Here is a 241,454-nt window from a genome sequence, read left to right on the forward strand (position 1 = left end):
AGAGATACAAAGCTGATTAGACAACAAAAGCATATGGGAAAGATAAAGAACACTTAGGTAATGGGTTTTGACAGCCTCTCTAGCGCAGCAAAGAACTCATCCTCTTTCCATCTCTCATCTCCCCTCCTTCTCTCTCGGCTCTAAATATGTTTGCTGTTCTTCTCCTTCTTCCTACCAGCCACTTTGTGAGAAGAGAGGAGGGTTGGGGTGTTTGTGAGGATGGAAGAAGCTTTGAGAAGAGCGGCTGAAAAGTAGCAGAGAAGTTGTGCACGGCCCACAACTACACATAAGGCTACAGCAGCCATGCATGGCTGTGGTGTCAAAATCACATACACAGGCTGCTTTATGTTTTAATATTATACTGTAGAAAAAAGAATGTGCGGTACCATATAGGCCTACTGCAGATCAAGAAAATGAATACAAAAAGAATCACATTCTTTTTAAATCATATCAAATGAAACTCAATCTTTAACATGGTACATATTCCCAAATATTGAAAATACAACTCCCACTCCTTTGCATTAGAAAATGATCATCAGAGCTATAGGGTCAAAGTGCAAAATAGTGTATTTATGTATTTATTTCTATATTTATTTCCTTTTGCTGATTTGCTCTCCACCCCCATCCATTAGAGACAAACGACTTGAGGTGCTTACTAGATAAGAGAGCAATCTGACAGGGAAAACTGAGCTGCCACGGATTAGAGGAGGCGAAGTGATTAGTGTGTATCAGAAGTGCGTGTGTGTGTGCGTACGTTTGCTCACACACTTGTCACACACTTGATGTCAGTAATATATTGTCTCTTGTAAGGCCTTGTGGGCTGGACACCTAGAGTGCGTGACACTTGAATCAAATAAATATCTTAATATCTGTGTGTATTTGCATGTGTATGGCAATGCAAAAACACAAGCACTTGTTATTTTCACACCAATATTTTCTGTTTCATCATGTTTCACTCAAGTTAACGTGTTCTAATTCTCATAAATACAAAGACAAATAACTTACTTCAAGGCATTTAATTTAAACCAATGAAATGAAGACAGTTTTAGAGCAGTTTTAATGATGAAGACTTCACTTTATGCGAATGAATTTGTGACATTAATGAAGAATTGCCTAGAATCGTTTCATAACAATTCTAATACCCTTCTGCTCCATTATATTAATGATAACATTATCTCAAGCACTTGTTTAGTGTGATTGAGTTTAGAGTTTAAACAATACTTGGAAAATGATCGCCATTAATAGATCCAAGAGAGTTCATTATTTTCTGAGGGGGAGGTGTGCATGAAGGCATACAAACCCACACACACACACACACACACACACACACACACAGGTAACCACAACTGCACACACCGACGCTCATGCACACACAAAACACAGGTCTTTTAAATAACAAGTAGCAAACAGCTTCAGTAACCCAACTACTCTGAATTATCGCCCCCTTGCTTGTGGCTGTTTATGAATACAAATTGAATTTCCGCTGCAACCTTGTAGCAGTCATGGCTCATTTGATTTATTCCTTAATGAATATTTCCCCTTTCAACTCAGGAGATGGGAAAACATTTCCACACTAAATGAGACCCGGCTTTTATTGTGGCCCATTCTTTCCTATATCTAGAAGTGCATTACGCTTATGGTTGTGCTGTTGCTTTGGATTGAACAGGCATGTTCCATTTTGTAAGGGCAAGTCAACAAAGGAAATTGAGACAGTAAAAAAAGTGGGTTTTACCTGCAGTCTGTAATGCTACATTGTGTATATGCCTCTCTCTAATAGCTGTAGTCTAAAGTTTTTTGTTTTTTTTAGCTTGGTTATTCTAGTATTAAGACACCAGTGTTACACTGTTTTCCACTGAATGAAGAAAATGTCATAAGTTAGAGACAGATAAAGAGATCTACCTATTGGATTCAGCGACTAAAACCTCTATATTGACTGGTCAGTGTGACAAAGATGCTGGTACACACATCACTCAGCGACTGCTGTTAGACAGATACCATGCTAGCGCCATTTACCTGTTAATGTTGTGTAGATAATGTGCAATTGACCATAGGCCTGTTAAATAATGCAGCAGTTTGTTTGGGGCCATAAGGAGAATTTAAATAGTATTGATAGGCTAAGCTGCCAAGGTGTAGAATGTATGCAGTCGGAAAGCCCCACTCTGTATTGATCAAAGAACGGGCTTAAAGTAGAATAGCTCCGAGTTTTGAACAGACGAGGGGGAAAAAAACACAAGGAAAGAGAAGAATGGCAGCATGGCGCGATAAGTCAGAGAGGTGGAAAAGAAGACGAGGGTAGAGGGAGAGAGAGCGTGTGTGTGTGTGTGTGCGTGTGTGTGTGTGTGGAGGGGGGGTGGCTAGAAGAGGGATGATGGAGAAAGAGACAGAGTGAGAGTTAGACAAGGAGACGTTGGTGCCGTCTATCCATCCAGCGCATCGCCGGGGGCAACAGGAGGAGTAAAGTTGTTAACGAGTGTGTGGACAGCGGTGTCAGGCGGAGCGGAGGTCCATCAGGGAAATGAGACGCGCGGGTTCTATTATGGCCCCAGGTGCATTATGGGAGGACAAAAGGAAACTTTGGTGAAAATAGATTATAGACAATGAACAGAACAGAACGGAACACACACATTGTATTTATTTTGCTCTATGATGTTGGTTCTTTTTTTTTCCAAACACTTCAATTTGCTCCCTTCCTTGCCTAATACAGACCTTGCTGGTCAAAGCATTGCACACAAAGAGCAAGTCAGCATGCTCCATGGTGCAGGTACAGATGTATATTTTTTTTCATTTCTTCTGTTTTTGTATCATTGTTAGAAGATGAGCGCTATACTGTTTCTGCCATGGATACCCTCCTCAGCTGTTTTTGCACCCCGCATCTATCACTTTATCTCTCCTTGGCCCGTCTTCGGATACAGAAAGGTGAAATGAATAAAGGAAAGAACAGTCCCTGGCTTGCATCATGTTGTATCTCTTTAAGAATGGAGGGTTTCACGCTTCATGGACTTCATGAACCGTCAACCTTGAACATTAGCTGCATGAATGCTGCAGGAATGTATATTTATCACTTAAGCTTTTTTTTCTTACTGTCTTTTTTAAAACAGATGGCAAAGAACATGGAAAAATATCACACATTATCTCGGTCACTCTGCTGTACTTTGTAAATGTGCCAGAAATATGAGCGTCTGAATAATGGAGCGGCTCAACAAAAGTGTTGGATGGATAACACAACTGGTAGACCAAGACAACTAATATTGGTGGCTGATCATTTATGAACTTACTCAAGAATATGATGGAGAATTGGAGAGTTTTCTGTTTGTGAAGTTTGCTCTAAGGCGCTTTCAGTTCTCTGAAATGTAACCGGAAACATTTTGCTGTACATTGGAAAAGGCAAATCTACTTTAAGAGGGTACCGTGTTAGGGTGATACCTAAATACCACAGAAAAAAAATCACAATTCAGACTGAGATAATGTGTGCTGTAGTGATACTCATACCTGTACATGATTTGAATGGGATTTGTTCCCTCTGATCTAGTGATATGTATCACACGCAATGATTTGGATAAAGACATTTGACTGTCAACTGACTTTGAACTTAATCTGATGAAAATATTTGTAGTGGCAAAAGATTACGAGGGCAGTAAAACAACATCTCATATCCAAGGCAGATATTTTTCTTATCCACTTCTTAACTTCAAAAACAAACATATATTATATAGTGTTGTTCTGGATACTGTCAGGAATTAACAGCACTTAAAGCAGTATGCATGACAAGTCTGCAAAAAACAACCAACTTAACAAAAAAGATATGTGTCATGCATCCTTCAGCTATTATGAAGAAGCCTCGGATTTAATCTGTTATGATCAGTATGAGTGAAGAAGAAAAACATGTTTCTCTGACTATTAGTGTATGTACAGTGGAGTTTTTGAGCAATGCCCTCAGGCTGTGTGCTTAGTGGGGATTGTTATGGGGCAGCTTTAAAGGGGATTAATGCAGTATGGCCTAATGAGAAAAACACTTCTGTAAGGGCCTACATCTGACACAGAGACCTAAGAATATGCACAACAACATATAGGAATTAATAGGGCACATATATGTTAAGGGGTCAACTTAGAGAAATACAGGCAGGATTTGATAAGACTGTCAATATTTTACTTCCTCTGACTACTGACTCTATTTATGTGTAAACGGTGAAATGCTAAATTTCAATAATTATCATGACCTTTGCCTGGAAAATGCTATTTTATACGGTTAGCCTCACAGTTATCTAAATGACGGTCTTAGTTTCTCCCTCCTTTCATCTTAAAGTATGCCAAAGGATAATAAGTTCACATTTAATTTCCAATATTCTAATATATTCTAATATCCATTCTAATAGCTCAGCCTATTTTAGCCACCTCCCCTCTTAGCCTCTGATGTTCCCTCTTTGCATGATAAACAGCTTTTCAGTCCTCAGAATATGTATGTGGCCTATATTTATTCATATGTGCAGTATATGAGAGCAGACAATTCTGCTTTGGGTCTGGGAGAGAAAATAAATAAATAAATAAGTAAGTAAATAAACAGCAAAAATAAATAGCCAGAGTAATAAGGTTAACTATTTAGGCTTTTGATATTGATATTTGCAGGAGCTACAGGGGAGGGCCAAATTAATGACCGCAGACATAATGCCATTGGGATACTTAGGAGTGTGTCCAATACTTTAAGTAATAGCGTTAATGGCGAATTTGAAGGAATTTAATTTTCGACATCAAACAAAGCCACCTCCCTCTCGCCTCCACATGTTGGGTTCCTGAGAGCCTCTGAACTCGCCTCCTCTCAGAAGGAGGAAGAGGAAGAAATCATCTTTGCGGCGGCGGGCAGGGAGGCAGGCGGCTCAGAACTTCCAAGCAGAACAGCCTCTCCACTGCAGGGTGACGCTTGTTAGGCTCAGGCCCAGAGGAGGGAGCATGGCCAGTAAGTAAGGTTATTGGGAAATAATTAGCCTAGCCCAGGAATCAGCGGGGATAGCAAAGTCCTCTGGGGTAGAAAACGTCACTGCCCCTGGCCTCTTTTCCACAGCTAATTAAGTTTGAAGAGAGCCTATTAATAAGGTTTTATTCATAGAAAACGACCGAAACTATATGCAGAAGAAGGAACTTTTCGGCGTGGAGGAGGTGGAGATATTCAATTTATAGATGCATCGCAGAGCGCAGAGCGAGATATGACTGTGGAAATAGTGGAAGATGAAAAGGTCTTCTGCTTGTATTGCTCAGCTCCTTGACGAGTGTGAAGTCCTCTCTTTTTACAAGTCAGATGCTGAATTCAGAAAGCTTATCACCCTCCCCTCACGGCATCAGACCGTCCCATCCATTTCAACAGAACAGAAAATTTGCCCCTGATCAGTCGGTCCCCACCTCCACACAGTTAGCGGATGTCATCCCCGAGCGGCCACGCGTCCCCTTTACCTGTCATCCTGGAAACAGCTGGTGTTGCCCCTGCTCAGGTCTGGGGCTGCTCAAAAAACGGTGGCCCCGGGCTGCGGGGGAGCGACGCAGGCCTCAGCACCTAATCACCCCCTCCCACGACAGCACTCATCAAGACAGCAGCTCCAACAAATCAATCTCCCTCTGACAGTTCATTTAGACTGAATTAATTTGGAATTAGGGGCCATTACGGCAATTGGCAGGCGTGGATATTCCCCTAACGCGGGCTGTTATCCTGCTTTGGGGATGAAGAAAAGGAGCCAGCTTTTCTTTTTTTTCTGTAGGATCGACTGGATAAGGTGTTTTTCTGTGCTGATCGCAGGGCTGAGGGAGGGAGGCATTGGATTTTCAGTTTAACTAAATCATCATTGTTCTCAATCAACAGTCAGACTCTGCTGATTGTTTTTTTTTTTCCTCAGTCTGTATTTTGTCTTGATACCAAATGGAAGTGAAATAGGTGTTTAATGAGGGTCGTTGCTCTATCGACTGTCAAATTGTTGCCAAGAGCCAATTAAATGTCTGATAGTTTGCTGTAATGGCTAAAGAAAACAATGAATCTGGACAAATGGCCAAGAGTCTACGGTTTGATAAAGTGCTTCTAAACTCATTCTACTGACAATAAAAGTTAGATGTGGAAGAAAAACCAAACAACACAATGAAAACATCATAGCAAGGACTTTGTCTTTTGTAACTTTCTTTTGAGGTTATTCTTTTCCAATCTACAAACCAAAAGTCTGCCAGTGTGATAAATGCCTGTGCTGCCTATTCAAATAATCAATTCAAGACCAGTCTTGATTTAGATAAAGGATAGCATTTCTACAAAAGTTCAATCTGAACCTCTGAACTTCCTCAACAACGCTACACATGCTGCATCATAAGTAAAGAAAATGTGTGGTAATATTGTGAAATTATTTTTTATTGTGAGTTTTCCCTCATAGTAGTTAACTGTGATGTTTCCCTTATGTTCAGTGTAGCAGAGTATTTGATCTGCTGCTGATCTGCTGAACACAATATTCCTGCTGTCCGCCTCTCCTGCTGGGAGGGAGCAGCTCGGAGTTTAGCCCGGGTTCACGACCCCGTGACCTGGAGGTCCCACCAAGACAACTCAGCTCCATGGAGACACCGCTTTGAAAAGATAAACACTCCAGCATCACACACACGACTGCACAGAGACACGCACAGGCACATACACATGAACTAGAGGAAAAATCCACCTTAAATTCCTGGGCCCATTTTGTTGTTGGTGGTGTATTTTTCTTATTCCTGTGGTTAAATGACCAAACATAGACAATGTAACATCAGGTCAAGATATTTCCAGCGCAGCTACAATGGAGGTAAATAGCAGAAACATTTTCAGCGATCTTAAACACCAACAATAAATGCCAGGTTTTGGTGTCAGTCTGCTCTCTTGGTCTTACAATGCTAAAGCTATCACTATTGTTCTGTCCACCTGCACCTATAACCCATAGTTCACACCCTGTGGGTTGTCGAAAGGCATTGTGGGAAATGCACAAAATCACTAACTAAAGTAGAAACAGACAGACAATGTTTGAAGGAAAGGGGGTACACCAAAAAAGGATGGCTTTGAGGGGGGATTTTTTTCCTTTAACAAATTAACACCACACACATACACAGACACACACACTAGACTTAATGTCTAACTCAGTCCGACCAGTGATTCCCTTATGCATATGAAGAGGATCCTTTGGTTATTTATTTAGATTTTGGTTTCAATATCTACACATCCATATTTCAGTTTTTGCCAAAAAGAAAAAAGATGGGCCTGATAGCTGAGCTCTAAGCAGTTAAGCTGCTGTGGGTTTTAGGAAACTGACTGTCTTGAATACAGGCTGACAAAATGGAGCAACCTTTGATAGTGTGAAGGTGATGGCCTCTTCTTCTCAATTACAACTTAACCTGTCTCGATTCATGTAAGGTTTTCTTAATTTTGCATGCCCACATTTAGTTTCAATTCATTTTAGCACTTTGCCAGCACTGGTGCTATAATCTCTGATGAGGAATTTAAATGCATTGGCCTAATGAATACAAAACAATCACACGCAATACAAACAGTTCAATTCTAACCCTCTAACCCTAACCATAATAATGAGCTATATTCTACATATTAGATCTATAAGGGTTTTATTTCAAAATCATAGTTTTTATACTTTTATACTTACTACTAAACGTTTAATTGCTGCTGAAAACATGGCGGGCTAGGTGCAAGAGGAGTACGGTGGGCGACCAGGAGGGGCTCCGCTGTCCAAACCATGAGATCAGAGTAAATATTAACACTGACACACTGCTGTGGAAATACCTCACCGACTTACAGGGGCTACAAGGAGGAGAGCAGGAGGATGAGTGGGAGGAGAAGAAAGAGGAGTGGACGCCGACATTTCAGTGAGCCAAAAGGTAAATGCCAGGGCACTGCACACACATGCGTACACACACACGGACACACACACACACACACACACACACACACACCTTCTTAGCCCTCCCCCATAAACACTCCAATCCCCAAACACCTCTATCCCTCTGCTGACATGTTCCCTCAACACCTACCCAGAATTCCCCAGGGCAAATACAGCCAAGTCCTCAGCTGACAGTCTGTCCCATGCTAACTTTACACACACTGCAGAAAACACAAGTCTTTGTCAATTACACTCGGTTATTTTCTGTTGCATTATATCTCAATCATATTTATGAGTTAAACATCTCATAAATACACAGACAAATCCTTAACTTTTAATATATTTAATCCAATGAAATAAAGACAGGTTTAGAGTTGCTTTAATGAGTAACACTTCAGGTTATGTGTATGCGTTTATGTCAAACATAAAAAATTGCCCAGCATGACTTCATAGCAATTCTAATATCTAGTGTTGCATTATATTAATGATAACATTAGCTCAATCCCTTGTTTAGTTAGTTGTTAGTGAATGAGTTTAGAGTTTAAACAATACTTGAAAAATGATCATCAGAGTTCATCATTTCATGAGGAGGTGGCGTTCATGTAGGACACACATACACACACACGCACAACTATTACGCCATAGCTATTTCATGTGAAGCCCATTAAATATTGAATGGATAAACAAACTAAGAATTTTCCATTGTTTCCAATGAGTAAAAGTCACAGGAACACGATCTGTTATCGTTGTCCCATCAAAGAGGAAGGTCCTGTCTTTCGCAGGCCCGTCTCTTGTAGCACTTTCCTCTGTGCTGTTCCTGTCCTTTTTAAAAGCCGGTTTGAAGGCTGAGGGACGGACGCTGTGATGTGAGCCGCTGATAAAAGCACATGAGGAGGTCGCGGGTTTGAGAATGATCACATTACGAATACATGCTAAAGCTGAGAGCAGACAGTGCGGCCCTCTATTTATTATGTTTTCGGGCCTGGGCAGAATGTTCCATCAGCCTGAGAAATATGACAGTGATTTCACCGACACACTCTCAGGTTTCAGTGCAGGTAGGCAGGGGCGTGTGCAGTGTACATGCGTGAGCCAAGTGTGTCTCTGCGAATGTGAGAAAATGAGTGGATCTATATGTGGAGAGAAAGAGGAAGGAGAGTGAAAGAAAGGCGGAAAGAGAATAAGAGAGAGATGAGAGACAGGAGGGTGAAAGAGAGAAAGAGAGAGAGAGTGAGAGATGGGGCTAAAGGAAGTTCATGTTACGTATTTGCAGATGGAGTGTAACATTTCAACACAGGCCTGATAATAGAGTCAACACACTCTGCACAGGTTTAGGGGCAGAAGGATGTATATGAGGAATGTAAAAGAGTCCCACACCAATAAAAGCCCTCCCACACCACAAACCAACACACATGACGACTCACCCAAATACCAACACTAATACAATGTGTACTAAATTAGGACTTGTTCAACAGAAATGACTCATTCTAGAAAGAGCTGTGGTTTATTTTTCTCAGGATGCAGCCAGATCACACAATCTGATCATTAAATATTCAGTTAGAAACAGTGTGGGAGAGGGTGAAAACATTCACCAAACATGTATTTAATAAAAAGGAAAAAAAAAGCATGGAATGATTAAAATAAATGGATATAATCCTTTAGTGTGTCTTTACTGGCTTTTCATCGCGTCATCTTGCTGCTGGACAAACAAGATTTGAAGATTATGAGTGACAGGGATGCAGACTAATCGCTGGATTTGTTGTGGGAAACGCCAGGAAATCCTGGATTTTTCACTGTGGTTTTGTTTTAAATCCACTCTGAGTTCCGCAGCGGTCGACAATATGCCTGTATGACCTTAAACCAGCAGAAGTCCTTGTTGGTGTTTGGCTGTAATGAAAGAATCACAAATAATTCTTCTTTAAAGAACATGGCCCTGTAACTCATTGGGTAAAGCATGGCACTAATACTGAGAGGGACAGGGGTCTGATTCCTCCTGAGGTCACCCATACTAAGAATGTACCTCTTTAAAAATATATTTTAAAACAATAGGCAGAATATAATTTTTTATAAGGATTATGTGAAAATACCCTTTTCAATGTGCCATGTCCAACAGAAATTTGCCTTGTAAATTAGATCATCATTCAAAGCAGAGACAAAATCAAGTGCACCTCAAATGTATTTTTTTTTTTTTTAAACATTGAATATTTGATCTACATATACATCTAATACTGTATTCACAGCTGTAATAAAAAAAAAAGAAGCTGTTTTGTGTTTTGGTGTTTTGCTGAGTTTGCAATATTTTCTCCTTCTATATCATGTCAGTGAACAGGCAGGATGGAAGGGGAGACCCTCTAAAATACTTTACAGAGGAAACACATCATGCGACACAGCAAACAGTCAAAGTCAACAGGACTGCAAGGAAAGCATAGAGAGGGGCAAAGGTGCAGAGAGAGACAGAGAGAAAGAAAGAGAGAGAGAAGAGGGAAAGATAGAGAGAGAGAGAGTCTCTCAGTGTTGGACCCTTTTTTTTTCCTGAGCTTCTTTTATTTGCCTGCTCATAAGCATAATTCACATTGTACACAGCATGCTTTACATACCATCCCAAGGCTCTTAAGGCTCTTAAAACTCTTTCACCCTTCCAGCTGAACCTTGGGTCTCATGGTGCCGTCAAACTCCCAGTGTGCTCAACTAATTGCTGTTGAACGGTGACCCATGGGAGAAAGAGAGAAGGGTGTCAGGGGAGAACAGAAGTATAGGGAAGTGGTAGAAGGGAAAAGGGAGGCAAGGAGAGAGGGAAGAGAAGAAGATGAGGTGGGAGACGACAGAGACAGACAGGAGGAAGGGGTGGAGGAGGGGGGCAGGAGAGAAAAAGGGAGGTACGGAGGTGTGATGGGGAGGCGAGGGGTCGGGGGGGGGGTGGGGGGGTGGGGGGGGGGTGAGAGAAGGTAGTGGCACTCAGAGGAGGGAGCGCACTCTCTGAGGTAGCAGTGTGGAACCACCCAGGGCCTTGTAATAGTTAAATCATATCAATTAACCATGGGACATCAGGGGATTAGGGGTTAATCTCTCCCTTGAGAGAGAGAGAAAGAGTAAATTAGAGAGGAAAGAGAGGGGAGAAATAGGAGAGGCTGGATGGGGGGGGGATCATAAACGACCAGTTGAGAGGCAGATAGCTGACATGACAAATTACAGAGCATGAAAGAGCATGTTACAGTAATGATAAATAAAAAAAACTGCCTGAACAATGGCATTTTGTTCACTTATTTTACCCACAATGACGTGGTAAGTAACTATATAGCAAATGAACAGCATAGCACAACGTATGCATTCCCCTGCCAGCAGTGATGGGACCAGAAGTGGCATTCAGGGATTAAAAACAACATAAAACAGGAGATAATCCTGCAGCTTGGCCACGCCCGCCTGGGAAATGACTTAGGTCCTTTTCAATTTGGATGGAGGGAGAGATGGGGGGGATGAGGGGTTGGAAGAAGAAAAGGAGGCAGCATAATTTCAACCCCCCCCCTGCTTCCCTCCAAAGCCTTATTGCCCCGTTAAAATTGTCCCCTCAGATTTAGAAACACTCATCATTTGATTGAAGTGAAATGCATATACCATAATAGATGGTATATGAGGGGGGAGGTCAGGGGTTGGGGGGTTGGTGTCTATAAATCATACGCATTTTGGGGGGGATTGGAGGACTGAGCTTTGGGGGTTTGAGAAAGAGAGAGGAGCCCCTCTTTCTTTGGTGTCTATGCAGAATGGCTGGAGTGGGTAATGGAGCCGTGAGGTAAGAGGATTAAGATCAGCATTGGGTCAGGACTGATAGCGGAGTATGGGGGAGAGACGGAGGGACGAAGGGATGAGCAAAAGAGAAAGGGGCAGAGAGGGAGGAAAGAAAGAGAGGTAGAGATGGGGGGAAAGAAAGAGAGGTAGAGATGGAGTTGGGAAGAGAGAGAAAGAGAAGGAGAAGAGGGATTGAGAGAGACTGAAAGACAGAGATGGAGACATGAAGACAGACAGAAAGAGAGTGAGAGACAGAGAAAATGAGAGAGAGAGAGAGAGAGAGAGAGAGAGAGAGAGAGAGAGAGAGAGAGAGAGAGAGAGAAGAAAGAGATATCGAGGGCAAAGGGAGACCCGAGAAAGTGAGACTATCCGTCCTTCTCATCCCCTCTCTTTCAGGGCCCAAAGACTTTGCCTCAGACTCATAAGTGATCATATGGGATCTGTGTGTCGCCCTGATAGGGACCGGCGGGATAATGCTTAACCTGATACTGGGATTGGCTCAGGAGGCAGCAGGGGGTCCCGCACCATCTCCATCACCATGGGAAGTGCTCGAAGGCTGGGGGAAGGTACGAGCAGCCTGGTAGTTCCAACGCTTAGCGCTCAGGAAGCTAGAAATCTGCAGGATCTGGCATTCAAAGGTGAAGATGAGGGACTTTTAAGGTCAGAGAATGATGGAAGAGAGAGAGACAAGTCCAGTAGAATATAGCCTTCAATGATTCGCCACACTCTTTGATATGATTTCATGTCACCTGCCTTTTTACACGAAAAATCTTCCAAAAAAACGTGCTAAAACACCAGAGACTGCATCAAAGAGTGTGTGTCCAGAGTTGGCCACCGGTACGTTAAGTTTACAAACTTCCTCCTCATAAGTATGTAGCCTTTGTGAACCAAGTAGTAGCCTGAAAAACGGTCATCTGCGGGGGCTGAGGGGCCTCTCTGAGATGTTCCCCTGACCAAGACAGCTTTCTATGAGCCAATTAACTGCCATCACAGGATCAGTCTCCACTCTTATTTGCCAACCAAAGAGGCTCAGCTGCGCGACCCCAGCAGTAGCCTCATGGACCCACATTGCCTCTTCACACCCCTCTCACCCCTCCCTGCCTCAGCCACCCCACCCCAAGTCTTAATTCAGACACTTTGAAGTATCTTGGGCTGTGGTGAGGAGCCACTCAATCAATTACGAATGAAATAATCTCCTTATGATATTTCGAGGTTTCTTTAAGTAGAGGGGGGTGGGGGGGGATGCAAGAAGAGATTATGGAACCCAAATCAGTCTCTCAGCTGCGTCTAAAGTGACAGGGGGAGAATCAGCTGAGAGGATGGTGGGAAATTAAAAAAGAAAAAAAAAGATTATGTCTAAGTGTGTCACCTCCGAACACTGCTGTGAAATCTCTAACCTGATCCATGAGGAGGTGGGGGGGCGAGGGAGAGAAATGGGGGAGCGAGAATGGATTATTGCAAGCCCCGTTAAAAAAAGGACCCATGGTTGCTTAAAGGGCTTTTGCTTACTCGTAAGAGAGAACACACACATATCAAACATCTGTGTGATGTATCTGCGTGTGACTTGTAAAACTTCACAAGCAAAAACAATGGGAGGCAACGTGTCACTTTGCAGGGAAATCTGACTTTAGCCGCTTCGCACAAACAAACTCCACACACACTCCTGCTTTCAAATGTGTACTCACAAAAACAGACATATAGAAAGATAGACAGGCACTTGGACACAACACATACACACACACACACACACACACACACACACTTAAGAAATTGAGAGCATGACGCTAAAGACTAGGTCACACTACTAGACGATTTTTATGCTGATTGTAAGCCTGACTGAACTCAGGACCAATGGTCAATGCAGATTATCCTGTAGTGTGAACAGGTTCAAGATTCAAGACTTTAGCGCTCCAGATGACTCAAGACTTCTGACTTTTCAAACATGTTTGATTTCATTGGGCCGTCTGGTGGTCCAAGACTCACCAAGACTGAAATCTGAGAGTGATCCTGGCAACAGCTAATGTGAGTTTAGCTCAAGGAGGAAGAAAAAGACAATGAACTGGAAGAGAAGTCACTTTTAACAACAACAACAAACAGATGAGAGGGACAACTGCTAAGATGCTACTGCACAAGCAATGGAATTAAGCAGTTGTTGGCAGGAGAATGTCTATCTCCTCCATATTTGTTTTGCCTCTCAATGTTATCGGGTCCTGGACTTCCCTTTTACTGTCTACATGAGTGGTTGTGCTTTGCAAACTGTAAGCTGAGAGAATCGGTTAATGTGTGATCCTTTGTGATCAGAGGACGGACGAGGACACACTGGACAAGAAAATAGCAGCAGAGCCAAGGGAATGCAAGGAGAGAAGGAAGGAAAGACTATAGCATGAGAGAAGTGGGCAATCTTGTAACCCAGACTGGATAAGATGGACAGCCACACATGACTCAGATATTGACAGAGCTGGGACAGACTCACAGTGGTTATGGGGAGGTGGAGATGGAGAGACATTGTAAAGATTAGAGAGAAAAGATCTGAAAAGGCTGGAGAGATTAGGACAGTTCCAGATTTTTTCTTCCAAATTTCATTTCAAGAAAACATGTTCAACTGTTTTGTGCATTCCTAGTTTAAGACAGTGGATGTTGTGCACTTTGAGCTGCAGTATACCACTCCCGCTTTAAGCGATATGGTTTGTCATACAACTGTAAGTTTTGCAGGTGGTTGAAAACATTTAATAACCAACTTATATGTTTCTTTATTTGAAAAACTGTATTGTACCATCAGCTATATTTGGAGTGAGTGATGGAGAGAGGACAAATAGAGTGTTATAGTTCTCACATTGTGATTATAATGTAACTCTTTGCAATTTCTCCAGTCTTCACTACCCATTCTCTTGTGTCAAGCGGCGGGTAAACCGTCAACAAATACCCAGTAAACCCAAGGCATCTGAAACATGACAAGACAAAAAAACAAGGCCTTTCCTCCCTTCCTCCAGCCTCTCCCATCTCCCCTCTCTCACCCCCATCAGTGCTGTTCTCCCATCTTGCCTCAAGCCCTTTTGATTTTCTCCATGGCTGACTGTTGTTTCTGCTGCTGCAAGCTCAGCCATCAGTCTGCATTGATCGCTCCCCTTCATCCCGAACGTCCCCTCCGTTATACCTGGCTATAGTGGCTAATTCCCCCGTTCTCACCCCTCTTCATCCCAGATTGAGAGGGTCGGAGGAAAAATCAATAACTGTGCCAAGTGGGGCGGGGTCAGGGGTCAACGAGGTCCTTGACAAGTGTGTCAGGGGAAGGAAGGAGTGAGAGAGGGGAAAGAAAAGCGCTTGTGTGTGTGTGTGTGTGTGTGTGTGTGTGTTGTGTAAGGAGTGGTCAAGAGAAACAGAGTGGCCAAAGGCCTCGTGGGTGCAAGTGTCAGCCTTGTCAGGGATCAAATTTACGACCATTGATCGGAGGTGTGTGTGAGAGAGTGTGTGTGTGTATGTGTGTGTTAGATGGTGATGAATGAGTGTGTATGTTTGTATCATGGTGGAATCTGACAGGGGTGAGGAGTCATCATATAAAGCCCATTACAGCCAAACAAGCCAATGAAACAAATGAATCCCATGAGATGTCATGGTAAAGGCCCTGCCATTCATCTATCCATCCATCCATCCATCCTTCCATCCATACATCAGTCTGTTTTAATTGTAATTATTACAGAAAAGTAGGAGTAAAGTATTCAAATGTATACAACTGCAGTTCAAATGTATTCAGCTCTGCAGCCCAACCCGCTTTCCCAGCAGCTCATCTGCGATAGTGTCAATTAGTGCTTAGCTTAGCGATCTCCTGCTGCTGCTCAATTTGGCTGTTCGTTCCCCACTGTTTAAATTCCACATCAGTAATCGTTCACTGTAATCTTCCCAGCAACACATAATCACAGGCTTTACCATCCAGGAATTAGCTTGCATTTCTCCCAGGGGACCATGTGTGTGTGTGTGTGTGTTAGTGAGTTGATGACAACCAATAAATGACTGACATCTACTTCATGATACGGGTAATTATCACTGGTGTACTCCACAGAAAACAGAAAGCAAGCGGGACAGAGAGAGACAGAGGAGAGGTGAGGTGATTGTCTGGGGTTTTCCCTCTTGAAATAAAACTTCTTTTTCATGCCTACAAACAAATTAATGCACGCAGAGCATTATGTAAAAGAAAAGTGTGTGGTATCTGCGAGGTGCTACCACATCCACAGATACACTCCTACTGTACACACACGCACACACACACATACACACACACACAGAGGAAATGGGAAGGGAGATGAAGCCTCGAAGAAATCCATTTGCAATTTAAATGGAAATGTAATGAGCCCATGGTGGCAGTGAATTAGCCTGCTGATCAATTGATCATGTCAAGGACAAATAGGTAAACAAACATATCCATTAGCCTCTTGCTCCACCTCCTCCCTCTGCTCCCTGCTGGGGAAGAGTACTGGAGGATCACTGATAGGTGAGAAGGTGGTGTGTGTGCATGTGTGTGTGTGTGTGTGTGTGTGTGTGTGTGTGTGTGTGTGTGTGTGTGTGTGTGTGTGAACTGCAGAGAAGAGGCAGGGGTGACAATAAATAGAGGCCTTAAGTACGCTTTAGGGGAGACTCCCCATGCTCAAACACATATGTGCTCACTACCAATACACAAACACAAGTGCAAACACACTGACACACACACACACATACACACACACACACACACAATTGCATACCCCACTGTGACGGTCCTGCCCACCTCGTTACACAGACAGTTGGGCCCAGCAAGGTTCCTTTCAGAGGCGATGGAGAGAGCAGAAGAGGAGGGAGCGACAGGCCTCCGAGACTCACAGAACAAGGAGCAGGACACAGAAAACAAGGGAGAGGACGAGCGAAGAGGAAGAGGAGGAGGCTGCCAGAGTACAGTGGGCTGGAACCAGACCTGCTGCCAGGCCTCACCCCAATCTGTCAGTTTGTGTGAGTGTGTGTGTGTGAGAGAGAGAGAGACACAGAGGAAGAGCGGGTGCAGATGCCAGTGTACCAATCATGCCCCAGATGGGCATTGTCAGTGGGTTTCAAGGGCGAGGTAACTGTTAATTACTGCTGTGAAAAACTGTTAAATTACAGATTGACAGACATTTTGCAACATAGATAATGTATAAAATAGTGAAAAAATGCACTATGTTGTGCTACAACGTGTTTACATTTTAGCTTACCCTTCAAGAACAAAGTCATCATGCTTTTCTTTCTATTTCCTTGGGAGATAAGGGCCTTGAATTTGGAGCCAAAGATATTCCATAAATCATGTCAGTCCAAGCCAAATACAAAGCTCTCTTATCAGTCGCAGTTTCTACAATCTATCAGAGATGTGTTTCTGAAAACTCACTCAATCACCTCAGCTAAATCATCTTAATAAAAAACTGATGAAGAGTTTCTCTGGTTTGATAGGCTGTCAAAAGAACTTGATTAGTGCCAAATCACTGAAGCAAACAGAAAGATCTGTTTCAGGGAGAATCCTATTGGCCAACTATCTCAGTCAATGAACTGAAATCAGACTTCGAAAAATACGTTTGTAAAGGAATTATCCTCAGTGGAAAGATGGCTTCACACTCATTTGTTTATTCTTCTCTAACCTTTTTTGATCATTTATTTCGCTAACCGTCCAAATTCCTGGGGTCCCAAATACACAAGATCTATTCAAATGACCCAGCAAAGATAGAGAGGATGGAGATATGAGACAGGATGACAGTGTGAGCATTTCTATCAGCACTTATTTCATGCAGACTGCCTGTTCAATGAACAGAAAAAAGTGCCTCCATCTCCACTTCCAAAGCAGGATAGGATATTACCCTCGGCTTTTGAGGGCAAGGACACATGGAAAGGCATTTGCAAAATTATAATATCTTGGCTATAGCAGTGTGAATGGCCTATTTTGGTGGCATGCCAAGTTACCAACTTACTACCACTATGAGATAATAGGAAATATGTTGCACTTTACATAAAGCCATCTGAAGGAGAACAGATTCCACCCTCCTTGTGTATAATTAGATGACAATTAAACACATTACCAGGATGCATCAGAGTAAGGAAGAGTTGATCTAACTCCTGCTACTGCTGCTTATAATATTCAACCTCCATAAAACCTGACCTGTAACATATAGGAATAAAAAAAGCACAAAGAATGCAACCAGAACAAAACAGCTTTGATCCATAAAACACTCCTGATGAGGAAACAGCAGGTTAATACAGGATGAAGAGGGAAAAAAGACCCACACAGAAAAAGAAAAAGAGCTTTTTAAAGAGGACCATTTGTAAAACAAGGAGTTTAAAGCCAGATTATGGGGCAACAATGACACAATCCCTTATGTTCATTCCTGTAATACGCTGTGAAGAAGGGGATTTATACTTTATTGTGGTGGTGCGGGATGCATCGCGGCCGCCTTGTGTCTCCCTTTCTGTCTGCCTGCCTGTTTGGGAAACATTTTGCTCCTGAGGCCAGGTATAATCCCTGCATGGGGGAAACAGAGATGCCTTCAGCCAGCTGCTGATCAGCCTTATAATGGTTCAAGTATTACGAGTGATACCACCAGAGGGAAAATGCCTTCAATCCAGTCTAAAGCTTTCCCTGCGCTGGCTGACTCTGCAGAGGACTGCGCTTGGTTTGGGTGGCTGGCTGTTGGGATTTCTCCATGACTACTCTCCTTGTCTCCTAGTCTTGAGTTGGATTGCATTGGATTGTCTTAATTGTCTCTAATGACTAAATTGTCCTCACTATCCGCTTCATTAGCTCCGTGTTAGCTCTATTAGGAGGGAACGGAGCCGAGGAGGAGACAGTAATTGAGAGTGTTAATGAAGGCAACATGATGAGTTCCATGCCAAAGTGGCCGAAAGTAAAAGTGGAGGAAGCATGATGCTTTTACTTTTGACAACTTTGACAGATCGGTGGTATGATCTGCTCAGATAAATGACACTTGACAGGAAAATAAGTGGGTTTACCAAAAGAAAAGAAAAAAACCCTTCTGTGTTTGTGTGAGCATTGCCAAAACCACATCACGATAACCTCCCAGCACGATGCACTGTTCAACATACCGGACAGTCAGAGCATTGAATTCAAATCTGAGCGTCAATATTTACCACTGAAGCTGCAGGTATCCAAGTGGCCTGACTATACCTATCCCTCATACCTCTAAAACTCTCTAAACCCCCTGTGAGCTCCCAGTCTGCTAAATCCAGCTCCAGATTAGGGCCTGATCGTCCATAGTGGAGCAGATACAGTGGGATTTGCTCAAGTAAAGACAGATGTTTTAGAGGAAGTGAAGGGATTCTGGCTCAGGCAGAGAGGCTTTACAGGGGAAAGCATTGTTATCGCTGGTACGATTTAGCCTCATAAACCCATCTCTTTAATTGGGGGAGGAATTTGGGCAAAGTAGGCCGTGCCCTGTGTCAATATTAGCAGAGTGCAGAAGAAAAAGGGCCACACTTGTGTCAGATAGCAGGGTCAAATTGGCATATATAACTTAGAATACAAATCATTTGACTGTTTTGAATCTGCAGAGTATCCCAGGTGGATTGGGACTGCAGTTTTTGGACTGTGACATTGATTTCATGCAGAAAGAGGCAGGTAAAATCAATCAAACGGGGAAAAAAATCTAAGCACTTTGAAAGGACATAAAGTTAATTGAACAATGTGACCACTCACACATAAATGGATCGTAGACATGCAGGTAAATGCTCCAGGAGGCCTGATGCTCTTCTGGCAGACATGCAATTCTCTGTCAATCACATGCTCTGCATCAGATGGGGGAGGCAGCCATGCAGTAAGACAGAGAAAATTATCTGCTACCTTATCTCTTACTTCTCTTATCAGTTTCCACACTGTGATTCATACTATAACCAGCAATGTTTTGCCCTTTTCTGAGCTAATCACAAAATTGAACTTCAACTTAAATGTTATAAACAGCTTTCTTTTAGTAGAATGGCTGGACTTAACACATGATGCTTGGTGGATGGTTTTATCCAAGCCCCCCTACAGTACAAGTGCATACAGTTTCAGCAAGCATGAATGAATCCTGTCAATGTCAGTGCCATGTTGTACCAATATCAATATCAATTCACTGACCTAAGCTGCCCTGCAAAGCTAAAGGCCAGTAACTGCACAAGACCAAGACAGAGTGAAACTGAGAAAAATGACTTCATTATCTTGGTACAGAAGTGGATAATATATTGTTTAGTATCACCTATGGGTCTAAATTTTGTTAAAATGAAATATAAATTTGAGTCATGACATTTGACCTTTTAAAAACAAAAAGAATAGTTACTGCTGTTTACCTTTGTAGGGCAGCAAAGGACCATAAATGTAGCATCACCCTCAACCCCCCTTATTACAGCATAGGTGCCATTAGCAGGACAGCATGAGTGAAAAGCATGAGGTCATCATAACAGTATCATGTATCATAACAGCCACACAATCCAATACTGGCCTGTATTTCATCACGCCTCTTAAATGTATGGAGTACATAAAAACTTTCAACTGTATCTGGAGATTTCACAGAAATCTATCTATCTACTGTGCCCACATTTTTCACATTATATCTCTGGCATCAATTAGGAAAACTTGAACATCATTTTACAGCCAATATGGAAACTATTTCATCCTCTTGCCACCATGGACTCCACCACTTAACCAGAACGCTTAAAGAATGTTTATCAAAACGAGGACGACGGTGATTGAATGTGAAAGGATCTTGTTATGTTCCACTCTGCAACAGTTTGTCATGGTTAACGCAGGCGGGCGAAGTTTTCCTCCTTGCTGGTTCGGTAGGAGCTTGTCAGGAGCGGTTAGCTCTTCCAGGAAACTCAGTCCCTCCCTGGATGATCTCTCCTCACAGTTCAATCCTAGAGTGTGTGAGATTTTTTTTTTTTTCACCCAGCTCTTGTTCTCTCTCTCTCTCTCTCTCTCTCTCTCTCTCTCTCTCTCTCTCCCCTTTTCTTTCTCTCTCTCACTCACTCTCTGTCACCCTTTCCAGTTTTTCTCTTTTTTTTTTTCAACGCATAGGTGGATTAAGGCAGAGGGGCTTTTGTTTAGATAAAGCGAAGGATTAGGGAGAGATTTGCCCCCATAAAGTTGTGGGCTTGATGGGCCTTTTATCCCTCCATGTCCCTAAAGCTGTGTTGCCTCTGGATTAGGACTATACAATGGGGCCCCTTGTGCAGAGGGATCCGGGCCAGGGAGAGGGAGAGGGAGAGAGAGAGAGAGAGAGAGAGAGAGAGAGAGAGAGAGAGAGAGAGAGAGGGTAAAAGAAGAGAGGGGCAAGGAAAAGAAGTGAGACAGAGGGATTGAGACAAGGGAGAAAGGAGGGCAAGAAGAAAGAGAGAAGGGGATGGATAGAGAAAGAGGGGGAATTATACCGCTTTTAGAGGAAACTGACAGGTTGAAAACTTTTAGAGGAGGGGGATTTGCCGAGGAGATCCTGAGATCTTGTCACCAGTAAAAGGGATTTCGGGAGGATTCAGAGGCGTGGCGTTGACAATAAACCGCAAATTGTCGCTGTCCCTTTAAACTCATTTATCTAATTTGGAAGGGGGAAAAAATAACGGGAAGGAAAAGCGGGGCTTACTGTGGAAGTGCTGCTAATAACGTGTCTAAGAGATGGCTCCTGGCAAATTGCTTTGTTATTCTTGTCAAAAAGGTCTCCTGCAAGAAGTCGATTTTAAACTACACATCAAAATGATTAATTGCCGTGGGATGAACAGATGCTGAAATACCCTTGAATGGTGCCGCGGAGGCTGAGGCTTGCTGGATTGCAGACCTAATGTATTCATGAAGTTGCAGAAACATCATTAAGAGTATTAATTAGCTATTAGAGAGCAGAATTCCCCGGCATTAAAAGATTTTTTTTCTTCCACAAATACCTCCAGAAAATCAAAAGGATGCCGTGACAAGGCTATCAGGTTCACTCCTGTGTTTTTGTATGGGTCATCTATAAGAAAATAAAAATCCATGCTATTCCTTATCAGCTGCTTTTCATTGATTTTTATTTTTTTTTTTACCCCTAAAATAACCTTTGCATCTGATGCACTTTTTGCAAACCGTTGCATGATCACAGTAGAGGCGAACAAAAAAGTAAAGGGTTAAACTTGACAGGTAGTCAATAACGAGAAACCACATCCATCCTGAGCCAGGCGGAGTGGCTGTAGTGCAATCAGGTTTTACAGCCTTTTAACTGCGGAATAGTTTACTCACTTTTTTTTAGGGTTACATAAATCTTTAGGATCTGATATGCAAGCAGTATCACGTTGATTTAGTTAGGTTACATCTTTTAAGGGCGAAAAAAATCGAAATCAGAAATTGTCTAAATGTTTCTCTGAAATATGATTGATTTCGTCGTATTGGTGGCTGTTTGCCGGCTGGAGGTCACAGTTTCCCACCTTCTCTGCAGCAGCACATCACTGGGCAGAGGGAAGTGGGGAGCTGTGGTAACACTTGGCGTTTAAACCCTTCAGACGCGCTGGACAGCTCTAGTCGCTCTAAGGAGCTTTAGGTGGAGAGGCGCTGAGAAGAAACTCTTTCTCGCTTTAATTGCTTTAGAGACGGTCCTCACAAAGAGACAGTGGCCAGATTTACCTCCCGTTTAAGTTCTTATTTCCATTGGTTCACAAGTTAATCCGCTTTCTTTCTCAGACCTTGGAGAAAACAGAGTGATAGGAGCCCTACCAAGGCGACAGAACCAGAGGAGGACACGAGCTTTCCAGGCGGAGGGAAAAAGACTTTGAAGCGCATAGGGGAAAAGTTTCAGGTGGTAAAAAATAAATAAATAATAATAAATAAAAACAAAAAGGCACATCAGTGAAAATCCGTCTGGGCCATGCGACTACAGGCTATAGCAAACCTGAGGAAGTTATTAATAATAATAATAATAATAATAGGCCTAATAATAATAATAATTTTCTATAGACCTACTCAAAATTATTTACTCCTATAGATTGTTGATTTTAATGAACGAACAACTTGTAACTTTAATGAGTTAAATAAGTTAAATATGTTAATATCCACATTACAAATAAATATATTCAAACTCGGCTAATTCAACGCAAATAAACACATCAAACATGTAGGTCTTATCAAATGATCTAACGTGCTATGACCAGAAAAGGAAAACAAAATAGAAACTACATTATCTAACGACTACATTAGCCTTATTAAGCCGTTATTGGTTATTAGGTGTAGTGCAACTAAGTCCTCTATTTTAAAAGTGTTGACTTAGTTTCAAAATAACCACATTAAAATTCAAAAGTCTATGAATTAAAATAAGAGTGGAATTAACTTTAAAATATATTATAGCCAAATATATAGCCTGTAGGCCACCTCTCTCTGCGTACCCCCCCCCCCCCCCCCCCCATCACCACCACCACCTCTCTCTCTCACACACACACACACACACAGATATATAGAGAGTATTTGTATGAGCACAAGCAGCCTACCTTATGTACAAACAAATTCACTGCAACTTTCAAGTGACCCATAAAAAGTTTTTGTGAACGTCCACAAACCCTTCAATGCCCAAGTAAAAATGCGTTTGAGTGCAATTATGGGCTACACATTTCCATATGAAGCAAGAATTAGGTGAAAATGCATGCACATTACAATATTCTCTATTCCATGAGATCTTTTGTCTACCGTTCAAATTTGTGAGAATGAGAAACATGGTCAGAGATAAAACTGCGGTTAGGCCGAGCTCTTTCCCTCAGGAATCTCCCAACAAAATATGCAAGCTTTACATTAAAAGGCTACTTTGCGCTGCCCTTAATTCCCTACCTAAACGGTTTTGCTCCGGGAGAAGAAATCTTCTCTAAAAACCCTTCAAGAAGAGAAGGGCATTATTGCCCTAATCCTCTTACCCGCAGTCATTTTAAGACAGGGGTTTTTGGAGGCTGAGATGGCGTCTTGTCTTCCCTATCCCATCCCAAATCCTTCCAGGCCGGGAGAGAGTCTAAAGGCAGCACCCTGGCATCTATTAGCCATCTCTCTAAAGTCTCTCTCTCCTCCAGTGCCATGGAAAAAAAGCCGAAAAGCAAACAAAACCAAAGGTTGGTTGGTATTTCTCCTCACAAAAACTAAAGAAAGGCAATTGGATCCATGCACCAAGGGCATGCAAGTAGTTTGAGGATATAGCAGATGTGAGTGTACCGTTGCAATAATAATAATAACAATACATTTTTTTTAAAAACCCACTCATAAATAAAATCAATAATGTTGCTAAACATGTAATTAGGCAGGTTCACCTCATATTTTTGTATGTTCAGCATTTGCACTATGGACAATCATAACTACCTTCCCAGGGTAATCTAATGTCTTTACTTGATTTTAATAAATTACAATGAAATGCCCTGACAAAGTCTCATTTTTCTCACTTATTCAGAGTAAGAGTAATATGACATATGTACTGCATAGGTCAACGTTGAATGCAAACCGTCCAGGAGATAGAAATAAACTAAAAACTTGTGTGCAACATAACCCTTCAAATCTGCAAAAGGATAAAAGATAGTTCTGTTATCTACAAATCAGCTGTTATGACCAGACTTGTTATGGAAGATGGGGTCATCACAAGACTTTACTCTTCACATTTCGGGAGTGTTTATCAATTCCAGGAAAATGTATTAAAAAAAACGTGTTGACAGACAGTGAGGGATTTGGCGGACATAATATGCTTAAATTGATCATTTCTGGAAATAAGTATAGGAGTCACTGGACAAAAGTCTGCCGCTGGAGGAAAAAAATCCTATTTACTTGATTGACAGCTTGGACAGCCAATAGAAAGCTGACATGACCCCCGCGAAGCACTCCTTAAAATCCCTCCACTCGGCTCTCGCGCACCAGCAGATGGCGGCTTCTCACGTCTGCGCGAGACGCGGAGGATTCTTGACTGGAGGACAGTTCTGTGCACGAGGAGCGCGCGCGGACGGACTTGAAGCGGAGCAACAGATCAGCCTGTGGACTTTTGCACTGCTTCCACTTCCCATCTCGGAAAAAGGACAGGAGAAGTGGGCAATATAGACCAACAGACAACAGCTGTGAGAGCAGAACAGAAATATATAGCGTAAATAAGTGAGGAGCTTGGATTTCTGTCGCGCACAAAGTCACAGAAAACTAGGACTGTTTTGATAAGAGGTAAGAACTTTTTTTGGCATCTCTTTAGTCAGAATAACTTATCACGGCTGACTTTTCACAGTCTGTAATGTTTAAAAAGGTTGTGCCAATAAATGCTACAAAGCTTCTGTAAAATTGCCTTCATATTTATATCATTCATGCTCTAAAATAGAAGCTTCTACTGTAACGTTGCCAGCAGATTATAAATACATATTGTTAGTAAACTGTGTAGAATTCTGCGAGTGAAAAAGAAATAGCTGCATTTTATGCTGATATAACAAATCTCGATTTTCTCCCCCCAAGGTCTTTAGTGGAAACGATAGCATATTTTTCTCTGGGTGCAAATTTATTTCAATCATAAGTCCGGGCTATTTTTGTACAATGTGACCTGACTTATTGGATACTACAATTCATAACGGTCACCTGGCTGCAAACCATGCAAAAAAGAGAAGTTGCACTGAAGGTATTATCCAGTTAATAGGGAAAAAAAACATAGACGTGTTTTTTTACTCTTACTTTTAAAAAAGACCACATAAAGACCAGAAATGCTGACAATGAAACATCAGACATTCAAATGCCTTTAACTGTCAGCCTGGCTTGTTAATAACAAATTATACTGCATAATAACACTTTAGCGGCAAATCAAAAGATATGTAGCCTACCTCGCCCTCTGACAGTTTAGAATACAAATATGAGTGACACAGCAAAGAGCAGACTGTCAGGTCGACCCGTGCCCCCCAGGGCTGTTAACAAATAACATTTTTCCTAATTTAGCCGGATCAAAGAGTTGCACTGTACATGCCAATTTACATAATGACGGTTTGATAATCGAAGCGTTGAGCAGAGCTGCCAGGAGGGCCCGATGCCCGGAGCGAGGATAGGCTTATGAATGACAATAATATAGCACAGACATGCACAGAATGACGAGCTATTGTGCTCAATTTGATATAGACGAGGCAATATCATGACGATATAACCAGTGGTAAATAAAAAGGTGGTAAACTATGGCTTCCAGTTGGTATAATCATGAGGTAAACAAACACTAATATAACAAATATAATTTTTAGAAAAGTAGCCTATATATCACGTATTTTTTCCTCATAAATGACATCAGTTCCATGCTACTTACTCAGATTTACACCTTGAATCATGATGTTTGGCAGCCTAAAAAGGTGAGGAGTGCAATAAGTGGGATTGCTATAATATGCAGAAAAGACAAACGCAGTAAATGGTGAGAAAATCGTGGGCCTATTCCTAGAGCACACACACACACACACACACACACACACACACACGCACGCACACACACACGCACGCACACGCACGCACTCACACACCCCAGAACCGAGGAACTCCAACCCAGAGCTAACCACCCAGGCCCACTGTACGTCCGTCCGTGTCAGCGTTGATGATAAATGGAGGGCCTCGCAGTCGAAACCTATTTGCACTTCCATTAGACGGGGAGCCAAATGGGGATCAACATGCATATTTTTACCCGCGGAGAAGCCATACATCTCAGCCAAAACGTTGCCCCGGGGCGATGGGATAAGAGGCCGCCAGAGAGGGGAGGGGGGGGAGCAGGGGAGGGGGGTCCATTCAACTCAAATACTTGGGGGAGTAAAGTAAATGTTTAGCGAAGCACCTTCTGTCCCGGCGAATTAAACTATTCCCCATTGCCCTCTGATCACATTCATCAGCCGCCGCAGCCACTTAATAGGCTGGGAATGGGCACTGCGGGCGTCATTCACACACAACACACACACACACGCACAGAAGCGAGCACGCACACGCGCACACACTTTCACGGTGGCTGGGTCTGTGCAGTGCAAGATCACTGAGAAACTGAGACATGGGCAGCACTTCAGAATACAGCCTTGTTCAACAACGACCAGTGCTGCTCTGAGTTTTTCTGGTTTGTAAAAGTGAAAGTTTAATTTGAGAATATTTTTAGTAGCCAGTGCATTAGGTGTCTTTATATTTGATTCAATTATTTGGTTCAGTTGAATGCAGTTGTTTGTCAGCATGCAGTGCTATTTACTTTATCTTGCCAATATTTTTTACAACAGTGTTGTTGTAACGATTTATTATTACAATTATTTTTTATTTTATTAGGCCTATTATTATTATTATTATTATTAGTAGTAGTAGTAGTAGTAGTAGTAATAGTAGTAATAGCCTAGTAGTATCAATATCGCCTTAATTACTGTAATTGATTAAACATTGATTATTCAGTACCTGATTAAATAACATTAGATTATTATAGGTAGGCCTATTGTCAAAGTCAAACAAAATTAAATATATTATGTCATCTAGTTAAACTTAATACTGAATTTATGCTAAGAGTCTGACCTTGGACCAATTAAATGATACATTCAGATTCATGTTAAATCACTGCTCTAATCCTGCATAATTTCAGTGCATAGTGGAATTGAAGCGTTCAAAAACACATTCTTATTAATATAGGCAGGTCAATTTTGCTTAACAACAAATTCTGATTATAACGAATTATGGTAAACAGCACATTAAAATTATCATAAAATTATCCAATCAAATAAAACAATAACAAGTAGCTCAACAAAATTGGTTAAATCAAAGCCCTCGGCATAAAAGTTGTGTCGAAAATGTTTTACAAGCCATCTACTGTATAAGTTTATAACCAACTCCCTGGACACTGTACCTGCCATACAGGGGGAAGATTTATATCTTTTCCCTGTGGTCTCTCTGTAATAGTTATAATAACTGTTTGGGCCTCCGAGATATCCCCTCCTGTCAGCCTCCTCCATACTAATACATATCTAATCGTGTCCTCAAGCGTTTCATCTATCTATGAAAATCTTGAAGGAGAACTAGCCTACAAAATAGAGTTTGGGAAATTGCTGCCTTGTAAAACACTCTAATATGGATATTTTGGTTCAAGAAGTTTAATCTGTCCATATTATTATGCACTTAGCTATACAGTAAGCCTATTTAAGCCTATAGGCCTATATTAATTATAAAGCACCTATAAAATATAAAGAAATATAAAGATTGTATACCCTCTGTTGTTAAATTTTCCTGGGAAATAAAATTTCAGAATTAAACTGAAATTGAACAGTATCGAGAGTAGCATTTCCGTAATCATAGCCTATTCAAAATAATCCTGCTATCCGGTTTCAGGTTTGCCACCGAGACCCGGAACAAATCTCCTTATATCATTTTCCAACACATTTCATCAACGCCGTGATCTGTCAAAGCAACGTTTTCAAGGGGGATTTGGCTTCTCCGGGATCACAGAGACGGAGTGAATAAATTCATGAATAAGGCATCCGTCACGGTTCATTATGGGAACGAGTGATAATTACCCCAATTAAAAGTCTTTTGTATAATTAATGGAATGAACAGAGCGATAATTGGATGTTAATGGATAACGCTTTTGTCTGAGTGCACATATTAAAATCTATTGGCCCCTGAGCGCGTGGACCTGCTGTCCTTCTCTAATAAATAGCCTGTGTGTTTCTGTGTATCTGGTCATGTTGGGACTTTATAAGCACACGGTGGGCTTTCAAATCACTGGGTCTGCCATAAATATATATTTTGGAAGTATTTCTTCCTTATAACGCATTAAAAATGGAATATGACCCGGTGGTTTGAGTCCCCGTCCCATTACCGGAAGATCACAGGTTCAACGCCCGCCATGGCTAAAACGCAGCAGCCACGCGCCCTTACAGTATGTCAAAATGCCCATGAGCAAGACACTAAAAATTTAAATCTTCCTTTTTTTATTCTCACAGGTAGCGACCGGCCGCCATGCAGCACTACGGGGTGAACGGCTACTCTCTGCACGCCATGAACTCCCTGAGCGCCATGTACAACCTGCACCAGCAGGCCGCGCAACAGGCGCAGCACGCCCCCGACTACCGGCCGTCCGTGCACGCGCTCACGCTCGCTGAGAGACTAGCTGGTAATTGAGTGCACGCTCACACACACACACACACACACACACACACACACACACACACAAAGACGACATTTGGATGTGTATGTAGCTGTGTACAAATAAATTAGTTGGAAACGTCCACAAACCTGTGGTTCAATGCCCCGGCACACCATGCATTTGAGAGGAATTATGGGCAAAAATTTCAGAATAGGGCAAGAATTATGTGAAAATGCATGCTTATTACAATATTCCCTATTCCATGAGATTCCATTAGTCTGCAGTTCAAACTTTCTGAGAGAGAGAGAGAGAGAGAGAGAGAGAGAGAGAGAGAGAGAGAGAGAGAGAGAGATCATTAACATCACATCAATCAAATGTTAAATTTCTTATGTTAATGGTTATCATGTCATAGGCTATCATAAATCCAGCCTGCACTCATCATTGCGTTTTGTTTACAGGGATTCATTTTTTGTTATTTGTATTATTATATTCAATTGTATTTCACCTGACATTCATGCCAATAAAGCAAATTGAATTGAGAGAGAGAGAGAGAGAGAGAGAGAGAGAGAGAGAGAGAGAGAGAGAGAGAGAGAGAGAGAGAGGTGTGAATTAGTCACCTCCATTATAGGCTACATAATCCTATCATGTCCAATTAATTAAACTTGCCGTGTCTTTTCCCTTCCAACGGCTGCACATTTCAAGACATCATCCTGGAGGCTCGCTACGGCTCTCAGCACCGCAAACAGCGCCGGAGCCGCACGGCCTTCACCGCCCAGCAGCTGGAGGCGCTGGAGAAGACTTTCCAGAAGACCCACTACCCGGATGTGGTGATGAGGGAGCGGCTGGCCATGTGCACCAACCTGCCCGAGGCTCGCGTGCAGGTAGGCCTGTCCCAGCGAAAAAACACTATGATATCCCACTGTGACGTTTTGTTGTATCACCTGTAATATTAGTCCTACTGTGATATTCATATAATATTTTTTAGGCTATAACATTACCATAGAAACGTATAGTTTTGTTGTAGTATCCTTCTAAAATTTGAATGACTTTAGTTATTTTTGTAGGGTAAAAGAAAAGGGGAGGGGAATCAAAATTATAGGAACAAAGAAAGCTATGTGATTGGTCTGCTGTATTCATAAATATCTACAATTTGAGTTGGAAACACTAATCATATATTATTATCAATACAGAAAAAAAAAAGCAAAACATATTTGTAGTAGGCCTACCATGTTGCCTTACTCCCACACAGTGGAACTTTCCACCTTTGCCTGCACAGTGGCAAATGCAGTCAACTGAAACTTTCAAATGATTTTTCTTTAAAAAAAAAAAAAAAAAAAAAGTGTCAATGAAAATACTATTACCTTTATCGAAATTGATTTCAATAGGCTTGTGATCATTTGTTTATAACTCTGCTGTTGATGCTGTTTGAGCCTTGTCGAACAGCTCCTTGTTATTGCTGGCACTTTAATTATTTATTGTGCCTTGAAGTTCTTACCAAAGTGTGCTGCAGCACCGAGGAGGCTGAGATCCACTGTTGTACCTATTTTATGCCTGTTCTCCCTCTAACTTGCCTCCTCTCCTCTCTGCCAATAGGTTTGGTTCAAGAACCGCAGAGCCAAGTTCCGTAAGAAGCAGCGCAGCCTCCAGAAGGAGCAGCTTCAGAAGCAGAAGGAGGCGTCAGGCGAAGGAGGAGAGAAGGAGGACGCACCTGCCTCCACCACCATCCTTCCTGACACCCAGCTGCCCCCTTCGTCCTCTTCCTCCTCCTCCTCCTCTCTGGAGACAGAGGGTCCCGTGGTCCGTCCTTTACCAGTGGAGATGGAGCTGAACGTCACGTCAGCAGAACATTCTGGTAGCGAGTCGGCGACAGAGGACAACGCCACAGATAAGGAGGAGGAGAGTAAATCTCAGAGGGAGGAGATGAAGTGTGAGAGAGCCATGACACCTGGGAACGTCTCCCCGGCCTGCAAACGCCTCAGCCCCAAACCTGGTAAGAACGTGGGCTATTGAACTCTTATTCTGATATTGTATAGATGATCTGCTGCGGCACTGAAAATGTAGGGGATTCATAGACAACACAAAACATTTTCAGATATATGCTACCTTTGTGATGTCTGCCATGTTGTGTCTCTGAAACAAACAGGACAAATATTTTCGGTGTTGTTAGCAACATGAGCTTGATGTGAATTCAGCATCAGTAACATTGACAATGAATTGAATTCCTTTTCCCTTTCCATCATGAGCTTGTTTCATGCCTTTCCCTTGTCTTAACTTAACAATTACACTCCACCTACAGCAAATAACTGACCAAACCTTTACTAATATCCTTCCTTTCCTCTCTCTGCCCAGACTCTCCCCTGGTCTCTCCGTCGGTGACCCCCTCCTCCTCCAGCAGCGGCCTGGCCAGCGGCCCTCTCTCCCAGAGCCACTCTTACTCCTCCTCCCCTCTCAGCCTGTTTCGTCTGCAGGAGCAGTTCCGCCAGCACATGGCCGCCACCAACAACCTGGTGCACTACCCTGCTTTCGACATAGCTGCCCCGTCTTCACTCCCCTACCTGGGGATGAATGTCAACATGCCCCCTGCGCCGCTGGGCTCTCTGCCCTGCCAGTCTTACTACCAGTCCCTGTCTCACCACGCCCAGCAGGTGTGGAACAGCCCCCTGCTGCAGGCGTCAGCCGCAGGCGGCCTGACCAGCCACAACAGCAAGACCACCAGCATCGAGAACCTCCGTCTGAGGGCCAAGCAGCACGCCGCCTCGCTGGGACTGGACACGATGCCAAACTGAGCCCCTGTTCTGAATCAGGTCGAGTCTGGCCTATGGAGGACACTGAAATCTACGCATCACCCCATCCTACTGTGTGTCTGTGTAACTGTTATAATCCTTTAGGAACTGTACACCGCCCCTCCTCCAGTAGATGGGCAAAGGACACACAGATGTCTGAAAATGAAACCATGCCGACTCACACTGGACCTACAGAACTGTATAGGACTGCTTTTTGAGACAGACCACAGTTCCTCAGCTAGTTTCACTCCTCTCAGCTTCCGTTGCAGCACAAGGTCCAAAAGTATAACCTTGAGAAATGTCAACCCATAAGATACTGTAAATTCCTAAAATAAGACGCAGAGGATAATGTAAATCCTCAGACTCAAAGGACACTGGACAAATCCCTGACTCATGATATACTGTGCTGATGTTTCAGACAGGCATGTAATTCTGGACCTCCTTAAACTCTGAAATAAGAAAAAAAAAATTCACTGAGAATGATGTACACAGCTGGGGATGGATGCACTCAATTCAAAGGACAATGCAAATAATGTTTACAAGTATAATGTGAATTAATGAGGCACTTTTGAGAGAATTAGGCTCTTTTGACCAGGGGGAAAAAGGTATTATCACTTGTGAAGTAGAGACCACTTCTGTCACGGGACCATTGACAATTCAATTAAGCGGTGTAGTTATGTACATAGCATGTACTACATAACAGCACATAAATAAAAATAAACTCAAGCCATGTTCTCCTCAATTGCATAATTAAAAGTGACTAATTTACCAGTTTAATGGCCAGTAATACACCGCTTTGTATGGAGGCTGGCTTGATAATGAGAAAATGATTTCAGTGACTAAATGTGCAAAGCTTTTAATTACATTTTGCCCTGGGCTGAGGGAGCTGAGGCATATGCAATTACGAACATGCATACCATTTACGACTGCCTTTTTTAATTTAAAAGGTCCGAACAAAAAAAGGTCTATTAAGGTAGCCATATGATTGGCATCAATTTACAATGAGCTCGATTTCTTAAAGTGAATACAAAAATGATATGGTCAACAAATTTGGACTTTTAGATAAATACAATATCTTGATTCATATTTTCTCAGCAGTTATTCCAGCCTAAATATTCTCTGTTTTGTCGTTAAGGTTACACTGGGGCTTGAGGAAACATGCAGCTTTTCAAAGAAAGGAAGTTTGACTGTTAGCACTAGTCTCAAGTCACAAGTCTCTGTTGTTTTCTGTTAAATATGTGTTCTGGAAACTAATGTCTCCATATGAAAAGATGTACATTATTTTAATATGTAAAATAAGACAAAAAAGTATCTATTAATGTTTACCGTTAAGGCAAATGTAAAATTCCTATTATGTTGTATAATTGATTATGGGCTGTCTCAGATGACAGTTCCTGTAGCTGTCAGATTGTAAGATTGTATTCGATGAGCTCACCGGCAGCGCTTCCTATCCATCCCTCCTCCTGGACAGCTGAAGCCGTCCCATCTTGGTTGTCTGTGTACCAATCCTGGGTTCAATTACTATTTGAAATGCATTCAATTGCTTTTCTGGAAGTGACTAATCTTGACTAGAATGGAGCAGTGGGACTATTTGGATTGCCAGAAAAGTGCCAACTCCATCTATTTTGCACTCCAGGCAGAAAAGCATGAAGTCCAAGTAATTGAAAGGAATTTAATGAATAATTGACCCAAGTCTTCTATGTACTGCTGTCTCAACTCTATTTGAGTTCTGTTGTTCTGCTGTTGCTGTGCTTCTAATGCTGTTTCCCCCCACTGTCTCTGTCAAACTACTTGGTCCAGTGGTAGATAGATTAATAATGGTGGAGGAGAGAGTGATCAGACCATCAGCAATGTTATTTCCTTTCCTCCTTGCTAACAATGTAGATTTGAACTAGTGTTGTTGTAAAATAATCACAAAATAAAAACATTGCTTGAAGATCTTTATAATCAAGACTTCACTGTCTGTGTTCAGTATCTACTAATATTCACGTAAATAAGAGGTGGAAATGGCCAAACCATGATATGGGTGGTGGGCTGCAGGCCAAACAATGTGACCGGACATCAATTATTTGGAAAAGCAACAAGTGGACATAAGCTGCTTCTTATAATGTGTTTGTTAAGCTGCCTTTCAATAAGTTAGCTAGCTCAATCACTCCCAGAAGATTAATATTATAATATATTAATATTGAAATAGAATATCAGTCTTAGGGTGCGCAAAAATAATTTTGTCAAGGGATAAAAGTTGTTTCAAATTCCTTCATTGGTCCACCTACTCTGGACAGTAAAATACATATTTTTCATTTTAAGTGGCATCAGCACAGCTTCCCTTGTGTCACAAAAACGAGGTGCAGCGAGGACAAGAGTAAAGGGGACCGCCAGGTAAAGAACAACAATGACGAGGTGGGAAAGACACGAATAACAATAAGGAAATGCAAATAAAATATCTGATAGAATTGGCAGAGAGACAAAGACAGAATGGGAGAGAAAGAGTCAGAAAAAGAACAACATAATCTGGAAAAATAAAAAGGCGCGTGGAGACATAAGCCATCCCCAATGAATAAGCAGGCCATTATCCTGAAGAATGACGGCCTGGGGCGGTGATTATGCTGCTATTATATCTTAAACAGCATGGTTTGTCAAAACGCACAGACCCCCACCCAACTCTCCTCCTACATGCATGCACGCACGAGCACACACACACACACACACACACACACACACACACACACACACAGGCAGGGCGATCGGGCATCTCCGCCACCTCCTCCAATATGTGCCCTTGCTCTTCCCACAGTAAACTCTACATGTAAGCGCGTCGCCCCGGCAGTGTGACATTGCTCTGCTGTTAATTGAATCGGCCTTGAAAATATATTTCCCCCCTACTGTGTGTAAATAACAAATGCACCTGAGGTGCTGCATTGAGCAATTTCTCCCATTGTTATGGATGAGCATTTCCCAAAAAAGCGGATAGAAGGGGATAATGATCTCCCCAGATTAGCAGCGTTAGCGTGTGTGTAACACCTCACCCTAACCTTGTTGTGTTTTATTACACTGCTCGCATGTATGTCCTCCGCCAAGGGCATCCTGCTTGTATCACTGATAAGATTGTGGTGTGGATACGCAGCAGAAGTGAATGTCCTTGTTATCCAGGCTAGGCATCTATATAGGAACACGGCAGGATTTCCTCCCATGGGACCCAGAACCAGAGAACATAACACAATACTCCTGTTCCAAATGCTCTCTCCCTTTTTTTTAACACCCATCCCCCCCAAACAGAAGCATGTTTCACACACTCACACACACACACACACACACACACACACTCACAGACACACACACACACAGACACACTCACACGTGCGCACCAGTGCCTGGGGGTTGAACAGGGATTGCTAGATTGTAGTGCCGCAGGGTCAAGTGTGTTGAGCCCTTGATGCTGGATCAGGTGCTTCCATCTCTAACACTCAGGGTTGTATATTCACCACTCCCCTCTAATGCCATAACCACCTATTTATAGGTACACACACGTCTCCATCTACTCTCCTTTTAGTGAGTAATGATGTGTGTGTTTCATCGGGTCTGAAAAAATTCCTTTGCTCAATAAATAGCAGCAACAACGTGGACTCTAAACTTTTAAGATTCAGTTCAGATAATCCAGATTTCAGTTTTCAGGTATGTTTTAAATATAACCTCACACATAAATGTTGGAGAATACACTTGTACTTGTTTGTGTCCTACCCATACAGGCCTATCAATTCGCTGTCTCTCTTTTTCTCCCTCTCTCTCTCTCTCTCTGTCTCACTCACACACACACACACACACACACACACACACACACACACAGAAGCAAGCACCCATACACACACACACACAGCCCCTCAGAGCAAGCCCCCCACACAAAAATCACAGTGTACCATTCAATCAGTGCTTTTTTCTCCCTCCTCTCCATGGTTCTCTTAAAGGTTTTAACCATGGCGAGAATGAAAAGTGCCAGCGCTAGAAACCGCGGCCCATTGAGGAGGTGACAGGGTCTGCCAGAATATGATCCTAATCCTGTTTCCAGCATTCTTTTAGCCCGCTGGCATTGCCATTTCGCCGCATATTCTCTGAGCTGTCAGGCCCAGGGAAATCCCTCTAATAGTGCATTTCCCAGATACACATCAAAGTGCTCCTGGAAACCACCACCGGGAACTTAGGGGGACAGGGAAGCACACACTTGCACAGCAAATAAATACACACATAAGTACAATAATGCACACGGCCGCACACACACATACAAATACACAAAAAAAAGCTTGCATGCATGCACACACACACAAAATTCAACTCATACATGACACTCGAAGATGTCGAACAATCTTTTACAGTGATAACAATCCTTGTCCTTTTCTCCACAAGACTTTTCAAACTCTCAGACCTTTTTCTTAATACATTCAGTGATTAAACTGTGCAAGAGACGGAGAGATAGAAAGAGAGAGAGAGAAACAAAGAGAGATGAAGGAGCGATATCTAGAAGAAGACAACAGGTGGCTAAACTGTGTGTATCCCGGGGCACCCTCCTTTAGTTCCACTTCATCTTCCATTTTCTTCTTCTCCTTTTTTCTTAAACACTCTGACTGCCATCTCGCCCCTCCCTGGCTAATCTTCTTAGGGAGAAGAAAACCCCCATTCTCTCTCTTCTTAATCTGGCTGCAGCCTAAACCTGCGGTTGCATTTCCAATGTGGGCCCTGACTGAACCAATGGGAGCGCTCTCAGCCAGTTCATGGAGTGCCATGTTAGTCAGTAAATGCTTCGACACACATCACACAAGGAAACGTGTCTGATAAAAGAAGCCTCTTTGAAGTAATTTGGAGGATAACCATTACTACTGAAAGTTTCTATATGATGCTGCAACAAAACGTGTATAGAGCAAGTCTCATGCAGTATTTGTCCACCATAAAAATTTGTATCACCATAAAAAAACACTATGAATATATATGAAAAACCTCTTAGAGAGGCAGAAAAGAATAATCATGTCAGAGGGTAAATGGGCCTTTGGAGGTGGCATGAGATCCAGACAGTGGTGTGGCAGGCTAGTAGTACAATTGCCTGGGAAATCATCCATGTATTGTGATGGCTTCCAAACCGGCTCATGCTATACTTTCACACTTCTCTCTTTTCTTTCCCATTAGGGGAAAGGATGTGGTCTGGACAAAATAACAAGAGATTTGAAGGGAAAGAAGGGGAAGGAAGGGCTTCTCATCATTGCCAGTAATGTCACCCACTCTCTGTCACCCCCAACTCCGTCTGGCATCACTCATTTGAGTTTCAATGAAACGTATAAGATAATACAAGTGCTGCCATTGACATATCTTTCTGTTTCTGTTGCCAGACAGCTTAACACCTATAAATGTAAACACAAATCTCCATCACAACTTGAACGGGAGAGATGAGGAAACCTGTAATCTGGAAAAAACAAACAAACAAAAAAACCTGTATGGTGTTGACCGTGTTTTCTATGAGGCCTGTGGCTGGGGACAGGAGAGGAGCGCATCCTGCTGGGCCCGGTCTACACAGTGTGTCCGGGACAAAGACCCCCACCGGTGAGATCCTCTCTCCCACAGCCAACTGGGACGCACGTCTGATCCTCGCCCCTGGGCTTAACAACACCACAACAGGCACAGCGGCATCTCCTTTAATGCATAGGCTACCACTTGGTCACCACTTGTCTCCACGCTACTTAACATGAAGATACATAAAGTGCAGTGCAAACATTTTAAGTGTTGGGGAGACTAAATTGAACCCTTAACCTTAGTAATAAACCTATGTACACAATACATGACCACATGTTCTTCTTCGGGGGTTCGGGTTACAGCCCCTTCACCTCTCTGCTGATATTATAAGGGCTCTGTTTAATGGATGGGTTTCATTATTTAATCTAAATGAGCACAAGGGAAAGGATCATTCTTTTAGTAGCATGTGTGGCATGAGATCAAAAGAGAAGACTATTACAGTGTTTTGCATGTTTATGAACAAAAAAAATGCAATATTTACATCATATTTGGAAACACGACGAAAGCACGGTTATGTAGAGTTAAACCCATAATATTCATCTTTCTAATACACAGCATATGTCTCCCTAACATAGGCTTACACACAGAGGCACAAACACACAGCGCTTCATTGGCTAATTCAATAATAAAGCAGCCAGCCAGTCAAGTCTACAGACAGGGAGAATAGAGAGTAACTCATCTCTAATAGTCTGCCGTCTCCTGAGTGTTAAAACATGTAAATTTATGTAAGAGCCCATAGGAAACACATATTTACAATACGTTTAGGTAATCACAAGATGCGCGCACAGGCATTCAAGGCCCCGGAGACGAAAGCAGTCAATACAAAAATAGTTTTTATGTGTCATTAATTCCCTCTGCATTCCCCGATACATCCCCCTTTTACCGCAGTAATACAGTAATCACTCACAATCGCACAGAAAATTATCTGCACTCATCTGTGGAATAAAAAGGCGGAGGGGCAAAACGGGGCGAGGCGTCCCATTTTAGCTCTCTGCTGCCTCTTTAATGTTCATCTGGGAGCCACACCGCTGCCGTCCGTCCCTCCGCGGCGATGGGACCCGGCTCCTGCACTTGGAGCCGCTTAATGACAGTGGGATGTCGATGACACTCCTGCATGCCCCACTCGTTAGACACACACAGACACACACACCTACACACACACACACACACACACCTTTTTCACGCTACATTGCCTGGCCAGTACAACATAAAGGGTCATCGGCGGTGTGATGGAAAAAGAGGTACCTTCCTGCTCACATTAGGTTATGATAAGAGAAAACATTGCACCTCTGAGTGATGTCAATGCAAAACGGAGACGATCCAACTATGATAATGAAAGGTGTAGAGATTCGGATGTGAGAAGCCAAATGGTCAAATAAGTCATTACCTATCTGATCATTATGCCCTCCCTCTACACGCCGCATTATTAGGCAAAGCCATCAAACCTGATGAATAATCATAGAAGAGGCCAAACCCATTTCCACAGCAGTGTTAAAGAGGGACGATAATTATGGGAGAAATTTGTGTCACGGTAATGAAGTGATCTTCCCCTATCTCAATGCACATAGAAAGGTTAGAGTTTAGTGGCAGTTGTGTTTGTCACTATCCCTCTTAACATGGAAACCCAGTGCAGAGGTTCCGAGGTAGTGGAGTTCCTGTTACCACAGCCTTGGGACCAGGAGACATGAATCATTAGCGTCCTCTAGTGGGCAGAGAACATACTGATGCTTCTGGTGAATTACTCCGTCTACTGTTGCCACCTACAGGGCAAAAGATAAAACTGCATTAAAATGCAAGGGTGGCAAAACTGGTTCAGCCACCAATCCATTCTATAAAGTCCAGCAAATTCTCTTCAAATCAGATTTTTAACTCAGAAACCAAGAATCCCAAAGAAGAATTTCACATTCCTCTTTGCTTACAACAGTCCCAAAGTCTCCGTAACGAAGTCTGGTTCAGCATTGTCCACAGTTGTCAAACAGTCCACAGTCATCTTCCTGTTCTAACTCAGCCTCCTTAGCTTGCACATGTAGATGGGTCCAAAGTTAGCGGCTAGGTGTGGCAGGACCATCTCACCCAGGTGGAGGTCGGGGGCGAAGTGGAAGGTTTTCCTAAACATGTGTGTGAGGGGTCGCAGGTTGACAACCTGGAGGTGGATTTCATCAGGAAAAAAAACAACAAAAAAAAACATGAAAAACCAGGAAAGTGAAGATTCTGGTTCAGTCATACTAAAGAAAACAATTATGCCCTCAGAGAGACGTCATAACATTGCACTGCAAATGAACTGTTACGGTTAATAGATCGACCTCTATTAGCTATGAGTGGGAGCTTCTATGGGTGTCATGCGTATGTCACATGTTCTTGTTGACTGACACTGACAGGATTATGTTTTGTTTGTGTGTGTGCCACTGACCTGAAGGTGGATGCCGTGCTTCTCTCTGGCCAGGTGGACGGCCTGTTCCACCACATACTGGTTCTGGAGTTGGGACAGTGAGCAGGTGGAGTAGACGATCTCCCCGCCTGGACAGGCTGCTTCGATACCAGCCCTGCAGGATGAGAGGAGGCAGGGGATGAAGGGGTTTTCACATTATGCAACACTTTAGTCAGCGTGCTCACTGTTAGCTTTCAGAGGGACTGCTATAATGAAACCATACTATAACACATTTAATCTGATTTTTATCCAGATTAGCTACGTGAATGTTTTGATTAAACTATATTAGACTGTGCATCTTCATTGTGAAGTCGACTTGTCATTTTTTGCCGCATGAAGTACAAGTGCATTGGTTGACTGCTGTCTCCCATATGGGTGTCTTGTGTTAAATGCCTCTAAGGCCGCACATCTGGTTGGCCGTCAAATTACAATCCCGCATTTACAACTGTCCTGTTTCTTGTAATATACAGTATATAATAATTCAAATTTTCACAAGATTTTTAGTACAATGTTTACTTCCTTCACATACTGCATTATTTGTACTTGATTTTAACATGCTATAGTACAGATTTGGGACACTCAAAATAAATACTGCATTAGTAGAATTGTTGAAGCACTCTGACAGCAGCACGCTGTGTAACGCTTGGTGGTGTGCGTACTGCGTAACCATATAAACTGTAATAAAACATACACACACAATATATGAACCATACTGTCAAAGCATACATAAAGCCACAAAATGACAATTCTGTTACCGTGCCACTCTGGCCTACTTACAGCAGCAGCTCCATCTGTAGCTGGGGCAGCTTCCGTCTCTCGCTGGTCCGGCTCTTGTTGAATATATTGTTGTCTTCCTCCATGAGCGCATGTCTGTCTGTGGTGCAGGGCACGTCAACAAGGACCTGAACCCAGACACAAGAGGGGGAGGGGGACAGGGAGGTGGTGGGATCAACACTACATGATCAACAAGCGTCAACAATAAGGTGTAAAGTATGGATGTTAATAACGATAATGCTCCCGTACTCTGTCAAAGGTGTTGCTCTCAATTTCCCCCCATTTGGTGCCATCTAAGGAGGTGATGCGTAGTCTCTCATTGGTCAAAAGTTCCTTGGGAACATAGCTGTGAAGGACCTTTTTCAGACGTAGTGTCCGAGACACTGAGGCGTCATTTACACACAAAAACCCTTTGGCACACACACACATACACACACACACACACACACACACACACACACAGTGGATGGTTTACTACAACTGACTGACAGAGAGAGCGTACAGGAAACAAAGAACTAGTAAAAAATATCTATAAAAAAGCAGAGAGAGAGAGATGAGAGCTGTCCTCTTACGTATAGAGTGGGTCTGAAGTAAAGCCAGGGTTTTGCCTCCTGGAGCGGCACAGAGGTCCAACACACTGTGACCCTCCTGAACATCCAGCGCAAGGCAAGGCAAGACGGACGCTGCATCCATCAGGTAGTAGCCCAACAACCCGCTCATGTCTGGTCTTGAGAGGACAAGGAGTCAAAGAGAGCTGAGGGTTAGACTGCAGTTTGTCATTTGCAATGGCAGATGGAATATTACTAGCATTTATATTATCCAAATACAGCATATCATTGCTGTTGGGTGAAAACTTTGTAAATCCAATTTGGGTGATTTTCATGTTTTCAGTTTATTTGAAAGATCACATGGTTCTCAGTGGGTTGAGAAAATTCTCCAACCTCTTGGGCTTATTGTTTTTCTTAGGTCCTAAAAAGCTGACATTTTGGATATATAGGTTTTCACCTGACAGCAACAATATGTTTATCTCACGAATGTTACTGGATGCAATTCCATTGATAACCAAGAGCTAAAGCTAACGTTTTGAGCCACAGAGGCAATTAGCAGACGTATTAAAATACCTTCGATAATTTTATAGTCCGTTAATTAAAAAAGCTCACCTAGCAGCCTTGAATCTTGTGATATCCCCTCTTGGAAACACTAAGCACTTGATGTTGGGGCTGAGCCGCAGCGGTGACAGCTCCTGATCAACACTGTCAGGTTTCTTCAGAGAAACACTGGATTCCTCCTCCATTCTGCCCTCTGATTCCCCTCCAGCCTCTTGCTCCAAGAATGGCTGAGCTGCTGAACAGACGGATCATACAGAAGGAGAGAAGTCATTCTCCATTGTTTTTTGTGACACTTGAAATAAAAATTAGAGGTCAACCAATTATGGCTATTTGAAGGCTGATGCTGATTTTTAAGAGTGAAAAAAGCTGATTGCAGATCAGATTATTAATGTTATCATACATGTATGGTATAAATCATACCTTATCATACGTGTATAATAAGAACCATACATTTCTTGTAATACACGTATGATAACACATAGTTCTTATTATGCACGTATGATAAGGTATGGTTCTTATCATATGTGTATAATAACATATGGGCTGAATGCTGAAGCTGCACCCCTACCCTCCTGATCTGTGTGACTGACGAAGTCTCTGCACCCCTGGGCCTGCAGCTCAGCCAGCACCGCCTCGTGGGAGAAGCTGTTGAGCAGCGCTCCGTACTTCCTCTCAGACAGCAAGCCGGCGCGGGCGGAGGGCCACTGCTGCCCCAGCTGCAGGCTGTAGGTGGCATCAAAGTACTGCAGGGCCAGGCTGGTGGCAGGGGACTTGGCCTGGGTGGCAGCCTGTTCAGAGGCAGGGAAGTCCAGTGAGGCGGCTTTTGATTACTTACGTTGAGCAGCCACAATAAAGAGTAAGTTTTGATAGGAAACGGCAATATGTCCTCTATGGACTACTTTAAGACCATGTTAGGCTACAATTTCTCATTTGGAAAGACTGGTGATCTAAATAAAGTGTCATCAAATGTATTACAATTGCAGGGGATAAACAAGACATTCACAATAATGTTAATTTGTGTCATAAAATGTTACATATCCAAAGAAGGCCTACTTTACAATACCATGAGTGCATTGTGGCAACGCTTACATTTCAAGTTCATTCATTTATATAGCCCTTTATCACAAGCATGTCTCAAAGGACTTTTGTAGGAAATATTTAATTATGTACAGGTATGTACTTGGACATGCATGACAGCTCCTAACATAATGAAGCATTATACAGTATACCTTCAGTATGAGGTAACCTATCTTTGGACGTGTTTATTAGTGAATACACGTATTAGCAACTGCTTTAGGTACTATATCGTATGGACGACATACCCATTTCGCTTTCACTCGGGTTCGTTTGGGTGTTAGACACCGTAAATCCTTGATTTTTCTGAGGAGGATTCTCGTGTCCATGAGCGCCGCCATCTTGCCGTGCGACAGTTTAATACTCCGAGTTCTCTGTTCTCTCCGCCAGCCGAACAAAAGTTCCGCACATGTTGAGTCGGATGGGCGGGCCTCAGACCAAACCCAAGGCGGTGGTTGGAGCAGAGCCAGTTAAAGAATCACTGTTGACGAATAGGGAAATTCATCCGGTCAACTTTCTAGCTCTTTCCTGCGTGTGACCTAACACGTCCTCCAAGACAGCGCTTACGAGTTGGGACTTATCCTCTCTTCTGCCGGGATTATTGGCGACTTTTAGGACTTTAATCATGGTTTTCGAAAACAAAATGATCACGTACGGCGAGCCCGACGACGAGGTACTGAAAAATACTGAGATGTTGCTGTATTGTTGCCTTGTGTGTGTGTTTGGACAAAGTTGCGCAACTCTACGCCATTGCCATGATTTTGCTGCTCAAACGTTAACCGGTGTCCCGCCTCAGTTTGGTGTCAGCTGTTTTTGGACATTGCTTGGCCAGTGAACATGGCCTGGCTGGCAGATGAAATTTAAAATGTAATGTTACACTGAGTTCAGTTGAGAGTTGAATTTTGTGAGTTTATTTTTTTTAAGGGACGTCCACTTGTTTTTTTTTTTACTGTGATTATACCAGGTCATCCACGGCTCATCACGCGTGGTTATTTTCGAGTGTATTTACATCGATTTGAAACGTGAACAACTGCCTTTATTCTTGATAAATATAGGCATTTATTCCACATTTTTAAGCCCCTATAAAATGTCAAATGCCTCTCAAATCTGTATTGTATTTTTATCTGATTTATTTTTTATTTTTTCATATTGGTCAGAGATGAATTGCTCCTGCATCCCTAGTTTTTAAATTATAATTAGTATCTTTCAGACCAAACTAAAGAAATTATTTTAATGTTGTCACTGACCAGGAGGAGGAAGAGGAGGCGCCTGCAGAGGAGGAAGAAGAGGAGGAAGAAGAAGAGGAAGAGGAGGACATGGTGGTAAGTTGTTGTTTTTCATATTGTAAGACTATATTCAAAATAATTAAAAAATTGTAGGTGTGGATTATATATGAACAGAACATGGACAATGCTTTTCTTAATAGCAGTCAACATGAAAGAACAGCAGAGGCCAAACACAGCGACATAAACCCATTATGTGTTGTGGTTGTTTGTCTTTTTGCACTGAACAGCCACAGTTCCTCTGCAGCTGCAGCTTGTGTAGACGTGTTGCTGCTTGTCAGGTTGTGGGATTGTTTGCTTTAGAGGCCATGTAGTGCTGAGTAGCAGAACAACTACATCCATGGAAAAACACTCTAATTATCTATCATCTCAAACATTATATTCTTGATAGTCTTAATAGATAAACCACCATGACTGTCATGACACCTGTAAACGGTTTGTTCAGGAAGTACTGGAAGTGTGTTCAAGAGGCAAATTCAGGTCATTCAGGGTGAGACAAGTCACTCCTCTATTCATAGTATCACCATGATGTCACATGCATTTCCTACCAATATGGCGCTTTACAATACACACAGCTCATTGGCTGTGGTTGTCGTTTGACTGTAATCACCTGTTAATTTATTACAATCACCTGTTGTTTTCCTACCAAGATGGCCGTGTGGTGATGTAACAGAATACTATCAATACCTGTGCTATGAAACTCAAATTTACATTTACAGTATATTTTAATCATTTTCAAGCTTTTTTTTTATTGAGAAGTATCTACTTAATGCAAGTAAAACTCAAGTTGTAAGGATGTAAAATTTGTGTTTTTGCGAGAATTTTACATCAACTACGAATCTTCGCACAGAATCCTCATATGCAGATAAATTCACAATACAACTTGAGAACTCACTTTGTTATAGTTTAACTACTGCGATACAGGGTTGGACTCTGATACATATTATGCAGCGAAACCTTTCTATGAGCGTAAGACAACACATACTCTGGCATAACTGGAGTAATTTTGTATGAGCAGTGCATGTATATATTACATGTGGCCTATGTTAAAAAGCTATATTTGCTAACAGTTCAGTTACTAATGTTAATTAGCCAGCCAAGTAGCCTAACATTACTGTATTCTCCATAGAAGAGATGAAGGCAGCTGATCAGCTAGGGAGCCAGAGAGCTGAGGTCACATTCAAATAAACTGTTAATTAATTAGGTCTATACAGCACCGTGGGACTGTACAGAATCAGTACTTTTTCCATAAATAGGGCGCTTAGCATTTTGCCACATGGAACTTGAATGGAATAAATAATAACTGTCAGCGTAGTTGTGATGATTTCCAAAGCAGCCACAAAAGTTACTGTCACCTTTACAAATGGTACCCCTCAAAAGTTTGAGTTTTGGGCTTGATGTGCCACCAGCTCTGAGGAATGTTTTGCATGAGACGGAGAAGTTGGACATGGAAAGAAGAAGGGAGTGGAGACAGTGAAATATGTCGTAAATATGTTGGTGTAAAGCTGCTGACAGGCTACAGAATGTAACACACATGGTTATCATCACAACTCATTTGACTGATGTATTTAGTGGTAAAGCCCCGTCCTAGTCGTTCCATTTCTGAAACGATACCACATTCTGTTCATAGAAAGCCTTTCCCCCTCATGTGTGCCTGCTGTGTTCCCCTCTCAGGATCCTCTAGAAACGATACGAGCCAAGTGTGAGGAGACGGAACACTGCGTGCACTACAAGGAGCGGCTGGAGACGTGCGAAGCCCGGGTCAGCTCCAGGTCCAGCACCATGGAGGACTGCACAGAAGAACTCTTCGACTTCCTGCACGCACGGGACCATTGTGTAAGTGTGTGTGTGTGTGAGAGAGAGAGAGAGAGAGAGAGAGAGAGAGAGGGTGATGGAGACAGAGGAGGAAGGAGAAGTGTAAGACTGAGAGGATGAGGATCAGACAATGTGCTTTCAGGGCCTAAACACAACGTATCAGAGAGAGAAGAGACTGCATGTCATGTTGTTTGGGAAAGAGTCCGTCTTTGTGCCTTTGATGGGCTCCTGATTAGTGCTGAAATGATTAGTCGATTGACAGAAAATTTATTGATTATAATTTTGATAATCGATTAATCGTTTAGTCATTTATCAAATAAAAGCACCACATTTGCTTGCTACAGCTTCACAAATGCTGCAAAAGATTTGCTTGTTTTTCTCTGTTTCATATTATAAAAAGAATACTTTGAGATTTTTCTGCAATTTTAAGAATCACTTTGAGCTCTGGTAACTTGTGATGGACATTTGTCATTGTTTTTGACATTTTATAGACTAAATAATTAATTGAAAAAATAATCGTTAGATCAATCGATAATGAAAATGATCGTTGGTTGCAGCCATACTCCTGATAATGATGCTAATTGTTTCACTCCTTCTCTTTACAGGTAGCACACAAGTTGTTCCACAAAGTGAAATGAACTGCCTGCCCAATTCCAGTAGAGTGTTGCAGCTGTGGAATCTATTTAAATGCTAGAATTGTACAATTTACATTATCAGGAAAAGCTTGAGACCTCAGTTATTGTTCTTCTGTGTATTCATGTGAATAAAGTACAACTAATTTGTTTCTCTTGGGTTCCTGTACTAACTTCATGCCCCTTTTCTGTATACAGTGCATATATTTTCATTACAGTGTCAGAAGCAGTATGTAAATTGTGAGTCACTGCTTGTATGGGTGATGGGTGCATCCGAATTGTAAAAGGTTGTTGTATTTCACAAGATTCTCAATTCATATGCAAAGATCAGTGTGCTGTTCCAATAATGGAGAAGTTACTTCAGTTATAGTCATGTAATAACCATTGTTACTGGCCTGGCCAATAAAGTTGGGACTTTTGGTTTCCAGTTTTTCTGAGTTGCATCCATTTGAATGCTTTGGGTTTTTCTGTGGTACAAGTAGAAATGATTGTCTGGCAGATTTGTCTACTCAGGATTCACACCATTAAACTCCCAAAGCACTGTGAAAGCCATCTGTGTTTTGGGTTGTCTTTCCGATGCATGTGAGGTGACTGTTGGACATTTTCCACCCAGGATTCAGTGTGAAATGTAGTTGAGATCCAGTTTCACAGTTCTGTTACGTAGGGACCTACAGTAGCTGGAGCAGGCTTGTGACCCATTTCAAGACATGATGCCATGCAGTTAAAGAAGTGATTGCCTTTCCTCACACAGTTAGGCATCTTAGTACATGGAAAATTCAAGGGTTGGGGTCAAGTCTTCTTAAAAATCAGGTGAAACAGACAGAAAGCCTGCAATCTGTAGGTTTACAATGAGTACTTGGAATATTTTTATTTTTATATAAATTGTGGCAGTGTTTGGTTTCATTCCCCCTAAAAGGATTGTAAAAAAGTAAGAACACAGTACTCAGCTCTTTAGACTACACCAAGTTCAAAGTTCATTAACTCTTGTTCTATTCTTGCATCTCTAAACTTTACCAGTAGTCAGTTATGACAGCACACTACCCAGAAGGCTTAATAAGACAAGATTACTCTACAATGAAGGTACACCATACAAGTTAGTAAGTTAACTAAAACTTTATTTGAGAGAAAATACATCCAGGCAATCATGATAATAAATACAATCATAGCAATATAAAAATAAGCTCTTAAAAAAAAAAAAAAAGAAAAGAGTTGCACTAAATGAACAGATGGTGGCAGCGTGGTTCCAATAATGCCTGTTAAAAACAAATCATGCTGTAGATACCGAGCGTGTCTACAGAGTTATAACAGTGATTTCAGGAACCAGATTGTCACAAGAGTGCATCAAATAAAACACTAGATAAAATGTAATTACAGTGTGGATGATATGTCCACATACTCATGCACATGGTGCACAACATCACTGAGGTGTAGCGCGATTCTCCTCATCACCAACGGTTTTCCTTGTTGCTTTTGCCAACAAACTCGTCCATGGACGCCTACAGAGAGCGACAGACAAAAAAAAAAAAAGTTATTTTACAGGACTGAATACAATGTGCTTTAAGTCTTTCATAAGAATCCAATCCAAACATTGCAGAACTAACTATTCTGTATACAGCACAGAGGCAGTTTCACCTGCATTTTTCAAATAATCGTATGTACCATTGCTTGGATCAGGACTTCATGGTGTATTTGCCCACATACAGCTTAGGCGAAAATGTGATGACAAGTTGTGCTAAAATAACAACTAGTGTCCACAGGTTATGATAATGTCAGTGAGGATTACAAGGATCTTAGGCTTTATTCACTATAGTGTGAAGATCTGCACTCACCTGCATGAGCAGCCTCTCTTTCCTCAGTTTCTTGTAGAACAGCAGAACATCCGGGTCGGCCCGCACCACACGGGGGTCGAAGTCCATGACCCTGAGCCCCTCCAGGCTCCTGGCCCGGGACAAGGCCACGTACGCCTGGCCGCTCTCAAACACACGCGCCAGAGAGATTTCCACACAGTCCAGTGTCATTCCCTGAAATAAAAAGACAGAAAAACACTTGAACTAGCTAGAGGGTTTGATGACAAACATGCTGGCAGGCAGAAACGTTTGGACAGCAGAATTCACTGGCGCTCTCCAGCTTCTAAAGTAGCCAGCATGTGTTGATCCATTATTTTGCAGCAAATGTGTTCTCAAAAACAAATAGGAACTCCGATCTCCAGGTGTAATGCACAGCCTATCAATATATGAAAAATGCGTTTCATTATCCTACTCTGCTGGTAGCCCAGGAAGCTGTTCATGTGAGCTATAAGCAAGAACAGATCACTTGTATCAAACAAAGATTAAACTGTTTTTGCGGAGTACATTTCTTGTACAGGAGGAAGATCATTGTTGCAACTAAAATCAGATTTGACAGGATTTATTGATAGGTGAGTTGTGTGTTTGGCCAAATTGCAGTACAGGCACACTGTATTTCAAGCAATCTGGTCTGGTTTTTTATTTTATTTATTTTCTCATTAAAATTCTTTTACATTGAATGGATGAAGGGATGCAAATGTGGGATGCACTTTTTGTGTCCCTCTGCCTCCGTGTGTTCTTCTGCTGTAGATCAAACATGGGTGACATTTTGGTCGTGACCAATGAACTCAATTACCCAGAGGGCCCAGTTTCCCTGTCTAACCAATTCCAGGGAGCGAGTTCAGGATATAAGTCTGCTGTGAGAGCAGAATGGGAGCTGCCGGTGAGACAGTGTGATTGCTGATATGTCACCAGCAGAGCAGATTTATCCATCCTCTCAGTATGGATACTGGTTTAGGGTCACTGACCAGGCCCATATGGCCATTTCCCTCATTAACATGTGAAAGGCAAAACTGACTATAGATCAGACTCTGCAAGGCTGGTTAAGCCAGCCTTGTAGAGTGTTCACTGGTAACCCAGAGATCAACATGTTCTCACTGTGGTAAATTGCACAGAGGAGTGGGAGTATCCAATAGACATCCATCATAATGAAGGCAGACCTGGGAAAGTAGCAGTAAAAATAGCAGAGTGCATATTGAACAGCGCTCCTCCTTAACAAAAAGGAGAGGAGCTCTTGCTTGCAAGTAATGTTCCGACTGCTGTGTTGGTGTCAGAAATAAATCCATTTGAAACCACATTCAACAAACAATAATAATACTAGCAAATTCCTAGAAACTCTTCCTCAAGTAAAAGTTGCAAGTAAGGGAAAACAGATGATTTTCTTCTCTGAATGAAGTCTGGATTCTATGTTGCTCCTGTTGATCTTAACCTTGTATGGTAAGTAATAATGTGTACAGAGATCCAAGAGTGACTGAGCTTAAAGACCAGCGGAGAATCAAGTCACACTGCAATCAAAACTGCAGCCATTTTTTGCTCTTCGGGGATGAATCATCGCAAAACATTGAGGAAAAATAAATATGCTTTTGGTCAGTTAAATCAAAATGGTCATTCACCATGCGAGTCATTCATTCAAGCTATACGCACACTAACATGATAAATGCCATATAGAAAGGGAAAATACGGCCATCATAGATATACCTTATAGCCCAGCACTGGCATTACAGTACGCCACTTTAGTATCCTATTGGTGCAGCAACCTATTGAGGTTGACCAACTATAGAAACAAAAGAAATATAAAAATAGGCGAAGCATTTGTCTCTCCAATGTTTGTGTGTGTGCATGCTTGCGCCTATCATTTTCAATGTAACCGTAAACTGTGTGGTTGCCATTGAACCTTCGCTCACCTGGCTCTTGTGGATGGAGATGGCCCAGGCCAGTTTGAGTGGCAGCTGCTGTCGGCTCAGGTAGAGCCCGCCCCCGGACTTAAACATCCAGCGCTCCGGCTTCAGCACCTCTGTGACCCCGCACAGGAAACGCACCCGTGGGAGTCCTGAGGGAAGAGAAGGAGAGAGGGGGTGGACAAGAAGTTACCACTGCTACATTAGTTAAAAATACTTTTCCGTTTTGTCACTCTCTATCGCTGATTGATGTAGCACAATAGTGATTCCGCCTATAGCCAGTTCGTTAAGGCTTTACATGCTTTCCCAGAAAAAAAAAACCCTCTGGCGCATAGGAAGTGATGCGTTTTATGTTAATGAAGGCATTCACTGCGAGTCGTTTTGAATAAACAGAAGAAGAACTGGGTGGTCAGCATGAGCAGCGATAGCCACCATGGTTGAACAGACAAAGAAAAGAGAAACTCAAACTGCATCAACAGAAAATCCAAGGAAAAAGACATCACAGCTCCGCCCACACTGTTTGACTGACAGCTGATCTCTGGGAAGCGCAGTGCAGAAACACCACAGCAATGAGCGCTGAGCACCAAAGATGGCGCCAAACTCAAATATTACCACTTTAAAATCAATAAAGTAATCCCCCACAATTCTCGTGTCACCTGGGCTAAATTCAGAACTACAAATACAGTGTGCTGTGAGTTCAGGGGGTTGTTTCTGAGCAGAATCGGATGCGTTTTAAGAGAATCAAACACTGACCTCGTTTTCCAGGCTCAAAGTCCACCACCACCCCTCGAGCTCCGTTCACCAAGCCTCGCTGCACATCCAGGTTTTTTGTCAGCATGACCTTAAGGTAAAAGCAGAACCACAAACTTCAAAGCATATCTTAACTCAAATGCCTATTGACTACAGTAACCATGACACATGTAAAGAATGTAATGGGTACATACTGTTCATATTCACAAAAGAGCCCACTCCCCCCCCACACACACACGCAGAGTCATAGGCCTACCTGAGCTCCCACTTTGAGTTGCAGTAGTCTGCTGACGGGGCTTTGAGCGTCTATAGTCCTGACCAGGGCCGGGTCACTGTCCAGCGCCTCAAACACACGCACCGATCCTGAGGGACACAGGGACACAGTTCAGGCCATGAAACAGGTGAAGAGTTAATATCACAGTGAAGGAACTCTAATTAGCATTCGGTTCCTCATCCAAAATATTTTAGGCACCCTTTACATGAGTCTCTGTCCACCCCACCCCATGTGTGCATGGAACCTACCAATAGGTGAATAGATTAAAAACCATTATATTTTATTACACAAAATATTGTTAACTTATAAAGCTTGAAAACCACAGTCAATAGTCATAGTGAGTCAAACACACTCCCTTACTTTCTCAGAAATCTCTGGTGAAAGTAAATCACAGCAGGAGATAATGAGGGTCTGAGCACATGGTTTCTAGCTGGGGCTGTTAACGCCTCTTCAAAAAACAAAACGGGCTTCTATAAGGTTAACAAATATGACTCAACCCACTGATGACGATGCAGCCTATTTTCACCTTGCTCCAAGCCAGAGACACATTGTTAACACCTGGTGGAAGGGCTGAGAGCAAGAGGAAGAAGGCAAACCTGGCAGCTGCTGCAGCTTGTTGTCGTTGGTGAGCTCCACATCGTCTTTGTGTGTGCAGAGTCTGGTTGCTAGAATACCGTCCCTCTCGATCTGATGGTAGGCGCTCTCCATCAGCTTAGCCGTGACTTCTTCTGTGACTCTGAACGGTGTTAATCGAGATACGATCTTTATGTAACCTTTCATTTGGGAAAAACTAAATCCATAGCATAACACTGAGGTTCTGTAGAAAAAATTGAATTGATTATATTATTTATACACGTTACTGACAGTGATCAGTACCTGTGATGACTCTAAATAAATCTGTATATATGCTGTATATATGCGCATAATTAATGCACAACACATTATACAGTATATTTGGGCTGTGACAGTGCTCATTACCTGCCCACTCTCACTGCCTGCAGGAGGGAGATGAAGGACTGGTCCGTCTGCCTCCGCACTTCCATTAGCTCCATGTTAGCCTGGATGACTTTACGCCAACTCCTGGCCTGCAGGGTTCACGGACGGGAAAAGGTCTCAATTTTTCCTCAAGGTTTGATATGCTTTGGGGATTAAGTTCAGAATCTGTAGAGCTTATACTGACTTATGGTAAATTTGAGGGCATTAAATCGTAGGAGAAATGGACGATCCATGCAAGGTCCATGTGAATCAGTGGGGTCTATACACAGGTATACTGACTATACTCAGCTCTTCCTCTGGGTATATAAATTATGCTCAGCCTAATGACTATTGATGCAGAATACAATTATGGTAATGACAGGAACACATGGTAAGTGCTGCTGGGATCCAGGACGGTCGGACCTGGAAGCAGAAGCTGGCCTTTTCCTTTCCCTTGGACACTGGAGGCAGCTGGAGGAAGTCGCCGCATACAATCAGCTGGATGCCTCCAAACGGCTCGGTGGACCTCCTCACCGACCTACAGCAGTGCACAGTGTCAGGGGCATGTCACTGGAGATGAATATAGTGAACTTAAGTGTTAAACTGTGCACTTTTTTTTCATTTTTTAAAATATTTTCTAATTAGTATTCTGTTCAGTCAGGACCTAAATGTCTTTCAAAAACGGTTTCCAAACCTGCTTAAATATAAATTTTTACTGTGCCTCAATGTCATATTGTGAAAATGTTGCCCCCATTTGGGTTGATGTTGAACCTGGCCACCACCTGCATGTCATCCATGAAACGTTTGCTGTGCTGCTGTGAATCGTATCTCACCTGGCTATGGACTCCAGCTTGTCAAAGAACTGGGCCTCCACCATGGAGACCTCGTCGATGATGAGGTGGCGGCAGCTGGTCCAGTGCTGCAGCACCCCGGGCCTCTGAGCCAACTCTATACACTGCTCCAGTGGGGCCGAGCCCGAGCCGATACCTGAGACAGCAAGGGAAGAGAAAGACATGAGTGTAGAAAGAAAGGCAGAGGGGAGACAGGAAAAAACAAACGCCAATGTAAATACTCCATGGCAAAAGTGGCAGAGTGAGTGAGTGAGTGAGTGAGTGAGTGAGTGAGTGAGTGAGAGAGAGGAAGCCGTTTGACAGCAACAGTCAAACACAGAAGTCACTAATGCTGTGCTATAGACACAAACACACTCATGTCACTCCAATCTCTTCAGAGGCACACCCAGTGACTGACCAGCGAAGTTGTGTAACGTTGTTCCTCCAATGTGACATGCGGCCACCCCTGTGCTGGCTGTGGCATAGGTGCTCTTCGGAGGAAGAGATCCCACAATTCTCTTCAGTAAGAAGGACTTCCCTGTGCCTGAAGAAAATACCACATGCAGATGATGAGCTTTTAATGGAGAATTTCAGAGAACTGTGAAGTGAGTGTGTGTGGAAGTCCTTGCTACTAGTAGGAGACGATAAATACACAGGAAGGGGAATGGTTTACACCTGGTTGGTTTGAGCAGGTGTATTGTGTGAATGTATGAAGAAAAGTCCAACTAATTTAATGATTACTAACTCAGAAAGAATGAGGGTCTTCTAAAAATAATTTTAGAAACAAGTGAATCTTCATCAGGTATCCGGATCTCACAAGCATGTTACAAAAATTGAATGTTGATCCTGTGAACATACTTACACCATCTGATGTATTGTGTTAAATGTTCTGTACAGCCTCACACACACACTTCATACCTGCACTTCCTGTGAAGAAGACGTTCTTGCCGCTCAACACGGCACTGAGGACTGCAGCCTGTTCTTTGTTCAGCTTGCGCGCTGCTGGCAGAGACAGGACCGGCTTCTTGCTCGGGTTGGCCTTCACCTGAAAGGATGTAGCAGAGAGAGCACACTCACAATGTATACAAAGAGCATTAGTGCTGTTCAGATGCTTTGTGTGTCTGTGTGTTCACAACTCACTGGGCTAAAATTGCAGTCGCTCCTTGACCTTTTGACCTGCTGTCCCGTTCCTGCCTCAGGCTTCCTATTGGTCCGCTCTGCCAGCCCTTTGGCAGGAGCTTTGCACCTCAGCTCGTTGGCCTTCTGCACATCCTTCTGCTGCAGCGGGCTGATGGCCTCGAAGCTGCGGGGCAGAGCGGCCTTCAGCTTCTCTCGGTCGGTCAGGGGCTTGCCGGTCTGCCAGGCCTGGTGCTTGATGCTCAGGGTCTTGAGGAAGAGGCTCAGCCGGTCGGGGGGGCAGTCGGAGATGAGCACCTGTGTGTTTTCGGGGAGCACTTTGACGGTGCACTTCCCGTCTCTGGCGAACTTGGTGAAGAGCTTGAACTCTTTCAGGGTGTAATTTTGGGGCACTTTCCCGTCGTGCACCCGGAGAGTGATCTCCTGGAACTCGTTGCGGCCCAGGATGACGGAGGCTTTGCGGATGACCTGCCGCCGGGTCGCCTGTCCGGCCGCGTTCAGCCGCTCCACCGCCACACAGCACAGCAGCTGGGCGCCGTCCTCCCCCTGGAACATGGCAGCGGGGTGCTGCAGTTGACAAAGATATGAATTAACAACTTGCGATTCATCGAGACAGTCTTATAAAAAGAGGGATAATATAATATAGTGGGATTGTGTATGGATTAGGAGAGCAAATCGTGTTTCAATATCCTGAATTGAAACAATACCGCAGCTGCATCTCATACAGACACAATCAACACAAACATCTAACATCGTGATATCGATAGATTATAATGTAACATTTTAAGTCAACACCATGATCGAAATAAACCTAAAGTAACGTCACTTAGAACGCTTTGAGTCTACGCTTACCTTTTGATATAAAAGAAGTTCTGTGTTAGTTTGCGTCTTCTCTGCTGCTCAGCTGCTCCTCTGCCTCTTTGTAAACTTCAGCGAAACGCCGATTTCAAATTGTCAGTGTGCGGAATCAGCCAATGGCTGCCCAGCGCTCCCGGCCAATCAGAGGGAGGAGATTTAATATTGCAGCCAATGAGAGACGAGAAGTCCCGCCCATGTGTGTGAACTGACCAATCGCTAATATTGTGACAGGCGACGTCATGTTTGTGTGAAACGCACATGGCCTTCCGGAGTTGGCTACATAGTTTCACGCAGGAAAATAGATAATTTTTCAACTAGTGCGGTTTTATTGGACTAAAATCATCATGAAACAAATATCTTTCTCTCTGGCAGCGCAGGACATGTGGTTTAACTGTTATTTTCTCTATTGCGTGGATCAAGGAGGGTCGAGTTTGTCCTATATTTCTACTACCATTCTGAAACTCAGTCCCAGCTTTGTGGGTAATATGACTCTTCAAGTCGTAGACGTGTATTTCAAACATGATCAGCGTTGATGAGGTTTTACGAAAATAGCCTCTCTAGGCGTGCAGTGCGCCTTCATATTTTCACATGAAGCATCCCGGTTCATATGCATGTTATGAATATAGATGAGGTCCAATTATGAAAGCTGGAAAACAGTCCAGAGCAAATGATGAAATGTCAACCAATGGGATCCGCTTTATTACCTTGTTTCATGTCAGCGCTCTGTGATGACTCACTATCACGCCCTCACCACATATTTAATAAAAACAACCAAGCGCAGCAGCGGAAACAGGCCATCCATCATTGTTTACGCATTGCTGTACTTTCCGCAAACCATGTGAGGCTTCCCGGACCCTGATGAGGAGGGTGGACGTCCGGGCAGTCCAGCTGATTGTACGGCAAGTCGTTAAGCAAGGCTGACTACACAGTCCATGAGCTTTAAAGCCATCAGCACCCAGTGTGTTAAACTGGGGGCAATGAATGGTGATAGAGTGTGGGCGTTTGATAAGTCTGGTGAAATCACCCTCGTTCAACCCAGCCAGCAGCTACTGTATACAGTACACGGAAACCAAAAGGGGATAAGGTGGGAAAAAAAGTAAAACATAATGTATATCACTACCCATCCAAAACTTTTTTTTCTAATGTATGTGCAGTAGAATGTATTGTCTATTTATGAATCGAGGATAGCAAGCTGTAGTACAGAACTCTGCTGTTCCTAAGTAAAGAACACCCAGTGATAAAGTCAAGCTGCCATTAATATCCCATGTCTCATATGCTGGTTAGACCCCAGATCCTGAGCCTGTCACATGGGTCTGCAGGTGCTGCAGCAGGTATGCAGAGAGGAAACTGGAGACAGGTTTTCACATAGCTACACTTCCCCAGAATATAGAAATATCATCCTTGCCCTTGACGTTTTGTACATTTACTTGTTCTGAAAACATTTCAAAAGCATTGTTTTTTGTTATCACTCTAAGCAAAGTTACTGTATTCTGTATAACTGAAAAGGATATTCTACAAATGCAAAAAAAAATTTTTTATCTAGCTTGGAAAAGTGTTTATTTCCTTGTTTCATTTGGACTAACCTATTAAAATGTGAAATATTCATCATGTTTTGGTTTTAGGGTTTTGTGCAAAAATTAGTTCTAATTTTGTCTTTCTTGCTAAAAACAAACTATATTAGGGATCTTCTATGTATCTGTGAGTGCAGGGAGACTCAGCATCAAAACATTCAAGCACAGTGTCGAGGACACGATTCACTAATATATGGCGTGTGATTCTAGTTTCTCAAGACTCAAGTGAAAAAAATAATTTCCCCCTTGTCACCAAATGTGAAAATGTAGAGGGTGCAGCTGTCACTGAGTTTTTTTGTACAATTTCTCCTTTGATTTGCACAATAAAATTAGACAAAACCCGCACTGAATAGAGCTGTATTGTCACCAAAGTGTCAGGAGGCAGATGATATTTTTTATTTGACAGCCCAGTAGCTCTATTCAAATGCTATCTGTTGTTGAAACACCCATCTCATACTGTGCTTGAGAAATTTGGTATCAGGCAAAAAACATTTTTGAAAAGAAAATATTCTTCAAAAGCCTTAAATACAACTTAAATATGATGTCTGATTAAAACATGATATGAACTTTACACCTAAATAATCTCTCTTCCATTGGCGTGAATTAAGATGATTCTCATATAACATGGGATACCCAGAATTTTAGTATTTTCCTCAACGTTTTGCACACTAAGGTGCTTTTACAAAAACAAAAAGCCCCCAACTAATGCAGTCTCCATTAGATGTGGTCAATTCAACACAAACTGCTGGCCCCAGTGTTGAGCACATGAGATGGTGCCCATAAAGTGCCCATGGATCTATTACCAGACGGCATTTGATCCATGGAAATGTACCTTCGATAACCTGGATGTGGGCGAAATGTTAATCAGATGCCATCAGTGTATTTCCAAGTCAAAGTCACACCTTCAACCTCAGTCAGAAAAATTTCCAATGGACTTTCAAAATGTGTCTATCAGAAGAAGAGGGCATTTTTTTTAAGCAGTAAAAAGTTTCCATCGCAGGAGATTAATTCACCAGGATGAAACATCCCTGTTATGAAAACCAATATGTCTGCGTCAGGCCGTCCTCACTGACAGTCTACAGGTGAACATTAAAGATGTAATAGGAGGAAGTTTCTTGGCCTGGGGGCTGTGGAGTCGAACATGGGGGTGGGATTGACTGTACTTCATGGCCTGTACTGATGTATATTTATATGTCAACACTGGCCTCTGATGTTCTGTCTGTAAACTATGAGCACACTGACATTACATGGCTCTCTTGAACCCGTAACCTATTTTAATGCTCATGGACAGTCCCCCGTATTTTAGATCAACAAGAACTCAAGAGCAGCAACATTTACTTCAGAGCACTAATGCCAAAATGGAAAGTACATCTAATGTGTATTTGGGTAATATCAAAAAGCTTTAGAAAATCTAAGTACTAAGTGCACACTGTCCTTTTTAATGGGTTTTCTTGCTTATGAGGGTCAATTCGCCTCAATGGCAAGGTGCATTAGAGCACATTTTCATTAAAGCTGAGTGTGTATGATGGTTCTGGTTTTACGTTGAGATGACATGGAGGAAAATACGTCCCTTGCTCTCCACCTGAGCCGGTCGATTAAGTGGCCGAAGGATGGTTGTTGCTTCCCACCTTCTACAATCCTAAAATAGCCTGATCAACGGGAAATGTATTTACTTCCAATCTCACGTTAGCGTACTGCGGTTATAAACAAAATAGCAATGACTCACAAGATACATGTTGTTTTTGGGTTTTACCGCGTCTTGCGGACATTGATGTGGTGCCATTGACTCACTGTTCACATAATATTGAGGCTGAACAAGAGCTGCTTTCTTCATTATATATTGAATGACTATGCTCACCCATCTGGCACCAGCTAATCAAGCTCTCATTCTGGGCCTGAACACATAAACATGCACAGAAGCTGATGCTGAAACCCGGTGTTATTTGTGATCAACCTTTACATCATGTATATTCAGTTTTCAGTATTTGCAGTGTCGTGTGTTCTATTCTTGATTTATTATTCTGCCTGCAACTTTGTTTGTACAGAATGACTTCATCTTTCTTTCTTTCTTTCTTTCTTTCTTTCTTTTTTCTTTCTTTCTGTCCTTCTTTCTTTCCTTCTTTCTGTCTATATGGATTTTTCTCTCTCCTCTCTGCCTTCGTTGTGACACGTTCCTATACAGTAATAGAGAGCTAGTGACAGAGACAGAGCCCTTACTAGTAGCCTGTCAAAGTAAAGGGCACAGGCGTGCACATCCACCCGCACACACACACACACACACACACATACACACACACACACAGCCCCTGACTAATGTTCATACTGCAGAGCTACTTAAGAGCAGATCGAGCTCTTCCCAGTCCAGCAGCTAATTACATGTCAGTCTTCAATGCGGTCTAAGCTGTGAAGGAGCTACTTACCAACCATGCACACATTTTGCACTGGCTCTTGTTTTGGACCCTTATTGCATGTTTGTGTATGGGTGATCCAGTGAGCTATTTACGACGAGGAGTAGGATCAGGAATAACAAGGGGTAAAAAAAACCTGTAACACCTATAGTGAGCTTATCTCAGTAAACCCTTCATATTCTGAAATGGGGTAAAAGCAAGCTGGGTTTGCTAAGCAAAAATCTTTTCATCTCCATTAAGACGAAGTGAATCACTCCTTCCACCTACTGCTGACTTATTCAGTCAAGGCAGCCTCTCTCCCCACCACTCAACTCGTTAGATCAAACACTAATCTTCTCGTCTGCACTGAAAGAAAATGAATCCCTCTCTTCCCGTATCCCCTGCTCATTCATTTTCTTCTCGCCACTCAACTTGTTAGAGCACAAGAAACTTTCCCGCTCAGTCATGCTCAGGGAAGATGCAATTCAACCTTTATATAACATGCGGTTGACTTGAAGTCCGAACTTTAAGTCCTCTATCTCGTCTGTTTGTTTTGAATAAGAGGCTTCTGGATGCAGGTGGCTCGGCATGACTTCTCCAGTCGGCACGCGCATGCACACACATACACACACACACAGGCAAACACACACACACACACACACACACACTTTCCCCCTCTTGAGCAGAGAATGCCAAACAGGGATTTCGGGGCTAATTTCTTGGCTTTGATCAACTGCTCCCTTGTCTTGTCTTTAAAAAGGATGGAGAGCTATAAAGACATGAGGTTTAGATAAACAAGTCAGGTGAAAATGAAGAAACGAAAAAAAACTGAGGTAAAAAGGAGGAGGGGGCTTTTGGTCGGTGAATTCTCTAATATCAGCCAGTTACTGCCCCCCCTTGACACTACAGCCCTGCCTGCATTCCTGCCATCTCCCTCAAATCCATCCATGGGAGGTGTATGACAAACTGAGGATGATTAAATCCAACAAAGTCCCTGGCCCTGACGGGGTTCCCCAGAGAGTGTTAAGGGACTTTGTCTGTGAGTTGAGTGGTCCTGTATGTAACAACTGAATACGTCCTTCCACGAGGGGATCATCCCCCCACAGTGGAAAGATGCAACTGTTATCCCGGTCCCCAAATCCCATCCTCCCTCAGATGATCAACTTCGACCAATATCCCTAACACCCCAACTCAGCAAGGTAGCAGAGGGGTTTGTAGCAAACTGGATTAAAAGTGACGTAGCCCCCTACCTCGACCCTGCCCAGTTTGGTAGCAGGCCTGGAAGATCTGCCACTCATGCTCTCATCAGTATCCTGGACACCCTCTACAAAGCCTCTGACACTCCAGCCACTATCAGCACCTTCATCACTACTGACTTTTCAAAAGCGTTTGATAGAGTGGACTTGACTGTTGCAATGAAACGCCTCCTACAGCTAGGGGTTAGACCTGCCCTGATGCCCTGGGTATGTAGCTTTGTTTCTGGTCGCAGGCAGAGGGTACGATACCAAAATTGTGACTCTGATTGGGCAGAGCTCACAGGAGTTGTGGCCCAAGGTACACTCCTCGGACCGATCATCTTTCTGGCTCTTATCAATTGTGCTGCTAACGACTTTGAAAAACGCTGGAAATACATGGACAATCTAAGTCTAGTCCATGTCTGCCATGCTGAAAAGATAACATCTCCCCAGGCAGCCCTGGACAATCTGGAGTGTTGGGTTCACAACAGTCAAATGGCACTAAATCCATCCAAGACTGTGACCTTCATGAAGAAAGCACCGCCCCCCATCCCTCTCTTCCTGTCCGGCCAACAACTACCATCCTGTGATACTGTGAAAGTGCTTGGAGTCCTGATACAGTCGGACTTACAGTGGAACCATCATACTGCTGCCATGGTCAAGAAAGCCAATTCCAAGCTGCATTTCCTGAGGAGGTTAAGGAGGTCTGGTGTTACCACCTCAGACTTAGCAACAATATATACTGGATATGTCCGCCCCATACTGGAGTATGCCTCTCCAGTGTGGCATGGAAATCTAACAGAGGCTATGTCTAAACAGATAGAACACGTCCAAAAACTCGCCTGCCGGATCATTATTGGCAGGGCATATTCCAGTTATCAGGATGCACTCCAAACCCTTTCACTACCCACTCTCCAAGACAGAAGAACTACACTGTGTAGGGACTTTGCACAGAGCCTTCTGGACTCCTCCTTCAGGAACTGGCTCCCCCCCCCCCCCCCCCCCCCCCCCACCAGAGCCCAAATATCCAACCTACAGACCAGACAAAGCACACAATTACTGATTCCCAAGACGTGCACTGAAAGATACAGGAAGTCACCCATCCCTTTTTAATAAAACACTTCAATGAAAAACTATAAAATAAGGTTAAATTACCATGCTTTTATTTTGACGTGTGCATTGTAAATGCTCATGCATTTCAGTTTTCTGGATGTAAAACTGTCATATGAGTGTTAAATAAAAACTTGAACTTGATTGCATTTCTGCTTGTCTGCACAGAAAAAAGGCTTATGGCATCGTTAGTATGACGTTTGAAAAGGACAGAAAAGCAATAACCACCAGACTTTCTGCTGTATGTTTTAGTATCAATTATCATAGTCACCTGAGGAGGATACGATCCTCTCAGAGGAAACGTGGCTCATTATTTCAGAACTGGAATAATATGGCCTATGACTCACCCTACCTTATCTGAATACAGAAACACAGAATACTGAATAGAGAAGAGTCCGGATTGTGACCTTTAGCCCACTCCAGTGATAACCTCCTCCTTTACTTTACGTCTCAGATGTCTCCGGCAATTTGATCTGTAAAGAAATGTGAAGTGCCTTAAAGCAGAGGCAGTATACAGTATGTAAATAGGATAGAATGAATGTAGAGATATTAAGCTTGAGGGCCCATCTGGTGTAGATATGATATCATTTCATCATAATAAGTGGGGAAAAATACAAACAGTAAGTACAGATTCTACATGATATTATTCTAGACATGTGTTGCACCAACAGAGGATGCAGTCAAATCAATCTGATGCCAATGAGCATTATGTAAACTTGTACATAAGCTAATTATTATACGGCTGATGATATTATACGATACATCCACTTTATTGTTAATAAAAAAGTGTTACCGCTGATGCACAAACCTCACAGAAGCCTGAAACATGCAGTGATTCAAATGCTCTGTCTGACTGATTTGAGGAACAGTTAGTCCACATATAGATCACATCGCCCCGCACCAACTTTGGAGAAGTATCTCAGGTAAACAAACGGCACAAAGTTACAGACGGATATGAACTCCAACTCACTTCCGTACCCATAGAGACGGAGGGGCTTAGGTGAGCAGCTGAATTCCCTCCGCACTAAAACAGCACACAGCCAGACAGGTGTTATTATCTGCTCCCACTGTCTAACACTGAGGGAGGGATACAGACAGTAAAGCTTTGTTACAGTGCTATTGATGAGGACAAAAACCAGTGAGGCTGTATGGGACATAGTGCAAATCCTAGAATGACTTCAGTTCCCTTTGTCCTCAATAGAGCACATGAAAGAAAAGCAAGGCACTCTTCTTTAAATGTTTAAAAAATGCCTTTGTTCTGTTGGCGTCCTGACAGAGATATATTTAAAACTGTGCACATTTTGGCATTCACCAGGAACCTACTCACTCCATAAATTATGTAAAGAAATCTCCCAGCCATCCACACGCAACTGTAGTTCCCCTTCTCCCACCTGGCCTGAACTGATAAACAGGAAGACAAAAGGTCGGCTCTATTGGTTCCAACACAACTCTGCCTGCAACATCCAAAGCTAGTGAGCAAGTGTGCAATTTTAAAGCTGCAGTAGGCAAAATTTGTATCTAAAGTTTTATCAGCCTAACAAAGTGGGGCTGCAACAGAGAAGAGTGTCCCATCCCCCCTGATTGAGACGCCATAGATTTGCCTTGTTTACCCAAATACATTTCTGGAGTCAGGGTTGGTCACTGGAAGATGACAAATCGAAACTTAAATGAGAAATACAAAGCTTGCTCCTAAACAGCAGAGAGCGAGCACTTCATTGAGTGAAAGCTGTACCCACCGACGATGATTGAACCTGCTGCCACCCCAGCAGCCACAAAGAAGAAGAAATTTACATCTGAGGAGTCTGCCCGTTACCTGATTTCTGGGTGTTGAAGTCCTCAAAATTCAACCAGTTACCTCTCGCTGCCATTTGGGGCCGCCACACGTGCAAAGTTGCCTAGAGCAGATTAAAGTGGTGACAAACCCTGAAGTTAGTCACCTCCTCTCAGCACTTTTCAGTGTTTTTCATTTCTGGTGTCACATTTGCCGGGCGTACGTCTGCAGCCCCGTCATATCATTGAATTACGACTCGATTGTCAGAAGAAAATTCCTCCCGAGAGTCATATTTTCAAGCCTTTCCTTCCCACTGTCATACGGCCGCCGGGCTTTCCCCTGCGGTGACCCTGCTGTCTGGTGTCATGGAGAACGTCTCCCTGACATAGAGGCTGGGGGGACGCAGGGGGCCGCTCATTAATACTCACCTGCCGGTGGAGAGGCTGGAGGCGCTCAAAGTTAGGACAGAGAACGAGGAGAAAGCATGGAATAAGATGGACAACACAGAATGGCAAAGAGTCAGCGCAGCAATGAGTGCACCAGATATTTGTTGCTTATGTGTTATAAGTAAGCAAAATATAATGGTGATACTGTGATTCTGAAGTATATGTTTAAGTTCACCTGTATGTTTAGTTTATATATGTATGTTTGAAATCTTTGTATTGTGTGTTTGACACTTTTGCTGTAAATCAGTTTTTCTTTCTTCTGTTTCTGTTCTTTGTCTACTTATTCTTATGTAATATTCTATTTTCATAATGTGTTCTTCTCTAAAAGCAGTTTCATCATTTATGTGTTTATCAACAATTCTGAGCAAACTGTTGCCCCACTGTCATGGCAACACCTACTGTGAAAATAGCCTGCTTTTGTGTCTCTTCATATTGCAATTTAGGCTTATAGGCATAACAAAGAAATCGACGGATATTCAACTGGATAACAACAACAACAACAACAACACTACTGCTAATAATAATATTAATGCATTGAAACATTTGAACAGATGACTAAAGTGAACTAATGATTATAACTTCACTGACAGCTGATACACTTATTATGATGAACTTTTGGGGTTTTTTCTTTCTTTGTTTGCAGTGTATGAAATACTACATGTTTTTTGTGGTGCTGCTACATCAAGTGTGTTTCCTTGAAATAAAATGTTGATGCCAGACAAGCCACTTTAAAGAACAAAATGGGTTTTTATCATCCATTTATCAAATCTATGACTCATTCAACAGCCAAACGAAATGCTTATCTACATTCTTTCTATTAGCTAATATTAATGATGTGGAAACAAATGTATGCGTAAGTGAAATTAGAATTTAGTGATATAATTTCTGGGAATAAATCACAGTGCCAGCTCAGTTCTCTGACTTGATACTACATAAATTATCTCAGATAATTGTGTGACTCTTGACCAATTTAACTAGCTGATGCAACTGTATATACATTTCTTTTCTCCTAATGAACAGTTGATGACAGATGGATGACAACAATTACATGTTCAATCACCAGCCATTAACAAGCCTGAGATCCTGACAGGAGCTGACACCAGTCTGCACTAATGAGACTGGTAAGTTGTCAGGTTAGTCAGGCAGATAGGCCATTAGACAGTTAAAAGAAAAAAAAAAAATAGAAAATATTCAAACATTCAGGCAAATAGTATTAAAATATTGAGTTTGACTGACCTTTTTGAGGCCATTTAGCAGGTAGGCTACAGACACGTCGTTATGAAGGGAGTACAATCTGAAACGGCTCATGAACTAAAGCAATGGCACGTATTTTCATGTGCTGCTTGAGCTATTTCAGAGGTATAGGGTTTGAACTGAGGGGGGGCTGAGGGGGGTCGGGACCCCCCATAAGAGACAATGGACCCCCATAAGAAAAGAGAAATCTAAACTTGGGGGGTCCCATGTCACGTAATCAGATAAAACCCAAATTTCTTAGCAGCATACTGTATACATCTCTGTAAGCCTTCTAAATTTCCGAGTTTCAATGAATGCATAAGTTTCACAACAAACAAACTCCACCATTGGCGTGCGTGAATAATTTTTGTGCGTGAATAATTTTAGTGCTTTAATCATAAAAAATGTCCACTTTGTGCTGGTCTCTTCAATGATTTTCATTTTTTAGAGCACTTCTAGCAGTAGTTAGCTAGCTAGTAACTGCTATACACCAACTGGGTTACACTAGCTAATGTTTGCTAGCTCTAGCTAGCTAGCTAACCACCGTAGGCTGAATTTGAAATTCCCATCATAAGCTCTGTCTCTGTATGACTTGGAAAACACTCTTGCTGGTTGAATACTGACCAGAGAAATTAATACCATTATTGTTGCGTCGACAGCCTCAGATAATCTCCTTCATGAGTCATTAAACTGAATGTTTCATGACAGCCAACCAGCACTCCTCCCACCCTTCATTTTTACATATGCTCCCACCCCACCCCATTCTGGGTGGATGGGACCACCCAACACATGGGGCTTAATTTGACCCCCTGGGGTAGATGATAGCTTGTACAGTAGGCTATAATGCTAGACGACAGCTGTGATTGTGCAATGGCTCTGAACTTCATTTGTTTGCCAAATGCCTGCTGTCCAGTTGCCTGTTATGAGCTGCAGCATCTCTCTCTGGGGCTTATCTCCAGCAGAGGGGTGATGACAGATGACAGACTTTTTGCATCAATTAATGATTACTTTGCGACAACATCTCTCTCTCTCTCTCTCTCTCTCTCTCTCTCTCCCCACTAAACTGGCTCTATCTGTTTAACAGATGCCTCAAACAGCTTTTAATTGCCTTTGATTGTGGTTCAGCTTGCTTCATTTCTTTCCAATTAGGAAGTTGGATAAGTATCTTCGTGAAATGGCCATGTATCTATTGAAACTATCTGTTGGGAAGCTCTAGGTGGGAGAAGTGCATGCTTATAATCTTGTCTATATTGTCCATCAAATACAGCCAAATTCTTGTCACTTGCAATATTTCTGATGAATGATTTCAGTGCTGCTGTGTCAAGGACGTGTAGAAAAGGTGAACTGATGTGTGTGAGTAGCAATAATGCCAGACCCAGTGTTACAGAGGAGAGTAGACATGGCCGACAGAATAATAAAGAGGAGGTAGTTTGGTGAGTGTCATGTTCATGCTGTCTGGATCTGTCCTTTTACTGTTCCACCAGGGAAACATCTGGATTGCACAGAGAGCCAAACGTTTCTGCACTAGTTGTTAAATATTAATTTTGTCATTTGAATTTACAGTATCACTGGTTCATTAATTGACTAAATGTGTAAAGTCTAAGTTTACTGATGAGACAATTAACTTTGAAAGCTTCATTTTAGTTAAATTGACTTCAGTAAGTTGTAATCCAATTACTTTGATAATGAGAGCTGTAATAACTAAAGAAATCACTTTAAATGTTATTAGCCACAAATGCCAAAACAAGATCTCACAAAATCACACCATTAAGTCACATAACCCCCTAGTAATATTGTATATAATATTTATATATAATTATGTTTTTGCATCAGCTGTATTAATTTCTTTTCATTATTTGAAACAATTGGAGTTGATTCAGCACATTACAAAATATCCATTTACATATGTTGAGTGTTCACTTCAGACCTGTGATTGTAGGTTAAAAATAAAGAGTGTTTACTGAAACAAATGTGACAAAAAATTAACATTCAGATCTAACAATTTCTTTCAATTTGTTCCAGAAGGAAAGAAAGTTACTGACCCCAAACTAAAATCTTTGGTAGACGGAGACATTAATGAATACATTAATCATGATAATAATACTAATGGAAAAGATGACCCAACCCCCTTTCATCTACCCTCAAAACACCCACCAACTGGAACAAACAGTGAACTTTACTTTCTGAATCACAGAGGAATTGGCAGGTTGAGATCACAGGGGGTAAAGTGCAGAGCGGTGACTGTGGAAAAATACTAAACGTATATTTTGCTTCCCGGCCTTGCTGTGACATGCCTGGTTACAACTACATCTATGTCAATTTAATGGCAGAAGTCCACAGGAAATCCCACTGCCTTTATATATATTCTAATGCTTTTGTTTTTCTCTCTCACTCTCTCTCCCTCCTCCACTATGGTCAATTGAGGCGTCCCGGTATTGGTTTGTACACACTTTGCACTACTTCACTGTGGGTTGTATGGCTATTTCATCAATTGCTTCCATACTGATACCTCAAATCAAAAAGCAATATTATCTTCCTTCCACACAATGAAAGATGATGTGACTGTGTTCATTTGCTATATTATTGGGACACAAAATGTAACACCCATCCATCTTGTGGTGTGTGGTCTTAAAACCAGTTTTATTAAGCCATCGTTTGATATTCAGCTTGTCAGAATTATGAGGATAATGTGATTGCTTCCTTTTTTGCTCCTCTCACTAGCACAGCGTTAGACCGAATGACATTTGGATTATGTGAAATTGATACATACAGACGCCATAATGCAATGAACACTGAGTGTGTCTACTCTGCAGACAGCTAGACAGTGGAGGAAGCAGTTAATATTGTTGGGGGACTCCAGTGGGGGTGGAAATCACCAGGCGATTTCATTAGTGAAATGAAGTTTGTGTGATTAGTTCCTCCTCTCTGGTTGAAGGTGCTGAAGGTGCTAATCAGTGAAATCAGGTGGACACCGTTTTACACTGATTCCACCTGATTCCCTACCGATTATATCAGAATTAAAAAAAGATCCAGAAAACAGAAATTACATATGACTGACATGTCAAATATATAGTCCTTGAAAACCGATGTGCACAGCATACACACGGGTAGTTAGGTTTGCTGCCGCCACACACACACACACACACACACACACACACACACATACACAGAGCAATGTTTCCAATTTCATTGCACACTCACAAGAAATTAAGAAACTAATTGGGCCTGCTGCAACTGCACCGACATATTAAACACAGCATGTTTTATTCAGAAACTTGGCAGAGACGTGTCAGTGGTGAGTGGGTGGGTGTTTGTTTGAGTGCCAGTACTATCATCTGTGTGTTTGTGTTTACTAGCATCAGCTCGCATGATAAAGATTTTCAATATCCTGCAGCCACCTGGCACATGGATGTGAAAACACACACTATGTAGGACCATTGTCACTGATGGCTGCACTCCCCATTTTCAGAGAGAGAGAGAGAGAGAGAGGGAGAGGGAGAGAGAGAGAGAGAGAGAGAGGGAGAGAGAGAGAGAGAGAGAGGACCATAATGATGAAATTTGTCATGGCACAGATATTAGAGTTGTATACAAGCACTCAAGGGAGACAAAACCGATTTGAACTTATATGTAAGTCTAATGATTTTTTTTTTTGCCAGTACACACACCAAAGTGAGGCTGCAAAGCAAAACATATTATGTTTATATTTCTGTACAGTATATACAGCTCTGGAAAAAATGAAGAGACCACCTATTATTTTATGAATATCTGTATATTTCTATGGCAGTGGTTCCCAAGCCTCTCTCTGCATCAAAAGAAGCTTGGAAAACACTCTTGCTGGTTGAATACTGACCAGAGAAATTAATACCATTATTGTTGCGTCGACAGCCTCAGATAATCTCCTTCATGAGTCATTAAACTGAATGTTTCATGACAGCCAACCAGCACTCCTCCCACCCTTCATTTTTACATATGCTCCCACCCCACCCCATTCTGATAAAGAATATGGGTTATTCAAATCCAAATACTGATTGTTGAACCTTTCCTAAGCGAAGGCATTGTTATCTTTATATGGGTATAAACTTGTTTAGTTACATTATTCAGTGTATAATGAGATTGTGTATTTTTGGTATTTTAACCAGTTGTCATTTTCTGCAAATACATGTTCTGAATGAGAGTCTTTTTGTTTGAAGTTACAATGAGATGCGGTCAATAGTTCATAAAAGAATGTCAAAAGTTGTCAAAAAAATTTCCAGACACATAAACGGTGAAACTGAAAATTTGGATGTGTTTTTTTTCCAGAGTTGTATCTATGTAAAGGGAAATAACTGAGGGAAAATACCTCTCACCCACTATAATACACACACACACACACACACACACACACACACACACAAGTTTGAGTTTGAACAAGTTTCTGTATGTCTGTATGTGAAACTTTCCAGTTTCACTCTTTAACAATTCAAATACCTTTTGTATGCAGCAAGTGAAGAGGCGAATTAATTCATCACTTGCATTGGTAATATTGAGCTCCAGGCTCCATAATATGAGGTAAGCCGGTAGATGGGGATGTGTGGGATGTACACACACACACACACACACACACACACACACACACACACTGTTGAACTGAATTGAATTGAATGAAACTGCATGACATGGATAGCGGGGCATATGTAGGATGTTAGCATTGAAATGTATCACTGAGGAACAAATGGCAAAGTTGCAGGCTATAAGATTTGAAGCCGTGGTTCAAATGTTCAACAATTGTCTTTCAGGTGCACGTGTGTGCATGTTTGTGTATGTGTGTGTTTGTGTGTTTGTGTATATGTGGGAGGGGGGGGGTGTGAACTTTGATGTGAACTTTCCAACGGCATTTGTCAATATGTTGTTTCCAGCCTCTGGGTTAATCATACACATCTCACTCAAGGTTAACTGTTTTTCTATACAAAATCAACAGGCAGCCTCCCACATCACACCTGCAGGAAGAATATAATACAATGACTATATCATCATGACTCTAACACCAAGCCGACTACCTGTCTGGGAATCAGTAAAAAAGCAGAGAATCAGAAATGGCAACATGAAGCAGCAGGAGCGAGGTGGAAGGAATGAGGGGAATGGAAGGAAAGAAAGAATAATACATGCTCCAGTGGAAAGGAAAATAACAAGGTTGAGGAAAAGACAGAGACAAAAGAGAGAGATACCTTGAGAAAAAATGTAGAGAAGAGAAAGACAGGAAGACCGAGAGAGAGAGAGAGAGAGAGAGAGAGTATGAGCCATAGCTCTCTAATGTAATGAGCTTGGCAGGCTGCAGCAGGAACAGCAGTATCATTGGAGGACTGTGGAGTGAAACGATGGTGATTTCCCCTTCAGCAGGAGAAGATGCAGATGGAGCCGAGCGATGCCGCCACCACATCATTACACACACACACACACACACACACACACACACACACATGCAGGCACACACACTCTCACACACACAAATTCATTGTCTTGCATCGTCTTAACCCTTAGCCTAACCTAAACCTACCGAATTCTATCCTTAACCCTAATCGCAAGTCCTAGACCCCATCTAATCTTAACCTTAAACCTAACCTAACCTAATTTAAACCTAATCCTAATTCTAATTTTAACCCTAAACCTAAGTGTTAAACGGAAACTAACCACTAGTAGAAGTGAGGACCAGCCTAAATGACTCACTTCACAAAAATGCCCTCACTCTGAAGGTGTAAAACTCAAATCGCTTCCTATAAGGATAGAAGTACAAGAACACACACACACATACACACTCACACACACACACACACACACGCAGACAGCTGTGTGACGGCATAAGCACAGCAAGGCATCACCATCGTTTTACCACAGCAGTGCTGACGTCACCGACATCGCCGCCTCTCATTCCTCCACTTTGGCGAGAAAGGCAGCCTGCCGTCACATCGAGCCAATGGGAGCAGAAGGAGTGTGTGATTGAATGATCGGGAGTGTAAAGGAGGAGGCTATACCTCATTTAATCCATCTGCTCTCTCTCTCTCTCTCTCTCTCCCTAATCCCCAGAGCATCCACATCTCCCTTCGCACTCAGGCAGTGCCTTGTGTTTCTGTCATTCAGATCCATTCTTACTTGGTGAATTGTGAAGAATATTTCACTTCCATAGCAATAAATGGACTCTCTTATGAGCCATTACTTCTCCACTCGCATACGTCAGAATAAAGCAATAAGTCAACTCAAATTCTCCCACTGAGTTACTCAAGCTTTTACAGAGAACACTGAAATCCTGATTTTGCAACAGGTAATGCTCAGTTGGGATGTAGATAGATGGATAGATGGAGAGAGTGACAGAGACACCGGGTGAGAGAGACAGAAAAAGAGACAAAGAGGGAGAAGAGAGAGATTTGATTGTTCTTTGGTCAGTTGTAGACACTGGTTGTCCTTGTGCAATTGTCAATGAAGACATTCATTAAAATCTAAATTGCTTCAGAGGCACAGCATTAGTTAGAGTAGGTGGGTTGTTACACACCTGGAAAGGTTGAGAGGATTACTCATTTAGCTGGCACAGTATGGATGATTCATCCACTTTAACTGCTAGGCAGAAAACTCTACTGTTATAAATGTTACAACACTACTATTGCTACATTACATTAAGAATGGAAATAAGAATAAGAGTAAATATATTTGTATAGATTAAACTAAACCAGCATCTACAACTGAACACTTGCCGGCATCTTCTTCAAAAACGTTTAGGCTCAAATGAAACTTAAGAAGCTCAGGATGCTTGCAAACACTGAGCTTATTGTTTTGTTTTTAATTTGATAGCTAAATGGTCTCAGCAGTGATAATTTGCGTTTTGTCTCAAACAACAGGGAATGCACTATCAAATTAAGTTAAATCTAAGGTTTTCATTTCATGTCAGCAGTCATTTCAGTATAATTACAATCTGTGACTTTGTGTCTATGCATCCCACGCTGATCAATACCTAACCAGCATCCTTTGTACTCCTAAATCAATTGTAATGTTTTGCACGCAATAAGCACTTGGAATCTACAAAAGCTGTTGAGAGTTGGATTACTGAATGTGACTTGAGATGCCATTAAACACCATTAAAGATGCTATCCAACCAGTGTGGTTACCATACATTTATATATCAGCCTCCTCTGTCTGTAGCCAGCCTAATGAATGTGTGTATCAATGTCCCAGCATTCTTCCAGACTGGAGATTCCCCCAAGGACATTTCATTAGGGGCTGTGAGAAGAGGCAGGAGATTAAAGTGCTGTAATTTGAATGGGGAATCCCCCAGGATCACATGTGGGGTGAGAAGAAGGCTGACACACACACACACATAAACACACACAAAGACATCCTTATTAAAACCATTCTGTGTCATCTGTATGGTATGTGGGTGGCTATGAGTCCCTCAGGTAGTGTGTATGTGTGTGTGAGAGAGAGAGAGAGTGTGTATTTGTGTGTGTGTGAGAGAGAGAGTGTGTATTTGTGTGCGTGTGAGAGAGAGAGTGTGTATTTGTGTGTGTGGGCAACAGAGCCACTGACGTCTGAAGGCTCAGGGTTATTACAGCATGGAGGGCAGACTGTGCGCACAGCACCACAAATACACACACCCAGGGGGCCTCCGTCCAATAGTCAGCCACAAGCAGAGGAGAGGAATCCACTTACCCAGACAGAGACAGAGAGCCCAGCCTCCACCCGTCTGCCATTAGATAGACCTTTCCTCCATTGTATATGATGAATTCTTTCATTTCCACTGATTAGATTAGCTCTGGCTGCTGAGCTCATGGGGGGGGGGGGGGGGGGGGGGGGGGGTGTCTGTGTGTGTGTGTGTGTGAGACCGTACTATAAGTGGTTGTGAAAGGTTATAGTATGCCAGTAGTATGCCTCTAGGATGATATAGTGTATAGACTACAACTAACTATATACTATGAATTATATACTATTATACTATTTACTATAACAATATACTATATTCTGTGTACTATATACTATAATATAGAGTGTAACTATATACTATATACTGTGTATTATACACTGTAATATAGAGTGTAACTATATACTATAACTATATGATATAGTGTAACTATATACTATAATTCTATACTATGTACTATATACTATAATGTAGAGTGTAACTATATACTATACTATAATATAGTATAATGATATACTGTAACTACAGTACTATATACCATAACTATGTACTACTATATATTATATACTATGTACAACATACACACTACATGCTATATACTATGTGCCATAATCCATTACCAATGCTAAATACCAATTAGTGGTGCCAATCATAGTGACTCATTTAAATAAAGGTAGACAGAAAGTGATGCTTTCAAGACAACTGGAGCTGTCTCACAGTGTGGCTGAGCTACATTAGGCAAAAGGCAGAACAGAGAAACAGAAGCAGAGTGAACGCATGGCATGTCAACTTGACTGACACTTTCGTAGTAGCTGCCTTCTTTGATGTCAGATTTTTCTTCATTACAAGACACTATACCTGTTTTGGCTGTCAGCATTGTTTTGTTCAGTAGATAAGGGTTTTATAGAGAAAAACGTGTGCAGAACAGTGAATAGAACCATTTAAAAGGAGTACAAGGAGTTCCAACATCCTTGAAGTTCAATCCCTCAAGTGTGTTCTACAATGTTACATGATGAGGCTATTGGAAATTGTTTTGTTTGAAGTAACAAAAGAACAGAAAAATAAACATAGTTCTTCATTATTCTTGGTGGTGTCTCCTTTGGAAAAATCTGCACAACTAATAGAACTTATTGAAACTATTTTTGTTGTCTCAACGAAATACATCCATATTGCATGACAATGGGTTACACCCAGGTCAAAATCAGTCCATAGATAAAGACAAGAGCCTGTACAGTGCAGGCTTAACATTGCCCCAATAACTCTATTTAATCAATAACACTGACAAATCATCCCTATGAGTCTTCTTCTGCACAAGAGGTCCGTGGAGCTGCATTGTCAATGTGACCAATTAAGTTTGTCCACTGGAAGCATCGTCAGTACAAATATGTGTGGGCTCTTATCTTTATCCAGTACAACCAGGCTGTGCTGTGTGTTGATGTCTTTAGGGTTGGAAAAACTATTAGATTACATGTACTTGGATTACAGTCATCTGATTACAGGATATTGGTAATTGTAATCAATTACAGTCACTGAAAAGAAATAATCATATTACAATTACCTCTGAAAAATCAGGTGGGTTACACTGAAACTTATTAGAATTAGATGAGATTATGGACAACATTTTAGGTTCAGCTTTAACATAATGATAACTGCATTCAAATTTCCTATAATTTTTCTAGAATAAATTGTCCAGTGAATTTAATATTCTATGGATTTACTTCATATCTTTTGGATCTGGTAACTGAGCGGATTGTGTCATCGATTACAGTTGAAGCAGGAATACAGTAATCAATAATGGTTTAGATGTTAAGTAATTGCAAATATCATTTCAACCAGCGGAAATGAGCACTGATGCAGCGGCTTGTTGACTTGCTCTGTTCATGGTGCTGATTAATTAAACTGGTTCAGGGTGCTGACCTTGGTGCTGAAATGTTAGTGACGTGGTCTGCATCCATCCCGACCGCCATGCTGATACTAGGCGCTAATATTTCTGGTGCTCATAGGGTTACAGAAACATTATTTATACCATACCATACTGGTAGGGAATGCATGTGATATCATGGGAATACCATGAATTGAGCTTTAGGCCCAGTCACAAGCCGTGTGTTGTACTTCAGTGTTCAGCGATCACATTTTACATGCGCGTCTTGCATGGGCGTCAGTTGGATATGGGCTCTCGCCATACCTTAGATTTGATCTTGTAGTTTTTTATGATTATAATGGACAGCAAACATCAAGCAAAATTTGTCAGAAATCTATTTTGATACCATATTTCAAAAAGTCAAATCTGCTGAGCTTCAGGACCAAGCAGTGTGCGTCTGTGCAAAATAGTTTGGTGATCATTTATCACATTCATAAAATAATAATATTTAGTCAGTCATCAGGCATTGATCCACACTTCAGTAGATATAAGCGGGTTTTGAAGTTTTGGTGGCAGATGACTTTGCCCTTTAGTGAACTGACGCAGCTGGCATCTTACCTTTTAAACAATATATTGCGAGCAATGAAAAGTGTTGAATATTAATTCTGGTTTAGTCCATGATCTGCACAAATGCGATCGTGGGCTAAACCTTTTAAAGGAACCTGGATCACTGAGCCCGCAGCCACCACGTCACTCTCCTGACATCAGCAGCGCAGCTTAAATACCCGCAGCGCCAAAGAGTGTAAACATAACCAGACGCGCCTTCATATGGGCGCACCGGGAGCCAAACACACTGCCAGAAGCTGCACAGACACAAACTTCCAACATTAGGAACTAAATGGTAGGATATTCTGGACGTATTTTTCCTGTTGACCGTTTAATTTTGAGTAACTCTGTAGTTCCTGTGATACTAGTTTTCGGAAGATTAAAGAAAGTTGCCATAACTTGGGCTCCCCCGGTGCATTTGGTTTTAATAATGATCAACGATACCCTTTTGTCTGGTGAATTGGACACTAACGTTTCTGAGCCGCTGCCGCCTCTCTCTCTCAGCCACAACCACAGCGCTTTCCCTCCTCTCCGCCTGGAGTCCAAGTCTCTGGTCACCTCGGCCACGATGTTCGCTGTGGGCGTCCTGGGGAACCTCATAGCCATAGTTGTGCTGTGTATCTCCAAAAAGGAGCAGAAGGAAACCACTTTCTACACACTGGTGTGCGGGATGGCCATCACGGACCTGTTGGGTACTTGTTTCACCAGCCCGGTGGTGATCGCCACCTATGTGGCCAGCCGCTGGCCGGGCGGAGCTCTGCTCTGCCACTTCTTCTCCTTCTCCATGCTGTTCTTCGGCTCGGCCGGGATGTCCATCCTGTGCGCGATGTCTGTGGAGCGTTACCTGGCCATAAACCACGCGTACTTCTACTCCCAGCACATAGACCGGACGATGGCGCGCTTTGCGCTCCTGGGCGCGTACCTGGCAAACATAGTGCTGTGCATTATGCCGAGTTTTGGCTTCGGGCAGCACGTGAGACACTTCCCTGGGACTTGGTGTTTCCTGGACTGGAGGGCGATGGATCCGCTCGGTGCCTCCTACTCCTTCCTGTACGGCGGCGTGATGCTGGTGCTGATTGCGGTGACCGTTTTGTGTAATTTTGCGGTGTGCAGGTCGCTGGTGGGGATGAACCAGAGAACCAGGATAGTCAGGACGGAGGTGTGCGTGCAGGGCGGCTCACGGCGCCGCTTCCCTCGGCTGCCGTCAGTCACCTCTGCGGCGGAGATCCAGATGTTCTGGCTTCTGATCTTCATGACCATCGTTTTCCTGGTCTGCTCCATCCCGTTAGTGGTAAGGAAAATAGACTGTACAAGGTGCACCTGTTATTCTATTCTATTCTATTCTATTCTATTCTATTCTATTCTATTCTATTCTATTCTAGTCTTATATCAGCATGCTTCGGGTATTCATGTGTGTCAAAGATCTTAACAGACTTTATTGCAGTTTTTGTCTGATCTTATTACAGTGCCAGTTATAGTTGTAATCTGACACATTCTCTGTCCCCTTTCCTCCATCTGACAGGTGCGGATCTTTGTGAACCAGCTGTATGACCCGTCTTACATTTCTTCTGGGGGGAAGCCTGACTACCGCAGTGACCTCTTGGCTATCCGCTTCGCCTCTTTCAACCCCATCCTGGACCCATGGGTGTACATTTTGTGCCGGAAGAACCTGCTGGTGAAGGGCTGCGAGAGGCTGAAGCGGGTGGTCGGCCAGGTCAAGGAAGCCCGTGACGACGACATCGGCTGGGTGGGAGGTCAACACTCACCTCCGTCTTTCGAAAACAGCAACGACACCAGTTACGCGTCATTACGCACAGCCAACTATAGGAACGAGGTCGAGCACCAGGTTTCCGCCATGACGAAATCCTTCACAGACTTCGCCATGAGACAAGCGTGGGACTACGACGCCGCCCGGGTCAACTTTCACCCGTTCAGCGTCGAGCCTACCGCGGTCCTCGAGTTTGAGACGGAAATGACAGCTGCGTCCAAACCGACAGTGGCGGCGCCGTCTCCAGGACGCAGCGGCGCGCGCTCGGCAAAGTGCGCTCCGGCGCACGTCAGAAAAGTGGATATTGTCACGTGCACGTTTAGCACACCGAGTTCCTGTCAGTCAGAGAAATGCCTTTGATGGACTTGATGTCACCTAAGACCCATTTAGAAACATCTCAGCAGCCGCTGCAGGAGTCCCGCTTCATGCACACAGACAAATCATCAGTGTTCATTCAGCTGAGTAGAAATCAACACTATGCCAGTGTTTAGTCAGTCCACACTCATCAGTTAATTTAACACTTTTAGATAGTTTTGAACAGCCGCTCCAGAGCCACGTCAGCTCTATGAACAAACAACACTCCAATCAACACTTGTCAACTGCAAATAACTGTCACTGAAAGATCAACACTTCTTAACACTGGAAAATTTGCTGTCATGCATCTAGTACTGCAGAAAATGCTTTCTTTAATGTCACACAGTAGAACCAAATAGTACAGCAGGTACAGCAGTAGTTTGGCAATCACGCAGTAAAAACTTTACAATGGCTACATGTGTAGAGGAATCTGATTTGGCCTAAAATGGAAATGCTGCTGAAAGCACACAGGTGGCATTCAGAGGCGAGGATAAAGCTTGTTATGTTACCAAGTGTGTGTAACAGTATTATCATACCCTATGGGTACAAATACATGGTGAGAAATTCTAGGAGTTTCACACAAGTTTGATACACTTTGTGAATCTATATAGATATTGAAGAACGTTTTGCAAAAGACATATTTATATTTTTTGTTGTGTAATATGATGCATTACTCAAATTCACTAAGGTGTTTTGTTTTGTTTTTTTCTACATGCTGCTATTTTACTCTGTGCCATATACCAGTGTTGCATGATGCAGGGAAAACTGAATGTACCATAATTGATTATGTATTAAATCTTGTTTTATATTACACATTTGCACATTATATTTTGATAATTGTAATCGATTCGTGAATGGCCAAAGTGAACAAATCACTTGCTGATAAAACAATGAAAACACGCCTGGGTGTCAGTGTTAAAGCTGTATGATCTGTCATGTGAATGTGTCGGTGAGTCTGTGGAGGGAAATAAAAAGCCACTGAGGACAGTTTACACCATGTATACCTCCCATGCTGTGTCTAATAAACAATGAAATGACACTGAAAGCATATTCCTGACTACTATGTTTTTACCCGTTCTGATGGAGATGCAGGCCCGGTGGCTGATGGGTAGGAGAACGATGCCCTCTTCAGTCCAATATGGTGACAACAGCTTCACTTCTTGCTCTGCTTATTTTCAACCAGTAGGCGGCGCTACAACATAAGGAAGCGCCACCATTCATACTGCAGACGCACAGTTTTGAGCGGAATACTGTTTTACAGTATGTATGCTGTATTAGAAAATCATTCTTGTTCCAAGTCAGTTGGAACAAGAATTCAACAATGTGAAGCTTCATCTGTGAATTACAAAAATGAAAACAAGGTGTATTGTATATTTAGAAAACTTTATTCCATTAGAGGATAATACCATACAAAAATAAAGGAAAATTTGTATAATAATAATAATAATAATAATAATAATAATAATAATAATGATAATAGCAGTTGCTGGTATTGTCCTAAAATATTGAAGTATATGTGAGATACTGGGAGTGTGTAACCATGTTTGGTTTCTATACTTCCACTTGGAAATGAGAAAAACTGAGGTCCTTTTGGCTTTGTGCTGCAATGTGCAACTGATTTTCTGATTTCCACTCCACTGTGGGACAGCTGATATCCTGACCCAGTGTCAACCACAATATTAGAGATTTGCAAACGCCCTTATTTTCCTCTTACAAATCACAATGCATTACAGCTGTCAGACTCAATTATGTGAAGTGCTCTCGAGAAAATGTATTAATCAACATATCACAAAAAATCATACCAGGGTCAATTGGTTGCTGAAATCTTCTCTATTACTGTGAGAGCTGTTGTCTGGGGTGAAATGTGAGAGGGAATCAGACCTTTGGGACAACGTGCTTGGTTTCACTGTGAAACACAAGATCAATCCATCAGAAACGTAACTGAATCCAATCCAAAGTCTATTCAAATCAGTTGTTCAGCCCATGTATATGAGGCATTTGGTCATTCTGATGTGAAAATCCGCACCTTTACAAACAAGGTATGTCAGCAGAAGTAACCAACAACATGAAAACTGAATCTTGGCAATAAATAGATATTCATCTACAATATAGAGTTCATAAAAACAGCTCTCATATGAAGCAATAATAAATAAATAATTTATCAGAAATAAATATATTTTCCTATTATACAGTAATGCATGAGGATGCATGGCATCCATTTGGTTGAGTTCACCTGAACATAGAATGTCATGTCCCTGTTTTTTTGTGAAGTGAAAAAATGTATATTGAACTTTTTGGGAAGAGTCGGCCTCCTTGTGATTGTAACAGTAAGACATCCAGTCAGTCACGTTTTTTTTTTTGTCTGAGTCACAATACAAACACGTCTGTCCTGTAACTGAATCATTCCCATACGTTTCTTGAGCCGAAATAGACTTACTCATATAAAAGTAAAACAGTCATATTCCATCTTAGAGTCTCTTCTATGAGTAATAACCGACCTATATTAGTAACCATTTATTCAGCTGACAACAATTCATCCTTCGAAGAGGCAACAGTAAATCCAAACTGTGATCTCTTGACGACCTTTCCTCCAGTCTTTGATTTTTTGACCTTTGCCCTCAACAAGCCAGTCACACCCAGCCCGCTTCCTCCTCAACAGGAAAGACACCGCAGGAAGAGAGCAAGTGGCCTCCATCCCTTCCTCTCCATGCCCTCCCTGATGGGACGCCTGCTCCTCCCTGTACTGTCCGGGCCCCGCTCCGTGTGTGTCATAGCGCCCCCCTGTGGCCCTCCCACGCATCCAGGCCTTCTTCAACACCGAGCCTCTTCTTCACTCTTCTCTATTCAGGACGAGTGACAGCCGCCCTCCCCTCTTCGTCACCCTCTCCCTCGTTCGTGCGGTCGTTCAGCCCATGCACATGCAGCTGGCGGCAGACAGCGACTGGATGGTCTTCCACTTGGTCTGGGCGTCCATGAAGGAGACCGGCTCGTACCGGTCGGGCCGGCAGCAGGGGTGGCTGACCTTCCGGGCGGTGCGGCGGGGCAGCGACCCGTTCTCCAGCAGCGCCTTCAGCACCAGGTCGTAGTTGGTCCTGGAGGACTGGCAGGAGCCCACGCAGAACTTGAACAGCACGATCTCGTCTGAGTCTAACCCCAGGCCCAGGTCCCGAACCCGCATCTCCCTCTTCTCCACACGACAGTCCCTGCTGCTCTGCTTCGGCTGCCTGCTGTTTTTGCCTTTACCCTTTCTCTCTCCTTTTCCTCTCTCCTTCTCCCCCTCCTTTTCTTTCTTCTTCCTCTTCTTCTTCTTCTTCGGCGATCCCTTGGGTTGAGGTTCGGAGGGGTCGGAGGAGCGCGGGGAGCGCCCCACCCAGCGGCTACTGGGATGGTCGTCCGCCTCGTCCGTTACATAAGGGTCTGGAAGGGAAGAGGAAAGAGAGAGAGTGGTGGAGAGAGAGAGAGAGAGAGAGAGAGAGAGAGAGAGAAAATGGGAGTAAAGATTGGTGGAGATGAATCATGCAGTGGTTTTTATTTCTACCTCACTTTTAATTTAAAATGATCTATCACACTTTCACTCATATATGAATAGATCTGGATTACTGGGCTGTGAAGCAAATCCCCCAAATCTGTGAATGCTGTCTGAAAAACCAGATGTGCTGTAAATTATTCTTTAAAAAAGCTATTCTACCATGTAGAGCGTGCCAGGTGGAGTACGGGTCGCTGTCGTCCTGCTCCTCGTCCTGCACCACCTCTGGCAGGGTGACAGGGAGCTGCCGCTCCTCCTGGCCTCCCAGCAGCCCCACAGCGCGGCCCGAGTCTGGTCCCGCACCAGTCAGACCGCTGCGTGTTCCCATACGAGCTCCTTCCACCAGGGGCAGCAGAGACACCAACACCCACAGCAGCACCTATAGACGGAATTCACATGTGAGTCAGCTGAAGGTTTTTTTTTTTATACACAAATAGCAATAAATACACATTACACAAACACATACGTACATATGCAATTAACAATACCTCAATTCATATACCCTACTAGTCAAAAGTTTGGACACATTTTTCTTTATTTTTACTATTTTCCACATTTTAGAATAATAGTAAAGTAATAGTTAACTATGAAATATCACAAATGGAATTATGCACTGACCAAAAAAGTGTTAAACATCAAACAACTATCTTATATTTTAGATTCTTTAAAGTCGCCCTTTGCCTTGATGAAAGGCAAAGGCTTTGGAAAGAAATTCATACATAGGCATCAACTTCACTATTTATATTTGTCTAAAAAAACAAATTTCAAGCATTTAAGCATAAGCCTTTAGATCAAAATGGCTTTAAGATAATGAAAAACATAGTACATTCAATCAGTTGCCCAAACTTTTGACTGGTAGTGTAAATACATGTGTACACACATATACACATAAACACACACATACACACAAAAAAGGTAATTCTGTTTCTGTATTGAAATTGCTTGTAAATGCCTTCCAAAATCGAAATGTATATAAACTTGATCGATGCCACAATGATTTCCCCTTGGTATCATAATAAACCTTGTCAAGGAAATAACTTGAGAGTTCAATCCACCAATGAAATGATGATGGGGAACGAAGAGAAGCAAAATTTTGAGGAATTTCCTTGATTGACATTAATGCATGTTGAGCAAAATGGAAGGAGGCTGAGTGTTGATATCATGGAGCCAAGGATTGCTTTCTAAAACACCTGTTGGCACTGAGATGAGCGCTGTCCGCTGGCTTATGATTCAGCACCGATAGCCTCAGCACTGACATGGTTTTGGGAAAGCTCAGCTCTGGGCCTTGTGGGAATGGGCTTCATTAAAAATTTATATCTACCAATAATTCATCCTTTTGGCTTATAGTGGTCTGTCCAGCCGAGATGAAAAATGATATGGGTAGGTTATTTGCAGGAATAGTGATTTCATATAAGAAAGAGGATGAGAATAACGAGAAAAAGAAGACAAAGATGAACGAGGAGGAGGAGGAGGAGAAGAAGATGATGATGAAGGAGAAAGCAGAGGAGGAGAAGAAGGTTGCAGGATGGTGTGTTGGTTAGTAAGATTGATTGTGGCAAACCTTGGCCCTCGCCGACATTGCAGAGGTCGCGTCCTGTCTATCCTTCCTCCGAACCCTCCATCTGGTCCCACCTGGAGAGAGAGAGAGAGAGAGAGGGAGAGAGAGAGAGAGAGAGAGGTAGAGAGAGAAGATAAAGAGGAAGGTAAGAAGGTGAACAAGGCTTCACTCTGTCAATTCTCCTCCTCCCAGAACTCGCTTTGAAAAGGATAACATAAACTAAAGGCACAACATGCGGGCAACACGATATCTATACATTCACAATAGTGCAGATACTGTACAAAAACAGCCTCCTGGGCCCCTAAACAAGCCGACGTGTCACATAAATCACGTCCTCAATGCCCGAGGACAGCGTGTTTATTGTTGCTTCGGTAAAAAGACCAATGTTTGCTGCCAGCTAGTGTGGCTAGTGTTGGCTTGTCGGTTCATACATCCGTACAACGGCCCCAGTCCGGTAACAAAAGGCCGCCTCCGCGATATACCTGTCAAAGGCATTCTTTAGGGCTATCCCTGTGGCAGAGGTACAAGCAGGGGGAACCAGGCATAGCGAGAGCACTTCACGGAGGTCCCAGACAAAAACCACAGAGATGCAGAGCAGGTGATAAGAAGTGTTATGGATCGAGATGTTTATATACGTGCGGCGTGGAGGTTTGTGTTGGCTGTTGGAGCGCCAACACATCCCATAACCTGAGGTCACGAGGTTCCCCGCCGGGCCCCCAGACATGAGACTCCGTCGAGGGGTCAGGGCATCAGGCGCTCCAAAAATGTGAGTAGAAGAAGAAGAAGCTCCTCCACTGTGCATCTATCCTGCGTCAGTGCTATAACAGTTTCGCAGCAGAGCCCAAGTGGTGTGGAACAATGATGCAGCACAGTGGCAGCACACTTTGATGGATTTAAAGCATATAATTAAGTATATAAGTATATAAGTATAAGTACAAGTATATAATTCCCACTACATTAGGAGGTACGAGAAAAATACACAGAAAATGATTCTCAATGCAATGAATCAGTCTGAAATGTCAAAATCAAACCAAATCAATTCTGACATGAACAACAGCTTTATGAAGCATTCTGCCCACACGATACCTCAAAACCACTGAAACATAACATACAGTATATCATAACAAATGGCATATAATTCAGTTACCATAATTCCAGTGGGAAAGCAAACATCACAGTTACAGAAACAAACATCTGTCACCTCTAAGATGCCGGAGATAGCCTTGGCACTGAACTACAGCGAGACTGGATGCCAGTAGTAAGGTATGTAAACGTATACATGTAAGTATTTGTAGATCTCATAGGTATGTAATGTACCATGTTTATTTAACGGTCAAAGAAAATCACAATAATTCTATCGGTGCAATGAGATGGAAGACTGACAAGGTTACAGTTCACAGTGCGCGATAAGGTTTTGTTGATACGTCTCTGCAATCCTGCATATTTTAGCTCCAGCAATGCAGTTGAGGAAACAGGCAGAGAGAGAGAGAGAGACGTTGCACAAGCGGAGTTAGAAGGGAAGAGTTATAAACACTGAGGTGTGGGAGAGGGGAAGAGAGGACGAGAGGAGAGAGAGAGAGAGAGACAGAGAGAAATCGAGAAAACTGAGCATAATTCAGACAGATGGACACACCACCGCTGCAACCTAAAACCAAGCTTCAGCTCTCCATCTCCCTCTGTCTCTAAGCTGATTTAAAACCTAATAGCAATGTGAGGCGGGATGGTGGGGGGGGGGTGAGGGGTGCAGGGTGGGGGGGGGGGGGTCTTAGGCTGCAGCGTGCAGGCCTTCCTCCACAGATCCCCGGCGGGTCCCAGGAGAGGTGTCGTTCTGAGTCCTTAATGCCACAGCTGGGAGTGTTTAGCCCCTTTTAGCCCAGCGAGCCGGGAGTCTGTGCGGGCCCGTCGGCTGGTTCATTTCACCCCAGCACTCTGGAGCTGTTTACAACCCGACGCCTCCAGCCCTTTCAGGGGTGAGGAGGGGGTGGGGAAGGGGGGGGGGGGGGGGTGGAGGGGTTGAGAGAGGGAGAAAGCTAGGGGGACAGAGGTGGGACGGCGGGCTGCACTGGTCCTGAAGACCTCCAGACCTCAAGAGCTCCACAAACCTACTGCTTGTGTGTGTGTGTCTGTGATTCTGTGTCTAAGTATGTGTTTCTATGTGTGTTTAGAGAGCTGAGCATGTGTTTGTTCCTCATTTGGCTGATTAAAGCCTTTGGTTTGTCCATCAACCAGGACTTCTGCAGCAGGGAGAGCGGAGCTCTTGTCACCTCCCATTTGTGTTGTTGGTGCTCTGCGCTCCCCTTGTTGTTCGCAGTCAGTTAAGTGGGTTAAGAAAGAACAACCCGCGAGGCCAGAGCCTTGCTACTATTTCCACAGCCCATTCTCCTGCTGAACATGGCCATTCCAAATACAGTAAAAAGTTTAAGTACCGGGACAGACTGAATTTTGCATTTAAGATTTATGAGGCCAAAGAACAGGCTATCAGCTTTTGATTATAGAGCTTTAAAACGATGCTGCCAGCAATAAAAGGCCAACATCAGCTCACTCTCCCAGTATTCCCAGTATGCAGATGCTGTACATTGAGCAGCGATGTACACTAAAAAGGACTGAGGCTGAAACCAGAGAGGAGTTTGTTCAACATGCTCCATATCAAGTGTTTTTACTTATCACTGCCAGAGGTGACTGTTTCTTAGAGTTGCCAGAAATGACTGCTATCTATCCAGTTCTTTATCTGACTCTGATGCATTCCATTTTTCAAGAGTGAGCAGCCAGCACATGCAATCCAATTTCCACTCAAGGACAAATAAACTAACCATCTAATATCAATGCCATAATTCCCTATTCATTACTTACAGACATGTTATCCTCACTAATATATGATTATGATTGCTATTTCCAATGGAGACACACCTCCGCTAAGACGGGGATCTAGACGACATAACCTAAATGTGTTTCTGATTACTGTCAGTGATCTAGGTGGCTATACTGTTACATCCTCAGACCTGAGCTTCGCCTCCATGAAACCTCTCACAAAGTAAAGCTGTGGGCTCTCCCAGTGTTTCGCCCCCCGTCTCTAAAAGCCAAACTCTTCAGTGCCTTCCCCGATAATGGGCTCCCATTAGAGACGCTCTGTTCTCTGCTGTGTGTGTGTGTGTGTGTGTGTGTACGTGAGGTGCTCTGACCTCCAGCTTTAACCTGTCACTACCGCGGTGCACTGATTGCAGGAGCGAGGAGAAAAACAGAGTACAGTAAATCACCGCCGGCTCAATAAAAGACACCTGCAGTGAAAGAGGAGACGCAGGAGGGAGAGGCAGAACACCGGGAGAGTCGTCTGATCACTACCAGACACTGGGAAATCTGCGAAGGTCCAGAGAAGCCCAGGACGACCATGTCTTCTCTACATTCGTGTGCTCCGGACCGCTACATATGTACATCCACAGCAGTGTTAAAACTCATATGTCTTGTGATTTACGGTTATCTGTTTTGATGCCCAGTTTGTGGTGCACTGGTGTTGATAATGGTTTAAAGTCGTCTTGCCATAACTCACAAGGAGAAGTCTTGAGGGTCTTGAGGCGAGTGCTTGAACTCTTGCCTGCAGTTTGGTTTTTGTCCTTAGTTCATTTATATAATTTATAGACAAAAATGGATTTATGAAAATGGATTCATGTTTCATAGTTGTGTGTATACATGTATATATATATATGTGTGAATGTAATATTTCACTGCTCCATTATACCCAGATATGGACTCAATACTTTACACCTCAAACATATAAATGCTTTGTTGGTAACCGTCTTGCCCTCCCCCCTCCCCCCCCATGTTTTTGTGAAAATCAATAAAAAGTTGATCACAAAAAAAAAAAATGGATTCATGTTATGGATTGCTAATGTTAAGAAAATGCTCTTATTTTAAAAAGCTTTACCTGTCACTGACCTAGTGACTTGTGGGTAACTAATATGGCATCACAGGTGGCCAGTTAGACTGTTTAGGACGATGCCAGCACACAGTTTTTCAACTGCTTAAGCTGTAGTTCTATACTCATATCTGTGTAAATTTAAATTGCCCTTCTTTCTGAATCAACAACACCTTCACCAACCTGCCTGGGCCATTTGACATTTTGTCTACACTACATTCAACCATTGAACAAGGTAAATAAGTCTTCATTCATACAGGGAAAGGCATGTTGGAAACCCTCTATCATGGATATTTGGAAAATAATGTGGAAGATATGCAGCTGGAAGTCAAAATCCTCTTTGAATATGTTAACAGAACAAGCACCAGAAACGTAGACACTAACATGATAATGCAAATATGATCAGTCAAACCAGTCCTCCTCTTTATCATCTTTTTCATTTCCACAGAAGCTCCATATACATTATGTCTTTTTCCTCGTGTTAACTCATCCCTTGTGCTCTCTTCCCCTCTCTGACTCCACTGGTTCCACCCTTCAGCAGATGTGTGCAACTACAATATGTCTCAATCATGTAAGAGGCTGACAGGAAGAAGAGGTAGAGGAGGAGACAGAAAAAGAGAGAGAGAGGGAATAAGAGAAAGAATGAAAGATGCTGAGAAACTGAACGATAAGGGGAATGACCAACAGAATGAGAACAGGGAAAAGGAGCGGGAAAAAGAATAAGAGCGAAACAAAGAACTATTGAATGGAAATAATTGCAAGAAAACAAAAGGGGACGAGGGAGAGGGAGTGTGTGAGAGAGAATGATAGAAAGAGAATGAGAAAAAGAGAGGTGAGGATAAGAAAGATACAGGGAAGCGAGAGAACGAGAGAATGAAAGCGCAGAGAGAGAGAGAGAGAGAGAGAGAGAGAGAGAGAGAGAGAGAACTCAGTCAGTCTGTAATCCCATAATCCCTGGCAGGCAGGCAGGATGTAATTGCTCGTTAGTGCCAGTTTCCACTCTTTAGGAGGCCTGTCACCGGTGGAAAACCACAGAGCGCCGCCAAATGAGAAACAGATAGCAGGTCCCATGCCTCAGTTCAGATAGGTAGGTAGGCCCCCCACCACACACACACACACACACACACACACACACACACACACACACACACACACACACACATATTCACACACTTTCTCTCTCCCTCTTTCCCACACAGAAACACACACTCTCTTTCTGTCTCTCACACACAAACACAAAAGTATACACTCTCTCTCTCTCTCTCTCTCTCTCTCTCTCTCTCGCTCTCTCTCTCTCTCACACACACACACACACACACAGAGGGGGCAGGGGTAATCAGAGGTGTGGACACCGCAGAGCCGGGAGGAGATGGAGAGGAGAGGAGTGAATCTGGATGACCTCACCGCCTGGGTTTCTCTCACCAGGAGGTTTTATTAACTGACTGACAACAACTGGGACTGTAGCTGGCTGTAGCTGGGACTCTTCCAGGGGAATAACAGAAAGTATAGCATGAGAGGAAAAAAAAAAGAAAAAAGCGCAGTGGGCTGAGTGGAATCCGTCAGGCACAGGGTGACTGACTCTGAATAACATGGGCTGGGCTGGGTTTGACTCCAAGCTGTTGTTGCTGGCTTCTGTCTCCAAAACCGCTAGTATGGCAGAGACAGGTTCACAGGTTGACTCAACTCACCCACCACCTGGGTGATGCACAGCAGCCAGTTTGCGTCAGAACGCTCACCACACATCAGCTATCTCAGTGGAGAGTAGAGGACTGAAAGAGCCAATTAGGTAACGAGGGATGATCTGACGTCTTCTGATGATTATTTAACTCAAAAATCACATTGTGCAGGGTGAACTAGCCGTGGATTAGAGGGAACGGGTCCTGATTCAAGTTTATCCCATAGGGTTAGAGACTGCAGCCTGGACCTCATTAAAAGCACCTAGCTGAACTAAACACTACTGCTTGCCTGATGATAAACCTAAGTGATTTACTCCACTGACCCTGCACCCTGGGGTGCCAGCTTCTTTCCACACCAAAGAGAAGAGATCCGGAGAAAGCTGTCTAATGGTTCTTCAGTGGGATAAAAGAAGCACAGTGGAGTAAAATGTGTTTGAAGTACAGCAGCAGTGGATTAACACCCTCACACGTGCAGGTTTGAGTTTCTGCCCCTGCCAGAAGGTTCTGTGGAGAGTTACTGCGAGCCGTCAAACCAGCGGGATCGTAAGGTCAGAACAAGCACGATTTGCAAGGGACGTAAAAGTTTCATCGGTGACCGACACCTTAACCTGGAGCTGCAGCCCTGATGGCATTGTTAAGGAAGAGACAGAGAGAGGGAGAAGAAGTGAGGGAGAAAGAGAGACAGAGAGAGAGAGAGAGAGAGAGAGTGTGTCACAGACGAATTGTTAAAAGATGAATTTGTCATCATCCAAGCCACCAAACCCGTTTGACTGATATTGTAACTGTGAAACATCACTGCTGCTGGAGAGAGATGATGCTGCAGCAGAGCCACACAACAGAATGACATCTGTCTCTAAAATAACACTGTAAAGAGGAATTAACAGCATCATCCTCTGAATACCTTAATCATTAAATGACATTATGTTGATTTAGCTGATCAAGGTCACTGTTCCTCATTATTTCACAAGCAGAAATCGAGTGTCACACATTCTGAACCTGCTGAATGGTCTCAAAAACGTCACAATATTCTGATCGTACATCCCATTGTGTTATTTCCAAATTGTTTCTTTGTTCTTTTGCATGTCTTACTAATTACTATTTGTTTGATAAATTATTGTTGTTGTTGGTGGTGGCGGTGCAGACCGGTTGTCAGCTCCTACCAGGATCTCTGGCTTGTTACTGGTTGGTGACGGAACATGTGATTGTTGCCATCTATCTGTCATCAACAATTCATTAGGAGAATAGAAAAAACATATATACGGCTTTACAGTAGTTCATCAGTTAAACTGGTTTAGAGTCCTGCAATTATCCTGAGATAATTTATGTAGTAAACAGAGAACTGCGCTGGCATTGTGTCAGAAAGATACAAACACATGCATGCATGCATACATGCATTTTTACACAATATTAATAGAGTTAATATAAAGACTACAGACCAGTGTTTTGTTTAACTGTGTTGAATGAATCATCAACTGCATCAACTGCAAACAGAGAGAGAGAGAGGGAGGGAGAGGGAGAGAGCGAGAGAGAGGAAGAGAGGGAGAGAGAGAGAGAAAGGGAGAGACAAAGAGAAAGAGAGAGAGAGAGAGAGAGAGAGATAGGTTTCCCAGCGCTCCTTTATTCTAGTACAGTAAAGCACCATAATGAAACTGATGTAGGATTTTCCACATCAGCTGTAACTTCCACAATGTACAACGACCTCTGCAAGATTAAAGGTGCGGGGTCACTGGAAAGTTGGGCGCTAATTACCAGAAAAGCACAATTCAGCAGACTTCTAAGTGTCTTGTGACTCCTTCAAGGAAATTAGAGAGGACACCATCATCCACTACACCGGGCCTGCTTTCCCATGAGCATCTCAGCAGCGAGATAAAGACAATCCCAGATCCAGGATGCAGCACATCAGTCTGTATGTCCTCACCGCCTCTCTCTCTCTCTCTCTCTCTCTCTCTCTCTCTCTCTCTCTCTCCTCACTGTGTTTCTCACTAAGGCAATTCCCAGTGTCCCTGACCCTAATAATCCAAATTCCAGCCTGATTAAGATGGTTTTAAAAAGGAAGCCACACAGAGAGCGCTTGGGTGAGCCTCACCTTAAATGGGAACACATTTAGCAGCGTCGGAGCGATGATCAGAGGGTGGGATTTCACTCGCCAGCTTTATGTGGGGGACAGCAGCGCCTCACGAGCCCCCAAAGAGGACGGAGGGAAAGATTGGAGAGGGACAAAGAGAAATAGAAAACACAAACATTCAACGGATGACAGTTCTCTATTTCTCTCTCTTTCTCTTCCTCCACTTCCTGCCTCTTCCCTCTCAAACGCACGCTCTCTAACGCTGACACTGTGATATTTCCACCACACGATTCCTCCCTCACCTTTCACATATAACGACACACACACACACACACATAAATCCCGTCCGCCCGCCCCATCGCTCTTCCCTCACCATCCCCCCATCCTCTCGACCTTTCCTTGCTCCCATCTCATGTTGTTATTTCTTCAAATTAAGCCCACACTGGGCCGGAGTGCAGCCCTCAGAAAAGTGGTCATCAGTGACACACACACACACACACACACACACGCACATACACACACACACATTGGCCATTAGTGTGTCTTGTGTCTGGATGAACCAGCGCCCTCCAAAGTGTTTCCGTGTCGCCCGCTGCAGCCCCAGACAGCCTCAGTCTAATGACCTGGCCTGATAGTTCAAAGCGGCCCTCAGACGCCATGATTAATGAATCTGACCCGCTAATTTCAGAAGAATACAGCTTATTGAATCAGAAAAAGCACTCGCACACACAAAACACTGCACCGGGCTAGTTAACATTCTTCTCTATTTTGAGAAAAAGTGTTTTTTTATTTTCAAAGAGAGGGAGATCTTGCGATAAGGACAGGAGTTAGCTTTATGTTTCATCAGTGGTTCCAAAAGTATTAAGTGCCGCTTTGTTCTAAATGTAAGTTGTTTGAGCTCAAAGAAGCCAAACTGCTTGACGACAACAAACAATTCAAGATCAGAGAAATAATTCCGGCAGCATACTCAGACGAGATTGTCTCCTGCTACAAAGCGAGACCTGAAAAACAGAAGTAGCATGGGAAGCATTTGTCTGAAAGAATACATCTAACAAATTGAAATTCCTTTTTGTCAGATCATGCCTCCTTCAATTTGCCCTGAAGGAATCACTGTGGTTCGCCGCGTCCTCTAAGCACTTCCAGATTGAAGTTGCCCTGTGGCACTCCAGGTTGCATAATCAATCTCTCTCACTGCACACTCTCCATCAGGGCCGGGACAGAACAGGCAGAGTAGCATTACACACCGGGCCCGAGACGCATCTGACGCCGAGCCAGAGGATGCCATCCGCCTTTTAATGACTAACTCTCACTGAAGAAAGTTACACTCCAAGGCTTTAGCCCGAGTGAGGCTGCCTCATAAAAACCTATGAAGGTGGCAGAGAAGCCTGGTCCTGGAAACTTGCATCATCGGTGCTTAATCACATCAAGAAATCTCTGGGTGTCCAGGATTTATGGTGCAAGGAAAAACAAATTCAGTTCCTGGTTTTCTGAAAAAGTCGACTTTATTGGTACACAACTTTCTTGTTGTCATGTAATAAAGGCTTTCTGCCGAAACACGTTGTTTGTATATCAATAAAGACGTTTTGTTTTAGAACATCCATCGGTCTTCAAGAGCACAATTTGTTGTTGTTTTTTCTACATTTTTTTCCAATTCATGTCCTCAGTTGTAAGACGAGGTAGCGACAGCTTTGTTTTTGGTTAATTAGCTTGATAAATTTGAGGAGAAAGATGCAATCTCCCAGACAGGGGCGGACTTGGTGATTTGGGGGCCCTATGCAAAGGCAAGGCCCCCTGAATCCCAACTCTCTTGCTTTTTAATCCATCCTTTTTATATATATACTTGGGTAGCTTTGCTTATTTTATTTTTTTAACTTCTCTCTCAGCTACTGATGCAGTGGCAAGGAAAATGAGCTTAAAGTCAAGTGGCAAAATCTCACTAGAAGTTGAGACTATAGGGGGATGGGGTGGGGGGCATGACTCAAGATTGAAATAATTTATTGTCACCAAAAGAGGGATGTATTTCAATAAATACATTTATTTTAAATTGATTGAAAATAACTTTACATTAGTTCTATTCTTGTCTTTTGTGGGGCCCTCTGGCTGCGGGGGCCCAAGGCAGTCGCCTACAGTACCTTTGCCTCATGGTAAGACCGCCCCTGCTCCCAGAGAAACATTTGCTAAAGATTAGGGTCTTTATCCACAAAGTGCCTAATAGCAGGGATTATTAATTTCTTATTCTTTGAGGTAAAGCAGATCACTGGCCCTAAAAGTAGAAGCTTTGAGGACGAACACTACGGGTGCAAATCCATTCATCAGGATCCTTCCATATAACTGAATGGCAATAACGTTAACTTGCAGTGTCATTTTAATTACGAGTGTTTTCTACGGTCTCTTGGAGGAGCCTGGGTGCAGATGAACTACCTGAACCCCATGAATCTAAGAGGAGCGATGCAAAACAATATGAGAGCAAGAAGGAGTTAAGCCCATAACGCCGACAAACAGCACGCTAGTTCTCGTAAAAAAGCCCCATGCCAGTTAAAACAAACCAGACCACACATCGGGAGGCTGCTGCTAAAGAGAACAGGCCGCTCCGCTGTACCTGACCCTCGACAGGGCCGCCGACCTCGCGACCTTTGACCGGAGGAAGTGAAAGCTGCGGCGCTCTGACGGGGGAGTGCGACATGCCTGAGGTAGAGGCTCCGCTCTCATGTTCAACCTCTGACCAAACCTGAGATCTCAAAAGAACAACACAGCTAGGTTGTTTCATTACATGTTTTTAGGCGTTTAGCCGTAAAAAAGCCTGTTTGTGTGTGAGATGTCTCAGTTAAAGCCAAGCACACGCACTGAGATTCCTCAAGTGCAGCAGTGTAGCAGTTTTGAGACACAGAGAAGGACGTGGAGAAAGAGATCAAACGTCACAGCTTGGAGTGAAGCAGGATTCATCCCCATGTGTGTGAGTGCGCAGCCTTCATCCTGGCCTCAAACTGAGCCTCTATGTAATTTCAAGTCCTGTTTGTGTGCTTGTGCGTGCATATGTTCTCGTGCGTTAGTGAGTCACTGGGCCACTGAGTCACTGAGTGAGCAAGTAGAGAGAGTTAATCTATAAATAAGTGAGTCAGTGGTGGCGTGTAAGCATCATGTAGATTCTTCATCGCTGACTGGACAATCCTGGGAAAAACGCACACTTTGGGTGGAAAGTACTGCGGACACTGAGTTGGAAAACGGAACACACACACCTTGGAAACAGCAGCAAATGTTGAAAACTGAAAACTGCCAACGCATCGGCTCTGGACCCAGCGTCACAGGCGTCAATTAAAACCACAGTGAAGAAATTATCAGCATAGTTTCAACTGAGGCAGAGAGCAATTTGCTCGTCTTACAGCGTGTCAAACACTTATGAGACCACCTGAAGCTTAAAACACTTCATCTGATCCCCTCAGCGGTAATGGAGATCAGGGGAATGGATGCAGCTGTGTGTGTGTGTGTGTGTGTGTGTGTGAGAGAGAGAGTATGACCAACACTTTGATATTTAGATTTGCAGCCCACCACAGCAGAGGGTCACACTGGAAGACTTCCTGACTGCCACCGTTTCCTCTTCAGCAACGAGAACACACACACACACACACATGCACGCACGCACGCACACACACACACACACACACACATTACACCTTGATTTATGTATTTTTCCATTTGAGACTCGCATTTCCAGAGTGTGTAGCCTGTTTCAGACTTGACACATAAATCATAAAAATCACTTCATAAAAATACCAGGAACAAATCCCCCCCCCCCCGCCCCCCCACCCCGGACATTTCACAAACACTACCAATAAATAGAGCCAATAAAAACCGCGCAGAACAACACAATGTGGGTCGCGGTGACCCGGCAGTCAGGCAAAACAGCTGGCAGGTGCGAGCAGGGAGAGCTCGAGCTCAGCAACAGCTACTGATGTGAAAAGAAATCCGTGGAACATCAAACAGCCATTTCAATGTTGTCACAGCAAACATTAAGACAAGAGCCGTGACTAATGACGACTCGGGACTATCACTTATGCTTTCATAGCAACCCGGTGCCATATTGCGCAGAGGGAGACTAGAGGGATGCAGAGATATCCCACTAGATTCTTCAAGATGACTATGACTGAAAGCGGATGGGCATTTCTATTAGTCATCATCGGGTCTGATAGGTCTATGCAGTGCGGGGTAATTCAAAATGAATGGTGCGTTACCGGCTGTCCTGTGCGCATCCGTCCGGTCCAAGCGCGCACCGGCGAGGTCAGGAGAGCCGCTTGATCCTCGGCGGGTGCAGGTCATGTCTCTGGCTGTCCACACGCTGTGATGGGTTACTTTTTTTTTTTTTTTTTTTTTTTTTTTTAAAGACACATTATTCGTACGCTTCCAACTTCTCAGCGTAGGCTATTTCCTCCGAGGCTGAAGGAAACATGGAAAAATCCATCTAGAGGTGTTCTGGTGCAACGCGAAAGGCGCCTCCTCCCTGTTTTGCTCGGGCCAAAACGTTTCTGTCGCCGGTGTCCCGTCTGGGCTCCGTGCAAAGCCTCAGCACCCTGCACAGGAACAGAATGGGTAAATAGCAAATACAGACTGTTAAGCTGTGTGCTGATGAGAATATATACAGTACAAATATCCAATATATCAAGTCTGAATTTCTTAGAACCAGTGAACAAATGTGCCAATAGGCTGAGATCATATCGATTGTTTTCATTGCAAATCAAGTTGTTTTCATGATTTTCTTGAAGTGTCATTCTCTTGATGTTCTGACACTTTCTGCCTTGTTTCAAGATACTGACACTTGTTTCTAGAAAAATCCTGAACCCAGTGAAGCTCTATGGGAAATAAGTGAGATTTTCCCACTCCCACTGGCAAAATTCTTCACCTGCTTTAAGAAATGTAGCCTATATTTTAAGACTGAATACGAGACCAAATGACTTAAGAGGTCGAATTTGTAATAGTATGCAAAGCTATCCAGGACAGGAAAAATACGTTTTACAACTCTTATCTTTTACTGTTGTGAAGTAGAACTTGGCCTATATAAAATCTAATTCGGGAGGGGTTTTTATGTTTGGGGTTACATAAACTATGCAACACTGAATGAGAGAGAACGACCGACAGACAGCTAGAGACTGACAGACAGAACTGTCAAAATGTTTGTCCTAGAACTTCATTTAAATGAAGATCTGTCACTCGTGCTGCCTTTCTGTGGCTCACGTCTAAACATCGTTTGATGAAATAAAGCCAGTTTTTCAGGCATGACGTCCCCTCTCCTTACCTCCAGTAACCTGTTCAGTCTTGCCTCCAAAACAAACCTTGTTGTGGTTAATGAGTAAATAACACTGCGCGGAAGTCTCACAACATTGAAGTTAATCCACGGTTGATACAATATCAGAACCTCCCAAGAGAGACGGGGACTCCCTACCCGGTCCGCTGTTCACCTCATTTATAATGACGAAATCTCACTAAACTCTCTGTGTCATCTGGCCGTGAGCGAATCTGGATGTGAAGTTCAAACTGAAAATCGCGGTCCTGTCAGTCAAAACCTAAAACATTAAAACTCCGCGGGTCGCGCCTTTACGCAGCTACAGTCCGCATCTCCAAACGCTCCTCTTGTGTTTGTTAAACTCTCTCTTACTTGGGGAGTCAGGTATCCAGTTATCAAAGCCTCTGCCGCTCCGATGTCTTCTCAGGAGTCTACTACACAGCTACTAAACAATGTCTACAATGCCCCGCAGGACTGGAGGCTATGCGTAAAAACACCACGCCGCTCCGCCTGTCAGAGACTTTGTGAAACCGGAGCGCGGTGGCCGCTGTTCAAAGTGCTGTGATTTTTTTTTTTTTCCTCCCCATCCACATAGCTCAAATGTCTTTTTGTTCCTCGGGAGGGAGGGAGGGAGGGAGAGAGAGAGGGGAGGAAGGGAAGGAGGGGGGCGGCAATTGTCATACAGGACGGTCATTCAGCGGTTTTCTGTGTTTGGCTGCCGTGTTTAATTGTGCTGAGGATCCAGTGGAAGAATCCGGCGGTGTTTAAGAACGGGTGACATCTTCCCCTCACTGTTTACACTCCCAGCCTCATAAACGTTGAGTGTTTTACTGCATTCCACATGTAGGCACACGCATGTGCACAAACACACGCGCACACACATGCGTGAATGCACACCCACGCCATGCGCGCACATAGGCTATACATTATACCCAAACACGCACGCACACACACACACACACACACACACACACACACACACACACACACACTCGTGCATGCGTGCCACCCTCCTTCAGGTTTGCACAGTCATGCCCTGGCCTCTTCAACACACTGTGTCACCAAGTTGACTGTCAAGACTGGGTGAAGGATGGAGAAAGTGAGTGAGGGAAGGAGGGAGGGAGGAGGAGGGAAGAAGGGATCCATGGACTCTTCAGCGCGGCTCTGACACACTGCAGACCCTCTGCTTACTGGGTCACATCTGCTCCTCCAGTGGCAGCTCTCCCGGCTCTCCCGGCTCTCTCCACCCTGCGGGTTTCTCCCGCTCCGCTCCGTCCCGCTGCACCCACCCACCCTGCCTACCTGCCTGCCTACCTGCCTGCCTACCTGCCTGCCAACCCCGGCTCCCTCCGACACACGGAAAGGCCCTCCAGCTGAGGCACTCCCTGCAGGGCAAACACTGCGGCCCGCCGAGCACAAAGGCTGGGCAAACAGCTCCGCCGCTCTCCTCTGCGGGCCCACTTTCCACGCCACGGCAGAGACAAATGCAGGGAGGATCCCTGCTTCTCGGCCGCGGCGCTATAAATAGTAACCGGCCAACAAGGCAACAATGCGCACAGCTGAGGTGCATGACATGCAGGAATGTACCGCCAGACAATTAGGATGAGCTCTTTAACAACAGGAGGGAGAGATGGAAGAGAGAGAGAGAGAGAGAGAGAGAGAGAGAGAGAGAGAGAGAGAGAGAGAGAGAGAGAGAGAGAGAGAGAGAGAGAGAGAATAAAGGAGTCCAACATTGGTGACCTGGGCTGATAAGATTCTTATGTTCCACATATTACAAATGGGTGACCTATAAGAACACATCAAATACATCAAACACATCAAATAGGCAAATAAGCAGGTGGCTCCAGGCTGCAGTCAGGCCTTCAGTTGGGGCTTTTAAGGTGTGAGTGTGCTTTTCAGATGTGTGTCTGCATCATCCATCACTGTGACGGATGGTGATGAACTTGTTCGGTATTGTAAGAGGCTTTGCAGCATGTCATTGTTTGTACACCCACAGTTAAACCCCATGCAAGCACCAAGACACACATCTCGTCAGCAGCACAAATACACACACACACACGCACACACACACACACAGGCTGTTATGAGTACAGATCTCTCAGCTGGCAGGCTCAGATAATACAGGAACATAATGGGCTTTTTAGAGAGCCTTCATGTCCCTGTATGGATATAAAACAGAATTTATAAGGACAACGTTTTTGAACTTGACAACAAGTAAAAAGTAGGCTTTTATGATTTGGATGATTTTTGTCATTTGTTTTTCCTAAAACGCCTGTTGAAGGTCGTCTCTCGGTGTCCTTCTGGGATGTCCACAACGGTTTCCACGGTTACAGGGTGCTGGTCTGGGCCTTTGGAGCCAGACTCAGTCCATCCAAATCCATGACCGGAAGTGGGGGGGGGGTGAGGGGGTGGTGGGTTTGGCTCTGTCCCTGGATAGAGAAAGAGAGAGGGGGTGGGGGGGTGGCGGGGTGAGTGAAGCTGAAGGGAGGAGGGAAGGACAGAGAGAGGGAGGAGGGGAGAAGAGAGTGGCTGATCCAGATGTGAAGGACAGTTTTTAAGAGTTTTTGTTCCCTCCAAGGTTTCTCCAGTTTCTCCTCGAGCCACAGGTTTCTGCCCTCACTCGTCCTTCCTCTCTCTTTCTCTCTCTCTCTCTCCCTCCAAAGGTGCCTTTCTTCCTTGGACCTGGTCCAGCTTCCAAGTTTGTTTTCTCTTTTCAAGTGGGAACTCCCCGCCACCACCGCCACCCAGTCTGAAGCCCCCCTGGCCAAGTCTGTATAGGACAAGGTCAAAGCTAGAAGAGCAAAACAGTAAAATCCATAACAATGTGTTTTCAGATCAGTTCAACAGGTGAATACAGCGCATAATAACTCCGGCAATCTGTTCTACAGTCATTTACAGTTCATCAGTGCGTTCCTGCAGGCTTCCTCCAGACTTCCATTCTGCCCAGACTTGTTTTATCACTGTTCATACAAACAAATCATAAAGCAAAGCTCCGACATATGGCTTGATTAGAGGCGGTCTAATGTGGATGGATGGCCGCCTCACTCTTAATGTCTGTTTTCCCCCCAAACGTCCATTAAGCTTTTAAAGTCATATGCCTGTGCCACTTGGATTATAGCATGGGAGTTAGTGAGCATTGGTTGCAGTGTGTTGAGACTTCCAGATGTTGCTGTGGCCTTAGTTTTCCTCTCAAAAAAAGGCACCAAGATTCACTTTGTCAACTGGATGACAATAAAGATATTAGCATGGACAAGCAGAATATTGCAGAATCAGAGGTTATGATACATGAATATTGAGATCAGCAGGGCATTTGTGCAGTCCTCCATCGGTGAATTGCTGCAAAATACACTGTTGCCCATGTTGCAGCTCCACTAAACTCTGCTGGGCTGCGGCAGCTCTGTCTCCTCCTCATCCTTCATCCTAAAGGCCACATGCCTGACTGAGTGAAGTGGCTGGTTTGACTTCCAGATGTTTCTCTGATCTGCTTCTTGCCTCTGAGCACTTGTTGTTGTTTGTGGATTCTGTTCCCATCACAGTAGGGCAGGGAGACAATCAAAGCCATCCAAAATCCAGCTTTTAGCCTCATCTTTTAATCATTTGATGGCATCTTTGAAGAGTTTCATGCCATTCCAGGAATACTTCTGTTGGTATTTTTTGTATAATTCACTGACAATCTAAGGAAAAAGAAGGGAACAATTGTCAAAAGCATGCTGTATGTTCAGAGGCTGACAGGGCAAAGAGGAACATTCAGTTCTGGGTAGGGAGAGAGTGACAGCGCTGTAGGTGTGTCCCGTCCCGTCCAGGCAGACAAAGGTAAACTGAGAGACAAAATGTGGGACAGAGAGAGGCGGAGAGAAAGTGGAGGGTGTTTTCCCCTCATCTCAGCTGACCCCGTCTAAAGTAAACACCAAGTTAAAAAAACTGATATTGTCCTCCTGCGCGGCCCGGGTGTCTGAATGTGTGTATTCTCTCTCGTTCCAGCTCTCTTTTTACGAGGAGTTTAAATTTCGGGCCCGGGGGTGGGGGGTGGGGGGGTCGTGGCCTCTCTCTCTCTCTCTCTCTCTCTCTCTCTCTCTCTCTCTCTCTCTCTCTCTCTCTCTGCTCCAACCCCGGTGAGAGGAGGCGGGGCGGAGAGCCTGTCGCCGGGAATAAAAAGGCCCGTCGGCTGAAGAGGTGCAGGCGCGCTCGTACCCCCTCCGTCTGTCCCGGACGAACAGGAACGACCGCCTCCAGCCTCCAGCCGGCCAAACGGCCCAGCTGCCTCGGGAGATCCCAGGTGGCAAATATCCTCCCGCTGCGGCGAGGGAGAAACCATCCGATCCCACACTCGTGAAATCTGTTGAGTCAGGAGTAGCCGGAGCCAGGGTTCTTGGTGGCCGGTGAAGCGTGACCACGGGGGCCCCCGGTGTTTCTGGCACCCCATTAACGGCAGGATGGGACCGATCCGCACCGGCACTTTAAGGGCCCTCGGCGCCTCGTCCTCCTCCACCTCACACCAACACACTGACTTACAGCAGCCGCAGCTGGCCGGCCGGCCTGCTCTCGCTCGTTCTCAGCACCGTTCCTCTGCTGTGGTGTGTGAGGGTTTTGTGTGCGTGTGTGTGCGTGTGCGTGTGCGTGTGTGTGTGTGTGTGACAGGTCTTGGATGGGTCCCTCAGGGCTACAGCAATGAAACAAGATCCTCCTCAAGAGTTTGGCAGGTGAAGAGAAAGAAATGCACGGGACTACGAGGGGACCAGACGGCAAAACAGAAAGAGAGGAGGAGGAGGAGGGGAGGAGAGGAGGAGAGGGGTTCGGACAAAGAGAGCGAGTGAGAGAGAGTGGGAGAGTGGGACTAGACATAAACACACCAGAGAAAACGAGAGTACATTAGAGAGGAAGTCCGGTGGATGGGGAATGAAAAATGATTTCCTCTGTCTCTGCAGGTAGGAGATACAGAGTGCAGAGCAGGAGAGGAAATCCCCTTCTCCACGCTCCTCCGTCCCGTCCCGTCCCTCCTTCATCTTTACTGTGAGTTTTCTGCGCTATGTAACTTCTGGAACAGACTAATGGACACACAGGCAGTAGAATATCTGCACAACATGAGGTCTGCGACTATAGACTGAGGCTCAACGAAGGCTGTACCCTGCCTTGAAAAGCCGTTTGCAAAGATGCGAAGGCCATCCGCTGTCGCCATTTCACTACAGCAAGGATGAAAAGTTGCTGTGATAAAACAGAAATGTAGACTAGATACATAAAAAATATTTACTATATATTGAATATAGACATAATGTACAAGGAATATGTATAGGACATGTAATCAGTCAAAAGATGCAAACATGCACAGGCAAATATCCATTACAAACTTATTTATTAAGTTGCAGAAAGCATTTATAACTGTATATAAAAAAAGAAACAATAACACTCAATTTTGATCACTTGTCTTAACCTCCCAGTGATGATGGGCCGAGAGGTCAGACGGTATGATGATTGATAACCAATTGAGAAACAGTTGATGCGGTGAGGTGAAATGTTCAAAAAATAAAAAGTCTATAAATATCAAATGATCAAAGCTAATACATTCTGCTTATTATGACCAAGGGTTTTGAGAAAAGAGGATTCGGGCCCAATCCGTTCCAACTCCTCCAGCATTCATAAAAATTCTGTTCCTAGAAAACTAGAAAAAGAGCAGTAGGGCTTAACCCGACTAAGGATCTGCTTAGTCTCAACGCTTAAGTCTATATATATATATACATATAAATTATTGACTGAAATTATAGCATCCTACTTCTTTTTCCTGGATTTGAAATGGACTGGACCCAAATCTTAGAAATGAAGAGTGACCCGTCCCAACTTGGAGCAGAACGTGGTTGTTCCTGCTTCCCTGGTCAGGCCCCTCTCTACAGTATGAGGGTGGTGAGGTGTGAGGCACTGAGCGCGCCTCACGGATAGTGCAATGGTGAGCTGTTCCCTGTACCTTAGCTGTCAAAGTCCCGAGCAGGGTTTCATTTCCAAAAAAATGATCCCTTCCGTCAAACCAGACGGGCTGTGCTCCTCCAGTCTGAGGGGACTGGGGAGGAGACGCTGCTACGCATGATTTTATCAGTATTGTTTTTAAAAAATAAGCAAGAAAACGAGCACATGATGGACATACGACCCTGTAAGAGAGAGAGAAACGTGACTACCTTTGTACAAATGTAGCTTATTGATTGAGAGGAATGGAAGTGAGCCTGTGTGTGTGCAGTGTACAGTAAGTATGCACTTCCAAGGAAGCAGTAGAAACAGATCATTCAAATAGGAAAAAAACCCATAAAAATGTCATTTGACAAAGTAAAAAACAAACTGTAAAACATGAAAACCCTGCTTTGGTAAAGCAGAATTTAAAATGCACCATCACCATATAAAGCTGATTATCGCATTCAGATGATAAAATGACAAGCAAACAGATCTGACATTTTGACATTCGCATGTTGTTTGTTGGGAAGCAGAGGGAGAAGCATCAGGTCTGATTGCGTAATACTGAACACTTGCTGTGGTGATGCAATGTTGAAATACTGAAATATTTGCGGTAGTTTCATTCAAATAAATTACTGGAGGGTTTTCCACATGGAAAATTGAGCAACCCTTTATTTTATAGCACTAATAAGAACCTTCATCTTCAAAGTGCAAAGAAATGATCATTCTAGATTTCTGTGTAATTGAGTCTGGCAGTTATCAGTGAGGATTTACTGATCAATAAGTTTACATTTTCTTCATTTTTGTCAAGCAATTTCAAGAAATCACTCGTGTGTATTCATAGTGGCAAATGAGCATAAGCATTGAATCAACATTAGCTGTATGAATCACAATAATAAAGGGTTGCTGACTGTTTGTAACAACATTTAAAATAATACTACGCCAATTCAAAAAGATGCCTCTGTGGTTTCGTTTACAACACTGCTTCTGCCACAACTTCACAGATGGTGCCGTCTTCAAGGAAGCACATGGTGGCAAATTTGGAAGAAACACCAACGCACATTTCTGTGGTTTATCTCAACAAAATAACAAAAAGCAGGCCTGCCTGTGACCGAAAAGTTGGGACCTTAAAACTCGTAATAAAATAAATAATTAGAATAAACCTAAAACAAAAAATATATATATTCTACAATCCAAGATTTTACCATTTGCCAAAGTACAAGAAAATTGTCAGCGCTGAGAGGTTGGAAAAGGGATCAGACTTGTGGAGTTGAGATATATATACTATATACGTATGTATGCTATCCTGCCTGACTATACTGCAGCCTGGAGGTGACAGGTGACAGAAGTGATGAAGACAATACCATGACATGAATGAACCAAAAGGAAGGAGCTTTTACAGAGAGAAGAGATGGAGGGAGAATAAGAGGATAGATGCAGTGTCTGAAATTAATTTTTTGGCTCACCTGCCACAGACTGGTAAACTAAAAAAAAAAAAAATGTACATGCCAAGAATAATTTTGACCAGTCAAAATAATTAATATAAATTTTTCATACATATGTCACCCTAGCTGTGTTCAATGCTAGTTTGTGTACAGAATCAGATTCAACTCAATTCACATTCAATAAAAAAAAAAAAACAAGAGCAGATTTATAGATTCAAATCAAAACTTGTTCACTCTCTTATAGAATAAATCTTATTCTGTCTTCATCTTCACTTTTTTCTTTTTGGTGGCGTCACGCCTGCTGTGTGTCGCCACATGGGGATAACATTATATTTCTACTAACGTTAGGCTAGCTAACCATCCAGGCAGGAGAGAAACAGAAACAGAAAAAAGACGCTACCACTTTGTGTAGAGCAAGTGTTAGGAAGTCAATCAGGAGCCTGTTTGACACAGTCATTGTTTACACTGATTTGATATGCACACGGTCGGAGAGAATGTATGGTGGTCAGCAGGGACAAAGTTCGAGAAAACGCAAAGACCAAAGACTGTATAAAACTGAGATATGCAAATGCCATCGCCTGAAAAAGTCAGTGTGGCGGGTGACCCTTCTTGATTCATCTGCCAAAGACAAATTCTGCTGGCATTTTGCTTGGCGGGCGATAATTTCGGACCCCGGATAGACAGAAAAACAATGAATGAATAAACCCATGGCAAGTTGGGGGGGTGGGGGGGGAGGTGCAGCTTGTTAAAAAGCACAGTAAAAATCTTTGATATTTACACTGTGGAAAGTGAATACATTCAGGCAGCAAAAGGAGAGGGGGATGACCTCTCCCTTGTACGAGGTACGTTTGGCACTGCTAATACTCAACCCATCCCTACGCTGTCTCCATTTCACTCTTTCTTTCTCCCCTTTCTCTTCTGTCCATCCATCAGTTAGCCAGTCAGTCAGTCAGTCTTTCATGGCCTAATCCTGCCATCTGTGTGGTCCTACTCAATCCTTTGTCCTCATCATTCATTCATGTGATGCTCGGGGGTTTGAAGTGGTAAACGTCCGGGTGTAGCTGGGAGGGGACTTTCCTGTGACTGTCTCTCGATAAGACAGGAATCAGGCAGATCCGCTCCTCCCCTTGTCCCTCCTGCTTGAATCAGCAGAAGCCTTTGGTTCAGAAGGCACATGTGTGCATCTCTCCACAGAAACCCTCCACTAACATTTTTTTTTTCTTTATAATCTCCTTTGATATAAAAACTCCGGCAGTGTGCAGGCCACCCGGATTGTAGGGGTCCTTTGTCCCCTTTCCGATCCATTTCCCAGCATCCTGTTTTGTAGTTCTTTGGGAAAGGTAGAAGGAACCTCTGGGTGGGTGTAAACTCAGATGCCATTGGTCAGGTCTGTGATGACATTGGCCCTCACCAGCTTGCGGAGGAACTCCTTCTCCTTAGATATGTTGTGTGTCCATGACTGCCGGAGAAGAAGAGGACAGAACAATTTCAGAGAGAAGCTAGATCACAGATACAATGGCCCATATCTATCTTCAGAGTAGGAATGCTGATCTAGGAAGAGAACTCATCAGGTAACCCTAACCCAAGAATACTGTGGAAGGAAAAGCTGATGCTAAATTAGCATTGCACTCTGGGACGCTTAAATATAGGCCTTATTAAAGAACCCTTTTGTTTTTGTTCCAACAGCCTTGCTATTTGCGCGGATGTACACGCCTGCATCTTATGTTGGGAGCTTTGTATTCTCAGTGTGTGTATGTGTGTGGCTGTGCATGTGTGCGTATGTGTGTGAAGCCACATCGGGTCAGTTTCCCTCCCTGCTGTGCTATGAGGATTCAGTCCAGTGGGCCAACATGTAACCAGAGCCTATGGTTCCTGTGTGGCGTTTTGGGATGGAGAGACAGAAAGAAGGGGGGAGTAAGAAACACACAGGAAAAAAAGGAGTGGAGCGCTGGGCCGGGCCCCACAGCTGCCTCTGGTCTAACCTGCTGGTTCAAGGCTCTCCTACGGGTTCTAGGCCTGTCTGGGTCGGTCTCTCTACCACTGTGTGATGAGTCGCACTCCTAACCAGAACCTCAAGGAACAATAAGAGAGAGTTTCACTGGGAGCTTACATAGGGAACAGGGCTGCAAGAGCAGGCTGATCCGTAACACTGGTGTTGCTATGTGTGAGTGCGGCAGGACTGCCGGTCATTTCTGCCAATCTGCTGTGAGCCAAGGCTTCGTTATACTAAACACACTTAAATATTTTTATCAATTTAATTCCAACCCGGAAAACTTGGAGATAATAGAAGTGAGGATAGGATGAAAACGGAGTGTCTGAAAACACAACATGATTTCACTATATTGTGTAAAGCAAACTGGATGCATTTTATCATGGATTTTTGTGTCGCTCATTTGACCTCAATGGTTACATGGCTGCTGCCGAGCTGTCAAGCATCCGTCAAAATAGGATGCGGGCTATTTCTCCAAGCTATCGCCACGGCAACTCTGTGGAATTACAGGATGATTTCATGGCTGATTCCAGCACAGAAAACCAAACAGTCCCCGTGACTGGCAGTGGTTAAGTGTTCCAAACAATATACCAAAACTGTTTCCATTAATTAGCCACGTGTAGCTGATGATGGCGATGTTGATGACGACGATGATAATAACAAATGCCAGGGGTTCACTGGGAGTTTAGACAAAGGTTATCATCATACTGAGCTCATGGTTTACACGTCAGCAAACCGGTGACATTTGGAACCGGTGATTCCACTGGGCTTCAACGTAAACACTGGGAGGAATACTTGACTGATGGAGGGGAACGGGATCTGTCATGAGCGCGTTCGTAAAACTATTGTTCGAAGTACACACTAACAGTAAGCGTGTGGATGTCGCTACAGTGACTGCTGAAAGACCAGTGCCTTTTCAATTAGATGTGGTTATTGTGCTCCTGACACAGTACCATCACTCGAAATACAATACAAAACATCACAAGTCTTTATATACCAGGTACTGCAATTCGATACTCTGTCTGTAAGGCGAGAGGTCCCATTCATGCACAATTCTTGGAATAACGCTGCGATCAGTCTAAAGGGTAAATTGCTGCATTATGCTGAAAATGACCTATTTTGTCTGAAAACCAACTCCCAAACCCTCCACCCCCTCCTCCAGAGGAGTGGCGGTCCCCTCTCATCAAGCATTTCATTTATTTGTTTCTTCATTTATTTATTTGTAGCAGGTGTGCAGTGACCGCAGTAGCCAGAATACATCCTGCTCTCTCATGTATGGAGAGAATGTCACACCAAACGTCATTCAAAAGTCTGGTAATTTAATATTGCCTTGCTTATCGGCAAAGGTGCACACCTAGTAGAACATCACTTATTAGCTTCTCTGATCAATTTGCTATACAGCTGATCCACCAAGTTTTACTTTATCTAAATGAAATCTTGTGGATTTGGTTCACACTGCCCACTATCCTCCACAGTGCATTTTGGTGGAAGAAGACTGTGGGAACAACAGGCAAAGTTGAAATTGTTTTGAAATAAGTACTGCTTGGTGTATTGGATGTATGACAAATTGAAGAGTGGATCCCAATGATTCAGAAAAGGTCAAGTCATGTTCTATGAGGTAAGTGTATTTGCTGATTAACAAGGCAACTTAAAACTGCCAGATTTTTGAATGGAATTTAAGTTGACATTCTCTCCATAGAGGAGAGAACAGCACGTATTGGGGCTAGGGTAGGGAGTCAAGAGATACGAAAGCGGAGCATGAATTGGGATCTGATCCCATGCTAATCCTGCGGTATCAGTTTCCTGATGATTCTTTAGGAGATGTGGGAGGGTGAGGATCATTTCAGCTCCTGGGCCATTTCCAGGCTCAGTTCCAGTAGGTATCGTAATTTAAGAATGAGTCTTATTTACATGGACAATTGTGCTGTAATTGCAATTGGCTATTTACATTTTCCTAGTTGTGGGGTCAGTTTTCCAACTGTTGGGGCCAGCTAAATTAATGTAAAGGAAACCAGAGGTTAAGCCACTCACCTCTTTGATGGCAGACATCTTGACAGTCTCATAGTAGTGCAGGGGTGCGTGGGGTGTGTTCATGTCATAGCCGAAGCCGGCCACCGCCACCTCGTCACAGTTATGCAGTGCCATCGTTATAGCAACCGTCCCCAAGGTTGGAATGTTCTGTGGCAAAGACGGGCAGATGCAAGCTGTCAGACCATCGCAACACACAAACACCATTAAATCAATGTACTGATTTGACTCAGATAATAATCTGGTACAGAACCCAATGTAAGCTGAAGATTTGTAGATACAAATTAATAAATAATACACAAGATATTTTTGACCATCACAGGGATTGATGTGGACCAAAAGCATTTAGATCATTTACAATCAGTTTTAGAACTGAGGATGCTTTCTGACAGTGGTTCAGACAGCCTTCCACTCCCTCTCTCCATCTCTCCTGTATCTGCTTGCGCCTCCCTCCCTCCTTTGTACCTCTGTCTTTGTTCTGGTCCACTGCTGCTAACTGATCTTGAGCTGTTGGTGATTAACTATTAGCTTTAAGACCCGACCCCAGCTATGACACAGTGATCTACAGGGTAGCATTCTGCTTCCTAACCGCCCTGGGCTGCCAGGGGTCTGGGGGGTACAGAGGCTGTGGAGGATGGAGGCTGGAGAAAGGGAGTGGGAGGGAGGGAGAAAGAGTGTGTGTGTTGGAAAACTGCGGGTGCAGAAGAAGGAATGGAGGGAGAATGGAGGGAGGCCCCATTTAAATCATTAGCCTGATTTGGAGCCTCGGGGTAGGTGAAGCTGAACCAGCAAGCTGGCCAACCCCCTACTGTGTGTTCTAATACACATTAATTTACACACGTGTGCGCACGCACACACACACACACACACACACACACACACACAATCAACATAAACATTAGTATAATAAATATACTCAGTCATTAATTTCCACATACATAAACACACACGATCAGAAGAGAGACGGGAGGGTATTTTAAGGCAAGAATGTGTCAGGCCATACACCTCCACACTGCAATGTATGAGACAGCACTGTTACCACCCTGATACATAGAAACAAATACACACACACACACACACACACACACACACACACACACACACACACACACACACACGGACAGAGCAGACCTGCCCACATGTTGAACACATGTTGCAGAGCAGAGTTCAAGTAGGGGTGTTCTGGTGGTGCCCCAGAGGGCAGAGTTACACTGATACACTCCTCATGTCCCCTCCAATTCTCTAACAACATTCCCCCTACACTTACCAACAGGAACACACACACACACACATACAAAACGGACACATGAATACAAACAGATGCTGCTTTGTTCTGTACTTGGACAGTGCCCACCAACCAATATTTATCCAATTTATACCTCTGACCAAATGGACTTCAATCTCAAGGCAAGATGAAGATCATTAATGTGTCAAGCAGGTAATCTACATCAACCTCTAATAAGAGACAAAACAGTACGGCAAAGTAGCATTCAGTCTGGGCTAGGGCTGCAACAATTATTTGACTTTACTGACAATGTCAACAATAAGAAATCGTATAGTATTTCCTTTTCGCCTACTTCATCTCTCACTTTTCGTTTTGTTGTATTCTGAAAAAGGCGGATGCATGCAGTTCTGAGGATCACAAGCCCAACAGAACAAAGAGTAAAGCACAGCAACGTGTGGGAATATAGTAGTACTGTAGTAACATGTACAATGTGCAGCATCGACTTGGCTTAATACAGCAGTACAATGAGCTTGCTCAACAGGTGTCACGCCAGCCGGAATGAAAAATCTGGTTATAATTTTCAAAATAAAAAACATATTGACAGACACTCGTTGGGATGTTTTTTGAGGAATACAAAGTTCCAAAATGAAAATAAAGAACATATGTAAGGAGGAATCTGTACTACATCAATATATAATCTTAGACATCTTAATATTTTTTGTGCCGTGCTTAATGTTTAAATGACTCCTGTGCACTGCAGAGCTCTCACCAAGTAATAGCACAGTGCTATCTTCAGCTAATGTTGGCTGAAGTGCAGTAGTAACAATAACTTTAGTTTCAGTTATTATCACCTGGTAGGATGATGACAACCTGGTAGGATGATGACAACTGCAGTCCTGTTCTGGACCAATGCATCTGGCATGTTCCTTTGCTTCCCCTCAAAACTGCCAGGGATGTGATTTTGTTTTTCTTGGAGTCTCAGCTCCCATTATTATCTGAGGGGAGATAACTTTTCCCCTTGCTTCTTTGTGTTCCTCATCCAATCCCTGCTTACGTCATCCAGACTTCTAGGTGCAAGCCAGTTAATAAGTTTTGAAAAGTTTTCGCTTGTCCTGTTAAATCTTCCGTTTCATCTTGACAGATGCTGCATGACTTGTCTGAGTCGTTTCATTTCCTGTGATGGCATGGTTAGGTGTTGTGTCAATACTGTTACTGTAGAAATGGCCAATTGAAATTTGGTTGTGCGAGATCTGAAGATTGGGGACCTGACTTTTGTCACACACACTTTGGTTATAGATGGTTACTGTCAGTCCAACACTGGTTCCTCCTGGCTTTGTTATGGATAAGTGCAAATGTGTGTCTGTACAGGATAGAGGCTTTTAAAACTTCAAACCTAATATGAAAAGGTGTAGTGTGAGCAAGCTTCTGCATTTGTTCTGCATTTGTTCTGCATTTCTACTTAATACTCACCCCTTTGCCCATGAGGCCATTGTTGAGCGGCAGGCCTATGAACTGGAAGGCAGCCTCCTGGATGAAGTAGGGATTGAGGATTCTCATCTCGGTCGGCTCCCTAGGCACGTAGTGGGCCACCGACTTCCAGAAACCCTCTGTACCCCTCTGGGGGAGGGAGGGAGGGATTGGGGAAGGAAATGGACAGGGAAAAAGGTGTAGAGGAAGAAGGCAGAGGGAGAAAAACAGCAGAAGGGAGAGAGAGAGAGAGAGAGAGATGCATTAGTATTTTTTTTAATAATACTTTAATTATTTTTTTCCTCCCTGCAAGGTCATAGTACATGAATCACAGAACTGACATTCATGTGATGACACCTCCGCTGGGGACAGCCAGCAGCATTTCACCAGCCAAACATCAAACAGATTATCCTCTGCAACGCTGACATTAAACACAGAAGCCTACACCGGCAGACCGCTACCACCACTGATTAGGAAAATGGCTTTTGGGCCTTTAATGGCTGGAGGGTATTGGATGGGGGGGGGCGGGGGCATCTGTAATTACCACCACAGTAGCAGCCGTGGGTCTGGGGTGAAGCTGCCTTTGAGTGCTGACAAGGTACCAGTTTCCTGTTCCCCTTTCCAAAATTTCACCATTCGTTGGGAATAGGGCTGCACAATTATGGCAAATATGATAATCCTGATTATTTTGCTAAACACTGTGTAAAATCACAATTCTTTGTCTCAGTTTCAGGAAACCAAATTACTTTATTGCACTTTTGCACCTTAACATATATTTTCACTTTTTTCAGTACAGTATATCTCAATGCAGCAGCTACAATGTCTTGTTTTCACACTCTGTCCTATTCTTTTTTTCACCATCGTTGGACCGATCCATTCTTTTGCACTTTGCTCATTGCTAGGTTTTTATTTAAGTCTATGTAAGGTTTCTCTCTTTCTTCCCCACTGGAGCAGCCTGCTTCACAATCTTAACTTTCATCTTGGTCACATGGCGCCCGTGCACATTCAGAGGCTGTGATTGGTCACTTGTAATGGAAGCGCTTGATATATCACACTGGGGAATTGAAAATATAAGAAACACTTTAATAATGCCTTTGCATTAACTAAACTTGCATGATTATTTATCACGGAAACATTAAATCATGATATATGATTATCTACCATTAGTTTTGAAGCTCTAGTTGGGAAATTGCAAGACTGACCCCAGAGCAGTGTCCGTGGCCAACTTTACCCACACCCAAGCTTATATAAGGAAGTGCTACAGGAAGTAGGCTAATATAAATCACACATTGACCTCTGAGGGGGTTCTGGGAGACCTCAGGTCCTTTCACACACAGCAATCATCATCAGTCGCCACGGCGACCAGTAAGACAGGCAGGCAACACACACCTGAATTAAATTATGTAAATTTAATGACACACAACTCAGGCATTGCAATACAGCCACTGGATATTAGGATACAAACTCACAAAAAGTAGCCTCTAAAAAATGTACGCCTATATATAATAAATATATATATAAATTAATAATCAATTCTGACTTCTCTACACTGTCCAATGACAAGACTACTCCAACAAATCAGCCCCTGTTAGAGCATTACTCCTCAGTCCTTGGTAGTGCGTGAGTGACTTTCCTGACAGTGACTTTCTGAAAGGCATAAAGCCAAAGGGGTCAGCAGATGTAAATGGGAATCACCTGTTCAAATAGTCAAGCACCCGCCCAGCCGTCTTTGATACAGCAATGCGTGCCTCTGTCTGTGTGTGTGTGTGTGTGTGTGTGTGTGTGTGTGCATGTGTGTGTTGGCAGTAGCAGTGAGTCTGCTGGCTTTGTGGCTACAACAGTGGCGGCTTGTTTTGAACGAAGGCCCAGCTCTGTGCCCTCGGCAAGCTGTAACAGGAACAGCAGCTCATCTCTCCTGTCAACACAGCTTGTGTTTGCCAGGAATGTATTTAGCAGGGCTGTTTGGCTGTGTGTGTGTGTGTGTGTGTATGTGTCTGTGTGCTGAATAAAGAGAGTGATGCATTTTTTTCTTTTTCCTTGGAAGGAGGGAACGTAGTGATACACACACCCTCACTTCACACAGCAATGACATGTACACAGACAAGACTGTCATGGGGTGGGGATCTCTTTGAAGATATTCAGACAATTGGCAGACAAAGTACAGGTGGCTCTGAGAAATGTAAATGCAGTGAACACATAGGGATTCAGGACTTTTGGTAAGCACACATGACGGGGTGGGTTGTGTGTGTTGGGGAGGGGGTGGGGGTGGTGGTTTGGAATGTGGGCTAGTGACTTAAAGGTCACTGGCTCAAACATCAGAACAGTTGGGATGGGCAGGAAAAGTGAATGACAACACTCTACCCTGCTTAGACAGTATCCACTGAGCTTCCCTTGAGCAAGGCACTGAACTCCCAAATATTCCAGTGGAGCTGTTCAGCGGCCAGCAGCAGAAGACTGTGGTTGTACTGGGCAGCGCCTGGGTGTGAATGTTTGTAATTGCATGAATGTGAGACAGGATGGGTTTGAAAATGAGCATGCATGTTCAGCAAACCTTCTCTGGATAAATAAAAGTTAAGATGAAGCTTGCGAGTCATGAGCAATACCACGCAAGTTAGACTGTTAAATAACTGCGAAATGTTGTGCTATCTGAGAGTTCACTCACTGTTCCCGCAAACTGGCCTCTGGGGAACAGGATGTGGTTTCCAATGCGGACTGACTGCTAACCTCAGTGTGTGTGTGCATGTGGGTGAGTGTCAGGAGAAACGCCGCTGCACCAGTGACATTTGAACATGGAGAGAACAGGAAGCTACAGAGCGGTCCCGTACCACGCACTCTCCCGGCCCCGACACAAAGACACACGCACACCCACATCCACACGCAGGCAAAAGGTGAACCGGAGTGTGTAGCTTGGCTGGTCGGGGCGTCGCTGGGTTGCGGTCGGAGAGGAAATGGCTGTTTCCCTTCTCCTGCGACAGCTTTATGGTTAAATTGGTCTCGATTATTAGATTTAAGTGTGCGCACAAGGCTGCGCACTCCAATAAAGCACCTGTTAAAACAACCTTTAGCAAGAGGTAATTGTTTGCATTGCAAGGAGACAGACTGTACAGAGGACTAGATCAGTCATTCAGATGAAGGGGGCTAAGCCTAGGCCTTTGCATAACTAGTACAGTCCACTTGTATCAGTCTGTAATGAAACCTTAGGACAGAGCAACCAAACTAGATTGAAATCACTGTAAAAAGCCAAGAACCTTGAAATGAATGTTATATTTAAGAGCCCAAAACAAGATGGAAATAACGGAAAATATATTTGTACGACTGAGGATATTCTCCATTGCATTAAATGTGTGAGTTGTCTAATTAATTGCAAGATATTTCTTATATTGTCTACAGTCAATCAATCAGCAGCCCTGGTTCCAGCTGCAGGTGTTCATCCTTTATTTGCCCCAAGTTTGGAATTCACACTTCAACTAATTCATGCGTTCACATTGGAAACTTCATCCTCCATCCACAGTGCACAGCAAAGAGCATACTGTAGCAAGTGGGGGTGAACAGGTGTAGGTAATTCAGGGGACGTCACTCTAGAGGCGTAGTGGTTGGAGTAATAGGGTTTTATAATGGGCCGGTGGCCTTATGTGCCCAGTACCACATACTGTCAGGAGGCTGAGAGTTCTTGGCAGCGCCTCTGAGACTAAGAGCCAGTAGGGAGGAAAAGTAATCTTGATGGATGACTGGGCCCAATGTGGTGGGAGAGAGTAAAGGTAAGAGTGGCCACAGTCTGTAGCCTCACAGTTAGACATGTAACGGAGCCCGACCATACCACAGCAAGTAAGCGGTGATGAGGTCTTTTTTACCAAACTCCTCCAACCATCACTCTTCCATAAATCCAGGCGAGGTTTATCAACCCTCACGAGCAAGCTCATACTCAGCAGGTGACTGTATTGAATGTACCAATAAAAAGGTTCTACACCACTGCAGTATCAAATTACTCCATAAAACTCACAGGTCCAGAGGAAGTTAGCCACAGAGAAGCTGAGGTTAAAACTGGGTTGAGTGGCTTTAAAAGTGGATTGAAAGCCAAACTTGTATAATTTACACTAAAGCTCCAACTGGCCAGTGGTCAGCTGCTACAAAACAGGTGCAGAATTTGCCGAGAAGTAATTGAAGTAAACATGGGTTCCCACGCAGAGCAACAAGCTGGTGTGTGTGTGTGTGTCTGCATGCGTGTAATGTCAGAGGATGTGTGTAAAGATTACACTGCTCAGTCTCAAAGAGGCAACTTTCAAGAATTAACTTAACACTTAAAACTTATTTAGCACAGAGCAGCCCAAGAGAGCGACTCCTGCACACTGTAAACTTAGGCTATTTAGATGGCAACGTTGAAGAGAGTGAAAAATGTCAATTGCATCATTTTGCTGCAAAACTACTCCTGATGATCCTTGTGTAGCAGGGAACGTCAGGAAGTACTGTTTATGTATCTCCAAGAGTGGACCAATACCATGAAAACACTCTCAGTCAATCTCTCCATGTCAAGCGATGTTGTGAACTACAACAGAAGCTCTGCTAAGTGGATTCGTCTAGCCATTTCAAAGCTGTAGGAAAATCACAGCTAAACAAACCACCACCAAAAGAGCTTAAAAGGGCAGGATTAGAGCAAGACAATGTCAGAAGGTGAGGAGAATAGAGACCTACTGTAAGGCAAGAGAAGTGAGGGATCAAACCAGATGGAAAAAGTGATGTAAACTGAACATCTACAGTAAATCCTCATGGATAATGTACAGCCAGAGGAAAAAAGGGCTATCTCGCTAACAGGAGTGTATATTTCTAACCAACGTGTAAATGCAGAAAGAACTACCTTAGCTTCCTCCCTATTCATCTGTATTCAAAGCATCCAAGATCATAACAAGCGATGTACAAGATGCCTCTAAAAATATCACACTCACAAAAGTTACCCCAGGCTGGTTGTGGGACAGCACTTAAAATCACGCTGGACATAAACATGGTGACATAACACGCATTCTTTCTGGACTATATGATGCACATAACAGAAAATAATACACCTCAGTTGCACTTCACTTCATAAATGTAAAAAGCTTAAATAAGAAACAGCTTGGTCTGGAGCTGGACCTACCCAGCCTTACTTTATAGTTTGCGATGTGGTTTGGATTCGATTTGGCATAAAGCGCAGGCCAATGAACTTTGAGAACTCACATTTTTAAACTGAAATGAGACGTTTCTCTGTATTGAATGTACCAGATACCTTCGTTTATACCACAACAGGGACTGAGTGAGAAGTACAGAAAATTATGAATGAGAGATGAATGGAGGAATGAAAGGGGGAAGGGGAGAAAGGGAAGAATAAGTAGTTTTACATCTGCAGGCTTTGTACAGGTAGTTATAAAGCCTCTCAATGCAAACAAACACAAACAAAATTTGGCCTTCTGTCAGCCACAAGTAGCGTAGCCGCTTGCCAGATCACCACACCACCAGACATATGCCTGATGTGAACGTTTTTTCCTATTCTTGGGTGTTTTCCAGAATTACCGGACTCATAACGCAGGTGGAAGCAACAGTGCCACTGGCTTCTGAGAGATGTCCTTCCTTCCCTATAGGCAGCTATCATACAACTTGGCTCTATCTGGTTTCTTCAATGCTGGCACCGCTGTCTGAGGATGTGGTTGTGTTTGATGTTTATGGAGTGGACTACCCAAAGGAGGTGGACTGGATTCCGGAAGGTAGACTTAAGGCAATTTAGAAACAAAAACGGCAGCCTTGAACTGCTAACAATCACAATTAAGGTTGTCTGGAGGTCATTAGCACTGTGTACATGTTGGACTTTCGAGTTTACAAGTTACAGTGTCTCACCACATAAGTGCTCCACTGAAGAGGAACCATTTCAGTAAGAATGTTTGAAAGGAGAGAATTTTCCAAAGTAGGAAATGTTGGTGAGGTGCAGGGAAGGGAATTACAGTCTCCAAGATCCAAAGAACTCAAATTCTGGGAAGCTCGGGCGCTTTTATTCTCATTTGTTTGGGAGGAATCTGAAGCATTCACCAATTTGCCTTTGCTTTTCTCGACACATACCACGACCTCTGCCCCCACTGGGGTCACGGTGGTTTCTCTTTTCCCGGTCTCTCTGAGGTTATCCGGTGTGTGAAACCCGTGTCTTCACACTCCCATGACGGCAAACGGGGAAACAATGAGAACACTTGACAACATTGTGACCCTGAGGACTTGTATGTGCAACATGGGCATTAAGAGATGACATCTAAAGGAGATCACAAGGCCATTGGCCATTGGCCATTTGCAGGGACTGTGGGTGTTTGCCTGGCTAAAAGCTAGAGCAGGTCTTTTGTCCTGCCGCCGAGCACAAAGACAGACTAACTTACTGTGGGACATTCCATTTTGACATGTCAAAATTTCCTTTACATTTACATAGCTACTCGATTACTCACAAACTTGCTCCAGGGAGCACCACAAAAGGAATACCAATGTATAGGTCTGAGTGTTAATCATAGTTAGCTAGTTAGGTGACTCATTTTTGAAATACAACACTGATGGTAATCAGTGACATCCGGACCCTATGTTAGTCACTTGGTTCATGTTCCAAATCCATGTTTACAAGTATGTAAATGTTTATGAATGTATGTATGCATGCTACTTGGGGTTTCTGCACAGATGTTGGGCTGAAAAAGAGCCATATAGCTGCTATTTCTGTCTTACTCTGTGTCCTCGGTGATAGAGTTACAATTGAGCTATTGGGCTAGAACCACAGCCTGTAAACTGAAAAACCCATGCATCACAGCAGACTAACACAACAAAGCAAAATTAAACTTGGTTACAGCATTGTAACAATAACAAATGCTTCATAACAACATCCTAGCAAGCGTGAGTTCTGTTGGAAGATTGTTACTGATGAAGAACTCTCCAGTTCCTCCAAACTGGGTGTGTGAGGCATAACTCAAATAGCCAATCTGTGGCTCTGGCCTTGAATTTAGTAGAGCTGCTGCTAAAAGATGCACTCTGTTTGTTTGTAAAATATTGATTTCATTGCAATATTTGGATACTTCTCAATTTTATTGAGCATCTATTCCTAGCTGTATTTCAGTTTAAGGAGCAGTACTTTCTTCATCAAATTCTCTTCATCTATCTGTGTATCTATCTGGCCTGTGGAGAGCAGTGAGAGCTCCTGTAAACAAACAGGAGAGATAGAACACCGACACTCCACCTTCGAACCCCGTGTTTACCACCAGCTGTATATCCTTCACTGGCCCTGTTTGAAAATATCCCCACATATACAAACAACTGCGGCTGTGTGTGCATGTACTATGGGTGTGCACTGTGCATGAGGGCAAAATCAAAATTGCACACATGGGGGGGGGGGGGGGGCGAGAAAAAAATATATAAATCAACAATCGCCAAAATCATGTTTGAGCACATTTGTAAACACTATCTAACTGGGTAATCAACCAGAAGGTTGCATATGTGGGGTCAGACTTTCAGTCAGAGTGACATGTTGTACATCCAGTCCAAACCATGTAGAGTTGAGGTAATGAGGGATTATGGAAGTTGAAAGCCTTGGATTAAAAAGCCTTGTGGTGTGTTGAGATTTCTACTGAATGCCTGCAGTATTGTGAGTGTATGTGTACTAGAGGTCTTCACAGGTCTAAAACGTGAAGCCCATTCTGAATGAGAACCGTGTCTGCAAACCTCAGATCTGATCAGAACTGAGGTCAGGTTCCCAAAGCCTGGCTTGGTCTGAATTGTGGCCTGGAGTTTACAACTCTTGTGTTTTTGTGTGTGCGTGTGAGGGAGGAGTGAGTGAGTGGGAGGGTATGTGTGTGTTTGTGAGAGTGTACAAAACATTAAATAACAGATTGGGAAATTGCCTCGCTAATTTGTATTCTGTTCAACCGTCCAAGACTGCACTGTAGGTATTTGTTAAGCCAGAACAGCAGGATAGTCAAGCACACTGACCGCTGGCTAGATGAGTCACTTGCGGCTGCATAACGGTGTGCCGCCCACCATCCTTCTAAAGAAGCAGCAAAAACACTTTCCCTTTCATACCTGCTGACGAAGAGACCTGGTGAAAAGGCCTTGCATTCCTTCCACCTGTAAGTGTGTACGCTACACAAAGAAAACCCCCGCTGGACCAACAGATGTCAAAGCTCCCACAGGGCAAGTTACATTAAGTCTCCCTCTGGGATGGACTAAATTGAGAGAGCAAAGGGAGCGAGGCTTGCTGCTATGTGGTGAGGATTAGCTGCCTGGAGTCCAAAAGCATATCATTTTCTAAAGCCGAATGTCTCTGCACAGTTGCTCATACCTTTATTGATGTATATACCTGACTGGTATTATCCTAGCAATAAGTGAAAACAGGCCGGATTAAAAAAAACACAATAGCGATGACTCGAAATGGGTGCAGACACACATGTATATATACACACAAACACTTATGTCTTTCATGTTATGTTTCCACTGCATTAGTCTGTGCCACTTATGGTGCTGCAGTAGTCCTAGACTAAGTCAGGTATCAATGAAGCTAGGATAACAGTCATTTAACAGGACTTCAGCTTCTTTGATGTTTTTGTAACATCCAGTTTCCATAGTAAACAGAGATCACGTTTCCAGGGTAACGTATGGTTTGGAAAGAGATAAATAAAAGTCACTATTTCTGCGCTTCCAATTGCATTTCCCAAAAACTTATAATTCTATTAATATCTACATGTCCTTCTTTTTCATTTGAGCAAAGGAATAAACACATCCAAAGGTAAACAGGCTAGAAAAGTGATGGGACAGTGTGTGTCTGTATGTGTGTGTGTGTGCTCTCTTGAAGTGAAAAGAGCCTCTGGCATCATTTTTCATCAGCAGGAATTCAAAACAGCGATGGGCCTCATTTGTCAAATGACAAACATTTAAAACGGCACTTTAAACTTGATACACTTACTACTTAATACACACAGTGGTCTCAAATTGAAGGGCAGAGAGATAGTCATCCAAAACCTTCTATACAGCCGCTGCCATCTAGACACACCAAAAAACACTTTTTCAACACTCACAATGCACTGTAATAATTACAAAACCAGTTTGTATGAAAAGTTAAAAGGGAAACAATACATTTACAGCCCTACAACTACAATAATCAAGACTTTCAGGCAAATAGACTAGGGGAAATATGTAATTACAACAAACTGCACTGGGCGACTGCAAGTGTTTAACAGTGTTCCTGTATTCATTCAGCAGTAAATGGCAACCTAATGTTTCCTCTGTAATCGTTTTGTAGTAGCGGTGGTGTGGGGTTATTTTGGTTTTGTTCCATATCCGCCCCAGTTTGGGTGCTAGTTCAGGTTGTAGGACTAATACTATTGGAATACTTTATTATAATAAATGCTGTACCGCTGGGCCTGTATTTACGCTTAAACAATTTCTGTAGCGAATGAATCAATAAGGGTCACCTGTCACACTGACCGGTGTAAAAAATAACAATAACATTTGAACGCCTCGGCTATGTAAACTCAAACTTTGTCCCTGCTGACCACCATACACTCCCTCTGACCGTGAGCAAACCAAAGCTCTGTATTAAACGGGCTGTTTGCTGATTGGCTGCGTGTTACGCCAGCTCTACACAAAGTGGTAGCATTAGAACTTCTGCAAACTTTTCTTCCTGTTTCTCCACTGCCTGGATGGTTAACACGCCTAGCGTTAGTTGTAACTTAACGTTATTCCGATGTGGCAACACACAGTAGTTGTGAGGCCACCAACATTTTTTTACAAATGAATTGTAGTGAGTTTTAAATTAAAACTCTAAAAATGCTCTTGTGTCTTTATTGAACTTATCACATAGTATGTGATTCCATACACAAAATAGCACTGAAAACAGGTATGTAGAGTGAGACATTTCTATGAAAAATGTATAGTCATTCAACTACTACAGCCATAAAAAAATCATAGGGAAAACACTGGCGCTGGCACATCTGTCAGTTCTCTTGTTCTACAATATTGTCATCATGGCACAAACCAGAAGACATTGAGGGGATTTTTCTTCCGTCCCCTGATTCGAACTCATGAGAAACATTCTTCCTTCCTCAGCAGATCAAAGAGGGCTGAGTCGGACGCCAGGGGCCAGATCAATTATCCCAGACGGCCATTTCCACTGTCCTCTCCCTCTGACACACCAGAAAAATCTGGGCCCTATCAAAGGCCGAAGGGGCCATCAGCCAGCCAACCGAGCCATTTTCCTCCATTTTACTTTGCCCTTACCTTCCACTGCTCATTTTCTTTTCCCCAGCTATTATCCCTTTCCCCTTATCACTTTATCCTTTCCATCTAATTATCCTCTATTCTCCCTCGTCCTTTAATTAGACTTCACGCCATTACTTCTTTCATTACTTCTTCCAACTTGACATTTTTGTGCCCTTACCCTCTATTCTTATTGTATTCTCATTTTCTGTTTTTTCGTCCCCCTTCACTCACTCTAGTATTTTGACAAATGTCACCTTGTAAAAATTCCTGCTGGCTGCTGGTCCCTGAAAGTCACACAGCTGTGCTGGAAGAGAAGCGGGTTCCCCAGTCCTAGGTTGCCCGATTAGACATAAGAATCCCTCGCCAAGAATGAGGAAAAAAAGCAGTTTAGCTAATCTGCCTGTATAGAACATTCCTTAAATACGCTACCGCCATTTTATTCACTCTTAGAAGAACCTTCACTAAATCCCCCTCATTGTCCTTGAGTTGAATGGACTCAAAACAATCTGTAACGGAGATACTAGAGACTGCTCAATAAGAAAGAAACGAAAGTGCTTGTGAGAGCTTTTTTAGAGGCAATGGATAGAGAGGACACAGGAGTCATTAAAAATGTCTGCTGCCTGTAGTGCTTAAAGAGAGATAAGGGAAAGCCAATTCAGTCTATCAGACAGACCCTGGCGATTAAGAGGCCAATTCGCAGCCTGTCACTCAACCGTGGCAATCACTAGCTTTCCACAGGACTTCCAAAAGAGTCCTTTGAAGGAAAAACATGTAACTTTTCGTTCTTAAGTAGGACAACATCCAAACCTAGGAGATTTAAATAAGGTAAGTGAGGAGTTCCCTTTTAAAAAATATTAATAATAAAATTAAAAAGAGTGAAAATGTGAATTTGCATTCAGTGTCTCAAAGGAATGAGACTAAAGAGAGAAAAAGAGAAGAAAAAAACCTAAAAGTGTGTTTACACTGTCATTGGTTTTTCTCAACTCTCCTTACCACATTAAGCATTCAGACTATTCAAAACATCCTCACTTTACAGTCTTTACATTCACATATACATGTTGGCCTCTTCGGCCCTTAATAAAAAAGGCTTACATTTTCAGAGGAAGGAATGTGCAGAATGTGATTCGAGGTTAGACTGCTAAGTTCAGATAAAAAAAAAACATGCATCTCAAATATTCAAACAAATCTTGACACCCACTCCAAGTGTTTCTCAATGTGGACACTACGCTTAACATCTGTGTCCAAAACTATAAGCGGTGAGTAACCATTCCTTTATCTTTAGGGGTTGGGAGCCAAAAACATTGACAAACCATCTATTTCATATTCTCAAGCTGTTGGGAATCCTTGAGGGAATGGTGGAGCTGGGGCAAAGTAATCAAACAGTGTGAGTCACTGTCATCAACAGGTCAGTTATCACTCTACTTCTAACAAAGCTCTAACCAACATCAGTGATGTGGGAGCTACCCATGATCACCAGTATTGTATAGTGCTGTTTAGAACCCATTATTTAAAAACAAAATGGAAGAATCACACTCTTCTGATATTCTAGTGACAAATCTATTATATCCTTACCAGCTTCTCCTTGAAGACCATCTGTCTGAGCCACTTGAAATCCAGTGGTTTGAAAGCGGAAAAGACGAAGAGCGAGTCTTTCTCGTAGCGCTCCGGCTTCTGGATGGCTCCCTCTGGATAGGTAATCCTCATGGTGGTTTTGGTCCCTACGTCCTTACCATAACCAGTTACTGGAGCCTCATTCAACCTACCAGCACAGAAAAAGATGAAACTCCATTAGAAATGAATTGGGATTTGTGTATCCAGGGAGTCCTGTAAAATACAGTCCCTGACACAAAGAAATTATAGTGCCCAGGATCCCCTTCAGCTGCCGTCCCTCATCAGCTATAAGCCTTTTAATGAAGTGTTAAGTACATGAGGTTCTACTATGGATGCCATAAACTGCATCCTGTTCATACCATTTTATGTTGTGCAATACTTTTTATTTTTTAGGAACCAATTGCTCAGGTTATCCTTAATCATTGTGTTATGTTGCATTAAGTAGTCTTCTCACCTCACTACAACGTCATAGTCATCTATGCGGGAACCCAGAGACTTGTTGGCCAGGATGCCCCCGTTGCCCACAATGATACATCTTTTACAGCTCAAACTGGAAGGCAGGAGTACCAGAGGTTAGAAGGGCTCAAGAAATGACTGATGGACAAAAACAGGGGTGCCTGTTGATGTGGGTGCGTGTGCATTTGATTTGTGCCCAGCAGTAATTACCTGTCCAGCTCTTCTCCAAGTCCATAGGTTTTGGTGGCAGTTAAAATAATATCTATGATTCTCTCTGCAGAGAAAAACAAAAATAAAGAACCACAAAGAAGAGGACAATCAAAGATAACTCAGAATGTCACATACACCACATTGCAATGGACAATATTATAAATTAACTTCTTAAATGAGAGTCCTAGTCTATTCAAATATTTATACATGTTATTTTATGGCCTAGAACAGTTTGTGTATAAATAAACTGTCAGGCAGGTACAGTCTGAGGCTGCTTCTTTTGCAATGAATGGGACTAATGTCAAAGCGTCTACATCCAAAAGATCTAATAACTAATCTTTAGAAAGTCAGTCACCTTTAGCATTCATTCTTTGTGGAGCAGTGCATCAGTTTTACATCACAGATTAGGAGGTGGGACAAACTCTTCTCTATTGTTCCTTGCAATAAGAGGCAATGGTAAATGTTCAGAATTCACAGATCGAACAGTTCTAGGGTAGCATAAGTTATTTCAAAAGCTGAAATTTAGTGGTATTCTCCTTTAAAAGATTAAGATGGATTAATTGAATAACAAACTGCCAAGGACTTAAACATACTGCTAGAGATACAGCAATCTAGGTGGTCTTTGGAGGAAAAGGAGGAGAGAATATCTCTCTCCATTTATTCAGTTACAGATAAGGAGTGACTAATCAACCCATAGCCATGGTGGTGATGGGAATATAGGGAAGAAAAAAAAACTGTTGTGTTCTTGAGAGGAATGAATCTGGGAGAAACAGATGTACAGAATTTGGGATGGTGTGCGAGTGTATGTACAGACTACCCCATAAAAGCACTCAGAGAGGAATGCTGTTTTCAAACAAGTACATTCTCCTGGTGAAGTGGGCGATGTTGAGCTTGTCTCCCTGCGCGGCCAGCACCCCTCTGATCGCGGGGTGAGAAACAGGGATGTTTAGCCATAGCACACATTCCTGCCATGTTCCACAGGGCATTCTGCTAGAGTCATGCTTCCAGCGTTGGAGATGCCATATATTTGCCTCTCCTCCTGACCTTTTTTAGGCCTCTCTTACTTGTAAATCACCTATCCCAACATATTACAGACTCCTTTACTTATACGGTAGTTGCCGCTATCCTTGATCCAAGTTATACTTGGAGTGCCATAGTGGGACTACTTGGGTGATACTACTGTGATAGCAGTTAAACCATCTTCGCCTTACTTCCATCACATAAAAGTAAACCAAGAGTCACACCAAAACTAAAAAAAAAATGAATGGCATTTTCATTGCACTCACTACTTCACTTAACATAATCACCATATAGCACATAGTCTATAATTGGTCTTCAAAGGGGGCAGAAGGAGCGAGGGAGAGAGAGTGTGAGAGCGAGAGTGAGTTAGGACAAGGCCTCACAGCAGTTTGGAAGACATATTACAGCCTCATTCACCCTGGCTAACGATCCTAATGATTAACCTGCAGAGCAACAGCCCATTGTTTGGATGTGGTGTCGATGTCTGGCATCAAGCATCACCCTGAGCAGCATAAACACAAGGCTGAGGACCACACCTGGATCCAAGAGGGTGAAAAGTGAAAAATCACAATGGGCAAGCTTCTCCTTCAGAGGGCGACATGGAAGCTAATTGTTATAAGTACCCAGGGTAAACACTTCAGCCAAGTATGTCTTGGGGTACAGCCGAAGACAAATGGCCGCAGGTTAAGACATTAGTCCAGTATACACTGCTCTCAAGGCGACAAAAATCTTTAGTTGAAACATAGAAGAATGCTGGAAGCGTCACGAAATACATATACACAGACACACTGCTGGGTGGAGTGCAGCCTAAACAATATAAAGAGGCATGTGACGAGGGAGTGGTGTTTGTTAGGCCTGCACTTAAGGCAGTGCTTTTGACTCAACGGGAATCGCATGAAGACTGAATGACAGACAAACTCTACTGGATTTGCGGTTCGATTAATGTCTTGAGGATGGTAGTAAATTAAGTAACAAAGCAGTATCCTGAAAGCAGCTGTAGAGATAAAGGAGGTATCATCTTTATTTTCAATGCTGCATTCACATTCACATGTTTTCAATAGGCCAACAATGGTTAACGCTGCCAACGCAGGAATAAAGTGCTGAATAAAGTTGAATTTTTGTAGGGTACCGTGGCAGTGAAGACAGAAGAGGTGTTGAAAATTGTAGCAAAATGGATGTACCATACACTTGTGCACCTGCTCTTGTCTCATCTTCCAGCAAAGATAAAGTAGTGAATCAGTAGTGAATTGGGAAAAATGTTTCTGGGAGAAGATGTAATGCCAAATTTTTGTTTGACTGAGCTATGCTAATTCCTTGATGAGCTTCCTATTCATTTACAGTGGTAATCACATTTAATACTTAATGCAAAATATAACCTATTGGACATTTTGAAATGATCAGCTTTTATTGTATCAGTGAATTTGTAATTGTTTTTTAAAAATCACCTTGGCACTTTGCCATTGCAGTTGGCTGACATCCCATGATGCCGACCAGTACGGCTTTTCTTTTCAGGCCACAATGTGAATACAGCATTCGAGTTCTGAACTAGGCTATGGTTGAGGTGTACCTTGGATACTGCTTGGCAACATAAAAAGTAAAAAATAACCCACCAATTTGGAATCCTTTGTGGCGTTCTATTCAAGATCCACACGTATCATCTCTCCACATGAGTACCGCTAAAAGGGAACCCCCGCTGCCATCGCAGTGCGTGGAGAAAACAGAAACCAGGTGTAGCTCTCACACAGGGCGTGCTCCTTTGATAGCCACTCTGTCAGTATATGTGTGTGTGTGTGTGTGTGTGTGTGTGTGTGTGTGTGTGTGTGTGTATGTGTGCGCGCGTGTGTGTGTGTGACAGTGGAGCACTTGACAGAGCACAAAGGTAACATTCAGTGTACCTTTAGAGGCACTTTGCTTGTAAGTATTGGAAAATTTGTGATAGAGCATGCCATTGAAGCCAACTTAATGTTAATGTTATCTCTCCAGTTCCCATGGCTTTATGTGCTGGCTGGATATTTAAGGTGCTGAGGGGGCGCGTTAAGGTCAGGGAACAAGCACAAGCGCTGTGTGTGTGCAGAATGGAGACGTGACAATCGGAGGGAGACAAGGGGTTTCCCTGCCCCAGGATAAGATCTGGCAACAAAAACACAACACTGATAGGTTTGGCAGGTATAATGAAGCTAATTTAACCAAAAAAAAAAAGGACAGTCGGAAAAACAAACATCACTCATCTGGCTTCTCAGGCAGGATCCATCAGATGCTTTTGGTAGTAACTGAAAGTTTTTGGCTTAGCCCTTATTTCAAAGCATGACTAACAACAAAGTGAGGGAGGTTGTTCTGCCAACTTCACCATCAGGCGTGAAAGAAAGATAAATCATAATGGGAAAAGGGACGAAACCATGGCATCCTCCACATTTGGACCATAATCAACCTTGCTTAAAATATAAAAAAAACATCATGTATTTGAGAAAATAAGTAAGGAGAATTGTATTTTGCCTAACTAGTCTCGCAGGTGATGTCAACACTTGAGTCTGTTAAAGGTTATCGCAAGTTACATCAAGTATGACACAGTAGTTCAGATATCTGAAGCCAACTGATGCCTGATGATAAGAGAAAAGGCTTGGCAGTCATCACTTGCCACTTGGTTTCATCACCTCTACTGAGCCAAGTATAATCTTAGCAACCCAGAACAAACTAGCTTCTGTAAGAGGAATACCATTTAATTTCAGCTTTGAAAGATTATTTCACTATGCAGTAGGGCAAGTGAGCCCATATTATTCTATTCCATATTATTCAGCATTAATTACCGATTCTCATTGCAAGAAAACAGAGAAGAGTTTACATTTCACCCAGACCCTTGAATGTCACACTAATGTACAGCTCCATAAACCACAAATGATGGAAAAGGCCATTGTGACAGAGCCCAAGATATTTTATAGGGATAAGTGTATCTTTTTTAAATTTGTATCTCGCAGGCCCACTACATTATAAAGGCAATGTGTAGTTGAGACAGACATATGTGGGTCTGTAAGAGCAGACATGATTCAAGCAAGGTACAGTAACTGATGTAACAAAGCTCTTTACCTTGTGTTTTGAAACCAAATGGAGGTAAGTAATTGCTGACTTTTGCTAGACGTTTGAAGTTCCGATCAAGAAACATGGGAGCTGGTTTCATGAACCTGCAATAAGACACAGCAGAGGGAGGGAGAGGGAGAGGGAGAGAAAAGAGAAAGAGAAAGAGAGATTTCATTAACTGTCAAAAAAGTACCATGTTGTATCATATTAATGATGACCTTTTCAAAGTAAACGCATTCCTGTAATCAACATCCTATGAGTGAGAAATTGTTTCATATTACCCAATAAAACCATTGCACACCATAGAATAAGGCAAACACATCAGGGTTGAGTGAGTGCTCAAGCAGACAACACAGTTTGGAGCCTCAGGGACAATAAATAACACAGTTGTGCGTTCTCTCCTCCCCAGAGAGAGAGCCCCTGTGGCCTCCCATCTTCCCTGCTCTGACCCCTGGGGCGGCAGTGTTAATGTCCTGGGCAGAGTTTAAGACACCGCGCGATAAAAGAAGACGCTTGTTCCACTGTCATTAATCTAATAGCGTCCCCACCTTCTGGCCCCTGCTACAGCTTCCCAAAAACAAGCGTGGCCTGCACACATGTTAGAGAGGTAGCTGAAAATAAAAAGGGGTAATAGAAACAGAGCGAGAGGCAGAGAGAGACACAGAGGGCGCCTGCAGTGCATACCCAACGTAACCCCCCCACCCCAGGGAAAAAGCCTAAATCACAGTTGACACACAGTTTTGATAATTGTGCCATGACAATATACTGATGCCAGAATGCTTTTCCTCAGATGATTTGGGGCCACACTGTTTCTACAAAGTGACTTACTGTGGAGGAAGTTGTTGTTTATTACCCCAATCAGAGGGAAAAGACACCCAAAAACAACTAAGTAAGAAGGAAATGAATACAGGCTTTTTGTTATTTGCTAGCAGCATGGCACAGATACCTTATACGACTCCAGGGAGACACAAGTCATCCTGCCACAGTAAAAACAAATTGAGTTTGGCTATATTGAAAAACACGCCTGTGACCGATAATGTTTTTAATGTCCCATGAACTGTTACTTCCAACATCGCCTCTTCCTTCTCCTGTGTGTGTCAGTATATGTATGTGTGTGTGTGTGTGTGTGTCCCTCTTTGATAAAGCACAGCTCTAAAATCAAAAGGAGCCATTTCCTCTCGGTCACGCCTGGGACCCGGGTGCTGGGCTACGTGCTGCTTCTGGAAGCGTGGCCGCGGGATGGATGTGTGTTTTTATGACCTGCTGTCAAGCTGGGGGACAAGAGAGGAGAGGAGGGAGCGGGCCAGAGCCCTCCTGACTTTAACGAGCATGGAGCTCCACGGCTATTTTTTTTTTTTACAAGATGCTCGGAAGGCTTTCACACCAGACTTGGATGGTCATTGAACAAAAAGAAAAAGAAAAAAAAAAAAGGAGGTAGTTGGATGGTGGGGGCCAGGGAGAAACCTGTTGATCTCAATGAGTATTTTTATGAAGTTGAAGCTGAATGGAAGCTTTAAGTTGAGAGTAAGAGGATTGCACTAATAACACTGTGTGAGATCTCTGTGGTGTTTACAGTGGCAGACCGCTTCAGTGATAACCAGACTGTCTCGATAGTCCAAACCACAACAAACCAGACCACCACCAACATAACTATTGCAACTTACAGTGGGGCTGATGGGTGGCTGCCACACACACACACACACACACACACACACACAGAGGGTTGTTCTCTCTCACCAACCATAACTAATGGCTCCCACAGCTGACAGACTGCACCAGCAATGGCATCTCAAACTGTGTAATCAAGACAGGACACACAAGCACAATCATCCTCCCTTGTTTCTCAATAGGCGTCTTGGATAGCTTGTTACCATAACACTGCCATGGCTTCCCAAATATATGAGAAGAGCTCCGAGGCACAATGACCAAACATGGCTGACATTACTGGAAGGCCTTCCGGTTAGCTTCAACCTTGTCTCTCTTCCAAGCTCCCTAATCGGTCTTTGATACCCTCATTATCCCCCTCTGTAAAGCATGGGAGCAGAGAGGGAGAACCAGAGGGGAAACAGTCACGTCTGGCTTTCTCTCCTCCTCACATCACCTGACAGAGGCACAGACACTCAGAGACTGCTGTCCTGCCAAAACAAACGGAGATTCATTAAACCTAAGACTTCAGAGGCCAAATGGGGCTATAAATATCACGGGACCGTCGAGAGTCCCTGAGCCCAGACCAACAGACAGTCACAGACATCCTGACAAAGCAGAGAGACGGGAGGGCTGCTTGTTGTTAAATAAAAAAAAGAGCGGGCTCCCAAAACAGGCAGCAGGCTGGGACGCATTGTGCTCATTTCCTTCACTAGGTCTATCTCTCACAGGCCGTATTTTCATAACCGCGCCGCTTCAAGTTCACTGCCAACACTTGATTTAGGGCTCCAATACAAACAGTTTTGGGTAGAGTGGAGGGGAGGGGAGGTGTTGAAAATAAATTGGATTCTGCAGGGCAAGGGCTTCAGAGAAGACAAACATGGAGGAAGCAGGAGATGATTAGAGGGGAGCAACGGGACCTCACTGCTAGAGGTTAAGGAGGATTTCTCTACCAGCTGAGCTATAGGCTACACCTATTTCTACAAAATGCTAACATTAGCATTAATGATAAATGTCAATTTAGTGGATGACAGCCGACTTGAGATCAAGTCTTTTAATTTTAATCATTAAACTAATTTGGTTTGAAATGGGTGAGAGATTAAAAAAATAATAATAATTTTAAAAAAAATCTGAGAAACAATGATAATGGGGTCTTGAATGGAGCCTGGATTACTATAACTCGCTTAGGCACTTATGTTCCATTAGTATAATTGTACGAAGTCTTCTCTGCACAAAGGGAAGAATGAGATCATGCTACCTGAATAAATAAATAAACATTTAAATATACAAATAAATGTTTACAATAAAACAACATTAGATATTCTCACACAACACAATCAAGCACACCCAAACGTAGAGTTTAGAGTCTTTGTAGGTTCAAACGCAAAGTCATGCACAAAAACGAATACACACACATACACGCAAACAGACACAAAGCGTGTCACTTTGAGCCATTAATCGTGCTTATTGACCTGTGTGTGACTGGGGTGAAGGTGGTAGTAATCAGTGGGCTCCCAGTGGGGGTTCTGTGTTGTACAGAACTTTGATCCGACACGTGCGGCTGATTAGAGGAAGTCGTTACGACAGAGGACATCGTTAACACGTAGCCCCTCAGATGGGCAGAGGGCAGTTCTTTAAAACCGCTTCTTCTTTTTCTCGTTATGCAGCACTGCAATTTACTGCCAACAGTGTTGCTGTTGCTGTTGTTTAGGGCTGTTTGTGTGTGTGTAGGAGAGTTCAGAAAGGTCAAGGGGCATTTTATGGAGTCAATCAATGAACAATTTATGCCATGTGCCTTGGATAGCCCCTTTTTTTAGATGTAGCTCCAAGTTTTAGGTAAGCTTTAAGTCATGTAGGCCTACATTCACACATACAAAGGTCATAACACCCACGCTTTTTTTCCATCCAGGGCTTAGAGCGTAAAAGTGCATCTTGGAGCAACAGATGCATTAGTTTGAACACTTATGCTTGGAAATGGTTTGGGTGAATCGAGCCACGGGGGCCTTGTTCCATAACTAGGCCAACTACTGCATTGAACTGCCACCGGCTATTGTTCAGCAATGCGGAAAATTGCCCCTCTATTAGCTTTAGCTCCAAGAATGCTAATGGGACAATGTGCTATAGATCGAGCTGAGATGGGCGGCAAGAAGAGCCACAGCAAGATCAAAAGAGCCAGTGACATCAGAGAGGGCCGTGGAGCGCTCTGTGGATTGTGTGGGCCGGGGACCAGGAAGCTGATGATGAGTCATGGCGTGCTGGACAGGAAGTTAGCTGGTGCCCTTCATAGAGAAAGCCTCTAAGGCCCTAGGATATGAGTGGGGAAAGATGGGAGACCTTGTACTCTCATCACAGAGGTTCTTTTGTGTAACACGGGGCTCACAAGGACACAGTCTCGTGTTTTTGTGGCGAGGAAGAGGATGATAGAAACATGAATGAAAACTCGAGAGGACTGCATGGGAATGTGGGAGCTTCTCTGTTTCTGACTCAAAACCCTTAAGGCTAAGTTGGCTTGAGTAGTGACATCATGCATCTTAGTATGCTTGAGTAACAGTTTTTGCCTTATCTCCTGTTGACATGCAATTAAAATGATTTGTTTGTGGAGCTCCTGATGAATGCTTATGTAGATTGTTAAAGTTCTTATGTTGAGTTTGAAAGAGTCTTCCTTGTTCCTTTTGATAAAGGACAGATGAGGACATGAAGACTATTAATATCCACCCAGTGTGGCAGAGTCCTGCAAACAAACAGAAATAATGAGGAAAGTAAAGGGCGATTCTTCTCACTTAGGATAGATGGTGGTCATCTTGGCTGCTGCGTAGCCTGGCTTGCACGCTCCTTCAGTGAGGTTGCCATACTTGTATGCCAACTCCGGTGGCCTGTAGATTAATGTGAAAGAAAGAGAATGAGAAACAACACGATAACTGATGATCAATTATAATGACCCGTTACTAAACCCCAAAAAACTAAGCTTGTCAAACACTCTGCTTGAGAGATATAGAAATCGGTTGCCAAGGCAGTCGGAGAGCTCAGCAACAGCTCAGCACATCACCTGTGTGTGGCATGACAAAGCAGGGGGCCCTAGTTCAAATAATCACACTGGCAGTCCAAAAACTAGAACCTCCCTATTACTACCATGATCATTAATAATCAGCTATGTGTCATGAATCCAATTCAAATAAACAGGAGAGGGGAGAGGGGCCCAGGCCCTAGCACTATGGGAGGCCCATCAACCAGTCATACAGGGTCAGAGTTGGAGGGAGAAAGGGGCTTGACTGGGGCCTGCCTGTGCAGAATTTGAGGTGCATCTATGCTGATATGCGAGTACTGCTAGGAATGCTTAAACAGTAGAAGAGAGAATCCTGTTTACTTGCAACATGTTTTCACCCATAAAGTGCCCTAGTTAGCCACTAAAAGGGAAGCAAATTGGTGAGAAAGTACACTAGGTGGCACTTTTTCCATCTGTCCTGACTACAATCAGGAATAAATTACATGGAATAGTGGCCAATCAGCATCACAAGACTAATAACTGTGGTTGGTGTTAAGATGGATTGCAATGTTGTATGCATGAGCTCTGATGGTGTAATTACTCAATGTAAAGGCACTGTAGGTATAATGTAAGAAGCCGTCTTAGATAACGCACACAACCCATGTGAAAACCACCTTAAAGTGTGTGCTGACATTGTGCTTATAGTGTGAGTGCAGAGTGTGGACAGACATGCCCTGTGAGAGCCAGGGTGGTGATGGCAGCGTATGATTATGAGCTGTATGTTAAAGAGAGCCAGGGAAAGGGCCTAACCATGGCGGTCTAGAAAAAGAGTGTCAAACCAATTCAGGGAAATATACACGCATCAACAGACATGTTGACACAATGACAGCCAACTGTGTAATGACTCAGAGTAGCATGTTCTCACCCTGACGGACCATAATTGCTCTGGAATAAACTAGATGACGAAAAAGCAATAACTGCATCTCAATTCACACAAATTTCAAAATGTATTACTCAAACCACAAATCAAATCTGCACAGTTGTTGCCACGATTGGTTAGAATTCCAATGAGATATCACATGTTTATTTGAAAACTCAAGTGAGATTAATGGGCAAAAGGTTTACATTTTCATATTCCATGTTTCCCCATTTATCAACCAAAATATGTGTGAAAAACTATTCCAAGGAAAGAGCTGTCAAACATACATCTCTCTAAAAAACAATCTACAACTTTGGGCCACAGATGCAGTACAGTGGCAGTCCATTCCTATATGCTGAAAAATCTAATGGAGTAGAAGTCTAACTGAGAACTGAACTGTTCCAGGTCTAACAAGTCACAAATATCCCACTCAATAAATGCTGGAGAATTGCTAAATGGGTGCCATTAAATGACAGAGGTTTTTACTAGAAAGTACAGGTGTACTCACAATTTTGTGTCCAGCTTCAGCAGAAAGCCCTGCTTATCATACACTGGAAAAGGGAGGCAAAGAGAGAAAGGAAAAGACGTATTACCACACAGGTCTACAAATCCTCTGGATAGAAACTACGGTGTGTCCCATGGTGGCAACATTAAACAGTATGAGCATAAACAGTGATCATCCAATCTAAGATCTAACATACTGTCAACCATCAGCTCACTGGCTGTAGTTGTGAGTCTCTCGCCATGTAAACAGCCTGTGCATTTTTCATAGGGAAAACAAAATGGCAAAGGCAAAATAAAGTTAAAAAGCAATAGAGTTAAAAAGGATTTGTGGTCAATCAAGCAAGGTTAGGGAGAAGCCAGCCAAAACAATCTGTTGAGTTTAAAATAAAGTTAGACGAGAAGTTGGGGATCACCTATGGACAACGTTGGGTGCTGTCCATAGGTGCCTCATGAAGCATTGAGTTAATGCCATTTAGAAGGAGGAGCACAGAAACCTACCTGCTTTTTCCTTAAATTGGATCATGTTATGTTATATCATGTTAATTCAGTCTGTAAGATGTCATTATATATTGGCATGACAGAGGACTAGATGCAACATCAACATGAACAAAAATAAGCATTAGTGGAAAAGAGGAAAAAGAGGACGGTATCAAAGTTACTCCTGTGGTTGTGGATGTTGTCTTCAGAGGGATGCTGGAGGAGAAAGATAAAGAAAAGGACAATGGGAGTGCATGATGGCTGGTTAGGGAAGAGTCCAAGCACTGCCCTGGAGGATGGGGCCTTTGCCATAGCAGCCGAGATGAGCGTGTGTGTGTGTGTGTGTGTGCGCGTGTTTCTGTTGAGAAGCGTGTGGTAGCCAGAGAGCTGAACAGAGGCAGTAGCTTGGGAGAAATAAAGAAGCAGGGCCCTGCCAGTAACACAAATGTTGGCCTCTGAAACCATCCAAGCACCAAAACTCCTGCAGACCGCTTCACTGCCAACCATTCTGGCAACGGACTTGCTTGTTACCGGGCCACGACAACAGAGGGCACTGTTGTATCACACTGAGGCTTCATGAGGAAGAGGATGACTGAGCAGATGTTCAATTCCTCACTGGTGTGCATTTGTACTACACTAAGAGCTCCTAAGCCTTGCTTTCCAACATCAGAGCAACTCAAACTCATCAGAGAACATGGAAACACAACATGACAGATTTTTTAAGTCAAGAATGGAGAATAAAAGATGTTTTGAGTTGCTGATGTTCAAGGGTGTATTTAGGTAGGTTTTCACAAACTAAAAGGAATGGAATACATGTATTTCCAAAAAAACTTTTTCTTAAGACAGCCAAGTGTGTGACTGTTAGCAGGTGAGCAGTGAGCTACAGAGTCTTGCAGGAGTCTGGCAGGGCGCAATGTTGGGAGGAGACACAGACCAAAAGCAATGAGCCACAACTATGTTTTACAGCCTTATCTGCCTAAACCTACCTTTCAGTAATGGGTATCAAATTCAATATTTCATCACTGCAACAACTTGAATTTACTTTGAAAAGTCTAACATTCACTAATTCAGCTGTGCCATCAGTCAAAAACAACACTGTGATACAGTTTAGTGTTCTGCAATTCGTCTACTCTGTGGCTGACAAGTTGATGACACTGTTCTATGACAAAAGTCATTACGATGCCAAAAATATATTTTGTATATAAATTAATATAAATTTTGTATATAAATATAATAAAAATTGCATGTAAATTATATATTTTTTAAGATCCCGATAGCCCCCCAAACATGGCCGCTGAAGTATCACAGGGTTTCAGGGAAGTTCTGCCATTTTCTTTTTGAAGGTGGAGGGAGAACAAGGATGGGTGGAGGTTGAGCGAGTGGGGTTGCAGTTGTACCTGAGCCTACTATTCGTCCCACGGTGAGAGCAATGTCTGTTTCCAACTCTGAAACACAAGAGGGTCAGTTAGCACCGCTTGAGGTCAGTCTGTTACGGAAGCATTGGGCTTGAAAACCCAAATGTCAGACATAATCAAGTAAGAGGACGAAGGGAGAAGGAGAGATTAGTAGCGTTAGTCCCCATAAGCCAATTAATAACCATGAGTCTGGATCTTCATTCAAAGATGAAAGCCCAATGAAGAGGCAAATTAACTCCAGAATGCCCCTGTTGCGTTTTAGTGGTTATTATGGCTGCGGCATTCTGCAATTCACCCATAAAGACTGAATGAGACAACGAGCACAAACACCCATTTGTAATTAAAAAGAAAAAAGGATTATGAGTATGTAAGCAAAAGTGGTAAAAATGCAAGGCTTTCATTGTTGAATTAGCAGAGATTGATATTCCATGAGAGAACGTCAACAGCCCAGTTTCACCATGTTCCCAATAGTCTGAACCATCACCCAATATAAATGGGCAGCGTCTCAGTGCTTCTACCTGTGGCGCTTTTCGCTTTAGCCCCTTTACTCAGGACTACGGTTGTTGACTCTGCATCTCTCTCTGAAAACAAAAGGGGGATTAAGACACTCATCGAAGCAGATCATCATCACTGGAGAGCTGTGGAAGCAGCTGTTAAACGAGTACTCAGAGGATAGAAAGAAAAGCGATATGCTTCAAAAATCAGCTAGAGCACTAAAAACTCAGACACTGGCTACACACAAACAAAAGACAGACACAGAGACAGAGCTTGGAAGCCAAGAAAGCACCACCGCTTTAATGCTCACCCTCAAAAAATATCTGCCAATACAGTAGTGTCTTTTATAGAGTAAACTAACCCTGCTGCTTGAGCTTAAAACACTTCAGAGAATGGCTCATTACACAGGGCTCAAGACAGAATTACAGAGTAAAGTGAAAGTATTACTGAAGCTGAAAAAAAAAGAAAAAAAATTACAAACGGACGTGTTAAACATATTCACCCTCCATAAATGACTGTACCTACCTCTGAAAAGGCATGTTTATTATCCTAAACTTTTAGCAAATGCTGCACATTTCCTTTCCACTTCCCTTTTCATATTAACCATTAAAATTTGTGTTACCACAGAGACTAAAACGGAGAACCTTTGCATAACAAGGGGGTTAGGTTCAAACAAAACCAATCTAGGTCTTGGAGAAAAAAAAAAAACACTGGCCCTTTCTCTTCAATCAAAATAATCAAAAGGACAGCTGTCGTGTCCTTTTATCTAACTGCTGATGATTAAGCACAACAAACCTACAAAGCCCTCTTCAACACAGTAAGAGAGTAAAAAAAAATCTGCTCCTTATAGATAAAAGGAAAGCGTGTAATTCAGGACAAAAGACAAATGCAATCTGTTGTACAAACATGTATTGCTTTATAATAGACTCAGTGCAAATAATGCAGTCTCCCCAGCTGAAAGTGTCTGTGGCGGATCAAATTCCCCAATTAGTGATCCTCAAACTCTTCTCCGGTTGAAACTGTATAGGCGTATCACTCATGAGCACTATCACTCTCAGACGTGAGAACACAATCCCCCATGTCATGAAAGCCTAGCTGGGTGTCAGGCGTATTTAGAGCACGCGCCTTGTGCAGCTGCTGAGCCACTGATAGCACTGAAGACAACATGACCAACACCTTCAAAGTTTAATTTGCCTTTTCATCTACTGACAGGGAACCCATACAGAAATATCACATATGGACATGTATATCAAAAACAAAACAACATAAATTAAAACTACACACATGAATATATGTAAAACCATATATATTCCAAAATAGATTTATTTGGGTTATTTTTCAAAACTTTTGGCATGCACATTTTAAATATATTTATGGAATATATTTACATATTTTACTAATACTAATGGTATATTATTACAAGAAAGAGTAATGCGTAAATATATTCCTATAATCTATTGGATTGTTTGATTGAATGTATTTGAATATGTGCAGTTATGTGTCTGCGTGTGCTATTTTCTTTTAATAATAATAACAGTCAGTATATTATATTTCCAAATGAGGACTACAGGATTCACTGGTAGCAAACTGGATTTTCCTCCATCGTAACTAGTGGATTCAGACTTTCATAAGCTACAGTGAACAGTTTGTTTTTTTGTTGTTGTCCGTTTTGAAAAACAAAAACGGTTTTAGGTTGAAATACCCCTAAAGTCCTGGCTTGCTGACTGCTGCAATTTCAGAAGAGATTAGCAGCTTGGTTGGTGGCTAACGTTCATTTCTCACCCTGCAGGTGTTAATTTCAAGCCCTACAGGTGTGGTCTTGAAGATTTTACACCCTGAGGTGATGTTGCTATTACCAGCAGCATAGTCAGAGACAATGGGTGTCAGCTTTCAGTCAGTATTTGTCCTTGCTCGATTGTTGTTGTTTTTTTAATGTATTATTCTAGGGCGATCCACTCGATATGCTCCTTGGGCCTCTTGGCTCTTCCTGCACAATGCATTCTTTTTATCATTTCTTGTATCATGTCTTGTAGTAAAATTATGTGCAAATCACTAATACAGCTTTCTGTGCTTCAAGTCAAATACACACCCTACCAACTACACTATTAATGTCATTTTCTATGGTATGTGGCTTGGCTAGTATCAGCTCATTTCATTTCATTTATTTCACAAGGCACAGGCTTTACTTTTGGTTTCAGAGCCGATTGATAATAGAGAAAATAGAAAATATAGTTAAGAATCTTGTTTAGAGATGCAAGAGGCAACTGACAGGCAAGAGTGTGGGTGTGTGTGTCAGTCACTGTACTTCTTCACATGTTAACCAAGAGCACTATTGGGACAGCTAGCACCACTACACTCAGCTCTTGAGACTTAACTAAATTATGTGGGGAAAGGAGGCCTGTATTGTTGAAAGCACAGGTGAAGCGGACTAGTGTCCCCTCATCACACCAGCCTTACAGCAGTCAAACATCCTCTCCAGTTGCCACAGGAATGACAACAGCCATATGAACACGTTTTGAAGCCGACACTCCAAGGTAGCATGGCAAGGTCAAAAGGTAGCCAAAAATAAATATGTAAGATCATGGAAAATGCTGAGTCTGGCCTTTGGTTGGACGGACAAAAATCCACTGGAGAAAAAAAAGTGTTGTGATTCAGCACTGCTCTGATCAATGACTAAACATGATTCAAACAAGTCTGGATAAGTCGGAACAAAGGCGCTGGAAAGGCAAAATAGGATATGGGACAAACCATATGGATGTGGTAGCTTGAACCCAGGTCAGGCTTGTCAGGGCCAGGGCCTGTTGAAGATGCTAATAACACAGGATCAGAAGCCCTGTTTGTTTATAACCACACTCTAGCCCTATCAAGCAATTCATCTCTATGGGCAAAAAAGGTGCAAAAAGAATCACAGAGACGTTCCACCCACAGCCCTCTAAATCTCCACATCTGGCAGCACCGCACTGCAGAAAGCCAACATTTCTCACTTCAATCAAAGCCCCCCTCGATCTGTTCTGTTGAACTGTGTGTTAAGAAATCAGCATGGAAATTGCGAGACTGCATCAAAGTCTCCACTCTTTTGATTCTCGCTGAATCATTCAAAAAGGGTATCAATAATAAGATGCAGGCATAAAAAAATGTTGATTCCATCTCTTATCAGTCACATATAGGTGAAAAAACACACTTGAAAGCATTTCACTTTACGGCTTGACAGTTAAGAATGATAATGTTGAATCTAGATAAAATGGGAGGGGCCACTACAGAGAAATGGAGCCCTGTTACACGAGAGACGTTGATGACAGCTTGAGGAAGTACTGTGTTTTGGATAACAGCCAAAACAACAGTCGTCTTTGATGGCTTACTGGCAGCGATGCCACAACACCACACATTTACTAAGGATATAAAGGGAGTATGCACAACCAAATACTTCCATGTTTTTGGTGGATTTTTGGAGGTCTGAGGTCAAAGGTCAGGTTGAGTAACACCTCCCTTATAACTACACCACCCTATTTACTTACACTGATATGCATTTCATCACCATTTAGCAATATTTAGCCTTCTTCAAATTTAATTTTCCCCCTTTTCACCTCAAGTACTGCTCTTACAACAGCAATCATGGTTAGGCTATAATTCTTTTTTAAATAATTTCTCAAACAATTCCATAGAAAGATTTAGACCAGATCTAGAGTGTTTACAAGTGATTAGTAGTAACTCCTATTCAGCCAGTATGAACCCATCAAGGACGCAATACAGGGGAGATGAGAAATCTTCCCCAAGCTGTAGCCTTTAAACAGGAGATATGTGTGCTCCCTACAGCTCGGCTCTAGATTGGTGTGGTTCAAAACACTAGCATTTGTGTTCACTGTGCCAAGAGCTGCTTCTTTCTGGGCATGTTTTTCCAGAAAATATACCCAGTAAGAGTCACAGGGGTGATTGATGCCTACCGAATGGATTTGCCAATTAAATTCTCCTCTTAGACTGACTAGCCAAAGAGTTTCACATCTTTTTTAAGTGAAATCTTCTGGCCCCCTCTGCTGGTTTTTACCAGCCGTTTCAGAGAAGCCCTGCAATGTGACTTATTTTCCTCCTCCTCCAACAGTCCTTACAAGTTAGCTCTGACCACACATTGTGACTGATTCCCTATTCCCTAGTCAAGTATCTCATGACTTTAACTCACTAAATGTGGTACACCATTTACAAACAACTGTAGACTCAAGTTTTCCAACATTACGTGTCCCATGGAATCATGCTGATTCATAACCAACATCCAAACATGGCAGGGGTGATTGTAAGTGGCCACAGTTTACAGCCTGCACCATCCTGTAATGACGGTTGCTCTCATTAACAGGAACAGGAAGACGAGAAGGAGACCCCTTGTCAGCACTGCAACTCTTATCATATTTCAGTTCTCTATTTGACTATAAACACAGTGGGTGGGTATGAGAAGACAAAAAAACTGACAGTTTCCTATTCTCAAAATGCCATTTCCTCCCATCTACAAAAAGCAGCTGAGAGAATAATTAGGCTGTTTAGAGAGACAGAATAGGCTTTCTTCGATCTATGGTTAAAAAAAAAACAGGTGATCTTGACACAGTAATACAGACTGAGAAAGAGCACAGGCAGGTGGCTGTCAATATCCATCTGTGAAACAACCCACATAGGCTGATCCACTACTTTAAAGTACCATGGAGAGAGCAGCTAGCACCGGATGTACAAGAAAATCTAATTAAGCTCTGCCACAACGTCCGGAGCTCTGGTGAAGTGAATGACAGGCTAGCGTAATAACAGAGACAGACAGGCTTGAGGCGCACACGAAGAGCCTGACACACTATCTAATGGACAAGCAGAGAGACCTAAGGTTAAAAAAAAATAAAAATAAATGAATATAACAGATGGTTAACTGGCTGACTCAACAGAGAAGCAGCAGCAAAAGACAGACATACGTCAAACAGACTTGCTCAATAACAACTCACTCAAAAATGCGTAGCTCTCGGAGGGCCGCACTACAAAATGTAAGATTGGAATACATATGGATGACGGATGGATGATCAGCTGATGAATAAATATTACAAACGTTCAAGTACAGTTAGACTGGCTAATGTCACTCACGTGGCTTCTGGCCCCACACATGCAGGTGTAGCTTCCCGGAGGAGTAGTAGATAAAGCCCAGGACCAGCATGGGGCACAGGACGAACAGCAGCTTGTGTGTGGGCTTCATGGTCTTCAGTCATTCACATGGCACCATCCGGCTCATCACCTGAAATTAAGAGAGAGAGAGAGAGAGAGAGAGAGAGAGAGAGAGAGAGAGAGAGAGAGAGAGAAATTTCTGTTACAGATCCCCAGGGTGAAATTCATTTGTCAACAGCGATAAAAGCACACCCAGACATAACCGATAAGACAATTACATAGGCCAAGAGCAAAGGGAAGGTCACATGGGAATGGAGCAGGACAGGAGGGAAAAGGAGGGGAGATAAAACAAGTCAAAGATATGATGGAGGTACAAGTTGGAGTAAGAGGGGTAGACGACTGGAGGGAAATGTAAAGCACAAGTCAAAGATATGATGGAGGTACAAGTTGGAGTAAGAGGGGTAGACGACTGGAGGGAAATGTAAAGCACAGGGGAGGGGAGACGGGTTTTTTTTTTTAGAGTTTTTGGTTGTTGTTCAAGGTTGAATCTCAAATATCTTTCCTTGGTATCTTACCCCATCTACTCTCTCCCTGAGGCATATTCAAGCATGCCAGAAGAGAGAATATTTAAATCTTCTCCAAATGTATTTTGATGAGGCGCAGAGTTGGCAATACAAGAAATCAATAAAAGAATTTCATTTCAACATGAATCTACGTTTTTATTTATTTTTGGTGGTGACGACAACGCACTGGTGCTTATCTCCTGTCCGTGCAACTCCTTTCTCAAGTTGTCAGGAAACCACACCCCAACTGCAGAATAGTGAATGACTCAACATCATGAAAACAGACGGCAGTGATCCATAATTGTTGTCGTTCTTTCATTCAGTTAATTTGATTTCTCAGCTTGCCTCATCTTCCATTAACGCACACAAACCTAGACAGATTTTAAACTGACAAAAGATGCTCCACCCAGTGAACTCATACCCAGTGTAGATGTCGCTTGGTAATAGACAAGCCAACCCATTAATCATATCAGGAGTGTGTGTGTGGTCTGGACTCTGTTTTGAATGAACTGTGCTAATTACCCATGTCTACTAATATGTGAACTGTAACCCAGCACCATGTAAGTATGCTTAACCCCAGAAAATTCTTATCCGCATAATCTATAAATTTCATTACACAGAGAACCTGTTGAAACACAGCGTGCCGTACAGAATTTCTGGGGTGTAATATGTCAAAAACTGGGCCTCATTTCAAATTCCACTTGGAATGGGGCATCTTTTTTTCATCCTGAGAACAGCTGGAGGCGAGAGCAAATTAGGGTCTATAAAGCCTTGGCACAGGAAGGTGTCTGAGCAGCACTGAGCAAAGAGCAGAGACATTATTATAACATCTCTACCAAGCCGAACATTTCAAAAGATAAGGGCAGTTTATGGTCCAAAAAGGGCAACAGATGCTATCCATAGGGCTAAAAGCATACTGTAATCCGCTATCTGACAGAGCAGTTAACAGCCAGATTAGTCACTACATCTGGCCATGGTTGAAAACGAACAACCCAATTAAAAAAAAAAAAGACACCAACAGCATGTGTATCCAACTGTACTCAGTCATGTAGGTACACAATGCACCTCCTAACAGTAAAGGCAAAACAGACGGCTGCCCCCCAGCTATGACTAAAACATAACAGTCAATTCATTTTACATTTCACGATTGCTCATTACAGAACAGGACTATACATAAATTACAATTAAACGACATTACTGACAAGAAAGATGACTTGCGTTTAGGTTTGAAAGGCAACTGAGGTAATTTAGCACCAGGTAGGGCTAAACCATCAAAGAACAAGACCACAAACTCACAGGAGGTAACCTAACCACAATGAAGTAACAAGTTGCGGCAGCAGCAGGATCATCTCAGGCTCTCTCTCATTTCTTGTACATCGTTGCATAAGAATTGCATTTAAGTCCTCGTCGTAGGTTAAATGCCTTTGCTTTCACCATTGGCGTAGTTTGCCTAGCTATGCTACTCATTTACAACGAACGAAGTTGGCTGGCTAACTCAGCAGCTAGCCAGGGAAAATAACGGAACTTTGCGGTCCCATAATCCAATTCCAGGTCCCAGTCTCTCGCTGTACAACGACTAAACAATTACATCTGTGTTTTTTCTTATTTAATAGCTCCACTTATACTCAAGTAGTACAATCAATGTAGGATCCTATGTAACTATGACCAAGTATTTGCTTGCTTAAGAGAAAGCATTATAGAAGACGACAGCGAATGTCAAGCAGCTAGCGTTAGTTAGCTAACGGTAGTTGCTAGGCTAACACACGCTACGTTGGCGGAGTAAGAAATTTGCCTTGATCTCCTCGGCAGGCCTGCAGCTTAGAAACACAGCACTGGTCAATGGAAATGTTGTGGCAAGCCAGGGTTTAAGGTCCAGCAGCAAACACCATAGGTGGTCGAAACAGTTTACACACGTAGGGTAAATAACGGTATATACACTATAGAATGCCATGTATACCCAAGTCTGGCAAGGGAACAATACTAGGCTAACAAGCTTGCTGGTGTTCACGGCCAGATAGAAAAGCTGGACCACTGATTTGCCAAAAATTCAACACCACCATCGTTGTCGAGTAAAAACGCGACGTAGCAATGTCTCACTGCATTTTCTTATTGATTGAAATAACTGTAGACGTTACCTTTCCCTTTTCCTCTGAATCCTCGGGTCAGAAAAAAAATGCCAGTCTTAGTTTAAACAGCGAAAAGGTCGATAACACGACAGTGCTCTCCCTCCTCTCCAAGCCATCATGATGAAATCCGTGAAAGTACCCTGGCCGTGTAAGCACAAGACGTGCAGCCTAGCTGGCTGGCTGGCTGGCTGCTTCCCCCACTCCCTCACCAGCTCTAGCTCGCCTCAAGACTGGTCGAAGGAAAAAGCAGCCCCCTTCAACATCATCATCATCATCATCATCATCACCACCATCATCCACAGACAGCGCTAACTCACGGGGCTACAGCAACATAGTTTGTCACTGACGGTCACATGGGGTATTTCTGTTGAATTATAATGCCCCCTCTTTTTAACGGAGTTGAGATGAATGCACCTTTTCAGCTCGTTCTTCACGTGGTGCTCCTCTCTCCTCGTCAGCTGTTACATCGCATTGTGGCTGGGTCTGCCTTTGCGCTGCTGCTGTCTGCTTTTATGTAGCCCGCGGTCACATCAAAATCCCCCTATTGTAACGATTCTTGCTCAACAGCAATAATAGACATGTAATAATGTACAGTGCTTGTTGAATGGCCCGCGCCACACTATAATGGTATATGCGTAGTGTGCACTATTTTTTGACTGACTGTACGGGTGAAAGAGGCTTGTTTTCATCACGCAGTTATGAATGAAGTGGCCCAAATCCGTTACCTTCTTCAAAAAACCAAGAAGACCTGCCTAAATGGTCTAAAAGCACCTTGAGTTTGTCTCACAGGTATATGGGTTGAGAATCTAGTCTGATAAATTCTCAGTATAACAAAATATACTCTAGGCCTATGTTTGGGTTACTTAAGACATCTTTGAAATAAACCATTTCCTCAGTCCTTACCTATATTGCAGTTGTCTAAATTAATAAGCAACAGACTCATGATACAGTGGCAGCCACAATATGCAGTCTAAATAAAGAACACCAACATCCAGTCTTCCTCAGTGAAAGGCTCTGGTGGTTCTGTTCTGGTATGAAATGCCTTTCCTGGCAAGTTTAGTTCTAATTATCCCTCAGGACTAAGAATAGTCTAATCACTACTTACATAACTATTCAGAGTAATCAGTAGTCGATTTGTACACAAATTTCAAGAGGGATGGTGGGGTCTTATGAAGACAAATTGATAGTGGCGAAGACAGTGTGGATGGGGACCAGCTGTTTACCCTTTTGTTTATATTGTAACAGCACAAAGGTAATTCTATATTCAAAAGACATGCAAGTTAGGGATGTTAGGTATCAGATACTCCTGCCAATGCCCTTAATAAAGGCACTGTTCTCCGGGCGCTGCACTGTGGCTGCCCACTGCTTTTAAGTAGTTAGGATGGGTCAAATACAGATAATGCAATCAAGTGTAACTTAACATATCTTAATACTCATGGCACTTTTATCTTATCTAAACTTTAAATTTATAGTTATCAAACCTCTACTCATGCTCGCTTTTTCATCCTCTTCTGCTTGCTTTGCCTCTGCTGCATCGTCTATTAAAACATCAACCTGAACCTGGTGTGTGTGTGTGTGTGTGTGTGTGTGTGTGTGTGTGTGTGTGTGTGCATGGGCGTAGGAAGCAGTTGGCCATTGGGGGGGGGCAGATTTGACTACTGGGGTCCGGGGGCAGGAGGAACATTTTTGCAATACTCATTTCTAGTAACTTTTAAAAAGGCTATCTGAAAATAAAGAAAGAATGACTCAGGTGCTAAGTGACAGATCAGACTTTATGTGTTGGTTACAGCAGGCTTTCAGCCAATCTATCTAGTTTCGCCTGTTTCTCATGAATAATAATACAATAACAATAATAATAATTTCCGTCTTCGAATTACAGTGTTTTATGTAGTTGTATTTTCCTTCCAACTAACTGCACTGATATTATCTGGTTTCTAGTCATTTATTTTTTGCGGTGCACTGGTCCTTTTTAAGAGCCAAGTGTGTTTTTTCTCCAAGCCCTGCTACAACACTGACTGGCTTCAGTTTGAAAAGATGTTAATTATAAAGTCCATACAAAAAGCCAGCACAGTAGTGCAGCTTTGTTTTTGGCTGCAGTTTGGAGCGCCGCCTTGGCTGCTGTCTGCTCCTCACCCATATGAAGCCCTATCAAGTCTATTTCTTGTGGCACACTTTTTTCATATGGAGATACTTCATATTCAACTTCATTACACATTGCACAAAGTCAAAGGCTTTTCAAAATAAAAGTCCTGCGGTTGATTTTTCAATGCGGAGGCAAAATAACACAATGTCGTGGTTTATTTTTTGAGGGGGACATTTTAAGCATCTTTTAATATTGGAGGGGACATGTCCCCCCTGTCCCCCGTGCTTCCTACGCCCGTGTGTGTGTGTGTGTGTGTGTGTGTGTGTGTGTGCGTGTGTGTGTGTGTGTGTGTGTTTTCAAAATTCAAACTAGGTTAATATTGACTTCCCATTTATTTTGTTGCCTGGCAACATCCCGTTGAGGATGATGTAGCCTGATGTATGGCCTAATGTTGTTTTTAATTATATAATTTTGGTGTTAAAATGTCAACTAGCTATCTAATCTCTGTTTAATCTCTGTTTCTCTTTTGCCCCGCTTCAAACAGTATAGGCTAAATTATAGAAAATAATCATTATGACTCCTGACATTTCCCATACCTGTAGTTTTCTTCTTTTTGAAGAAGTCCCGCAGATCTACCTGCCCACCAGCCCATTTATAATAGCCAAAATAATATCCTCAAGGTGTCATAGCCGCATTGCAGGTTTTGCTGTGCCATCAACCAATAAAAAAACATGCAATAATAAGTGGTTCACACATTTCTTGATTAAATGATATCTTTGTGCCATAAAGAGGGATGAAAGGGGCATGGCAGTGTTACAAAGGGGGTGGTTTTTGACAATTTTTATTTCAAGGGGGGTGGCATCCCCTCGCATCCCTCCTCAAATCGACTACTGAGAGTAATCACCTTCGCATTTTGGTAGCGGTGCCTTCCAGGATGACAACGCTCCTATCCACAAGCCACAAGTACTCACCTAGTGGTTTGCATGATAATAAAGCTAGTCATACAGCAAAATGATTTAGATCAGAGTTGAGTACAGCTGTCTGAGAAGCTAAGCACCGACTGCGCTCTCAATGAGATGACTGGTCCAAGATAATGCCAGAAAAGTAGCTCACACCATAAGAGAGCCACTGTCCACATGCTGGTGGTCCTGTTAATGCGACCAGATCTTGTATGTCATCATAGGCTTTTTACCCTGTTGTTTGGCTGCTGACAATAGCAGCAGATCCATAGTCCTGTAGGTACTTCTCACCTGCTCGGATTACTCTCCTAATTCAATTTTCCCCTCGGAGCCAAGGTCTTGTTCATGTCCTGACATTCACAAGGCCTCACATCCTACATAAGCAGTTGTTGGGCTGAAAGCCAAGATAGGAGAGGGTGGGGGAAAAAGCCTTCTTCCGTTTTTGCACTGCGATGAGTGTGGTGGCGTAGCACACCGATCTATTAATATTGAATCAAGCAGGAAATACAATCTGCTCACCCACTGTTCTCCATCTGGGGTCAGGAGATTAGCGGGAGCCAGGAGAATAAAATATATACACATGCAAACACAGAGACACACACTCACACAGCCTATTGTACATGCTTGAGTGTCCTAGCATCATATCAACCTTTTTCAGAGCCGCCGTCTTGGGAGTTCATGCCAGTTGGCAACACTTTGCTGGCCTTTGGACACAAGTCATTAGTTTATACCTCAGTTTACTAGTGGGAAAGATCCATCTCCATAGAAAACAATGCAAGGAGTTGTTATTTTCCACTCCCAACTGTGTCTGGGAAATTCACCTTGACATGTTTGTTTGTCAGAGAGAAATTGCGCTCCTGAAGGGGGCCGCATTGTTTGTCATTTCCATCTTCAAAGTGGGTCAAGTTTTCACCACTGTTATTTCCTTTCTGCTGTACATCTTTGCATCCACAGAGGTTTTTCTAGAGCGAAATGCCTATGTTGGCAGACTTCATTTGATCCTCCAGGCCTTCCTTTCTCAAAAGCTGATTGTTATAGTGTCATCTAATGAATGTGGTTTTCATTCTCTCTGTCTGTCATGCTCCATTGCCCTAATTATTTTTGAACTGGAATGAATAACAGAATGATGTAGTCTTGAGTGACAGCTCTCTCATGATATCAGAAATATTCCAGTTAACATGAAACCCTTCACTCAGTGTGGATTGCCTGAATCACTGGCGATAGCAGCGATAGCATCAGGTCCATGACTAGATTAACATTTTCATCTTCACCCAGCATAGTCAGACAGTTTATGCTTTTGCGTGAGCTTCCATTTAAGCCCACTCTAGGAGCTTAAAGGTACAAGGGATGAATTTGGATGATGCAAACAGTGAAAAGATACTTAGGGAAATTCACTCTCTTTCATCTGCTTGTGTTACTTGTAGCTTTACTCGAATCCAATCCCCACTATTGTAGTTTGAGGGGCTTTCAGTGACTGCTAGCTGTCTATGCTTATCCCTCAGGCTTCGACAAATGCCATATGGTTTTTCACACTTAAATGATGGTATGGGAGATACCGGCCCTCAAAAAGCTCCACCTCAGGAAAAGGAACTCACCAGAGAGCGTAAACCGCTCGATAAAATCTGCAACTAATATCCAGAAAGACTGATAACAATAAATCCCTCTTCAAAGGCCTTGATCTGTATTCTTGTCTTACACTTCTGTTGCTGCCAATATCACCAAAATTAATTTGCAAATTATTTCTTAACCAGGCACACTACCCACTATGTTATCCCCAATACTTCAAGAATACCATCATAAGCATCATGTAAATCAGCATAATTGAATGGAAGAACCAAAAAAATCTTCAAACAGACCTTACTGACGTTTGACCTCTTCATCTCTTTGAGCGAAACTCCTACATGAACAGAGTCCAGCAGGAAACCATGTAGCTCTGCAGCATTGGTTTACTGTGTCAAAATAAATAATTGATCCCTGTATCATCTGAATCATAGATGAAGTATCTGCTTTTTGGCGCGGCTTTTCCTACAGCGGGCAGGCAGCAGGAAATAAACAAGTCCTAACGGGATACTAATAGACCTCAAGCAGGGAAAGACCGCGGAGTGGCTGAGTCTGAATGAACAACACTCACACTTGCCTAATTTATATCCATTCACTGCACAAGGCACCATCATGACTACGGCCACTCATTCAGCAGATCCCCAAGGAGAGGGCAAAAGCCTGTAATGCTAATTGTCATTCTGCCTCAATCAGAAGGAACAAAAACCCCTTTTACTCCGGCAACAATTTAGGTCAAGGCCTCTTAGAGAGATAAACATTTGTTTCACTAGCCGTTAATGGACTTGTCCGGCGTTTTCTCTGACACAATGCCTTATTGTGCTCAGCGACTGTCATCTCAGAGGACTAGGGCTTTTTTTTTTTTTTACCCAAAGATCATGTTATTCAATATTAAGTCAGGAAGGTAACTTTACAAATAAAGCTAATTAAGCAACAGGACCCCACAGGCCTATTTCACACTACTGCAGTCTACAACAGGAAGCCCCAACAGAATGAAAGAGAAACAGTACAATACATGATCACCAGTAGCACAATATGGACAGATGGTTCACAAAGTAGGACAAAGGAAAATAAACATCAAGATCTGCATGGCACAACAAAGAAGAAACCAAAAGAGATATGAGTTAAATATCTCTCAACATGACATTAGCAACATGTAGAGAGTCAGCAGAGTGGGGAAAAGGAAAATTAGACATTTATGTGGCACATCAAACTGTAAAGGAGAAGATTAACAATACACAAGGCAGAAAACACCATGGCATTGTAGTATGCCCTGCCTTTTGTTAACTAACGATAAGCATCCTATAAAATAACCAACAGCGTCATTACATAGCACAGTGAGACGTGAGTCAATTGTTTGGACACTGAATGAGGCAGAAACTGGCCAAAGTATCATTCTTTGCTCTCTCTCTCTTTGTTTGTCTTCCTCTCCACTTATCTATTCTCTCCCACGCACAAACACACACCTACACATCTACGACTACTCTCTCTCATGCCGGTGTTCATTAACACAAGTAATGTACCTATTCAAGGCTGCAATTAGGCCGACATGATGTTAGCAAGGCATCTGCGAGGCGAGGGTGATGGTGGTTATTGAATGTTAAATCAGCATTGTAACTTTACAAATGAAGCCAATTCACAAACAGCCGTATTGATTCCCTTGCGGCGGCTCATGAAACCAGTTGACTAAATCCCAATTATCCCGCTTTGAACTCTAATGGAAGTCGCTATGCTATTCACAGGTAGTTCACCCTCAATGGGAAATGTCACCCATTTTAAATGATTATAATCGTTGTCTTACCTTCAAAGAGTTGAGTAGTAATGGTAGAATCTACCTTGTGCAAATTCTATGAGTTGTTCGCTGCCGAATGGCTAATGCTAAATAGGCCTGTGTATAATAAAAGTGTTAAGTAAGAACAAACAAAAAAGAAATCAGAAAATGACTGGAAACAGAAATGTGGAATAAACACACGGCTTTCACATGAATTTCTCACGAAGGCCACTTTCTTCCTTCCTTAAAGGAGAGTATTTTAAGGAAGTCCTTCTAGGTCAAGTTCATGGATTCATGGTGAGTAATTGTGAAGATATCTTGGCAGGCAGATGTATAAACATTCACACACAAATAGACATAACAAACACAATATATCTCCATCCTGGATGTGATAATGCAAACTGTGAGACGTATCCCTTTAACGCTGCTTCATCATTTGGCCTTGATTTAGAAATTAGCCAGTACTACTTCTGATTTTGAGCATGCGGATCAATTGTGACAGTATAAGACTTTAGAAACATATTATCAACTAAATAGTGTAAAACATGTGCCTTGCCTAGTGAGGTCATAGCTTCAGATCAGTCAATGCCAGAAATGTACTATCATTTATGTTAAATGTTGAATTTTCTGCCTTTTGTTTGTTTGTTTGTGCTTTTCCAGATTAGAAAAATGACAAAGCACACTTGGATTGATTAAATATGTCTATATGTGCCTATGGGTTATGACATTAAATTTCCCTTAAGGTAGAAACAAACATTACCTTTTTTGTTGTGGTCAATCTCTTAATCCAGAGTATTAGGATCAAACAGACAAGTACTGCTGAATGACAGAATAAATTATCAAACACTCACACAGTGCCGGATTTCCAAAAGAGAGAAGCAACGCCAAAGACGCCTTTTGATCGTGTCACTGTCCTTTTAGTGCTGTCTGTAAATGCGATCACCACATTTCGTTAATCAATAACAGGGATGATAGCAAAATCTGTTTGGTTAAACAAACTATTGTCACCAGTCCTGTAAATAAATAACCGATATCCAGCTATTAAATAGCATTTAAAATCATCCCTTGGGACTGGCAGGAATAGAAAAGATATAAAAAGAAATATGGAATCCTATTTGGTGGCAGAGTTTAGCAGGACATACTGAGAGCCTGTTTAATCAGCTTATGTTGTGAATTAAAGATATTCAGTGGGATTCAATTCGCTGGTATTTTTAACTGGCATATATTGTATAAGCAACAATAGAAGGCTCATATGATATGATATGACAAAGGCTTGCAAAAGGCTTGCAAAAGAATTTACATAATACTTATACTCTGCTGTCCATCTGTGGTGAGGAAATATTACGTGATAAGAAGTTACAGCTAAATGCCAAATTCTGAATTTCAGTGCAGCGCTCCTTGTGAATACATTGTGTCACCGGCACTATCCTTGTTTACATAGTGATTACTGGATTGCGAGCCTTTTTCACTTCAATTTATTGACTGAGCTTTTGATACAAGGACTGGCAGTATGTAACAACTGAACAGGAGTTTTATGCATGCAAACACTGGCATGAAACAGACTGGTAGTTTGAGTCATAACAGGTGAAGGAACTTCCAATAAGTGTATTTCTAAAAGTCCCCCCCAAAACATGTATTTGAGTTCTGATTAAGAATTTTTAAAATAAAGTCAAAATTCTGAAAATGAATCAGAATTATTCTCAGAATTCTGACTTCATTCTCAGAATGAATTCTGCATTCTGTCATTCACTTACAACACTTTCAGCACTGAGCTGAGCTGAGTGGGAGGCATGAGAGTAATGTGTTTAGTTGTATAGCAGATTATCATCACACTTGCATAGCAAAAAGTTGAAATATTTCCCAACCCACAGAGCACAACAACAAGGTGCCAGCAGGAGGGTGAAGATCTGGGTCATGTGGATACACACTTCAAGATTTTAACCACATGTGAGCACAATGGGCTGTCTACATCAATTCAGAAGCTTTGAGTGAAAATTCCCTGTTACAGCTTTCTCATAATCTTGACAATTTTGCAACTTTGGTGTCTAATCTGTGTAAGGAACTCCACAGTATATTTCCTGCCTCACTGGTGGGTCTGGAAGTGGGAGAGATTGCGTGCTGGCAGACGCAGATTGCTCAGACGATTATGGGCTCGATCCATCATGTGATGAAGCAGGGCCTTGGGGAAACCTATAGGCTTATCTTAGATTGCTGCAGTCTGCTGCTTAATGAGGTGGTAACAACAGGAAGACCCAATAGCATGAAAGAGGAATAGTGCAATACATGATCTCAATGAAACATCAGTAGTACAATATATACAGCTGGTGCACAAAATGGGGGAAAGAGAAAAATAATACTGTATATGTCTGCAAAGAGGACATTTGCCAATAGATAGGATCTGATCTAATTAGCCCTTCTTGTGTTATGATATCAGCAATATAGGAGGAGTCAGAGAAGTAGGGCAAAGGAAAACTATTCATTTATGTGGCAGAATAGAGCATAAAGGAGAGGATAAACAATACACACGGCAGAACATGCCCTGCTTTTTCTAGACTTTCTGATAAGTGTCTTCTGTGTAAAATAACAAACGGCACCATGAAAAAGCCCAGCAAAGGTGTGAAGCTTGTGATGTGCTACACCGTTGTCACTCTTCACGTGTCTGGACATTGAAATAGGCAGCGACTGGCAGTAGCTTCATTCTCATTCTTCCCTCTCTCTTATCTACTCACTCACACCCACACCTACACTTTATGTCTCTCTCGCTCTCACACACACACACACACACACACACTCTTCCACATTGTCACATTTGTGTGCGTGCACACGTAATGCATCTATTCAGGGCTACTATATAGCATGGCAGGATGTCAGCAAAGCAGCTGCAGAAAGGCTGCTAAGCCTTTGCTGAGTGGGGTGGGATGGCAACTTTACAATAAGTGTCAAGCTCTAAAATAGGAAGTGAAGAAGTGAGAATTTAAGTGAGAATTTACTCACCTAAGGTCAGCCACATAGCATACAAACCAGAGACTTGTGTGTGGAGTGGAGGGCATTCAGCTGTCAGTTAAAATCCTGTACATTTACTTGCCAATTAAAATGTTTCTTATTCTGATTCATTTCCAAGCCATGCAGAGGGTTAAATGCCCTTGTTCGTCTTAGGCTGAAAGGTAAAATGAGGCAGCTGAGCCTCGACATTTCTGAAACTCTTCAATTATGGTAAATATCACTAAGAGTGCAACGAGAGCCAAGGATTAAATTAGGTTTGTTACCTTCGTCCAGTGACCTTTTGTTATAATTTGCTTCCTTGATCCTGGATCAGGATCTCCCATTAATGCAGGTTTCATTGAATTTCAGCCAGACAATACACAGTCATATCAGTCCAAAAAGGGAGGGAGAAATTTAGTTATACGCTCGCTCACTGAGGTTGATGGCCCACTCTGGCTGCACCGCAGTTTATCTGTGTTCAGAGAGTGTGTGTGTGTGTGTGCGTGTGTGTGTGTGTGTGTGTGGGGGGGGGGGGGGGGGGGGGGGGTCTAACAATGACACTGGTCACTTAACTTTAACTTTTAACCCTCGCTTCCTTTTCACTGGGGAAAGTGGAATTACCATGACAACGGTCTTAAATAATGAGGTGTGAATCATTGAATGCCCATGTTAACAGACGGCTGGCCTAGGCTATTCCTGATCTTCATGTTCATTGTGTGAGGGAGTTTGGGTATAAAAGTCCACCCTCAGTGACTTTGAACAATGGGTGCAATATTTCCATGGAAATGATTAATGCGAGCGCTAACCAGATTCACAAGCGCAGAGAATGAATTGATGGCCTGAAATATGATGAAATAATATTCAACATGGACTTGGATGGTGGGAGAAAGAAATGGGGGGGGGGGGGGGGGTGAGTAGGAAGGGAAATAAATGATACAGGGAGTTACATCAGACAGAGCAGGGCCAGTTTCTGTTGAAAACGTGCACCTTGGAGAAGTTAATTGGAAGCCGTCCAGCCAGAGGCTCAACTGGCACTATAAAGGCAAAGGCAGGTGTTGGATGAAAGATACACAAAATCATGACCTAGAAAATACCAAAAGTGGATTCCTACTGTTTGACATCAGCTATAGACAAGTTTCAATTGGAAAGGTTCATGTTTCCTGGTCCTGTAATCAATACACCGCACCCAAGCCTCACTGTCCGGCTGTTTGGACATATTTGTTTAGTAGTGTCCCATGACAGTGTTCGTGTGTCTGCACACAAAACTCTTTGTGTGAATGTGGCAAAATGCCACGTCTAATGTTGTGTTAGGTTATGGGAAAGTACTGCAAACATCTCCACCCAGCAGTGGGAACCACAGTGAATCGGCACCTCACAGCTAATATCTCAGACACCACTGGTAGGATTTGGATAAAACCTGGAAGGGTGATGCATTTTGGCACCGTGTTCAGCTGTTTAAGAAATTACACTGACTGCCCTGATGGGGGCGCTATAATTAAAGCGAAAATGTCCTAAATTTGAAAGGCCATAACTGCTACGTCATTGGTCCGATTTTGACAAAACTTGGCATCTTCTCCAATACAGGGTTACGTTTAGGCAACTAAAACTGTGGTTAAGGTTAGGATAAGGCTTTCGCTAAAAATGTTGCTAACCTAAACACATCTACCCCCCAACCACAGCAGTAGTTCAGTGTCAGACCGCTACCTGTTTCTAGTCGTGTCTTCTTCACGTAATCCTTTTGTGGTGGGAAATTTTTTTCTCACTTTTCGTGCGCAGAGCACGTTTTTGCATCTCAAGACATCATGCTCATTTCACAAAATTTCAGTAAACTCATCTTGTCACCGCTTGCGTTCTGCGGTTTCAAAAATTACACTGATTGGCCTAATGAGGGCGCTATAATTAAAGGTCAAAATTGTGAAACTTTGAAAGGCTGTAGCTGCTGCAGCACTGGTCCCATTTTGATGAAACTTGGAGGGATGATGCATCATGTTACTGATTGGCCCAAGATGCACCTGCATCATTCATGGAGGACGACATGCTTCACTGGCCGTGTCTCCAGCTCACAGCCTTCTGCTTGTTGCATGCCCTCCCCTCTCTGTCTTTCCTACCATTCCTGTGATTGTCTGTTGTATTCTGACCAGTAAAGCAGAAGGACTAGGCCATTAAACATGGAAGTTGCTCATCATAGACAGGTGCTTATGTCAGGTCCAGTGACTCCACAAGCTGCTACAGGGATGGACGGCAGAGTTATTATGGTTTTGCAATTTTAAACACTTTTACCACTGTTTCTGTTTGAAACGTAACAACAGTTAAACACTGGTTTACACTGATTTCTGAAAGCCAGACATCAACAGCACAAAGTAACCTGAGCTCTGTCACCTGACCACCATGTGACTGGTACGAGGCTGCTGCAAACAATAATACCCTGCTAATAGAGGGATCTCAGGGAGCCGCAGCTGCCGGGTCAGACAGGGGGCTGAGGAGAGGGTTACGTGAGGTCGAGATGGTGTGGGAGGTAAGATAGGAAGGCATGTTGAGAGGGAGAGCAGTACAAAAATGATAAGTGAGCTATTTGCCTGCATGTGGTGTGTTTCCAAGTCTGTAGAAAGTCAAAGCTTGTTTTATGTACCCATCTATTTGCTGCCTCCCTCCTTGTTTAAAGAGGACAGACAGGGAACCCAAAAGTGCAAATTACATGCCGCAAATGACAGGGTTTCAGAAAGGGAGAGAGGTGCAAATATGGGAGGTGAACGGAGCATACAGGGAAGGGAGAAGACCATCAAAGAGATGGGAGTGAGAAAAGCCCCGAGGAACAGCAAAGCCAAAGTGAGGACTCCATTATCCTGATTAGCTGAGATTTCTGCTCAGTTCTGATGCGGCTTCACATCCCTGAAATACAGATGTGGTGTACACAGAATATTTAGGGCAGAGCTGCAGAGTTCACTCGTCATTCTGTTCAAATTAGTGATGAAGGGAATTTGCGTTGCTCCATTCCAACATATCAGGCAGAGAAGGAAAAGCGTTTAAGGGAGAACTCAAGACAACATTCACTCGTGTGGAGCCGAGATGCCTCTTGTCACCTTTACCAAGGAAATTGGCACAACTCTCAAATGATTCCACATGACCCTGATACACCCTTAATTATTATCCCACATAAAAAACGTCACTGTTCTTTGTGACAGTGACGATCCACTTCAGCACGTCAGTTGACTGTTGAGTAGCACTTAACGCATGTACATCTGAAAACTGCATATTGGAGCATTGGAAGCTTTTGATGAAATTTGATGTAATTTTGTTTGGCATGTCAGCTGGGAAACTAAACCTTTTTTTTTTACCGAAGTCATGCAGTAAAATGAATCCACATTTAAGCTGACAAGTATTGACTGTGATAAACCGAGCAGACATGATATGATGGCACAGAGAAAATGGGGCGAACATTTTATCAGAGTGCTGCTGCAGCCAAAATATTTTCAATAACCGTTACACAGCATGTCTTTTTTTTTTTTTTTTTTTAAAGAAAAGAAAAAAATTGCAGCATCTCACCCATCAGCTAATATCTCAGATACCACTGCTACGATTTTGACGAACCCTTGAGTGGCGCAGAGCCTCCTGTGACCTTTGGTATGACAAATGCACTCACTGCTACTACATGGAGCTGAACTACAAGCCGAGTTACATCGCCTTCACCCAGGAAATTGGCACAACTCTCAAATGATTCCACATGACCCTGATACACCCTTTACTACCCCACATACAAAAAAAAAAATTCACTTTGTTCTTTGTGGCGGTGATGATCCTCTTCAGCACACCAGTTTACTGTTGAGTAGCACTTAACCGGCCCTTTCAGGTCATTTCACTACCTGAGGACTCATTGAAAACACCCGCACTCGCCTCTGGTGACGACAAATAATAACAGCGCTGCAAAACCAATGCAGCCAATTAAATATCTCAGTATTCACCATGGAGTCGTGGAGTTTTGCTTTGTATGCAACGTGAGATGTCCAGCTGTACTCTTTGTTGAACAGCTGAGGAGAAAAGATGCCTTTTATCAGACGCATGTACATCTGAAAACTGCATATTGGAGCACTGGAAGCTTTTGATGAAATTTGATGTAATTTTGTTTGGCATGTCAGCTGGGAAACTAAACCTTTTTACTGAAGTCATGCAGCAAAATTAATCCACATTTAAGCTGACAAGTATTGACTGTGATAAACCGGGCAGACATGATATGATGGGACAGAGAAAATGGGGTGAGCCTTTTACCGGAGTGCTGCTGCAGCCAAAATATTTTCAATAACCGTTACGCAGCATGTCTGTTTTTAAAAAATACTTGGCAAATCCATACTGGCGGGGAGCGGCTGTTTCAAGGGTTTAAAGTTATCTGCTCTTATCTTTCATTTTTACGCAGTTATCGCTGACAAACTTCCTCCTCACCCTCCACCGCAGAGTTCAACAAGCTGGCCTCACAGCAGCCAGATATTACACCTGCTGTAATGAATATTCGTTCCTAAAGGGCGCTGAAAAAATGACAGCTCTCAGTTGGAAATGTGTTAACAGATATTGTATGGGGAGATGAAACCCGAACAGGAACAGGCTGGCTGAATTTCTTTGGAAAAATGCCTTTGGGTGAAGCCTCTCTATCTCCTCTAAAGAAATAAGATCCATGTGTTGTTTCATTTTTTTTCTTCCCACCACATATTGAATAATGCAGAATGCACTGATTACTGCTATGTTTAAGTTACTTTTGATGTGATTTGGACTTGTTGACTTACAGATGGACAAAAAGTCCCACAGAACAAAACCCGTCGCCGTTCTCTGCTCTGTGGGTTAATGTGAGCGTTGATTTTCTCCCAGCTGGCAGTGGGACGTGGGACGTGGGACGGGGGGGGGGGGGGGGGGGGCAAACAAAGCTGCTGGGTTCAAGACCTGGCACCGTCGCCCATCTGTCAGCAGATGTTGATATGACCCTGTGTGGACGTGGAGGAGGAGAGGGGCAGGCAGGAGGCAAGGGCACACAGCCCAGCAGCGAGGCTCATCGGCCAGGCGTGTGCTGCAGGTGGTTCGCTGTCAGGCTGTGTGTGTGTGTGTGTGTGTGTGTGTGTGTGAAAGAGAGAGAGAGAGAGAGAGAGAGATCTACCCACTTCTTTCTCACAGCATGCATGTTTGTCCTTGCCTACCTGCCCATGTATCTGTCTGTCTAGCCTTGCTCTCTGCCTCCATGTCTCTGTGCCTTATTTGTCTTCCTTTCAGCTGCCTTCCATTACATATTATTGTTATTATTACTTGACAATCTCACACATACATGGCATGAATTTACTGGTATTTTTCTTCATGATGAATTCCTATTCTATTTAGAGTTATATTTTTTTTTATGTAACGCTAATGTCAATAAAGTTTATTGAATTGGAATGAAGTGAGTTCTATACAGCACATTTTGACACCATAAATTCTTAGGCAGTGTTTCCCTTACTCTCTCTGCAGGGGGCCACCAGCAGTAAAACCACCGCTAGAGAAAAGATGAAAAAAAAAAAAAATAGGCTATATAAAGCCCAGTTTCTTCTAAAATTCACACAAAGATTTTGACATAATGACGTATCCAAATAACAGTTTCAGCACTATATAGATAGACTAACCATGCCCATGACTTTCGGGAACACAGGAGAATGGAAAAACAAAAACAGAATTTGCCCAACCACAACCAAGCTTTTATCGATTGTAGGGGAATAACCGTCCTGAAGCATCACAGAGGCGTTCTCGTCTGTCAGTGCGTAATTCATCGGCGGTTAGGAGGAAGGAAGAGATGGCAGAGTGAGGGGAAAAGATAAGTGCGAAAGTGAAGCTGGCAAGAAGACGGCTTTCAGTTCTCAGCAGCTGCACACAGGTGAATGGAGACGTCACGGCCTCTCTCTACAGGCCCAACATTCAACTACTTCAGTGGAATTTCAAGGTTAAACTGACGTGAACAGGCATTCAGTTCAGGCTTTCACTTAAATTGAGTCCTTTTTTCCCCCATAGTGCAAAGAGTGTGTCCAAAGGTTGCCCATAAACTTTCAATTGGCTGCAACGTGGCGAATTTAACAGCAGCAAACAGCAGCAGGAGAAGTCAAACAGTAGATAACACAAATGAACACCTTTTTCCTGTTCAAAACTGCAGCAACAGGCTTCACAGTTCAAGATTCACAGTACAGATTTCAAATCACATGAAGAGCAGAACTTGCTAAGCATGTATGACAGGAGTATCCCTGCTTCTAAGGAACTCCATTAACCAAGGCACTGGTAGGCCGATATCATGTGGCTTCAGTGGGAGGTGGAGTGATCTGTTGCAAACAGAGGAGATGATCCAGGCATAACTCGGCTTTTAGTTCTTGGCAGATTGCTACCATCTGCTGAGAACTCAAACCTACCATTCAATTCTTTCATGTGACCAAACTGGCAGGATCTGGTAATTCTGAAGTTAGTTTCAGTTCTTTTTTTCTGCTACAGGCACAGCGGAAGGCAATGGCCAAGAAATACAGCAATGTTTTGTGGCAGAAGACTTCTAGTGGGAACATTAAGCAGTCATCTGGCACAATAGCAACTTCTGTTGACTTTTCTGGAGTATACTTTTAAATAGTCTGGCTAGACAACACCCAACTAGGCCGCTTTGTCTTTAACAAACTAAATGTTTGCCATTAAGTTTCTCTGTAATGTGCGGTTTCACTGTAGGCCCTATATGCTTTTCTGCCAGTGTACAACAAGTATTGGCAGGCTGTGGTCTAGTAGATGCACTCAGACACTTTGGACATTGAGACACTTTAATTGTTTTATATTTATATTGTTATATTATGTATATTGCCTGCACTATTCTTATTCTAGTTTGTTTTTTAATTACCTTCTCTTTGTTCTGGTACTGTACTGTACATTGCTGCGGTGACAGCCGGATTTCCTCTAGGGGATCAATAAAGTGTATCTTTATCTTTATAACGACCAAGTTACTTTCTCCAACAAGCCAGAACATTTCACCAAACATTTCGATAACTAGGCAACACTCCAATACCGCTCCAATAAATTGTGGAGTGATATGTCTGCGTACCACACCTATATTGAAAACACACAGGAGTTCACGTAAGTAGTACCTTAGTGCACTGACGCACAGAGCTGGGAACCATCATCTAATCAAATTCCATTGGTGCTCTCCACACCTCCATGGGCACACCTGCAGGCCCTCCGGCTGGGGGAGGAAGAGATCCAGCACCAGCAGGAGGTAAACCAGCAGAAAGAAAACAACATGCAAAGTACAGAGACAGTGCAGTTATATCGTAATGGTTCTGATACAAATGGTGCCTGGATCACAATACTGTTAACCCTTGTGGTCTCTGCTCATTTCTGATGTAGTAGGCTATGATTTATCAGATTATCAGGCAATCACTACAGTCACACAGTGTAGCTTGTACTTATACAAAGCAAATAAGCAAACGAAACAGTCTTTTTTCTTACTCCAATCTTTACTCAAACAGTTGATATGTTTACAAAGAGTGTACAGAGTCAATGCTGCCCAGAGTATGGACCCAAATGAAACCAAGCACGGACAACAGGAGCCATGAAAACGTTTGATGGGCATAGCTCAAGAGGTGTCTGCACTCCAAGCCCTCCTGAGATGCCAGCTGATTTTTTTTTTATTCTCTACATAAAACACTATCTTAAAGCAGGTACAACAAGGGACTTGGACAGAGGGAGCAGGAAGGGAAAACTTGTTCTACAAGTCTGAAAATAACCCCCCTTTAGTCTAGTTAGTTAAATTGAAATTAAACTATAAACTCAGTACAACCTTCATCTCTAGGGCTAGCTTTTATCAGGCAAAGAAAACAAACAAACCCCCCAAAAAACAATCTTTCTTGCACATGCTCAGTAAAGTACCTGAACTGAAGAAGCCACTTGTCTAGATATTGGTAGATGTGCCGTGGGCCATTGAGAGGTGGGAGTTAATAAGTGCTTTTTGCTGAAAGAGGGAACTGACCCAGCTTGGCATTCACACCATCCAATCCCAACAGAGTGGCTTAAAACAAAAGAGAGTGAGCCTGAAAACTTCAACAGAACGTCTGAAAACCTATCTATATAACAAATATAAATACATCTGAGGTTTTCTAGAGATTGTTAAAGCGCAGCAAAGCCATGACAAAATGCGTTCTCAAACCCAACACAACTGGCATAAATAAAGTATAATAATAATTACAATAATAATAATCGTCACAATAAATCTGAACTTTCATACATAACCAAATTAAAAGTAGTAAGCTTGGCCCTTTGGAACTTAAGGCTTGGGCCTCTAAACCTAGTCTAGCTTGCTCCTATCTTCACAGTAGATGCACAGTAGAGACGTTGTCACACCTGCATATTGGTAAAGGTGAACTGAGAGAAATAATGCCTATGAGCCGCATACTGCAAAGCATGAAGTGAAAAGTACAGCCTAAAGGGAGGGGTTGTCAAAAGATCTGTCCCATATCTTATAGTGGTTCTCAGTGACCTTGTGACTCATTCATGGGAGTCACAAATCAACAATAACACAGTTCTTGGTGCAACATGATTTTTGATTTAAATTGATAGGTTTGATCATTATTTGATATTCAACAGCTGATTATCTCTAGGACTACAATTATGACATTTGGTGTGAAAAGGCTGACCCACGAAATCACCTTCAAGGACTTAGAAGCCCCTTTAAAACCTCCTTACTGGTAATACATACAGGCTCGGACTGGCCAACATTATTTCCGGCACTGTAAAATAACAGAGGTCAACTGATTATGTTGAACAGTCCAAAGGTAATTTGGATCAGTTAGTCTTGAGCTGAGCAACAACTTATTTATGGAACAAATATCACAGCAGCAGGAAACTGCTGTCCAGATGAAATTGTGTAAAACTGTATTTCCTTGGTGGGTAGGGTCTTTAAATATGGTGGTGGAAAAAACCTCTTGCCCCAGTTACATGGGTCCAGCCTTTTCCACATTTAATAATTTATTGGCGACTTCTTCCTGAGCAAAAAAGGAGATGGAGGAAGAAGATACCATTTACAGAGAAGAGGGGAGTGTTATGGGAGAAGGGTGTCTAACATGGTTAATCAACACACATAAAAGTCTTTTGAAGTCCCAGCCGTAGTTTATAAATATGTAGCCCGATGGGCCATGGAAGCCTTCCACATTCAGAGGGGGGTTGGTCATTCCTATCAGCAGTAGCCAGAAACACACAAGCCCGACCGGGGTATGGGCACCTGGAGATGCGGCTCTCCGGGTGTGTGGTGAGTTAATGAGGTGGAATAAAGGAGGTGGAAGGGAGGAGAAAGAAATGGAGATGGACGAGCTACTCCATGATGGCTCGGTAAATGACAGGCTCGATGTAGTCCTCTCTGTATCGAGAGTTGATGACCCGTTGCCTTTTGGAAGTTTGTTTGACCTCATTCTGTGTGAAGATCTCGAAACGCATGTCCGACGCCACCGACTGTGGGGCAAAAAACACAAAAAGACATTGGAATTAGAAATTAGTTGAACATATAATGTTAAAATTCAGTGCTATAGTAAAACACGCCTGGTACACTTCATAACATCTTTCTTTAGCATCTTTAGGACTGTTTATGATTTTTCCCCCTGATATGATTCAAATTTACAGTGAGTTTCTTAGTTACCATTCGTGACTTGACTCGTTTGGGCAGGTCCTCGTCTAGACTGTAGATGTCTTCTCTTTTGACAGTGATTTGAGACCCATCCTCAAACTCCACCTGAACACAAACACACACACAGATTAGGATAAACGATTGGAATATACATAATCAGTTTGATGAATCAGTTTTCTCCAGATTGACACCCCCTGCACAAGCCTGTATTCTAATGAATGTTCTCTATTACATGCAAATTTAAGCACTTTGACTTGCAAACTGCAATGAAGCATTCAGACATAACACAACCCATTAACTGGGTAGTAAAACCACAGTAAGCTGCAGCCAGTTGCATCGAGCCATATTTCTTTATCATAGACCACTAATCGAAGAACATAACCAAACACAGGGAGATATATATAGTATATGTATGTGTGTGTGTGTGTGTGTGTGAGAGTGTGAGTGTGAGTGTGAGAGTGAGAGAGAGAGAGTGTGAGTGAGTGAGTGAGTGAGTGAAAAAGTGAGAGAGAAGTGGCGATATGGCCACATTACCTGGTACATGGGGATGGAGTGTGACGCTACAAACTTGGCCCCATATATCAAGCCATCCGTCCAGCGCACTTGGACGACGTCACCCTCAGCAGGCGGACCGAGCCGAACGCAGTCCCGGTTCTGAAAACAACACAAACACAGGAAATACTGGCGTCAGTGGTGCACACAGGTTACATATTATATAAGAGGGGAAATGCAAACTAACCACACTGCAATCTGTGTTCTATAAATTCTTAAAAAGGAAGCTGTTGCAATTTGCTTAGAATACTGCTGTTTCCTAACCACAACATCCACATTATACACAGGTTTTCCAAGAAAAACTTCTCTCAAATGGTAGAGTTCCGTGTGAAATTTCACAAATAATGCTGTATTAACATCCTAATAATATACTATCTTAGCTTATACCTACCAGTTAAGTTTCACTCAGGTAATACATCTGTGCTTTAAGATTCATACAATTAGTGACATGCTGAGTTATTACACTGTACTTGGTAGTATCTATGATACTGTATTATGTAGTAGTGTACATTAAAGATACCCTAACAACACACAAATGATGACTTGAAGCATTTCTATTAACCTCGATGTCCTCGGGGAAGAGGTTGTCGCTGTAGGAGCCATCGTCGAACACCACCTCGTAGAAAGTAGCGTTGGTCAGCTCCGTCACCTCGCTCTGGTAGTAGCGGCCATTCTTATATTTACAGATCACCCTCTGGCCCACTGCCAACTCCCGCATGGAAGCCTTGTTGCGCTAGGGGACAGAGACTGTGGTTTACATTTAACAGCTAATCACTCAAAACTGTGTAATTGCTACATAAAGACAAAAAAAGATAAGATAGTGGCTGTAATGAATGACGCACAAGTGCATAAAGAGAACTCAGCAAGGATTAGGCTACTGTTTGACTAACACAACATTTTGTCAGTAACATGTACCCAAGAGATTATAATGCCTTGTGTGCTTAACGGTATAACATGAAAATTTACATTACAGCTGAGCTGGTTCTACAAACAAGCCAAGACCTGAAGTGTACAGATGGCTACAAAAAAAAAAAGAATGCCCCAAAGAAAATTAATTTGCATTTCAGTGAACATCAATTCTGTCTTTGCGTGTCTCCTGACAAGAACAAACAGTTTTCTGTCTCCCCTAATTAGTGAATTAAAGCAGCATGAACATCCACAAAAGGAAGAATCCCTGTGGCACTGTGGGGGCTGAGAAAATGGTTTTCCAACTTTTACTGTGCAGTGTGGCTGACTAAATCAATGCCAGAAGCTAAGATAGACCTTATGGGCAGATCCCTGCATGGCTAATTGGAGTCCTTACTTCCTAAAAGCATCTTGGCACAAAGATCATCTTTGTCCATCGGTCTGCAATAAGACACAGATCATTTTAGCACTAAGATGGGTGCAAGCAACCATCTGATAAACTGGGCAAAAAGCTCTTTATGTTCAATATCAAATGTGATTTAAAATTGTATACATCAACAATTCACATTCTGAAAAGGGTAATAAATAATGAGAACACAGTTCTTGATGTCAGTGTAATAATGTTTCACTTGCCATGGTAACTACTAAAGCAGACACAAATGGCTGGAAAAATCACATGAAAATTACTGGAACAATGGGAGTAATTGTTACTATTATAACCTTATTACATAATCAATAAAGCAGCTCTCTGAAACGCATGTTGACTACCCCCTATGGCTCAGCTCCCACTTGGTGGCATTAACCATCAGCTAGCAGGGAGCCTCTGATTTCAGGACACAGCTGAGCATCACAGGGTCCTGGCCCAGCATCGTACCATTTTGTACGCCTGACTATCTGACTATGGCTGTCTGGGCATGTTGGTCATGCCACCTCCATGAAGTAGAAATCACTGAACACTGAACAATGCTTTTTAAGACACTGGAACTGGGTTTACTCTTGAGGAAAAAAAAATCTTTCATTAGATTCCTAATGGGTGAATGTATGGAAAAATTGTGACGTGACCATTTACACACTGTTTGACACTATTGAACTGGCAGGACTACCAACACAGCGGTCAGGACAGTGTGTATACAATGAGGAAAGGTGCCATTGTGGCCAAAAATAGAAAACAGTACCCATGCAGTTGCAAGAAAGTGCACGGGCTGAAATGAGGAGGAGTAAGGCCTGTTTCCTCTGTGGTACCTCAGGTATGATGGGCGCTCTGTGTCTGTGGCAGGTGATGAAGACGATGAACGGCCAGTCGTCTGGGTGCATGAGGACACCAGCTGCCTGAGCGCAGGTGGGGTGGAAGGCCGTGGAGCAGCGCCCATGGGAGCACTGGACGCAGCAGCCCGTCACCTCCCTCTTCATCCTCTTCCTGCAGTACACACACTTCTACCAGAGGGAGGAAGAGAAAAATGGGAAAAAGAGAAGAGGAAGGAAATGAGGAAAGAGGCATGATAATGAGAGGGAGGAAGACAAAAAGTAGAGGATTAGTAAGAGAAAGGCAGACAGAGACATGGAGTGGGAAGAGACATTTTGGGGAAATCACACATTTCCTTTCACTACTTCATGGGTGTCTGATGTCATACCTACTTATTTAGAAGTTAAACCATTCAGGAAGGCCCTTTTGAGATCAAGACCTTCGTAACAATGGAGACAAGGCCGACTATTGTGACTGAAGTCCTAATATATTTCTAACAGATTGTTCAGTACATGACTCACATGCAAGCAGAGGTGCACCAACTGTGAGTTTCACAAAAACACTGGCATTACTCAAGTAAAAACGTTGGGTAATTGAAGGGAGCACCCACACAATGGAAAAATGCACATTTATAGCGCATGTGGGCGATTTTCTTTTTCTATTCAGATGCTGTCAGAATGTCACAGCTCCTTTATGCACTTGAAATAAACATTAAAAGCAGTCATCATTCAGAAATAGCGAAGACCAGAATGAGAAGTGAAACCTAGTAAGGACAGCCAACAGGCGCCACATGAGTTTTAGCATGACAGTGGTAAAATGTGTGTCTTCAGCTTGAACCCACAAATAGATACTATTATGGCAAAGCCCTGCTTACCAGGAATGCAATTCATGCATGGTTCAGAAGTGCCTGGCAGTGGAAAAATGCAACTGATTTGTAATGCCATGAATAAATAAGAAAGGCATTATGATGAAACTGAGATACACAAGCCAACAAACAGTTATAGGAATAATTGCCTCCAACCACACTGGAACATTGCAGCAGTGAGGTTCCGGAGAATATTAATACTGAAGTACTGAAGAATAGTATAGTGGTACCTAAGGAGGTGGACATAATATAAAAAGCCAAAAGAGAGTCAGGGGAAGTCTTATTCCAGCTGCCATTACAGTGTAAAACAGTTTAATTTCAGCACTCGGGCACTCCACGTTGAAAGGAATGTTGTGGTGCCATTTTTATATCATTTATTACCTTTGTGCTTTAGATTTTTAAAAGGTCCTCTAATCTAAATCGCTGTAGTCAAGCATACACCAGACCACTGTAACCCAGTGAGTCTTACCAGTCTGAACCTTGGCAGTGGGATCGCGCTGAGGTCAATGGGGCTGCGGTCAGTGATGTCGACGAAACGAGCCTCCAGCACAGTGAGAGCACACAGCACATGAACCCACCTATGTAACAGGAAACATGAAGTAGATTCAGGACAAAGACACAATGTCTAGGCCACAGTGTTTCTAAAAGTGTCACAGCATGTATTCCACATCCACAATGTGCTTACACATTTCACAGAAAACAACTAATGATTCTGTGCAGTCCCATGTAACGTTAGGCTACTTGGCTTGCTAGTTAATGTTAGCAAATGAACCATAAGTAAACATAGCTTAATACATACATACATACATACATACATACAGGGATACAGAGGGTGACCAAGTACCAAATAAGAGAAATACTTGAACTTTTAAGTAACTAAATCACAATTACAAAGGCAGCTACACGGGTGAGTGATACTAATTTGAATGTCAATTAGCAGTATGTGTCAGCTTTAAAAGAGGTCTGACAATCACCACTTCTGTTTGAGAGTTTTCAAAGCAATGTGAGGCAAATAAAGTTCCAAGGCCAGAATGTGGCACCCAAATTGCAGGTGCATCTGTCAAAAATTGCAAAATCATTTAATGTGACAAGGGGAACATTCTCAAAAATCATGACAACATAATTCGAACTCGGACAAACTGCATCGGCAAAGAGGAGCAGACTGTCTTTAGAGGATAATCCATAATGGAAAACACTCTACACCTGTATGGTTACCCACTGCAGCGCTTTCTGTAACCTTTTAAATCATTGCTTATTCTACTGGGTGTATTTCTGTTATCCTGGCTAAGATTATCAGTCAAATGACAATGAAAGTGTCAATACAGCAGTATAATTTTTTTTGTTCACTGGCCTACGGTGAACCAACCACTTCTTCATATCCTCCAACCATCTCTCTCTGTAATGGCTTATGACAGTAGGGAGAAGTTGTTTCCGTCTATAGGCATTTCCTGTCATTTAGACTGACATTTACTTAGTGTTCCCTACGTTCAGTGATAAGAGTGAGACCACAGGCTGTGGGTGTGTATGTAGTATAAGTGTGTGCGAGTGTGCATTTAAAAAGTGCATTTAGCTTGCGGGGGCTCGATCCACTAGATGGATTTTAACAGTGATCGACTCAAGGAAATGGCATACCCATTGAGGTCAAGGGAAACTGAATGGGGGCATGTGTATCTGTGCCCATGAAAGACATAGCCTGATGTTGTGCATTAAATAATCCTACGAATCAAAACTATATATGGTGGCTGCACTGTGCATCTACTGGCACTACTTACTTATCATTGTTGGCTCTCTGCAGAGCACCGCCTCTCAGGGAACACAGACAGCAGTCCTGGGGGAAGAAACACACAATAATTTCTGTCATTTCAGCATACTAGCTCTGGTTACGACAATGTCTTAGCTTAGGCAATATTGTGATACATGCCAAGTATGGAAGTGTGCGAGTTCTCTGTATGGATGATACCTTTCAAACTGTGAAATATTCAAATGACTGAAATGCGTCAACATATCAGACGGGTCACATGCAAAGCACCAAACATGTGCACATATTCTAAATGCAGCAATTTGTAGTTGAACAGCTACCTGCATATAGCTAATAACAAGGAAATTCCAACAACTGTTAACGTCTCAGTTTGGATGTCAGAGGTTTTGATATATGGAGTACAACTGTATATTATTTATAACTGAATCAAGAGAGCAGGACCAATGCAGTTTTCAGCCATATTAACTACAACTAGGGCAGCCATCATCTAGGGTCAACTGTGATAGAACAGCTGCCATGATCAATCTCTCTCAATAGTTTACAGATACAAGAATTTTGTGTAGTAAAGAGGAGAAAAAAATTAAGCTGTCTATAAAGTCTTGCCAGACTTGGTTTACAGCCAGAGGAACATCCTCCATATGTCGCACACTTCAACACCAATGTGTAAATAAAACAATATTCAAACATTTAGTCTGTTCAGGGTAGCAATGCCCCCTGGTGGTCAAATATGTTTGTGCCAAAATTAGACTACATCCAAGCAATTAAACAAAACAACATTTTAACATTTAGTGTATTTAGGGCGCAATGCCACCTGGTGGTCAATGCTGTTTGTGACAAAACTGGACTACATTCAAGCGATGTCTCACAACAACCTAGTGTCTGTGCTCTGAAGCAGAGAGGAATTAATTTCAACTAAAACATGATCTGTGTAATCAGTTAATCATGAGTAATGTATCAAGATACTCCTGTTCTTGACAGTGCATGCTGCGCTGCCTGAGCAAGACGGGGTTTCAGTTTCACTTTCACTATTAGGTATCGCACTACACAAAATGTGGTCACACCCAGATCCTGTGATTCACCTAAGTTCACCTCAAAACACCATGTTACCAACCATACGGTTTTTCTTCAGAGGCAAGAAACCAACACACACCACTGTCTAAATATGGAGCATAACAGCTAAGGCTATATCTTCTTATGATTGCAAAGTAATGTTTATTACAAAGATTGGGAAAAAAAGAATTCCCCTTTGTTCGAAAACAACATTCAGGGGAAGAGCAGCTGCTAAGTTCTCTCAGCATGATGCAACACTTCTGACCTCTGCTGTCAGTTTCAGCTCCAAGAGGTCCATGAAAGATGAGAACTGTCTGTGAAAAATGCATTCCAGTGACATTTAAACTATATACAGCTATATAAGCAGCACGTCTGTAGGTCTGCGCTTTGAACAGACACTCAAAGATAAACTGTTTCTGGTCTGGAGACTGGTGACTGGACTGCATTTGTATTTTATAATCAGATAATTCTTCATTTAAGGCTCTGGCAGCAGCATGAAAGTACGAGTTCAAGCCCCTGTGACACTGTGACAGCAAGCATCCGCCCTGCTGTCCTAGAGCAAGACACTGAAACCCTAGCAGCTTCAGGGTCGCTGCTCTGTAGCCGACCCTGTGGTTAAACCTCCCTGTGGAGGGGGCATACGAAATGACGAATTGGGAACAAAGTTGGGAAAAAAAACACAGTAAAAATCCCCTGACAATAACCCACATAAGATGGGAACATTCTCACTGTCAGAGAACAAAGGAAATGGTAGCATAGAGAGCAGGGTTTTGGTTTAATTCAAGAGTGATAAAAGTAGGACTGCTACAGGTGTTGTTTGTTACTTTACACTCTCTGCTCAATACAAGTGAAACTTGGTAGTGGTGGTGTGGTATACCATGGTTTCATTTCTGCTTTTAAGCACATTAAGCACTGACCTCAAAAGGTGGTCTCACAACAGGATGCACATATACTGTATACATTTGTGTCTGATAATTTATACAAGAGTGCCACTCAGCTGTGGTTGGCTGCCATAGCATGCTAGTCACACTGCTTGCCAACCAGTGAGTTGAGGCACATCAGTGGGGGTCAGGTGTGTATTCAGGTGTTACTTCATTGTTAAAACACACACACACACACCATGTGCCACGGAGGGCCAAGAGTCTGCAGGTGTTCTTTCTAACCAATCCCTACACCAGCTGTTTTCACTTGGCACACCTTCAACCAGAGAAAGGGGAACTAATCTGTGAAATCAGTTGCTGTAGTGTTTGGTTGGAATAAAAACCTGCAGACTCTCAGATCTCTCACATGGTTAAAATTCAATGTCAAGAAAATGATTACCTATACTTTAAAAAAACAAAACAAAGGTTGGTATAATTTTTATTCCATCAGGCTTTGACACTAGCAAGACTGATTAAGATTCACTGTATAACACTGATCATAATGGTGATTGTTTGTTACCAATATGATGGGCAATGTAAAATATTTGTCTCAAAGTAATTGTCCGAGCCCAATTTGAGAGGATTGGGTCTATCTTAGTAACTAACCTCAGTGGTGGCATCAGCCTCACAGCGGGCACACAGCCAGTCGTCTAGCTCTGCCTCATCTCCGGACACACCATAGCAACCTGGGCAGGAACAGGAAGGAACACGTCACACATTCCCTTCTTTTCAGGGCACACAAGCTCCGTTTCACAGCTCGGTCATGTTAGTTATGTTCTCTATTTGGCTGGTGATTTAATAGAATTGATTGGAATTGAACAGATTATAAAACTACCATAGGCCAGACTAGACCAAAATGAAATGTTTTTGCAAATGACACAGTTGCATTAAGAAAAACATGAAATATGTCAAATCAAACAGAAGTAAAATTGTCAGTGGGGGAATAATGGATCTTCATTCAACAAACTATTTATGATTAATTTCAGATAGGCCCCATGCAAATGCTGTGTAAATGCTGATAACTCAGCTGATGATTTCAGTAGAGCTGTGACTGATAGGCTGCAGGCTGATGTGTAATATAGACCCAGCTGACCATTACTGGTCAATAGTTTTCACCTGTTGAGGGAAAATATTTCCTGAATTTACAGGGTCATAGACCACACTTTTTGCATTGTAGGCCAGTTGCCGGAGGTATGCTTCAAACAGCTGACTGCATGAGGCATAGGGTATTAATGTAGACTACAGCATGTGCTTGAATTCGGTGTAGCCTAATAATAAATACATCAGTGAAAGAGAGGTAGCAATATTTATTTATTTATTTTCACAATAAGGGTTAGGGCAAAAAGTGAAATGCCTCTAATATTTTTGATGTTGTGGAGAGCAGCTTATTTTAAAAGTTTAGGCAAGACATCGGCCTCTGTCTGCAGTGGCGGATATTGCCTTCATGGTACCTGCAAACAGATACTTGAAATCTCATGACTAGTGCCAGGCTGTCATGACTGAACGACACATTGCACGTACTACTTGAATTGCGAGTATTTTCGGGAAAGCCTTGTGAAATGAGCGAATGTCTTGAATGATGACTTCAAGATATACTTAGCACTACAACATGCTTTAGGAAAACCACCCATGTACTGGCTGAATACTAAGCATGTTATTGCTGACAATTCAACACATGCCATGTTTAGTGGGGACTAAACATATAACTGAATGAGTGTGACTGACCTGGCAAAACAAAATCAATGTCAGCTTAATGTCCAAATACTGTTTTTGTAGTATTCCAAATGCTGTTCTACACATTACTATGGATTAAAATGTTGGTAAAATGGCATACTATTGCTATTATCTGAACCTCGCCATTGACAGTCCCCAAAGTCTGTAAACCGTAACTGTCTTTTTACATTCATTTGTTATCCATTTACAGCCCTTACTGATGGCTGTTTTTAATCAAAGGTTATATGATAGTACTCTGAAAAAAATTGGCCACGGGTAATTTCCATAAGAATTAGAAAAGATCTGAAGCTATGTATATGTACTGTATGTAAGCTATGTTTTAATTAAATAACCACTTAAGCGTTTCAACCTATGCCATCTTACTTGTAAGCTATCTTATAACTATGAGTTATCTGTCCATTACACATGATTACACATCATCCATTACATCAAAAGCTACTCACTGGTGTGTACGCGGACGCAGCACTGGGCACAGCTGACCAGCCGGCTGGTCCCGTCCTCTGCTAGGCGTGGGTTAGAGAGCTGTCCCTCCCCACTCTCATTTGTTTTGTTGGTGTTGGTGTTGAAACACACTTCAGGGATGAGTGGCTTGGACCACTGTATGCCCCCGTGACGGCCCTTCAGCGCCACGCTTGAACTGCCGCTACCCGACTCCGACTTAAGGCAAAAAGAGTGCAGAGGTTTATTACTATATTATGCAAAGTAAGAGGAATTCTGTTGGATCCAATCCTCAGTTTGGATTGGCTGAGATGGGACTGCATAACACTTAATCTAAATATTAATGTGCTTATGATAAAAGTAAGTTTTTAGGAACAAATGTAATAGACTCTGCCCGCCTAAGTTCCTCAGGCAAGTTGTTCAAAAGCCTAGGAGCCCTGATGGCAAAACCTGGTTACCTTTAGTCTTGAGCCTGGACACAGGTACAGTGAAAAGGTTCCTGCCTGAGGATCCCAGGCTGCACACAGGCTCATAAGGGATCAAACATTTGGAAAGATAGCTAGGGGCCAGGCCATGCAAAGCCTTAAAAGTAATCAGTAAAATCAATTCTTAAACAAACAGGCAACCAATGAAGAGATGCTAAAATTGGGGGGAGATATGGTCCAGTCTCTTAGTTCTAGTTAAAAGCCTTGCTGCAGAATTTTGAACACATTGGAGCCATTCTACCTCTTCTTGGTTAAGGCAGGTGAGGACGGCATTGCAGTATTCAAGGCAAGATGAAACACAAGCGTATAATCCTCTGTATTGTTGAAATTCAGGACAGATCTAATATCAAATTTTTCCAATGTTTCTGAGATGGAAAAAACACGACTGGACAAGTTTTTTAATATGTTGCACAAGTTCCTCAAGGCAGGCTAAATATGTTGATTTAGCGGACCAAGGCCAGGTCGAACTTGGCTGGAATGATGCTCACAGCCTATCACAAGGACTTCACTTTTGTCCAAATTTAACTGTAAAAAGTGATTTGACATCCAGTCCTTAACTTCTGTTAAACAGTTATACAGAAAGGCCAACTTGCTTAATACACTCGGCTTGACTGAGAGGTACAACATGGGTATCAGCATAACAATGGAAGAACATGCCATGCCTTCTAATCATGTGACCCATATACAAGGAAAAAAGAACTGAATTGAGCCTTGAGGCACACCACATGTGATCAAGGACTGTGAGGAGACATACTCATTCATGGACACAAGGAATTTCCTGTCAGTCAAATAGGAAGAGTACCAGTCTAGGATGCACCCTGAGATACCAACCCACTGCCTCAATCTATCAATGAGGATACAGAGCACTTGCCTGCATCGGTATTCAATAGGATATAATTTACAACCTTGACAAGGAAGTTTCAGTGCTGTGCTGCTGACGGAAACCAGACTGAATTATTTTTGCCATTAATGCCAATTATTGCTGTGGCATTGATAACCAGTCTGTCAACTGAATATAAACCCAAATGTTGGCCATATGGCAATTCAGTAATAGAACTTTATGAATGCAGAAAAGCCAGGCTGAAGCAGCCCTGTAGTTCCATACCTGGTGGTAAGTGTGGAAGAGCAGGCAGATGGAGCAGTAGGGGGCCTGCTGGCCCATGCTCTTGTTGTACTCCCTCTCTGCCTGGGGGTTATAGGGCCGACACTGCCACAGCTGGGTTAGGGGCTTGGCCCAGTCCTCTTTCTCCTCCAGCTCAAAGTCCACATCCACACACATATCTGCAGGCAGGATAGAGGGATGAAGGGCGGAAGAGGTAGAGGTAAAGGGAGTGGGGAAATGGTGGGAGAAGCATAGGGATTCAGAAGGATGGGGTGTGAAGATGAGGGAAGGGAGGGATTTGGAAGGAGATGTGAGTTGATATGAAGACAAACATTGGAAATGGAATAAATGAATAAAAGACAAGAGAACGTGAAGACAGGATGTGACATTACAGTATACAGCACTTTGTAAACGTGTACACAAAATGGCACCGCTAGATTGAGCAGCTATACCACATAATAAACTGTCAAGTGAAATACTGTGTACCGTCATCACTGTCGACCTCTCTGAGTAGAGGGTGCTGACGGGGCAGCTTACAGAGCTCTGCCTGCTGCTGCTGCTTGTTCATCACTGACTTGCAGTATGACTGCTCTTCTGACCCCTGGTGGAGCGAGAGATGTATAGCAAGAGGAAAATTCAACACAGGGAGCGTGTCTGCAAGCAATCAACATAACATCCATTCTTATTAAGTCTCCCCATGTTGAGGCATATCGGGAGCTCTGTACTGGTGTGCATGCATTTCCTGGTAAGCATCAGGCCCAATCATCCCTTTGGGAGCTTGCTCACAGCTGATAACTACTTACGTGATGATTCTGAGTGATCACCTTCATCTCATCATGCATTGCTTTTCTGATAGGAGTGATGTCTTGCAGGATGATAATGCCACTATCCACAAGGGGGGAATGGTTACTCTGTGGTTTGAACAGCATGATAAACAATTTAACATTCATGGCAGATTCTGGACTAATGTCTGAGAAAGTGTGTTCTGCCATCACCAGAAGGATCACCACCTCTAACTATTTTGTTAGCAGTGATCAGTAATGACACTGAGAAAGATGAGATTAGTATGCCAACACCATGCAAGGAAAATGCACCAGTACAGAGCCACCAACACCGTGTAAGTCACTGTTGTTTCAATTATTTTTTTTATTTATTACTTCGTTTCTTTATTACTTGCATGTGCAACAGGATTTCAAAGCAAGGAAGCAATCACGACAAGACAAAAAGAAGAATTATGAGCTCTAAATACATAGTTCATAATGAGTTTTAAGTCTGAAAATGATTATATTATATGACTAAAAACTATTAGTATTAGAGAGAAAAAGAAAGATGCATGCCCCATAGATTGTAACCTATGTGCAAACCAAAAAAGTTGCAAGCATGTGCCACTGTGCGCAGAAACCCATAAAGTTGCAAGCATGTTCCAGTGAACACAGACCCACAGAATGCCCCAGTGACCCAGCTTTATAACTGACTTTGACAGTATCACCTGCGTTGTCTCTAGTATCAGTGTCTTGTGGAGGGTATGTATGCCTATTGCAGGGGTATTCAACCGTGTACCATGGAGAGCCAAGAGCATGCAGGTTTTCGTTCCAGTTACTACAGCAGGTGATTTCACTCATTAGTGCCTCCTCTTGGGTAGATGTGCTAATCAGTGAAGTCATTTGGTGCAGTCTCTTGTTGGAAGGAAAACCTGGATACTCTCTACCCTCAACGCACACAGTTGAATACCCCTGGTCTAGTGTGTGTGTGTAGCCTATGAATATTCTGTTAGAAAATACTACAATCAAGAAAAATAAGAAGACCGACCTTTCGCTTGTTGTTCTTGGGGGCCTCCACCTCCATCTCCATCTTCCTCAACTCTTTGTGTTGTGTTTGAGTCTGGATGGAAGCAGACCTGCTGGTGGGCTCAGCTTCAGGTTTCTCCCCTTCGGACTGAGGCTCAACTGACAGTGACACTTTGGGCTTCTCCTCTTGCTGCTGCTCTCCTGGACTGTGTGCTTCTGCCTCGTTCTGCACTACTTTGGTAAGAATGATCTTTGATTCTGGCTGTGGCTCAGTTCTTTCGTGGCTTGGTGCCTGAGACTGGGACTGTACCTGCGTGTGTGACAGTGTGTGGGCCTTGTGCTGGAGATGACGGGGTTGGTGCTCTCTGGCATAGCTATGCACCTGGAGCTGTGTGTGAGGCTGCCGCTGCTTTTCCAGAGTGTAGCTGTGCACCTGAAGGGTGTCTTTTGGACTCAGAGTCCTATGGAAGAGCAGGCTGGCTACCCCCATTTTGCGGGCAGGCTGTGCTGTGGCTTCGGTCCACGTGGGTGCTACTGCTGCTGATAGATGCCCATTTCTGGCCTGGGACTGAGACGAGATCGCAGGTGCACGGGTCTTGGCATAATGAGGAGGACGTCCTATGTCACTGTTGCCTTGGGTCAAGCCCCTGTGGAACGGATCCATCAATGTGAGCTTGGTTGGCGTTACAACCAACTTTGGTGGGCCTGTAAATAAAATCAAACATCTTTATCTTTAGGAAGTGAGGAGAAACATAATCCTCAATTTTATCCAAGCTATATTCTATTCAATTTGATTTCCTTTCACCACAAAATAAGCAGTTATTATTAGAGGCTTAAAACCCTACCCTTCCAGAGAATTAGACCCACAGGAACCCAGTAAGATGCATATGTGACTATACCTTTATTTCTCCTGCAATCTTGCGATACAGTACGCAGCGGTATAAGGCTTAGCCTGGGTCGCTTCCCATACTGCTCCTCCTCCTCATCTTCATCCTTGGGAACAACCTCCTCAGGCACCTCCAGACACACCCTGTGTCTCTTGGTCTCTATCCTCTGTGTAGGGCTGAGGGTTTACCAAACAGAAACAGGGGGGAGAGGTAGCAGTTTAAAGAGAGGGCTTAATCCCATCTGCTTTGATATTTTGTTATCAGATGACTGTATAGTACATTTCCAGCATTTTTGGATTATTTAATGTAGACATTGGTTCTTTGAAAAATTGAGTGAGATATTTCACTCTAGGGAAAACGCCTCTGGGTGTGTTGACCATGGAAGCTCCAATGACATCAAGTCTGTACAAGACAGATAGGCTTGAATGTGACCAAAGTTCTAACTCCTAGCACAGTACGCACCGATAATGGTGCAGTGACGTTAGGCCAGTACAATGTAAAAAACATGATACAGGATGCCCAACTCACCACCACACAGATTTCCTGTAAGTACACACCCTTAAACAGGGTCTACAAAGTGGCCATGGCCCTGGTAAAATTGGCTCTCAGGCCCACTGAGAGCTGTAGCCAACTCCTACTGTAAACCAGAGATGTAGTTTCCATCACCCAATGTGACAAGTGCTGGTGAGATGAAGGCATTCGCTTATGAGAAGCGTGTGACACAAGCAGCTGATCACCCCAACCTAAAACGCCTTGTTCTGTCCATGTAAATGTATAAAGCGTGAACAGAACAGTGTTAAACCCATGCCCCTTGGGCAGGAAGAAAAGGTGGCTTAAAAGTACATATTTCCACAACTTTGCGAACCCAAGAGCAAACTGCATGAATGAAGGGTGAACAGAGAGCATATGTCTACTTGTATGGAGCCTTAGCAGCATGTATTAGGATGACAAGGAAAACTGAAGGTGTAAAAACAGCAGAAGAGTGTCCTAAATTGGCTTTGTATGCAGATTACGTATTATATAATATAAACCTGGAGAAGTCATTGCAGACACTCATGCATACTATTAGTAAATATGGGTTAGTGATGTGTAATTATGGTTTACCTAGTGATGAAGCTATATCTTCTGTTATTTCAGAATTCGAGGGCATAAATGCATGTAAAGAAGAACTACACCACACCGGATTCGGCTAGCTCCACTGATGGTGAAGAAAAAACAAGGCATGGAGGGAAAACCCAATACTCATCGTTATGTCTCATGGTTGTAAACCATGGAAGACGAGATCTGCGATGTGCAAAACTGGGCATCAATGCCATGCAGCTTGGTGTTAATAATGACTCAGATATCATCCATGGAAGTTGACAGATTTTTCCAGTAGCCTGGAATCTTAGCTGCTGAATGATAAATGGCAAAACATGCGCCAATATACATTCTATCAAGAAAATGTACCTTGGATCGCTGTGAATGAACTTCACATCACATACAAATGGTAAATAGCCTAGTTACATAACACTATTTACCAGTTATCCTAGGGGAAAACTGTGCCTACATCATATAACTCGTTGAGATTGGTTTGAGCATGTAAATAATGTGAGGACACAACGTGAAATCACTCTCAGGGAGAGGGACACCAGACGTTTCTCAGTGTTATCAACTCATGACTCGTCTGGCTTGCGAGGCAACATGGAAATGTGATCAGGACAGAATTAAATATTTGGAGACAGTATCACTTAATAAAATAAAATTATTGTATTTTAGTAAGTAAATTGTATTATGACTCCCTGGAAGCACAAATAAAGCAAGATTTGATCAGTGCAGGGATGTGGCTCTGTCATTACAGGGAAGAATAGATGGTTGCATATAACAGTAAAAAAGATGGAATAGAATGTTATGTAAACTTATATGGTTGGAAAAAAACAAGCATTCAAATGAAGATACTCCCACGGGCCAAAGATGGGAGAGGGCTGGTTCCCCCCAATCTAATATACTATTACTATGCAGCTCAAGCGCTAGTAAGTAATACACCAAGTAATACACACTTGGCTAAATGATGTCTGTGAAGCCAGATGGAGGCCAATAGAGGTATCCATGAGCAGTGATTCAATGCAAACAATACCTTTCACATAGGTAATCAAATAAGGCCACAAGTAACCAATAACACGTGGGCCAGAAACACTGGTGAAAGACAGCAAGAATGGCTCAGGGTAACAGGCTGACAGTATTAGTCAACAGGAGGTTGGGCCCCAGTCACTTGGCTGACATGCCCAGAGACGTTTCCAATAGAGTGAAATATCAAAAGAAGTTTCAAATAGAATCAAGATTATTAAATCGCCCTAAATATCTAATAAATGTCACCATAAGGACCCTTTCAACAAAAACAAATACACACAAGAATGCTTTTTCCACAGTACATGACCAACCTCTTCCGCTCTCCCTCCTCCCCACAGCTCTCCAGTGAGCTACTGTTGCTGCTGCTGGTGATGTCATTAAACCCCTCCCCCAGGAACTCCTTAGCCTCGGGAGTGGGCCGCGCGTGGTCGATGGGTGCCGTGTCTCGCCCTGCCATCCACTGTTCATAGCGGTCCGGCTGGAATTTCTTTACAAATACATCCATGGAAATCTTAACCATGTCTTTACGGCACGAGCACTAAAGGGGAGAAACGCACAATGGACCATGATTCATATGACAAATTTTGCAGGTCATATTGTAGCCACAAACACAAAAATTCTGTTTTAATTTTTGACATGTATTTACTTAGATTTGTATATCACTGTAGATCTGATATACATGATATAGATTGTATGAATGTACAATGGTGATGTTCTTATTGGCTAGACGGAACCTGATTCAAATTAGATAGAGCATAGTTTTCCACAATGTCATTTAATAGTGCTCACCAAAATTGATTGCTTGCCGTACTCGATCCACCTCTGGGTGGCAAAGTTGGTGGACTCCGCACAGTTGAAACCGTGGTTAAAACCAGCGTGATAGGCATAGGGGAAGGTCACCATGAACTCTCCAGCCTCCTGAGTAATCTTAAAAAAGGCAATAAAAGAATTAGTGGTCTGAGGTCATCTGTTGACAACTGTAATACAAATATTCTTGATATACCTTTTCAAATGGAATGCCATATTTCTTCAATATAGAGGGAGAGATGAGAGTCATCTTGTGCCTCAGAAAGGCCTCACAATTTTGGGCACTGCCAGGAAAGAACCCTATAAAAAGAGAGGGGGGATAGATGTTACATTGTAGATAGATATCTAGGATGATGATAAACGGTTTCACATATCTGCAGAAATATTTCTCTAGTCTCTTACCCTGAGCCAGACGCTCCATTCTCTTCCCATGCTCTGGAGGAACACAGTACCTGCAGACATTCAAATGAGTCGTCTTATTCATAACAAACTGATACTGTGCATTTATCTAACCGAATCATGGAAAACAGCATAATTTACTTAAGGCTTCAGCCTGACTTAACATATTAAGTCTACTCTGTAAATACTGATCATACCAACTGAGCAGCTCCACCTTTCCTGATGGTGGATACACACATTGTTTAAATGATGTGGCAAAGTTGCCGTCCTGACCAAATTTTACATTTTGGGATGCTAGGTTCTTCAGTTGCATGCCGTTCTCTAACACAGTTATGCTTCGTTTAGGCATGTAAAACAAATCAATTTCCAGTTGGCAGCGAAGGTTTTGCACCAATGTCCATTCCCAACAGCAGGTATTCATTACTGCAATTTCATTGGTTTCAAGCAGGAGGGAAACCAGCCTCACAATATTATTTAGAGTCATAAAACATTTTTAACTTTAAAACTTTGCACCACGATGCGACTTATGTGTTTGGGATGAGCAACCTGGGGATTAAAAGCTTGTTGTGTGTCTGACTGAAGAGAGAATAGTTTGTGTCTTTACCATGATTTCGGCTCTCCAAAGTGCAGGTAGTTGATGCTGTAGAGGTCCATGTCCTCAGTGTGCCATGCAAAGGTGGTCTTCCACATGCCAAAGTACAAGTAGGGGGTATTTACACCCTCAATGGTGATGCCACTTTCATGTTCCACAGTGTCCAGGATGGTGTTCAGGCGACAAATGTTCCACTCCTTCACTTCCTGCAGGTGTGTAGTAAATAATGAATGATCAACAGATGAGAATTGAGGAAGTGATAATCAACACCCAGGGGCGGACTGGCCATCTGAAGTAGCAGGAGTCCAGCAACACAGATACCAAAAAATGTCTAAGTCCCATGCTGTTTGGTAGTTCTGCTGTAGACTGGCTCCATAGAGGTGTGTGTGTGTGTGTGTGTGGGGATCATAAGTTCATCACATCTCATGAGTCCACCTTTCTCCCCCCACCAACTTTACTTTAACTTTACATTCTAGCTTTCATACACTGCGCTGACAATAACAGGCTGATTGTGTTGTGCATAAATTTGCGACCGAGTTGACCTAACAAATGAACATTATGCTGCATTCAAGTGCTGTTGGATAGTGGTCTGCGTGGGCCTGTTTTTTTCCAAGACCGCTCCTGCTGCTTTTTGTGCTGCACCTGCCCTCACAATTTACTGCTGCACCCACCCGCACCTGCAAGCCTTTGTACCATGGCCGGCACCAGACCACATGTGGTCCCTCATCAATGCTTTCCCACTACTTAAGCACCTTGTAACCTTGTTAAGAAAGGTGCTATATAAATAAAGCGTATTATTATTTATTATTACTGGTTCGGCTCGTTTTATACACGTTTGCCGGTTGGGTGGTGTTTGTCCGCCATGCATAAAATAACATCATTATCGACCCGCCCCGCGGATACCTCTACTGCTGGACATATCAGAATGATTTGTGTGCACAAAAAATATAAACAAGGGGGTAAATATGACAGAAAGACGGGATTTTCTATGATCCACAATATGCTTTTAATTTTTATGCCTTTTAATACATTTAATACTCTGCCCATGTCAACACCATCATAAGCAGGATTATTATCATCCCTCATGTATGGAGAATGTGAACACAAAACCTAAATATTGTCTAATATCCACTAGAGCAACAACATGCAGCTATTTATATTGACACTGATATTGATGACAACTCACAGGGTCATAGAGGCTTCCATTGACATCTGCCCCATAGATGGGAGGGTTAAATGTCACATTCTTCCAGTACTTCCTCTCCAGCTCCTCAAAGTCATCATAGTGAGGGCTGCAGAACCTACAAAAGGAATGAACAACCAGAATGAATTAGTACTGATGAGCAGCTCTAATGGACTGCCATTAAGGGTTGAAAAATGCAATTGCCAGTATTAAATTGCAAATATATAAATCAAATGATTTTCTGATAATGCAAGAAGACTTGAAAGGCTATAGATTTCTTTAATTTCTACACTTCTCACTTGTCGCTGTTGGCAATCTTGCGGAACTCCCTGACGGTCATGGACTTCTTCTGGATGTTGTACTGTGTGAAGAGGCCCGACTGGCCTGTCACCACCTGCTGAATGGGTGCCGGTATCACCAGATCATCTATATCGTCATAGGAACGTCTGGGCTTCCAGTCCTTTGGTGGGACAATCTTGAGAGGGGGAAATTGTACAGTGAGTTATTGTGTGTTTTTGTTAACATTATTTGATCAGTTTGCCACCTGCTGACGTTTCCCAGAAGTGGCATTGTATCTAAATGAAAATCAATTTAACAAAATTGCCAAGACAATTCATCAGCAAAGCTCTGGACAAAAGTACCATAATACAAATGGTCTTGGCCCAGTATTTCTGGCAGCTGGTGTAGAAATAGGTGCAACATAAAGCCTAAGTGGTGGAAAATGAGAGAACAGAAGGCTTGACGCCTCTCCAAACAATGTAAGAGAAAAGAAGAAACGGGTATAAAGGATGCACCGATCATAATCGGCTGATAGACATTCTGAATACGTCGCTGATGATAGTCCAATCACCGTTCCAACTGTCCGATCATATTATAGGTGACTTAGACTTAGACTTAGAAAACTTGAATGTCCTCCAAGAGGCAATTTGTGGTACAGCACAGAACATATAGACACCTTTAAAACACATCAAATCAAATAACATACCGGTAAACGACAATAATCCAAATCAGCTATAGCAGCCATCATAAATACCATCACAGTCCATGTAGACATTTAAAGTGCATATCGATAACTGTATACCTGAGCATATAAACCATTGAAAGCACATCAATAAACGGAAACCACAATAATCCAAAATCATCTATAGCAGCCATCATAAACATCCAGGCAGTCCAGGCAGACATTTAGAATGCACGCTGATAACTATATACCAATAATTATAATAAAAATAACTAGTGAGTATACTGCACATCCCCTATGTATCCATAGGTGTATATTGTTATTTGTGCCCATGCGTCATTTGATAGTAATTGAATATGGTCCTTTTACTTTTTTAATAGAAAACGGGCCCAACCATTCTGGCCTTGCTGTTTTTAATTTCACATTTGCCAGGAACACGGTTCAGAGACAAACCTGCTCATTTCATTCACTCCTTCCTGAACACAGCGATTTGAGAGACTGATTATTGAATTCATTCACCATTTTCAACTGTTAATAAACATTAACAGCTCACATATATTTGGATATATCTATATAATTAGAAACAGTTTAATGCATTGGACAGAGAGCATAGCCTATGCTGCCTTTTTCATGTACTACCGGTAGCAAGAGGTGAGTAAGCACCTCAGTCATCAGACACACACTGTAACAACTGTTACATGTAATAGCTATTGCATAGCTGTTTATGCTTGCTGTGTACTTTTAGATGATGTGGCACTGTTAGCAGATAGTCCAGGTAAAGAACATAATTTAAATTGTTCATCCAAAAAAAAAAAAATAAAATAAAAAAAAAATGCTTGTTGTATTAGTACTTACTTTAGCGAGGCCTGCTTTGTGTGCTCCCTGGGACTCCATGTATGCAATGTAGCGGCTGAAATTCTGGAACTCCTCAACAGTGGGGTGAAAGGTCATGATCCCCTTGGAGCCAGGGTTTTGGGAACCCAAGTCTGACGCCATCCCAAACCTCAATGGCAGCCCCTACAGATTGTGAAGGAAAGGTTGTGGCTTATTTCTACCATTTTATGTACGTTTTGATTGTGAATGGATCTCAGGTTAAACTATTTTTTCATTCAGTTATCACCCTCAGCCAAGCACCTTCTTTTTGGACTGCATCCTGCAGCTCAAAAGAGTCACATCATCAAGACCAATTGTGTAATTTCAAGTCATGTGGTTGGTAGGTCCTCCTGACCAACACAGCATTTTTGAATTCAGTAAAGACATACAATGTATGGAGCAAAAATACTGATTATTCTGCCAATGTACTTACATTCACGCACCAAAATTCAGCTTTTAAAGATATAAATATTGGTGACAAGATGCACTGACAAGCTGCTTAAATGACAAATTTCTGAATTTCCTGCATGGATTTATCATAATGTATAACTATGGCAAATGTCTGTGGATGAGCTGTTGTCGATATTATGTCAGTACAAAAATTCAGACCAGTATTGATTTCTTCTTCTATGCATCATGTAGGCCAATACATTTAAAGCATAAAATGTACATCCACTTAGTACACACAACCTCGTTGCTATCCATTTTTAACATAGCCAGTTGCATTCTAATTGGTGCAGATAAAAAAAGAAAGAAAGAAGCGGAGGCATATTCCTATGTTATGCTCCAAAGGACACAGCCCATTTGTTTTAATTAATAAAAACGGTGCGAGCTAAAGTTATGAATAGCACAGATCGATAATTATGTTATTTTATGCGTGCATAAATTAGTGTCGGTTTGCCTGTCGCGGGAAAAAAGCGATAGCCTTCCCTGATTGGTCAAGCGCAACGTCTCTTTAAAGCGTCTCTTTAACTCGGCCCGACTAGCAAACGTTAGCTCACTACCTGGCTAACTTGCTAAAGTAACGTTAGCTCATATTGCTATAATGCAATGACAGCCAACGCAGCATTAGCTAGCCAGCTAGCATAGTAGCTGCTATCGGTATTCAAGTCGCAAATACCAGTTGTCACGTACATGAACGTTCAAAGTAAACTACTAAGAGTGAGCTTGTCATCTTGTCCTAACGGCAACTCATAAGAAACACCAACGACTACTTGCAAGCTAGTTAACGTTAAGGTTTGCCCAAGATGGACTCCGACTATTTCTTGAACTACGGAATACACCCAATACCTAAACCAACTCATGGGTACAGTTGTGAGCTGTGAGGAAACTTTGATAGCTAATTTAACGTTCATATCATGACACTGGGTGGAAAAATATAATTGCGTTCTTAACAGCTTAATTGAACTTGACGTTTATCTGATAGGTAATCAAAAAACAAATGTTAACTATCATTTAAATCGCTGATGTACATTCCAGCAAATAGATTGCACCCTGCCTCCTCCATCGACGTTAGCTGTAAGCAAAGCGAAAGCAGTTACGGCTAGTTTAGCTAGCAGACTATCATTGTAAATTGTGGAGCTAACATTCTGATTAAGTGCAATTGGGAAGTGGTAACACAACTTGAACATACTGACCAACACCTCCGAAATGATTCAGAAGTTGTCCCTTGCGCTGTAAATGTCTTGATATCGATAAGAACAACAATGTGCATAAAAGAGAAAGAAGCTTGTTAACTAATGCCTCAGAGTGGACCGCTGTCCTCCATTACCACTTCTACGCATGCGCACGCATCTCGGATTTTGTTTATCACAACACGCATGGGACACGCTTAGCCAATCAGAGAACGACTTTGAATGCTTACGCCTAACCATAAAATAATACGGATATGCGGTGTATATTTAGCTTTAGCATCTATGCATAATCCTCGCAGCCACTGCTTTAGTGCTCGTGTCCACTTTCACAATAAAAAAAAACACATTTACTTGAAGATGGAGCTGCAATACACTATAAAAATATAATACGCTATAACATTCCTATATTTTTTCTACAGGTACGTATAGTGTTTCTGTGATACTCATAGTTCATAGCGATATGTTGGAGAATATTTTTCATTATATTCGAATTTACACTTAGATATAACACACAGCTGTGTACACGTTGCAATTACTATTATGCATTATTTTAAATTGTGTAAAATGTGTGTCCATAATCTGAAATCCCAACTGCCTATCAAGCACCTGAGAAAATGAACAAGAAATTTAATCTATCTACAGATTTTTTGGAAAAGTGTAATCTGATTTTTGTGGGGGTTTTAGTTACTAAAAAATATTACAGTTACCCCACTCAGTCTTTGTAATCAGATTACTGTAATACTGTTACTTCCCACACTTGTAGAGAGGGTAAATGCATTAGTGCACAAACAAACAAACAATCAAAAACACCCATAGACTGCAAATATTGGTTTTATTTCATGCCAGGAAAGGCACATTCATACACTGAATTCAACAGTTTTGATAGGCTATATAATTTTTTATATGCATCTACATTCAGGCAGTGCATATGTTATGATTCCCATGAATAAATGCAACAATAACATTAACACATTTTTTAACCACAAAAGATATAGCACATTGGAGCACTGACAGTTTGTATATGCACACTTTTAGCAGAAGAAGAAGTACATGTGCACCCTGCAGTCCTTACAGTTTTTGTGGACCATTTACACCAAAGGGAGACATACAGTACATTGCATCAGCAGCACTTATTGGTATTTTGGAAAGTCCATAGAGAATATACTGTATACCTTTTAGAGGCATCAGGGCCAGGTCAGTGTATTTGTTTCTATAAAATGTCCACTCTCTTTTTGCCCAACATCAAAACTCATCTCTATTTTGTTTCAGTTGCATAAGACCAGTCACGTTGCATCCATCTTCTGACAATATGCATATGTAACAGACCCGGTGAGTACAAATATCCCCCTTTGTAAGGGGAATTTCTCCTTTGGCTGACTGATATTTGGGTTTCCACATTGGAGACCCAGTTTCATATCCACCAATTTAGTTGACTTTCTGCACCACGAAACTGTATAATCCATCAACCAGCATCGGTCAACAGGTAAGCACTATCAGGGAGCGTATTAGACTGTGCTTCTCACCTTTAATCTCTCACATTTTACTGTCTCATTATGAGACAAAACAGCATCCATGAATGAATGTCTTTTAGTGAACATCAGGTTTAGCTTATTCTCTCAGTCTGACACCATTACATAAATAGGGTGGACTGGAGGGTAGTAGGGGAACATACTCTTGTTTTACATTTATCAGCTTAGTCAGAGAGACAACAGCTTGAAGCTGTAAATACAACCACATATTGATTTGTTATGGCAGTTGCTGTTATTTCAAAATAAAGGCAGGGTAACACTTACAGTAAGAGTAACACTCATTTGAATAAACAAGAGGAGTGCATTGAGAATCTTTCAGTACGAGAATATACCACAACTCTTTGAAGCAAACCCTTCATATTTTTACTTACTTTCAGCTCACACAGGACCTCCGTACTTAGCATCCTTAGAAGATTAAAAAGCAATGCTTAATATTTTTAAATACTATTGCAGAACTGGCTGCTAGAGTAAAGGAGGGGAACCTTTTGCCATTCATGTTTGTTCATATCTGTTTTCTCAACCAATTTCAGATAGATCTCTCCTTAAATATTACTTAATTTTCATGCAGCAACTATAAATGGATGAATTGGTTATATTGTGCAAAAAGTAGACACACTTAGTATCGTAGGATTTTGAATTGATATTCAAACTAAATATTTTGGAGGGAAAATGCTCTAATACCTCGGCACCAATTTTATTGACAATAGCTGTGACTAAGACTTCATTTTTTGAGTAGATGCACAGTGTGTGGGCATCGTTGACAAGTGACCGGTTTTGCAGTTGAACAGTGACTTTGGTTGTGTTTCTCTTTCAGGCACAATAAAATTGAACTATGGATGTGGTGCAATTATTAAATGTAGGCCTAAGATTTATTACATTTTGCGGCCAGTATACTAAGCATGTATTATTGTATATATTTCATGTCATTTGCCAATTTCCCACTATCATCCAGTCAGTAGTTGAGTACAATATCATCATCACACTGGCACAACCAGATTAATTGTATGGTTCCTCCATTCACTACATATCCCTATGCCAGATTTTATTGAAAGCACATGTAAGATGGGTACGATGCTAAGTGAATGACCATTTCACAAAGGCAGGGCAGATGCTCTGTAGTGCTTTAGAGAATATATTAGATGAAGGCGACGAAATTCATACACCATTTCATGGTCATTATGACTTTTGCACCTTGGTCTGTTGGTGGTCTGTTTTCACCGAAAACATTTCATACACAAATCACAAATGGACGAAGTCCTTTGGACCTCCAAGTATTGTGTCATTTTGCAAACAGGACGCGATGGAACACAGACATCTGTCAAAAAGAGAAGCAGAAACGGGCAGTCTCTGTATTTGCATCCGGTCCTCTCATCTTTATGTACTTTCCATCCTTTTCTACTTGCCTCCATGCCTCAGTCCTTTCTACAGTCCTGCTTTATCTTGGAGCACCAGTAGCCACCCACATCCTCAAGACGTGGCCCTGTTTATAACAGCTCTCAGCCTGGGAGCAGCCTTAAGAACACATGCCACCTGCCAAAGAAGGCCTTCTGCTTGGTTCAATGATAAAACTAGACTCCTTTTTGGTTATTTGTCCATGGGCTTGTTTACTTTCAGTGTCTGGAGAGTGTCACTGACAGTAACAGTCTTCTCTGTGTCCATCTTGGCACTGTCTTTTTTGGACATGTCAGGCTCCCATAGAAAGAACTCATGGAGGAGGGTGTTGACGGTGTCAGGACACTCCATCATGACCATGTGACTTCCCTCCTCAATGACTTTTAGGAATGCAAACAGGAGGATCTAGAAAGGGAACCAAAATAATGAATGCAGAGCACTACAATATAGGTAATCCTGCAGCACAAAGAAGATATTTCATAGTAGATGTAACGTGATAAATATGTTATTCTGCACACACTCAGCACACAAAATGTTAAATTGAATGTTGTATTATTCACTGCCTCTTTAAACTGACAACAAATTCAAATTGTTTTCTATATATTGTATTATTACAAGCAGCATTTAATAAAAACTGCATTCATGTATGAAGATGGCATATACTGTATATCCTTTCTGTCTGTGGCGTCGTACCTCTGCCATGCGCTGGTCCTCATCCATGGGCACAAACTTGTCACACATGCCGTGCACCAGAAGGATGGGCACGGTGAGCTCGGCATGGTAGACCTCATCCCCCTCGGGCCAGTACTGCCCACTCATCATGGCACGCAGCACAAACGGAGACACATTGAAGGCATTGCCCTGCTTCAACAGCTGCTTCTCTTTGGCACCTTGGCGGGCAAATCCAGCTCTGCAGTTACGGGAGAGAGAAGACGTGTTTACTGGCACTGTTAGGAAGAGTTTTTGAAAACCGTTTTTTACAGTCTACAATAACAATGCGTTACAGTTGCCCCATCAACTGCTCAGCAACACGGCTTTATGCACTTTTTTTATGTTTTGATGGCTACAACCAATGCTATTTTGTCTGTGATGAGGGAAGTTTCTATGATGTGTCATTGTCTGCAGTGTTAATTTTAGCACCATGCGGTCGCAGATCTTACTTGAGGAAGCTCCAAGCCAAACAGGGGGATAGACAGTGAAGGACACACGATGGCAGCTGGAAGATGGAGCAGAGGCTGGGCTCCAGAGCTGTGGGACCCCCTCCATTGATCATCACCACCTTATGGACCAGATCGGGATATTCATGGGCCAGGAAGGTGCAAAACGACACCCTGGGTAGAGATGTAATGGGTGCAACATGTTAACAATTGAGAAGTAATCTTGGAATAAATCAAGAATTAAAAACTGAACATGTAAAATGTGATCCCAATTGAGATGAGAGAATTGTTTCAGTTCCTCGCCACTTCCTTAAGTAAACAGTGTTAAATGATTTATAACCATTTCTAATAGAAGCATCTGACCAAGCAAGGACTCACCCATACGAGTGACCAATGAGGATGTTGCGTTTACGGGCGTATCTCTTAAAGATGGCACGGAGGTCCTCTGCCAGGGCATAAAAGGTGTAAGCTGCTGCGATCTGCGGGGCGGTGCTGGCCCCGTGCCCAGCCAGGTCGGGCGCAATGACCTCATAGCCCAGCCGGGAGAAGAAGTCCAGCTGGCTCCCCCAAATGTCCAGAGAGCCTCCGACGCCGTGCACGAAGAACAGCGCTACGTCCGAGTGCGTCCCCTTGCAGCTCGAGATCACCCTCTTTGAGTCGATGCTCACCGTGCGCTTGGGCTTGCGACGGCGACGGCGAGGAGGCGGAGCGGGTTTCTGCTCCCCGGGGGGTGGAGGAACAGGTGGGGGGACGGGGTTGGGGTCCGGAGAAGAGGCTATTTCCTTGAAGTCAGCCAGCTCCACCTCTACGGTGCTGCAAGGCTCCAGGTCCCCGTCCTGACACTGCAGGATCTCGGAGTGCAGAACGTCGCCCAGATTCTCGATCACCAGCTGGCCATTGCGGTAGACTGTGATCTTCCTCTTGCAGTGCACACTGCTGCCGGTAGTGCTTTTACTCTCAGTTTTACAATCCTCAACATAGCCATCATCATTACAGTCTCCATCACCGTGAGTCTTCACTTGGTCTTCCGTTACTACCGGCTGGCGCTCGGGGACGATATGCCGCACCCGCAGGACTCTCCCGGGTTTGACCTCCACAAACTCGAAGCCATCAGAGGGTTCAGATGACTCCAGGGGTAAGACCAGGCTGGCAGCTTTCCCAGTCAGGCAGCACAGGATCCCGTCAGTGATGCTGGTCAGCATGGTGCTTCCCTGCACACACAACATCAAAGCAGACATAATGAAAAATAACTGCAAACTCCAGATGCACAAATACAACAGAAAGGTCTCATCATCATTCAGATGCTTAATTTGAAATCGAACAAAATGAACAGATTATGTAGGTTTGTGAAAAGTCCAAAACAGACAAATAGAGATAATGTTTGTCATGTATGAACACAGGAGATTTTTGTGAGGCTAATTAGCCCTATCCCAACTTGCTTTTCGTTACTCCTTGCTCTAGTAGAATTCTTTGTATAGTAGGAAAAGGAAACACACCAAGAGTGAAGAAGTTCTCAATTTGTTAACAGGCTCTTTCCACTACAAACCACCATACAAATTCAAAACAACATTGCCATTTTGAGTCCATCTCCAAAATCCTTTACAAAGCTCTTCTAACACTCACCTGGGTGAAAAAGCAGCTTAACATTCAGAGATTCAAAGTTCATGTAGACAACAGTAAAACAATACCCGTTCAGTACTTGGTTTCAGTATGGCGGAGACAGTCCATTTACATATTGACCTAGACATTTGCTATAAATAGCCATGTGTCTCCTTTCAACATGGTCAGCCTCAGGATATATAAATAGAAAATGTCTGTCATGACACATGACTGTGTGTATGTCTCATAACTGTATGGTAGCAAAAGGGAGGTATGCCAAACTCTTTCTGCAATGTAGATGAGGGAACAGCGGTCCTTGTCAGTCCTGTTCATGTCCAGTCACAGCTAAATTACATTTTGGCAGTTGTGCAAATAGAGTATCATTAGCACTCACTATTCATACAAAGGCAGGCTGATTATCGTGAGGAAACAGAATGGGGAGTGTCACAGCTACATGGTTAGGCTTCATTGTTTCCTGGTTACAGAAACTGTGAAGTAGAATACAGTGTGCCAACTGCCTTACTGCCTACACAGCCGATTTCATAATACCATTCATATATCATACTCACAGTTAGTCACTCCACTGGACCAACAGTGGGAGCTTTGTCTGCTCCGTTATAACAAATTGCTAGACCTAAATATAAGTAAATCTACAGGAGAGGATAATCTTGAGCATTGCCTTCTGCCTTTTAGTGCCCTGCTAATTTACCTGTTCACATCTTTAACTTGACATATCTGGTAAAATCCCAACAGTATGGAAGGCAGCTCCGATTGTCTCTCTTTTTCTGATGTCAATGACAGCTACAACCCTTGTTATAAATTATATTGTTAGCTCTCTGGATAAAAAAACAACATTGTTCTACACTCTCTGTTGAACTATCAAAGGCATTTGGTACAGTTAATATTCTATTGAATAAGTTGCTTCCTATTTGTTTGGACGATCTTGCTCATGACTGGTTTTATTGATGTCATTCTGGAACACTCAAGCTATTGTTGCTGACTGTATTAAATCAAGTTCTCTTGAGATTACTAAAGGTGTACCACAGGGGCTATTCTTGGGCCTAATCCTTATTCACAATGACCCCAACTCCAAATACTTCTAATTTTAGTATTCATACACTTAATGGTACCCAAACTGAACTTGTACAATCTTATACATACTTGTGAATTTGGCTACATAGCTGATTGTCTTTGAAGACCCAAGTTGAACAACTTGCTCAAAAGCTGAAAATTAAAATTGGATTTTTGTATTGAAACAAAGCATGCTTCTCTTTGGAAAACAGTAAAACCATTATACAGTCCAGTCATGTTTATAATGGCGACATTCTGCACTCGCATTCTACCTCTTCCACCTTGAAGCCACTGGATGCAGTTTATCACAGTGCCCTGTGTTTTATCACAGGAGATAAAGTTCACACTCACCATTGTGAATTGTATGAAAAAGTACAGTCCTCTCTAGCAAAAAGGAGGGAATTTCATTGCACTGTATTTATCTATAACGCTCTGCTCTTGAAACTACCCCAATATCTGTCATCCCTACTTGCTTTTAAATCCAGTAACTACAGTACCAGGCCAGGACTGGTTAGTCGTAGATACCCCATGCATAAATATTCAAATTGGCAAGAGTGGTTTCCAGTACTACGCACCTTATAAATGGTATGAATTACAAAGGACACTGAAATTAGAATTTCTAGTCCCCCTGGATGATTTTAAAGCTTTGATATTTTCTGTGATGCTTGTGAATGTTTAGTTTGTCTCTGTATGTTGCCTGACTGTTGACTGTAATGTGACTGAACTGTACTCTCTTGAAAAAGGGATCTTGGTCTCAATGAGACTACCTGATTAAATAAAGGCTTCTATCTATCTATGATGTCACACATATTTGTAAATCATATTTAAATCATGATTCCTAATTGAATTAAGATATTGGATATGGCTGCATAAAGTCTAGACATTGGAACTAAGTGGAATATAAAAGAATAAGTAATAAATATTAATGGATCATTATTAACCTACTCTAATGGACTGAATATGATAGTGTTTATAGGGGAGGACTTTGGTCACCAACGCTCAGATTCCTTATTTGCTTTAATCAGCAGATACAATTTTCCTCAGACCAAAGTCATATACATTGTCTGTGAGGAAAAGGGCAAAGCTATCATTCATCTATTCTTTGTTACAATATAATCATAAATCATTAGTTCTCACCCTCTTTACCTCCAGATTCATATTCTAGCTTTATCCATTATTCAAACACCATCACTCTAAATTATTCATACTGAACAGTGCATTTGTAACAAACCCTGGGTAATGCTGTCTTTCAGTTTCATCTGTTTTTGTTTTAACAACATCAACAGCATTTAACAACAACAGGCTTTAACAACATTTCGGCCATAGTAAAATAATAAAGTATACACAGTGCATCAGAGGGCTGCCGCTGACGTGGGAATGTATCTCTACATCTGGAGAGTTCATTAACACATTAGAATGGCTGAAGGACCAATGCCTGAAAGATAGAGGGGGTGAGAGACTAGTGTGTGTGTGTGTGTGTGTGTGTGTGGTGGCGGGATGGTCTGAAGGTCAGTGCATCATGTACTATCCTGTTTCACCCTGGAGCCAGGAGAAAGTTGTGATTGCCCTTCCTTCCCACACACATCAAAATGGAGAGTCGACACAAGCTGCGAACACACACAGTACGCTACATACTGCAGCTGCATTCGGTTTCAGTGCTAAAATCTGCCATAAGCCTCGGCATAAACTCAAAATGTGCTTCATATTAAAGCCAACACATGAGTATTGATACAGTGCAATGTTTCCCCATAGTTTCATCTATCTATCTATCTAGCTATCTATCTATCTATCTGTCTATCTATCTATCTATCTATCTATCTATCTATACATACATACATACATACATACAAACATACACACATACACACATACATACACACATACACAGTGGGTAGCCTACATAACCGATTTTGAAATCCATTCAGTCGTTTCAGTATCAACCAATCAGTGAAGCCACATCAGCTGTAAGTGGTACATGATTGGGCAGAGGGGGAGGTCCCTTCGAGGTGGTCACCTATGACAGTAGTCAACATGTTGATTGCATGGCGAGCCATCCTAACCTTGTTTCAAGGCAGATGACCCTGGCCTTGAGACGCCACCACTCCACACTGACACACTGATAACTATACCAATTCTGATCACGGACAGCCAAGCGTCAAAATCAATGTCTCTCCCCCTGACCTATAATGGTTGAATAAGAGGGATTTGAATATGGGTGAGCGGTCCTGAAGGTGGACTGCTCTCAATCCCCCCAACTAGTCAAGTAGGCCGAAGGTTACTCAGCCATTTTAATTTTTTGTCTGCAATGCAGAATTAGGTTTATATGCCTGCCACCAAGTAACACACATTTAGGTACACAGTGTGCTGCTCTACATTTCCATCACTAGGCCTACACGGTACAATACGGCAGTCTGAAATGATAACTGCACATGAAATGCACGTTTAGAGAGGCAGATTCCACATACAGTAATTATATCATCTTTGCATACTTTGCAGGCCTAATGCACGGATTATTTCTTAGATGTTTACTATGGCTTTGACTTCAAAACATCGAGCCTGATAAACCGCAAAGCAGTAACTGCAGACTTAAATGGTTTACCATAAATCAAGCATCATGGTTTACATTGTAATTCAAATACATAGCAAAGGTTTAACCATTTAGCCTAACTTATTAAAGGTAATAAATAAATGAGTAGCCAATATAAATCATCAAGGCCATTATTGCTACAGTTACATTATCGCTATATTTTTGCGCTGTCTTTAGGACAAATACATGCAGTCGTCATGCACTGTTTACTGATGCTGCGACCATGCATCACAGTAAACATCAGCTAATTAGACAACATAATGCAAGAGAAATCCATTCCTTACCTGCAGGGTGTTGATGATTAAGGATGATTTGTAATATGCACCAAGTAGATGACAGTCAAGGGCCGATGAAACTGTATTGCGAAAAAATGTTGCATTTGGTGCAACAATTTATCTACGCTGGATGGGATGCAGCAAAATAGTGAAAGCTACTAATTAGCCTCATTGGACTGATATCACAACATGCATAGGGGCTTGAAACGATGAAACAGCATGCATCCATAAGTGTGCCAATTGCATATCGATGAGATACCCATGATGATAACAAACGGCAATTTTTTTTCCTCCATCAGCATCCACTGCCGCTGCGCACCCGAGCCAGATCCTACCCAGCCCCTCTGCCCTTGTATCCGCATCCACGGCTCTCTCCGGTCATTTTCCTCCTCATCCTGAGTGGCAATGAGGACGGCGAATAGACGACAGACCAAGGCTGAGCAGAGGCCAATGGGAGTGTCTTGTATCCCTGTTGCTAAGGCTGAGAGATGAGCAAATGCGTGCGTGTGCGTGCGTGCGTGCGACACGGAGAGAGAGAGAGAGAGAGAGAGAGAGAGAGAGAGAGAGGGAGTGGGAGTAAATTGACGTATAGTGATAGTCCAGCCAATGTTTTGAATATGATATGGCTGTGATTAGGCCTATGAACCCATTTAAAATGTTAGAGCTACTTTCAATCATATCTCAATTGCATCACCATACATTGTCACCTAAAAATAGGCTATTTAAAACTTTATATTATAGCCTGGCCTGCATAAGATTGTCATTGTGATAAATGAAATCACAGACAGTGCTGGATTCAAGACAAAATGACATGATGTGCTATTTCTCTGTGTTAATTAAGGCTAATTAACGAGTTGAGCGCACACGAACGACCCAACACAGTGGTCAGTGTGACTGGGAAAGTCTGGTAGTAGGCTACCATGGAACTAGGCTAGCACTACATGTTACCGGGCTGCAGAGATGTGACGTTTATGGGGCGGAGAGCATGGAAGCTATGTCATTAACTGATGATAACAATTATGTAACAATATATTGTTTGCCAACCAATGCAAATAACTGGTATTGTTGTATGTTTTTGTATATGTCGCGCATGTTTGTTTTTAATAAAGTAACTCAGACATCAATTACATGCCTGATATAGATTATCTTCTCTTCGTTCTGCTACCACAGAACAAAGTAGCGCTGTGCCCCGTGATTCCTAAAGTAAAACATCAACCACCAAAAAAAACGACTTTGTTACAGAGTGACATTTGTTATTATTCCCGACCAAAAGCACTTGAATTAATTGAAAAGTCGTATTTACGTCTTTTAAATTCGGAAGTGGGAGCTTACGAGGAGCACTTGAAGGCAGCATTATAGCTGTTTGCTTACACTCTAGTAAGAAGCAATTCAATTGGCTGAAAGAGTTTGAGCCAATCAATTTGCTGAATGAACGGCGGGTGGTTAGCAATCCTGTGACATTCATACTGTGCCCATGTCTGTGACAACTGTGTAAATACTCCAAAATGAATGTGATACGGTCCTCCCTTTCCCGACTGAGTGGAGTAAAACCTTTGAGCAGGTAATAAAGTTCGTATATTTGCATGCTAGAAAAACCGAAGGCCAGCAGTGTTTGTTTACGATGCTAACGTTAGCAAGATAGCTAGCAAGAGTAGCATGGCTGGCTGATGATGAAGCCTCCTACTGGAGATTATTTAGGTGATAATCCTTCGCATATCACACGGCTGGACATGCTAATAATAACAATAATAATACGTTTTATTTGTATGGCGCTTTTCAAGGTACTCAAAGACGCATAACATTAGCAGTCAAGGCAATTTGATACCAATTCTTGATTTAGCTTACATTTGTAAACTACAGTATGTAGCAAATTTAGCAGGAAGCCTCCCTCCTCCCTCTCTGACTTGTTAGTAGTAGTAATAGTTTTGTCAATACAGCCAGATCCATTCTCTCTGTCAATGTTGTACCATACTTCAGTTATCTGCCATTAGGTTCTCCCTATAGACTCCCCAGAATTAAGAAAACGTCAAATAAATTAATTAATGGTGCAGCGTAACATATTAATTTATATGAGGGGAACAGAGCATTTGTTTGTAACCTTTCTAATCTATGTTCTTCCAACAGCATCACTGCGCCAAACCTCACAGTAACTGGCACCTCTCACCTTAGATTACTGAGCAACTGGGTTCTATCCAGAACAACTGTAGGACCTCAGATTTCCAGATGTGGGCCGCTCCCGTCGCAAGCTGAGGGCTCAGGAGTGTTCCAGCAGCTGCCCTGGCAGTACCAGCAGGTACGAACAGGGAAAAGAGGCACTGAGTACCAGCCCAAGAACATCAAACGCAAGAGGACCCACGGCTGGATCAAGAGGATCAGCACACGCGGCGGCATCGAGGTGATTCTGCGGCGGATGTTGAAGGGACGAAAATCGCTCACGCACTGAAGGGTCCCATTGGGAAAAGAACACTTTCTGGTCAACCTGTAAGACTTTCAAGGAAAGAAATGCTGGCTGTGAAACACTTGTGGTGTTCAACAACCTGCAAAGAACTTGTGTATTGTGTTGATAATGGGTGTGGAGTTGGGTTTGGCTTTCCCAATGCATTGATACTGGGTGTGAGAATGGAAATTGGCCTTCTAAAACCAAATTATGTTTGCCTTGAGTGAAAAGAAGCCTGGTAGTTTCAGTCAGTCATTCGTAATGGAGCCCGGTTTCATACAGGATAGAAAATGACATTTAAAACTAATGCCTAAATAAGGTTTTGTCCTTACATGCCAGAATATTGACACATCCATTGCCTGTGTGAAATCATTGGGTTGAAAGACAAAAATGGATCTATAATAAAAAATTATCTTGCAAAATGGTTATTGCGTCTTAGTTGTTCTCAAATAAAAACACCATTTCTGTGTGACTTTCAAAGAGAAAACTCACCCTAAAACAGAATTTACATGTTATTAATTTGTTCTTCGATGGTTCAATCAGTGTTTGTGATAATCAAGTCTTTTCCAAAGATAGAAACTTGAGGACAAAAGCTCTGTTCTTTGATGTTTCAAGAGACAAAATTTGGAGCTGCCATTGACTTATTAACAGGGCCACTACTAGTTGGGAAAAGGGGAAATACCTTCAGAGAGCCCAGAGTGAGAGGGGGGCCTTGTGGTCCAGTGTTGCATCTTGTCAGGGGACCTAAAATTCCTATTAGCGTCCCTGCTTGCTGATATTCACAATCCAAGACTGACCTGTAACATTCATGCTTTGAAATGTGTGGAATTTAAAGATTTGCATTGACAAACTAATGCTTTTGGTTAGAAACAATGCCAAAATGGACTTTGTAACAAGAATGTTTTTTTGGAGACTCAGTACAGTGGTAGATTGTGCTGCAGTGGTGGAATGAAGAGGAGAAAGTGCATTAGGCATGTAATTGATGGTTTAATGAATTTATTAAAAACAAAAAGGTGTGACAACTAAAAGTTGAACAAATAGAGACATTAAATAATTATTTACATTGAATTTCAAACAATAACATATACTGTTGTAAAATCAGTACTTGATATTTACCATCAATTATTAACAGGCTCCCATGCTCTGCCCACTAAAGGTCACATGTCGCCACTCTAGCATCATAGAAAATTCTCACTTTGTTAAATTATATACAATGTTTAACATCCTAATCAGTCGGGCTTTCGTAATTTTCGTGTTTTAATGTTGTATTATGACATTAGGTGTAGATATTAGCATTTTTGCAGTAGTAGTAGTAGTAGTTAGAACTTTTTATAAGGAACTTAGAAACAAAATATATTTCTCTCGAGGGTATGTTTGCAGTTCTTCCAGTGTGAAGTAACTGGTAGCTTGAAAAACTATACTTTCAAGTAGTTTGTCCGACACGGATCGTGTGCACTGAACTTGAAATTGCTATATTTCCGATAGCAGTTGAGGACAGCATAACTACATACACACAGAAATGCGTATCTATTTTGTTTTCATGCCTCAGACAAGCCCCTCCTTGTATGGGGGGATTGGTCTGTTACATAATCACACGCCAACCAATGAGCGCATTCCTTTTCCTATCTCTGCCGACGTCTACCAGTCTCCAGCCAATGAGGCGTCGGGATCTGCGGAGGTAACCGCCCCCACACAGACGAACAACAAAAATGGAGTTGGTGAACTAGCAAGGTAGCTTCCAAAGGACCTTCAATATCTGTTTTGTGTAATTCATTTAAAATCCGTGAATGATTTCGACTAATTAAAGTAGAGTGATACGAACATATCAAATTCCTATACAGTTTATGTATTGATGCAAACGCAAGAAGTTGTCGAATTGGCAAACAAATAGTGGTTTCAATCTTGGCTACGACAACAAGGCTTAGTACGTTACTACTAATAGTAGCTAGCTAGACAGCTAGCTAACAGTAGCAACTGCTCCTTTCCAGTCTCACGGTACTTACCGAGAGCGAAGAGCCTGGGACTCGGACATAAACATGGAGAAGGTAAGTTCACAACTATTTGTTGACTGTACAGTATTTATGCTTTCCCTCTGCGTGGTCAATAATAGTTTAGCTTTGTATTAAACAATAGCTGTTCCAACAATTGGTTCTTATTGGCGTTGCTAGAAGACTGCCTCTGTGTTTACATAGTGTTCAAGCTGGGCGTGTGTGCTCGCCATCACACTTAGATACGCACATATTACAACTCTGGTTGAGGAGAGTTGTCTCTCATTTTTTGTTCACATTTGTCTATTTTGTTAACAGGCAGATTTCCTGAAAGGACTACCTGTCTACAACAAAAACAACTTCAGCAGATTCCATGCCGACTCTGTGTGTAAAGCATCAGTAAGTGATCTACATGTTGTGGACCTTTGCCTGGCTAGCTGAGATGGAGTCACCACTTGCTGGTGCATGTGGTCCTAAAAACAAGAATGGTTTCTCACATAACAGAAAAAAATATTTTCTAGTACTTTTGCAGTTTTTAAGGAAGTATTTATCTAACTGATATTTTCAGGCTCATGTCTATCTCAATCTTATTTTAGAACCGTCGACCATCTGTGTATCTTCCAACCCGGGATTATCCGTCGGAACAGAGTAAGTACATAGAGTTTGAGGGTGTTCAAAGAGCACTGTTGCCTTTATATCAACATTATTGAAATATTCTTGTACTGAGAAAAAGAGTATACCACTAGCACAGATAACAGCTGTCTCTGCGTATTGAGTGTCTCAATCTCAACCCTGCATGAGTGGAAATGTTGGTTCACCGTTTGTTAACAGTTCAGTCCTCAGTCCTATCCCTGGGACAACAGCATAACCTTCCACTCATCCTGTTTAAACTACCCAGTCTATGGTAACTGGTGATTTGCATTGCATCCTTAACCTTTGTGCACCCCTTAACTTAAAGTCTCTGAGATCTGATCAGTCTGTCTGTGTCTGTGTGTGTTTGTTTTTCTTCACAGTTATAGTCACAGAGAAGACAAACATCTTATTGCGATATCTTCATCAGCAGTGGGATAAAAAGGTAAAGGGCTCGAAATGTTTAGATGTGTGAAAATCTATTCACAGTGAACATCAGGCAAGAGCTGTTCACTCTCCCAAATATACGCGGATTCTGGCATTAGTCAAGGTTTTTTTTTTAATCAGGTTTGTTGTTTGATGCACAAAAACATTTATCAGTACACAGGATATGATGTCACTCGCCCTTGTGCCATAATCCAAGGTGAGCATTCACATAGAGGCCCAATTCAGAGTATAACAGAATGATATATTACCATGCAAATGAGTACAATAGAAACCATCATGCTATACTGCCATTAATCTACAGCACCACAAGACAGGCAGTAATATTCAGCAGCTACCTACTCTAGCTTTCCGGGAGTGAGTGTAGGCAAGTCATTTGCGTTTATCAAGTGGACACCATCTTTCACTGATGTTTGGTTGAATTGGTCCCACCAAAAAATACTACTTGAGACCAAATGGAGGGATCTAAAACATGATATCTGTCTCTTTAATGTGCTGTTTTTTCTAAAAGTGCAATTGACAGTTTATGTTATGGAGCAGAAATGCTGTTTCACGTCAAAAACTGTTATTGTTGGTGTTAAAGTGTCATACTTAGTTTGTCATAATTTTTGCGCATGAGGCCAGTTTGTGTCCTATATATTGCTGCTTTATAGTTTTGTGAATCCCTCTTTTTCTACCTTGTATTATCAGAATTCAGCTAAAAAGCGAGAGCAGGAACAAGCAGAGGGGGAGAACGCCGCCCCTCCAAGAAAAATTGCCAGGACGGACAGTCGAGAGCTGAACGAGGACTCGTAGAGCGCTGTGTTGTTGACACACGCCCAGCAGAGACTGACCAACACACAAACATGCAGACGTACTCAATCATTTTCTCAAACACAGATGCAGGATATATGTTTGCGAACCCAAGCCTTGATACTGAAGCACACAGGGAAAGATACATTTCAGACAGGATAGACCACTGCCGCCATAACTCAACATGAACTCCAGAAGCAGACAAGTTCATCTCTTGTTTTTGTGTTAATGTTTTGCATTTGAATTCTGATTTCCTCATTAAGCAGGACTTTATTAGGAATACCTGCTTTTTGGACACAACCCTCACATTCACTTTTAAAAGAGTTATGTTTTGCTGCTCTCCCCCATTCTTGTTTACAACAAGCTCTGACAACCTTCTTCTGCTTCAGATTCTGTTCTTTGCAGTTTTCAAAATAAGATACACCTACCTCCTCATTCCTGACCACGTCTGGTTTTCATTCACTCATGCTCTGACACATTTTCTTTTTAAAGTAAGGAGTATTTTCAGTAAACTTCTTTTGCTGTTTAGTGATTTACTGGTATAGTTATTCATATGGGCTCTCAGATATGCATGTTTTAAGTTAAGTTTATGTAAGTGTTGCATGCCATCTTTGTGGTCCCTACTCCTTTAGGAATTTTTCGTTTTGAAATATGTAATGACACGTATTACACGGTGGTCCTTAAAGGTCCCTCTTAGCTCACCCAGCATGTGATCGCTGTCATTACAGTAACTGAAAATCTAAATACCATTGTGTCAGCTGCTTAGATTTAATTAGGAATTCAGGTTATTGTTATGGGCTGTGTTGTGGAAAGAGACGCAAGTCCCGAAAGAAATGTTCTTATGTTCTCCTGATGAATACTGATTTATTGCCTTAAATGGAAGCGAGTGTTTTTTCACCATGTCTTAGAGTGTTCCCTTGGTTTACATTGTGGTAACAGGAAAATAAACGTACCACTGTTGAGTTGAATGGATATAGCGTGTCCTTCAATTAGGGACATATTTAGGCCAATACAGTCTGATACCAGAGGATGCAAACCCTTTTTGTACAATGCGACTTGCAGATTTTGTAGCAATATTCTAAGCTTGGTGCTCAGTACTTTTAGAGCACCAGTTTATAAGCAGTGCTTGTATCTTTTTAAGTGCAAGCTTGTCACATGAAACATTGTATGACATAGACAGGTGATGACTGTTGGTGTATAAGTAAACACTTCAACTGTACTGACTTGTAGGCTACTTGTGAGAACTGCTGTCAATCCTTGTTATTATGTGCCATTCACATTTGCTCAAATTGGTCCACCGTAATATGAGACATAATGTTTGGTGAGGGAATGTGTGTTTGACAACTGGGCCACAAAAACACAGTCTGTCGTTCTGCTGCTACTTGTAAAGTTGGTGATCTGTATTCAAAATAACTCAACACCACTTTGTATATTTGTACAGTATGTATAGTTTGCTCTGACCCACCATCAGGCAATAATACGACAAGGACTTGCTCTGACATCATTTCCTTTCATTTAGCCCATTAGTTCTTGAAGCCTGATAGTTTGTGTTTGAGGCATGCAAGCCAGTTTTGGGTCAAATGTAACTAATAAAAACATTTTACTTTATTTGCTGCAGCCTGAAGTATTGCACTTACAGAAAAAATCCTTGCAAATCTACTATACATACAAATTGTGTTTGCCACATTTTTAATAATTTTTGGCATGGCAGATCATTATGTCTTCATATGTATATTTGTTATTGACTGCCGTTCACAGGTCGAAATGTATGTTTTCAACTTGGCTGGTTAACTAAGAGTTTAAAGCAAAATGAGAATCCACACAAAGCAAGTCGCTCCCAAGGAGTACGAATTTATCAACACCTATGCATGTTGAGTTTCAAGTTGCCTGCTCTTCATCAGACCAGGTCACATGTGTAGGTGTTAATGAATTCATACACCGTGGGAGCAACTTGCACTGTGCCGATTCTACTTTTGTTCTATGCTTTGCATTCTGTCCAGCACCTGGTTAAGTTTGGGATGTGCGTGCTTTTTGTCATGCAGTTCTAAGTGGATAAATGGTTTACTTTGAGTTAATTGTATGAATGTACGGTTGATGTCAATTTCAAATCTTCTTTTTCTCATATAGGTTATACAGTGATGTATGTAACTCATAAACAGCAACATCTTGTGTGTGATACTGAGTGGAAGAACTCCATTGTTTTTGTCTAACATCCATGTTAGGTTTCCACATAGGTGCTCACCCAAAATAGCACCGTGGAATAGTTACATAAGATCCTGTGTATTGGGACATTGACTGAAACTGAATGGGAACTATCTTTTTGCGAGGATATTCATCAAAGAAGTGTCTTTATGCTCCCTTGCATTCTAATACCTTGGATCTTTATTCTGAATAAAGTAATCTGAATTTTAGTGTCATAATTTGCCTTGTAAATTGAATTCACCTCCATTTCTCACATTTCCAAAGTGGGGTCCAGCAGCAGAAAATGATCATCCAATAATATTGATTTACCATTAAGAAAATCAACCAATATTTACATTGTCTCATGATGGATGTTTATTCAAGTGAGATTTATTTGCATCGTAGAGGTACATTCACTAATTTATGTAATAAAATAATTCATAGAAAATCAAAGTTAAGAAAAATAGAATATAATTTTTCACGGTCACAGTGAATATAATCTGAGCTATTGCGGAAGAATACAATGGCTTTGAAAGTGCTTGACAACTGAAAGGACATGGACAGGTAATGCATGCAGATGGCTCGACATGCATTCAACACATCAAAATGCATCAGAATGAGAAACGAACCTGGAATGGGTAAACTGCTATTCAGATCCTTTGATAGAATGGCTCTTTGCTGATCAGAGCCTGGTTTCACAAGAACGCCCTTCACATTGAGATCATCTTTTTTTGATGCCAAGATGCTATTGAAAACCAGGCGCAGAGCCACAAGTCATGCAGTATTTCAACCTTAATTAAAGGTTACTCAAGCCTCATTCAAGGAGTTACACTTACTGTACATTTTTTACATGGAAGCTATATATAATCAAGTGATAATAGATACAGTATAATGCTTTGTGCGAAGTAGTTTGCATCAAGAGTGAAAGTCTACCACTCGCTGACCGTACATCTGGTCCTTGCGACTAACGGTTTCTCCTACAGTACAGGTGCATCATTGTCTCAGAATGTTGCCTGAGCATTTGTACATTGCACTCCACCGTAATATTACATTGGTATGCTTGATGATTTATTAACTCTTGGAGCCAGAGTTATCTAAATCAGTCGATTGTCTTGTCTCTCCCTTATCTGACTCATTGGAGGGCAACTCCTCGGCGGTCGTGTTGAGCTCCGCTCTGTTGGGCTGAGCGTTAGCAGCCTGGGAGGAGGCATCGCTCTGTCTGGATGGCTGTGTCCCATTGGCACACACCACCGTCCCCTCTGACTTGCTGAAACTGAACAGCTTCCCGGGACTGAATGTCCTGTTGGGGGACTGTGACCTCTCCTGGCCACCGGGGGCAGCGGAGGAGCTCACCGTCGACCCTGGAGTCGCTCCCACCGCCACCGCCGGCTCTTTTTTCACCTCAGGCGACTTCAGGAACTTAAAATTCAGAAATCCAGGGAGTTTCGCCTCGCCTCCCGTCGGGGACTGGGCGGGGGAGCGCGACGTGCCCGAGGAGAACTTCCCCTGGAGAGGGATGATCTGCTTCAGCTTCATCACGTTGTTGTTGCCCAGCAGAGAGCTGGGTCTCTTGGGCTTGTCCCCTGGCTTGCCCCCCGGCGCTTTGTCATGGTGGTGCTGGTGCTGGGCGTCCGCCTTGTGGTACTCGCTCTCCTGCCGGGCCTCGGCCTGCAGCTCGGCCTGACGCTGATGCTCCTCCTCTTCGCGGCGGCGCCTCAGCTGCTGCTGGAAGTGCTGCTGGGCCTGCCGCTCGTGCTTCTAACCAGTGAGAAGACAAGGCGTGTTAAGAAGAGGAGAGAGAGAAAAACAGAAAGAGAGAAAGATAGTAAGAGAGAGAAAGAGAGACAGTGAGTGAAATAGAGAAATGTGTGTGCAAGAGAGTCAAAAGAGAAACACAGAGAAGCTGGTGCTGGAGTGCTAGTGATTTAAACATTAAGCTTCAAGCTCTTCAATTCAGAGTGTTTACAGAAAACAGCTGACCCCTGTGTGCCCTCCCTCCCATTACATCTTCACTGTTGAACATGTCATCCTTTTTAGCAGTTAGTTCACACAAACAAGCTGTTGGGGCCTGTTTACATGGAAAGATACAGGCCACATGCTGACTTTTGCTGCCATGACCATCATAGTTGTGCTTTTGTATCATGACAGAACTATCTAAGTCAGCATTAAGGGAAAATGCAAGTGATGTGATACGACAATATACAGACAAACATAATTGGACACACACAGTGATCTCCTGATGGGCCAAATCACACTGTGCACAGTCAAAATAAGGCTGCACTGGCCTTACTTATACAAGTAGTTTTTTTTCCACATTGCATACAGACTTGTGATAGAAAATGCACAAAGTAGCAGCCAGTAGCAAGCCTTCAAGTATGCTGTTGGCCGAAGGTCTTTCAAGCTATGATACAACTATACCTTGAAAGCTTCCCTTCGTCGGTACTCTAGCTTGGCCATCTCCTCTGCTACCCAGCCAGGGATATCAGGGATGGCAACATGGATGACGTACTTTAGGAGGATTGCAAAGTGCTGTAAACCACCGAGACCACAAAGGGACAGGCTCAGACAGATACATCAAGGCACAAACAGTCACATTCTGTTGCCTATTCTGTGTTTTTTTTTTTCATATGGCAAAATAGTGCATCTCAAACACATACCAAAAACTCTTCTGAGGTTTTGCGTTCATTAATGAACCTAGTACACATCAACCTTGATCAAATAAGAAAGCCACACAACAGATAACAGCAGGCCATGCACATATGTAGTACTTCATTTGTAATTCAACAAAAGTGAATGCCCTGTACATAAGAGTGTTTCTTTCAAGGAAAAGGCAAATACGGGAGTAAAACTGTATCCCTGACAAAAAAATACTAACACACTCTTCATCAACAAGGCCTTACATTTACTCTTCATACCTGTGTGGCAGTTCATACCTCCAGCAAGACGATGGAGATGATTGTCATCTCAGGACTCAACCAGGGGAACAGACGCTGCAGCTGACCACACTGACCAATCAGGTAACAGTTCACTATGATGGCTATCAGGCCCATGGCCTCCATCGCAGTCTGTTGTTGAGAGAGAGAGAGAGAGAGAAAGAGAGAGAGAGAGAGAGAGAGAGAGAGAGAGATGTATGAGATCTCTGATGCATGGCCAAATAAATAAGAATAAAATTGGTCATTAAATTTAATAAACTTTATACCTACCCCAACATGAACAATACACTGCAAAAAATGACAAGCTGTCCAGTGATTTTAACTTGTTTCCAGACCTACCACGCTTATTTCATGACATTTTTAGTCAAATTATCGCATTGCACTGGCAGATAATCTTGCTGGTTTCAATAAATTTCACTTGATACGTGCCAAAATTACTAATTTTGGCACGTATCACTCAGAAATCATCATGAAACAATGAAGAAAATCTTGAAACGTGAAAATGTCTCCAAGACAATTTCACTTTTACCAAGTAAATGTCCTGAAACAAGTGACATTATCCTGAAAAAAAGTAAAAAATTGTTGAAAACGTTAAATTTATTTGCCAGTGCAGTGAGATGATTTCACATAAAAAAATCCTAAAATAAGCTTGATAAGTCTGGATACAAGATAAAATAAGTTGGTCAGTTTTTGCAGTGTATAGCTTGCACTAGGCCTTTGTAAAGTACTGACCATTAACCTTGGAGTGAAAAACAAAAACACGCTGACCTGCCACTGTCCGATGCTCTCCACCCGCTGTCCGAAAGGCCTCTGCAGGCCGGTGCAGAGCTTCAGGGCGTCACTGCGGATCTCGATGATGTTGTTGATGAGCGCGCACATGGCAGCCAGAGGAAACGCAGAGGAGAACAGCACCACATAGCCAAACTGGATGAACATTTCCTGGTAGTCCTGAAGCGTGTCCTGCCAGGGTCAAAAGTTACGCAACAAAATCTCTGTTTTCATGCATTTGTGGGGAAATTGGATATACTGGAGTTTTTGTAAGAAAAGCAACCTGGCTTATGCTTTGTGCACTTTAATAAATGTTCGTAAAAAGTAATTTGCAAGACAAGAGAAAAGACAGGAGCCACACCTCATATGTCTGCATGCAGCTCTCAATCTCAGCCTGGGTCAGAGTGACGGTCTTGGGTTCTTCTGGCGGATCAATCCATGACTTCTTCTCCTCTTTCCCCTCACCTGCACTCTTCCTTCTCTGACACAGAGAGTCATATTCATTCGGAGGGGACACAGTGGTATTCTCCTTGGCCTCCTGCTAAAATTAGCATTAGGTTTAGGATCATTTCTTTAGCGCTTAAAGGCGATGCTTATTCACACCGCAAAATTAGTCCATCTTAACTCAGGAAGGCATTTAGTCTTGTATTAAGTCTTATTTTTGAAGTTTTTAATGCAGTTTCACCTGAATTTTTTTGGAGCAAGTAACAATATCTTGAAATAAGGCAAATCACTTTACTCGCATCAAGATGTCACTTGATTCACGAAACTGTGGAATTATCTCACCGCGTTGGCAGATTCTTTACTTGTTTTAAGAAAATGAAGATTGTAAGACTCAATTCTAGACTAAATCACTTGTTGAGAGGGATATTGCTGCAGCGCACAAAATACCACTGGTCAGGTCAAGAACACAGGACCACAAAGGTACAACGTAGACCGACAAATCATAATCAACAGGCAGGCGGACCACATACTTGAGCCAGCGTCTCACAATCGCTGTCATCGTCGCAGCTGTCAAAAATACTGGATGGGTCCATGCCTTCCTCCACCAGCGTGGGACTGTCCTCCAGGAAGCTGTCATCCACCGCCTGCGTCTCCGTGGTGACGTCCTGGTAGTCCACCTTCTCAGTGAAGCTGACTTTGCGTTGCCGCAGCGTACTGTCACTCATGTCCCACTCTTCCTCCGTCAGCCTGAATCCGGCCTTCAGATCCCCTCTCCTCCTTGGCTCTGGGTTTCCGTTAGCAGGGTGAGCGCCAGGGAGACCTTTGGTCCCCAGGAGGGAATAGGCCGTCATCGAGGCCTGAGCCTTTCCCAGAGCCAGGCGGCCGTATTTGAGCACGATGGCTTGGAGCAGCTCCCACAGCACCTTGGGGGTGAAGACACCCAGCTTGTTTTGCTCGTACAGGTAAGGCTGGAGGACCTCTTTGATGTTCTGTAGGAACTGGCGGAAGATCAGTAGAGTGGCAAGCATCTGTGAGGAGAGAGCGCCTCTGTTACTGTGAGAAGAAGAAGCTCAAAAGACAAAACACATGCACATTCCAACATTTTTCAGCAAGCGCAATTGTAAATACTAATTCAAACTAAATACACAAGTACAAGTACACTAAGTACAAACGCAGTTCACTGCTTGTCATGGTCCCACGTCATTTACAGTGTTTCACAAAGTTTGAAACACAAGAGTTGCTTAAGACCGAACAACAGAACTGGGCCTTTCCATGAGTCATTTTCTCTCATTTTGTTTGTGATATTTTTGACTTGTTACCTCCTTCAGTCGCTCCATGTCCTTGAGGTAGAATCCAATGTAGAAAAGGCTAAGGTAAGAATTGATGAATTCAAACTGTAAAACAAAGAGGAAACCTTACAAGAAGTCAAACACTCATTGATCAAGATGAATCGTCTCTATTCAATGCCAAACAGAGGAGAAAGCCTGACTTACAAAAACCATCTTGATGATGAGATTATTCTCATAGGCACTCTGAAGTCTGTAGTTCTCTAGAAGGAGAAACAAGTATTACAGGAGCGTTACTCAGTTGAATGATGATCGTCAAAAGAAGGCTACTTTTTTCTCTGCTTTGCAACTTCTCCCTTTCCTCCCTTCCCTCCCTGCTAGAGAATGCAAGCAAAAGTTACAAGGAAAGGAACTTCATAGCTAAAAGCTTTCTTCACCAATACTCCTGTAGCAAGACATCATACTCTATAATAATAATTATAATACCAAGAAGTCACCTTGCCTAAAGGGAACCACGTTAAATTCAAATTAAATTTCGAATATAGTAATTCCTGCATCGCTTATCAGAGAGATAGTCATTCATGAACTACTTTACTGTAACCAGTGAGTTCATTTTGCGACTCTTACCCATGTCATTGAGCCAATATGCAATCTTCTTGTACACTTCATCACATACGGTCACAGTAATGGCCAGAACTATCTTAGGAATGAACCTTGTAATACCAGGTAGCTCCTGAATCTCCATCACCACTTCCTGCAAGGTGAATCAGAAGCATGAGGCATATTAACAAACTCAGTTTATTTAAATATGCTCTCTGGTATTCCATAGTCAGCTATCTCTAAAAGCCCACTGCACTCATCTGAAATGATGATAGTGGTTGGCTGGCATATCATTTACTGAGATGCTGCTTACTGCTGCCAGTGAGATATTAATTCAAACTGTTTTGTTGTGAACTTTTCCAGTAACATTTATATGTAATAAGGGGGTTGGTTTAATAATACATGTTCACAAGAGAGATGTCATCCCCATTTATCTCCACTCAAATCACCCCCTGAATACAACTTCTGCATTTCTTCAAACTGCATGCTGTATTATGTGGTTCAAACCTGCAGTTCCAGACAGAGGAGCATAGCCAGGAAGACAAAACAGAGACAGAGGAGGCAGATGGGCAGGCTGACCAGCCATCTGAACATAGCCCTCTTCCAGGGGGGGTAGTAGAACTCCTCACAGCCCGTTATGGGACTGCACCGCTTCACTCCCTGCAGCCGCAGAGGGAGAGGAAAGAGGCAGGGTACAGTGAGAGAGAGAATAACAGAGACTCTTTTATTTCCTGCTTTTACCCTTCCTGCTTTTACCTTAACTGTAACTGTTGTGGACTGCAAACATTTGTGCAGAATGTGCTTCAAGTGAACAATACTTGATTGCAACACACACAAATAGACACTCCTATATTTTTGGTATTGTGTGCCAGGTTATTGTTGGGAACAGGAAACATTACCAGTGAAGTAGAGCAATTTAATACAGAGAAAACACATACACATCCATATTTTAAGGTAAGATTTCTAACTATATCAAAACTTTCTATATGAACTTTCACAAATTCAGATTATATGTACAAACAATATCATGTTTGTACACATAATCAAACATTAAATAAAAAATACATAAAAAATAGCAATCTACAAATTGTAAAACTGTGGACTAATTCCAGATAATGTACTTTGTGAGTGGAGTTTGCCACATAAACTCTCTTCTTTCACATGGTCATATTACTCTCTTTAACTGTACAGCTCATATCAGAACTTCCAAAACACTTGCGCCCAACGTGGGGCTCGAACCCACGACCCTGAGATTAAGAGTCTCATGCTCTACCGACTGAGCTAGCCGGGCTTGCTGCAACAGCTCATAACTCTCCCTTTCAAAACAACTGGCACAGCCGCCGCCCTCCCACACTTCCTCTATTCACTCCAAACCACAGGGGGCGGGAACTGGCTCCCTGCCCCCCCTCCACTTCTCAGAGAGCACATGGGGCATGAAGAAAACTTCCAGCCTCCTCTTGGAATCCATCCAATGGCCTCTCCAACACTAGTGATCACATTACTCACTGTAAACGTGCCAATCCAGTCTCTACCGGAGTTATGTAAGTGTCACTGATGGTAACTGTACTCTGGACAAGATCCCCAGCACAGATAGCTACACTGACAAAGCAACTTCATCTGCAGAGTAGTGGAAATGGAATACTCTTGTTCAAGAGGAGTGCAGAAGAAGAAACCAAAGAATATATGTGGCTGCTGAGTCATAAAACCTTCTAGAGAAGAGAGGCAGCCAGAAGTGAGAAACAATGTTGCGAGTAGTGAATAAAAAACAAACTTCAGAGTTCAGATGCAACATCTTAAGCAACAACATACATATGCAACATAATTACAATACTGATAATTGTGTTACTTGTTCCCACATGCCCATACTTTGGCAACATTACCCACCCTGAACTGTGGCCGGGGCTCCTCCAGGGACTCGGCGGGGGTGTCCAAGGTGCCCCACTTGTAGGCCAGCTCCGCCTCTCGCCTCTTCCAGCGCTCCAGAAACAGCGTCGCCCACACAACGTTGAAGAGGGCGAACACCACACAGCAGATATCCTGACTGGTCTGTGTGGGAGAGTAGGACAATCAGATATAGTGACGCAACATACTTGAAATAATCATTATGCCATCCACAGTTTCAAGTGTTTTATAATTCATTAATGGTTTTATTATGGTTATTTATGTATTTATTTATGGTTATATTCAGATGATTATGAGCAATGGCATTTACTACAAAAAAAAAAATCCAAAAATATCACAATAAAAAACTGACATTATTGATGCTATTACCAAATGGCACATTCTAGCTGCATCTAAAAAGGGGTCAGAGCACCGTTTTAGTAGAAAGGGGTTTAGTGTCTTTAACAACTTTAACATGGATCATCATGGATGCACACAATTTGTGTTGCACACGATTGTTGTGGAAATCAATCCTGTAATGTACTCTAATTCAACTTTAACATAAGCCTTTATTCTTGTCTTTTTTATGATTAGCATTTATTTCGAAATGTATAGGGGGAACAAGAGGTATGATAGCACAAGAGAAGGAAATGATACCAAATGTGCCAGGACAGACAACAAAAAAGACAAAAATCTCAGCGAGATTCTGACATACCTGACATAAAAAAAAAAAAGAAAAAATATGTACAGATGAAAGGGGAAGACAAGATTACAAAGCAGCATCAGAACACCCATATTGTGACAAGGTAACGAAGCTTTCCAGTAAGATTACAAAGGCTTTGGAGGAGAAAACCTTCTTATTACCGTCTTATTATAAGCTTATTATAGGTTTCAGGTACCTGGTCAGCCTCTGCCAGTATCCAAAGCAGAAAGCCGATGACAGCGGGGTAAAGCATGGAGTTGGTGTAGAAACCCAGCCAGGCAAAATACATGCCGATCTTCACTCCGAAGTAGTCACAGATATCATCTGAAACACAGATGACACAGTTGATATTGCAGGCCTATTACATAAAGGATTTGGTCATATTATTTTAAAGTTTCAGTTAATGTGCCCCGCTTACCCAGCGGCTGCCGCTCACACACAGCCTGGACCCAAGACGTCATCAGCTGGCTGAGGATCCTCTGCTCATGGAGGGGAAACATCTGATGGATCACTCCTCTGGCCTCCAGCTCTGGAACTACCAACGACACGTAACTAGAGTCAAACGTGATATTTCAGGTGACATCTCACACACCACTGGTCTGATTTGGGCAAAACCTGGAGGGATGATGCATCTTCTCACTGGGTTCCAGCATTTGAAATATACACTGATCGGCCTAATGGGCATGCTATAATTAAAGGTCAAAATTTTAAACTCAAATGTGATATCTCACTTGTACGATTTTGACAAAACTTACACATCTTGGCGCTGTGTTCTGACGTTTAAAATCATTACACTGATTGGCCTGATGAAGGCACTATAATCAAAGGTCAAAAATTCAAACTTTGACAGGCCATAACTGCTACATCATCTGCCCAATTTTGATGAAACTTGGAGGGCTGATGCATCTTGCTACTGACTGGCCCAAGGAGTGCCTGCATCATTTATGAGGGAAGACAGCTTTACTTGTTTAGTATGTATAGTGCAGGTGTATCACTGATGCACTATATTTGGACACAATCTTTCTTTATCCTGAACACTTGAAAATGGATGATATGCACACTTCAGAGGGTGTGTGAAGCACAGCGGAGTGGGGAAGTGCTACATCCAGAGCATATACGTATATATAGAGCATCCTGAGTCGTTTTGGAAAAGAACATCAGCTGAATGCCCGAAATGTAATGATTTCAAACATCGTGTTCAAGACAATGTAACACTGCATACAGAATCATTTAAGCATTTAAGAAGATACATTTTACACAAAATCAGATATGGAACAGCGAGGAAAAGTTCAAGCTTCCTAAATAACAGCATACTGATTGGCTGTCCCTCCAGGAAGTGAATGTTGTGAAGCACCTCCCCCTGCTTGGCTCGCAGGTTGTCCAGCCAGTACTTAATGATGCTCTGACGCTCCTGAACACAATTAGAGGTGGAGAAAAAGAGAAAAGGAGAAATAATATAGAGACTTTCATTTTCTGGACTATAACTGGTATAAAAATGTACTGTAGGAATCTCCAACAAGTATCACAACTTCTCAAACCTTCCCAAAATAATAACAATGGGCGTAGCAGTCCCAAAATATTCACAGTGACACTGCTTGTTTTCTCACTGTTGTCTCTACAGCACCTACAGCCGCAGCCTCTAACCTGTGAGGTGAAAAAGCAGAGCTCGCTCTCTATGTTGTCATAGATGTTGTCCTCCTCACAGGAAAAGCGACGCGTCCCACCGCCAAACTGTGGTTTGACGGCTTTGTGCATGCCCATCTGTTCTGCTCCCCGCAGTAAGCTGAGGTTGAGGAGAGAGGGGGGAAATGAGCAGCATGATTAAAATGTAGGTCTGCTGTGCAACTAACACTGTGTGGAGGTTAGAGTGCAAATGGTTTTATGGGCTAAGTGCGTGCTTCTAATGATTACACACACACTTTTTGTCTCTGCAACACACAATCCTAACTCTTGTTGTCTCTTTCTGGCATAAAAGGCTGCAGAGCTGCTTTTGTAAAGCACATAAAGCAAGAATTTTGTTGTTGGAGGATTTGCTATAGTGAATTATAAAATAATCTCACTCTCTTTGATGCTGACTATGAAACAGAGTCAATCTCACAGCTGCAATAAATAATCAAGAATGTTAAAAACAAGATTCTCCCTTCGTTTGCTCTCACTCTCTCTCTCTCCATCTCTCTCTCACACACACACACACACACACACAAACACAAACACCAGACCTGCGAAATATATCTTAATATGGTTTCTAAACTCAGAATTTGCTGAGGTGCGCTTATCTTGCCAGGCTCTTCAATAGGCTCAAAATTTGACAAAGATAAAAGCAAATCAAATATACTCAGTTACTGTCTTGCTCATGTCTGCAGAGGTGCACACAAACACACAAACGCACGCACACACATATACAGACACACAAACACACTGGTTCACACGCACACACACTCAGAGTCTTACTTCTCAAAAGTCGTCGTGATGAAGAAGGCGTGTCCCTGGGTGTGTTTATGCTGTCGAACCTGAATGCTGACTTGTGGGATTCCAACACGGATCTGATTCAGGAGCCACAGCAACGTGTGATCGTCTATCGTATCTAGAGTGAGAGAGACACTTTCATCACGCATTCATTTTCACTTTAACCTATCGAAGCATACTATTCAGAGTCAATGTTTATAATAAAGTTAAAGTTAGTTAGTGAATATAAACAACAAAATATGTATTTGCATTTGTTAACATGAAACATAATGCGCCACATCAGACATAAAGCCCTCTGTCTACATTCACTTTACTCCCTAGACCTTTAGCAGGCATGTGTACTAAGGGTAGGAAATGATCAATGCTGAACCAAGCCCATCCTTCAAAGCCTGACAGAAAGCCCAACAAGCAGTGGGGGGTTGGTGACAGAAAAAGGTCACTCCAATTAAATCTCTGTGTGCATATGTTGCAAAAACATTTCTTCCATAGTTTGAAATGATGGATTATAACCCCGACTGGCTCCGTTCTGATTCAAGCTGTGAAGGAAACTAAAGGACCCATTTTGACTCAATTTAGCCATAATGGATCCCATTTCGTCAACACTACACTAATACATTTGAGAACATCTAAATAGCGTTAGCATCAATACACAGGATATGATGTTACTGTCGCTTGTGCCATAATCCAAGGTGAGCATTCATATAGAGGCCCAATTCAGAGTTTAACAGAATGATATACCACCATATAAAGGAGTACCATATAAATACATAAAGCTTAAAACATTTAACATCAAAATAGAAAATAATAAGTCTTTGGAGACATTCAGCATGCACATTCCATTCATTAAATAAGTCTTGGCTCATTATTTCAGTATTTTTCAGTGTTTTACCCATAGAGAAACATAGATGGTGCCCATTAAAATTTAGTGGTTTGTGTCAATACAATATACAATATGTGTTATGTATACTGTATGTGTAGAGAAAGGTTATCTCTCTGGGCATCTCTGACTCTCACTGTCAACTTAGTTTGATGATCCATCTGTATTTCTGCCCACACCTGCATCACTCTTAAGGGATACAACAGTAAGTTCCGGTCTGTAAGTACACAGGTACTGTAAATGGATGAGATCTAATTGTCTCCAGAGACGATTTTTAAGTCCCGGCCATGTGTCTGAGTGGTTGGCTGACCGCCAAAGGCATCTAATGAGGCTGCTCTGTTCTCTCTACAGTGATGGATTGGCCAGAGGACGACCAGGGAGGAAGGGATGGACCTCACCGTACCTGGAAATGTCATCAGGATATCACAGTTGTCGGTGGGCACCATCTTCAGCCAGGACTTACGAGACATAATGTAGTGTCTGGCCTGCAGAAAGCGTTTCCCAAACAATTTATCTAAAGGGAAGGATTAGACAAGGGGCAACAGGGGGAGAGAGGGGAGATGAGATCAAATTGGGGTTAATAAAGTTTAAATTGATTACAGAGAATGAGTGAGAGCGAGAGCTACAGAGAGAGAGAGAGAGAGAGAAGTAGTGTGTGAGAGAGAGGGATAGACAGATGGTGATATTTTCTCACCAGGGTGATCAAGGACACAGATGACGGCTTAGTGTGGTAGAACTCTGTCAAACCGCTATGAGTGTCACTCTATCACTCATCACACTATTTGGCTCCAAACCGATGCATTTCTCCATCGTGGTTTTTCTTTCATGCTATTTGCTCCTCTCACACACTTGCGCAGAGGAAAACGAAAGGGACACACTGTAGATCAGACCAATGTCCAAAGTAATTGTTCAACCGCCGTGAAGGTTGACTGTGCCGCATTGCTCATATGACTTTGTCTTGCATAGTACAGAGCAAACGCTGGCCCACTTCAAAACATTTTAGTAGATGATCTGTAAACAAGAGGTTGAGCTTCATAAACAGACACAGCCACTGACACATTGTGGTTGAGTTTATTCTGCTTTAGCCTTTTAAGTAGGCCTCTTTAAAACCACTAAATGTAGACAAAGCGAGAGGCTGTGGTTTTTACAGCAGTGGTATCCCACTTGTACACTACTATCACGATTCAATTACAGTCTGAAGTCACTGTTTCTGCTGCTTCCTCCTCTCCTTTCACACACTGCTTCTCACTCTCAAGTCACACTCTCTCTGTCTCACACAAGCACAATAGCCACAGTGAGTGACCGATCTCTACATTGTGCAGTGGATCGTACTGTGTCACCGTCTCAATCCCCCTGCGATGGGGATTTCATTCCGCAGCATAACTGCGCTATCCCATCGCCTAATTCCTGCACAAAGCCAAATCCCTCCCATTCAAAGCCATCACCGCTGTCATCTCTCTATTATTCTCTTACAGCATTATATATTATAGACCTGCATGCTTGTGCAGTGACTGAAAGAACACTTCATGTAATCTATAATGTACTAGCAGCATGTCAGAAGAAATTAGCCAGGGACTGTGGCAAACAGGGTCATGTTCAATTCAATTCAATTCAATTCAATTCAATTCAATGTGCTTTATTGGCATGACAGTTTAAAAACAAACACTATTGCCAAAGCATGTATAGTAGAGGAGCACTGCTGAGAGGGAGGTGTTTGTTTAGCTGGGGAAGGTTTTAAAAGTATTATGGGCGGCATAAATCTCTGGGCAATTTTGTTAATTGAACAGTGTGTGCCTGTGTGTGTGTGTGTGTGTGTGTGTGTGTGTGTGTGTGTGTGTGTGTGTGTGTGTGATTGCTTGCTGGCATACTGGTGTCACTATATATTGTATGTGTTAGTACATATAGTTATTGACATGATGATATAATCCAAGCCAAATCATTGACTGCTTTACTCTTTGTCCTGCCTTCACTGTAAGCTTTGGAGCATTAAAGCTCATCTGAGCGACCGGCCCTCTCTGCACTAATTCATTTCACTGACATCACTGCTTATATATGCAGGGCCTTCTCCAAGACACTCCTAGAACATTTAGATATCTCTGACAGGCAAATGGCCGGGCCTGGCAACAGCGATTCAGCCATTCAGAGCAATTCAAGAATATTATCATCCCTTATGTCCAACTGCAGTAGAGCAACTGCAGAACCGTGCTCTTAAAATAAGCAGCACTGCCCAAGTTAAAGCCCATACTATATATCCCCCTTATCCTTCCTTTAGTATTTGTTCATTTATGTTCACAACGAAAGCCAGTCCCAGTGTGTGTCATCTGCATCATCCCATCACAAAGATGAGTTCTATAGGACTTCTATGGGCAGCCATCTTTGAAACGTCCTGAAGAAGGTTTTTCTTTACATAGTGTAGTCCAAAGTTGAGCACTTAAGCCCGCTTCACTTCTCAAGCTTGGCAGAAGCACACTGGGTTCGTCACACTACATCCTACAGGCCAACCAGTATTAGAGGACGTTACCAGGACTCTGCGTAGACCTTCATTAACAATTCAAATATTCATTTTTAGAACATTCCTTCATTTTCTCTACCTGTTTAACACTATTCAGAGTTATGGGGGGCTGGAGCCTATCCCAGCATACACTGGGCCAAAAGCAGCCAGACACCCTGGACAGGTTGCATGTCTTTGGAATGGGGGGAGGGACTGGAGCACAACGCAGACACCCAGGCGAACAGTGGGAGAGCATGCAAACTCCAAGTGAACATCTTGCTGTAGGCGACAGTGTTAACCACTGCACCACCCCCTATGAAAAGACTCACCATAAATTGTCAGTTTTTGAACAACTGTAGAAGACTGCCTCCACAGTGTGTTCTTTAACCGCTGCTGAAAACACTTGTCAGCTCTTATATCTGTCTGCTTGTTACAGAATTTGCAAAAGCAGAAGAAAAGTGTGGTAAAATGATCTGTGGCAGCCAGATAACTGATGGTGGCCATCTGCAAAATCATAAAATCAGCAATTCATATATTCATAGAGCAGCTAAATATAAAATATAAAATATGGCCTGATATTGTTAAAGGGGTGACAGAGAGCCTGGAACTCTTATAATTTCAAATTACCTGAGGGTGCCAACTTGCCAACATCCCTTTGACGATGTGCCTGAAGATGGTGAAATGGTTGGCACTGCCTACTGCCTCAGGATGTTGCTGCAATTCATTTGCATTTATTTAAATTTCAAAATAAAAGTTAAAGAGTAACTTAAAGGATAAGGCCGGTGTTTTTTAATGCATTGCTTACCGTCAACAAATCCTATGAAAATAACAAAATCAACAATGCGTTTGCTCTACTCCCGTTACTTTCTGACTTCCCACGTACCGTTTTTAGCCGTCAACCCGGAAGTAATTGGCTCCAATTGTAAGATAAAAACCTTGAAATACAGCTCACAAAGGCATAGTTTAAATTTTAAAAATCGCTAACTGTTACCACGAAAAGTCAGGCTGTTGTAGTTATTACCAAATCAAATTCAAATGGGAACAAATTCTTCATTACGCCGGGGACTATTTTCGGTGCTACAGAACTACTTTCCTGAGATCGCAAATGATTTTACAGCCGGCTTATTAAGTTGTTCGAGGAAAAAGTCGGCTGGCCCGGTGCATCGTGATGATGAAATATGTTGCCCAGAGCAACGGCATGGCTCTTTGACGTGTTTTTAATCGTTTTTTTAATACAATGGAGTTCTATGGCTGCTGGGACATGGCTGCATTGGGCACCGGCTACATGGACGAGACTTGCTGGCAAAACAAAATCATTGCTGATTTTGTTATTTTCATAGGATTTGTTGACAGTAAGCAATGCATTAAAAAACACCAGCCTTATCCTTTAATGCCAAACCCGAATCTATGTAAAGCCCGACATCTAATGGTAAAAAGCATGCTACTGAAACTGTCATCTGCTATTGGCTGATCTTTGGTGTCAGGTGATTGTACTCTATAGAAGGTGACATCACCTGGCACCAAAGATCAGCTAATAGCAGATGGCAATTTCAGTAGCATGCTTTTTACTATTACATGTCAGGCTTTACACTTCGGTTTGTTGTTTAGTAACTCTTTAAACGCGGACCAAACACACAAATTCTACACAATTGTACAAGTCCACAATGCTGTATCATACAAGCTTAATTAATCGTTTTGTTGGCTTTGTTTGATCCATGTATCATTCCTATTTTGAAATTTGATCAGAGTATTCTCGAGGCAACACATGGAGAATAACGGCACTTGGGTAAATGGTAGATGATGTGGAGAGGTCCATTTTGGAGATGATCTGAGTTGATTTTAACAGCAAAATCAAACTTAATTCTTTACCTATATCGCTTATGTATTTATGTACGTATTTCCTCGGGTTGATCGCAGAAAAAAGAAAAAGCTTAGATTAGTTGCATAAATTGCAGTGACATCTTTTGGCCGTTCGGGGTTATGGTCAGATCTAACTGGCCAGGACTTTCTCCTGACTCTCCTCTTAAGCTCTGACCCTTCATGGATCCCTTCATGGACCCTTCATGAATTCTATCACTGGCAATTATACAGCAATGACCATGACAAAAATTCTGTGGTCATCATTTGCTCACTCACCACTAAAATATGTTCTCACCAAATTCTCAGATCTTCAACATCTGAGACAAAACGGGTCAAACTTATCGGACAACCTGCAACAGCAATGTGCAGTTTACAGTGAGAGAAGGACATGCACCCCGACTACTGCATCTGACTGCTCCATCACCTGTGGACCACAAAGCCTTGGCACTTCCCGGGCCTCTCTGAATCGGAATGCGCACTATGCAGCGGGAAAAGAAAAAACACAAACCTTAGAGTCAAAAGCCAATGTTAAGAATGACAGCCGACTGACCTCTCTGTCTTCATGGGTCATTGGGTTTGCGCGAGTTAGGTACAAAGCATCGGTGACTGCACCATAGCACATGCACATCAATCTCCTCTATCCCCATCATGCTTTGCAGATGAACAGACATCTAGCGTCTTCTTCTGACCGATCATCTATGCGAGATATGTTGCCGTGTATTCTCCGTGACACTCACCGAGTACACCGGACGCTGCAGACGTTTGCTGCTGGTTGGTCCTGTCCTCCTCGGTTGGCACCGTCCTCTCCATCCTCTCCCCTGCCCCGTCGCCGCTGTCGTCGACGTCGGCGGTGCTGCTACTGTTTACAGTAGCGTCGGTATCAGCTGCTCCGGTACCCGCCGCCTGCATGGTGCTGCAGAAATAGGCTGCTACCAGAGCAGAGCTGCTGGTGTTGGGACTGGAAGACCGCACTGCGAGGAGGGATTTATTTTATTGCATGGCATGTAGAGGCGCGGGGGGAAAACCCTTGTGTACCAGGTAGAGGAGGAGGAGGAGGAGGAGGAGGGGGAGGAACATGATCATGGCATCTACACGTTACGCGCGCCAGTCGTGACTGGGGAGTGACGACAGAGTTTAGGGGGAACACCGCGCAGGCTACAGGTCTACAGCTAAACAACGGCATCTGTCCTGTCTGTATTTATGTGGACACAGATCTGCTGGTGGATCAATCACTCACGCGCTCGATGTATTGATCAGGATAAGTGGGCTATAGCCTGCTGTCAGCGTTCCATAGGTTACTGCAACATTTCACGGCATGTTCTCTTTAGAGATGTGTTTCAAATGGGCCTACACAAATTGCTCAAAATTTGTACATGTAAATTACACTGATTCGAAATAGATTTTGGACACTGGAAATACATTTTCTTCCCCTACAGCTATATCTGCAAGTAGGCTAAATCCAAAATAGATTTTGGCCACTCAAAATAGCTTATGAAGTCACACAAAATATATTTCTAGTGGATGTCAAATAAATATATATATTTTTTTTTACCCTTTTGCATGTTCTGAAACATATCTAAACATATTCTGATGTGTGTAGAAATCTATTTTTTCATATGAGGTCACTGACAGGCTTTCAGATTGTTGGCTGATGCATGATGTAACTCCCACAGACTCAACAAAATGCTTTAGATTAGATTTAGTACATTTGCATTGGCCAATTTGCCTGTCAGCCATAAAAGATAAAGTGCTTCCTTTGTCTTTATGGCATTGTGTTTGAATTAGAGGGCTGTCCATATAGTCTATAGGGCCAAAATGAATGTGGTTTGTTTAGATTCCGTTTTACTCGGAATCAGACTCAAGCCAAAGTTTGGATTTATGTAGATGTATATCAGTCATATTTGTTGGAAAACGTCTACTGAAATAATTCTGTTGGCAAGCCCTAGATTAAGTAATTTAACGTGGATTGCCTACTCCATGAGTGCATCCTAAAATCACTTTAAAAGGTAAAAAGCTTGTAAGGACCAATTTATAACACCCATATGACATACAAATGTGCCTAACCCTAACCCTCTGATTTTCCACCAACCATCCTCTTCAAACAAACCAACAACCACCCAGTTATGTGTGGAAGCTAATATGATTAGGATTGAGCCAGGGCTACATTGGGCCCTAACAGTTTTAGGGAGTCAGTAATTTGATTTCTTGGTATCAATTATTCATTCACACCAGTGATTCTGTTGGGGCCATGACCCAAAGGCATGTCTGTCTGACTGTCACAGGTTCTCACTGTCACCAACATGCAATCATGTCATCACATGGACACACCCAGTCCACCTCCCCTGAAACCCAGCTCTATCTGTTTGAATGGAGTGTCCTCCGTCTGCATTTCATTGCTTTAAGCATAATGAGCAGTGAAGATGGACAGGGGGAGAGATCAGTGTGACAGACTTGGATTCAAACCCATATATAGGCTGAGGTTTGAGGGGGAGACGAAGGGACAGGTCCTTCAAAATAATGAGTGTTGATTAATTTTCTTCCCCTGGCTTCTGTCAAATTCTAATTCAAGTGAACGAATATGCTGATTGGTTAGAAAAGGAAACACAAAACATCATTTCAAAAGATTCCACTTTAGAGATGAAAGAATTCTATTTATTAAAATTTATTGTACTAACAATAGGTCATATTGTTATCCAATGAATTTACTTTCTCTGTCCAAAGTAACGGCTGTTAGATGTTCATAACTCCACCATGTAGAAATTACAGTAGCCTGCAGGCCCTTGAAATCAACTAGAGGGAGCCTTCATTACAAACTGTCTCTAGGACAATTTCATGACATAATACTTTGCCTCCTGTTCCAGTATGGCAACACTCTGCTGTGGACACTAGATGGCGGCAGTGCACAGCAAACTGTTATGACCCAGCCAGGGGAGGCACAGGATGCTGCTGCAGCTGTGGGGAAAGTGAGGCCCAAGGGCAAGTCTGAACCTTAAATAACTTTATTCTAGGCCTCAAATTGAAATCATTGCTCTATTATAGGTCCTTCTCTTTGTGCCACTGCATCGGCTTTCCACAGCCACATGTTGTTAAAAAGTTTGCTAACCGCTGCCCAAGATGTTGGCTTGAGGTCACTTTTCTAGTTTCCACATAAACGGTTGAGGTTGGCTGCTGAGCCCTTGGCTGTAGTTAGGGGACACCTCAGGGAGCACCCACTTCAATCCAAACACTGTGCACAAATAGACTTTTTAATACTGTAGACCAGGGCCAAGGGACAAAATGTCATTTGGTAGAGGGGCGCAAACAAAATAAATAAATAAATAAATAAATGCTATTTAAAGATTATTTAGAAATGTAACGACAGGTATTTTATTTATTTACTTATTTATTTAACCTTTATTTAACCAGGTCATCACATTGAGATTAAGAATCTCTTTTTCAATGGAGGCCAGGCCATGAAAGCAGCATCAAGACAAACATAAAAGTATAATATATAATATAATATGAAGCAAAATAAAATTCATGTCACATAAAAAGACCTTCTGCAGGGTGTGTGAAGGCAATTCTGCCTAATTCACTTCTGGTGTTAGGGACAGATAACAGAAACAAATCCTGTGAACATAAAAATAATAATTTAATAATTTCCACCAGCTTTTTCAGAGAAATAAGATCACAGCCAATCAGGAAACAGCCAAAATGGCCATAAAGATAAGCTCGTGCCAATGAATAAGTTCATGAGTGGACAGGGCAGGATACTCAACCTGAGTATTAAAGGTACAATGACAAATCAAAGCCTCCATATTGCATTGTAATGAGCAAGATTTGTCAAAATAGCACCTCAAATATAATGAAATAAAAATAGAGTCAAGAAAAGATCTGATCACTCTCTGGACCTCTTTGAAAGGCCAAAAAGAATTCTGACGGGACTTTGGGCAGCCCTGCTTTTTATGGTTTAGGTCTAATTTAGCTGGAATCAGATGAAAACCATCTATTCTAAAAATGTTAGAAAGAGAAAGTCTTATATCCAAACTGACACCCATGAATTTTTGAAACTAGAGTAATGAAACCCGCTGCTAAACCCATGAAGGACCAAATCAACCCTCAGTTAAATAAAAACATGAAAACTCCTCAGACTGGAGCTATTCCATAGTGCTCACTTCTTTGTCTTTTCGGTTTCTTTTTTATTTAGTTCCCAAGAAACCGAAAAAGAAAAAGATAACCTTAAGGCCATTTGTTATCTACTAGGAAACAGAATAACTTTTGGTGTCATGCTGTATTTATTGAATTTGTTTTTTATTACCGACTATGACACAGGGGTGGACGCCCTGCTGCGGAGTCAGCCTAACTGCTGGAGCCGCTGTCAACATTTTGTTTAGCATTGTGCGTGCACTGCCTGAAACGACTGACATCTCTCAGCGGGTCTGAGGGAACAACACTAAATCACTAGTTTCATTTCACTGCCTTAGCAGACTAGATGATCACTAATCTTCTCTATATCCCTGCCTCTGGTATAGCACCAGCAAAGCTCTTAGTATGTGATGGATAATCAATGGCATAGATAAATAGGGCACTGTTACAGCTGGTCTAGGCCTGCAGCAGCTGAGCTGGTGACATCCACATTGTTTACAATAGATGACACTAAAGGAAAAAGTCACTTGATCCTCAGAAAAGCCACTTGTTCCCAGGTTTGTATAGTTTCAGGGATATTAATTGAACTTCAAGTGGATGATTTTTCCCCAAATGTGGATATATAGCATTTTGAAGTAGAATGTTATAATTAACAGCATATCATTCAAGTTTAAGCTCTGTTATAAAGGTTTGAACAAGTATTTCCTCTAAGTTCATTATATATTGTCAATGTGCAACAGAAACCTTGTTCTCCAAAAAGTAAGGTTTTCAGGAATCAAGAAATCTGCTTGTTTTTCCAATGTAACGTATTGTTTTATATTTTACCATTTATTTTAATGGTTTGGTTTAGTTCAAACCATTCTACACAAGAGAGACAATGCTAGCCATCAGCATCATCTACAGTGGCAGAGTATAAAAAAATTAAAATGGCAAAATTAGAGGTGCAAAGTCCAGCAGGACACCTTGGATATGTGGGTGAATGCCAAGTTCTTTGTGGTGCTATAGAAGAAACCTAAGGAACTTATAAGTTGTAGCTGTAGTATTTAGTTATTTTGACCTCAGATGTATATACTTTTAGGACTGTTGGATTGTCCATGAAACTGAGGCTACATGAAGTCATGCTGCCCAAACACAGGCTGCTCTCTAAGGCGAATCCAATCCCCTTCAAGCAATTAACCTTACCCATCTTTTCCCTCCCATAACTCTTCTGCTGAAAAGGGGCCAAGGTGAAAGCCAGGGTTGTGCTGAAGGGCTTCAGCGCAGAAGGACGCCCATTGTTGGGGGACATTTTTTCCTCCCAGCTGCTTCCATGCTTACCTCAGCTCCCCCACCCCCCCGGTGTAGTATCACCACAAGAGAAAGGGCTTTGCCCCCTGATGTTTTTACCAGCCTGGGCGGCCATGGGACAGACGGGGACCAGGCAAATAGGAAACGCAATTAGCGGTCACAGTCATAAGGGAGCATTAGCAGCTGGAGACAAAAGAGGTCAGAGTTCTGCAACCCCAGGCGAGGAAGGAGGTCGTAATCATAAGCACCCGTTCCCTTTCCTGCGTCAGGGAGGGGGGAGAGGTGTGACGAGAGAGAGGCAGACGTAGCGGCCCCTGCTTTTCCTCTGTGGGACTCGGTGCTGTTCACAGCGCTGACGTTCAACATCCCCTAAGTAACGCCAGCAAGGCTAACAATGCATGGAAGCCATTTTGCCTCAAAAGTGACCATGTATTGGATGCTCTTGACCCCACTGGCGCATGTGGTCTAGATAATGACCCACTTGAAAAACCAGGACATGAGAGATGAAGTATGGGGGGACTAACATATGGTTGTTCAAACCTCTTTTAAAAGCCCAGCAGACACATATCCATTCTTGGTCGTATCAATTTTCTGAATGTGTAGATTGGGTAAAGGTAACATAACAGAATTTGAAATCAAGACTGACAAGTGGTGTTTAACTACAACCAATTTTTTTGGCAATTGCATTACAGCGCCGTCAGTTTTGTTACCAAATTATTGTCAATGACAGTACTAATCAATTTTGTCAAAAATGTTACAAGACTGTAATAAGTGTATTACTTGTGTCTGTCGCAGGAAAACTGTCCAGAAAGAGAACAATGTGTACTGACAAGAAATAAAAGGGTCGACAGTAGCCTAGAGGGTAGAGAAGAAAGGAAGGTCACCGGTCACAAGTCCTCTTCTCAGAATAGGGCACTTGTGACTGGAAGGTCTCAGGCTGGCTGGGAAAATGTGGGTTGGGAACAACTACTGTTGAGGTGCCCTTGAGCTCCAGTAGAGCCGCTTGGAGGCCCAAAGTAGAAGACTGCACTGGGCAGCTCAGGTGTGGATGAAGCAGGGTGTTGCTGGAAAGGAGCAAACATGCTCAGTCGACTTTCCCTAGATAAATAAAGGTTACAAAAAAGAACAATTCAAATTGTTGTTCATCCGTATTTTCACATAATGACCTGTATATTTTCAGTATGTGTGCAGACATGTAACATATTTGTTTATTGTATAAGATCAAGAAATTCTGTGTAATTGCAAATTAATTTGTGATTTTTCAACCATCCATGCCAGTTATACTACCAATCCCAAATGATTGTCTATTGTATCAAAGGTGTGTGTGTACTGGCAGCAAAGAAATGACGTGAAATGAGAGGAAATAAAGTTCAGATGACAGGAAGTTCAGCTCAGATGTTTGCACAGACCAACTGATTTTCCACTATAAAGTCAGAGAAGTTGGATCTGACTGTCCTGTGTCTCAGTCCGTGTGCTTTAGTGGGCGCGCAGATCCAACCATCCAGTGACCTTCACTATCCCCACGGCTGCTCTTGCAGTGAGTTGCACATCCCAAATGTGGAAAAACACTTGATGTTAAACAAAGGATATCCTTTAGACGGGGAAGAGGTCTCCCTTTGCTGAAGACTAAGTATTTATTAATTGGCACCAACACAATACACTCTTGGTTCTTGAATTAACAGTATGTTCCCATCCTTTCACGTTCCACTGAACAGGATGTTTGTTTGTTCTCATGTTGGTTCGTTTCCCTGCTCCATTTTAGCTCCATGCCAATTTCTATCAGTCCAAATGACACTGAATTTTGACAGCTTCTATCATCTAATATTTCATCAATATTTAATGTCATTCTGATTTACAGAGTTGTAAGAAATGTGCCATTCAAACAGGGAACAAATTTTTCCCACAGACTAAGAACATTGTTTATTATAATATGCTGCATCAAGTGACTCTCTTTCCGGGGTACTATTTCTAAATGTTTATATTATAAACCACACAATCCACAACAATTGAAGACACAGTTTAGTTGGTGATGCTATTTTTGAGCTTCTTTTGTGAGAAGTCAGAAAAAACACACCGGATACCTAGACAGACTTCATCTTTTCCTTCCAATGTGTTCATTATAAGAAATATATTGGGATTGTATTTAGTGTGTGGATATCCGTGTTCTCTGTAGCCAAGTGATGGGACATTGTTCGTTTTTAAGTGTGTATACAGCAGTGTTGGTAAAGGTGCCTCCCATCCGCCTCCACTGGACCTGCTGACAGGTTGGCAGGTAAACATAAACATGTCGGAGGAATTAAATAGTTTGCCAGTAAGTCATGTCTGAAAGATCACAGGGAGGATGGAAGGACAATTATCCACACAATAGGTGACGCAAATGGGGACAAACAGTTATGTCCGGATTTGGATGGGGTAATATCTCAAATAGGTGTGTGTATAAAGAAAAGACAGAACAAAGAAACGCAACAGTTGATGTGGTACAGCTTGAACAATGTGCTTTTATTTTTAGTATTTACAGTGTAACCCTGAGCTTATTTACTGTAAGTTACACATAGCATATTTTCTAGCGACAAACCAATCAACACATTCACTTCACATTTTATCAAACAAAAGTGCAAAAGTTATTCAAATTCACTAGGATTCCCTTTATAAAGGTATGTTACAAGTATAAGCGGGTAAAAAGTGTACATCATATCTTACATTTATTGATATATGTGAACTCAATATGAGGAGCTTGCTTTTATCTGTGTGTAATAGTGTAATTGAAGGATAAATCAACTCTCTTTCCATTGGCTGACATCATCAAGATGGACTAACCAAACAGTCTGCTGGAAGTCTTTGTCTTGTCCTTGTCTTTGTCCTTGTCCCTAGAGAGAGAGAGAGAGAGAGAGAGAGAGAGAGAGAGAGAGAGAGAGAGAGAGAGAGAGAGAGAGGACAATTATTGAATTGCTGAAGTTATTGTGTTGACTCAGAAAGGGGCACATTCATTCACTTCAGTTTCTTCCAGCGATGCTGATAATCAGAAGGATCACACTTAAGACTTCACAATCCATTGGTTAGGGCCAGCACACTTTTCCACTTCCACACTATTGAGGCAGAAGCAGCAGCAACACAATTTCCTCTCGACTCAGTACTTTATACTCACTGTGAGGCTGAGGGGTTGGCAATCCGCTGCAGATCTTGAAGGTGTTGTTGGACATTCACTGTTGGTAAAACATAAAACACTGAGTCAATACGAGAGTCATGTTCACAAAGTATCCTGGACAACACAGATCACCCACTGCATAATGTACTGATTCAACGCAGAAGCTGTTTCAGTAATAGGTTTATACTTCCCAAAATGTCTAAAGAGGTTCAAACACTCATTTGTTCCCAGTGCAATGACTGTGGAATGATCATAATGGAGCGTTGCCTGTCCTGTCTGCTTAGTGTAGATATGGATAATTGTGCATGTGTTTGTGTTTGGTAATGTGTCTTACATTGCTTTTGATGTTTCTGTGATTCTGTGAGAAAGATATTTTTGGTAATCCAACAAATACCCCAAAAAAGCCTTCTTCTAATTTCCTATATATGAATAATGACTTGTTACCAAATGAACCATTGCAGTAGTAGTAGTAGTATAGTTTTGCAGTTCTTTCCAGGAAACTCTTAGAAATGTACAGTATCTTATTAACTCCACCAAACTGATCACTTCCATTTTCCCTATAACTAGTATATGATGTCATGGTTCATTCCAAGAAACTTCCTGAGAAATTAACAGTTCCTTTCCAGGAAATTATTAGGAAACTGCAGACCTGGAAAATAAAGCGTTACCAAAATTTCCCAGAGTGGGTTTAATGAACTACTAGTACTTATCATAGATGTCATTCACTCTTACCTGTGCCAGAGCTGGAGCCGCCTCCTAGTCCACCTGTTCTTCCTGCACCAAATGAAGATCCAGTTCCACCAAAGATACTCCCAGTTGATGTTCCCTTCCCCAGTGTACTTCCCACCTTGCCTAGTCCTGTATTACTGCTCCCTAACCCTAACCCCAATCCAGTGCTGCTTGACCCAGTTTTGCCTAACCCACCTAGACCAGTGTTGCCAGCCCCAGTGTTGCCAAAACTGCTTAGCCCTGTACCCAAACCCAGCCCAGTTGAGGCTGGCTTCTTCGCTGCTGTTGAAGTTGACCCTGCTGACCCAATGCTTGATGAACCCAGGCCACCTGTGCTCAAACTTGTAGAACCTAATCTGTTTGACCCAAAGCTTGATGAGCCAACTGTGTTTGAACCTGGCTTACTTGATCCTAGTGTATTTGAGCCCAAGCTTGAACTTGACCCCAAGCTTGAGGTGCCTAATCCTGGCTTATTCAGTCCTATCCCACTTGACCCAGCTGATGACGTCCTACCAAACGGATTCGCAGCAGAAGAGCTAGATGAGCTGGATCCCCCGGTATTTAACTTGTTCCATGGTGACCCAGACTGACCCAGTGTGCCCGTTCCAAAGCTGGGCTTTCCTGGAAATAGCCCAGTCCCTATCTGAAATAAAATGAGAGCATTAATTATTAACGTGTGAAAAAAATGTCTAATTAGTTCTGTCTCTGTTATAACAAGGATATTACATTGATATAACAGGAATATCACAGTGATATGATATCCATATTGTAACTGATATAACAAATAAACAAATATACTTGTACATGTTTTGGGGGTCAACTTTGTATATACTTTGTATATACATTGGGCTTCATGTTGAATGAATTGTGCTATATAAATAAAATTTGATTTGATTTGACATGATGCAACCAAACTCTTGCATGTCAGGGTTTTGAGTTATATTTGTGTGGGTTTCCACCGGGTGCTCCGGTTTCCTCCCACCATCAAAAGACATGTATGTTAGGGTTAATACTCCTGTCAGTGCCCCTGACCAAGGCACTGGCAAAAAAAACTGGAGTTGGTCCCCGGGCGCTGTACTGCGGCTGCCCACTGCTCCTAGTGTGTGTATAGGATGGGCCAAATGCAGAGGACAAATTTCCCCACGGGGGACAAATACAAAATACAAATAAAACAGCAGCAGACAATATATGTGCTTTATGCCATAACAGACAGAGATATTTGCCCAGTTCTCACCCTTTTGCCCTCTTGTTCTCTTGCCATTGTTACTGGCAGACATTTTCCCTCCTCCTCCTCCTCCTCCTCTTCTTGCAGCTGGATCATTTCCAATATCCTATCAGGCTGCTTTGATCTCACACGTTATGTAAGACCTTTAGGTCTCAAAGCAGTGAGATGTGGGCTTTGTTTGTACTTTGGAATTTCTATGGGTGTCATATTAATAAATCTGTCTTTTGATACTGCAGCAACAAACTGCAGCAAAAGAGTTTCATCAACAGCAAAATAAAATTCTGAATGTTTGCTGCACAAATGCAATCTGATTCACTGGATTTGTAGTTAAAGTCAACAACATAAAATGGAAAAAAGACCTGGATACTATATTAAAAGTGGGTACAGAATATCTCTGTTGGATTGTTGTATCTTTGACCAGTATATGCATATCTTTCTCTCACACTACTGAAGGAAATTACATTTGGTAAAAGATTTAACTAGAACTAATATCTGCTGTTACTTTCTACAGATTGCAGTTAATTCTCTGAGTGAAAATGCTGCACAAAATCACTCACTTTTTTTAGATGCTCACTATGATTTATACTCTTACTACCGTTTCACCCACAACAACTCCTCTAATTGGGAGACAGCCTCATTACAAATTTGAGAAGTTATTAGATTATTCTCTGCAGGTCTCACTTGAAACCTTTTCAAGTCTCTCAAAATTCAGATATTTTATCTTGAGTGATCTGAGTGTAACTTTAGCAAATAAATGGTGAATTGAAGAATACAAAAATCGTAATCTCATCAGAGCACTTCCTCTTCTTACCTTGGCACTGCAGGTCATGTTGAGCTGCTTCATCTGCTCTTTGAGGTGTATGATCTCTTTATCTTTGACGTTGATGCTGCTACTCAGCAGGTCTTTGTCTCCGCTTAGCCAGAGTTTCTCCTTCAGGAGTCTCTCCTTCTCCTGATCATATCTCAACTGGATTCTCTGCAAGTTCTGTCTGTGTTCCTGGATCAGACCTGTGCGGTTCTGGCTGCACCAGCGGTAGTCCTGGGTCAGTAGCAAGTTCTCTGCCTCCAAGCGGCTGTTCCTGGTCTGGATCTGAAACACCTGAGCTGCCACACTGTTCAGGTAACGCTGGAACTTGTCCTCTACCTCTCGGGACAGGCTGGTGCAATTGTTGCGGATCTGCTCCAGGTTTTCCCTCTGGCTCTGACAGGTTAGCTGGAAGGGGAGGTGTCGGGGGAAGAGGGAGTCGATCTTCTCCAAGAAGGCCCTGGAGACGTTGGAGATACCGCGCAAGGAATCAGCAAAGTCTTCTTTGCACGTTACTCTATAGGAAGCCATCTCCTTCTCAAGTGTGGATTTGTCCCTCCTCAGACGAATGGCCTCCAGGTTAATGTTGTCCCGCTCTCTGGAAATCTGGTCCATTTCCATCCTCATCATTTGAGTCGTCTGGGTGAAGTTGGACTGCACGAGTGTAACCATGGCATTCAGCTGTTCAACCTGCAGCCCACAGTTACAGTTTCCTGCAACTGGAACTGTGAAAAATAACAACACAGGGAAGTAGGCTTACATGTCTTTCTTTCAGGACTATGAATTGACAGTCTAAAACTTGGTGGCTGCTTTTTTTCCTTATAGACAAGCCTATTTAATGGTGAGGATTGGGGAGAAATATTAACATGTTTTTGATTTATTGTGGGTTTATAAGTCATGCCATACTTACAAAGAGTTGTTGGTTTGCATGAAGTTCCCCCAGAACCAATTGGTGGTAAGAACCTGCCCATCGTCCTCTCCATAATGCACTGATTCTGTTCATATCAGTGAAAGAATTGCCATTGGTATTTTATGATTAATACTCTGAGCCAGTTTCACCATTATGAATTAAACCGTGTCCTAAACTAGGCATATTTCTCAATGGAAAGCTTCATTTATGTGAGGCTGGAAAAATTAGTTTATTTGTAATTCATCTTATTTCATCAAATATTCTGTTAAATATATTAGCATTTATCTGATTGTGAATTATTAGGAACTACATATTTTGCATGGTTAAGATTGCATTGATGTCCAACTACCTCTGAGTATACATAAACATAAAAAAATGTCCATGAAGTGTTTCAGCTCATAAACATCTAAATTTTAATAAACCACATAGACCTTTACTCTTAGTATTAATACTAATACCATTAATTTTGACATGTGGGTCCATCACTCTAAAGAAAGCCACTTAACATTACCAAATAGTGGTACTTCAGCTCATAATAATAATAAAGTAGAACCACAGTTGGTGCTATACAGAACCTCTTTTTATGATTTTTATAGAAAACTATAAAACACAATCTCAGAACCAAATCATTTTGCATTCCTATTCACTGAAAAACATTGAAATAATATTTAGACAGTAGTTATGGAGTCAGTGGTGTAAATTCAATCAGTGTTTGAAAGCAGTTTGACACTGACATTGACCTCTGCTTAAGGCAGCAGCAGATACAAAGAAGTAATAGCCTAATTATTTTACATAGAACAATTACACAAACATGAAGAATCATTTGGCAAGCAAGAATGGCATGGGGCCAACACGTATTTTCCTTTAATCAGACCACAAATATACAAACTGTTTAATTTCTATGGTTGTTGAAGGGTTAGTTAGGGGTTCAATTGCCACTCATAGTATTAGAATACATACATACGTAGAAGCCAAATTGCACATGAGAATATTCTGAAATTTAGACACTCTAAGTACATAAGTGCCTGCCAGATGCCTTCTCTAAAGCTGGCCATATATAATCAAAAGGCTTAGCTCAGTATCTCACCAGTTTGCCGCCGAGATCAGTGATGATGTAGTATGAGATGTTGGCAGAGAAGCGCAGCTGTGCCAGGTCCCAGTCATTGCGGGCCTTCTCCATCAGGGTGACATTGAGCAAGAAGGTGAGGTTCTTCCTCTGCTGCCTGAGGGCGACGTTCTCTATGGAGAGTCGGCTGAAGCTCTGCTCCAGGTCCTGGATGCGTGCTGTGGACGCCGAGTCCTGCTGCTTACCGTACACCAGGAAGAGCACAAGGCTAACTATGATAAGAGACTGGATCAGCGAAGAGAAGAAGAAGACAACGCGCATGTAGTAGCCGCAGCTCTTGCCCTTTGAGCGGTGCTGCATCTTCTTCTGGGCCTCCAGGCTGAACTTGGAGACCTGGGAGTAGCCACTGTTGTACATGAGTGATGATAGCCAAAGGAAGGTCAGAGACGCGCAGTGTAGAACAGTACCGAGGAGCACAGCAGTACAGTGAAAAAAAAAAAGTCACCAAACCACGATTGGACTGTATTCTCGGACACTGAGGAATAAAGGCAAACCCTAACCAATCCTGACCCTGAATATACTAAATGCTGGTATTGCTGAGTGTGCTGGCTTGAGGATTGCTCTGAGCGGACAGCCAAGTTCAAACAAGGCTCCTTCTCAATCAGAAAGAAGAGACTGTTGCACTCCTGTGCACTCTGCAAGTCTCAGTGGTCTCACTCCCCCGGTCAAAAGCCAGATGAACAGATAAGACACTGCTGAATTATTTCAGACGAGCCCCTAGAGTTCAGCGTCCATTTCCAGTAACCTAGTGTCATGGACTGGAGATCCCCTCTTCTAACACAGCCACAAAACACTTAAGTGGGCCAGATGTTTCCTCTCTGTAGCGTTGATATCGTGAGAATTGATAAGATTGTGAGTGAGGTGTAAACACGATAAGGAATTTATAAACTCCGGCTGGCCAACCCCTTCCCATGTTGGGAATCCATCCTGGCTACGGCCCCCTCCCTCTTTCAGCCCTCTCCTCGCTCCATTGGCTGCCCCCCTCCCTGTCGGGCTACCCGCCCTGCTCCGGGATATGATGGCGGAGGTTAACATAACATCACACACACGCATAGCCAGTATGCTTGCATGTGTGAGCAAACCCTCACACACACACACACATGCCCATTGTTTTCTTTCGTGACCCCTTGCAATGTGCCTGCCTTGTGTTTGACAACACGTTCAGCCATGTGACTGTGTGGAAATGTTGTCCTGCTCCTTGTCACCTGTTAAAAAGGAACAGGACAACATTTTACCTGAGGTTTTCTTGATAGATGAATTTGCTGTAACAGCAGACCTTGTACACCCTTAACACCAGGCATGTGCGTTTTGATATCATCGACTGCATGTTGGATTAGTCGTAGAACGCTCTCATGAATTTCATTCCATTTAATCTCAGGAGAGGGCGTTAATGGTAAAATCCAATCCAATAAACACTTAGCGGTGAACAAATTGGTATGAAGCTCAGTGAACAAATTGGTATGAAGCTTTAGAATAGGAATTCAAAATAGAAATACAGCCTCCCCGCTGTGACAAATCATACACTGCTATTGATTAGGCGACATTCGGACTGACGACTCTCAGTGCGTTGCCCATTTCTAAGACCCACAGGTCATAAAGACCTCACCAGACTCAATGTTTTCAGCTTTCCCATAAAGGTGCCAAAAAATTCCCATCTTTATGGGATCATGAGCAGGGTTTTCCGGTGCACAGCAGGCCAGGAGGACAATGGCACACGTTGTTCTTCGGACATTCTCATTGAGTGGCTCTTTGATGCCGTGCGTCTCAGCCCAACATGATGACGTGAGTAGCTGTCCTGTCTCTCATAGGACACACACACAGACAAACAGACACACACACACACAGTTTAAAATGAAATGTAAGGGTCTGAGAGCAACAGCCAGAACTTTTTCCTGCCAGGCGCTGCTGACGTGCCAGGCCTCATCTTGAGAGGAAGCAGTAATTCATAAAGGAATTGTGGATGGCCGATCCCGCAGCAAACCTTTAGGACGAGATCCGAGATAAAAGCAGCCAACAAACGCAGGATATCAGAGACAAATACGAGGCATAAACAGCCACAATGTTGATTTAATTGAGGCTGAAGTGGGTTGTTTATCTTCAAATCCAAACACCGGGGGGATTAGAATAGGTTTACATTTAGGAGCCATGCATGGGTTGTTGCCAACCTGCCTGACATGGTGTACTCAAATCAGTTGGGGAAGAGTGTTGCATAATTCATCCACCTGTCTAATGTCTCGCTTCAGTTAGATAGTTCCCATGCAATAATTTTTCATAAAAGGAGAGGGGGCAGTGCACTCACCTTCAGTACTTTTTATTTATTCAGACAGCTGGAAAGTAGAGCGGGAGAGAGAGTAGGGAAGAAACAGGAGAGAAAGTTCTGGTGGGATTCCAAGGCCAGCAGACTTAAACACTTGACTGTCGCTGGGCTTTGGTTAACAACATAGGTGCTTGTATTATGGTTTTGTAGTAAACCTACACTATATGATTGGCTTGACGAATGCTACAATACATTTCGAGTTTTAATTGAAACCTACAATCTTCTGACTGACCTTTGACAAATTATAATTATGGTCATATACTGAGGTAGATATTCAATGGAACTTAATCCAACTACATCTTTACACCGAGTAGCCAGTCAGACCTCAAAACAGAGTTTTCGTGCTTACTGAGCTATTAGGCCAACACAAATTATGACAAGCAAATAAAACTAAATAAAAAGACTCACTAGCAGCTAGAACTAAGACAAAAAAGTAGAATCCTATTCTATCCTATCCTCCACTATTTCTGGAGAGTAATGACATGCTGCTTTAACATCTCACAGAGGGCCCTTTGAGTTTACTGTGATCCAATCATCAAACAAATAAATCTATGAGTAACAACATATGCAACTGTGATTGGATATTATCCATTATACTCATTCTTAATATTTATACAATGTCAGGCACTCTTCAAAAACAAGTATGATATGATATAATTTGTCTTTACTGACCAATTTTTCAGGTAGCAAGGATTGAATTCAGGTCCTCATACTCCAAAGAATGTATAGAATGGTTAAGGGTCAAAGACTATATCCTGTATAGAAAGGATATAAGCATATCCTGTGTAGAAAGGGGAGCAGCACTGTAATCCTGCAAAAAACTGTGTTATTCTGCAGTTTGAGATGGAAGGTTGCAGCGCAAATCAGAGACTGGACTGCCAAGAGTCTGTGTGCCTCAACGAGTGAGAGCTGAAATAGTAAAATCCTATTTTGCTCTGGAAATGGATATGGAATGGATTAATATGTTGACAGTCCATATAGTACTTTTATTCTGAAAATCCATCACTGCAGTTACATTAAAGCCCCTAATTGTAGAATATTTACCTCAATACATCATTCTCAATTTAAATTTGATAGCGTAGTAGCTATCATAGCTGGAGATAAAAAATGTCAGAATGAAAATTGGTTGCAGGATTGATTTATGGCACAAAGGAGGGGCCACAACCATAACAGGAAGAGGACTGCCTCCTCACTCTACTTGTTCGTAGGTGAACAAATAGGCTGCATAGACAAGTCCAGATGCTGCACAGTCCCCTGGCACCTAGCTAGGTGTGCAACATTAACTGTTGTTGTAGTTTAAATTACCACAGTCCTGGAATAATCATCATAACCAGGGAGTCAAGACAGATTATTGTCAAGAGGAACACATCCACTCTACTACAGCTATGCTCCGGTAGGTTAGCTGTCTTTCAGTAACATGTAACGTTAGCATGTTAGCCAAAATGTTTCGTCAGCATTGGTCCCGACTCCCACCTAATAAATTACACACTAGTTACGCAAAACTGTTTTGCTAGCTCAATCTTGTTGTAACGAAAATAGCAAAAATATTTTTTTTGTCAGGCATAGATTAACCACCGCACTGCAAAGTTTAGCAAGAATGTAACACCAGGTGAGTAACTAATATGAGGTGAGAGAGTGCCATTTACTGACTGGTTGACTGACCTGAATTTGACTCCCGGTGAACACGTCTTGTGCCGTGGGAAAAAAAGTGATCCTTCTTCACAAGTTTATCCCAGTTCCATTATTCAGTTTGTATTAGCACAAGTTCTTGTACCTCTTCTACATATTTGTCTCTGCGCGCGCGCTGGGGTGGGGGTGGTGGTGGTGGTGGGAGGTGTGTCGTGTTTACGACAGTGATGTAAAGCACTACCACTAAGGGACTCAAGGGGTCACCAAAATCATCAAGTTTCAAATTCTACTGGCAGCAGCTTTAGGAAATGCACATAGAATTAATATGGATGGATAGAAAGAGCCATTCCTAGTGTATCATAAAACCACAACCATGTCCTCTAACGTGTACATCATGAATATTATAATCCTTGCACTATTTCATTCACTTCCCCTAGTCCAGGGATTCAAAATGGCAACGCTCAGTTGAAATATAGACATATAGACTTTTGTAGTCTCTTATGTAGTAACTGATAATTAATTTTAACTTTAATATGAAAGTTGCTCTAGAAAAATAAAAATAAAATCTGTTATTGTAACATCACATTTTTTTATTACTTTATAAGGCTGTAACATATTTTAACTGATGATGTAATAATAATTCTGACTAATAATGTAATAACTCGAATTTGAAGCAATTTGAGGCAATCGTTTATTAAGTAATATGAGGAAATGTTATAACATTAACAGGGTTTACTACATCTTCAATCCATGTAGTGGGACACTTAACATACATGCTACAGTATATCTGAAAGCTCACACTGCATAGTACCTGGTAGATGCTATGTAATAGAAATATACACAAACTCTCAATACAAAATGCAATTGCAGCATCTGCAGTCACATATGGTGTTTTCTACAACTGGTTCATTTCTCTGGTATTTACTGGTAATGAAGTTTGAGGTTCTGAGATTGTACGCTCAAAACATCTAGGCTACTTAATTTGTTTGTAGTGTGAGTCTTTAGGTACACCCTTCACCTGTAGATGTTGGGTGAATATCCACACACACACACACACACACACACACACACACACACACCTCTCACACTATTCATTATCATGGCACACACTGCCACTTAGTGGGGATAAACACAATTGCAACTGACAACCATATCCCTGCGGGATTTATCTATATATGTAGTGAATAAACAGATTTGAATGAGATAAATTAACTCTAAGATGTCAAAACTAAATTATGTTTTTAGTGAGCCAATGAGAGTCTGGTAGTACATGGGGGACAAGATCAACAGCTGTACAGGATACCTCCATGTTAAAAAGTTGTATCTTACTTATTTATAGCTTTTCCTGTTTAGATCAGATTATTTGTATTCAATAATTGATGGAGCAAACCACTCATATAGTCTATGATCCTGAATTATTCAACTGACAACTATCCTCTAAACATGAAAAATGTAGACAAACCGAGAATCTGGCTGAGATGTGTACTTATTGTGGCACTGTGATTTGAACGCAGCTTTTACTCATGTACTGTTTTACAGTAATATTACCAAAAATATATATATACCCATCTGAAGTAAGAAGAAAGTTCTATGTATTTCAACAAGCTAAATGATGTTTCCCTGACAAAAACACATTTGGAATGAATCAACTAGCTGTGTTTCCTTTTCGCTCCAGCAGTTGGAGACACACACTCTCTTTCCACCCTCTTACCATATTGTTTTATGCCTCCATACAAAACAGTCAGCTTTTATTTCAAATGATAATGCCCGAACTGCCCATAGAATCAGCCCTAGACAACAATATGAGCATCATTTGTTCCTCCACACCAGGAGGTTTCCCTCCAGAGACGTTTGGCTAATTGGTAACTTGCTCTGAAGGCTCTGGTTACCCATATCACAACAGTGTGCTGTATCAGGTGGCTGGGTGGAAGAAAGGGGTCTCTGTTACTGGGGGACACAGAGGGGAAGGAGCCAGGGCACGTGGGAAATGGTAAATACCTTAGTTGGCTACCAGACTCTAGTGAGACAAATAAACAATATGGTGCTAAATAACTGCATGTGCATGGGTAGTCTGTGTTAAGTAGAGAGAGAGAGAGAGAGAGAGAGAGAGAGAGAGAGGAATTGCACTCTTTTGTTATATATGCACATGTCTCTGTCTATTCTCTAACTACGGTTTTAAGATGAATAATTAGGCAACATCCCATCAGTTAAATTTAAATTTGGCACACAAATGTACTGTACTGCTTCAGTGGGGTAAAAAAAAAAAATCAGACACTCATTTATCACATTTATCATGAAAATGCCTGATAATATCGAAGCCAGAATTATTAAAATGAATTTTCTCAGTAGGCAGGGGTTTTTTGTGTGATGTGCAAGACTCTCGGACCATTTATTCAGACTCAAATTTAATTTAAAAATAAATGACTAGCTGTGACTGGTAGCTCCTGTGGTGATGTGATAAGAGAGACTCCAGTATTCATACCAGAGATATCCTTTTCATATTCTATTTATCTGCATATTTCAATCCATTTCTCCTTTTAAGCCGAGAGGCAGCCGGGGCATTAATTGCCAGAATAAAGAGGACTGGGTCATGATGATGTGAGGTACAGTGGGTTTCTAGTTCCCATCAGGCACCTCTCATCAGATGTGCTTTACGGGTGAAAAGACTGATGAATCCCCTAGACTTAATCCCCCTCTTCTCTCTGTGTCTTCCTCCCAGCAGATGTTTTCCCTTTGACCCGCACAAAAGGCGCCTGTTTTTGTTTCCAGGCTCGTCCATTCCTTCGAGGTCAGAGGTCAGTGTGGTCTCAGGGAGAAGCTGTCACTGCAAGTCAAAACATTTGACGGCCGTCGGAGCACGATGAAAACGCTGTCGCTGCAGAAAAGCTACACAAGCTGCCTCATGATTACTTTAAGTAAAGACCTACTTTCCATATGTTGATGTGGTTGAGAGCACATTGCTAACACCCTGTGATTGAATTACAGCTCGGCGGTTATGGGGGTTGCCTAGGGATAGAGCTGGCCTAACTTTAGACACTCTGACACAAGTTGTGTGACCCTATTTGTTGTGGGGTAGACATCAGTAACAGAGCTGAAAGGTTAACTTAAATGGCTGAAATGTTAACTGAAATCCCGTCAATAAATCTGGAGTCATGTTTGGGCCTGCCCAGAGACACTAATGGGTGGGTTGGGGTGGGGTATAATGACCCACCCAGTAATCCTATAGCATAAAGACAAGCCTGACCACTGAAAACCAAAATAAAACATAGGATCATTCTCAGTTTGATTGACAGGGTAATCCTATAGCATAAATAATCCTATAGCATAAAGACAAGGCTGACCACCGAAAACCAAATTAAAACATAGGATCATTCTCAGTTTGATTGACAGGGCTTTTGATATCAGTTCTAACTCAAAGATGGAGGTTAAAATTACAATTTTTAAGTTGTTTTGAAGCTGGAAAAGATTTGCTTCCATTGCAATGATTGCAAACAATGAAACAAAACAGACCTACATTTTAAGTTACAATGGGCTGAGAAATTTCTAGAAAGCCAGACCTATGAAAAGCGTTTTATCCCTCTACAGCACAAATCACACACTTTAACATGCCCAAAATGTTTACAGCAAACTTCCAAAATTGGAATTAGGGTATTAGGGAAGCTGATTTTAGTGCAAGCTAGGCCTCCAACAAGCTATGGATGTATCATGCAAGGTTAGGGTACTTTGGTTTGAAACAGAGGACAGTTCATACAATAAGTTCAATCAATCACAAAGGAGGGTTTCAAATTAAGTCTGCCCAGCAGCCATGACTTGTTAATTTTACTCCTATCCACAACAACCCTGGAGACCTTTGACCCCAATAAGGCACGACACAGCTAGATCAACAAAGCCCAGCTTGGACAACAATAAGCCAAGCTCTTCTGTACAGAGGGCCACCTTCCCACCACACAGACTGTTCTGGGTGCTCTGAATACATTACAGTATTGGTGATGCTCCAGCCACAAAATGTTGGCAACAAATCATTTCAGCAAAGTGTAAGTGTCAAAAGAGGAGCTCCATCAAGGCAACATCATTAGAGCGGCGGTATACTAACAACAAAGTTGAACTTGCCTGCAATAGAAACACAAACGAACACAGCGCCGCATACAAATTTGTGTTTACCTGCTGTGGCTTCATATTGTTTGTTTATTTAAAATACAAAGATTTAAGAAGTAACTGTAACCTAGGGAAACCGGAAATAGCAGTGACAAAAACTCAGAGAACAACAACAACAATGGGTGCGGTGAAAGCAGCAGAGGTGGCTGAGGGAATATGAGGATTTAGAAGCCATTTGATTGGCCATAAAGGTGCAGAAAACCTCTAACAAGCTCAGCGAGCCGAGGCACCACACGATTCATTTTGAAAGAGCTGAATACGAGATGATAGCATGCAGGTGGAAACAAAGGCGATGAACCGGAGAAGAAAAAGGAGATGTTTTTCCACAAGGCAACCCAACCAATCACATGATATTTTAGACCAATTGCAGCACTGAGGGCTGGTGTGCAAAGAATTCGACTAATTCTGCCAGCGAGCCTGTGCAACTGTTGGAGTCCGAAGCCAATGCTCCGCTTTGTTGTTTCCGCAAACACATGCTTTTGTCTGTATAAACCTGACGAAATTAGTTTCTGCAGCGAGTATACTGTGGCCTTCACAGCCTGTAGCTACAGCAACAAGTAGAACACCAAGCTGAGTTATTGTGTGTTGACTACCACAAGTGACAGATAATGGAATAAGATTATTTAAGACAGCAGAACCCTGTTCCACTTTGCTGTCAAACAAAGATGAGCAATCGGTTTGATCTTCTGCATCAATGCCATGAAGCTCTACTCGCTGCTTGTTTGGGCTCTTAACTGTTCACAGCATAAGTCATTCAGTGTAATATTGACTCACAGACATCTTGTTTTCCTTGAAACAATGGGGAAAAATCTGTCAGTAAAGTGGTATAATTTCACCTGATTTGAGAATCACTCCACTAAAATCAAGATGTCACTTGACTCAAGAAAACTCATGAAACAAATTGACATTGGCATTGGAGTTATCTCACCCCATTGGCACTTTTTGAGAGATTTGAAGAAAGATTTTAAATTTAAAACTCAATACTAGATGTAATGACCTGTGACTGCTTTATTTGCAGTGTTTTAATTCCTGTCCCTTACAGAGGGAAACATCCAGGAGCAGTGTGTGTGTGTGACTTTATGATAATGAGGGTTAATGTGTTACTTTTGCAGTAAAGAGAGAGCCTCTGAACTGTAAGTGGTAATTAGACCATTGTGCTATAGTGTAAGCAGTGTGTGTGTGTGTGTGTGTGTGGCTGCCGGCTCCATGTCAGTGGAGGTTGGCAGCTTGGCAGACGTCATTTGCAGTCTTGCATTTCTTCTTTCCTCGCCGGGAGCAATCACATTCCTGACTGATGGTTCAAAGGTCACGTCACCCCTGCCCCCAGTGGTCTCTCACACACACACACACACACACATTAAAGTGGAAACACAGTATTCAGACAATGGCAACAGAACAGTATGCATATATCGCTTCTAAGAAAAAGTAAAGCAATTCCTGACGTTACCTGAAGATACAATTTCTCTAACATATCAAGGATCCAGTCTGTGAACGTGTTTTTTCAACCAAGTAACCTACTATCTGTCAAAAAATACCATAATTTAAGTTTTGTGCTGTAAATCAAGAGTAGTTGTCACTTATTTCCAATGGGGGATGTCTCACATTGGCACAAAACATTTATCAATATTGCTTCGTTTAACAGCTACTGGGAAGAGAGAGGCTTTCACCGGTGTGATGGTCGAGGAAGAACGTTTAGGAATGTGCCACAGTCATGCTATGATGGCAACCTGTTGGCAAACTGGAGCTGCCGCAGCTTGACGAGCTGAGGCTAAATGTGAAACTATGAAGATGTGGAATTTCAGTATCCGGGAGTCAAAATCCACTGGAGCACTGCAACAGAGATAAATAAAATAGATAAAACTTCAAAATGTAAGTAATCCTTTTATTCATGTCACTGGCCACTGAGCTGATATCCACTTTTTCTGGTATTTACTGTTTTTTTCTGGTATAGTCTGAGCTAGTTTACTCAGGTACAAAAAATTTTAATATCAGCTCTGTTGGATATCCCATCTCCTCACACACACACACACACACACACACACAGCCATTCACAATGACCCTTTATTTAACAAGCCTAATCTTGACCAACACAAGAAGTGACAATAAGCAGGCCACACTGGCATAATTAAAGAGACTTTCATTCAAATTAACACACACTCACACATACACACACACACACACAGCCATCTGATGAGCCATTAGCCACACAATGAGCAGGACAATGCTTCACTGTCACACATACACATTCTGCTCAGCGGGGGGTAAAGCTGGGTTTAGAATCAGGAATGTCTTGAAAGGGTTTTAGGTGGGGGGAGTGAAGAATGTCTTTAAAAATCTCCGTCAACAGATAGATAAGACAACAAGTTGCATAGAGTGAATCTTCCAGGGCCTTTCATCTCCCCGTATCTGTGGCTGCGCAACCCCCCACCGAAACCATTCCCTCGGAGGAGACGCGCATTAGCGAGCGGATTCGCGACATGTCTCTTAAGCTCTTTTAGCCGGGCTTGTTGTGTGTCTTCTCCTCCCCTCGCTCCTTTATCTGCGTTTGACCCTGGGCTCTTAGCATGGCAGGGGCGTGAAAGTCAGTTTGACCTCTCGGGCTCACCTCGAACACAAATCACCATGCGCTCCACAAA

General features: G+C 42.5%; 13 protein-coding genes, 1 long non-coding RNA gene and 1 other non-coding gene across 19 annotated transcripts; 6 read left to right on the forward strand and 9 right to left on the reverse strand.

The window, feature by feature from the left end:
- Positions 1-28,587: 28,587 nt before the first annotated feature.
- dmbx1a (diencephalon/mesencephalon homeobox 1a) lies at positions 28,588-31,500 on the forward strand. Of its 2 annotated transcripts, none has more exons than XM_071896345.2 (4): positions 28,588-28,741; positions 29,417-29,595; positions 30,308-30,704; positions 31,064-31,500. In XM_071896345.2, the coding sequence occupies exons 1-4, from the start codon at positions 28,588-28,590 to the stop codon at positions 31,498-31,500; spliced, it is 1,167 nt and encodes a 388-aa protein (XP_071752446.1). The 2 variants fall into 2 exon arrangements, with proteins under 2 accessions (XP_071752446.1, XP_071752445.1); XM_071896344.2 differs by having other exon boundaries at positions 28,588-28,739; positions 29,400-29,595.
- Positions 31,501-37,496: 5,996 nt separating this feature from the next.
- On the reverse strand, positions 37,497-42,776 carry nsun4 (NOP2/Sun RNA methyltransferase 4). The gene is made up of 8 exons (XM_078287789.1): positions 42,684-42,776; positions 41,898-42,149; positions 41,413-41,570; positions 40,825-40,979; positions 40,502-40,662; positions 40,256-40,380; positions 39,461-39,593; positions 37,497-39,193 (listed from the first exon to the last, which is right to left on the reverse strand). The coding sequence occupies exons 1-8, from the start codon at positions 42,774-42,776 to the stop codon at positions 39,050-39,052; spliced, it is 1,221 nt and encodes a 406-aa protein (XP_078143915.1). The 3' UTR covers positions 37,497-39,049.
- Positions 42,777-42,961: 185 nt separating this feature from the next.
- Positions 42,962-46,602, forward strand: LOC139909296 (cytochrome b-c1 complex subunit 6, mitochondrial-like). The gene is made up of 4 exons (XM_071896318.2): positions 42,962-43,108; positions 43,686-43,757; positions 45,393-45,554; positions 46,139-46,602. Exons 1-4 carry the CDS (start codon positions 43,061-43,063, stop codon positions 46,169-46,171), a joined length of 315 nt encoding a protein of 104 aa, XP_071752419.1. The 5' UTR covers positions 42,962-43,060; the 3' UTR covers positions 46,172-46,602.
- A 705-nt stretch (positions 46,603-47,307) lies between these two features.
- Positions 47,308-54,808, reverse strand: pif1 (PIF1 5'-to-3' DNA helicase homolog (S. cerevisiae)). Its single transcript, XM_071896336.2, has 13 exons — positions 54,726-54,808; positions 53,877-54,440; positions 53,655-53,781; positions 53,155-53,280; positions 52,740-52,893; positions 52,330-52,444; positions 51,910-52,016; positions 51,528-51,667; positions 50,914-51,020; positions 50,661-50,748; positions 49,914-50,059; positions 47,995-48,186; positions 47,308-47,661 (listed from the first exon to the last, which is right to left on the reverse strand). The coding sequence occupies exons 2-13, from the start codon at positions 54,426-54,428 to the stop codon at positions 47,611-47,613; spliced, it is 1,905 nt and encodes a 634-aa protein (XP_071752437.1). The 5' UTR covers positions 54,429-54,440; positions 54,726-54,808; the 3' UTR covers positions 47,308-47,610.
- A 20,236-nt stretch (positions 54,809-75,044) lies between these two features.
- On the forward strand, positions 75,045-76,742 carry ptger4c (prostaglandin E receptor 4 (subtype EP4) c). The gene is made up of 2 exons (XM_071896311.2): positions 75,045-75,905; positions 76,137-76,742. Exons 1-2 carry the CDS (start codon positions 75,045-75,047, stop codon positions 76,740-76,742), a joined length of 1,467 nt encoding a protein of 488 aa, XP_071752412.1.
- Positions 76,743-79,542: 2,800 nt separating this feature from the next.
- LOC139909269 (uncharacterized) lies at positions 79,543-93,753 on the reverse strand. Its single transcript, XM_071896282.2, has 4 exons — positions 93,701-93,753; positions 81,824-81,894; positions 80,425-80,641; positions 79,543-80,153 (listed from the first exon to the last, which is right to left on the reverse strand). Exons 2-4 carry the CDS (start codon positions 81,839-81,841, stop codon positions 79,642-79,644), a joined length of 747 nt encoding a protein of 248 aa, XP_071752383.1. The 5' UTR covers positions 81,842-81,894; positions 93,701-93,753; the 3' UTR covers positions 79,543-79,641.
- Positions 93,754-100,077: 6,324 nt separating this feature from the next.
- Positions 100,078-141,885, reverse strand: st3gal3b (ST3 beta-galactoside alpha-2,3-sialyltransferase 3b). 2 transcript variants are annotated; one of them, XM_071896340.2, is made up of 13 exons: positions 141,703-141,885; positions 138,987-139,134; positions 133,904-133,966; positions 133,368-133,415; positions 131,498-131,540; positions 129,868-129,960; positions 125,453-125,547; positions 121,352-121,415; positions 121,140-121,235; positions 120,647-120,833; positions 108,839-108,985; positions 106,147-106,293; positions 100,078-103,584 (listed from the first exon to the last, which is right to left on the reverse strand). In XM_071896340.2, the coding sequence occupies exons 2-13, from the start codon at positions 139,093-139,095 to the stop codon at positions 103,495-103,497; spliced, it is 1,182 nt and encodes a 393-aa protein (XP_071752441.1). In that variant the 5' UTR covers positions 139,096-139,134; positions 141,703-141,885; the 3' UTR covers positions 100,078-103,494. The 2 variants fall into 2 exon arrangements, with proteins under 2 accessions (XP_071752441.1, XP_071752442.1); XM_071896341.2 differs by lacking the exon at positions 133,904-133,966.
- A 16,631-nt stretch (positions 141,886-158,516) lies between these two features.
- Positions 158,517-183,100, reverse strand: LOC139909309 (lysine-specific demethylase 4A-like). 3 transcript variants are annotated; one of them, XM_071896337.2, is made up of 23 exons: positions 182,978-183,100; positions 181,323-181,484; positions 179,806-179,981; positions 179,510-179,624; positions 178,336-178,529; positions 177,735-177,784; positions 177,529-177,632; positions 177,315-177,452; positions 176,837-177,063; positions 174,429-174,592; positions 173,552-174,234; positions 172,546-172,653; positions 172,229-172,343; positions 171,746-171,921; positions 170,161-170,374; positions 168,590-168,669; positions 166,027-166,082; positions 164,724-164,832; positions 163,389-163,580; positions 161,803-161,973; positions 161,223-161,342; positions 160,701-160,793; positions 158,517-160,516 (listed from the first exon to the last, which is right to left on the reverse strand). In XM_071896337.2, the coding sequence occupies exons 2-23, from the start codon at positions 181,461-181,463 to the stop codon at positions 160,379-160,381; spliced, it is 3,564 nt and encodes a 1,187-aa protein (XP_071752438.1). In that variant the 5' UTR covers positions 181,464-181,484; positions 182,978-183,100; the 3' UTR covers positions 158,517-160,378. The 3 variants fall into 3 exon arrangements, with proteins under 3 accessions (XP_071752438.1, XP_071752439.1, XP_071752440.1); XM_071896338.2 differs by lacking the exon at positions 172,546-172,653; XM_071896339.2 differs by lacking the exons at positions 158,517-160,516; positions 160,701-160,793; positions 161,223-161,342 and having other exon boundaries at positions 161,809-161,987.
- Positions 183,101-183,353: 253 nt separating this feature from the next.
- LOC144542181 (uncharacterized) lies at positions 183,354-193,708 on the forward strand. Its single transcript, XR_013507132.1, has 3 exons — positions 183,354-183,393; positions 184,244-184,303; positions 192,884-193,708. It is a non-coding gene; the product is annotated as an uncharacterized LOC144542181 (long non-coding RNA).
- abhd8a (abhydrolase domain containing 8a) lies at positions 186,079-188,254 on the reverse strand. The gene is made up of 5 exons (XM_078287930.1): positions 188,072-188,254; positions 187,431-188,008; positions 187,056-187,226; positions 186,589-186,805; positions 186,079-186,300 (listed from the first exon to the last, which is right to left on the reverse strand). Exons 1-5 carry the CDS (start codon positions 188,252-188,254, stop codon positions 186,088-186,090), a joined length of 1,362 nt encoding a protein of 453 aa, XP_078144056.1. The 3' UTR covers positions 186,079-186,087.
- A 291-nt stretch (positions 193,709-193,999) lies between the features above and the next one.
- mrpl34 (mitochondrial ribosomal protein L34) lies at positions 194,000-195,421 on the forward strand. Its single transcript, XM_071896342.2, has 2 exons — positions 194,000-194,145; positions 194,709-195,421. The coding sequence occupies exons 1-2, from the start codon at positions 194,090-194,092 to the stop codon at positions 195,025-195,027; spliced, it is 375 nt and encodes a 124-aa protein (XP_071752443.1). The 5' UTR covers positions 194,000-194,089; the 3' UTR covers positions 195,028-195,421.
- A 1,319-nt stretch (positions 195,422-196,740) lies between these two features.
- LOC139909283 (DET1- and DDB1-associated protein 1-like) lies at positions 196,741-200,483 on the forward strand. Its single transcript, XM_071896304.2, has 5 exons — positions 196,741-197,066; positions 197,328-197,408; positions 197,606-197,657; positions 198,023-198,084; positions 198,774-200,483. Exons 1-5 carry the CDS (start codon positions 197,058-197,060, stop codon positions 198,876-198,878), a joined length of 309 nt encoding a protein of 102 aa, XP_071752405.1. The 5' UTR covers positions 196,741-197,057; the 3' UTR covers positions 198,879-200,483.
- A 943-nt stretch (positions 200,484-201,426) lies between these two features.
- Positions 201,427-218,175, reverse strand: LOC139909301 (anoctamin-8). The gene is made up of 18 exons (XM_071896329.2): positions 218,103-218,175; positions 213,418-213,528; positions 212,123-212,255; positions 211,316-211,454; positions 210,986-211,082; positions 210,090-210,206; positions 209,868-209,995; positions 208,972-209,133; positions 207,595-207,747; positions 207,115-207,241; positions 206,695-206,750; positions 206,521-206,595; positions 205,738-206,229; positions 205,119-205,295; positions 204,758-204,949; positions 203,990-204,121; positions 203,475-203,585; positions 201,427-202,814 (listed from the first exon to the last, which is right to left on the reverse strand). Exons 1-18 carry the CDS (start codon positions 218,173-218,175, stop codon positions 202,128-202,130), a joined length of 3,162 nt encoding a protein of 1,053 aa, XP_071752430.1. The 3' UTR covers positions 201,427-202,127.
- Positions 208,306-208,378, reverse strand: trnak-cuu (transfer RNA lysine (anticodon CUU)). Its single transcript has one exon. It is a non-coding gene; the product is annotated as a tRNA-Lys (tRNA).
- A 7,080-nt stretch (positions 218,176-225,255) lies between the features above and the next one.
- On the reverse strand, positions 225,256-231,544 carry plvapa (plasmalemma vesicle associated protein a). Its single transcript, XM_071896310.2, has 6 exons — positions 230,679-231,544; positions 229,592-229,676; positions 228,688-229,406; positions 226,655-227,294; positions 225,923-225,980; positions 225,256-225,644 (listed from the first exon to the last, which is right to left on the reverse strand). The coding sequence occupies exons 1-6, from the start codon at positions 231,072-231,074 to the stop codon at positions 225,590-225,592; spliced, it is 1,953 nt and encodes a 650-aa protein (XP_071752411.2). The 5' UTR covers positions 231,075-231,544; the 3' UTR covers positions 225,256-225,589.
- Positions 231,545-241,454: the final 9,910 nt, after the last annotated feature.

This window comes from Centroberyx gerrardi, chromosome 13, assembly GCF_048128805.1.
Source record: "Centroberyx gerrardi isolate f3 chromosome 13, fCenGer3.hap1.cur.20231027, whole genome shotgun sequence".
NCBI lineage: Eukaryota > Metazoa > Chordata > Actinopteri > Beryciformes > Berycidae > Centroberyx > Centroberyx gerrardi.

Bases quoted from the DNA above. Each gene is read 5' to 3' on its own strand.
- dmbx1a (XM_071896344.2), top strand. From the start codon at position 28,588: ATGCAGCACTACGGGGTGAACGGCTACTCTCTGCACGCCATGAACTCC. The intron at 29,596-30,307 runs GTAGGCCTGTCC...CTCTGCCAATAG, and splicing joins TGCCCGAGGCTCGCGTGCAG to GTTTGGTTCAAGAACCGCAG. The intron at 30,705-31,063 runs GTAAGAACGTGG...CTCTCTGCCCAG, and splicing joins ACGCCTCAGCCCCAAACCTG to ACTCTCCCCTGGTCTCTCCG.
- nsun4 (XM_078287789.1), bottom strand. From the start codon at position 42,776: ATGGCGGCGCTCATGGACACGAGAATCCTCCTCAGAAAAATCAAGGAT. The intron at 40,980-41,412 runs GTGAGCTTTTTT...TGTCCTCTCAAG, and splicing joins ACAAGATTCAAGGCTGCTAG to ACCAGACATGAGCGGGTTGT. The intron at 40,663-40,824 runs GTAAGAGGACAG...TGTGTGCCAAAG, and splicing joins ACTTCAGACCCACTCTATAC to GGTTTTTGTGTGTAAATGAC.
- LOC139909296 (XM_071896318.2), top strand. From the start codon at position 43,061: ATGGTTTTCGAAAACAAAATGATCACGTACGGCGAGCCCGACGACGAG. The intron at 43,109-43,685 runs GTACTGAAAAAT...GTCACTGACCAG, and splicing joins ACGGCGAGCCCGACGACGAG to GAGGAGGAAGAGGAGGCGCC. The intron at 45,555-46,138 runs GTAAGTGTGTGT...TTCTCTTTACAG, and splicing joins TGCACGCACGGGACCATTGT to GTAGCACACAAGTTGTTCCA.
- pif1 (XM_071896336.2), bottom strand. From the start codon at position 54,428: ATGTTCCAGGGGGAGGACGGCGCCCAGCTGCTGTGCTGTGTGGCGGTG. The intron at 53,782-53,876 runs GTGAGTTGTGAA...ACATCCTTTCAG, and splicing joins GCGACTGCAATTTTAGCCCA to GTGAAGGCCAACCCGAGCAA. The intron at 51,668-51,909 runs GTAATGAGCACT...AACACCGTTCAG, and splicing joins CAGGCAGTGAGAGTGGGCAG to AGTCACAGAAGAAGTCACGG.
- ptger4c (XM_071896311.2), top strand. From the start codon at position 75,045: ATGATCAACGATACCCTTTTGTCTGGTGAATTGGACACTAACGTTTCT. The intron at 75,906-76,136 runs GTAAGGAAAATA...TCCATCTGACAG, and splicing joins TCTGCTCCATCCCGTTAGTG to GTGCGGATCTTTGTGAACCA.
- LOC139909269 (XM_071896282.2), bottom strand. The intron at 80,154-80,424 runs GTAGAATAGCTT...CTTCCCTTCCAG, and splicing joins CACCTGGCACGCTCTACATG to ACCCTTATGTAACGGACGAG.
- st3gal3b (XM_071896340.2), bottom strand. From the start codon at position 139,095: ATGAAGCCCACACACAAGCTGCTGTTCGTCCTGTGCCCCATGCTGGTC. The intron at 121,236-121,351 runs GTAATTACTGCT...CCTGCCTTCCAG, and splicing joins CTTGGAGAAGAGCTGGACAG to TTTGAGCTGTAAAAGATGTA. The intron at 103,585-106,146 runs GTGAGTGGCTTA...CTTCTCCGGCAG, and splicing joins AGATGTCTGCCATCAAAGAG to TCATGGACACACAACATATC.
- LOC139909309 (XM_071896337.2), bottom strand. From the start codon at position 181,463: ATGGCGTCAGACTTGGGTTCCCAAAACCCTGGCTCCAAGGGGATCATG. The intron at 177,064-177,314 runs GTGAGCACTATT...TCTCCCCTTTAG, and splicing joins ACGGCAAGCAATCAATTTTG to TGCTCGTGCCGTAAAGACAT. The intron at 160,794-161,222 runs GTAATGTGGCCA...GTTTGTGTTCAG, and splicing joins ACTCCATCCCCATGTACCAG to GTGGAGTTTGAGGATGGGTC.
- abhd8a (XM_078287930.1), bottom strand. From the start codon at position 188,254: ATGCTGACCAGCATCACTGACGGGATCCTGTGCTGCCTGACTGGGAAA. The intron at 188,009-188,071 runs GTGAAGACTCAC...TGTAAAACTGAG, and splicing joins CGGTAGTAACGGAAGACCAA to AGTAAAAGCACTACCGGCAG. The intron at 186,301-186,588 runs GTACGACGCCAC...TTCCCTTTCTAG, and splicing joins AGGACCAGCGCATGGCAGAG to ATCCTCCTGTTTGCATTCCT.
- mrpl34 (XM_071896342.2), top strand. From the start codon at position 194,090: ATGAATGTGATACGGTCCTCCCTTTCCCGACTGAGTGGAGTAAAACCT. The intron at 194,146-194,708 runs GTAATAAAGTTC...TTCTTCCAACAG, and splicing joins GGAGTAAAACCTTTGAGCAG to CATCACTGCGCCAAACCTCA.
- LOC139909283 (XM_071896304.2), top strand. The intron at 197,409-197,605 runs GTAAGTGATCTA...ATCTTATTTTAG, and splicing joins ACTCTGTGTGTAAAGCATCA to AACCGTCGACCATCTGTGTA. The intron at 197,658-198,022 runs GTAAGTACATAG...TTTTCTTCACAG, and splicing joins GGATTATCCGTCGGAACAGA to TTATAGTCACAGAGAAGACA.
- LOC139909301 (XM_071896329.2), bottom strand. From the start codon at position 218,175: ATGGAGAGGACGGTGCCAACCGAGGAGGACAGGACCAACCAGCAGCAA. The intron at 207,748-208,971 runs GTGGGTAATGTT...CTGCGGCTGCAG, and splicing joins AGCCCCGGCCACAGTTCAGG to GGAGTGAAGCGGTGCAGTCC. The intron at 206,751-207,114 runs GTAAGAGTCGCA...TTCTCCTTCTAG, and splicing joins ATATTGGCTCAATGACATGG to AGAACTACAGACTTCAGAGT.
- plvapa (XM_071896310.2), bottom strand. From the start codon at position 231,074: ATGTACAACAGTGGCTACTCCCAGGTCTCCAAGTTCAGCCTGGAGGCC. The intron at 227,295-228,687 runs GTAAGAAGAGGA...ATTTTATTTCAG, and splicing joins ACATGACCTGCAGTGCCAAG to ATAGGGACTGGGCTATTTCC. The intron at 225,645-225,922 runs GTGAGTATAAAG...CTCTCTCTCTAG, and splicing joins GCCAACCCCTCAGCCTCACA to GGACAAGGACAAAGACAAGG.